Source organism: Silurus meridionalis, chromosome 22, assembly GCF_014805685.1.
Source record: "Silurus meridionalis isolate SWU-2019-XX chromosome 22, ASM1480568v1, whole genome shotgun sequence".
NCBI lineage: Eukaryota > Metazoa > Chordata > Actinopteri > Siluriformes > Siluridae > Silurus > Silurus meridionalis.
Genome location: NC_060905.1, coordinates 4,863,746 through 5,152,103, shown reverse-complemented (window position 1 = coordinate 5,152,103; position 288,358 = coordinate 4,863,746). Strand labels below are relative to the sequence as shown.

General features: G+C 37.1%; 16 protein-coding genes and 3 long non-coding RNA genes across 35 annotated transcripts in view; 8 read left to right on the top strand and 11 right to left on the bottom strand.

Moving 5' to 3' along the window:
• The window catches only part of LOC124376044 (hemicentin-1-like), a 22,321-nt gene extending 1,912 nt beyond the window's left edge, over positions 1-20,409 (bottom strand). Inside the window, exons 1-12 of one of the 2 annotated variants that reach the window (XM_046834916.1) lie at positions 20,037-20,409; positions 18,791-19,051; positions 18,258-18,587; positions 17,161-17,382; positions 16,829-17,059; positions 15,497-15,760; positions 11,711-11,977; positions 11,302-11,610; positions 10,937-11,167; positions 4,712-4,975; positions 2,993-3,316; positions 2,652-2,897 (exon numbers count right to left, since the gene is read on the bottom strand). In XM_046834916.1, coding sequence (XP_046690872.1) covers positions 2,652-2,897; positions 2,993-3,316; positions 4,712-4,975; positions 10,937-11,167; positions 11,302-11,610; positions 11,711-11,977; positions 15,497-15,760; positions 16,829-17,059; positions 17,161-17,382; positions 18,258-18,587; positions 18,791-19,051; positions 20,037-20,112 — 3,025 coding nt within the window. In that variant the 5' untranslated portion in view covers positions 20,113-20,409. Of the gene's footprint in view, positions 1-2,651; positions 2,898-2,992; positions 3,317-4,711; positions 4,976-8,331; positions 9,468-10,936; positions 11,168-11,301; positions 11,611-11,710; positions 11,978-15,496; positions 15,761-16,828; positions 17,060-17,160; positions 17,383-18,257; positions 18,588-18,790; positions 19,052-20,036 lie in introns of those variants that run through there. The other variant, XM_046834917.1, reaches the window with a different exon arrangement.
• Positions 20,410-71,055: 50,646 nt separating this feature from the next.
• On the bottom strand, positions 71,056-74,012 carry LOC124375966. The gene is made up of 3 exons (XR_006923748.1): positions 73,936-74,012; positions 73,597-73,813; positions 71,056-72,931 (listed from the first exon to the last, which is right to left on the bottom strand). It is a non-coding gene; the product is annotated as an uncharacterized LOC124375966 (long non-coding RNA).
• A 56-nt stretch (positions 74,013-74,068) lies between these two features.
• On the top strand, positions 74,069-103,324 carry s1pr2 (sphingosine-1-phosphate receptor 2). 2 transcript variants are annotated; one of them, XM_046834797.1, is made up of 2 exons: positions 74,069-74,502; positions 100,308-103,324. In XM_046834797.1, the coding sequence occupies exon 2, from the start codon at positions 100,400-100,402 to the stop codon at positions 101,507-101,509; it is 1,110 nt and encodes a 369-aa protein (XP_046690753.1). In that variant the 5' UTR covers positions 74,069-74,502; positions 100,308-100,399; the 3' UTR covers positions 101,510-103,324. The 2 variants fall into 2 exon arrangements, with proteins under 2 accessions (XP_046690753.1, XP_046690754.1); XM_046834798.1 differs by lacking the exon at positions 74,069-74,502 and adding an exon at positions 84,439-84,545.
• Positions 75,219-81,138, bottom strand: LOC124375967. The gene is made up of 2 exons (XR_006923749.1): positions 79,460-81,138; positions 75,219-79,134 (listed from the first exon to the last, which is right to left on the bottom strand). It is a non-coding gene; the product is annotated as an uncharacterized LOC124375967 (long non-coding RNA).
• Positions 103,325-110,586: 7,262 nt separating the features above from the next.
• Positions 110,587-125,325, top strand: dnmt1 (DNA (cytosine-5-)-methyltransferase 1). Its single transcript, XM_046835132.1, has 34 exons — positions 110,587-110,795; positions 112,646-112,688; positions 113,250-113,357; positions 113,464-113,707; positions 113,822-113,894; positions 114,135-114,219; positions 114,304-114,344; positions 114,499-114,553; positions 114,627-114,710; positions 114,826-114,935; positions 115,024-115,142; positions 115,215-115,307; positions 115,396-115,547; positions 115,628-115,815; positions 116,957-117,137; positions 117,410-117,507; positions 117,842-117,995; positions 118,146-118,261; positions 118,653-118,851; positions 119,062-119,195; positions 119,347-119,526; positions 119,647-119,868; positions 119,945-120,137; positions 120,382-120,472; positions 120,550-120,681; positions 120,768-121,050; positions 121,162-121,303; positions 121,406-121,572; positions 121,642-121,819; positions 122,663-122,858; positions 122,964-123,127; positions 124,626-124,742; positions 124,837-124,927; positions 125,011-125,325. The coding sequence occupies exons 1-34, from the start codon at positions 110,749-110,751 to the stop codon at positions 125,046-125,048; spliced, it is 4,518 nt and encodes a 1,505-aa protein (XP_046691088.1). The 5' UTR covers positions 110,587-110,748; the 3' UTR covers positions 125,049-125,325.
• A 1,639-nt stretch (positions 125,326-126,964) lies between these two features.
• Positions 126,965-134,489, bottom strand: eif3g (eukaryotic translation initiation factor 3, subunit G). The gene is given in 11 exon segments (XM_046834829.1): positions 126,965-127,064; positions 127,147-127,253; positions 128,992-129,128; positions 129,222-129,256; positions 129,258-129,327; positions 129,800-129,995; positions 130,448-130,552; positions 130,636-130,695; positions 130,785-130,873; positions 134,206-134,252; positions 134,330-134,489. Coding segments are annotated over 11 exon segments (885 nt in total). The 5' UTR covers positions 134,353-134,489; the 3' UTR covers positions 126,965-127,048.
• A 1,704-nt stretch (positions 134,490-136,193) lies between these two features.
• LOC124375985 (P2Y purinoceptor 11-like) lies at positions 136,194-145,294 on the bottom strand. Of its 3 annotated transcripts, XM_046834827.1 has the most exons (3): positions 140,287-141,055; positions 140,005-140,078; positions 136,194-137,291 (listed from the first exon to the last, which is right to left on the bottom strand). In XM_046834827.1, the coding sequence occupies exon 3, from the start codon at positions 137,276-137,278 to the stop codon at positions 136,376-136,378; it is 903 nt and encodes a 300-aa protein (XP_046690783.1). In that variant the 5' UTR covers positions 137,279-137,291; positions 140,005-140,078; positions 140,287-141,055; the 3' UTR covers positions 136,194-136,375. The 3 variants fall into 3 exon arrangements, with proteins under 3 accessions (XP_046690783.1, XP_046690781.1, XP_046690782.1); XM_046834825.1 differs by lacking the exons at positions 140,005-140,078; positions 140,287-141,055 and adding an exon at positions 145,171-145,294; XM_046834826.1 differs by lacking the exon at positions 140,005-140,078 and having other exon boundaries at positions 140,287-141,054.
• A 3,103-nt stretch (positions 145,295-148,397) lies between these two features.
• On the bottom strand, positions 148,398-149,297 carry LOC124376362 (P2Y purinoceptor 11-like). Its single transcript, XM_046835413.1, has one exon. The coding sequence runs from the start codon at positions 149,295-149,297 to the stop codon at positions 148,398-148,400; it is 900 nt and encodes a 299-aa protein (XP_046691369.1).
• A 2,832-nt stretch (positions 149,298-152,129) lies between these two features.
• On the bottom strand, positions 152,130-153,011 carry LOC124376361 (P2Y purinoceptor 11-like). Its single transcript, XM_046835412.1, has one exon. The coding sequence runs from the start codon at positions 153,009-153,011 to the stop codon at positions 152,130-152,132; it is 882 nt and encodes a 293-aa protein (XP_046691368.1).
• A 5,946-nt stretch (positions 153,012-158,957) lies between these two features.
• On the bottom strand, positions 158,958-159,946 carry LOC124376280 (P2Y purinoceptor 11-like). Its single transcript, XM_046835288.1, has one exon. The coding sequence runs from the start codon at positions 159,944-159,946 to the stop codon at positions 159,005-159,007; it is 942 nt and encodes a 313-aa protein (XP_046691244.1). The 3' UTR covers positions 158,958-159,004.
• Positions 159,947-175,587: 15,641 nt separating this feature from the next.
• LOC124376101 (P2Y purinoceptor 11-like) lies at positions 175,588-177,333 on the bottom strand. The gene is made up of 2 exons (XM_046835015.1): positions 176,853-177,333; positions 175,588-176,666 (listed from the first exon to the last, which is right to left on the bottom strand). The coding sequence occupies exon 2, from the start codon at positions 176,654-176,656 to the stop codon at positions 175,727-175,729; it is 930 nt and encodes a 309-aa protein (XP_046690971.1). The 5' UTR covers positions 176,657-176,666; positions 176,853-177,333; the 3' UTR covers positions 175,588-175,726.
• Positions 176,539-178,878, top strand: LOC124376104. The gene is made up of 3 exons (XR_006923775.1): positions 176,539-176,611; positions 178,394-178,497; positions 178,769-178,878. It is a non-coding gene; the product is annotated as an uncharacterized LOC124376104 (long non-coding RNA).
• On the bottom strand, positions 177,444-181,358 carry LOC124376102 (suppressor of SWI4 1 homolog). Of its 6 annotated transcripts, none has more exons than XM_046835020.1 (6): positions 181,338-181,358; positions 179,285-179,408; positions 179,102-179,180; positions 178,886-179,015; positions 178,340-178,500; positions 177,444-177,576 (listed from the first exon to the last, which is right to left on the bottom strand). In XM_046835020.1, exons 2-6 carry the CDS (start codon positions 179,318-179,320, stop codon positions 177,503-177,505), a joined length of 480 nt encoding a protein of 159 aa, XP_046690976.1. In that variant the 5' UTR covers positions 179,321-179,408; positions 181,338-181,358; the 3' UTR covers positions 177,444-177,502. The 6 variants fall into 6 exon arrangements, with proteins under 6 accessions (XP_046690976.1, XP_046690972.1, XP_046690974.1 ...); XM_046835021.1 differs by having other exon boundaries at positions 177,495-177,960; XM_046835016.1 differs by having other exon boundaries at positions 177,492-178,500.
• A 1,771-nt stretch (positions 181,359-183,129) lies between these two features.
• Positions 183,130-192,235, bottom strand: ppan (peter pan homolog). Its single transcript, XM_046835411.1, has 13 exons — positions 192,039-192,235; positions 191,161-191,331; positions 190,929-191,030; positions 189,687-189,737; positions 189,325-189,495; positions 189,051-189,127; positions 188,752-188,859; positions 187,666-187,789; positions 187,475-187,553; positions 187,260-187,389; positions 186,539-186,702; positions 185,537-185,969; positions 183,130-184,374 (listed from the first exon to the last, which is right to left on the bottom strand). The coding sequence occupies exons 1-13, from the start codon at positions 192,051-192,053 to the stop codon at positions 183,444-183,446; spliced, it is 2,556 nt and encodes an 851-aa protein (XP_046691367.1). The 5' UTR covers positions 192,054-192,235; the 3' UTR covers positions 183,130-183,443.
• Positions 192,236-194,277: 2,042 nt separating this feature from the next.
• Positions 194,278-202,162, top strand: angptl6 (angiopoietin-like 6). The gene is made up of 7 exons (XM_046834338.1): positions 194,278-194,466; positions 195,496-196,004; positions 196,316-196,453; positions 196,568-196,787; positions 198,263-198,456; positions 198,971-199,241; positions 199,497-202,162. The coding sequence occupies exons 2-7, from the start codon at positions 195,525-195,527 to the stop codon at positions 199,703-199,705; spliced, it is 1,512 nt and encodes a 503-aa protein (XP_046690294.1). The 5' UTR covers positions 194,278-194,466; positions 195,496-195,524; the 3' UTR covers positions 199,706-202,162.
• Positions 202,163-204,151: 1,989 nt separating this feature from the next.
• Positions 204,152-209,420, top strand: LOC124376186. Of its 2 annotated transcripts, XM_046835160.1 has the most exons (7): positions 204,152-204,213; positions 204,322-204,406; positions 205,291-205,563; positions 205,669-205,998; positions 206,863-207,120; positions 207,225-207,554; positions 209,100-209,420. In XM_046835160.1, exons 2-7 carry the CDS (start codon positions 204,343-204,345, stop codon positions 209,132-209,134), a joined length of 1,290 nt encoding a protein of 429 aa, XP_046691116.1. In that variant the 5' UTR covers positions 204,152-204,213; positions 204,322-204,342; the 3' UTR covers positions 209,135-209,420. The 2 variants fall into 2 exon arrangements, with proteins under 2 accessions (XP_046691116.1, XP_046691117.1); XM_046835161.1 differs by lacking the exon at positions 204,152-204,213 and having other exon boundaries at positions 204,273-204,406.
• An 8,364-nt stretch (positions 209,421-217,784) lies between these two features.
• Positions 217,785-220,237, top strand: LOC124376185 (stimulated by retinoic acid gene 6 protein-like). Of its 2 annotated transcripts, XM_046835159.1 has the most exons (2): positions 217,785-218,252; positions 218,451-220,237. In XM_046835159.1, the coding sequence occupies exons 1-2, from the start codon at positions 217,854-217,856 to the stop codon at positions 219,714-219,716; spliced, it is 1,665 nt and encodes a 554-aa protein (XP_046691115.1). In that variant the 5' UTR covers positions 217,785-217,853; the 3' UTR covers positions 219,717-220,237. The 2 variants fall into 2 exon arrangements, with proteins under 2 accessions (XP_046691115.1, XP_046691114.1); XM_046835158.1 differs by having other exon boundaries at positions 217,785-220,237.
• Positions 220,238-225,133: 4,896 nt separating this feature from the next.
• On the top strand, positions 225,134-243,550 carry icam5 (intercellular adhesion molecule 5). Of its 3 annotated transcripts, XM_046835154.1 has the most exons (17): positions 225,134-225,148; positions 225,308-225,520; positions 232,568-232,840; positions 232,993-233,316; positions 233,398-233,625; positions 233,718-233,945; positions 234,926-235,180; positions 236,208-236,465; positions 236,552-236,881; positions 237,000-237,227; positions 237,351-237,578; positions 239,300-239,554; positions 239,712-239,750; positions 239,874-240,101; positions 240,225-240,452; positions 242,218-242,469; positions 242,651-243,548. In XM_046835154.1, the coding sequence occupies exons 2-17, from the start codon at positions 225,460-225,462 to the stop codon at positions 242,812-242,814; spliced, it is 3,579 nt and encodes a 1,192-aa protein (XP_046691110.1). In that variant the 5' UTR covers positions 225,134-225,148; positions 225,308-225,459; the 3' UTR covers positions 242,815-243,548. The 3 variants fall into 3 exon arrangements, with proteins under 3 accessions (XP_046691110.1, XP_046691111.1, XP_046691112.1); XM_046835155.1 differs by lacking the exons at positions 225,134-225,148; positions 239,300-239,554; positions 239,712-239,750 and having other exon boundaries at positions 242,651-243,546; XM_046835156.1 differs by lacking the exons at positions 225,134-225,148; positions 239,300-239,554; positions 239,712-239,750; positions 239,874-240,101; positions 240,225-240,452 and having other exon boundaries at positions 242,651-243,550.
• A 2,234-nt stretch (positions 243,551-245,784) lies between these two features.
• trip10a (thyroid hormone receptor interactor 10a) lies at positions 245,785-275,973 on the top strand. Of its 4 annotated transcripts, XM_046834588.1 has the most exons (16): positions 245,785-246,059; positions 254,238-254,353; positions 257,700-257,756; positions 258,083-258,230; positions 259,751-259,813; positions 260,286-260,390; positions 261,819-261,947; positions 262,128-262,274; positions 263,387-263,575; positions 267,474-267,641; positions 267,917-267,940; positions 270,403-270,512; positions 270,777-270,909; positions 271,054-271,145; positions 273,668-273,801; positions 274,644-275,973. In XM_046834588.1, exons 1-16 carry the CDS (start codon positions 246,036-246,038, stop codon positions 274,793-274,795), a joined length of 1,791 nt encoding a protein of 596 aa, XP_046690544.1. In that variant the 5' UTR covers positions 245,785-246,035; the 3' UTR covers positions 274,796-275,973. The 4 variants fall into 4 exon arrangements, with proteins under 4 accessions (XP_046690544.1, XP_046690545.1, XP_046690546.1 ...); XM_046834589.1 differs by lacking the exon at positions 267,917-267,940; XM_046834590.1 differs by lacking the exon at positions 267,474-267,641 and having other exon boundaries at positions 245,786-246,059.
• The last annotated feature ends 12,385 nt before the right edge of the window (positions 275,974-288,358 follow it).

The window sequence follows — 288,358 nt, the reverse complement described above, 5'->3', positions numbered from 1 at the left end:
AGTGTGGACGAGTTTTTTTTTAACCAAAACTGCATTTTTTAAATGTATTCGGATCAGCGTAGACGTATCCTTAGACGTTCTGTCTCCCTTGTACTCATTAGTCGCACCCGTTTCCAGTTACACGCTCACTCACAGCTACAGGACTTTGATTCATTTGTTTCATTAGGCTCACTGCGAAATATATACGCTCAGATGCTCCTCTGTCACTTACCAAACCTTACCAAGCGTTTCGGGTTTGTTTAATCTGTCAGAACATGCATTGTCACCTGTGCAGCATTCATTATTTGACTGTTATATTCTGGGTTCCTAGTTTCTGTGATCTGAAATCTGTTGAAAGACAATCTATACACATAAAGCAAAAGTTACTTAAAATAAACTCGTCCTCATCCAACGCAGAGCTTTCAAGCGAGTTTCCAACCAAAGTATGAGTCAGACTGTGTGGGTGACGTACAGTATCTTGTCAGATTTGTAAGGCATGAAATGCAGCACTGGATGAAGCACTTAAACCAGTTCAAAGAATCAAAAGGTCAAAAGGTGTTGATTGATTTGCTGTAACTGCAGCTTTTACAGTTCGGTCTGCAAGGTGAATTTGACAGTTTTTCTCAGTTGCTATGGAGCGTTTCTCAGATCAGAAATGAAATTCTCAAAACTACTTGTTCAACCTCCACATCATCTAGTCATTTGTGCTCATCATACCATCAAAGTGAAGGCTTTTGTACATCCATTTAGTTGATTGTGTACACGTGTCTGCTGTTTCCTCTATTATCAGTTGTTTGGCGAGTTGATAAAAACATATACGGATTTCACCTGAATAATTTTAACCCCCAAATCATCTCGGCATCATTTCATTGCATACGTCATTGAATGCAAAATGGTTAAACCAGTGGTCATCATCTGTCATCTAAACGTTCTATTAAACTTTTTTTGGTAAATGTGTTGAATTAAAGAATTGTGCGGATGAATCTTGATTGTCACTAATAAAGGCGAGTGAAAGGAATTAGATCAACCAATAATCAACTTGTTCTCTAAAACAGGTCAAAGGTGAATCTTGTGAACCTTCAATTGGCAACAGAGCAAAACACAGAATTACATTTTCTGAAAATGGATGAACAACTAAGAAACAAACAGACACTATTACAGTACAGTAAAAGTGTGAATCCTGTCCGGTCTCATGTAAACGATATAAATCGAATATCCAATCAAATAAATACATCTGTGCTGCTGAAACTCATAGATGCCACACAGGAGAAATTCAACTTTGTGCATTTTCAATCACTGGGATCCAAACCGTAGTTTAAATCAAGAAATCCTGAAACTGCAGCGTCATACTGACAGCAGAAATAAACATTTTGACGATGCTGTTTGTGAACAATGAAAAGGACTTTTCATCCTGATGGGAATGAGATGTTCATGGACAGAAATATTTACTTTTGGGAGATGAACTAAGGATTTTGAGAAAAGTTCAGACTTTTGCAAGAAATCCAATGTGTTGTGCTGTTTGTACACATTGTTTTGAGAAATGCACTTTACTGGTTTTCAAATATTAAAGATAAAATGAAAATGCTCCAAAGCAGCTGAGAGAAACTAAAGAGAACATTTTTTTTGTTGTAATAGAAACAGCAGGCATGAAGAGAAAGAGAGAAAGAGAGAGATTTCTATATTCGGGCTAATTGATAACATAAAACCGTAATTATTATAAAAAACGAGAGGTAGAACACTTTTATTCAGCAATATGTACTTTTAAGCATGTTCATTTGGGGAAATCTTTTCTTGTATTTCTGAATTTTTAACTTGTACTTTAAGTAATTTGTACAAATTTTTACCTACTACATTGTAAGGCATTGGATCACAAAATTTCAGAAAGTTTCTCTCTACATTGAGGAGAATAACCAAACTGCATTAAAAGATGGCCTGGCGCTCCTCAGACCTCGGCGGTTTTGGTGAAAGTGTATGTGGTCTGTAACAATAGAAAATTCTCTCCTTAAATAGGAGACTTTAAATATAAATCTCATAAATCAGTATTATTACTCAAATGCATTCAAAGCATCTATTCAATTACTATAATTTCAACTATAAAAGTAGTACTGGTAGTTTCTACTTTTAGAAGTACAAGAATATTATTCACCACTTGTTTACTGGATGTTTCAAAACATCAGATGAGATTATAAATGGATCAAAATTATGGAGTGTTTACTGAAAATGTACTGTTATCTAAAACAGATCTCCGGAGTGGTCTCCTTTCCCGCGTATTGATTCTTTTCCTATAACAACATACCAGTTTTATTCTTCTATTTTATTATTAAACTTTAGAAGTAGTAGCTCCATAGTAAGGGTTTTGGGTAACTTATCAGAAGGTTGGTAGATTAAGCCCCAGCATTGCCAAGCTGCCACTGTTGGGCCCCTATGTAAGGCCCTTAACCCTCTCCACTCCAGGGGAACTGTATCATGGCTGACACTACGCTCTGACCCCAGCTTCCTAATCCTTCCCTGGGAGAAGAAAGAATATCACTGTAATGTGAAAAGTAAAAAGCCTCTCCTCACTTTTACTATTCTTAACCTCTTACATACTGTCCCTTTTCTCACTGATAATTTATAGTTACTAAAGTGAATGCTTAAGAGAACTGAAACAGCACAGAACAGATTTTACCCACCTCGAGGTTTAACTCGAACAACAAACATTTTGCTGACGCTGCCAATTTCATTTGATGCCGTACAAGTGTAGTTCCCCGAACCCACAGACGATAAGGGAAGCACTGGATGGCCGACATTAAACTCCTTCTGCAGAGATGATGACCATGTATAACTCGGAGGAGGATTTGCCTCCACTGTGCAATTCAACATGCCATCTTCACTTGTCTCGTTGAAGATCTCTACTACACTGGTGACCTGTGGACTGTCTGAGGAAAGCACAAATGTACATCACAAATCCAGCAATGAGTAAAGGATTGTGTTGCAGTTTGCTAAGTGGTTAAGAGCTTAAACAAAGACGTACAATGTACAGTAAGGCCGAGAACCTGTGATGCCATTTTAGAAGACGTTTTCACCCAACCCAGTTTCAGCTCTGCCTCACACCTGTAACGAATGCCATCATCGGCTCTGCTGAGGGATAATTGGAACCTAGTGGACTGGTTCACTGGCGTTTTGGTGGAGTCAGAAAACCAAGTTTTGGCTACCAGATGTTGTCCTTTGTACCAGTTCACAGTGAGGAGGTGAACAGGAGCGATATTGTAAACGTCACACTGGAGTTCATACGGTTTGCCTTCAATCATTGGCCCTCTGTGACCCGCGGTGCTGACGGACACTCGGTCTGGAAGCTCTGTCGAGCGAGAAAAACATTCATGTTACACATTGTCCACATCGGTACAATGAAGAACAGATTGAATTGATGTGTATCCTACCCTGACATCCGCATTGATATTTAATAACACAATTTCATACTAAAATTAAAAGCTCTTCAACTGTAATTGAATAGAAAGATTTCAGAAACAGAGCAATTCTTTGTTAGAGACTAGAAGACTAGAAGACAAAATAAAAAAGAAAACTTCAATGAGAACGTTCACAGCAACGGGGTGAATCCTTATAATTCAAATGATCACATTGTTATTTGTAAATGATGTATTAATTTTACTTACACTTACAGAGAATCATAACATAGTTTGAAGTTTATAGTAATAAAATATGTGGAAAAGGCCGAGGGGGTGAATGTTTCAACAAGATTTTGTACAAATTACTTTGAAACGTTAATTTATAGCCTTCATTTATCAAAACGTACTTTTCTCTTTGTGTTTTTTAGAAAATCTAAATTGCTTAATTTATCAATGTCTGTGCAAAAAGTGCTGGGTGATAATGTGATAATGATTGAGAATATTGAAACTGTTTTCAGGTTTTCACCATGTTTTATCTATAAAATGCCATAATTTCACAATTTTTTCCTCGAAAGCATCAGTTTGTAAACATAAATGGAAAAATCTGACAAATTCCATGAAAATAAATTTTACAGGTTAATTCTTTTTAAACTGCAACACTACTGTTCTTCTGGCAGCTTGTTATAAGGGCTGTATGTCATGATACACTTATTGGGGTTTGTGGGAATGTCCAGAATTGTTGTTTTTTGTCCACCACAAACAGCAGATGCTCATTTGAATAACTTACAAAGAGGCTGTGTGTCAAAAGCACTGTTTTGTTTTAAGTAGGTTATGTCGATTTGAGGAATATCAGCTGGTCTCACAAGTTGACACTGTAATTGGTTAAAGCTTATTTTTTCAATCGCAATGTAATGATTGGCAGTATTTTATTCATATCTTTGGAGTATAATCTTATCTTATCGATTCGAACTGACTCCTCTAGGGGGGCTTTCCGCTAGACTGGAGTGTGGCTGTGTTCATTCAGTTACAAGAGTATTAGTGAGATCAGATAGTGCTTTTGGGTGAGGAGCACCCTCATGGTGTTCAGTGGGGTTGAGGGCAGGGCTCTGTGCAGGGCACGCGAGTTCTTCCTCTCCACTCTTAATACACCATGTTTTAATGGAGCTTTGTGAGGTCATGCTGGAACAGTGTTTGAGCCTTTTGGTTCCACTGAACAACATATTCTTTTGGAAAGAGAAACTACATAAAGGTGTGATGGTCCGATGCCTACATTTACTGTAGTCATATAGTGTTTTTTAGTTATAATCTTCCACCCATTATTTTAGTGTAAAGAAACAGCTTCTTACTGTAAACAGTTACAGGGAGTTTTGTTTGACACTGCCATGCCGACGTTTTGAGGAAGCAGATAGGCTGTATGTCCCAGTGCACGAGGCTGTCCAACTTCCAGGTGACGAGCTGGACATCTTCGATCATGTCCACTGCTCCCTGTGACGCCTCCCAGCCCATGCCGGTGTGAACACTTGGAGTCGCAGTCAAACAATTGGCCGAGGCTGAATCACCATACTCCACCAGCAGTTCGGCAGGCATGAGCACAAGGTCACAACTGACTTCTAGAAAAAGAATCAAAAGCATTGATTTATTCCTAAGAGTTGAGCAGTGGTGGACAAAGTGCACAAACCATGTACTTTAGTAGTAGTAGAGATCCAGTAAAAGTGCTCTCTTTATAGTCAAGTCAAGTCAAGTCAAATTTATTTATAAAGCACATTTAAAAACAACAGCTGTTGGCCAAAGTGCTGTACAGAATTTAAGCATATAATAAAATACAAAATACAAAAAATATAAAAGTCAACATAGGACACGGCAACAGATATTACACTAAAGTTATGCCAGTGTGCTTACTTATGATCATACGCAACAGTAAATAAATAAGTTTAATTTCAATTGAGTAAAAATACAAAAGTAAATCAACTCAGTTTATGTTAAAAAAGACTATGTTACTATCAGCACAACAGTCTATTAATAGAATGATATTAATTACTCAAACACTGATTGATATCTATTCAAATCCAAAAACAGTCTTTTTAGCGTCTTCAAAAAAATTGCAGAGTCAGGAGTTTCTTCCATCATTTAGTTCTCGCAAAATGTTCTGCTTGCTGTTGAACTGATGCTGAACTGTATGTTTTTGCTAAGTATTCGAACCAAGCGGCCATCAAAACAAGTTTAAAGTTTATTTCTTTAGAGCTTTTCACAATGGACATTGTCTCAAAGCAGCTTTTTCAGATTTTAAAAATTAAAGTAAATTATGTGTATTTATCCCTGATGAAGCCTGGGGGCGACTGTGTCAATGAAAAACTCCCTTAATGTTATGAGAAAGAAACTTTGAGAAGAACCAGTCTCAAAAGGGGAACCCATCCTCATTTGGGTGACATCAAGAGTGTGATTATAGTCTTTAAAACAATACAAAACACCACCATGAGTACCATGAATGTGTGTGATTATGAGTAATGTCCTTTCTATAGTCTTCTACAGTCAGTTTGACGTTATGGAACCAGGAGCTACTAAGCAACTCATAAAATAGTTCAACATTTAAGATCATCATAGATTCAACACCAGCTTCTCCATGCCAGAGTCTTTAAACATTCAAAACAGAGCGCATGCTCTACCCTGATTGGTGACTTGCTGCGTGACTGACCAGTTAACTTTTCATCCAAGATATTTTACTTTGAAATGTTGTGAACTTAAAGTAAAAGTCTATCCAAATAGAGATACTTCCGTAAATTAAAGATATGCGAAAAAGCTACTTAAGCAAAGTAACGAATTACTGGTTATTGAATTATTGGTTACTGTCCACCACTGGAGTTGACTGATTAAACTGTAATATTGCTTAAGTTTATTTATAGACTCAAAGCTTATGAATGTGATGAAGTGCTTTATTACATATGATTCATTGAGGAAGTATTAAACAGGGTAATTAAATCTCATTTACTTACTATAGTAAGGTTACTAGAAATGAGGAATGGGATGTTTAAAAAGCACATACAGATTTTAGTGTCCGGTGTCCACAAACGTTTGTCTATATAGTGTATGTTTGATTGACTGAATAAAGCACTTAGGATTGTGCTGTTATATATAATAATAGATTTTGTGATGAATAAATCGTAATAAATGATAAAGCGGTGAGATGCGGTCTGATGTGAAGCACAGTTACTTTCTGCAACCTGAAATTGATGTTTCAGTAATTAAGTTTAACACATGATACTTTTTTATAAACTTTTATGTTAATTGGATTTAGTGTGGTTAAAAAATAAACATGTGGTGTGTGTCGGCGAAATAAACCTCCCAGCAAGCACCCTGGCGTACAAACACAGCCAACAATGACAATAAACCTGTGCCCAATAAAACACACACACACACACACACTTAAAAAGAAACCCTGTTTCACTTAATAAATGCAAAGTATTTGCTCCTCATACGCCTCATACTTTGCATGTTCCTCAAAGAGTTAGTGGATTACTGATTTGGATGTGTCTCATTTGAATCCAAATAGGTTTCTACATTGATCCATAATGTGGTCAATGAGAAGGCAAAGTTCAGTTGATCAGCATTTGCACTAGAATAGAACAGGCAAGTTCAGAACAGTGGAGGGAAAACAGTTATATATCGCCAATGAACCCAGGCTTAGTAATGTCAGGTGTAAGAGGATTGAATCTGAGCAAATACTTGGTGTTTGTAAAGTGAAGCAGAGTCGAGCTCAATCATTAATTCGGTGATGTAGAAGGTTGAGAGATGTAGTCTATGATGGCTATATTTGTAGGTCAGGATGTTTACTGTAAATTGAAAGTGTGGTATATGTGCTTTATGTGTTTTTTTTCTGAGATCTTTCACGTTTTCACTTGTTTCAATTAAGAAAACCAGGAGAAAAAATGTAGCTTGTTACAGCAAAACTTTGTTCTGAGAAAAGTGATTGCTGCCACTGGAAACGGTTTATCCACTAATTACTGTATTAAAAGCTGCATACAGCATTTACAATATAATATAAACCTGAGGTTTGAATTGCTGTCATGGCGGAACAGAATCAACCATTCAGCAGCATTGTGGAAGAAGACACACACGAACACCTTTCTTACCTGTTTTGAGATTAATAATATGTCATAAAAAAATCTCTTCAGCTTCTGGAGGACATTTTTATAATACATACACTATATACACAAAGGTTCATAGACACCTGACAAAAAGATTGGGATGTGCTTAGTGAACATCCCATTCCACATTTACTTCCCATTTGCTGTTATAATAACTGTCACTGAGGAGGCCTGGGGTGAAGTCAGAATTTATCCAAAAGGTGTTCAATAGGGTTGAGGTCAGAGTTCTATAGCAGGCCATTCAACATCTTCCACTCCAACCCATGTAAAGTATATTTTCATGGGTTTCATGGCTTTGTGCACAGAGACAATGTCATGCTGGAACAGGTTTATGTCTTCTAGTTTAAGTAAAGGGAAAAGTTAATGCTACCACATTCTAAGACATCCAATACAATTGTGTCAAACTTTGAGCTAACAGTTTTGAGAAGAATCACATATGACTGGTGTCCTAAAACCTTTTGTCTATATAGTGCAGTATGAAAGGTTTACTAACAGTGTGCCTTTAAAGCCAAGATTTTCTGACAAAAACCTTGAAGATTTAAACATCAGCGAATTACTACTCTGATTATCTCTGGGGTTTTTGGAGTGTTGGAGAAAAAGTAATGATACCTGTGTTTTGTGACGTAATTTCAACCATTGACAGAATATTGTTTAATAATTGATCTATTTTGTGACATTATATTTTGCCATGGCTGTTCTTTTCACATAAACCTACCATTGCTTGACATTCTTTGTATAACATCGTTTAATATAACTGAACAAAATGTATGGCATCATTGGGAACACAAATGAAAGTGCATTTGCAAACTGACAGAAACGAGCGTCGTGGCAATGGTTGTATATAAAAAAAAGGACTGTTTAATTTTAAAAGCATTTACAAATAAAATAAACACAAAAAAACATTGAAAAAGCACAATATGTACATATATACTGTAATTAAATAGAACTAAATAGTGCTGGAGCAGTAGACATGTTTTATCAAAAGCGTTCAGTGTACACGGAGAATTTACATTTACACAAAGGCAGGAGGGAAATGACCTTAGGCATTGTCTGGAGTCATTCAACTAATCAGAGCACCACTTCCAGTACTTTAACACTGATGATAGACATTTTGTTGCGGTTGTTCCTTCTAGCTTGCTGCATGTTAGTCACGAGTGCAAATTGTTTCTTTGGGACATTCAGAACTGAAATGATATTTTAACATCTAAATACTGTACATGAGAAAGAATTGAACACAATGTAATATCTGCAAATGTGCAATTTATGAAAATAAATATCTGATCAGTGTTTTTTTTGTGTTTTTTTAGGCACTGTGTTCAATAAGAGGGGTTAAAAATACCCTATAAGCATTTATCCTGGCATTAATGCATGTTACACAGTTTAGCAGTGTTATAATCTATGTAATTTCGTAGCAAATGATAATAAATGACGAACGGCAAAATAAAAAAAATTCTAATTAAAAAAGCTCTGAATAGGTCTTCAGTAGTTCTTCATTACTGACACAGTAATAAACAGTAGTTTCATTTAGATGGACTCATCTGACATGGCACAAGATCCCCCATGGTCTGATAGATGATTTGCATTAATACATGAGAGGCTCGATATGTAAGGATGATGAATTATCAGGGGAATTTAAACTGGCCGGCAACGCTCCGGTGGGAATTCGCTCCGTAATCATCAATCCGTAACAGTTTGCACGAAATTCCAGAAGTCTTTATAGTCCACAAAAACTAAAAATTCACTAAAAGCACATCCTACACAATGATCTTCTTCATAGGAATCGTGTTGTCTGTGCCGTTCTGTGCTATGTTGCCGTTCTGATCATTGGGCTTGGCGCCCTTCACGATGTAGACGCCCATCTTGTTGTTTTTGTAGTAGATGGAATAGATGATGACGAAGGTGACTAAGATGATCACCACCACGAGCGCAACAAAACCTGCGATGAGGGGCAGGTAATCCTCTGCGTCGAGAACGAGACCCAAAAGAAAAAAAAAAAACAGAAACAGTTGCAATTTAAATGACTACTTTTTTTTTTTTTCGATTTTAGAATTGACCCAAAGTTGTATCTGGATCATTGTGCTTTGGACTAAACGTCCCTCTGCAAAAGCAGGCGATAAAAGCTAGAGCAATAAAAGGTAGTGTAGTTCACCATGAATAAACATGAAGCAGGGAGAAGGTATATGGTTGATGGCATACATTTTAGCGATGATGTAATGGCAAAATGTTAAAGTCTCAGTAAATTACGTCACAAGACACTTTGTAGGTATCATTACAAATTATAAATGATTGTAGCACAGGGGGCGTGGTTGAGCACCGGTTTGTGAACGGAGGGTGGACAACACTCCTGTACGTCACACACCTGTGCATGGGTTTAATGATGTCTTCTCTTTGGAAATTTTTTTTACTGAGTGTTAATTTTACTTTTAGTGTAAATTTCTTTTTCTTGTTTTATCTACCACTTAATAGATAAAATATTACGGGACAAATTGTGTGTCATGAAAATGTCTCCATGTGTAATTTTATAGTGATTATTTTTTTCCCATGTCGCTGACTGCTAAGTGCCACATTAATGAGAGCAATAGAGAGGGAGGAAAGGCAGAAAAGAGAAGACGATAGAGAAGGCTGAAAGCTGCTACAATGCTCCTGGAGATCTAACACACATTATCCAACTATTTAAAGAATATCACATAGCATAGATAAATAATCTGTAATATTTTTTTATAACTATATCACAAATAGTAACACCAGTGTATTTTAGCAGTATTCATTAGAAAATCCACTTCAACACATTAAGACATTAAGACACTGAAATGCAGCAGATACTGTTTTATGTTGCAAGTTCTTGTAAAATATTGCGCAATTCTCTGATAGTAAACTCTAATGCAGCGATCTAATGCACTTAGCCTTGTGTTCTAGGCCCTCAAGAATTCTAGTTTCACCACATTTTGAACAAATTCAGCTCAGAATCCATTCATGCAACTACCTTCCTGTGACAACCTTCTTTCTGGACTGTTTTATAGAAGATACGTGGCTGAATACAGTCACCAACGGACTTCCCAATGAGCAAACCATCTGCATGAGACGCCATTAGGATGCAAACTGCATGCCCATGCTGATGCTGGCTAAATATGTGGGGTTTTGTTCCATATGACATGCATATAAAGATGTAATTTAAAGCCCTGTGGTATTTTGCTGATATCCTGAAGCAGTGTATCCCCTCTATCAAGTCCTATCATCTCTTCTAGTACTCACTATATATAGATCCCGTTCCAGAGAGCATTAAGAACAAACAAAATTTACAAATATAAATCAACTTGCATGAACTGGCTTGTTGTTTGTTACCAGGTTCTCAATGGCTTCCATACTGAAAGAGTGAAAGCCTTGTAATAATGTGTATATAATATTGGTTGAAATAAAGAGTATTATTACCTTTCATATCTACAATGACCTTTTTCTTGACTGTCCCAACAGAATTGCTTGCAGTGCAGGTATATTCCCCGGGACTGTCTATAACTGTTTGGTTTCCATAATTGGTTTTATTGTTGAAGCTCCATGTGATAGTGGGCTCTGGAAAACCACTGGCCTCACAAACGAGCTTCTCCGGATAGCCTCGAAACAGCGGGACCCGAGCTGGAAATTTTGTCGTTATAACCGGTATGGCTGCAGCAAAGAAAACAGCAACATGAAAATTGTTGAATATGGATATGTGGCATAATGCAAACGAATCACCTAAGCCTACGTTCGTGAATTTAGCTATTCTCTGAATGTGAGAACTTTTATAAATCAATACTAACCATAAACCTCTGCGTTGTAATAAACCTTGTCAAATTTGGTCAAATTTGATCCAAAATCCAACTTCGCTTCACATGTATACGAAGCACTGTTTCTCCTTGGAGAAATATTGAGGGTCAAGGTTTTATTATCCGGATTCCGTGTTGTGGGAAATCGTTTACTTTCCACTAGGACTTTTCCTTCGTACCAGTTCACAATGAGCGACTGAATGGGTGCAACATTTAGAATGTCACAACGGAGTGTAAAGTTATGGCCTTCGATCATCGGCCCTGTGTGATTCACAGGGCTGATGGACATCTTGTCTGGAAGCTCTGAAAGGGAATATTAAAATAATTACACACAGCAATAAAACACGGCTTAAAAGTTAATAAACTACATGATAATATTAGAAATATAAGAAATCACACTTACTGTACATGCGAACACTGATATTTTTAGTACAATTGTCAAATCTCACGAAATGTCCGTAACATGATGCCTTTACATTCCAAGCCGGGAGATTAACAACCGAGGTAGGGTTAATGTCCAAGGTGCTCCCGTGATACGTTTGGTTTAAATATTCCCAACTCAAACTTGCATTAGGCACAGATGAATGACATGTAAACGTCACGTTAGCAGATGTGTAGGGAAACACGCTCTCTTGCGGAGAGATCCAAATTGGACATTTGGCTTTTGCACCTGCATTGAAACAAAAGAAATAACATCTATATATTGAAATCTGCATTTCTTTACTGGTTTTCCGCTTGTGGGGGTATTACACAAACATGCAGAACATGAGATCAGTGATAAGGCGTGCCCCAGGAAGGAAACCCCACTTACACCAAAAAAACTGGCTCCAGTGCTTCCTTTACATTCTTCACTGGAATATATTCTAATCACTTCTCAGACACTATGTTCTGCATAATGCATATTAAATATTTCGTTTAAAAAAATCTTTTTTGCTTTAAATGAGGAAATACAGTGTTGACTAAGGTTTAATATTTGAGGCAAATCCCATTCATATGTCTAGTCCAAAAAAAAAAACAAGTTTTAAAAAACAATTTGTGCTGTTATGACAAATAAGCCATGTGTTGAATATGTTCCCATATACTGTAAACATAATCTAAAGCAAACAATCCTCCATTCAATTGTTCATTCTACCGGAAATACTGTATGCAATGAAATAATATGTATTTTAAAGAATAAAAGAAAAATAATCCATCCATATAAATGTGTTGCCACGGCCATATTTCACACGATTACTCAACATCTAGTACTATACTTGATTTAGCTAAAAAAAAAACTGTCCGCAAAAATACGGTAGTAAAATAAACGGTAAACTGAATTTTTGTTAATGCCTACAAAGTTAAAAATAGATTTTTATTATGTAAAAAATTTATAAAAATATATATATTTCTAATTATATAAAAGTCACCATACTACCAATATTTTGGAAAAATGTATCGTGAAATTATTCATCATGATATTCATATCATATCGATTTATCGGCAAGCTCTATTTAAATGCCAAAATTTGTGTATAGTCAAGATGGAAAGGTTTTTGTCAATCTTAAAGACTAAAGATAAAGTGTGTCACCACTGGCAAGAAAATCTTTTGGTTTACATACAAAACATACTCCAAATGAATCACTTGTTAAAAAAAGTTTTTACACCATAATTATGTTCCCACCAGATAAAACCATTGTTCTGAACACTGCTGTACTTTTCCAAGCTGCTAGTGTCGTATCAATACATGTTTTAATCTTTAATCTATATTTTGTGTTCAATTTAAAAAGGAATAAAAGGTCACCTGAAGGTTACCTAAAAAACATCATGTATAGATGAATTTCCTTTAGTTAAAAGGATAATTATTTTTACAGCATAGAAACCAAGAGTATGTGCCATTTGTAACAATGTTTTTGTTTTGTAGTTATGAAGTAAGATTTGTCAATAATCCCTAATTATCAACCTTGAATTATTTTCACTCCCGAGATAAAAATTTGAAACTTTTCCTAGTCTGTTATGGAATCTGGTCAGGTGTGGTCCATGTCTCTGGTGGCTGGAATTTTTTATATTTCCATGATATGCTTTGCTCTGCTTATTTGGTGAAGGTTTGCCAGAGGCTTTCAGAAAAAAGACAGTTGAAAAATAACTTGAAATATGGACCATAAACAGGAAGAAATTCCTGCCGCCAGTATCGTAATGGTTTACACCAAGCATGGTTTATGTGTATGTAACATTTTTATGAGCGATGCTCGGATTACGGATAACGCATAAGAATGACTTTCTGTCTTGAGTGTACTGCCAGTCACACCTTTATCAGTTCAGCGATAAATTTCAGTCTTCAATATCCTATTTTTCCGTCTATCTTTTCTCCTGTGGATAAAAGCAGCTTTAATGAGCAACTTGTTTGTTCATGAGCTTGTAAATGGATGTAATGAAGTCAGTTGCATGTGTGTGTTTTATAAATTGTGTCCGATTACAATTATTTGCTGGATCTTTTCCAATAAAAATCCTATTGATAGTCTTGTAGACCATTTAAATTAGTTACAAAACAAAAAGGTAAATTATTCTCTAAGGTAAAGGGGACACATTGATGGTATTCTTGTTGGTGGTATTCCAAGCCAATGACAAGTTACACTTTGGTACCTTTTCAAGAAACATTGTAGAACATTGTTTTTTCCATTCTGTTAATCTAAAACTTAAAAAATCAGCATAAAATAACCATTAATGCTCTGTTTGGTCAATAAAAACTATATTTTCAGATGGGAATTTGACACCAACTGTATCCAACACAACGGATATAAAGACATTATGAATTCAGGGACTCATTTAGATATTTTTTTACTGAATTCAAACACTAAAACAGTTAATAAAATGCCTCCAAAGACTTTGTTTTAATCTTTAGGTCAGGTTTTGACCTAAAAAATAACTTTTAACACCAAGAAAAAAAAAGAAGAGGAGGAGAAAAATGGGAATAAATATCGCCCACCGTTAAGCACAAAGCACAGCGTCAGCAGATCCACAAGGAGGCATGTCCCCCTGAACAAAATAGCCATTTCTCTCTCTTTCTCCGAAATAAAAGTGTAAACTTCAGTGCTTTGAGAGTTCCTGAGACACTACACAATGGGGAGAGGTTTGTCGGAGAAAATCCACCCTGAGCCATGAATAGCTTCCACTTATAACGCAGTATTCGGGGTTGCCAGGTTGTACCCGCTTTTTCCCCCCGACTATACTTGAACCACTATCTGGGAATTTAAGTGATACCTCATTCAGGGATATACAGGCATTGGCAACCAGATTGGTGGAACAACCCGCCCCCCTCCCCCCCCCGTCCTGACGCTCAATACAAAGTAACTTTAAACCGGCGGTATTCATCAGAAATATGTGAAAGGACCAACTACATCAGACTCAAGAGTCCAAAAACCATGACTGAATTTCAACGAGGGTTTATAATTAATCATTAGAAAATAAGTAAAAATAAATCATTTTTAAAACAAAAGTTTTGTTTTACCATCTCTCTCTCTCTCTCTCTCTCTCTCTCTCTCTCTCTCTCTCTCTCTCTCTCTATCTATCTAGCCCTCATTTATTTACATTTACATTTTACATGTAGGCATTTAGCAGAAGCCCTTATCCAGAGCGACACATTTATTTCATTCATACACTGAGCAGATATGGAATTAAGGGCCTTTCCCAGGGGCCCAGGAGTGCCAACTTGGTGTTTCTAAGACCTTCCGATCCAAAGTCCAATGTCTTAATCACTAAGCTACCACCATCTATCTATCTATCTATCGATCGATCGATCGATCGATAGATAGATAGATAGATAGATAGATAGATAGATAGATAGATAGATAGATAGATAGATAGATAGATAGATAGATAGATAGATAGATGTGTAAATATATGTATGGACATACAGTATGGGGACAAGATGTCCTGACCTTTAAATGGTGCTACTCAAAAGTGACTCAAACAGGTCATACAAGACTCCAAATTGTAATAAAAAAGCAGATAAAAACATTGCCATAGCTACGATGTAATGGTCATTTGAGAAATACATTTTACAGCTGTTTTGCTGTAGAAAAAATGTTGTAAAAAAATTAAATAAAGCATTACAATTTAATTTAGTATTTTATAACTTGGTTCATTGGCACTAATGATTCAATATTTTGGAAAATGTCACACAAACAGCTATATTAAAAAGCTGAAGTCTTACCTTGAATATCAACTCTGACCGTATGGCTTTTTTCTCTAAGATAGTTGTAGGCAGTGCACTTGTATGTTCCAATGTTTTCTACACGAACATGTTTTATATGTAGCAGGGACACGCCATCTTGGTGTACGACTTGCACATTAGATGTCTGATGATAGGTCCAGATGTAGCTGATCGGAGGATTGCCTTTAGAAGAGCATTTGAGATACACGTCTTCGCCACGAGATACCTGTGCACTCTCCAGCTCTACAATGTCAGTTGGTGGATCTGAGAAAATTGGAATGGCACGATAATATAAATTTTTACTCCAGCTTCTGGGGTTTACATAACTCACATAAAATCAAATGCCAGCAATTTCTGAAGACTTTTAAAATGTATAGACTTTTTCCAAGTCTAAGCAATGGAGCTCAGTGAGTTCCAGTTGGGAAAAATGTAAACAGGAATGTAGCAAAATTGTCAAGATTGTCAATTGTTGCGTAATACATTGTAAGTTTCGATAACTACAGTTAGATTAACTGACGTTTTTTAACTTCACTACATTTCAAAGTCAAATATGAGTGGATCAAATCTTAAACGTGTAAACACGCAGCAAACCACCAGCAGAGCGAGCGCTACGTTTTTAACTTGTTTTGATTGCCACTTGGTGATCGCTATTTAGCACAAACATACAGTTCAGTGTCAGTTCAACAGCAAGCAGAACATTTTGAGAGGAATAAATGACAGAAGAAACTCCTGACTCGAACTTGCCACAACAGCCGTGGCCTCATTTGTAAGATTTTTCTTTAAGCAGTTCAAAAAGAAGGTTTTTGGCTTATGATCATTTTAACAGATATCAGTCAGTGTTTGACTCATTAATATCATTCTATTAATAGATTGACAAGAGTCTTGTGACAAAAATGATAATAGGACATTACAGTATAGCTATAATAAATCATAGTACTGTGGATACTTCAGTGCATTTAAAGCAAATACTTTTGTACTTTTACTCAAGTGAGATTTAAATGGACACTTTTACTGGAGTATTATTTAACCCAGTGTATCTCTACTTTAACTTCAGTGCATGGTTTGTATGTACTTCATTCACTACTGTTCCTTTCGTTTATGCTGTATGTCCAATACTAAGATAAGATTAAATAATCTAAACTACTATCTCATTCTAGAGAAAATGTTTTGGCGATATAGGCTCAGACTCCAATAAAAAAACTATTCATCTTCTAGTCACTGATTTTATAAATTAAGTATATTTTAAACCTCAAAAAATATAAATGTTTTCTTTTTTTTACTTCAAGCATTTTTACAAATCTTGATGGAAAAACAAAACAATTGGACACTTACACAAAACTTCTACTTCTAGTGTATGATTAACAGTAGCGTTGCCATTGCTTGCTTGTAGAAAGTATTGCCCTGAATCTTCCTTGCTCATTTTATGAGGTATTTGTAATATATCCATATTATCCTTATACCATGTCAGTTCAGGTTTTGGAAATCCTACAACTGTGCAATTGGGCCTGAAATCATGGTCCTCTTCGACTGTATAAATTGGTTCACATGAAATTTCTGGTCCATCTGAAAAAAAGAAAAGAAAAGAAAAAGGTAAACAAGTGTACAATGCACTGCATAAATATCCACCCCACCCTTACATACAAAAAGTATGTATATAGACTTACACTTCACAACGACGTTCACGGACCTAACAATTGTGCCATTGATAATGATGTTGTATTTTCCATTTGAGGTCCTATTAAGTGGAGTGTTGCGGTCAACAATGTTCTTATCTTTCTCCCAGTAATAAACAGGCAATGGATTTCCTGTTGCAGTACAGTAGCCCACCAGACTTTCCCCCTCCATCAGTTGCTCATCATCTTTACAGTTTGAAAACTCAGGTCCAACTAGTGGGTAAATAGGAACACAAGCACATTAAGTGTTTTAATATGTTACAATTGCTTCACGCTCACATGTCAATGTAGTTCAGTACTAGTTCTTAGTTTGATCAATTGAAAAGCATGTGTGATCCGATTGGGTGGAACAATCTAACAAAAATCGATCTATACTAATAGTCATCAGGTTTGTTATTGCACTTTGCTTGCTAGTTTTGTTTATTTATGTACAATAATTTAGCTAGCAGTTCAAGCTTGGTTATCACTGCAGGCTGGTTACTTAGCTAATTTTGCTAGCTCTTTAGACGTGGCTGCAGGACAGCTGCTCCTTTTGTTATATAAGTGTAATATAAGTGGACTGCATATACTGTCACGTCTTCTAAATTTGAGGGTCGTATTATTGGTAACACTGAAAAGGAGAACAAAGCAAGCATGCAGTTTAAAAAAATGACTTGAAAGATGGACAGGATGCATGTGTGCAAACTAATGGCTCATAGGCTCAAAATAATAACACTTCTAGTTTCTAAATAAGAGAAAAGAGGTCTTTGCACTTTTCCGTTTCCTATTTACCAGCTATTTTTTCTTTCTGTCTTACAAACTTGAGAAAAAAAAGGAAAAAAAAGTGACATTTATTTAGCTGTTTAAGACCAGGAAATAAGTTGTTTAGATGATATCATGGTAAATTTAATGTAAATCAAATAATGTAATGTGTCATTTTAAATGTATATGAGGAATAATCACTTTCAGGTCATAGAGTTTTATTTGTATAGTGCTTTTAAAAATGATAATGTCACAAAGCAGCTTTATAGAAATTAAAAAAGATTAAGAAAACTATTTTTTAATTATTAGTGATATTATGATGTATTAATACATGAAGAAAAACTTACAATGTACTGTAATGGTGAGAGGATCTGATTTATTTATGGGTGGTGGTTGAGGTCCTTCTGGTCCCAGTTCCAGCACTGCCTCACATCTATACTGAACTCCATCATCACCTCTTTGTGGGGAGACCTGAAGTGTCCTTATTTCATTAACTGGAGTTTTGGTCTCATTAGTAAAGCTGTCCGTTTTCACTAGCTGTTGTCCTTTGTACCAGTTTACATTGAGAAGGCGAACAGGAGCAACATTTTGAACTTCACACTGGAGCTCGTACTGATTGCCTTCAATCATTGGCCCTGTGTGTTCCCCAAAGCTGATGGACACCTGGTCTGGAGGCTCTGTTGAGAGAAACAACTCTCTTCTTTAAAAACAGAATGTGATTTAAGTTTCAGTTATGAAAATGGTAAAGAATTATATATTAAAAATAATATATTAATACCCTAAAAGTATTACTGAGATCAATCATTATTTCATCAAATTTTATCTGTGTCTACATGCTTTAATGGTGGAAATAAATGAAATGTGGTGTTTAAAAACTCACTGTATATAGTAATAATTAATTCTTTCTGACATTGAACATCCACAGTGATGTAGCATATTGGCTTTAAGTCCCAGTGGGAAATGTTTTCGACATTCCAGGTAATTGATTGTAAATCGTCCATCATATCCACTCCGTCCAGAGATGACTCCCAGCCCATGCCATGATGTGTGACATTCGTGTTACAGTTGACTGATGCGGGGTCCCCAAATCGCACCACAATACTTGGTGGGTCAAGTTGTAAAGGATTGTTAACACAATCACCTGTGAAAAAATGAAACCTTATTAAAACCTGGGTATCAATCAAAAGTCTTGAAGGATCACGAGAGCCTGCGTCGACAAATGCTGAATTCAATCAGTAATGAAATAGCGCCCTCACTTGGTAACATACAGCATTTGTCATTTCTTGTGATGCAACACGAATAACCCTGACCATTTGTATGTCCAATTAAATACAGTGTCATTCTCATTTCTTGTTTCAGTTCATAATCTGACCTGGTTAATGGCGACTTGTACCTAAAAACTGCTGCTGCTGTGAAAGAGTTTTAAAGAGCCCAGATTCAAATGCTTGCATTACAAAAAGACATTAAACTGACCCACTGAGATTTGGAGTAGAGATGGGAAGGAGGCCCAGAAATCTATGAAACCCCCTTTTGCAATCCAGTAATCAACAGTCTTGCCCAGAAACTTTCATAATTATACTTATACAGCTACATTTCAGCTATGTTCAGGTATTTATTGAATTAACCCCAAAAGTGCTTATCTTTTAGACTGTATGAACACTGTTTCTGTTAATGAGTATCACTAGTAATAGTCCTGAGCTTTAAAACAGACTGTAGATGTTTACACCCTGTAGGTGTTAAGACTGTAAGACTTTCATATAGTAGGTGTTTATGAAACCCTGTGCTTTCTGCTTTGACAGTTCATTTGTGAAAATAAAAAGTTTTAACAAAGCTGGAGGTTTGCAGATCGTAAGAATTTAACCTTTAACATTAAAAAAGTTTGATTTGCCAAAGAATGAAAATGAAATATAATATAATTTATATATAATATATAAAAAACATGAAATTCTATAGAAACATGTTTCTCCAAATTCCATAGAATTATATTAAATTCACACTTGCTATGATTTTGGGTAAAACACCACGCCAAAAACCATGAATCCATGATTTAAGTGAGTGATTCCAGGTTCTTAAGTCCCATAATAGATTGAACAGCTGTTCATGTCCACTGGATCTCTGATACTTACCAGGTAATTGTCGGAAAAAACACGATAAAGTGAGTACAATCCAAAGTAAGTCTTTCCTGCTCTTGTGGTCCAACATGTCTTAAGTTATCCGAGTAAAAACAGTCACTTGTGTTGCTGGTGAAAGTTGCGCGTAACCGTGCGTCTCAGTGCGCGCTCTCCGGTGCGCTCCGCTGAAATGTCCACTGACTGCAGAGACAAGAGCTATGAGCTGGTTACAGAGGTTGCCAGATTGACAAAAACATTACCAGTAGGCTTGGTGTGTTTTTAGAATGATATAAAAAAAAAAGCTCGAGTGGGACGCAGGTCTATTATTCGCCTGGGTAATATGGGCACGCCGGAGGTGGGTTTGAGGTGTAGGAGGGGCCAACATTCTCTCATCAAAAGATCCCAGAAGAAAATCCCCGTGAATCAAAGCTATCAAAGTCCATGTGGGTGTGTATGTGTTTGGGGGGATGGGGGTTTGGTTGTCTGTTTGTGTGTGTGTGTGTGTGTGTGTGTGTGTGTGTGTGCGTGTGTGCGTGTGTGTGTGGGTGTGTGTGTGTGGGTGTGTGTGTGTGTGTATGTATGTGGGTGTGTGGGTGTGTGTGCTCCAGCGTAACAATATCTGTCTACACAAGAATGTAATTTTAAACATTAGAAAGTCTTACTGAAAATAATACTGAGTTCTATTGGACTCATTCATTCATTCATTCATTCATTCATTCATTCATTCATTCATTCGTTCATTCGTTCATTTATTCATTCATTCATTCATTTATTCGTTCATTTTTAACAGCAGGAACTTATCCTTGACCCAAGCGAGTAACTGATCCAGTCTGATCCCAGTCTACCGGAAAGCACCATGAACACACACACACAATCACAAAACTATTCAAACCTTTGCTTGTAACTGATAAGCAGCTAGGATGAAACCTGAGAACCCAGAGGTAAAAGTAAAAATATTTGTTATGTTTATAATAGAAATTGTATTGGTTTTAATGGAAACCACATTCATGTAAACATGTGAGTCTTTATTGATAAGCTGTTGCCTTCTACTGGTGGCATTAACACTCTAACTTGTGTTTACTGTATTCTATTAAGGACCAATAGAAAACTGTCTGCAATTTGTAGATCACACTTTGGAAAAGACATCAATAGGGACCATTAGGACACCAGTAAGCATTCAGATTCTATATGATTAATTTTCAGGTTTTGTAATGTGTAATATGATATTTAAAAAATATATTACTTTAAATAATTTCTTAATGTTTGTATTTTATTGAAATAAATTTTGATTATATATTGATTTTTGTTGTTGTTGTTAAATCCAGGTATACTTCACCCTATTGATTTGAATCACATTTGAGGAAGTGACATCATAAAATCTTCTGAACATAAGAACGTTTCTATTATTATATTTACTCTTACAGTACATGAACCTTTGTGAGCTCAATATTTTATTTTATGGGGAAGAATATCACTGATTTTGTGAATCAACACAAACAATGGACAAGAAACAGTTGGATAATGTACATGTGTCTTTTTCATGTATTCTTTTATAAAAAGCATTATTAATTTTGAATTTGGAAGTAGTAGATATTAGAGGTAGTTCCTCTTGGTAATCTTTTTTTACAAGAGTGACAGGAAACATGTAGCTGCACAAAGAACGAGAGAGGAGAGTGGAGAGTGATGGAAAGGTGATAGTGAGACAAGAAAAATAGAGTCCAGTTAATAATCTGTGTGAAAGGGCTCAGAGATGGGAGCAGGCAAAAAATTTGGCAAAAGGAAAATGCCTCTGTTCCTGGCAGTCCTGAAACTAGCCACTCTGCTTTGATGATAATATTAGGAATGTTAGTGTTAAGATGAGGTAGTGGTGAAGATTAGCATTGTGCACAGACTTCAGTGGGCGTGAGTAGGGAGGATAGTGGTGTGAGTACACACGCTCCAATGGTGGAGGAGGTCTGTGAAAAAAAAAAATGGGCCGGGCTAAGAAAAATGTAGGGGCTACTATGCTGCCATCCTCCATCCTTCCTCCCTAAGCATGCCACTGTTATTGATATAGACATAATATATCTGTTATATTCTGATGTTGGTGTTCTGTGTAAACGTAGGTGGAGTTTTGCATAAATATTTCACAACATCATTTAGAGTGAAAGAGTTAGAGCATTTAAATAACCAAAATCTGAGCATTTTTTCAATTTATGAAGAGGTTTCAAAATAAACATTTACATTTACAGCATTTAGCAGACGTCCTTATCCAGAGCGATGTACACGAGTGCTTTAAAGTCTCTATCAATAACTAGGTCACTATAAAAATCAGTAGGTTGCAAACTTAGGATATCATCAGCCTAAACACTGGGAGGAATTATAGCACACTTTTCTTTTACGTGAAGACATAAAACAAACAGGCAAAATAAGGAAAATACAGGGAACACAGGGAAAACACACTGACCTTTTTCTCCAGTTATCTTTAACCCTGTCTACCAATATTCAGCCCTGTTACATGGGTTATGAATATAAATGTGTTTGGAATATTCAGTCCAATAGAACATTACACACAGACATGAACATGAAATGATAGTGTATATATATATATATATATATATATATATATATATATATATATATATATATATATATATATATGTTCATTTATAAACATCTGTTCATCTTGTTTAGAGGCAAACAATAAAAAAAAAAGAGAAATGACAATTGTTAAAAAAACGATTATATTGCTTATAATGTGTGTTTCAAGGGCAAGCCAAAATAGTTAATACTAACATATTATTACTTACCTATTAACATGTAAATTTAACAAGTCTTAAAATTGCAAACTGACTGGGACTGGCATAAAACCATGGAAAAAAGTGACATTGAAGTTGAAGTGAAAGTGCAATAACTACTCTAAAGAAAATGCTAAATTTTTAAAAAATATTTTGTTACTTTTTTTTTTACTTTTATAATCTGTATAGATTAAACTTCTTTGTTTAAACATCATTTGCTATTTTATAAGTAATTGACTAGGTAATTATATTGTTATAGTTCCCACCTCAACTATGAAAGCACAAGCACTCATATCATCTCATCTACACAGAGACATCTGAGGGACAGTCTCAGTCGTAATGGCCTGCTCATCAGGGATGAATACACCTCGCTCTGCTTTGAGACTATTAACATTGTGAAAAGCGCTGTAGAAATAAACTTGACTTGACTTGAGAGAGCAGCACTGATTAGCATAAATGTCACAGCAACCACAAAAGATCACAATTGTCTTGTAATATCCAGATTTGTTTTGGGAAAGAAATGGCCTTGTTTTTTCAATATTTAGAAAAAATAACAATGCTACAAAAACCACCAAAAATTCTCGTTGAATACAGTTTGACTCACAGTATTGGGGAAAACAAAAAAGAGACCCACTGATTAAGATCAGTAAGTAAGTGTTCTCTCAGTTTCTGGCTAGTGTAGCATGTTTCTGATTCTGATTCATCCAATCCTGACTATATCAGAGTAGTAGAATAAGAAAACAGAACAAAAACAAATAACCCAACAGAAAAGTCCCCAACTTTTCTTTCTTTTTTCTTATTACCATAGAAGCTATATTGTGAGTCAGTGTTTGTTAAGTCTATTAAAATGTATGCACTATATAATAATTCACACTATATGGACAGAAGTATTGGGACACCTGACTTTTCTAGCCAGTTGTGTTTCTTCACCAAAATGATAGCACCAATTTGAACACAATTGTAAAGGGTGCCTTTGTATTCTAGTGAATTTAATTTTCTCTTGTAAACTTTGACTGACTGCACCCCAGGCCTCCTCACCTCACCTACATCAGTACTTTACAAACACCCTTATTGCTTAATAAAATCTCAACAATCTCCACACATACAATCCAAAATCTAGTGAAACATCTTTCCAGAAGAGTGGAGGTTATTATAACAGCAAATAGGGATTCTATGGGGAAAGGGATGTTCATAAAGAACGTTGTAGCAATTTTAAAAAAGCAATTTCAAACTTTTGTCCAAATTTTTGTCCCATATATTTCTAGGGTATAAATCTTAAACATATTAAACATTAGACTAAGATGAATCACAGTTTGAATGTTGCACAGTATTGTTCTGCACTCCCACCGTCCGCTATCATAAGATCTGACATTTTACATATTTAATCAGCTATGAAAAAAACACACTTACATTTTTTTGTAAAGAATGCTTTATTCCAAAGAGGATATGACTGGACCACTCATTATCGCCTCAGAATACATGTTAAGGATTTGCCTGCAGTTCCCATGAAATTTCAGTCCATTGTACAGATTTCTTTATCAGTTTATTTAATTCATGTGCAGTAAAGTATAAATTTGTTTTCACTTCTGGTCACTCCCCAACAATAAAAATCCAATCCACCACCAATGAGTCAGTAAAGCAGGTTTTGTTCTAAAGATTCTCGCTGTTAATATCTCCCAATCTATCTCTTGCCCCACCACAGGAAGTCTCTAATAAAGACAGCATCATGCCAGAGCCACAAGTGGGAGGACTTTCCAACATTGTTAGACGTCTGAGTTTGCTTTCCATTTTTGTTGTGTGTACTTCGGATAAGTGAGTCTGATTCTTGTAAATCAAAAGAGCTTCCTTAACTCCAGTAAATAATAGCTTCCTGCACAAAAGTAGTAAAAGTTCAGAGTGGTCAAGGCTCAGGCGTTTGGCATGTACAATGTGTGTCCGGTCCCTAAACGCTGCTCCAAATGATCTCACTAAGAGTTGCACATTCCACTAGCAGATGCACACTTTCACACAACAAATATAATACAGATGGATTGTGGCAGGAATTTAGCTGTTTGTTCTACTCAGTGAAGTATTTAGTGCTGAAAAAGGAATATAAAGCAGCTATAGAGCTTGTTTATGATATGATGATGATGCCTATCAGTGGCATAATGAATCAATACTCTTTCACACCTGCATACTGTAAAACCAAACAGTACTGAGTAGAGTCAAATTGTGCTTTTTGCAGTAGAGTCTACAGTTTCTGTTTGCATTTTCAGAATTTGGCAGACGCCCTTCAAAGGTGGGATGTAACGAGGTTAAAAATACTTTGTTACCGTACAAGATAATTTTTCTTGTATCAGTACTTGATTTCACTATTTATTTTTCGGACAACTTTTTACTTTCACTCATTACATTCTTACACAAATATCTGTAGTTTCTACTTTTTATCTATTTGGCGAAATGTCAATATTTTTCCCTCAGAAAAAATGCCCATTTGTGGCATTTTTTCCTCATAATGCTGAAATGAACTTTTTGATCGCACAGATAAGAGCAATACATCATTCCAAACTGTAAAGTGCCTTCTTTTATTTGTACACACTCATAATAACAACAAAACGCTGTGCTTTTTTATAATAAAGCAAACATACTGGGCGCGATTTCTGCCGTCTCTGTCTCCTCTTTTCACAGACATAAATAAAACAACCTATATGTATAGAAAGCTCGAAAAGTGTAAACCAATTCACCTCGTATACACATTTTCTCAGATTTTTTAATCTGTATGAAAGTTATGAAAGGTACAGTTTCAAGTCAAGTCAAGTCAAGAAGCTTTTATTGTCATTTCAACCATATATAGCTGATGCAGTACACAGTGAAATGAAATGTTTCTTCTGAACCCTGGTGCTACATAAACCAACATAAAGCTACATCACAGAAAACACAGAGCTAAGGACTGGTAAGTGTCCTCGCAACATAAAGTGCACCGTGATTATTATACTATAAATTATTTACTGTATAATGAACAGGCCTTGGTGATAAATGTTCCAGAAGTATTTTCTTTAGATGCTATAGGCACATCCTTGTGACTAACGTGCCTTTGATCCCGCCTCCAATTGATGACATCATGACTGATGCCCCTAGTTAAGAAAGATGAAGAGAAGCAACCTGGGATGGTTGTTGTAGTGGTGTTTGGTGTGGTGTTGGTGGGGTTTGTGTTTGGCTTAGTTGGAATACGTTTGTTCTGGTTTTGACATTTGCCTGTATTTTGACCCTGATGTCCCAGGTCCTTGGTTTGCCCTTTCGAACTAGATATTACTGATAGATATTATTCACTTAGGCAGTAGGGGTGTGGCTGTTATTTCCTTTGGGAAAGGGATTGTTTTTCATTGTTTTGGTACCGCCGAGAAAGACAAGCCATTGTACACATGTGTGTATATATGTAAATAATTCCACTTGTACCAACACCTTGTGTAGCAAATCTTTGTGTGTCTGGTTTTGTGTTATTTTATAAAGATGTCCATTCCAAACTAGTTACTTTTTGTGGCCTAACCCTAGACTGGGTTGTAACAATACTTACATACATTTTCTGTGAGTTCTCCTCTTTTCTTATGGCTCATCTAATAGTTAAAAGGCAGCAAAGAATGTATAAAGGCAGCAGTTATTCTTGGAATGTGAGAGCAGCCAAGAGAGATTGCTCATGCAGAAGAAATGGATGAGCAATAATTTTATTGTAGTTATTAGTTATAATCAATGTGGCTCTTGTTTCAAATATATTCGTTTATATATTCGTTCTATAAGAAACGTGTACGATAACAAAAATTCAGTTTGACCCATAGACCAACATTTGAACGTTTTGAAGTATTAGATGTCAAAAGAATTTTCACCATCATAGTTGTATATGGTGGTGGAAAAAAAGAAGCATTCCCAGAATTTTGTAACGACAAAGAACACTCCCCTAACACACACAGTGCAATAAACACATCTGTAATTCATACAACTGTAAGATTTTGTTCATCATGTGCCATGTTACGTTCGATTGTTTTTTGATTTTCCATTATTTAGGGTTATTGGAATCTAGTTAAACTATTACAGACCTGAATGTACACACACACACACACACACACACACACACACACACACACACACACACACACACACACACAAAAGAGACAGAGAGAAAATTAAATTTTTTCATAATATATTATAATATTTAAGATTTTCTTAATTCTTAAAAGCAAGCAAAGATCATTTATAAATATCAAGCAGGTTTGTCATCAGTATTCTTTGTAAGGGTTTAAATAATTCTGTAGTTTATTATTTGTTTGTTTGTTGTCCTTTGTTCTGTCTTATGGATATTAAAAAAATCTACAGCAGTTTACAAGCTTATTGTTTGGTTGTAATTTTTGGCAAACTTCGAGTTACTGTCTTTAAGAGAAAGGAAGCGAGAGAATGTTGTCATCAGTCATTTCCTTGCAGTACCTTATCCGTTATAAACACCAAAGATGAACTCAAGTGATTTGAGTTTACTTGTGTACTGGTAATAGGGATGGATGCCACTGAAGGTCAAACGGTGTTTTTGTCAAATCCAGGGGCAGGATAAAAATTTAGGGAAGTAAAACGTGTGGTCAAATGGCAGAACAGGGTCAAGTGAGCTACAAACAAACAACAATAGGTCAAGCATTAACTGTAAACATGAGACTAAATCCAGTTTGATATCAATATGGCAATCAGATCAATAAAGCTTGGCAAATTAAGGTGTACAAACATGAAAATACTTTTCGTTGATATATTGTACTTTTAAGTTGTTATAGTGTGTGTGTGTTTTGTGTGTGTGTGTGTGTGTGTGTGTAAAATGTAACACTTCTGTGTGTTTGTGAATGTTTTTTATAAATTCATCTGTAAACCTGAATATTTTTCTTTATTATCAAAGAAACTTTTAAGCTTTATTTGTCTTTGACTATTTGCAGTGTTTATAACACAAGTCCCCTGAATCAGTGTCACGTTTGTACCCATCATCCATCTACATTTACCCATCAGCCACATGACTGAGTCACATTTGACTGATCACTTAATAATCAGTCCCCTTCATTAGCATTTGTAACCATACCCATTACACTCTTTGTCTTTTGTTTGTTGTCCCATGACTGTTGATTCATGTTGTTCAGCGTCTCGGATTTCTAGCTTTCTTTGTCCTTCCTGCACCTTCCATCCACTTCCTGATTATCCTTCATAAAATGACACTAAGCTATCACTGCGGAAATAATAACTGCTTAATACATGGTTTTCCTTAAAAGTAGTAATTTGATTATAAACCAATAATCATATGAGATGTTGAAAGAATACCTCCTGCACAAGAACCGCATCCAAAATAAACATGTGTTGTCCGTTTGTTTAGTGACACATCATGAGGCTGAATAAACAAAATAAATCCATTAAAAATAGTGCAGAAAAAGAAATGAGCCAAAACCACAGTGAAGAATAACAGAACAATGAGCTTAGCACAACAACCAATCTAGCAGACAATGCGACTCTGTCAGGGATGGATGCTCAGAGAGAGAAAAATGCTTACAATGATGTAGAAAAGCTGTCAAAATATCTTAGGAATAAAGTAAATACAGATTATGTTTGTCTGTCTCTTTTTTCTTTTAAATCTTATGCTTATGTTTGATGCTTATTTTGTGGGTACTGAAAGCATCCAGAGGTTGAGAGAGGTTATTGTATTACTACTAATTAACTAGTCACTATTATCTATTGATTTTTTCAATGCTTTTAGCTTGCAAGTTCAATGTGCAACAGTGGAACTTATATTCATTTATTCACATATTCAGTTAGTGTTAGCTTGTTCAGAACTGCATTTTGAATTAATCAATAATATAAAGACCACCCGTGTAGTTGGTGTTTTAATTTATTTGTGTAAAGATAACATCTTGCATGCATCAATCTTCATCTGGCTTTACATCTTATAGTTTACAGCTTGGTTTCTTCATAGTCACACATTTCAAAAAATCTTTTAGATCATGAGTCGAGATCGGCGATCTGAACGCATGAGGCGCCACTGCGATCAAAGCCAGGCAATTAGTTCTGGCAGCTTGAAAACATACTGATTGAAATCTTAGCAAACCTTGAGGGACATTAAAATTTTGCTTATGGACATCCTATTTAGCTCAAGCACATTTTGAAGAATTTTTATATTGCTTTTAACAGATTTTTCTAAAGTGCTACTGCATTCAGTGAGTAGTCATTTCCTTGTCATTGCATGTTAATTTTTAAATTCTTTCACATCACCCCATTGTTACACTCCCTCCGCTGGCTTTCTGTAGCTTCCTGCAGTTTTCAAACACTGATGATCGCCTACAAAGTTAAAAATAGACCTGCAACCCTCTACTCAACTCATCCCACACTGCACCACGCTCGCTCAGATCCTTAACCACTGCAAGGAAGGTACAAGGAAGACATGCTTCCAGACTTTTGAAATGTCTTGAGAGGTTGTGAAATGAACTTCAAAAGGTCCTTAACATTTAAAACTAATTTTTCTGCCCAGTAGAGTTTTAGACTAATGGTATTCTCAGTCTGAGTCCTAATGAACCAATAGCATAGAATGTATTTGTTGCTAGAAAATTTAAAGTACTTTGTAAGCCACTCTGAAATTGGGCATCTGCCAAATGGCATAAATGTAAATGGGTAGCAGTAGCTCAGTAGCTTTTAGACTTCTCATAGTAAAATCATGAGTTTAAATCCCAGCATCGTCAAGTTGCTGCTCCCTTGAGCAAGGCTCTTAACTGCCAACTGCTCAGTGTGTCAATAAGATCATTGTAAATTCAATTCAAATCAATTTATTTTTATTTGTATAGCGCTTTTAACAATGAACATTGTCTCAAAGCAGCTTTACACAAATAATGTGTTACTAAAAATGAATAAGATGTTCTTTATAAGTGTAAGTTTGTCCCTGATGAGCAAACCGGTGGCGACAAAAACTGGCATAAGGAAGAAATCTTGAGAGGAACCAGACTCAAGAGGGAACCCATCCTCATCTGGGTTGCACCGTATGTCCGTTTATTACAGATAAATTCCCGTTCTTACTCCGGAATTTCATGGAACCCCCCAAGGCATTTATAAGACACGAAGATAACACTATCCAGAGGCAGGCCTGGACGAAGTGGGAAGATCCGCGGAGGGAAGAGGGGCAGGAACAGTGGTTAAATAGCTCTTTATGAGGGCATCTTCCAAATTCTGTAAATGTATTGTTAGGCAATCTTTAATATTTAATTTGACATGTGTGTGTTGGAAAATGTAGATCAGATTTTTTCAGATCATTGTCTTCTATGTGATGTGTAATAATATTAGCAAAAATTTAAATCATAAGATATAGATATATATCTTTTAGATGACAATATAACACAGAAAAACTGTACCATCATCCAGAAACAATCCCTTACATCTCATGTAAAAACAATTTGGATCCTTTATTACTATAAAGAAATTTTTTTTATTCAAAGTGTTCAATAACAATACAATGTCTGGCATAAGGGAGAAAAATTGATCTTATTATAGATAAAGAAAAATAAACCCAACCCAAGGAATTACACATGATCAGAAGCAAAATTGGAATTATTCTCTTTCTGTTGTCTCATTTAGCCACTGAACCTTGTGCTTCATATCACATTACATGAGTAGAGGACTGAAACAGAAAGCAGAACAAATACGCAGGGAAATTCCCCTAAAGCATTTCCATGAATGATGTGTATTCCTGTGTATAACTGCACAGTCTATTTATTTTAGGTTCATGAACTTCTTTAGATTAGACTACCATGGTTCTATACAATATATTGAATTTATTTATTCAGTCCTTTATCCATCTGCAGTATGAACTTTTTCTTGGTCAGAGAATTGATGGGTCCAGAGCTTACCCTGAGAAATCTTAGCATAAAACAGGCCATTATATTGTATTATTTACACACAAATTTACACTTATTCTCAACTAGGAGCAAATTAGTACGTATAGACAATCCACTCTACTGCATGCTTTAATTTTTTAAGGGTTTTAGTATTGAAAACACTGCACCCAGGAAGCTTTAATGATGACGGGCAAATCATGAATTTTAAAAATAAACAGATCTAAAAGCCACTCAGAAGTTATAAAAAAAAGAGGACTGTAATAAAGGAAATGGTCAAGTTTACATAAGAGATACAAAGCTTTACACCAAAAATTTTTTCTACATTTAATGCAGGCTGTAGGCAAATTCCCAAACCATAGAAACAGCATTAATGTTGAACAAGAAAATTGCTTCAGGGTGCTGTCATCCGTTTTTCTCATATGATTTCTCAACTTTTTACGTCACCTGACATTAGCGGCATCAGGTCACAACATGATTAGTGAGCAATACAATGAGACGACTTCTCCTTGGCGGTGGTCATATCCGTTACTGTTAATAAGAACTCTAACCTAGACGATTTACTGAGGAATGACTAGTTAGTTGACTAGTTAGGAAAGCTTTATTAATATGGTTATTATGGTTGCTATTATGGTATTATGGTTGCTATTGTTTCGTCACAAAAACAAAACGTTTTCTGGAATGACTCATCATTTTTTAGTCAAGCAATGGCAGGTATACAAGAACCTGTTAGTCATAGCTGCAAGAAAAATTCTACAGAAGGACAATGTGGTCCTAACTTGTAATTATAAGTAAGGTTTAATTTAGTCATGCCTTGAAATACCATCCTGGTGGGACTTTCAGAGCTTCAGAAAGGTTTGGAGTGGTGATGTTCAAGAATATTTTAGTATGTTCCTAGATGGCCAGTTTTGCACAGTACATTGTAGTCTTCTTCTTTCAGCTCTCTTATTAGTGGTCGCAACAGAGGATCATCCGTCTACACACAACCCGGTCCTCTACATCTGCCTCTTTCAAATTAACCACCTGCATGACTTCTCTCACCACATCCATGAATCTCCTCCTTGGCCTTTCTCTTTTCCTCCTGCCTGTTGGCTCCATTCTAAGCATTCTTCTACGAACATACCCCATATCCCTCCTCTGCATATGACCAAGCCATCTCAATCATGCAACTCACTCTTCCAAAAATTTGAACAGTACATTGTAGTCAAGTTCAAATTCTCACTATGATTTGTGGGTTTCCTTTCTAGTCCAAAGATATATATTATAGGCTTATTCGCATTTCCAGTTGTGTTGTGTGGCTATGAATTATTGCAGACTCAGCTGAAATTAGGTCAGTAACAGAAAAAATGATTAACTATGTAATCTTTGCTTACCTAAGCAAATGCAATTTTGAACTTTTGAACGACATTCATGTAGGCCTTTTGGTAGATCACTGCTTTATTAAGATGTCAGCATCCACCAATCCATCACATGATCTTCCTGCACTGGCTACATATCACAATTCAGATTTAGTAAAGTATTATTAAGTAAAATTAAATGTAAAAAATGTATTTGTGGTTGTCAATGTCAGTCAGGGCTCCTTGCAGTCTCAGGATCTGGGGCTTAAGCCCAAGGGTTAATGCAGGCCTAGTGAAGGGTCCACATTGTCCCCTAAGCTCTCAGAGATAGACTCAAGTCTCAAGTGTTTGTTTATTTTTTGCTGCTAACTTGCAACTTATTTTTAATCATCATAATATTGTATTACAATTGTATTACACTGAAATAGAGCTGTGTAGTGATCGGGGCTGTGATGCTTCATTGTGCTTGTTATTAGTGCACTGCCTTGTGCTGTTTTTGTAGTCCTGTGTATTTTGGTGTTTATTTATTTATTTCTGTGGTCGTTTTTGTAGCAACAAGGTTCTGGAGGAAAGTTGTTTAATTTCATTGTGTTCTGGCCCAGCTGTACATGGTTAAAATGACAATAAAGGAACCTCACATGACAAAACAATTCTTCCTTCCAGACAGGATGGAAAGTTTTGTTTTCCTAGACTCATGGTTAGCTCTGGCAGCATTGGGATTCAAACCCTTCTAATATCCTAGAGGTATATGTAGAAAAAAAAAACAATTCTACCATCATAGCATTAGAAAGACCTTTTGCTAACCTGACACTATTAGCTTGGGAAAGACTAAAGAACTATTCCACTTTAAAAGTGACTTTGCATAAAACCTTTAGTGCTTTAAACAGTTTCCAAGTTTGTTAGGAAGTTGGGGTCAGAGCTCAGGGTCAGCCAGGATATGGTGCCCGTGGAACAGAGATGTTGAAGAGCCTTGCGGAAAGACCCAACAGCAACAGGTTTGAGGTTGAGGTTTGAACCCCTGACTTTTAGAGCAGTAACCCAGAACCTGGATGCTGCAAGGATATGTTGTGATTGTATAAATACAAGAGGTCCTCTAGGTTTAAAATTTTCCAAATCTATTGTTCTGTATGCCATGTTTTTTTCTTTAATTGAATCATGTCAGGGTTGGCATTTCCTGCTGATTGTTACCTGTAGTGTGTTTTTTCCTTCCACCGCAAGTAACGAATTTGTAACTGCTAATTGAACAAACATACAAAAAAACCCCATTAAATAAACATGTATGTGTGTCAGAGAGAGAAAGAGAATATTCCCAGGATATTTATTTGTTCATTGACGTTGACATGCATGTCATTATTCAGGATCACTTTATTTAGTGTATCTGAAAGCCAATGATTTTGAAACTCATAAAAGTCAAAGCCCAAGAAAAACACATCTCTGCATGTGGTTGGTAAAGGCTATGTCTCATTTTGTGTTTAGGGCTACAGCGTTGCGAGTGGTGCTTTTTTTTTTCTTCTTAAACACACACACAGGAGACTGTGAACAACAGGGAATGGAATGTGTTGAGACAGCTGGACATTGCCAACAGTTCAAGGACAGGCATTTTTTACCATATCAAACACACGCCAGAGTTAACAAACTAACAACATTACGGTTTGATAGGACAGAAACAGCAACATGAACAGTGTGCTGTCCTTTTTGCAGCTTGAAGGGTTGAAGGACAGTTTGTGGTCCATGTGTACCAGTGACAAGGGCAGTTTCAGATTGCTTTCTGACCTGCATCTCCACTTCATGCTTTGTTCAAACAAAATCCTTTTTATTTTTGTAATTGTATTATTTTTTGTAAAAATAAATATTTCATGGGCTCAGTAACCAAACCTCTGCACTGTTCTGCTGGGAGAGTTAGCAAAATAATTACCTTGGTACGATACTGAAAGCACCCAGAACTTGTCTCTCATACACACAAGAATAATTTTTTTACCACAAAACTGCACTGATCTGTTTTTTTGGGGTTTTTGTTTTGTACAGTGAAGAGTTTAAACCAGGAGACACCCAGGATATAAAAACTGGCCTACTCTCTCTTCATTATCACACTTCTCTGTACATATCTCACCTTTCGCACCACGACACTTTAAACTCTGGACTCGCACATCACAGTGCACTTTATATTTTTATACCACACCATACCGCACACAGACACTTTACACCACACCATACCGCACACAGACACTTTACACCACACCATACCGCACACGGACACTTTATGGACAATCTAAACCACCTTAAATTGTCTATTGTTTACTGTTTCACTGTTTACTGCCATAATAATTTTTTTCTTTGTATATATATCCTTTTCTTTATATATCTGTATATATTCTTATATTTTATTTTATATAGTTTTTATACTTTATTTATCAGTCTTCTTTTTCTTTGTATTATTATTTTCTTTGTATTATTTTTCTCCCCATCCCCTTCCCTCATGCCGGACCGTCGTAATAATGTCGTACCCTGTATGTATGTGTATGTGACAAATACAAATTTTTTTCAATAATTTGATTTGATTTGATTTGAAGGTTTGTACATCCAGCAAAAAGAATAACAGAGCTCTTGAATTTATTTTTAAATCATTTTTTATAACAGAATTTCTGGAAATTCACAGTATTTACATTTAATCACAGTAACAGAATACAGAAGAACTTGTATGGCAGATCAGAATTTATAGTTAATAATTGTAAAAAAAAATTCTGTAGTTTAAGAAATGTAACATTATTATGATATTACGTTTTTTGGAACTTTCTTTTTATCTTTATCTTGTTATGACTTATTGGTTATCATTCAATTTATTTGTATAGCACTTTATAAGCAGCTTTACAGAAATAAAAGTCAAAAAAGTGTGGAAACACCTAGTCTTTTATGGTTTTTGAGAGACACATTTATGTTCCTTTTGTTTCTAAACAACAGCCTATTTAACCATACAAAGATTTACTTATAAATGTCCAGATGTTCCACTTTCATGAGTAGCATGAATAAGAGCTTTACACACTCTTGGAATTCAGATAAGTTGATTTCTCCAAATATTCAGCCGAAATACTTTGCCATGCTCACTAGTTAAAGATTTCTTTCTAACCTTGTGATTCAGTTCATCCCAAAGCAGTTCAATAGGATTTAGGTGCGGTGACTGGGAGCCATTCCATGATAAACACCCCACTGTTTGCGCGACTGTTTGCTATCTAAGTAACGTTTACAGAGCTTGGACGTACGCTTACGCTCATTGTTTTTTTGTATGGTGAAGTCGATTCCAATTAGATGCAGTCCAAATAGAATTGAATCTCACTGAAGTAGAAAATCGTATTCATGTTGGTTTACTATAAAAACTTTTTGACAGGTACTTTAGCTTAGGAATATAAATTTTAACAACATAAATAAGTCTATATGTTAAAGTGGCAAGGAAAAAATTATGTTATACTATGAGCAAGAAGCATTGAGAGGAACCAGATTTGAAAGGGAACCCATCCTCATCTGGGTGACAAATGGCAATCATGGTTTTTGTAGAAATAAAACACATTCAGGATGCGTTGTTATGGAAAATATTAATCATGGGAAAATAATAATTGTTCCTTGGAGATGTAGCAATGACTCATAGATTTTAGTCAGATTTTATATTGCTTATTATTACATTTCAAGTGTGTTATGTGTCATAATGGTCAAGTAAAAATATATGTTTAAATAGTAATAGTAATTAATAGTATTAGTTAGATATGGTATTAGTTCAAAACATTTTTTTACAGTGAGAAATATTCTCCTGTACTATAAATACTCACATTTCTGTTCCAACTGTTGGATTTTGCTTCACATTTTAGACTGAATTCCATCATGATTTCATTTTTATTATATTGGTGTTGTAAAACTGATAAATGGGTAGATAGAGGTGTTTCCTTTCTGTTTTCTTCCTGTTTTCTTTTGGCAAAAACCATAAGGGGTGCCTTGTGAATGTTTATCTTGGAGATCATTTTGCAGAAATGACACTTCCTGGAATAAGTGAAGATTCCAGGCACCACATTTCTTAATAGTACGCCCCCTTTTATTTCCACACAAGAAAATATGTTGCTTGACTATCTATACACTGCCTGCTTTCACTTTCAATGCTAATTAGCTCTTTTAAACATGATTTTTTAAGGAGGGACAGTGAAAGTGAAACTTTTACTTTCTTCCTTTATTCATTATAAATAAATGCCATTCTTGAGATGCTGCATTTGACTTATTTTTAGCCTTTTCTTTGTTGCTTTTTATTCCTTCTGACCTCTGAGTGGTGCTGAACGGTGTTGCAGAAAACCGGGCACACAGCAGTGGGCTTGCCTAGTGGTCACATGATTTCTGGTAAGAACCTATCATTCAGCCTAGACTCGAGTCATGGGAAATTTCCCCCCTTGTTCCCCTTTCTATGCTAAAAAGAAAAAGTCCCTTTATGAAAAGAAATGTTTATTTTAAAACATATGACGTAACATTAAAGACTTTGTGGTTAGTCATAGACTCATATTAACAGGAAGAGAAAATTAATAGAGGTGACAAAATACTGTGTTCAGCAAAAACAGAGCTGAAACAGAGCTAGCACATAATGACATTACAGACAACCCGTAAGAAACAACAAAAGACAAAGAACACACTAAACATCTACATTTCTTTATGACACTAAAGTAAAAAAGAAAACTAGAATATCCAAATATGAGGTTTTGTTGTCTAACAGCAGTATCCAGTAACAATTCTTTCTTCATTACATTTCCTTAGAGAATCACATCTTCATAGATATACAGCGTTGTGCGCAATGAAATTTAATCTTGTTCAGGTCAGAAGTCAGTCCTGTCTTTAAAAACTGATAATCAAAATACCTCCAGATGTTTACTTTTATCTATTCATTACCAGCTTTTTACAAAAAAAAACCAAAAAACTTTCAAGTACAGGATTTTCACACAACTGATGATAGCTCTGTTAACATTATACACTATATGGACATTATATATATATAAGTATTGGGACTTTATGTGGTTTCTCCACAAACTATTACAATAGGCACACAATTTTACAAGATGGAATGCTCTTGATTGCAGACTGCACCTCAAGCCTTTTTACATCACCTACTTCATGACCCGCTTTACTGACTCGCTTATGACCGAATGAGTAAAAATCTCACGCACACTCCCACATCTAGCGGAACATCTTCCCAGAAGAGTGGAGGTTATTATAATAGCTAATGGGGATTCAATATGGAATGGAATGTTCAAAAAGCACATACTATATTTAGGTTTAGGTGTCCACAATGTTCTGTCTATATTAAAATCAAATTCAATACATATATATGTATAGCACATTGTTTACACATATAAAGCGGTTTTATAAGGTTGCATAAAATAATGTGCACGTTTATTGCCTGTAACCTTTCAGAAACCAATTACAAATTTATGGGGATAAATCTACTGCACTGCTTTTGGTTTCTGAAAGTATTGAGCAACAAGGAACAAAGGTTACAACCTGTCACATCATGTTCTTATAGGGTTTTTTTTCCACATTTCTTTTTCACATTTTACTCGAATGTGAAGTAAAAACTTGTACTTTTTTATCCTGTTGTGAAATCCTTACGTTGGCTTCCTGCAGGATTTGGGTTGATATTAAATTTCTCATGCTGATATACTGTATAAAGCTCCGCATTGGCTCGGTGCCCCGGGTATGTCTGATTTTAAAAACACATTTTCCACCTCGAAGCATAGCCAGGATTTTTTTTGTTTTACTCAGACTCACTTACATCTCCCTATGAAATTTCTCTTCATGCTTTCTCTTTATTCTAATTTCGTCTTAGAATATAATTTTTAGGTTCACTTTTACTTGCCTGTAAAATCCATTTAACACAGTTGTTAATATGTATCCTTAATTTTAATGATTTTATTTTAATTTATGCAGTAATTCTTTGGATATAAAGCACCCTGAAAAACTATTTAAAGGTGCTTTATAAAATTGACATTTATTATTATTATTATTATTATTATTATTATTATTATTATTATTATTATTACTTTAAATGATACTCCAATCTGTCACGAGACCAAAAGTGGAAATTAATTTACCGTAAAAAAAAAAAAAATCAATGTTTAATGGAGAGCTGTCAGAGCAAGACATGAATGTATATGCAACACATTTTTGTAAATCATTTCAATTACTTGTAAATGACAAATTTGTGGTATTTCCTTTCAACATAATTGTTGAGTTACTTTGTGTATGGTGTGAACTCAGTGAACTCAGACCATACACTGTTGTGAAACTGTAAGAAGTTGAACAGTGTTTTAAAAAATACTCCTCCATTATTTAAAAATTAAGTCTGTCACGTGACATAGGGTATGCTCTGGAGTGCTGCGTGTGTGTGAGCTGAAGTGAGAGTGGATGCAAGTAGAGGGAAGTGTTTCTTAAACAAGCAGTCCGATAATCCAAATTATGAGGCAAAATCACAAATTAAGACTAGAATTTGAACCAAATTGGAAAACAACTATATAGGGGCAAAACAAGAAAAGATTAAACGGGAAACTTAAGCAAGATGCAAAAAAAAACGTGAAGCCATTAACGTGAACGTGAACCATAAACAGGAATCAGCTCGGTAATTTCTACGAAAGAGGAGTTGCTTTGCAAAAAGAGACTAAAAAACAAAGGGGAATTTCTACACTTTTAAATCAATGGAAAAGTGGGAACAGATGTGAAACATAGTAAAACTAGAACAAGAACAAGGCAAGTTGAGGCCAAATGTAAGCATCACCCCCTGGTTTAAACGGGTCATGGAAGAAAGCCCCGGCATAACACCCTGGCTTGAGCTAGAGGGACTTCCTCATGGGCCCCTGATGTGGACTTTCCTGGACGTATAGACTTGGCTGTAGGGGCCCCCCATAAGCTCCTGACTTGAGTTTGGTTTGAGGGGCCTCCTCATGGACGTGTACTTGCGCTGAAACCCCACAACAGCAAGCGCGGATGCAAGTGCAGGTAAGTGTTTATTAAACAAACAATCAGACATTCCAAAATCGTGAGGCCAAAATCTTAAACATAATCCAGGTCAATTTACAGACAACTAATCGAGGGGCAAAATCGAGAACATGAAACGAGAAGCTGAAAGCACGATCTAAAGAACGTGAAACTATGAACATGAACCATGATCGGGAAACAAATAACTCTGGTAATCGTTATGAAAGACGAGTTACTTCACGAATTTGGAACTAAAAATGAAGGGGTATTCATAATCACACTAATTATCAGTAAGAAAGTGGAAACAGCTTTGAAAAATGTGCAAACAAGAACCAGTGACAAGATGGGGTGGAGACAGATATGGCAGGAACAAAAAAAGAACACACGTGACTAAAACAAAAGTAAGTAGAACATAAAATGTGATGCCACTCGTGGCTTCTTAGCTCTCAGAATGAGCTGACAATGTGCAGTGCGCATGCGCAATAAGTTTTCAGGTCCAAAGTCCATTGTTTTGTACTACCCTGCTTTCCGAAGCACAATGTCATCAATCCTACTGATTTAAAATCTTGTGCATTAGATAAAAAAATATTGTTCTGTGTTCTGTGACACAAATGCACAAATCTTTGTGTTTTATCTTTACCTGAAACAAAGTGCATACAGTCAACATTAAGTGTAGCTCATTTTGAGAAAGAAGCAGATTTCATTAGACTAATGTGACCTTTTGAAATACTGATTCATTCATTCTGAGGAGGTAGGACAGATTCCTCAGAACACTGGCATGGGGAAGCAGGAAATCTCTAACAAAATAAATTGTTCATTTCTGTTCTATGCTGAACGTAGGTCAGACTGAAAGATTTAGGAGTATTTCTTTATCACGAGTCATGTTACTATGCTGTTGCTTCCTCTGTGAGCTTTAATGAGGCATTTCAAAGTTTTACCAGCAGAAAATAGAGAAGCTCTAAAATTAACCATTAGTGTCCATTAAAATATGGCATCACACAAAGTACACTATATGGACAAACGTTTGTGGACAACTTATTATAAAATTCATATAGGTTTTGAATATCCCATTCCACATTTAATTCTCATTTGCTGCTATAATAACCTCCACTCTTCTGGGAAGATGTTTCACTAGATTTTGGAGTGTGCATGTTGAGATTCGTGCTCATTCAGTGATTAATGTTTTAGTCAAATCAGGTATTGATGTAGGTGAGGTGAGGAGGTCTGGGGTGCAGTCAGTGTTTTTATTCATCCCACAGGTGTTCAATAGGGTTGAGGTCAGACCTCTATAGCAGGCCACTCAACATCTTCCACTCCAGTCTATAAAAAGCATATCTTCATGAAGCTGGCTTTGTGCACAGGACCAATGTCATGTTTTAACAGGTGTTAAGTGAAGGGAAAATGTAATGCTACCAAATCCAAGGAGGTCTTATACAATTAAGTGCCTTTAACATTGTGGTAAGAGTTTGGAGAAGAACCACATATGGCTGTAAATGTCAGGTGTCCCAATACTTTTGCTCATACAGTGTATTTATAATACAAGGCTTATCGCAGTAATTGGCACCATTTTGAAAGTGAGCAGGAAATAATATATAATAAAAAGATTACCACAAATTAAGATATAGTTTATTACATTTTACAATATTATTAAAGATGAAGCTATTTTTCTCCTGCATGCAGAACAGTTTCAGTTCATTTACAGTATGTTCTGTTTTGTGTGTTTTCACTTCAGACCAGAGGATTTCACTTGGTATTTTTGTTCATACCGAGACCTTTAGTTATTGCAAAAAAGAAAAAGAAAAAACACCGCGTTGCATTTCTTTTGCCCGCTCTGTGTCAATAATTTGTGCACAAAAAAATAAGCGTCATTATTTGTCTTGTAGGAGAAATAACACTATTACAACTGGAGTAAAAACGGACCTTGTTTTTAATGTTCTAAGGAACAAAAAATCTTTATTTTTGCAACGGTTGTTTTTTTTTTGCAAAGAAAATAGTTCTGAAACTGCAAAGCTGTGATCTTTTCAGCAACACTTCTCATTGTGCGAGGGTATAATGTGCACTTGGTTTTAACATGACTTATTTAGAGTGTGTGTTGTTTGTTACACATGAACTACATAGCTATTTTTTTGTCAGGCAAAAGAGCATCGAGAATTAAAGTAAAAAAGTGTTCATCATCATGTGATCAGCAAACAACATGAGGTAAACATTATATGGTTATAAAGTACTAGAGGACTAAATGCAAATGACAAAAGAAAAATGAAAAAAGAAAAATAAGTACACAAAACATGTACTTGAGTTAAAGGAGAGATACAGTCAAATATTACTCCAGTAAAAATGTCCCTTTAAACTTACACTTGAGAAAAAAGTATTAAATTAATTGCCTTTATATGTACTTAAGTATCCAAAGTACTATGCTTTATTTTTATGTACGGTTGATTAGTTCAAGTAACCAATTGCTTATTTACTTGTTATGAACACACTGATCCCTGCAGATTGCTGCTGCCTGGAACGTATACGAAATAACTTCAGTAACGTACAGATACGCTAAAAAACTACTCAAGTACTGTAACCAATTACATTCACTTCGTTACTGTCCACCATGGCTTACAGTTGTCTGGGCAGTTGAGGGGTTGAGGACTTGTTCAACGGTTGAGTAGTGGTTTTCTTGGTGGTGCGAAACCTTCCGATTCGAAGGCCAACAACTAAAACTCTATGCTGTCACGTAGTAAACAAAGCAGAATTAAACAGTTTGTGTATGTAAAGAAAAAGCTCAGTTACATCAATAGAGGAAGTTTAGTAAAACGACTCACTGAAAGTCTAAGTTGTAAATAAATTCTGGAAATTACACCACAGTAGTGGATCATGTGATGGGTCATACTTCTCCAATCATCTTAATTATCTACTTCTGGATAGAGAGGTGTAGCTCATTGGAAATTAGAAATGGACCCAGTCAGAAACCTTCATCTTTAGGAAAAGACAGAAAAATTTTAATTGGTTTCACTAAAAGAAAGTAACGGAAAACAACTGACCACAACGAAATGTAGTCTATTTAGTCAGTATTGTTTTGGTTTTCATTTCCAGTTTACTTGTTCATAGAGTCCAATGATATAAACAGACCATTTCCTGTAGAAGAGACAATATAGCAGATTCAATACTCTGTTCTAGTGAATATCAGGGGATTTGATGTTTTCAGATTACTGTGTGTGTGTGTGTGTGTGTGTGTGTGTGTGTGTGTGTGTGTGTGTGTGTGTGTGTGTGTGTGTGTGTATATTTATTTATTTATTTATAAAGAACAACATCATTGTGCACTGATGTGGGTATTTATAAACTTTTCATATTTTCTAATTTCCTGCTGCACTTAGAACACTATAACCGCACAAACAATATCTGCGATTACAGTAGCACAATAGAGAAACAAAACAAAACTGCTATTGTTTCCTTGCATTTGTGTTAAATATCAAGCAGGTCAATTACAATGAAGTTTGAAAATAATTAAAACAACCAGATCACCAGATAAAATCTTGAGTGTTGCCAGATTGGGAAGATTCCCATCATGTATACAGTAATTACTTAAAGCTGAAAAGGGCTGTATTGCATCAGTGTCTTTCTTCATTTTCCTTTCTTGGACCCCACTTTGGGAGCAAAGTATTTTGGGTAGGAGGGGTGTAGGGTGGTTCATGTTTTCTCTCAGCCTGAAAGATTCACTTCACACAGCAGAACATACACTAATATTTATCTAACTCTTACCCAAGAGCCCCTTACCTCATTACATGCCAATGTTCCTGTGAGGAAGCAGATGTGTGAGAATGAGTTTTATATCTGAATTCATCAGATTGTAACCACATTCAGTTACATGTCACACCAAAAGAGTGTCACTTTGTTGAAATCTGATAGCTATATCACTTTATAGATGCACTATAGGAGCAAAAGTTTGGGACACATGCCTTTCCAAGCCATATGTGGTTCTTTCACAAACTGTTAACACAGAGTTTGAGGTGCACAATTATGTAGGATGTCTTTGGTTTTGTGGAGGAATAACATATTTCCTTCACTTGAACTAGAAGACTTAAACCTGTTCCAGCTGGACAATACGCCTGTGCACAAAGTGAGCTCAGTGGAGATATGTTTTACATGACCTGCTATAGAGCTCTTACCTCAAACCTATACACTTTTTAGGATAAATTGGATGCTGACTGCACCCTAGGCCTCCTCACCCTACCTGGCTTTATTAATGTCATTTTGGCTGAATGAGCACAAATTTCCACAATCTAGTGGAATATATTCCTAGAAGAGTGGAAGTTATTATAACAGAAAATGGGGAATAATGTGGAATGGGATTTGCAAAAAGCACATAGGAATCTTGTGCTCAGTTGTCCATAAACTTTTGCCGGTGTAGTGCACTTTGAAACATAAAGCTAAAGATATGTGCTTAACCCTGTGACAAAAATTTGTTGTTGATCAACTGAAGTGGTGTATTGATATGTAAAGCTGCAGTATATATATATATACCGCCCGGGTGCATTTACACTTTCCTTTTTCAGCCTGACACTCAAGACACGTGACATTTTGCAACGTGCCAGTTACAAACTGATCCCAGCAGAGACACCCCCACACATACACACACACACACACACACACACACACACACACACACACACACACACACACACACACACACACACAAAGGCCCTCCAAAACAAGGTTGTAATTCAAGGACTCCCCCTAGTGGATAATATTTTTTAAACCGCGATGTTTAACATCTAAGTTTAAGCATTTGCATGAGTTTAAATCCCAGATTGCCAAGCTGTATATATATATATATATATATATATATATATATATATATATATATATATATATATATATACACACACACACTCACTCACCGGTAACTTTATTAGGTACACCTTACTAGTACCTGGTTGGACCCCGTTTTGCCTTCAGAACTGCCTTAATCCTTTGTGGCATAAATTCAACAAGGTACTGGAAACATTCCTCAGAGATTTTCATATTGACATGATAGCATCACGTAGTTGCTGCAGATTTGTTGGCTGCACATCCATGATGCGAATCTCCCGTTCCACCACATCCCAAAGGTGCTCTATTGGATTGAGATCTGGTGACTGTGGAGGCATTTGAATACAGTGAACTTATTGTCATGTTCAAGAAACCAGTCTGAGATGATTCCCGCTTTATGACATGGCGCGTTATCTTGCTGGAAGTAGCCATCAGAAGATGGGTACACTGTGGTCATAAAGGGATGGACATGGTCAGCAACAATACTCAGGTAGGCTGTGGCGTTCACACGATGCTCAAATGGTACTAATGGGCACAAAGTGTGCCAAAAAAATATCCCACACACAATTACACCACCACCACCAGCCTGAACCGTTAAAACAAGGCAGGATGGATCCATCCCTCATGTTGTTGACGCCAAATTCTGACCCTACCATCCAAATGTCGCAGCAGAAATCGAGACTCATCAGACCAGGCAACGTTTTTCCAATCTTCTATTGTCCAATTTTGGTGAGCCTGTGCGAATTGTAGTCTCAGTTTCCTGTTCTTAGCTGTCAGGAGTGATACCCAGTGTGGTCTTCTGCTGCTGTAGCCCATCCGCCTCAAGGTTCGACATGTTGTGTGTTCAGAGATGCTCTTCTGCATACCTCGGTTGTAACGAGTGATTATTTGAGTTACTGTTGCCTTTCTATCAGCTCGAACCAGTCTGGCCATTCTCCTCTGACCTCTGGCATCAACAAGGCATTTGCGCCCACAGAACTGCCGCTCACTGGATATTTTCTCTTTTTCGGACCATTCTCTGTAAACCCTAGAGATGGTTGTGCATGAAAATCCCAGTAGATCAGCAGTTTCTGAAATACTCAGACCAGCCCGTCTGGCACCAACAACCATGCTACGTTCAAAGTCACTTAAATCACCTTTCTTCCCCATTCTGATGCTCGGTTTAAACTGCAGCAGATCGTCTTGACCATGTCTACATGCCTAAATGCATTGAGTTGCTGCAATGTGATTGGCTGATTAGAAATTTGCGTTAACGGGCAGTTGGACAGGTGTACCTAATTAAGTGTCCAGTGGGTGGGTTTGAGTGTGTGTGTGTATATATATATATATACACTTACCACACAAGGCTGTAGAGAAAACACTCATCAGCAGAGTTTGGTGCTGCAAGAGTTGCTCTATCATAAATAGATTTTTTTTTTTTTTAAAGAAAGGCACATTATACATTTAACTATTAATAATTACATTTAATGTTAATGTTACGTTTCTGTTATCACTTACATTATAGCAACTATAAGCAGTCATTCCCTCACCGCTTAGTTTTTCTCTTCAGATTCATTTATTAATCCAAAAAAAAAAAAAACAATTCTAAAAAATACCACGTAAGCAGAAAACAGAAAGCCCTTTGCCCTGAAGAGTTCACTGTGTAGGAAAACCACTGTCTGTTCCAAAGTGCTGACATAATAAACCCCTTCCTATAAAAACAATAAATATCTACTCAAAAAAGCATTATCATTTCAACAAGTATTTGTGCATCTTTGCTAAATAACAGAATTTAAAAAAGGTAATGATTAGGTCCTTCGATTCTTTATGCACAGGGGCATTGTCTTGCTGGAACAGGTTTGGGTCACCTAGTTTCAGATAAATGCTACCACATCCAAAGACATCCTATACAATCCTATACAGTCTCCATCTTTGTGCTAACACTTTGCAGAAGAAGCACATATGGTTGGAAAACCAAGTGTCCCATTACATTTGTCCATAAACTATACTCATACGGAAATATGATATATAGCAATATACTCAAAGCACATATATTGCAGGCATATTCATGTTTGGGTTTCACAGATGTAGAAATATATGTAAAATACTCTTACATATTTGCCACATATATTTCTAAATATTACAAAAATGAGTGTTTTTATATACCTGCAACATATATTTTTTTAAATACACATATATATATATATATATATATATATGACACATAAGTTCATATATGGGTAAAGGATGTTTATCATTGTATTTGTAATACACACACACTAATATATATTATTCTATACTTATGTATACTATATATACTGTATATACACACAAACAGAAACACACACACACACACACACACACACACACACACACACACACACACACATACACATACACACACATATATATATATATATATATATATATATATATATATATATATATATATATATATATATATATTAAAATTGCTTCCGGAGAAAAAAAAAAAAACAAGCAGCAGGAAATAATCCGGTACTTCAATTAAAGCATTTGTTTAAATTCTAATTAACAAGGATCAACAATGAACCAAATCTAAAATTAAACACATGTAACAAAAATGTAAAATTGTAACAATAAACATTCTCAAAGTAACATTGTGATGTGATTGCATGGTACAGCAATCAATGTGCATTTTCCTCTAATCTGGAACTTGAAACACTGCATTTGAGTGATTTTCCCTAACTGGAGTCAAAAATGTTGGAATAATGTCACCCCCAAAACTCACATATCTAAAAGTAAAAAAAAAGAGAGAGAAAAAAGAGACATCAACGCTTTACAAAGAAATTACACAAGCAAAGGCAAAGCTAAATCAAAATGTTAAAAAAAGTGAAAAAAAACATAATTTTAGAGAGAAAGAGTAACTGATCATTAAAAGATTTACTCTATATTGACTACATACATCCTGTTTTAGAGTTCATGTTTATGTTTTTTTCACCTCGACGACATATTTCTAGCAAAGAAAAATGTACGTCGAGGTGAAAAAAACATAAACATGAACTCTAAAACAGGATGTATGTAGTAAAAACATATTTAATAAAGACCATGTTTTAAGCAACCAATAGAACTACAAATATGTTCATATATGTTTACATATATTATCGTTTTATAAGTTTATATATGGCCATATATCAGATTTTCATATGGGTATTTTGTTGCACAACACAAGATGGCAGTCTCATAGTAAAGGATCGTCTTCCAGCTGTAGTCTGACTGCTGAAAACTGGTTACTAGATTACAGCAATTTCATTGCTGAAACCCGACCTTTGTGCTGTTTGAAATGTTTGGCTGGTGCTGACAGATGGCCCGTCCACTCAGGATCAGGCTGATCCAAGTAGCCAGTATTCTCCAGTTTCTTGCGGATTTGGGAAACTCAACCACAGAAACCTCAGGAAGCCATTTTGAGGGCGAGCATGTGGCAAGGCTCACACGGCTGTGAGTAAACTGAGCTACTGCTACGCTGTCTGATGTGGAGGGCTCATGTTCCTGAAGCTCATCTTAAACATGGAATGCTCTTGAAATTCCGCTTATATATCCGCTTAACTATACCCATGTCTGATTTTTAATGAAACCACTACATTAATCAAAGTTTATTTTATCAGAGTACAGAGTTTAATCTTCCTTTCAAACTCTAAAATGAGTGTTTGTAACAAACTATAGCAACAAACCTTTTTTGTTGTGTGTGTGTGTGTGTGTGTGTGTGTGTGTGTGTGTGTGTGTGTGTGTGTGTGTGTGTGCACGCGTGTGTGCAAAGGTGAAGGTGAAGCCAAACTGGTTCTGGCAATTACATGGGTAAATGTGCTGTCCATACAAAAGGGTAGTGGGGGGAGGGGGGGTGGTCAGTGTTGTAAGTAAAATGTTGTAAGTACTAGGAAAAAAAGAAAATGACATAATGATGTACTTATAATGATGTACTAATTGTATATTATTCTGAAACAACAAGGTAAGTAGAAACATGCTTTTTTTAAAATACTTAATTACACAGTAACACAGCAACATGTTTAAGCAGTAAACTTCACCAAAAAGTACACATTTTTTTCCTTCCATATAATTAATTTTAAAAGGTTTTCATTTTAAATTAAATAATTCATTTTAACGTCTACACAATGTACCCTAGATATATCTAGATGTTAAACTACATCCAGGCAATATAACAACAGTGAAATGGTTGGTTGTAAGGAAACAAACCCAGCTGATTTTAGAAGGTGATGCTGATTCGTTTCCAAACCACTAAGAAACATCAACATTAAATAAAGATCAATCCTTTTGTGATTTATTTATCCACTTTCTACTACATTTATTGTTGTGTAAATACGTTTGTGTTTCTATTAGCACATATGTTCCAGCAGCTCCATTCCCTTCGTTTTTCTTACTTCTGAAATTAAGAAAAGAAATGAAATGTTGTCATGTAACATCAGAAAAAAATATTCTGTCTGTGTTGAATAACTTGAAAAAAAATTGTTGCAAATCTCTGACACTGGAGACTCAACAAATATCTTGTCATAGACAGATATGGAGACCCATTACCATATCACTTATATATATATATATATATAAAATATTGGAATTATAAAATTACTGAGGAATTATATTGGAATTATATTTGAATTATAGAATTACTGAGGAATTATAGAATTATATTGGAATTATAGAATTATAGAATTATAATTTTTTATTATAATTTTTCTTTTAACTCTCAATGCCTGTCAATGAGAGTTGTCATACAAAATAATGGTAATAATGATTAGAACAAACACACCACTATTAAACCATGCAAGAAGCTTACAGTCAGGACTAGAAAATGTATCGATATCTTCTCACAAGTCAGACTTGAGCTAAGCTATTATAAACAATAAAGCAGATAACAGAGGCGAGATTAAACTGTTCTGCATGCAACACCTCCACTCCAGCTTCCGTTTGATGAAATGATCAGAGGCAGCTTTTACATGGCCTTTTGGTTCATGTGGTATGAAACTTAACTATGCTCAGAGGTAAATCTCTGATAACAGGATGTCAGTCATCAAAATTGTAAAGATAATATAACATGATTATTGAACATATAAGTTTTGAGAGTAAGTCCGTTAAAAAATGAGCTGTTGCACTGGATTCATTTTCACTTAAGAATTACACCACACTCTTTTTAAAGTTATCTGGGATGAGATTCCAGCACTGCATTTTCTCAGCATGCCCTGTTATATGTCATTAAACAAACATCGCTTTATATGGATGATGTAAAGGGGCTTTCAATCATAGACAAAAGATCTGTGCTCGGTTTGTTGACACCATTGTGCTGATAGATGAGGCACTTTAAATTACGTTTAAACTAACATCTGTGCTGTCACTCTAATAACATTTGGGCACCTCATGCTTGCAACGATTTGTCTTTGAGTATTATCGCTGCTTGAGTGAGCGCTTTCGAATTCTCTAATCTGATTGGTTCTGAAGGTGTTGATCAATTTTCAGCTCCAAGACAAATGACAAATGTTTTTAATTAATTATATGTTACTTAATTATATGTTTTTCTACAGTTTCAGCCAGTTCACAGGCAGAAGTTCCACAAAAAGAGATATAAAAATTGTTCACATGGAGTTTTGTGTGAATTTTCATCTGAGAAGATATTTGATCAGGATTTTTTGGAAAGGAGGCTCCAGTGTCAACAGTTTCTAATGTTAAAAAATAAATATAAATGAGTAAATAAAGGTAAAACTTTCATCTGAGGGATGTCTTCAGGCTGTATGTCATTAGAAGCTTCATCTTCTTCTGTAAGTTATTATTCTCAAAAGTTAATGATGAATATATAACTTTTTATAAAGACAAAAGAAGCTTATTTTCATTAACGTATAATATTATTAATTATTCAATGTACTTATTTTTATTTATTCGTTAATTAACTTATTATAACTAATATTTTGTGGACATAATGCACAGCATTCACTGTAATTATAAATGGATAAAAAGCATGATGTGTCATTCTTCAATAAATAGAAATTCAGTTTGACAACTTGCTGTGTTCAAAGAAAAATTGTAAACTTAAAGACTTACAGGAAAATAATCATATATCAATAATCTTCAATAAAATGTCATAGTGGCAACAGTATTTCTGCGTGTCTGGAAAATCGCACCGCTTCATTGTTGACTACTTTCCTCTAAAATCACTTTAACAACTGTTTCATTCCTACAATGTAGGCGTATAAATTAATAAATAAAATCTTTCTGGATCTTACAGGAAATTTCAAGTAAATTACAGTGTGTTTTATGAATATGTTCAAAAACTACTGGCATCGGTATCATGACCAGACAACGCGTAGCATTAAGTCTAACCAGATGTTTACTTCCTTCCGAGCTGAATGCTGTAATTGTGGACGACTGTCTGAATCTGAATATCCTGAACATGTTAATCCACTGTGCTTTACCACTTTAAATATAATGGAGGGCTATCGTGCTGTCGTAGAGTAGTATAAATTTAGCGTGTTTGCTTTGGTTTAGATCCAGCTTGTGTGTATGTGTGTGTGTTATAGACAGACATATTCTCACAGAGGCACTTCATCCTTTAGCTGTTCCCATTCCTGATTTGGACTCCAGCACTCATGCCCCTTCACCCATGACTAGGTTTTTAGCCAGTGTGGGTTTTATTTTTAATCTGATCTAACCCTGATACCCTACTGCTCTAGATGTGCCCCATTTTTGACATGGAACAAGAATACCGTTTAATAAGTCTCACTTGTCTATTGAAAGAGCAGGCAATGAAATTATGCAAAGAAAAAGATCTTTCTATCATCTTTAATCTTTATTTCTTGGCTTTTTGTCTCCCTAAAGCCCTTATCCTCATCTTTTTCTGTATTTCATTACTTGCTTTTCTCATGTTTTTAAACAATACCATCTCTTTTTCCTTCTTACTTTTTTCCTTTGCTTTTACCCTCTTATAGTCTCTCACTTCTCTTATTTTCACATTTTTGTCTCACTTCCCCCCTTTTACTTCTTACCCACTCATCTGCTTCTCACCCTGTCTGTCTTTTCATCCCGCTCTCATTCTCTCTGCAGTATAGAGCAGCTTGCAGCCGGGGTGTCTGTTTTTCTCAAACTCCCAGATTGCAGCCCACCCTCCTCTTTCCCTGTGAGAACTTTGTCTCAGACATTTGAGTCTCAGAGGAGAGACTTGAAGTCAGTCCAGAGCTGCACTTCACTCTCTCCCCCCACTCAAGACGACTCAACTTGGCTCTCGCTACAGCGGAAAAAAAACAGAGTACCATGTGGATGCCACACAGTTGTGAACGCAAGATGGATCAGCTTGCAGTTGTGGCCAATTAAAATTGCTTATATAGAGCTGCTGACCTCTGGAGTTGGAAGATCAGGAGACAAGAGGATAGAGTCGAAGCCCTGAAAACTGAGCCTCTGGCTTCTAAATGCATTGCACGCTTTTTTCGTTTCCTCTCCTGCTGGACTTAACAGCAGCTTAGCTTCAGCAGTCCTAAGGCCTTAATAAAACAAACAGGGCCACCTGAGGGTCATGATGAACTCCCAATGGTCCTGGCTTTCAGGGATCATCAATACATAAACAACAGGCAAGCCATTTAACAGCTAAGCATATAGAATAAATGGTGAACCAGATGGACGTGAAAGTTACGCATGAATTCTTTTGACCTCCAGGAAATGGAGGTTTTGGAGATCAATCGCTGAGGAATGATTGTGTTAAATCTGTGTAAAGAAGGTGAAAAGAGAAAAATGTTAGGGGTTATGCTCAAAACGTATTCCCCCTTCAGAGCCCCTTGGGCTGGTTAAGGCTACTAAAAGAGGAGCAGCTTTAGTGTTGGGCAAGACCAGTAAATACAGCATCTGGAAAACATTAGTCTGTTGCTGGCCAGGGGTGAGAGGAGAAGGATGGGGTTCACATGAAAGTGGAATTGTGTTGGGGACTTGCCTGTCATTAGAGGGCCTGCATGTTTGATACATGTACAGGAGAACAGGCCCCACTAACCCCACTTTTCATTTCTTTATGACTGAGGTATTTTCACCAAGTATGAAGTTTTAATGTTATCTCTAATTTAATTGTATTACTATATTAGAGATTAAACAAAATTAAAAGATAATATAAATTCCTTCTCTGTCGTGTAGAGAAATGGTTTTGAGGGTTGGTAAATCCCTTAGATCAGAAAAGCTGCAACAATAGAATAGATTTTAATAAACCTCTGGTAAAAGCCTTTTCAGAAACCAAATATAACTGTGGCCCCAGTAGTACCTTAAACTCATCTATATGTGCACTCTGAGGTGACAACAGATACCATAAGGAACGTTTGAGTGAATTCACTGGAATTAAATTCCACCAATATTAGCTTTATGTACATTGTACAATCATGACTTTATTGAGAAAGGCACGAATCAGATGAGGCTTTGCAGAGATTATATAGCATGATATGGTCCCTCACTACAGTTACACTGTAGTTATAAGAGCACAGCAAGAACCACAGATAAGATGTACTGGTGCTAAACCACCAAATAAACATCAGAAAAACTGAGCTTTAATCAGAGTTCTCAGAACTCTCAAAGCTTTCAGAAAATCTATCAAGTATTAAACACAGACTCTCTGACCATCACAAAACAGAAAGAATAATGTCATAATCTCTAAATGATTTACTTTTTAAAAACAATTTGCAGTCCTATTCTAAATGTCTTTGTTTCATATACAATTTTAATCATGACTATTGATGAATGGTGATAATCATGACTCACTGACTGCTGGCATTCAAATCTTATGTTAAAGTGTCATGTTTACCTCTACACAATCGTACCTCTGGATATGGCCCTTACCTTTTACTCTAATAAATGGAGCACATCGCATGCAGACTTTATGCAGTGACAAAACCACAAACAATTCTTCTCACACTACAATACTAAGAATCTACCAGAATCTAAGGACTGATTTCTCTAGATATGCCATTATGTAGTAATATATGGCATAGGTCACTTTCTGTTACAGCATCTTCCTCTTTGTAAACTTTTCAAACGGCTTCATAATTCCAAAAGTGTGCAGAAGGTAAGTGCAGAGTATATATTCTGAATGACCAATACCAACCTCTGCAAAAGACAAAACCATGATAACCAAATATACCTTTTAACATAGGGTTGCTATATTATTTATCTGGCTGTTCTACACTGGTGTCACAGGAGACAAAGCCGGTTTGTTGATGTCTGTTGCTGTTTCTGCAGTAATATAAATTGCTGTTGAATCTAAAAATGTCTGCTTCAAGCTGATTACTATTGTAGGTAGAGTTTGTCGTCCTGGCCAGTATCTGCCAATTCAACCTTATATTACAGACTTTGCTTAAATCCTTGGAAGGTTTACAAATATTTCTAAAGATGTAAATGTACATTTGTCACAGATCTTTAGCCACTGGTCTATTTTAGGTCACTTATTCCACTCTTATTTGCAGCCAGGATGCATGATGCATGTTCAATAAATTTACAACTATAATATTGAGGATGGCCAATCAGTTGATCAAAGTGAAAGGACAAATTTCCTACCCGAGAATAAATAAATACTAATAAAAAGAATAAAAAAATGTGCAAAGACATATTTAAGAGACAATTTTGTCCAAAATCCTGTATACAAAAGTATATATCTAACACTGGGTGGATAATCATATAACGTTATAAGTTAAATAGTTACCTGATCGCTCTACTGGAAACAGTTATGCCTCAGAAATTTCCAAAGTACAACCAACAAAATGATCTGATGCTTCCTTATAGTCACTTAAAGGTTTACAATCTTTCAGCTTATTGTTTTCAGGATGTTTCTGATACCTGGGGCCACAGTTTAATCAAAAGAGTGGTTGACAGTGTGAGGAGTCCCTGACTATCTTCAAGTGACGACTGAAGACCTACCTCTTCCAGAAACACTTAAATTAGCACTTTCCAAGTTTGTAGAATTCCAGAGTTATATTTATATTAAGTTTGTAATCTTGTGTATCAGTGTAGATTTATTCATTACTAGAGACTCAAAGCACTTTTGTACGTCGCTCTGGATAAGGGCGTCTGCTAAATGCCGCAAATGTAAATGTAAATGTAAAAAGAGAGACACCACAGCTTTCAAAGGACCCTGTCTGGTTTGAGTATCTTTGAGTATATGGGTTCAGGGAGATGATGGTGAAAAATAGACCCCCTCTCTTTTAGTGTATGGTTAGTTGACTATAAGGTTCCTCTTTGGTTTATATATACATTTAGAATTTTCTAGCAAGTAAGCTACATAACAAATAGTCAAGCCAGGACTTATAGAGTAGTCTGCTGCTGAAAGGGAGTGGTTTATCCAATCAGTCATGAAATAACATCTTTTCCATGTTGAAAACGATAAGAAATACAGTAAAATGTTTTAGATAAACAGATTCCCCAACATGTCTACATACATGAACTTTGAATATAGTTCCAATTTATATATATATATATATATATATATATATATATATATATATATATATATATATATATATAAGGACTCATGAGATGAACCTTTTCCTGTTTCTTGTTTAATGCACTGCTTAATGTTTATGGGAGTCCAGGGATAAAAGAACGAACAGTTTGGACTAGAAGAGTCAAGAGATAAACTACTTGATTCTGTTTTCTGTACATAAACTACAGAGATTTGCTCATGGCTTCCAGTAGAAAATGAACAAATCACTCTTTGAAACTACTTGTTCTTCTGAGTCACATTAAAGACTTGTTCAAAATAAACTAATTGTTCATGAACAACCCATCACTTATTCCTACATTCCCATGTTGGAATGTACAGTATATGCATGTCCACATACTGTATGTGTGGAGTATGAGTGGGGTTTGTGAGACAATATGTGTGTGAATAAGATATGAGTTGAGTGAAAGTGTGTGATTGTATTACTGCATTACTGTAAGACTCTTTGTTGATAGACCCTATTTGAAGACTGGTCTTTGCAGTCTCAGGCAGGAAGTTATGATCAGCACTCTTGGCAACAGATTCCTACCATCTGGCTCATGGAGTTTAACAACACGGCTTTGTGTGTGCAAGTCACATGCAATTCGCAAAGGCCAGACACAGATTAATGTCTGGAGCTCTCCCTTCTAACCCAAGATATTAGACCAGCTGCAGCCAGCCAACTGTACAAGATACTCACAGCAGCAGCACACAGTGTGTACTATTCACTAGTTGCATTCATGTTGGACATTGTGTGGCCTTCGCTGAAGAATAAGAGCTTTGAAGATCATAAAATCCTGACTTAGTCTGGAGGAGCAAAGCAGCTCTGATCCTTATCTCTGCTCATCCATCAGCTCTATAGATACATATCTCTGCTCATATATCAGCAGCACAGTACCTCCCCTCCAAAAATTCAAAACAACCCCTCGCATGGACGTCTGTAGGAAATGAGGGTCTCGGCACACAACAGACTGCTTTGCTTTGTTTCACATGATATTCCTTGCTTGTCTAGCACCCCTAACACCCCCCCTCTCCATCCATATGGGTTAACAGAGCAGAAACTCGCCATAACCTGAACTCATGCTGGGCTTGTGCAAAGTGCCTGGGGTACGGTGGAGATCTGGCAAGTCCCTCAACCATCTGCCCCTCCTTTTCTGATTCTTTTCCGACCACTCTGCTTCTATCTTTCTCTGCTTACTGCCTCCATTCCACTCTTGCCTTCCATCTACCAATCTCCCATCCAACCCCCCACTCCACTCCTCTTCACATCTCTCTCAGCACCACCCTGACCCTGGCATTTCACAGACTCTCCCTCTGAGACTGGTGACCTCATCACTGGGCAGGAAGTAGGGAGGGGGGGGTTCAAGTTCTTCTTGTGAATGTAATCCCACACTTCCCTGAATATTTCATATGAGGAGAAAGAGCTAATGAGTAAAGGGGGGTTGGAGGCACCGAGTTTATTTGCTTCTTGCTCATGTCATATAATCCATGCTTGGATGAACTAGTTCTCTCCTTTTTCCTTCATTAATAAAAAATCTGCGTTGCCAAAGCCAATTGTGATTACTGGAAGAAAACATGGCAGCTGGAGATCAAATGCATGGCCTACGAAAAGGTCCAAACGAGGGAGAATGTTAAAGAAAGATGGAAAGCTTAGATGAAAGCTGAAAATGTGTCATGGAGCATTTTTCTCCACAGGTGTAGTTGAGTAGGCGTCATAATCAGAATTAGTCTGTGTGCATGCAAAAACAGGTCTCTGAAGAAAAAAACAGACAGGGTTAGAACTGGTCTTTGTGCAGTTTAGTGAACTGGATGTTTTATCTTTGTCTTCCTGTCTGGAAAAAAGAGATGAGTCAAACAATTAGCAGAAAATGAAGAAACCCAAGCCAGCTGTTCCTCCTTAGTCTCCAGAACACCTATCAGGACTGGAAGCTGATTAGGAAAAGGGAGTAGAGGTTCTCACAGACCTACATATCCCTAGAGTTCTCTTTGTATACACACACACACACACACACACACACACACACATATGGAACCACACACAACACACATACTGTCAGACACTTAGCACACATACAGTCACACACATAGCACACACTTAGAGACTTTGGAAGCAAGTAGAAATTTTACGCCAGATCCTGAAAGAGACCTTTCCTTGGCAAATTGAATGGAATCTAATTTGAGAGGGACTGAGTGCAGCTCCTGAGTCCAACGTTAATGTTTACCAGACGCTCATGTGAGCTACAGTTTATCATGCACTCATCTAGAATGATTTATTCCTTGTTACTGTTCCGCTCTAAAGATGTACAGATTCATGTAAAACATTCTTTTTTTGTTTTTTGTTTAAGGAATAACGAGGCTTCAGGGAAAAATCCTTGTAAAGAAAATATTAACATTGTACTGTATACATCGTTGTTTTGCATTCTGATTGGTCCAAAGTGTTGCTTAATTTTTAGAACAGCATGACTTGCAGCATTACAACACAGTGAAATTTGTTGGAGACCAGTGTCAGTCATGATACAGTTTCCCTGGAGCACAAACAGTTAAGGGCCATACTCAAGGGCTCATTAAGGGCATCTTGGCAATACTGGGGCTTAAACCTGCAACCTTCTGATTAGTAAACCAAAGCCCTAACCACTGAGATACCTCTTCTCATTCTAATAATGTAGAGAAATGTAATGTACAGATCAGATCAGATCTAGTAACTGCTAATTTAGGAGGAATATATATAAAAAGAATAAAACACTCAAAGACATACTTTTATTGTAAAATAAAATTTTTGTATTGGTAAAAGCCACTCTGCTTTGTGGCTTTTATTGATGTTGTTTTAATGGAACAACATGACCCAAAATGTTCTAAATCTAAAACAACATTAATGAGTGACTAATAACTGCTGAGAGAGTATGAAATGCAGTGAAGGAGTAGAAGCATTGTCGGGTTAAACCTATTTTGACTCCTGAGGTAGATGAGTTATGAGATGGACTGATGAGGCATGAGACATCTGGAACCAAGATCCTCAGGCAATTTTTTCCAGACTGGCCCAAAAGGCTTTTCATGTGCGAGGAAAAGCAGGACAGCCGTCTGACGCACCTGTGCTGTTTTACTTAAAATCTGACTCAATATGCTCAATTTGCTAAAACTGCACAAAGAAGCAAACTTTATATATATCTCGTTTTCTTTTAGGCCTTACCTGGCTATGTTTCCATATTTCTTGTTTTCCTCCAGAGGGGTGCGCCCAAGCACAGCCACTCCTGTAAAACATAAAACACACACACACACACACACACACGCACACGCACACGCACTCACAGTCTTTTCTTGTATTACTATTCTGGTGTGGTATTTCAAGTGCTTTGTAATCAGTATTACTAAAATGTACCTTCGCTGAACCTTGAGATAACTTCCTCTTTTTTTTTTTTCAAATGAAAGAAGCCACATAAAAAAGTGTTCATGAGAACTAGTCAAATGTATCCAAGGTTAACACAGTCAAATGTTGCTATCATTACGGGAACATTTAGTTCCCACACTGAGATAAATACATGCCCACTCACAGTCACACAGAGATGAAGGAAAGCGTATGTAACAGTGTTTCGACGGGATTCTGGTGTGCAGCATATTGCCTCAAAACAATAATGACCTCTATACCTCACCATGGTTTTCGAAATAATTGACAGTTTATTTTACAAACCACTGAAAGATCGACACAATTACATGCACGTGCCTCTAGAATACTGGACAAAAAATGAGACTGGCAGACTATAAAAGAGCATGGGCCAATTAACGGTACGTTCAGTGGGTTGATGGCCGATCTCGGTGTCACTACAGCCTATAAAGGCATTCTTTGTTAAAGAAAAAAGGAGGAAAAGCTCTTTCTGTGTGGGTAGAGCAACAAATGTTTCAGTGCTCAGTGGGGTTTTTTCTTTCTTGAAGACTCTTTCCACCAAAAAAACAGATTTCCTCTGTGTAGTTATACACGCAATAGTAGCACATCAAGGCTTTGAAATTAAATATTAAACACGATCCGGGTGAGATATAAGTCCTAGAGGACAACAAAGAGAACACTGAGAATGGCTACATTCCCCAATGCTAGTCACCCTTGTGGTTAATAAAATGCTTTTTTTCCCACATGGTATGAGAGCTTGGCTAACCTACAAATGTCTGTTTGAAAAACAATATATATTAACTAGGAAAAAAATAAATGCTAGAAAAACTTGACTTGGACAGTTTAAGCAGATGAAAAGAAAAAGTGCAAGATGTGATGAAAGAGAGGATGTGGAAAAAATGAGAGAAGACGATATGAGCATGTGTGAAGGTAAGAAAAAAAAAATGTGTTCAGAAAAACAAGAATAGTACGTGCAAATGTGCAGGTTTGTGGAGGTTTGTGGATGTGTGCAGATGTGATACAGGAAGACAGGCCGGTTAGCGGCATCCAGATGTTAGTATAGTCTCTGTAACGGTTTTAGAGATGGAAATTCATCAGGTTTTGCTGTGTGAGACAGAAAGAAAGGAAGCGGGAACAGTTTTGGGTCTGTTTGCAATAATTAAATTGCCTTGCTCAGCTGGAGAGCACAATGAATGTGTGTGACTGCATGCATGCCTGCATGTGTGTGTGTGTGTGTGTGTGTGTGTGTGTGTGTGTGTGTGTGTGTTTGTTTGTTAGTGCCTGTGAGTATGTGTGTTTATACATGTATGTGTTTGCCAGAGCAGGTCTGGTTCCCATTAGACTAAAGGTCCAGGGATCGGTATGCTTTGAGAAGGCAGGCTGGTCCCACAGGAGAGAAGAAACAGGCTGAAGTCACTCCACCCTTTTTGAAAGGGTTGATAGAAAGTCAGCTGGAAAAGTTCACTCTCTTCCCCTTGTTTGCTTGGAAAGATGTGAGTCCCAAACTCAGAATGTTTATGTATGTGCAGTGTTTGGATTAGGATTGGAAAAAAGAGTCACCTAAAAAGGATGTATGCAGTGATGGATGTGCCATTCCCTTCTGAACCTTGCACCAGTGTTAATTGCCTATGTTGTGTTTTAATGTGCGAGTACAGACAGGTTTTTCAGTCACATGGGCTTGGTGCTTCGAAAGCAGTTACCAATTAGCCTCGAGCACAGACACACATCTATTAATCACACTGCCTTGAGGCTGTTAAAGAAAACAGTATAGATCACAATAAAGCTGCACGTATAAAGCAATTTAGATCACTGTATATATTTAGTCTACAAGCTCGTTCCCTCCCCCTTTTTTGTCAATGCTCTGAGACAAACCAGAGCCTTTGTAGGAACCATTTCTCACTCTTCTTTCTCTTTTTTTTTTGATTGCAGGCAGTAAAGTGCGAATAGCACCATGAGCCTTATGCATGCTGGCTCTAATGGCAAACTTTTGAAGTAGCTGAACACTGACACTGCCGTAGCCGTAAAGCTTCTCAGCATGATCCGAGACAGTGCAAGCTGAGAGGACACCTGGGGAAAGCTCTGAGAGCGTCCAATGCATTTACCCCCCACCACCACCACCACCACCACCACCACCACCACCACCTCCCGCACACACACCCACCACCGCTTGCAGTATTGTGTCGAGAGAGAAAAATATGGAGGGACTCTCTGTCTCCGTTCACTTGACCCAAGGGGCAGCTGATTTATAGAACCCGTGTACTCCACTCCAGATTTCCTGGAATCTCTAGCTTTTTTCAAGGAGCTTGAGGAACTGGAGAGGGACTCATGGGGAGAGTATGGTCTGAGGACAGGGAAAGGGCCATATTTTACTGCAGCCATTAAATCAATTGGCTTCCAGATGTATGAAGAGTTGGAACTAGTATATTGACCTGCACAATAGCCTCCTGCATTAGAGTTACATACCCGAGTCTCTGTCGAAAGATTCATTTTCCTCACCGGGTTAAGCTCTGGAGAGTTAAAAGTGTTACATGATAGCAGAGGGTCTGAGTGCAAACTCATGCCTCTGGCATTGACCCACGGCAAAGCAGGAGCCTAGAGGGGGTCAAGAAGTCCTCTTTAGGCTGGATAGTCTGTGTGTTTAGAGACAGATTAAAGATTCCCTTGGTTTAGAGTCAGTTATTTCTAGAGCTCTCGAGTCATGGAGATAAGAACATAAGACGGCTTTAGCTAGAGGACGCAGTAAAGCGCTCAGTATGGGAGTCCATTAATGATATCACAGCGATCACATGACTACATCTGTCTCCTTTCGGTTCAAGTTTTGAAAGTTTTTTTCTGCACTCAGAGCACAAGTCTCCATCCTTAATGACTAACCCTCACGGGTTTTCTAGCACTTCACTGTTTCACCATAGAGTGTTGGTCCATTATGTGCAATCTGCTTTCAGTTAGCACCCCCACAAACCAGCATGTCAGGACTCTTGTGAGCTGATGATTAAAAGCATCTCTCTCTCTTTCTCTCTCTCTCTCTCTCTCTCTCTCTCTCTCTCTCTCTCTCTCTTTCTTTTTCTCTCCTTTTCTTGCACCCTGGCCTTTTGTTCAGCTATGTTCATAGTTTTCTGGAGTGTTCTTTCTCGCAGCTGCACCATTGCCAAACTATGACTTTAAAAGATAAACTTTGGAATTTCTCCAATTTAGCTCTTTGGTTCATGGCCATCCAAAAAAAAAAAAAGATTTGTATTCCCAACAGTATTCCACATCCAAGACACACACGGACACAATATAAATTGTATACTTGCTTGTCTGGAGACCCTGCACTTGTTGAATCTGACAGCATTACAATGTCAAAAGCAGCTTTAATCCTTTGTTTTCCTTTACCCGCCCTCAGGCCTACAATAAGGGAAGTTCCCATGATTCCTTGGGACACAATTTCACAGTGCAATTTCATAGCCTCTGGACAATTTCTCCCTTTCTCCCAATGAACCTAGTACCTTATTTAAGCAATGTGGGCGTGACACAAATTCCTGGGCCCTGTAGGCCTTCTTTGCATCCTATAAAAATGCAAATGTTTTCCTTTCAGGGTCACAACGTAAAAACCCCTCTATACTTTTAGATATGTTAGAGGATTGGAGGACATGTTCTTTTAATGTTTCAAGGGAAGTTGCCCTATTTTTTTCTCAGCTAAATTCAACTTTCTTTTTACTTGCTCACTGTTATTAAATACGTGATATCAGTAGACTTACATTTTCAGTACATTTAGTACATTTGGCAGATGCCCATATGCAGAAAGACTTACAGTTATCTCAGCTACACAGATTGAGGATTAAGGGCCTTGCAGTGGCAGCTTGGTGGTACTCAGTTGGTAGATGCACTGGGTATCGCTGAATAACACAAGAATATACAACCTGACAACATACAACAATGTTGGTGGTCAGGTGCAAACAGTCACGTGACATGATCCAGCGAGGTGCAAGGGCTGATGGGAACCATAGTCATGCGCTGTATTCATGGTAACCATGACACCATTGGGTATTTCCTCCTTTCATACCCAGTAATTCTGGGACATGCTCAGGATCTACCAACACCCTGATCAGGATCAAAAATGAATGAATGGGGACATGAATGCATGAACAAGTTTAATCTATATATATTTACAGTGTTCTTTCAGAACAGTACAAATTGTATACATACTTCTATACATTTTAATACATTCTGAATATATCATTGCAGGGCTCTGAAAAGTTAATAATATCACTGAATTACAAAGTCTAGACAAATGAATACTTGCACTTCAGTAAATATCCATTTTGCAATCTACAGAAAAAATTTAATAGTGGCACATGTAATAAAACGATAGAAAAATATCTCAAAATCTCAAAATCTCCTTTTGAAATCGCGTATCAAACTTTAATCTCTGTCACGTCCATATCTTTTTAATCCTATAAATGATAAACGAGTGGAAAAGAGCTATTTATCCTCACTGTATCGTGGTGTGTCTTCCCCACCGATTACCATCTCACAGCTGGATTGTGATTGGTGCTTTGAGAGCCCCGGTCACGCGTTATTTCTCCACTTTGATTGCATGGTTCAACACACACAACTTCCTGCAATCTGCAGACACATGCGATTGCAGCTGAGAGAGAACAGGATAAGAACTCTGTACAGGTTATTTTCCAAAAAAAAAAAGAGAGTCTCAGACACAGACCTTTGGGGCAACCATCTCTGCTTGACACTATGGCTCATGGCAAATCCTCAAGTGGACAGGCCAAAGGATGAGCACATGCTTAAGCCATCCATCATCGTTGTCTCCAAGATGCCTAAAAGTGGCTGAAGTTTTGAGTGAGGGGGGTTGAAAAGCCTCAGTAAATCAAGCATTTTTAAACAGCCAGGCTGTGTGCCTCTTTCAAGGAGTTTATGTTTCTTGGCATGCCACTTTACTCATTTCTGAGTGTCAAGCTGGTCCTGGATGCCAAGCGTTCGAATATTAAACTCTCGTCTCAATCACTGTCTATAATTCTTCCTTTAATCATTAGCATTATTGAACTCTTGATTGGCTCAGACTACCGTGTTATTTTAGTTTTGATTGGCTGCAGCCGATGAGGTCATACTCCAGCTGAATCAACATTTACCGCAAACTTTTCCAGAGTTCCTTCCACGCCCTATTATGCAGAATTCTGAGCCAGTATAACACCCCATACCCCCCTTATCCAACTCCTTCCAAAGAACTATAAAATTCATGCAAACCTGCACTCTGAAATCAAATACCAGAAGCAGAACAAGAAGTTACAGCTACATGTCAAAACCAAACTCTTATTCAAACAGTACAGGTGCTTTTCATAAATAAGGCATAAAAATGTTTAGAAAAGAAAAAGGTATCACAATTTTAATCAGAAAAAAAAACAGGCAGCTCGATTAGCATCTATGACGAAAGGAGTCATGGGAAAGCAGTGGGGAATTTAAGGAGGCATTCTGTTGTGTGCAATTTTTAACTTTTGCCTTCATGACTTTTACTTTTGCAACCCCACCCCCCACCCCCCATCCTCCCACCATAACAGAAAGGTCACATGTACTTCACTTTTAGGTAACTCGAGTCAGGCATGTGACGTTTCTCACAAGGTCTGTTTATATTCTGCAGCTTTATATCCCATATGTTGCGGTTTAATTTTCATCTACTATGGGTCTTGTCACTTTTACTTAACATGTCTACCAAGATTGGTTTACATTAGCATGTTATTCATGTGGTTTAGTTTTTTTGTTGACATGTGCTGTTGGCCTGCTTTGTTACACACACACACACACACACACACACACACACACACACACACACACACACACACACACACAGACTGATAGATAGCTAGAAATAAACATTTTTGTGATCACATATTACCTGCATAGTCACACTGGAAACTAATTTTTATTGTCATTTATTTTCTATAAGAAATGAAAACAATATGAAAAAACCTATTCTTAATATATAATTTCTGTATATAAGAATGTGTCCTAAGTTATTTATTTGTTTGTTTGTTTATTCATTCATTTATTACATCATGAATGCTAGGTGGTTTCCAATAATTGGAAATTTCACACTCTCAAATAACGAAAATAAAACAAATGGACAGGAAATAAAGCAGACGACAAGAAGGACCACAAAGTCTCATTTCCTCAACGGTTGTCTGGTTCAGGAGATCCTGAATGTGTTTTAGAAAAGTGTGACATTTCGAGCCTCTTTGCCGTCCTGTCATCTCCTGCCTCAGCCCCTTTGTTATTTTATGATACTGACAGTGAAGCCTCTTCAGGCTGAGTCTGTTTTACAGAGCAAAAAAGTTATCTCAATACGGTTGTCTTACGTTTGTCAAATCTGCACCAAAATATAATAAGGTTTGATCTGTGGACACGTCCCTGTTTAGTTTATCATTAATTTCCTCTCCCTTCCTCAAGACCCATGGACCACTGGGTGACATCAGGCTGCCATCTGGTTTCCTGAATCTCCCCCACTGCCCCCTCCTTCCACACCACGTTTAAGGCCTTTTCACCCTCTGTGTTCATCAATCTTCACACAGCTATTCCATGTGCGTGTTGCATGGTTGCATGTACGCAGTGTGGCAGAGAGATGGCTTATGTTAGCAGGTGGACACATGAAAGCCCCCGCTGAAGGACGACCATATTCCGTGTTATCAGATGACCCCTAATATTGACCTCTGAATCAGCTCTCAGTCCCAAAAGAATGCGAGGAGTGACTGATAAAACACACACGGGTGTTTGTATGAACACATAAGCTTTCCTTTGTGTGCTCATGAGCACATACTTAATAAGGGAGGTTTTGGAAAAGATGAAAGTGACAATCCTCTCCCACCCCAAACCACTTTCACACACTATTCATGCTTAATACGTTCACATAGGAAGCCAAAGCCGGTCTCTGTAGACTCCAACAGTCACATGCATGACCTGCTCTCTTAAAGCTTTCACCCTCGGTTGATCTACTTCATTGCACTTCCTCCTTTCCTCTCTTCTCCTCCGTGCACATTCGCTCATCCGGCTCTTGGTTGCACATCGTTCATCCAACTCTCCCTTCATCACTCCCACTTTCCTCCTGACTCACCTTAAGCTGTGTGACAATTTGCATTCAGATCCTGTTTAATATCCAGCACAGTTTTTAATGTGTCAGAAACATCCTCATGGGACTTGACCTAACAGCATAATCATCCTTAAAAAGGGATTTTAGAGGTAAAAAGCCCAATTTTTCAACTGCACATTTTGCAGAAAACTAGAATTTGTCCAATACCTGCAAAACAGGTCCTGAGCAAAATATACAAAAAGATATAATCTAAATATTTAAAAAAATATATACTGAATTTGACCTGCAAACAATAGCTAGAGTGTAAAAGTGATATATATATATATATATATATATATATATATATATATATATATATATATATATATATATGTGCCTTTATGTTATACCATATATATCTTTGTTATACCACAGCCCTGTTAACTTCTTGCTCCTTCTTGATACATTAAACGAATGTGTAGATTAGTTTCCTGCCACAGATATTTACAAGAAAAGCATCTGATATAGTTATCTGTAAGCAAAAAAAATTTGAAAATGTATCGATAAAGTGTTCAGTGACAGCACTAGGTATCCGTCAAACGTGGGAATTTCTTCATGACAGAGGAGTTTATGCTTCTGCGGGTTCTCAGAAACATGACAATCTTATTAAATTCAAGAAATGCTGCAGAGGCAACAACTATTTATAGCTGTTTTTCAAATGCAAGCTATTCAGGAACTAACTTGTTTTGCAAAGCACAGCACCGAATGTAACCATTAATGTATGTAAGTTGTTCCAAATTGCAATCGTTGACAAATCATGTGATGAACAAAAAAATCAAACGTTAATGAGCTAATACAGTCCTATTATGGAGCCTGTTTCTTGTGTGAAAAACAGGTTATATTTTTGATTATTCAGTTTCAGTTTAACTGTGCCTCCACATACAAATTTTGGAATAAAGATGTAACGACATTCTTGCAAAAATATATTTGCTCATTTGGGGTTTTAATGATGTCAGAGAAAATCTTCCATTAATGCTGACTTTTTTTGAAATCTGAGAGTCACCCTTCAGTTCTCATGTTTTGAAGATTCTAGGCGGATTCATGCTGAAAGAGATTGCATGTAATGGGATAGAGATATAGATAAATACAGAGGAATGGATAGACAGATGGAGATAAAGGTAATCAGACAGAAGAATCAGTGGATTATTTTGACTGATGTTTTTCTCTAAAGGTACAAGTGAAACCAAACCATACCAAATATATTAATAACCCCTTTAGCATAAAACAGACAGTTTTCCTTTCCTTTGGCTATACGTGGCTCATATGTTTTAACACCGTAATTGTAAAAATGTACACATTTCAAAAAGAGAGCCATGTGTTTGGATTTTGATACAATTTATATAATCAAAATGTATAATAATCTTACAGCTCAGTTTTAAACTGAAATGCATGAAACTGTATACAATATGGTCATTATGTTTTAGTACAATTAGCAAAAGTCTTTCTGCATTTGCATGGACCATCTGGAAAATCTTTGGGAAAAAAAGTCTGACATGGCCAATTTGAAGATGTCCTAATCCTATTTTACTAAAAAATGTCCTGTACACCCACACATGAAGACTGAACGCAGGTACCAGTCTTTGAACTGACACCAGTCACGCGATTAACGTCTGTCAGTGTTAGGTTTCCTGTGAGTCAGGATGGCCGCCATATGGTTTCAGGTCAAACCAACAGATTTTAAATTTGCCCCCTTCTGAGTTTTCCAAGATTAAATATCAGCAGCAGTGATGAAGTCACTTTGCCCCGCCCATATGTCTGTTGTTCTGACTCCCATTTTTCTTTCAACAAGACAAGAGGTCAATTCTGCTTTTCATTGGAGCGACTCCTCGACTTCATTAAACCCATGTTTGAATTTCCAACTTAAATGAGCCGATCACATGTCAGTGGAACTCCGATTTCCAATTCGTGTTAAAACACGTTACAGGTCAGGGCTGCACAGATTAACAGGGATGCATATTAATATGTAAGAAAACACTGATGGAGGTAAAATGTGTTTTGTTAAGAAAATCTGCTCTGTAAATAAAGGCCTAATCTTCAGGAAGTCACAGAACTCATGTCCTTCTGCCCATCCTGTGTCTCATTAAGGAGTGCACTTCAAGGAGTCTCAAGCTACCTTTTATATCTCTCTCTCTCTCACACACACACACACACACACACACACATGCACACACACTTGCACACATTCTCTGCCTGAACAGGAGGATTGGGGTTTTCAGAATGAAACCCAACACTAAGCACACACATACATAGCAATCAGAATGAAGACACAAATACACACATTAGAGCATGGGAACAGACTTTTTTCTGCCCTCGCAGTAATAATTTGGGAACACTAAAACCCCGTGAGAGAGACGAACCTCTAAAAATGTCAATAATGTAGCCACATTTCTCTTAAGAGTCATTCGAATCTAAACCTAAGCAGACTTGTGAAGAATTGATAAACATCTTCTAGGAAGAGTTCTCTCGCTCGCATTGCTCGCTGACGAATAAACCTCTAGTCAGAGGTCACAGTCATGCCGGCGATGAGAAAGTCCAGACGGCACTTGAATTGAGAAAAGCCTGGTTTCAGCAGAGGAAAGAGGAAGAGGTGATAATAGGTAAGACGCGGAAGGTGTGTATGGGGTCACCTCTGGAAAATCACCTGCGAGCTTTACGAGACATGAGGCAGGACCGACACTTAAGCCACTAATGGATGATTAGTGAGGAACAGAGATCAGCCATCTTGACTCCAGACACCTCTGTTTAATCCCTACAGGAAAGGGTGAAAAGGCTGGAATAACACTACAACACCAAGCAAACACTCAATAACACCCTCCTCTACCAACACAACATCATCACTACCATCAACACCTTCATCACCAGCAAAACAGTAACTTCAGTTTACTAAACACACAAGATTATTGATGGTGTAATGTGAAACTTGAGGTTTTATTGTGGCTTTATATGAGCTTGAATGTATAATATATGTATATATATGCAAAAGTACCAACGGCTGAAAGGAAACACCAAAATGATTGCCACGCTTTTAGTGAAAATATTTGTCGTAATTGTCATAGTTTTTCATCCATGCGTTTTCTTGATTATTGATTCTCATAACTGTTTATTGATTATTTAAAAATGTAGTTTTAGTAAAAATAATTAATTAGCAATTCATTTTAGACAATGTTATACAGCTTCTAGCATTAAGAAGAATTGTACAGTGTGGGCAAAAAGTGTGAGACCATTAGCAAAATGTTTTCAAGCTCTCATTTCTTTGTTTGTTTGTTTGTTTGTTTGTTTGTGTGTAAATTAAAGTTATAGAAATGTTTACACGAATTCCATAAAAAGAAAACTTGGGCCTAGTTGAACGGGCTTGGGATTTCCATAGGAGATTTCAATAGAAACAGGAACAGTGTTGATTTTAAAGCTTGAAGCTCAAAAGATTGCTTGAATAAATTATTAATTTCAATATTCATTAGGAGTACAAATAATTGTGCTGGTAGCTTTACTCCAAATGGGCAGAGAGAATATTTTTCCAAACTTAACCTCAACAATTGCAGAAGTTGCATGACATCAGTGACATTTGTAGGCAAAAGATGTGAACAAACATGTAAATTACATTTTAACATCATGGACAGGGCGTGTCCTCGCCACTGTGTAGGCGTTAATTATAACTGAAAACAAACAATAGGATCATGTGACACGAACGCACCTCTGCTGCTTGCATCAGGATAAATGAACATGACAGTTCAGGCCTTTGTTTATGCCTGTAATCAAATTCATGGGCATAAAGTACCATCTGTTTATCTGTTCTGGATGAAGTTGAACGGTCACTTCAGCATCTTTTACTCATTCTGACCATTTGAACAGATTTTTTTGTTTGTTTTTAAGAAAAAAAAAAAGATGGCTCTGATTAAAATCACATGATTTCCAAGCACATGGTACTGAAGAATTCACCAAATGTTCTAGAAATGTATTTGCGTGGCAGAAAGAGGAACATAGTGTGTGCTTTTGCTCTACTCTCTTCTGTAAGGGAAATGATCAGTGATTTAGTTCCTCTACTTAAAAATGAACTATGTAGCCAATAACTGATTTCTCTTTGTGACGTATCAGGTATCAATGTACGTACATATATCCTCATTTTCTTAGGAGTTATAAAGGTAATTTCCCAGAAATGTCCAAAGATAAATTATAGTGAATTAGATTAAAATACTGCGATGAATAATTTGGGGGTTTTTTATGTTTAGGAAAGTGTATAATCTACTGTTTGGGTTTACTTACTGTGTAAGTAAAAGGTTTTCAGCTGAAGGATGGGAGAATACTTATACAGAGCATGAGAAAAGCAGGGGTCAGGGCTATAATAATTCCCAGAGTGTACAAAAGCTATACTAAAAGTAGGCACAGCCATTCTCTCACATCTCTTCTAGTCTTCAAGACTATTTAAAAATTATCATGTGAATTTATTCAGTATATTTTCTGTCAGTAGTGTTACAAGGTAGTCATTACTATTTACAACATTCTTACAGTAATCTTACTTAAACCTATTCAAAAGAGTCAAAAATCCAAACAAAATAACCCGAAATGGTTTATTAAATGCTTTTGTTTGCTCACATAAAAACAACATTTGAATGTTACATGAACAAGAGGGTGGGAATCGGTCTCAATTCTGAAGAACCATGAAGAACATAAACTATAATATATAGATGATCTAATTGAAACTCAAACTAGCTAGCAAAGACTAACTAGCTAGCTATCTAGGATAACATTAACTAGCATTTCCTAGCTTTAGCTCCGGTTGCAGTTACACTGCTTTATTACAACAGTTGAAGCTATGTATGGTTATCACAAAATAAAATAAATGAAAATGTAAAGAAATTGTGAAAAGTTTCGCTTCAAAAAGTTTTTGTTTGGCTAGTTTTACAATAAAGATAATGCTACTGTTTGATTTGGTGTGTTTGGTGTGTTTACACCTATCCAGAGGAACTTCGTTTTTTTTTTCTGATTAGCAGTTGAGGGTTAAGGGCCTTGTTTAAGAGCTAGTAGTACTGGAATTTGAACACACAGCCTTCCCAGCTACACTTAACCAGTGAGCTCCTACCATCCAACCCATTTGCCAGGGAAGCTTACATAAGAGAAATATAGTGTCATTCTGTACCTCTACAATGCAATATTATCCTCCAGCTCTGTAAAGACATGAAATGTATTATTCAATTCAATTCATTTTTATTTGTATAGCGCTTTTAACAATGAACATTGTCTCAATGCAGCTTTACACAGATAATGTGGTGATTAAACATAAATATGTTCTTTGTAAGTAAGTTTGTCCCTGATGAGCAACTGTGTTACTGTAGAAATGAGAGAAATTCTTTACAGTGTAGGAATTGAATCTGTAAATCTGCACTCTTTTCCTTATATTGCCTTCATTACATACAAAAAGTCTTTATTATGTGCAAAATCCCAAATCCTTCTACTAAGAATTTAGTAATGTGTTGCACACATTCAGTCTTAGAACTGTCTGACTGTCTTAAAATCTATTTTAGGTATCTTGGAAACAAAGCTTTTAAACACCATCACCTTTCATAAGCAAATTGAATTCCCTGAAGTTAAACTCTTAAAAACTTTATTTCTGACTCATTTGACTGCAAAGTTGTGAAAGTTCAAGATCCCACATGTTACATCATAGCATTTCTGTATAGTTTCCGCTCCGTTTTACCACAAGAGGTAATTGGCTACCAGACTATCTATTGATAGCTGAAAGTCTGTCTCATGAGACTAGTCACTATCAGGAGCCTTCAGTGATGGATGATCTAGACATTTTCTTTAGTATATAAACCTTATTTAAGGATGATATATGCAATGCATGAATTTTAAAGCGATATGTTGTGGAATGTCTATGAAACAAGCTAGTTCATATTAACACTTACCTTATAGCAGCTATTAATAGTTCTCTTATCAGCCCCTTTTATTTCTCTCTCATCCTCTCTCTTTCTTGTCACAAAAAACTCCTCCCTATCACAAATTACCCAAACAATACAAATAATACAAATTATGTATGAAGAGTGTACCATACAAATCTTCATATATATATATATATATATATATATATATATATATATGAAGATTTGTATGGTACACTCTCCATACATTATGACAAATAATAATGTGGTAGAAAAATAACTGTGAGTATGTGAGTATGAGCACGTGGGCATACTGTATATTTCATAATACATTTTGAAACTTTTTTTTACTCAATATCCGGTACATGATCAAAAATGGATAACAAAAAAATTATCTTATATGCTTTTATTTATTTAATTTTTTTGGAGGTGGGGTGTTTAAATTGCTGTAGGTCATGCCTGAAAAAAAAAATAGATTGCTTTTTTTGATGCTGAAAATTTTTTTAATGATTAATTGAGTTGCTTCTAATTTTAGCAACAACTGACGGCTGGTTTATAGGTTGTTTCCATGTTGAAAAAGGGACAAAGAAACGTCAGCCACAACTTAAACGAAAGAGTTTTCACAGTGTAGGGGATGGCACGACACTTTCAGCACAAGCCACATAAAACAAGGCCATGTGCAGTTAGAGGAAACCTGGTGGTGAAAACCAAAATGCGGCCAAAACCAACCACATTTATAGCAGTCCCTTACTGCTAAAGTGACAATTCGTAAGTGCTCTGTACTGTACGATGGAGAGAAATGGCTCTAAATGGAAGTGCGTTTCCTGTACAGAGCACCCAGTACGTTAGGGACCTTCCTTCCTGAGGTTTAAAGCGGCTGGGCCTCAAAACAGCTGCCAGATGTGTGAGTGTCCCAGAAGTCCTAACACGTTCTCACAGACAATGCCGTGCCTGTGGGAGACACGCTAACAGGAACTGAGGTCATGCTTCCTGACCCCTCCTACAAACCGAGAGAAATGCGGGGTTTGAATGAAAAGCAAACCGCAGCAACATGGTCAGTGGATCTACATAAAACAAAATCGCATTGCTTCAAGGTCTAACAGAGACCGAAGAGTAAAACCTGGCACGATCTGTGGATCATGACATCATCTCTGCTGAAAAGTTTTACCAGAATGAATTCTCAGCTCACGATTACACACAATCCTAACAACTTTCCAGTTAACTACTTAGGTGCACTTGTCAACGCACATGCTAAAAATCATATCACGACCAGAAGGAGTCAAAGTGGAACCATTATCACGGTACTCATCCCAGTATATGCATCTGACGTTTGTTAACGGCGTCTCGTCATTTTGTGGTTAGATTTTAATGCATGCTGAAGAGATTCATAACCTGCTTGTTCATGACAGAGCACGATGTAACACAAACCCAATAAGAAACAAGCCCGGGCCGACCTGAGCACACCTGAGGCCAACCGGAGCCAAAAGAAAATAAAAACACAAAGGATTATAATGATTACACAAAGAAACCAAACCGACTGCTTTGGAACATATATAAACACAAACACTGAAACAAAAACATATGAACACATATGTGCGTGCCTTACGACAACACAGAAAGTGTTATCGATTTGTCATCATATGAACTAGTCGTACACGCAAACCTGAGTTTATGACAAATGAACGTGGGTGGATTTGATTCACTTTCCTACGAGTGACAGCAAACGAAATGATTCTCCCCGTCCCTACAACTAACCTCAGTATCTGCAACTGTTCATATGAATACTGACAATTTTTATCTGCAATTTTTCCTTTAAATATCAGGGCAGTCCCAGACGGACCAGTCATATTATAAATCAGCATAACTGAAAATGAGTATAGCAGTCAAAGATGAAAATGAAGATAAAAAATTGTTGTAGCTGAAACTTTTGATGATAAATGGGTATGTAGTTTATATTGCAGTTGTGTTGTTTGTGTCAATTGTGTAATTTAAAAAAATCCCCAAAAATCCCAGTATTGATGATTTGTTTTTTTTAGGAATTTCAGACTGGTGTAAAAAAGACCACAAAAACTGAACTGGAAATTCACAAAGAAAAAATTCATAATGATGAACTACTTTGATCTAATTTATGGACCCAAAACACAGATTAATCCATGGATGATGGATGATTCTCATTAATTTATTCATCTATTCACCCATACGTTCTTTATCCTGTTCAGGGTTATGTTGGATATGGAACACTGGGTGTGAAGGTGAATTTGGCATAACCATCGATTCACCAGGATGTATGTAGACAAAGAAACCTGGAGGAACCTGAAGGAAAAGCCAAAAGAATGCACGTGAAGATATAAAACTCCAAACAGACATGCATATATTTATAATTTCCTGTATTTAAATTATGGATAAAGGTATGCATTCATTTTCACTCATTGTTTTTTTCTTCTGAGTATGGAGTCTACTCAGAAAAACTGGGCATGGGGTGGGAATACACTCAGGATGGGGGAAGGGATGGTGGTCCATCACAGGGTACTATACACACACACACACACACACACACACACACACACACACACACACACACACACACACACACACACATTTTCACACTCTTGTTTTGCAAATGGCATGTTTTTGGGAGAAGGGAGGAAAGTGGAGAACCTAGAGGAAACTCGTATAGACATGGAAATAACATTTACAGAAACTCCAGGACACCTGGAGCTGCACCACCATGTCGTCCATGAGATTTTAAACAAATTAATTTTTTTTTAGCTTAAGTGTTATGGAGATGATGTTTCGTTCATCTTACACAGTAGTGATGAAGGGTTTACAAACAACATTATATATATATATATATATATATATAGCTGTATTCGTTATGGAACTAGCATTTTTTTATTGATTTAATTTTCATTTATACTCTATATGAGTGACTTCCACGTTTCCAGATGATCTACCAAAGTAGCACTAGTGTTTAATACCTATAGCAGAAGTTCTTTCCTGTTTTGCTGGTGTTTTCATTGATTTTTTTTTTCTTTTTCTTTCTTTTTTGAAACACACCTGGGAGCTTCTTGAGAAACCCATTTTAACGTGTGAGACGACGCTGCGGAGGGAGGAAGTGAGGAGGTGGTGGTGGTGGTGGTGGAGAAGGAAGAACAAAAAAAGAAAGAAGAAAAACATCTGGAGCTCATTTGGACCCTAGGGGGAAAAGAGAACTTTTTTTTTTAAGGCAGCAATAAAAAGCGTTTTAAAACACAAACATAACAATTTTTACTTGGTTGATTCTAAACAAGATCTTATCATTGCATAAATATTGGCACCTTATGGTTCTTTGTCTGAACACAGACAGTTCAGGTAGGCGCTCGAGCTGGAGGTGTGTGCGAGGCGTGTACTTGTGCGTGCGCGTGTGTGTGTGTGCGTGAGAGTGTGTGTGTGTGAGTGTGATATCTGTACTGACCGACAGAAGGCTGCAGTAAAGCTCTCACTCGTCTGGTCCGTGGAGTTTCACTTGAGAAAGTGTTTTTTATACGGAATGTGAACTTTTTTTATTTATAGGAAGGACGATAGACAGTGTTTTTTTCATCCTAAGGATTTTTTTATTTGCACCATTTTTTTACACCAGATCTGCTGTTGTTAACCACTGCCGCCTGTTCCTGTAGATGTTCCTGCTTCTCGGCTGAGCTGAACTTTCTGTAGTGTTATTGGCGGGGTTTTATTTTTTTTTCTCTTCTAAGATTCATTGACTGGTTTGTTGTTAGGGATCAAGAAATCACTTGGACTTGAACTGAATTAACTCAACTGACTGAATTTTGTAAATGAATGTAAAGGAGTGTGTAACGTTTCACCAGCTCGCCCTGTTTCTCTCTGCTCCGGGCATCTCACATGGGGTGAGTGATTTTATTCCTATTTATAAATATATATGATAAAGTGTTATGCGACAAATCATAGCATGCACGGGCTTAATTGGTTTGACTCAATGATGCAAAACAACCAATTTTATCTATACAATGCGTGTCTGCCTCTTTCATTCGATGATGTATAATATACACATGCATTATTAATATAGATGATTACTAGTCCATGCATAGAGAATAGAGAAAAGAATCGAATTAAATATACACCCATACACCCATAAACACGTCTATATCAAAGGATCCATTAGACTGATTCACATCTGTCACGAGCGCGCGTTTGGGGCGCAGGATTTAATGTGTAACGCGCCTGCAGTTAAACATCAACAGTCTGAAAAACAAAAGGAGGGGGGTCTTCTTTGTATGTCCCTTATTGTAGTCATTCATTTGTCAACAGGAGGGACTGTGCTCGTTTATATACATGCATGCATACACTTATATATACACACACACCTTGCAGGGTGCTGCTCTATATTATGCAATGCTATGAAAGACGCCCCCCTTCACACCAACTTCATCCTTGTATTGGGAGTTTCGGGGGATTTTCTCATCCGCAATGGCTGCATTGTTCCAGAAGGATGTATTAATAAGACAAAGGATCTATTATATCTTTGTGTTAGGGTTAAAATGTGCTTTCAGAGTGCCCCTGGTGCCCCAAAGCTCTTTCCATGCATGCATCAAATTTTTTGTAATTTTTTTTTTTTTTTCTAGCAGAAATTTACTTTAGTTAATGCTTGTCCAGTGGAAAAGGGTTGGGTGTTGGCTGATAAGACTACTTGATGCAATTTTTTCTGAAACAACTTTAGATTTATGGCTCGTGCTGAGCCCCCTGTGGATCTGAGCGCGATGCTGGGATTTGAACTCGCAGTAGTTGATCAGAAGCACAGAACCTTAACCACTGAGTATCACTACTACTAAGACTTATTGTAATTTGGCAGAATACATTTGCATAATCCCCCCTAAACAAATGCATAAACCATGTTTGCATGCAAGATCCGTGTCGTTAAATATCCTAAAATCAATGGATCGGTCTGGAAAATTGGACCTGATACCCAATCCAGCATTTTCGGTATCAGATCAGTATAGGCTACACCCCTATTTTTTTTTCCCTTTCCCAAGGAGTATACAAGAGAAGAAGCAAAACTGCACCTTTTGTTCTAAAAACGTTGATAACAGAAGTGATACAGACTCAGACAGGTCTTCTGTGTGTTTTTTTGATGAGAACAGCAATACAATATTGTGAAATAAAACGGCAGAATGCTGGTGCTCCTTTGAGAGCTCGGGTGTCTCAATCTCCTTTTTCACCAGAACTTACTTCTGATGAAACTGTGTGCTGGCACCGCTGAGTACCGAAACGAAGGATTGGGTGAAAACGCTTCCAAGAGCTGGAAAAAAAAACACGTGGCCTTTCGAACACAAGGTTAATCCTTCTCTTCTCTGGTACCCCTTCATGTCAGGGAGCAGGAGAGTGCGAGAGGGCAGAGGAAGAGGTGGGGTGGGGGTGTTCCTCTAGTACGAGATTCCTCTCTTTAGTTTACAGATAAGCTGATATGGAGGAGGAAATACTCATTGCATTGCTGAAAGGTGTTCATCCATCATTCCGGGCATTTCAGACTCTGGAAGGGAATGTGTTTGTGTATGTGCTAAGTGTGCAGCCTTGCCTCTGTTGTTGTTTTATAAAGATCTGCGGCTGATTTTTTTTTTTTTAAACAATACATTCGAGTGCATGAGATGTAGAGAAGAGCAAACAGTGAGATGTGATGATAAGAGCTGTTCTAAAGGCCAGTAAGACAGGAGAGGACAGATGAAGCATGGCAGAAATATCAGGTGTTGACTGAGGCTCTATTGATGGCCTCCTTCAACACCTGAAGGTCATATTTAGGTTTTGGCAGGTCAATTCCTTGGTGTACTTTATATCTACTGTCTGTGTTTGTCTTATGTCACTCTATGCTTCATTAGCTTCGAATAAAGCCGTCAATGACGTCCCTGCTGACTACTGACTGCTGACAATGTTCTTCACACCCACATTCACAGGCTTTATTGATAGAGAAGCCCAGCTGTGGATAACACTGTGGTGTGCCCTGTACCCAGACTTCCATAATTCTTTAGACTGTGCTGAGACATCTGGGTTTTCAGACAGAGGGTCTTTTTTTAATGCAAGTCACATATAACATCATTTCTAGAGCATCATAATGACAATATAATTCAGTGTCTTACTGTAACATAAGGAACTCTCCAGCTGTTCTGAAACACACTCAGATAAAAACAAAACAAATGTTGTTTGTTCATGTTAAAGGGTTTGGTTACCTACAGGGAAAAAGTTGTAGAACATTGTGGTTTACCTAAATCCTTCTTCCAAATTAACAAACTAAAGGTCCATTAACAACAATAAACTGTACCCTTAAAAAGTGTTCTTTTGAGGTCATTTGAATTGTTAAAGTTCTTAGAAACCTAAAGACAATCTTTGTTTAAGAGTCTGACATTTGTTTAAGAGAGGGACTCTAATTTGAACCCTGTAGTGTTTGGTGCCATGCGTGCTAAGTCTTAATCATCTATTTGAATAATTACGGATTTTTAGTTTGCTAGAGAACTTATACACTCACGACTCTGCTGAAAGTTTCTGCAGAAAAACCTTGTTGAAAAAATTTGTTCCCAGAGGAACAACCTGAAGGAACATTTTTTGGTGTTGTTTAAAAATAGATTCCTTAAAAGTTCTTGGAATGGTTTAGGGGTTTTAGTTGGTCTTGTTTTAGGGTTCCTCACTGTAGAACCTTTGACTTTTTTGTGAACTAATATACAATTTAGACTGCTGCAATTAAAAGTTTAAACATGCTTTATCACTTTAAATAAAAAAGATTGTACTAGATGCAGTGAAACGTCGGAGTGCAATGATAAAAATCATTAGGATGCAATGTGTTTGTGTCATTTAGCAGGTAAAGTCTTGGGGGAAAAAAACCAAAACAAAAACGATTCTATCTATAACCATTGAATGTTCTTCAGATTTATCCTCTGCGGAAACTGAGAGTTTTCTGTTTGTCTTCTGTTCTTTGGTGTACTGTTCCTTTGTCAGGTAACAGCTCTTACGCTAAGTAAATATGTCATAACAAATGTGAAAAATGCTATCTGAATCAAGGTCATGGACGTTGTGTTTCCTGTAGATTCTGATCGCAGTGTTGTGAAATTAAATGCCACACTGTGGGATAAAGTTAAATTCTTGACGTTTAGATTGTTATGGGAGGCAAAAGAAGTCGTGCAACACTTCAATATCAGGGCAATACAATATCAGAATGTATCAGCGAGTGTTGCTATTGTGCATGATAAATTTGTGAGAAAAGCATGCATCGCGGCATATGTGTTACAGCAATGTTGATTAGAAGGTGATTAGATGTTGATCAGTGTTCTATAAAAGCAGCTCAACATAAACACGCTCAACATAAACACATGTGAGTGAACTTCCCAGTGAGGAGAACATCCTCTATCATGTTTGGAAGGAGTCTCCAATGTCAGATTTAAAGCTGTAGGTTTCTTCAGAATGACACGTCAGAAAACAGGCTGATAAAGGACCTATTGTTTGTAGCTATTGTGATGCAAGAGAACGATAAAGAAACTTGTTTTCGTGATATACCCCAAAATTTATTATAACTAGAACAGGAGGAAAATATTATTTAAAAATATATTTGTTGCGATCATGAAACAAATAACATGTCAGGATGTGTTGTTAAAGTAAATCAACCAACGTCTGATTGGTAAAAGCGAAGTTACACACAGCTGACGAAACGGCATGTCATGTCTTGTTTTATATCATTACATAACTGAGCCCCAATGATCGCTAGTTGCATTGCTGCCGTAAGTGTCCGTGTTCTAACCTAACTGTTTATGTGAGTTAGGACATTTCACCCTGACTTACAGAGCATACTTCTCACCTTCCTTCATTACTGATTAAGGATTTCCCTGAATTTGTGTCATTGGGTCAACACTAGGGTTAAGATAACTGTGTTTAGATAAGGTAAATAAATGTTAATAGGAAAAATGATTAGCCACTTGTAAACCGCATTGTAAATATTTGTTGGTTGCTTGCTGTATTTGACTTGTTAATGGGCTTGTTTCCCAGAATTAAGCTAGACATGTACGTTGAACTAAACAGATTTATGACGCTTTCAGTCTGGTCACGTTCTGAATCACAGTTACTGAAAGTGGTTGAAAACGACCACAAAAGTTTATTAACCTACGTTTCAACTCTTCCCTGAAGGCACTAAGTTCAGCAGGGAAATTCGGTCCATGTGATCAGGTCTGCCCAAGGTCACATGGTGTAACCAGGCCACTTTTTGAATCTTAAAAAATCCCTACGACCAGTGCATGAGAAAGGAAACTAAATAAACAGCCGAATAAATAAACATATGTATGAGTGAACGGAAGGATAAACAAATGGAGGAGGCGTGCAGTGGTGGGAACTGGAAGTGTGGGATTCTTGGGCTTGGTCACACGAGAGGTTAAGGGCGGGGTAATGTAACACGGGGGGTGGAGCTATCCTTTCTCTGCTCTCCCTTTCTCTCTTTCTTTCTTTTTCTTTTCTTGCAGAAATCAGGTCCAAAAAATCCTCTGAGAATTCTAGAAACAAAAGAAAGTCACAAATTTTGAAAGTGTTGTAAAAAAGCCCTTTTTTCCCCAAGTAAGCAACTAACAATATACTGTCCGAACACGTTAATGCATGTATCTAGTGTGCATAATGCAATTTTCTACAGTTGGATACATCGATCACTTTGCTTACTGTCCACTCTATAATGATAATTAATATGCTGGAAGCTGAAGGACTCTGCAAAAGCATGGAAGCTCTAACATTCATCAGCTCTCCACGCACCATCTCTGTTGGCGCCTATGCTCGTTTGCGTGATATTAATTGTTATTAATGGTGTGAGAACCATTAAGAGCTTACCGCCTTGATGGTTTTGAGCCAGCATACATGTCTGGACTGAGAAACACTTTTCGTTCTGGGTGTGGCAGCTGCATCGAAATAAACGCCTTCTGCTTAGCGGTGGCTGCTGCTCGGCAAGTTGCAACTCACAGCCGGCAGCGTGGCGCTCTCAAACCTTTGTGCCAAGTAATGGGCGTGTCCCAGTAAAGCCAGAAACAGCCTCACCTCAAGCACCGTTCCCTTGCAAAAACACACATGGCCTGTCTCTTTCCCAATCAGTCGCCTGCTGCCTGTCTGACATGTCTGTCTTATAAACAGTAGCATGCGCTCATTTAGCAAAGGGACCATTGAAAACCACGTCCCGAAATTTATGCTGTATACAGAACAGACACCCAGGCCAATTTGTCTGGCTTTCGCAGACAAATGTAGCCCCGGCTCCGTGGGGAAAAACTTTATAAATATTTATTGAACAGGGATCCAGCTAAGGAAAAACTTTATCCATTTTAGGACAGGACACATTTTCAACTCATGAGAAAAAAGAGAGCGCCTTCAATGGTCCTGCTTTTAAAGGTCGCTGCTGTTCGCGTTTGTTCTTGCTTAAAAAGTCAACTTTGATCTTATAATTCATTTTGGCTTCCTACCACGGTACTAGCTGTAACTTTCTCTGATAAGTAAAAAAACACTCGTCGTAGGACTCCGCATGCAACCATTCTGAATTACCCCAAAGGAATGAACAAACATTTTTAAGAACCATGTTGTGCATACGGTTGTTCAACATGATTTATTACGGGTTCTTTGGATAATAATGGTTTCTTAACTACCTCAAGGGTTGTAAGCTTCACTAGAAATAGAAACACTTGGTGTCTGTCTATAGGCAACCCATAGAGATTTCTCAAAAGGAACACATGAAAACATCTTGGTTGAAAAAAGGTTCCTGCCAATGTAAATGGGTTTTTTATATGGTGAATAAATAGGGCAGGGTACCTAAAGAATCCTTAAAATCTGGTTCTATAATAGATAAATGAAATATAATGGGTTCTATATAAAATAATGAAAAGTTCCTACAAAGGAAAAAACTGAAGGGATCTCCACTTTTTTTTCTAACCAGGGTTTTTTGGATGCGTTCTTGGCCACATACATGGGTTCTTCGTGTATCTATCTGATAATATATTTTTTCTTATGTATGGTTTTACAGTATGTAACATCAGAGAATTTCCCCAAATGTGTACAAGTGTAATCCAGACAGTGTAGATACCCACAGCAGTTCGACTCTACCTTAACCGACTTCTGTTGTAGGGAAATGCCGTAAATTTTAAATGTAAACTTTTTGAACATTTGGTAAGAATGAAGAAATCGTAGGGTTTCTGATGTCTGGTATAAAATAACAGTTTCAGCGTCTGTTATATTTCGTAACACGAACAAAAGTCTACCCGCTGTGCCACATGGACAAATTCAAGTGTTGGGTTTTCTTTTTTTCTTTTACTTTGAGGAAATTTTTTGAGTGAATCATCACAATTGAATGTCATACGCAAGCAGTTCTTTTTTAAAAGCTAAAAATTATCACACCACCCGTTAAAAAAGTTAAACATTATGCACTGTGACAGCTTGTCCATCTGTGACCACAGTTTTACAGTTTGAGGGTAGGAAAAACAGGTGCAATCTTTACACTAGCCTAAAAATGCTTTGTGTCTGGTTGTTTCCCACATAGAGATAATGTTCTCCACTTTCCAGGCCGCAGGATTCAGATGAATTAGTGGCTATATGTGCTCCATCCAACCCTGGCGTTTGTGGTCTTTAATGCTGTCTGCAGCTTTGAGGATCTACTGCAGTGGTTCGGCTGCAGAGAGTCTGAAAGGCCAGAGCAGGTAAAGAAATGGAAACAGGGACACACAAGGGTCTGTACGTGCCCCTCCTCCCATCTTCGTGGTGCATTGTTTCTTCTCCTTGCTTTTGTTTGTGCAGCTGGAGAAGCTAGTGCAGATCCCTCCTGTTGGGATGCAGAAAGAGAAGAAAAAAAAGTTGGATGGTTCATGAAACGTTCCTGAGAGGGACGGGGGTGTTTTCCAGAGCTGAGACTTTCTTTCTGATCTGTCTCTGTCGAGCCCGTCCTTTCAGTTCAGACCTCTGTGATGGGATTAGACCCATCCGCATGGTAATGAGAAGTCATGAATGTCCATGAAGGGCAGTTGAAGATGGATCCTGTGCTTTTTAACATGAGAATGCCCAAACTCACAGTTTTGTGTTCTTCTGGGACTTTGTTGCCGTTGACTTGTGTGGCCTAATCATTGCATAGTCGCATGTTGAAACAGGAGATTGAAGATTACGCAATGTTTCTATGGGACCTTTGCAGAAGGGACTATGAGAATTTGCATAAAATCGTTTTAATGCGTTTGAATAAACTGTTTCAGCGTGGAAATATCAACACCTGAACATTAATAAAAGTAATGTGATGTTAATTTGACTGTCTCTCTAGACTCTTGTGTTTTGTCAGTAAATGGAACGGTGGTTTTGTATGTGTTTGGGTATGTGGGTGCATGTGTGAGTTTGTGTCAGCTTTTTTTGTGAATGCACCAAAAAGGGCAGTGACAAAGACATGGGTCACTGATAAGTTGTACGCACAGTGATAAGAACCAAAAATACTCATGTGCGGGGATGTGAGCAGGTTTAGACGATTTTGGTTTCTGCTGCTTTTGGGACATACAGCGAGGCATTCATTAAAATTCCAACATTGTAAAGCACCTTTTTAAAATTCCCGTGAGTTCATTTGCTCACATTATTTGCGAGACACCACTTAAAATGCTAGGACCTGTCGACGGGTCGAGAATTAACATTCTTCACTCTTTTATGTGCATGTTGCTCCTATTAGTTTTACTGCTGTTGCAAAACTCCATGCCCCCCTAGTAGAGAATTATATATATATATATATATATATATATATATATATATATATATATATATATATATATATATATATATATATATTTTTTTTTTTTTTTTTTTTTTTCACACATGAAGCTTCAGGAACTGAAAGTTCTATGTATATTTATATATAAAGAGAGAGAGAGAGATCTAGACTAGATCACAGAGGAAAAATTCTAACTTTATGACTCATTAATAAATATAACAATGTTAAAAAAAATTGTCCACTGCTACCATTCATATTGCTTTTCAATCCTTATAATGTCCACATTTTTCTGTTTAGCTCTTCGTCAGTGTATGTTTCTTTGTTTAAATGTGTGTCCAAGCATTGTTTCTATCTTTCTCCACTTCCTGTTTTTTATTCCCATATAGTCTTACCTGCATGTATGTTGGCCCTGGCTATAATTTCCTGAATTGAAGAGCACACCCCCTTTCGTTCTGCCTCTGATCACATGTCATGCTAGTTAGTGAACAAAAACAGTTTATAGGGTTTTCAAGCTGTTCTTTTTGGTCTCTATTCTCTCATAAAATAGCATCATTGCATCTTTGTGTCTAAACAGAGATCCATAGGGGAATTTCCCAGCAGATTATCAGACTCATACATGACATTGACTGCGCACTCTTCTGACTTCATTTGTGTACCGAAATATTTGCGAAAAAAGATCCACATGATCTTCTTGTTCTGATTATGTATATATTACACTGTCTTGCTCAAAAGCCTATTTTACAGCTGACTTTTTTAAAACACTGTACTGATCTTCAGACTTAGATCTGCACGGTTCTCACATTGCTTTCGTATTATACTCTTTGTGTTGTGTAAAAAAAAACACAAACAAAAACAGTCTAAGTAAAACAGACCTGTCTGAATTTGATCTGCTTTCAGATCAATAGCATGAACTGAATCCTGCTCGAGCCACACCCAATGTGAACGTTAAAGGCAACCATGGGAGCTTTTTAGGAAGGACACAATGGTCCCCAAATTCTCTAAAAGTTTTCTCAAGAGAATATTAGTCGTCATTGAACATTTTTAAGCCCACTTTTCTTTTTTTGGGGTAAAACATCAAACGAGTAAAAAAAGATGGAGAATTTCAGCTTTTAACACACTATAGACGGCAAAATCAGTGGTTACTTTCTGTTTTCTAAGTTTGTTCGCAATTCTAGCTATTTATTATTAAGATAATAAACAATTAATCGAGAAAAATACAAAATAATGGATAATGAAATTCGTTGACAAAGAATGCCGTTATCGAATAGCTGATCAAGTTGCTGGTTTGCGTGACGGCAGGATAAAACAGCCGCTTGTGTAATGGCAGAGAGTACAGGGTCAGTCGGCAGCAGAAAAAAGTGTGCGTCCAAAGTCATCCAAGTCATGGGAGCATTTAATATTAAACGCAACAAAGAAGCCCCGAAAGCACCACAGTGATGCACGAGCACATGGAAGAAAAGACACTGGTGTCACGGATGAAGGTAAAACATCAGCACGGTAAGTAAAAACTGTTTAATTCTTCATCATGTGAAAATGGTATAGTTTAATGAAGTTCTATTGTGTAGACTGTTTGTTAACTTCGTGACAGTCGCACTGAATCTGTTCGGTCGTGACTTGCGCAATCACCTCGCTCTTGACATAGGGATGAACTAACACTAAATCTAAAAGCAGCAAATAACAGCAGCAGTAAATTATCACACTGTTTTGGTTTTTAGCGAATGCTAATGCATTTCTACACTTATGCGAACCTGTTAGCTTTCTGCGTTTCTCCGTTTCATTCTCTTTTTTTATAGCATTTGTCTACAACAGTAACTTATCAGTGATTTACTGCGGCTTTACTACGTTCATTATGTTATTTTCGATGTTTGTATATTTAATTTTATGCATATATCATTAATTATTATACACAATTAAATTAATGATGAGTTATTTTAATTATTAGTTTTAGACGCTTATATCCTTCCAACTGAACAAAATGTTTGTGTATTTCTCAAAACAATGCTTTATTATATTTAAGATTGATTATTTTAAGCATGGTTGTCAACTTGCCATCTGCAGCAATTATCATTTAAAAACAATACAAATGTTGTTTGAATTGTACTGAATCTTTTTATTTTATTTTAATTTTTTTACAGAAACAACCCAGCATGAGTGACAAGGGGAAACGGGTGAAAGGAGAAATCCTCATGCAACAAGCAGCTGGTATAAGCTTTAAAATGTCTAAATTAAAGATAGTTAAACTCAATATGTGGCTTTTGCATTTTTTTTTTAAAAACGATTTTATACATAAATACCTTGAATACAAGTTTTATGTGGTTATAATAAGCGAAACATCAAATTTATCCGGTTAATCCATTTAAAAAAAAAATCCTCAGATTATTCGATTATCAAAATAATCATTAGTTGCAGCCTCAATAGTTTCAAACTCTGATTGAAAGCTGCAGTGTTTCAACCTTTTCAACAAGTTTAATGCTAAAAGTTAGGATTAATGCTACGAAATAATTTTTAAGTTTGATTTTTAATTCTGATTGGTCAGAAAAAAAATGTTTACCGTCTTTTTTGGACTATAAGCCGATACTTTTTTCCCACGTTTTTGAACCCCGCGGCTTAAACAACGAAGCGGCTAATTTATGGATTTTTCCTGGGTTTTTCCCGGTTTCACAAACTTCAAGCCAAAAAACTGAGCGACATAACATTAGACCAATGAAATTTCTGAACGGAAACGAAAAAAAGGCACCTCACCTGTGTTCTGAGCTGCACGGCATCGGGAGAAAAAAACTTTTTTTTTAAACGCACAACAATGCCAAAAGATAAACTAGTTGTGAAATAGTTGTGAAAGGAAGGAGGAAGACAGTGAACAATGACTTTTTGGTCGGCCACTGTTTAGTTACAAGCCGTTGTAACGTGTTGAGTCTGGGTGAAGGGAGAGCTCACTAACTCCAGTTGCAACAGAAATCATATAAGCACAGACAGGTTTCCAAAACACGTGTTTTTTTATTTTTCTTGGCAACAGCTTTACGGGTTAGTCAAAGAAACTTAGAAATCAGCATCAGAAAATAATAAGGACATATTCCTCAGTCTTGCACACATGCAGTAATAGCGGAAAAATGCGGCGGCAGGCTATTCCCAAAATACCGCTCTGCTCTTAAAGGAGCCACAACATATTTCACCCGTTACACCGTGTAACAGACACTGTCTTTCATTAAAGCCTGAGTAAAGTTCATTAGTTTCAGTGTAGACAGGCTTATAGACAGGTGCGGCTTATTTATGTTTAAAATAAAAATCTTTGTCAATTCAGTTATATATGGGTGGGCTTTATAGTCCGGAAATTACGGTATATTATTTTATGTACTTGTAAACCGTATAATGTCTACAGGCACCATTTCGGCAGATACTCCATATGAAACGTTTCAATTGTTTATCATTACTGGTAACCTTTTCACTGAGGAGACATTTATATGTAGAATATCATTGCTAATTTCGTGTTGGTGTTATGAAACATTCATGTCCCAGCAAGCAAAGAAGGAAAAAAAAAACCTTCTGCGGTTGACTTATTTTCTCTCCTGGAAGAGATAAGCGAGCTGTTTAAGTTCTCCGTTCATTTTTTTACTAAGTATGAGAAATATACTGCATGCTGTTATCAGGAGCCCAGAAGAAGTGGGTGTTCATTTTTTATTTATTTTTTACTTTCACTTGTGTGGGTGCCTGTATGTACACTCCTTTTCTCTTTCTCTCTCTCACACTGATAAAGCACATGATAGTGTCAAATGATAGGGTTAGCGTTCAGGAGGCAGTGGCAACCAGAGTATGGCTGTCAAACAAGCCTGTAAACTCTCCATAAACGGATGTGCATGTGTGTATTGGAGTGTATGTGCGAGTGTGAAAGTCACAGGCTTACAAACTATTTGAGAGGTGGCTAAAATATCCATACGACAAAACGTTGCTTAGTTTTAACATGTTTATGATGCGATGAGTGTTCAGCGCTTGTTTGGCTGAAGCGTATCTAAAAGAGTTCTTAGCTTTAGACGTCTTTACTGGAACAAATGTCCGTTGAGACAATGTCCGTTGTGAAAAGTGCTATAGAAATAAACTTGACAAAAACGGGTGGCCCTTGTCTTGTCTAGACGTACCTAAAGACAAGACATGGAGTAGTGAATTAGTGTGAATTTAACAGCTAATGGGATGATGTTGTTTTGGAGAAGGCTTTTGGGTAATGTCTCAAAACTGCATCATGTCTGAGTCAAGATATGCTTCAATCGGCTCTTTGTGGCTGTTGCTTTGATCTCAGTTTTAATGTCAGAGGAATATGTGTGTGTGTGTGTGTGTCTGTGTCTGTGTCTGTGTGTAGTGGAGACCGATGTGGTCCTCGTAAGTGGATGAAAGAGAATGAAGAGGTACATTAACTGACTTCCACCCCATAGGGCATATCTGAGGAAAGTGTCAATCACCAGGGCTGCTGTCTATTTTTACATACCCATGTCTGTTTGTTCCTGTCTCCTCTCACTCACATGCTAAGAACCTGGCAGCAAGTAAACAACAGCAATAAACAAACCATAAAAAAAATCACAAGAGGCTACCCAAGTGTGCCTGCAGTCTTGGACGAAAGCTAGCAGCTAGCTAGTGCAAAGAAGTCTTACGACAAAAATGAGAAATTTCCTCAAAGAAACTCGAGTCAGTCTCCATCACTTCTTCTTTCTTACTCGGATGCAAATACTATCCAATGATTCTCTATGGTCCCGTATCAGTTGTCGTTATAACAGCTATCCTCAAACCGATTTCATATCCTCCAAAAAGCTTTCGAATCTTCACCAATGGTATATTCAACCTCCAGTTCTGCATTTCTCATGCCATTATGGCAAAATGAAGGATTTCTGACTTTCCTGTAAATCGTTAATCCATGGGGGAAATACAGACTGTATCCTACACACTGTATATTTTTAGCACTAGGTCTAAGAGGAAACTGTGGCTAAACTGAAACATGCAGTTTCTTCACATTTTTAAAGAGAAGCCGGAGTAAAACTGGCATTACATTTTCAAACAATTTGAGAAGTCTACAAAGTCTCAAGACGTGGGGTGAAACTACTTTTTTCCTGCTTTCACATCATCAAGGGTGGCATGGTTACGATCAGTCCATTATGTTAGTTTTTATTTAGAAGAATTGCTTAATTCGGACACAAATTATATATACGGTCTCAGTTAAGTTAAAGCCACATTTTTTTTCACACATGCTTCTTTTTTCTTCTGCTATTTGTGCCAACCTTCAAGATCACAGCTTTGAATTATCGCGAAGCAGATCTTTTTCCGTCATGCACCACATGCATTTATATGCTTACTTTTTTTTTCTTTCTTTCATTTAGATGTAGAGTCATCGCGCATTCATGCATGTTAATGTAAGCTAGTGAGCAGCTGTGTTTTATTTAAAATAAAGACGCCTTTTGAACAATCAAGAATTTCTAATTGGAAATCTTCCTGACCAATCAGGTGCAGATAAATGCATTTAGTGTTGTGTGGACCTTAGAAAAAAAAAGCACAAGGCAACATTTTTTTATTTATGGCATCCTGATACTGGTTCATGAAGCCAATACTATCAGTCTTCAAACTCTATTCGAAGCATGTGAAAGTTTTTTAAGTGCTGAGTTAAATATTTCTGGGAAAGTGGAAGGTCTTGAAGACCGCTAAGTAACTCGGCGGTTCAGGAAGTTCATTCTACCACCTAGATGTCAAAACAGAGAAGGATCGTGATGCAGGTCTTCTTCTTTTCCTGAGAGATGGTGGGACGATTAAAGCAGTGTTGGGGTATCAGAGAGATGTGTGGTGACGTGTGGGATGTGATAAGGGCTTTGAGGTAGGTGGGCAGGTATTCGATTAACAGAATTTTGGTGAGTGTGTGCACACTTTTATTGCACACATAGACACACAAACATAGTCACGCATATATACATGCACATACTGAAAGAGGAATTAAAGACTCTATATACCAATATCACACACACATATATGCAGCATACACACACATACACATGCAGAAACACAACTGAAAGCAGAGTCAAAGACTCCTTATACATGTACTTGCCAGACACACACAAAATACACACACATACAGACAAAGGTACACGCAAACTGAAAGAGGAATTAAAGACTTCATATATTAATACTGCCAGACACACACACACACACACAGAGTGAAATAGGAATCAAAGACCCCATATACTGTTTCACACACATACTTACATACTTGTGTATGTGTGTGTGTATGTGTAAGTGGTAGTGTTAATATTTAAAGACTGATTTCCTTTTCAGGTTGTACAAGTGTGTGTATGAATCAGATTGTCTGCATGTGTTTGTGCTTTGTGTATGTGTTTGTACTTTGTGTATGTGTGTGTGTGTGTGTGTTTGTGTGAGTTTAGCCCTTTAGCCCATGTGTATTATCACTGTGTGTGGTAGTTATCAGCCATGCCTCTTTGATAAGGGACGGGAGAAATATAGTGAAGAGTAAAAGAGTAAATGTCTGTCGGGTTGTTGCTGTTATTTGCTACAGTATCCATTATCCAAATACTTTCTCTCCATCGTTTTAACTCTCTTTATGTTTTCACACATAAGTCAAATCAGGACGGATGGTGACGTTTTATGCACTGAGATTTTGGAGGAAAACACAGCACCATAGCGTGCAAAATTAAGAACGTGAGGTGGAAAACATGAACGGTAAACAACGTCCCAGTTAACCAAACGCACCACAGTACAGGAAACATGTAGGAGAGCAGCAATACATACACAAATGTGTTATGGCAGGATCTTAATATGATGAATAAAATGCATAATGCAAATAAATGCAAATAACTTAATATCTAAATCATGTGCTGGCATAAAAAGCAAAAGCTGATTAAAACTCTGCATGCACTGAAAGACCTGATTTATCATCCCAAAATGCATTTAAATTGGTGATATGGTGTTTTAAATGCATGCTTTTTTATATTTAAAAATAATTGATTAATAAATAAGGAAATATAATCAAGGAATATTTGGCGCCTCTCCGACAGGCCATCTGAAAGAGGAAGTGGCATAGAGTCAGTTTGGCATTTTAAAAACAAAACAACCTCAAATATATTCATATTTTAGCACCACAAGATGGCCGCCACTGTGGTCAGTCTGCAACCGCTACTGAACATGCTAATGAACTTCCTAAAGTAGAAAGCTGGAACATAAGGGTGTTTACAACTTGGTTTATCAGTTAGGTTCGGTTTTTTTGTTTGTTTTTGCTGAGTTAGCCATTTAAGATTCAGTTTCACAGCTGTTATATATCTGGTTATGGTTGCACGAGAGCTTTGTGTTCAAAGCCTAAATGATAAATTATGAACCACATCACAATACAATTTATGAAAACATAAATTCCCGCTTGTACCATGTGGAAGGGATAATGGATTAGTGTGAGTCCGCCTTAATCACACAACCCACACCACAAACATAGGGAGATTTTTTTCTAAATTCACAACACATGTACCTCTGTGGTAAATCTGCACCTGGAGCATGCAACTAAACTCTCAAAGTCTGACAAACAGGTTACTGTGAAAGTGCATTACATTTATTTTGTTTTGCTGTGATTTTTTGAGGTAATTTTTTTCGATTTTTGCTTTGAATAAAAAAAAATGCTTTGTCAGAAGATTTTGCACAAATAAATGGCGTCTAGCTGTATATCAGCGTCTGTGTTCTTTATGAGTGATATGATAGTAATAAACATTCTCATTTATAATGCACTTTAAACTCCAGTGTCACTCCCAAGTGTTTTTATTCGTTTATTATGTTTGTTTGTTTTCATTTTTGATGCCACACCTTTGCTGGAACATTGTGAAATGTTCATAAAATGAAATGAAATACTTACCGTGAATGATGAAAATTTCTTTAAAAGGTGCCATGTAGTTTCACAAGCCAAATTTATACGTTTTTATTAGAGCAGCTGGCACTGTTTTACTTAATAGGGCAAAGATCAGCCTGTTTACACAGGAAGAGGAGTACGACAATTCAAATGTCTGGTGAACAAAAAATTTCAGATGTGATGCTGTGAATTATTTATTTATTTGTTTATTGTTTATATCACAGTTGTATCTCCATTGCAAAACCAGCTTATGGAAGTGCACCATCCAATCATATTGCACTGATTCTGAATCTGAGTCCTACACCGACTCATGTTGAGTCTAGGTATCGACACCACAGAGTGCACATTAGCAGACTAGGAAAAGCAGAATATATCCGATTACCAGAATACATGCCCCGAATAACCTGATTACCGAACTAAAATCCAGGTGTCTCAAAATCCAATAATGGCTTAGATTGGATATCAGATGTCTTAGTGTGTTGTCTTTAATGAGCATTTGACCAACGGTAACTGCTGAAATGAGATATGCAGGCCTAATGTATTATTAGTGAGCTTTGAAATGCACTTGCTGATGGTTGAGCATGGGGTCGGCATGGCGTCAGGCAGGCAGAAGTAAAAGAGCACTTACTGCAGACCTTTACACAATCTGAACTCCTCTCTCCTCTCTCTGATATTAATAGACAAAGGTTAAAGTTCAGTACAAAGTGCTGCCTCTTTTAGCCCATTGCATCACTTCTTCCATGCAAGCATATGTGCAGACCTAATGTTGAGATTTTGGATTGTAATGTGTGTGTGTGCGTGTATGTGGGCATGGATAATGAAGGAACAGCGAGACGCAAAACTAAACGACTCGTTCTGTTTCCGATTTGCCGTGCTTGTTATGCATTTCTTACTTTGCACACGTCCTGTCTCGTACCTGTTCACCCCTGTGCTACTGACTCCAACCTTAATATCTTGTGATGAGTCTGCAGTGTCTCTGGCTTTGACATTTTCTTTGTTAAATCATTGTTACCGGCTGAGTATTGTTTTTTTGTTCAAGTCTGGGATCTTAGTAGTATTATTACGTAGTTATTGAATGTTATAGGAAATTCTGATTGCAAATCAATATATAACCACATCTGAATATGGGGTTTTGAAAACTTTTTTTTTTTCTGTCTACTTTTTTTTTGTATTTGTAGACAAACACTGCAGTTGCCAACCAATGAGACTGCAAAAGGCTTTACAGTACATTATTCAAGAAATAAATAATGCAATCAGTGACCAAGTACCATTGGAGTTACTGTACTGTTACCACCCTGAAGTTTGATTTGTTTCCAACACAAGAGATCCTGCAGCTTGCTTTACACCATAGCATTTGGGCCTCATACTTTTTTTGAATAATCAGATAAGAATTCTGTTTAGTTTCTCTTATCACTTACATTAATTCTTCTTTTGAAGACGCTGACAAAAAAAACACATGGTTGTTGTGAAAACAGAATGTTCAACTTTCTATGTCACATTTTGCACCCACCAAGACTTTTTATTAATATAGCAATATTAGTTTTCTGCAGCATAGAAGATGTATAACCAGAAAAATCAAGTCCCTGAAAGTCAGTAGTCACAATAGAAAGGACTATTTATTCGCCATAGAGCAAAGAGTTAAGAGGTGCTAATATGGGAAAGTAACAAATATTTGGCAACACATAAATAATTGGCTTGCAGTAACATAGCAAATGCTTGCAGGTACTGCTAAAATCAAAGATTAGTGTGCTCAGGCTTTGGCGATTGCGGATGCATACACGGGTTTGTATCCATTATGCATGATGTATTGTATTGTATTGTATTATTAATTTGTACTGTCAGACAGAATCAGTAACAAGAGAAAGTATTTGGGCCAGGTCAGTAGGGAGGTGTGAATGAATGACAGTGGCCTGATAGTGTGCTAATAGCATGATAGTGTTTAGCCTTGGAGTATGAGAGAGAGGAATACGATCTATCAGTTTAGCTGAGGTCATACAGATTCACCCATGACTCCCTCTGTGGCCTTGTTCTCCACATGGAATTTTTTTTCTCCTCCTCTCCTCTCCTCTCAATATCTCTCTCTCTCTCTCTCTCTCTCTCTCTCTCTCTCTCTCTCTCTTTCTCCCTCTCGTATACTCTATCCCTCCCCCATGCTCTCATCTCCCATATCACTTACATTACGTAAGATCTAGTCAATATCATTACGTTTGACAGTGTACAGTACAGCAGATTATGTGAGCTGAGATTTACAGCTGCTTCAAGCTTCTGTTAAACCGTCTGCTGCGTTCGTAGCTTGTCATTTTCCCTGTCAGATGTGTCAAGACATAAAGCTCAGATTCATGGGGCTAAATTCTGTATGGGAAAAAAACTATCCTCGGTGTACGAGATTTGTGGCTGTAATTTTTTTTTTCACACCTCTTGCTGCATTCGTGACAGCAGTCGTGCTTTGCGGCTTTGCAAAACTTACTGCGATGAGCATGTTGATATGAGTGATTACAGCATCGAAGCAGAATAAATGTACTTTGCACACCATTCAAGGCTGAAAGGGCACATACTAACAGGACCGTGACATACATCATTGCGCAAACGCGGATAAATAGGGGAAAGGGCCGACTAAAACATGTGCATGTACACGCATGCACACACCCACACACCAGGGCCGCCAGTGGTGTTCGTTTACAAGATTTAATGTTCGGAGATCTGGAACAAGAAAAACACATTTGAATAAATCCGATTCTACTTTACCAGATGACGCTATTTATCATGGTTATCGTAAATGAATGGTTTTGATTAAAAAGAAATTTCTTTTAAAATGATGCATCAGATGTAAAAGAAAAATTTATATTATTTGTAAGTAGTGTTTTATTTTTTATACCCGATGCAGCGAGCTCATGTAGTAAAAATCTGTATATTAAAAAAGAAACTTTTTTCTTTGTTATATTGACTCTTGCATTAATTCTTTTCAAATCCAAAGTGTCAGCCTGATGGTATTCTTGGCCCACAGACTATTTGCACTAGCGTGATTTTATTGTATGTCATTCATTCACGAATTTTCAGTGACTGCTTGCTCGTGGGTCAGGGTCATAGTGAATCAGACACACATGCAGACACACCCGAAGGGCAATTTAGGAAAACTAGTCCACCTAAAGGCATGTTTTTGGGAGGTGGGATGAAAACGGAGAACCCTGAGAAAAAAACGTATGGCGACACTGCAAGAGCATGCAGAACTTTGCTCAGTCAGTAACCTAAGCTCAGTTTATGATAAAAATGTACGATAATGCTTTCTTGTGATTTTCTCATGCTTTTACATTTGTATAAAAAGGTACAAAAAAAAAGAGGTAGAGGTAGAGAAGCAGTTAGTGTTTGTACTTCTCCTTAAGGCTTCGCTTGTGAACAAAAAACAATCATACTGAGAATGTTGTTTCAAATTCATATGAATTTCTCAGAAATATCAAGTTTGCTTGTGTGGTTATTGTGACATGGAGTCATGGGATCAAGTCACTACATGTGTCAATGTCATACATTTTTATTTACTGTATTTCTAAATACATATATTTGCTCATTTCATCCACTTGGTATTTAAAAAAAACTCTACCAGTGAGTAATAATTGATTGATGTTTGCTAAACAATATCTAAACCAGTATGTGTTCAAGAGTCATGCGGCAATGTGTTTTTTTTAATGCATGCATACATGGTTAATGGGTAAGAGGCATCAGCCATTGATTCGTACGAAAATGTACGACAGCATGCTGAGGGTTTCTTTGCTAAAAACACCACAGAATGTGCATCTGGGTCACAATTACTCACGAAGGAGCTGATTGGTGCTTATCGGGTGTTGCTTAGTAACACAAACAAGCATCCAAGCCCTTTGTGCAGTTGTCAGGGGACAGTGTCCGTACTGAGGCCCTCATTTCCGGTTTCACAATTAGGTGAATCCAGTAATAGGTAACAGGTGATACAAATAGGGTTCCTGTTCTGTAGCTGTGGATTACATAAGATGCCATCATTGTGGCTCACATTCTCAAAAATCAGTAGCTCAAGAAACAAACCTCAGAAGTGCAAATGTTTGCCATAATGTGGTTTTCACCTGTTAGTTTAAAGGATTTTTTTGTTTTTGTTTTTGTTTTATTTCAGCTTAAATGTGTTTCCTGTCCCATACCTGGAAGACAGAGAGCGCCATCCTGTCTCTTTCTCTCTCTGTCTCACTCTCATTCTACACAGTACAACAGGATGTTACATCTGTCAGCACATTGACTTCCTTTGGCCTTTTTATAGTTCTGGTAGCAGGTTGAATTTGAGCACACAAATTGAGATAGAGGATGCACTCTGACAAATGATTTGTTTGCGCGCACAGGACAAGGATGCTGTTAGTTTCCTTTATTTATGCATACGTTCTTATCGAGATCAAGACAGTTCGAGATCGAGATTTGATTATGAAAACGGAATATATTGCCAAAATGCACTGAAGACACATAATTGAGGGGAACCGGTCAAGTAAAAAATGTTTAAACAATAATTATTATTATAATTTTTTTTTTTTTTTAACATTATGAATTGGGATGTCTAAATGTGTGTCAGAAAGACCATAAAGATGGAAAAGGTTGCGGTGTGTGTGTGTGTGTGTGTGTGTGTGTGTGTGTGAGAGAGTTTAAATATGCTTGTGGGGTTTGGGATCTGCTGTCAGGGATGAAGATGTCAGTAGCACCGCAGCCAAACCAGCACATCAGGTTTCACACGCTGTCAGAACTCTGTCTCTACAGTGATGTCAAGGCCACAAGCCTGTGGTTAAGGTTCACTGAAGCAAAGTGTAGATCTAGAGGGCCTGAGAAATGAGAGCAAAACATCTCCAAATATAATGTGTGAAAGCTCACAGAATTGCTCCTTAAAAACACGTCACCTTTCATTTTGTTTTATTTTTAACTAAGTTTCTGAGCAGCAGCAAGGCCAAGCTTTTTTAATGCTCAGCAGTTACCTGTGGTCGTAGGAACCTCGATCCCACAACCTGATATAAAATGTCAAAAATAATCACTTGATATTACTTCAAACCACATTTTAATGTGACAGTGGGCACAGTGGACAATTTATACTTTTAAACTCTTTATAGTTGATCTATATATTATTTAAATATTAGTCAGCTCAAAAGGATTATACTAAAATTTTAGTGTTTTTGTGTTTTTCTCTGTAAATCTGTTTTGTTGCTCAAGACATGCTTGCTAATCAGATTAAAAAAGGAAAAAAGAAAAACCTTTGCATGGTTTGTCTGTAACCCTTTAGCTAGTTATATCGCCTCTCAGTGATATCATTTACATAAATGTAATTGATTGACTTCAGCAAGCCACAAAACAAAATTTGCACAGAGTCACTGAACTTGCACTTTATTTTAGCTCAGTTACAGCATTTTTTCAGGTGAAGATTTCTGTTAACTGGAACCACATCCGGACCACAGTCTGCCACCTGATAACCCAGATTCAGTAATGTATGTATATATATATATATATATATATATATATATATATATATATATATATATATATATATATATATATATATATACATGTATATATATATATATATATATATATATATATATATATATATATACATATATATATATATATATATATATATATATATATATATATATATATATATATACACACATATATATATATATACATATATATACTTACTTTGCATTTACTTCATGGCCTTTATTTAAACATTAAAGTCTGCTAATGTTAAAAGGGCATGCTTTAAATTTTTTATTTTGCAAAACCCCTCTGTAGTTAATCTAATTACATGATGGGATAGAGATTTATTTAAGAATGTGTTTTCATCATGCTTGGCAAGGTGCAGATGTAGTCTTATTGTTCATTGTTTGATCTTGAGGAAATGGCTATAATGCAGACGTGTGACAGACCCGAGCGCAGCTGCACGTTTTTTTTTGTCTGTTTGTCAAAGCTAGACCCATGTGTCATGGTTTGCTTAAGTTTGCATGCGTGTGTGTGTGCGTGTGTGTGTGTGTGTGTGTTGGTGTGTGCGTGTTGGTGTGTGCGTGAGTACGTGTGTGTCTGTGTTATTGACAAGTTAGCTTTCGTGTTGGTATGCGATGTGTGTTTGTGAGCTCTGTGAGTGTATGTGTGTGTGTAGTGCAGATGTCTCAGATTCCTGTCTTTGTGTAAAGATGCCATTCCGCTTGATAGTCATCTCTGCAGCATTGCTCTACTCAGTAAAGAGCTGCTGAGCATTCATGAGTATCGATCTATACTGAAAAGGTGTTATGTGTATGTTGCAGTGTTAAGTGTTTACGAATATAGAAAATATTTATGCATTTTTATCACAGCAGCTTTGACAGTAGTTTTTGCACAAAAAGGGATATTAAAGGTTACAAACAAGTTTCATATATGTCAGCCATATGTGCCACATAAACATGTTAAGAAATTTACATTTGCGGCATTTAGAAACATGGCTATTTTTAACTCTCTACTCTCTTCTTTTTACTTGTTAGTGAGAGTTTTCCCAAAGTAAATCGATTTACATTAAATCAGTTATTGACAGGCAAACGGGCATTGACCCTTATTAAATAAGAAATGCTGACCAAAAAATAACTTAGTCAATTTAAGTTTTAAGATCCAAAGTTTATTGTTTGATGTACAGGAAACCTTACTCCTTACTCTAACCTTCAATCCTCCCAACAACCTCTACCATTTATAAAGAAATGTGTCTGATCTTAAAAACTTTAGTGAAAACTTTGTTTTTTCATCAAAAGAAAGTGTTAAAAGACTTTCTGGTTTCTTTGTAACAGGCATCTTCACCCTTATCAACTTTAGGAAAGTAAAGAAAAGAAAATTGTGAGAGAATGCATTTAGCTGCTAGAATGTGAGTTTTAACTTTCTCCAATAGCAACTAAAAAATGTTGAAAACTACAATATATTTTTTTAATTCATTTGTTCATTTATTCATTCATTCATTCATTCAATCATTCATTTTGTTTTACCCTGTCAAATATTTGTGAATTAATATGAATAAAACATTTCAGGATGTAATGTTTTTGGTAATAGTAACCTCTCTAATGTTGAATATTGTCCTATAACAGCAGCCTATGTGTGTTTTATTGCTTACTTATAAATGTCAGAATATTAAAAGAAATTCTATTTGCATGTCATTGTGCTTAATGAAAATGTGTAGAACTGTATCATGTCATCTAAAGCAATTCTGTGTAACAGACAGACCTTTTTATTAATTTGCAATTTCACATTAATTATACATTGCTATGGATTATGTTGTTGATAAATGATTATGCCTGTCAATAACTGATTTATTGATTTATAAATCGATTTACTTTGGAAAAAGTGCACTCTCACTAACAAGTAAAAAGAAGAGAGACGAAAGTTAAAAATAGGCATGTTTCATTTTAAATCATCATATCGTTCAACATTGTTTGTAATGACCAGACAGTTGAATAGAGTCAATGAATGAGTCAAATGAGAAATGCTGACCAAAAAATAACAAAGTCAATTTAAGTTTTAAGATCCAAAGTTTATTGTTCGATGTACAGGAAACCTTACTCCTTACTCTAACCTTCAATCCTCAAAACAACCTCTACCATTTATAAAGAACATATGTAAAGGAATACACAAGACGTGAGTTACAGATTTACAATGTGTGCTTTTCATTTATTATAAAGTAAAGCACTGTATTTAAATTTTCTGGCTGAAATTGAAACTGATATTTAGGACATGCTGACCCGAAAACCAGACAAGAGACAGTTTTTTTATTTGTCTGAATGAAAGAAACTATTGAGGGTAATTTACAGAAAAACTACTTTAACTCAAATTATAAAGTGTGTCTTATAAAAAGAAGGATATTAAAAAAAATACAAATAAACAGGCTGTTTAACATGAATAATATATCTAAAATGACTGCAAACATTTATTTTTAAAATCAGTTCTATTAATATCAGCCATTTTTTAATACTGTTCAAGTGTTTTGTAATATTGTATTATATTTCTATAATATTCTTGTAGGATATCTTTGAATGTTGTAGTGGTGTATCAAAGATCTTGAGTGTCCTGCTATAGAGCTCTTGGAACGAGGATGATTATTAACACCCTTGTGGCCGAATGAGCACAAATCTCCTCAAACACTGTAAAATCTTCCCAAAAGAGTGACGGTTATTGAAACAGCAAGTGGGGACTAAATGGGGTGTTCAAAAACCACACAGGAATCTTATGGTCAGGTTTCGAACCTTTTGACTGTAAATTTTTACTATTATCTATACAGTCTATTTGACACTTCCAGTTGATTTTCCAGAGTTTTTATAAAGTGTCGTTTTTTACAATTTTTGTCTGAAAATACAGTCCTTATTATAAATTGAATTAGATATTATTACTGGGATGTTGGAAACCCTGTAGTTTTGTAATTATGACCTTCTTCGTTATTACTGTCCTCATGGGGAAAAAAATGTATCTTGCCCGCCAAAACTATATGTTCATAACGACCAGTTGAAGATCCGTTACTTTTTCGCCATCTAGACAAGTAAAATTCAAATGACTGACTTTGGTATTCAAATCCATTGGCTAACACAGGGAGGAAGCTGATCACATGGTTCCACAAACAGTGTTTACTTAAATAATGGATACAGGCTAGATTAGATTGCAGACCAATAAATACTAGATAACAGCAGGGCTTAGCTGACTAAAGAGTTAAGAGCTAAGGGTGTGTAAAACTACCTGACCATGACACTGTTAATAGTAAACATTAGTTGTTTAAGCAGATTTACATTGTTTTCTTTGTTTCCTCATTGTGAAAAATTAGCGCTAAAGTGACAAAGAAGCGAGATGCATAACGTGTCAGCAAACGACGAGGGAGGAATTCAGAATGGACAAATTACGTCTGTAGATGGGAAAAAAAAAGCTTTCATTTCCTTGCATCTCGTGTAAGGTGTCTTGGGTCTGTCTGTCACCTTTCTGATTCTGTACTCATTTCCAGATAAACGGGGATTTTTGACCTGAGGAAAGTGTGTAATCTATCAGAGTGCTGATTGAAATTAAACAGAAATTTTGCTGTCTGGGTTTTTTAAACTTTGTCACCTTTTTCACACTTCACGCATTGTTCCGAGATTTTGTACCACATGCGCAAGTCTTTGATTTTTCTTCTGTACCTACAGCATGTGGGTAGGTGTGAAGAATAATCTGTGACAAGTAACTTGGTTCACTCCACTGTGTGTGCGTGTGTGTGTATAGCATGGGTTTTGGCATGGTGAATGTTTTCTCAAAGGGGAAATTCCAGAGCTCCACTGAAGCTATTTTTGTATCTTCAACATGTGTAATCCACACAAGTCTGCAAGAAATGTACTGAAAATCCATCATACTTGCTTAATATCATGTCTTTTAGACTCTTACAGTTATAGCTTCAAGTGGGATGGAATGTAAAAACATTTAAAGCCTATAGTTTGTTTGGAAACCTTTCAAAAATGGCTTGATTTAGAAAGGAAATAAAACACCATAGCACGTCCAGATCAGGGAAAATAATCAACAACAGCTTGTTATGCTGCGGTGTGGTGTAGCGTAGCGTGTGACCTGTTAGGAAATGTGGTTACTTTTACATTCCTAAAGTTGATTTATTTGCTATAACAGCAAGTTTTTTAAAGTGTTTTAATTATCTTTAAGTGTAGCAATTGTTTTTTGGTTTTTAGAAACAATTTCTTTATCCCTTTAACAGTCAAAATTGAAAAATGTAAAACACTGTATTTTTTTATCGGTTATGTTATTAATTACAATCACCAGCCAATAATTTGTTCTTGTTTAAAGTTAATATGACAAATAACAGATAAAGAGAAATTAGAAAACTCAATACCCTTTGTCCTCGAAACTTGAAAAGTTAGCACTGAAAGTGGAGACTCCTTCCATAAATATTAAATAAAATATTTTTTAAATTGAACTTTATTATGTCAATGATTAGACTTTGCCTTTGTTAATGAAATGAAGAAATGACTACTGTATGATCTGCTGTCAGTCAACACAGTTGTATAAATATTGTTTGCTGCTGTTTGTTTATTGACCCGTCTATGCTCTTTTGTGTTATTCTGCAGGCAACCCAGAGGGACCTCCTGGGCCACTGAGACGTGATTCCAGGCTCGGTGCAGTCTCCTGGACACAAAATCCCAAACAGATCACTGGTTGAATGTTAACAAAGACTATGGATCCACTATCATGCAATGCGGACAAGGCGAAGAGCAAGTACGAACAGTACTTCAATTCAAACCTCATCCAGATACACTATTTCTTTGTCAAGAACATGAGCCAGGAGGACATGAGGAAACGACAGGGCACAGAAGGGCCCAGTGCACTCAACATTCTGTTTATCATCATCTGCAGCATCATAATTTTGGAGAACCTCATGGTGCTCATTGCTGTTTTCCGAAACAAAAAGTTTCACTCGGCCATGTTCTTCTTCATTGGCAATCTAGCATTCTCGGATCTGCTTGCTGGCTCAGCTTACATCGCTAATATATGCCTGTCAGGAACAAAGACTTTTCATCTAATGCCTTTGCAGTGGTTCATAAGAGAAGGGACTGTTTTTATTGCATTGTCTGCATCGGTGTTCAGTTTGCTCGCCATTGCTATAGAACGTTACATTGCTATAACTAAAGTCAAAGTTTACGGCTCCAATAAGACCTGCCGCATGTTCTTGCTTATCGGAGCATGCTGGGTCACTTCAATCCTTCTCGGCGGACTTCCCATTTTAGGCTGGAACTGCATAAATGATCTAGAGGAGTGTTCGGCCGTTCTGCCTCTCAACTCTAGGCGCTACATCTGCTTTGTGGTGACCATCTTCAGCCTTATTCTGCTCTCCATTGTCATCCTGTATGTCCGTATTTACTTGATTGTTCGTTCCAGCCACCAGGAAACTACTAACTCAGCTTCCTACGCCCTGCTTAAGACTGTCACTATTGTCCTGGGCGTGTTTATCGTGTGCTGGCTGCCTGCCTTCAGCATCCTGCTCCTTGATACTTCGTGCGGTATGTCCTCCTGCCCCATCCTCAGCCAAGCTGAAATCTTCTTTGGGATTGCCACCTTGAACTCGGCTCTAAACCCGTTGATCTACACGCTGCGCAGTAAGGACATGAGGCGGGAGTTCCTGCGCGTATTATGCTGCTGGGGGCTCCTTCAGAGCGGTCGGCCGGCGGAACGCTGCTTGATGCAGCTCAAGAGCTCGAGCTCAATGGACCACTGCACCAGCAAACATGAACATCAGACTCCCATCATGCAGGACTGTACAACTTGCGTTTAAACTCGGAGAGACGCCCATGCCGCATCTTCAAAGGTCTCTGAGTGGGTTTGGATCTGAAAAGAAGTTGACGCATTTGGTGTAGAGGTTTAGCATGTGACTTTTCACAAAGCAATCAGACCTGTGTGAATTTTTCTAATCACTTTCTATGGACTCTTACGAGCTAAAAGCAAGTATTGCTATTGTGGTATGGACACATTACTGTATTGTTATTATTTTTTTGTGTGTATGTCAAAGATTTATGATCTCCACTGAATAATTTTGTACTTGTTTTGATACTGTTTTGACTCACCATGTCCTATTTGGCCGTTTGGCAGTGACCAAAAATTTAGTTTAAGTCTAAGATAATGCACTTTCACGCATGTCTGTGATTGTATGTATTTGTGACTGACTTGTGAGTCAGTCAGACTAACAAAGGCAACGTTGCATGAACCTGGAAAGGTGAGTCTTGGAGTGACTCAGCGGATCTGATTTACAAAGCAAAAGGAGTTATGGAGTAGTTACACTCCGCACTGCACTCCTCATGAGCCATGGGTGCAAAGAAATGTTGAACACATGTATTCCATTATATTCCCTTTAATTAACTACAATAAAAACAATGTACTACACTTCATTATATTGCATGGCATAACCTGTGTAAAACTAATCTATGGCATATTCATGTACAATTTCATCATTAACCCTTTTCTCCCAGCCTCTCTGGCTTTTGCTTACGTTTGTCCATGTGTGTGTATGTTTGAATGTGTATGTATGTATGTGTTTTTTTAATGATAAGTGTTTCCTTAAAGGAGTACACAAACAGAAAGTACATTTCTTTAAGCGAAATGGCACTGACGCATTTCACCAAGCCTGCAGTAATCCCCCGGACTTGTCTTGACAACGTTGTAGCGTCGCTGCATCAGCGTTTGCTTTCTGGTTTTGTGCTCTCCTGAAACTGAATGTATGCATGAAGTGTTTGGAGCGAAATGCTTCTCTGTGTGACAGTATTACCGAACACTGATTGTTTGTTGTTGTTGTTGTTGTTGTTGTTGTTTTTTTAGTATTGAGCTGTCAGAGACAATAAAGAGGCATGGGTCACTGTGAATTCTTGAAACAATCACCACATTTTAAATCTCTGATGACACACATTGGGTTGCAGAGATGAAAACTTATGACGATGAGATGAAATTAACAGGTTACACCATTATTTTTGGTTGATTTGTGTCATGGCCTTTAAGCGCACACACTTCAGGCAAGGGAGGGGCGGAGGCTGCACTCTTATGTCAAGGGTCAGAGGCTAATTATTCTGCTTAAAACCACACTTCCTGCAATGGCAGGAAGTTCAGTGTTTCCAATGGTACTTCCTGTTGTTCAGGATTGATCTCATCTTTCATTAATATTCTTTCATACCACTCACACAAGCAAACACATAAGATTTGATCCTAGAATGTCTTGCTGTCTTTTTTTCTATTGAGCATCAGAGAAAGCACTTTGGCAGCTTTTCCAAAATCATTTAAGTTTTTTCATTCCTTTTTTTTTTTTTTTTTTGCTTGTTGTTATGCTTTTTTTATATGAAGACTGTGCAAGCATGTTACTTCCATTCTGTGTAAATCCCTGTGCAAAAAGTTTTGTATTATGCATTTATGATGATGTATGTATTGTATTTATGTCGAATATGTGTATATGTATGAAATGTCTCGTGTGCAATAGCATTGTGTGTCTAGTAGCAAGCTACCTGTGTAAAAATCGGTACAGTCCTAAACACTAATATTGGTACATAAACGTTTTTTTGTTCAATACTTTTTATATAAAATAAATTAGATAAAAAATACAAATGCATATTCGAGTCTCATTTTTTCTTGTCGTATACAACTTTTCATGCCAAAATTGATCTTTCATAATTTAACGTCATAGCCACTTTGTAGTATGGAAAATAAAAGTTTTATGGAAAGGTGTGTTTATACCCGGGAGATGTGTGTGTGAGGTGTCTTTAATCTAAAATCATGGGTGCTTGTTTGTATTGTGGGGAATCATCTAAAAAGGTGTTTTTGTTATTGTGACCTGGGAGACATGAGATGTGAGGTGTCCTTACTTGAACGATAGCTTCACTGGAAATGAAATTACACTGAACATGCACCGACAAGGATGAGGCCAGGCTCGCTAGGACATGAAAAAACATTTGCCTAGAACCATCGGCTCTGCCTATTTACACACCACTGCCTGCTAGTTACAGAGGTGAATCAGCTTGTTATAGCACACAGGCCTGGTATTGATATGAGGTAAGAGGGTAATGTGAGGTAAAAGATAATGGCTTTTTTATAAGAAATGCTATGCTTCATAGAACCTAACACTTATTGTGTGAATTTTGACTCAGAAGGAGTTTCGTTCATGGAAGACATGCAGCCTGGTGTTCATCCACACCTAGCCTAGGCACAGGGTCATCACGCAGTGCTGTTTTTTCGCAGCCTCGGTTTGTAATGTTAAAACCTTTGACAAAGCACTTTACTCCGCTGAGGCAGACATATTTTTGCCTGAAGCTTTGTAATGACTCAGAAGTATTTGGAAGATGTTTTTCTGGAATAGTGTTTATTTGAAATTTCTATTTTTATTTTCCTAGTATTTTTGACTGTGAAACATTTCTCTACTTTGAATACTCATGAGTAGTATAATTTGTGGTAGAAAGCTTAGGGGCCACCTTTTGTAATTGGGACAACTCGTGTTCATGTGTTCTACGAAGAACCATTATAGGCTTCCCCCTAGAGGATCAAACTGAAGAACTAATAGAACCTTAATGGAAGTTTAAGGTGAGTAGTAGTACTGATAGGGTGCGAAAAGGTTCCCTTTGCAGTCGCCGAACATACTGTAGACATACAGACATGACAGAGATGTGACATCGTATTTAGTAGTAGGAGGAGGAGTTGGAGAAGAAGCAGAATTAGTAGTATTAGCAGTAGTTAGAGAATAGTGGTAGTAAGAGTAGAAGAAATAGTATTATGTATGTATCTGTATTATTTAATTTTGTGTTCATTTTTCTGACATTAGGAAAAGCCAAAATATTCACACAATCTTCAGAACCCATTTATCCTGGTCAGGGTTATGGTGAATCTAAAGCCTTTCCTGGGAACAGGTTCAAGGCAGGAATAGGACCTTGAAAAATAGCCAGTCAACACAGGGTACTGAAAACACATACACACACACACACACACACACACACGCACACACACACACACACACACACACACACACACACTTTCCTGTACTCAGACACTCATTTAGACTTAGGAACAAATTTGAGTATTCAGTCCATCTACCAGCACTTTCTGGCAGAAAGACAGTTTGAGGAAAACGAAGAACCTAAAAGAAAACCACATGGACAGTGAAGAACATAAAAAAATCTGCAGAGACAGTAACCTGAGCTCAGGATCGAAGCCTCGCCAGGATCTGAGGCATCAATAATGTGCCAAACGATTGGCTCTGGATTCAGGAATGGAAAGAACCCATAACTGTCTGAAGAACCCTTCAGGGGCCATTTTGCAATTCTTGTTTTGTGAACATGTGTTCAACAAAAAGTCATTTTAAAGAATAAATTCACAGTTGGAGGGAAGTCTGGCTCAGTTTACTGTCAGTCGATTCCTGGGTGGGAATGCAATGCAGTCCCATGGGAGACCACAGTGCTGGGATAAAGGCCAATTACTGTCAGCAGGAAATGACATCAGGTTTAACAAACCACTGTACAACAGCTGCACTTTAAAATTCAAGCTATTAGTCAGAGTCCTGTATATTACATTTTTTTTTTATTTCCTAACCTCCTCCTCCTAATAACACAATTTTCCTTTGTCTGGGGAACTCCAGGATTAACAGATTTAACCTTGATCATACTTGGTCCAGCTCAGGATATAGTTAATCGTTGGTTGATGAGTGAAGTAGAGCTTGGAAACAAGAATATGAGAAGGAATCTCAATAATAAATCAATGCCTATAGAAAACACCACCATCTAGTGTTAGAGCTATAAAGGCATATTCATTTTTACACTTTTAAGACTATAGCGCCATCTGTACATTTCGTCTTGAATTGTAGAATGAATGGATTGATGATGATGATGATGATGATGATGATGATGATGATGATGATGATGATTATTGTTGTAAATATCTTATTTATATATTTGTTATTTTACAATAATATATTTTAACTAATTTGTAGATCATGGTTTAGGTAGTTTCTAAGATTGTGAAAGAAATTTTATTTTTTTTTAAAGATAGATAGACACAATGCTGCACAGTAAAATCAAATCAGTATAACACTGACAGACAAAAAAATTAAAACAAATAACAGAGACATTACAGGAATTTAAATGTCTTGGATAATAAAAATATTTTTAAAAAGGAATTAAAAATGTCTTTGGTGGCAGATAACCTTATAACAAACAGTAAAATATTCCACCATCAGCTGCAACAGAAAAGGCAAAGTCACCTTTGAGTTTCATCTGTGAGCATGGAACAGTTTTCTGCTTATTAGAAGATCTTAAGTTTCTGGAGGTAAAAAGGGGAGAGAAAGAGGATTGGAGGTGTATAGTAGCTTAAAAACAAACAACAAAACCTAGGATTTCATTCTGCATTTAACTGGCAGCCAAAAGCGGAAGCCTGGACTCATGCATTCCGTGTTTTTGCTACCATATGAAACCTAGCAGCAGCATTTTTAACTAAATATAATGGAAGTGCAGTAGTTTATACAGCAACAAATGGGAGCATGAATAATGACACTTACCAGATCTTCAGCTGTGGTAAACCAAGTATCAGCTGCAGGATGGTTTAGACACTGATAAGAGATATACTTCTTTAGTAAACGACCAATAAAGTACACAAAAATAGGGGCAAGAATAGAGCAAGAGGGAACTTCAATGTTAATAGAATATTGAAAGAAGAAGGAGAAATTACTACTGATAATGGAGAGAGTCCTGTTATTAAGCTACTTTCCATGATACAGATCTCTTCTGAAGGAAGAGTACAGTAAGAGTGTAGGGGAGATGAAGAGAGTTTCTGATTAATGTGAAGCTACAAGTTGAAGGGGTGATGATAAATGTCATCAGTGCTTATGCTCTACAAGTGGGTTGTGAGATGGAGGAGAAGAAAAAATTCTGGAGTGAGTGAGATGAAGTTGTAGAAGGTGTACCTAGAAAAGAACGAGTGGTGATTGAGGCAGACTTTAATGAGCATGTAGGTGAAGGGAACAGAGGTGATGAGGAGGTGATGGATAGGTATGGTTTTAAGGAAAGGAATTTGGAAGGGCAAATGGTGGTAGATTTTGCTAAAAGGATGGAAATGGCAGTGGTGAACACTTATTTTAAGAAGAAGGAGGAGCATAGGATGACGTATAAGAGTGGAGGAAGGTGCACACAGGTGAACTATATTCTATGTAGGAGTTGCAACCTTATCTGTTAAATTCTGTAAAGCGGCTTTGAGACAATGTCTGTTGTGAAAAGCGCAACAGAAATAAACTTGACTTGACTTGACTGCTAAACACTACTAGAGCTGAAAACCTGAGCAAACTAATAGAAAACAACAAAAACAATCACAGGTTCCTTTTTAATCCAGTGGCTAAAATTAACTGCATATCATGTATCTGAAAAAGGTTTTCCAAATTAAGTTTAGTAGTGAGGACATTATGAATGTCTTCACTGAAAAAATTTCAAGTATTAGAAACACAATTGTGGAGACCCAACCTCAACCTCTGAGTGAATCTCGCGATCCAATCCCACCTAAAGCTTCACAATTACAATTGCAATGCTTTACAAGTATAGGACAGGAAGAGCTGATATTATCACCAAAGCCAAAATAACAGCATGTCTGTTAGATCCCATTCCAAGTAAACTACTGAAAGAAGTATTACATACAGCTGGTAAGCCTCTTCTGAATATTATTAACTCCTCACTATCTTTATGTCACATCCCTAAACCCCTCAAATTGGCAATTATTAAGCCCCTCATTGAGAAACCTAATTTGGATCCAAATAAACTATCAAATTACAGACCTATTTCAGACCTTCCGTTTATGTCAAAGATTTTAGATAAGATTGTGTCTGCCCAGTTATGTTCCTTCTTACAAGAAAACAATATCTTTGAAGAGATTCAGTCGGGTTTCAGGCCCCATCATAGCACAAACTGCTCTAGTTAAAATCACAACATACCTGTTTTTATCTTTAGACCAAGGCTACATCACTCTGTTAGATTTGATAGATCTTAATGCTGCATTTAACACTATAGATGATGACTTTCTCCTGGATCGCTTTCAGAATTACATCAGGATTCAGTGACAGGCATTAAGATGGTTTAAAATCTACCTGAGCAATTGTTACCATTTTGTAGATTTAAATGGAGAACAATCCAGTTTAATCCAAGTTAAATGTGGGGTGCCACAAGGTTCAGTCCTAGGACCCCTGCTTTTAACAATATACATGCTTCCCTTGGGGAATATTATTAGAAGGTATTGGATCAGTTTAAACTGTTATGCTGATAATACCCAACTATAAATCTCATCAAAACCAGACAAAACATTTCAATTGACCATGTTAACTGAGTATGTTAAAGAAAGAAAAGATTGGATAACGTATTATTTTCTATTGATAAATTCTGATAAGACAGATATTTAGCTCATCTGCCCAAAAACCAGTAGACAGAAGCTCTAGCAATTTAACTTACATTCAGAAGGATGTACTGTAACTACTAGTTCATCAGTAAAATATCTAAAAGTTATTTTAGACAGAAACTTGTCTTATGAAAAATCACATCACCTACATTACAAAAACAGGCTTCTTCCACCTTACAAATATTACTAAGCTAAGAAACATGCTGTCTATATCTGATGCAGAGAAGCTTGTCCATGCATTCATGACCTCCAGACTGGACTATTGTAATGCATTACTAGGTGCATCATTAATAAACAAGCTACAGTTTGTCCAGAATGCAGCAGCCAGAGAGTTCTCACAAGGTCAAGAAAATATCACCATATAACCCCAATCTCATCATCCCTACACTGGCTACATGTTAAGTTTCGAATCGACTACAAACTGTTACTACATTCCTACAAAACCCTAAATGGTTTGGCTCCCATGTATCTCTCCAGTATTCTAACAGGCTACAATCCACCACGCTTCTTGAGATCTCAAAACTCTAGACTTCAAAGTCCACTAAATTAGTGGTAGAACATTCTCATATATAGCTCCTAAACTTTTAAATAGTCTTCCCGACAGTGTTCGGGGCTCAGACACACTCTCCCAGTTTAGGCGCAAATTAAAAAACTTATCTTTTTAGAGAGTCCTACACAAAACACATATCACATATCATAACCTTGTGCTCCAGTACATCTTGTCAAATGCACATTATCAACTTGTGCTTGTTAATATTATGAACAGCAGCTACACTAATTTCTCTCTACTGTTTCTCTTTCTTTACCCATCCTGAAGCATCCTGAGGTTGCGCAAGCTCCTGTCGTGTCCCACCTCATGAAGATTATGGACCTTCAAAGTAGTAGATGCCCACCCCGCAAACATCCCGAACCATCTAGACACGTACCAGCGCCATTTGGATCCCATACATGTACAATTCGTCATTGGACCTCTTCCAATTTTTAAAGGCTCTGGCAAGAAGAAGTTGGTGTTGCATCTATGATAATATGAAATGTTGAGCTATTTTATGAGTTGTTCAGTAGCTCCTGGTTCCACGTCAACTGACTGTATTAGACTGTAGACACTCATGGTACTAATGGTAGTTCTCACTCGCCAGTGTTTTGTATTGTTTTAAGTTGTATAATCACACGCTTGATATCACAGAAATGAGGATAGGTTCCCCTTTTGAGTTTGGTTCCTCTCAAGGTTTCTTCCTCATTTATCTAGGGAGTTTTTCATTGCCACATTCGCCCCAGGTTGCTCATCAGGGATACATACACATAATTCACTTTAATTATTAAGTTCTGTAAAGCTGCTTTGAGGGAATGTCCATTGTAAAAAAGTGTTATAGAAATAAACCTGAACTTGAATTTTAACTTGAACTTAAGTGAGAAAATAATGAGATGCCAGTCGATAGCAGGACATCATTCACACACTATTTCACCCACTGATGATTCAATCATAGGAACAGTTTATCTTAGCCAAACAACCTAATTGGATATTTTTAGCAATTGAGCAAAGAACTGAAGAAAGATGAGGAAACATGCAAATTGTAATAGAGTATTAATATTGTTTGTGGTGCTGTTGGCAGTATAATAATAATCATCAGTAGTGGTACTAGTAGTTTTATTGTTATCATCCTCAGAATTAGTAGTATTTGTAGTAATAGTAATAGTTTTGTTCTTGTTATTGGTGATCTCAATAGACTCATCAGCATGCAGCGTAGGCCATGCTGCAATCTCCCGCCTTTCCTGGCACCAATCAAAGCGGTACAACACCAGGTTGCCAGATTGTGTTTTTCAAAGCACATCTTTTAAATAACCCCAAAAGGAGAGTCTTCATATTCAAATAACAAGTCTTCTAAAATACATCATTACTTTCATTTCAAAATGGATAGGTCTAATAATAATAATGTTAAAATATAATTTAGAGTAATATAAGACATTTTAATTAGACACTAATAAATAAAAAAGTCTCCTATATCTTTTTTATCCAAAACTTTTAAATAAAATTATTATTTTTCATTTATATCGTCACAGATAAACGAGCAACACTTAAAATATATCCAAATCTAGACTTAAAAAAATGGACATCAAAACTCTTGTATTAGCAATTACAAACAATTTGGTGTGGTGTGTTAGCCGAGGGTCTGGCAACCCTGCATTACGGTTTATCATATGGTGAAGAGACACTTTGGACCATTCCATTGCAACGGCAGGGGTTTTTGAATGCATCCTTTGGTAATACATTAATAGCGAAAAATCGATTTTATCTTATAAATTACGCAAAACTGCTCCAAAGACTTATTTCAATCACAATTTGCAAATATAAACAAATATACAGGTTATTTTGTTCGTTTGTTTGCCGTGTCTCCCTTGGTTGCACCCTATTCTTTGGAATCGTGGTACTGTCCATATTACCCGCGCGAAAACGCGGCCCGGCTGCTGTGGAGTGTTTAAAGCCACGTCCCGGTAGCTGCGGTGAAGCTGTGCTACTGCTCCAGACTGTTTTTATTAAACCTGGTTGTTTTAAATCACTGTGTTTTTTAAAAAGAATAATCCTTTTAGCCTGCACTTCGTTGTCGTTTTTATCTGCTGAAAATGCCTACCAGGACTTCGCTGTGTTTGCCGGAGGATGTCAAAGAGCGGTAGGTTAGCTTCAAACAAAATGGAGAATAGAAATGTAGCTTTATTGGCTGTCATTTTTTAATGAAATACAAATTCAGAATTCACAACGAACCTGCGGTAATTATCTACTATATACCTCAAGTGGGGTTTTCATGTGTCTATAAAGCCAGCAGTTGCTTTTCCAGCAGTAACTGAACCCGTACTAGCCGCTAGCTATGGTTTTGTTTTGGTCTGTGTGTGTGTGGTGGGGGGTGTTAGCATGCTAGCTATCTTGGTTCACGCGCCCGCTGTCATCCAGCAGCCTGGATGAATTTGGCGCCAAATAATAATGGCTGCTTACTGTGATTATCCCGCGTGTCATCCGGCTCCATCATTCAGCTCATTTTTATTTACTGTTGAATCCTGTAAAGGGAAGATAACTAATACTAAGAGATGACCGTCTTTCCATACGAGAAATACGTTCTGTTTTTATTTCATGGCGTTTGGAAAAACAGCTTTTATTTTCTGGGTTGTTATAATTAAAATTAGGAGGCATGACCCTGGGCCTGGGGAGGTTTGACGATATATCGATTTGGCGATATTTCTAGTAAAAATCTAACCTGTAATAGAGGAGCCAGGGCAGGTTTTTATTACAGGTACTAATTGTCAATAACAGAAGATGATTCGTTTTGAAATTGAGGGTTCTTTAAGGGTTCTGTAAGGTCAATTGAGATTAATCTAGAGTTCTTGGCTTTCTAAATAATCCTGACTGAAGGGAGAATAGATCCATCCTACATATCAAAGCTCATGTCATCATCAATATGTTTTAGGTCATCAATATGTTTACTATCCCTCCCAGTCAGGGTTCTTTAGGAAGCCAAGCATTTTATATTACTCAATTGAGTTTACAGAACCCTTAAAGAATCTTAATCCATCTTAAAGAACCCATTAGAAGCACTCCAGTTTGTAAACATTAGGGCTGTAATGATTCCTTGAGTAATTTGCTCACAAAAAATGTTATCATAATGACCGTTATTACTGACGCACCACCATCTAAACTCTGGAGTGTTCTGGACAGGGAACATGGAACACCTGCAAAATGAAGGAACAGGGAGGAAACGGCGAGGAGATGATTCATACGGAAGCCTGTTTCCGCCTCAAATAAAAAGTTTGCCTAAATCAGAGGTGTTTTGCTCGCAGTTGAGTTTATTTTTTGGCATCACTCCCTCTGTAGTGCCAGAAAGCTTTACATGTTAAGAATAATATTGTCTACAATCAAGAGGCTGGTATGGTATCGAACTGAGAACTCCTAACAATCAGCTCTGGCAGAGACTGAACAAGACCGGTGAAGCAAACGTGGTCTCATTCATACACAAACGACTCCAAACTTCAGGCCCACAACATGGATACCAGTGGATGTACCAGAAATATTGGACGTTTAAGAGGGAAAATAAAGTCAGAATTGCAAGGAAAATAGTTTTGGGCAAACTTTTTAATGTGGTGGAAACAGGCTTCCATAGTGTTAATAATTAACATAATTAACAGCCCTAAAAATCTTTTGTTGTTGACTACTAAAATAGTAATAAAACCTTCACTGGTACTAAATTCTATTGTATTGTATTTCAGTGCTTCCTCTTTTTAAATGTTGGCTTTTTAGTAAAAGTTAAACAAATGGACGTTTGTGACAATTTTTTTTTTTTTTTTTGTGGTTAAATCTCATGCCGTGAGTTATTATAGCAAAGTTTTCCATTGTTGCATGTTTTTGTGGTTATATGCCTGTTTATTTCTCTTGGCTGAGCAATAATTACCACGTTCATGATGAATATAACGATGGTGAACTTTTGTATGTTGCTCATCTCCAGCTAAAATGTGTTTGTTTATATACTTCCAGACTGCAGGAACTGGATAAAGGTGACAGCAGTTTGTCAGATGAGGTGCGTATACAATATATGAACATGGCTTCCTATCTGCTTTAATTTAGGGGTATTTTATAGTATTGCAAATTGGTAACCAGATGCATTATACTTTCTTTTATGAAGGCATTGCTTTCTACACCTTTATCTTATCTGTAAAAAGCTTTTTTTATTTTTTTTTTTTTTTTATAACCTCAATTCTTGACTTGTGTAGTCGATTGGATTTCTGCTTAACTATAAAGTACAGCTGTTTGAAACTTGCATGAAATGTATGGATGATATTCTTAATTGGTCTCTTATAAATCTATTATAAAAACTGAAGGGTTAAAGGGTTACTTTAAAAAGAGGGGAAAAAATCTAAATAGAAGAAATGTGCAGGATTTCGGCTGCTTGTGTTTTGATTAACTTTATTAAACAATTTCTGGTGGTATCCAGTAGCACTTCATTCTAAATGGTCCAAACATGTCATGGGTTTTATTCAGATTTCTCAGACAAAACCATTCCCAATTAACTGTTTTATTTATTTTAAGTTACTTTAAACTGCTACCCTTCTGATGGATGAATGCATGATCTCCAATTTAGGATTGTGTGAAGGAGAAGCTCCAGCTACTGCAGGACTTCCTGCGTGATGATACTCGGGTCCAACTCAAAAACCTGGAGCTCAAGCTGAAAAACTCTGAACTTACTACGGTGAGTGTCTTGTGTGCTGTTTCTTTTTTATTTGTTCTTTTAATGCTTTTAGTATTATTTATGATCGCATGACTGAAACTACACCCGTTCTTGCCGTTAATTTTAGGAAGTATACACATCCGAAGTAAAAGCTGTGCTGAAGAAGGCTTTAGGTTTGGGGAAGGAAGGTCACAGCGATGAGGCAGAGCAGAACGGACACTCAAACGGCTTCTCCGAAAATGGCTCTCATAAAGATAACAGTGAAAAAGAAGGAGCTATGGAAACTCGGGAGGAAGGAGAAACCGTGAAATCTCCCAGCACATCAAAGGCCAAGGGTGGCAGACGCAGTAAAGCAGACTCTGAGCCTAAAAGTGAGTCATTACATTTTACTGCCGCGGACTGGCCGAGCAAGTGACGTGTTTATGATCCATCACACTGAGTTTGTGTGTAACGCTGTATGATCTTTTCTCTGATTTATCCAACAGAATCTCCTGCAAGCTCACGGGTCACACGCAACTCCGGGAAACAACAAACGATCCTATCAATGTTCTCAAGAGTGTAAGGATACAAGTCATTTTTTTTTATTAATTTTTTTTGTATTGCAATTTTTTACTCTAATTATTGAAGTGATTTAACAAATGTGTTTTAGCATCTATCTATTTTTTCATTGAAATATTAAAATTTCATGCTTGCCTGTAAAAGTAGAAATAATGTGATATTAAAGATTTATATGCAGCATATAAAATGGGTGCTATTTAATTTTTTTTTTTTTTTTTTTTTGACAAATTTCTCCTGCAGGCCCAAGCGCAAGTCTGATGAGGTGAATGGTGAGGCACAAAATGGTGAAACGGAGGTTAACACTGAGGAACCTGATGCTGAGGAGGTAGACAGCAGTGTATTTTGTCTTCTGAAGTTATTTTTGGTTTTCAAGAGTCAAATTAAAATATTTTTTTTTCTTTAAACAAAGGCCCGAGAAGAAAAGCGCCTTAAAACAGAAGAGGATGAAAAGTAGGTTGTTTATCTTTTTTTTTTTTTTTTTTTTTTAAAACCTTTTTCAGTACCTGTGTCCTTGAAGGCACTCTGGGTATTTATCTGGGACTTTAAGGCACTTCGCATTGTCATCACATTTTTGACTGACTTTACACTTACACTTACCTCTTAGACCAACCACTGAAAACTCCAATGCTGAGAAGACCAAGCCTGAGAACACAGCCAAGGTGATCTGTCCAGCCTGCTTTTCCTGACCTTTACGGTCTCATACATCTCTAATGTTCATTTCTGCCATTTCAGACACCTCCACCCAAATGTCCTGACTGCAGGCAGTACCTAGATGACTCTGACCTCAAGTTTTTCCAGGGAGATCCTGATGATGCAGTAATGTCATTTTATTTATTAATTTATTTTCTTCTTTTACTGACATTTATTTAGTGTTTATTTTTTTAAACTAAGAAATCCCCTGTATTAATGCCTAATTGTATCTTAATGGCAGCTTGATGAACCAGAGATGTTAACGGATGAACGTCTTTCATTGTTTGACTCTAATGAAGATGGGTTTGAAAGTTATGATGATCTGCCTCAACACAAGATTACAAACTTTAGGTAGGAAGAATTCAGGTATAAATTGAGTTTAGTTTCAATTGAATTGAATATTGAGTATAAACAATCACTTAATTTTTTTTCTTTTCAGTGTCTATGACAAACGTGGCCATCTGTGTCCTTTTGATTCTGGCCTTATCGAGAAGAATGTTGAGTTGTACTTCAGTTGTTCTGTCAAGCCCATCTATGATGACAATCCTTGTATGGATGGTATGTTTGAAGAATCCCGCAACAGTAAATGAGCTATATTTGCCTCCTTATGACTAAAATTATGTTTTCAAGGTGGTGTACCTGCCAAAAAGCTGGGACCAATAAATGCTTGGTGGATTACTGGCTTTGATGGAGGAGAGAAAGCTCTGATTGGCTTTACAACAGGTAGAATCATAATCTGTTATAGGTAGCGCTCCTACAACCAAAATTGTTTTGCATTAGCTGATTGTGGTTTGTCTCTTGCTTTCTGCAGCATTTGCGGACTACATTCTAATGGAGCCAAGTGAGGAATACTCTCTAATCTTTGCACTGATGCAGGAGAAGATCTACATGAGTAAGATTGTGGTAGAGTTTCTTCAGAAGAACCCAGATGCTACATATGAGGACCTGCTTAACAGAATTGAGGTTAATATTTAATGTCTCATCAAGCAATTTAATGAGTTTCACTAGAAGTTTTCTGAAAAAGAGTTGCTATCACTTTTTAGACCACAGTACCTCCGGCTGGGCTGAACTTCAATCGCTTTACTGAGGACACACTCCTTCGCCATGCCCAGTTTGTTGTGGAGCAAGTGGAAAGCTACGACGAGGCCGGAGATTCTGATGAACAGCCCATCATTGTTACCCCATGCATGAGGGACCTCATTAAACTGGCTGGAGTCACTCTTGGCAAGAGGTATGCAGGGTATACAGGGGGGGATTTGCAAACCGTCAACATTAATATCAGGGTGGCTGACAGGTGTGTGCTTGAACATAAGGCTGGGGCCCATAATTTTTTTTTTTTTGCTTTTTTTTTGTTTTGTTTTTTTTTAAGATGTATATGCAGAACAAAAACTGCAATATTTGTAAAAATGTTTCCTTTATATGCATGTCTAGGTTGTGGCTCTATTTTTGTTTAACTGACTACAGTGTTTTCAGTTGACTCTTGAGTGAATTAATACATCAGTAAAGTAACTATAACCTCTGCTGTATGACAAACTGTGAAAACAAGACCTTAAACCGAATAGAAAAAAAACTGAGTTGCCCATGTTGGACTTCACAGAATCTAGAATTAACAGAAAATAAATACCATCCAAAAATACATGGGGAAGAACCTTCCCAGTAGTGGTTGTATTACATAATCTAAAGGTGTAGGTACTCCCTCTTTTTGTTACAGAATCTATTTGTGTTCAATTAGTGGGTTTGGGTTCACAAATGGTTTTGCTGCTGCTTGTGCTATGTTAATGTCTAATGCTTCTCTGGCATTCCCTAATGCAGCATGCTGCTGTACTGGTAGGTAACCTCTAATTTGCGCCTCTGGAGTGCTTGTGACTTTTCTTTTTTTTTTTTTTTTTTTTTTTGTTGTTGTATTTGACTTTTTTTTTTTTTTTTTTTAAATGGGAAGCCCTGATTGCTGGAGCTCATGATTGGCTGTAAGGGAGGGGTGGTGTAGCTCAGTTGCAGTGCTCATGATGTAATATTTAGTGTGCATTGTACTGTTGGCCTAAATATGACCTAAAAATGAACCTCTACATAACTTTCTAGCAGCGGATCTTTATGTTGAAAAATATTTGCATTATGGAATTTGTTCAAGATTCAAAACCCCTTGCTATAGGTTTAAAAATTTTAGTTGTGAATTGTTTCTAAAAAAAAAAAAAGCCTGCATCACCCCACCCTGAAGAGCTCTGCATTGATTATTTTTTCCCCCCTCATAAAAAATCGCATGTCTCCATTGCTGCTTAGTTAGTAAGTGGTTTCATCTTGTCGTTCAGCTGTGTTTGTGTTTCTAATGCGTGTCCCCTTTCCCCTATTTCTTTTTTTTTTTTTTTTGTTTTCAGGAGAGCAGCCAGAAGACAGGCTATTCGTCATCCTACAAAGATCGAGAAGGACCTCAAGGGCCCAACAAAAGCTACCACAACAAAGCTGGTGTATCAGATCTTTGATGCCTTCTTTGCAGAGCAGATCGATCAAAATAATAAGGATGGAGGAGCCAAGAGGCAGCGTTGTGGGGTCTGTGAGGTGAGTTTAAGGAGAAAGCAAGACATGTTTACTGAACTATTATGGGCTGTTTGGGGTTTTAAAAAAAAAAACACTGCCATGCTGTATGTGTGGAAGGACTGCTATATAAATAACAGATGTTTATATAAAACTGCTTAAGTGATTTTGCAAGTAATCAACAGGTTATTAGAAGTCTGAGGTAAACATCAATCTGCACCAAACATTTGCAATTTGGCCTAAAAGTTAGGGGATTCCCATTTCACTTGGTTTTAATGTTTACTATTTTCCTCCAGGTGTGCCAAGCTCCAGATTGTGGTAAATGTTCTTCATGTAAGGACATGATTAAATTTGGAGGTGGTGGTCGCAGCAAGCAGGCCTGTCAAAAAAGAAGGTATGTACTTTTGCTGGATCATATGTTACTTTTTTTTTGTTTTGTAACGAGTCCTTGAGCGAGACGTGGCTAGCGTGATACATTTTCACGTTTAATTTGACCATCTCTGGTATTAGTTGTGCTTAAACTTAGGCTTATCTGTAATGATTCTGTGTCCTGGACACCCTGTACTGTGTTCTCATACTTTCCATTTAAAGATAGCGTGTTTTGGTTGTGAGTAATACTATTGAACACCAGGGATCGTTTCTGTTGAACATTTGCTGGCTGTTGACGCTGGAACGGTCTAATAATCCCATTGCTGGCGAATTGAGCAACAGATTTGTATTTTATCCAGATGTCCCAACATGGCAGTGAAGGAAGCAGAGGATGATGAGAATATAGACGAAGAAGAGGTCTTGCCACTTCTTAAAGGTGTGCCAAAAAAGGTGTCCCAAGCAAAGAAAAAACAGACCAAGAATAAGATCACCTGGGTGGGAGACCCAATTAGGGTATGTATGTTTACTAGTGGCAACAACTGTCATTTGAAGAGGGGAAAAAAAAAACCCTTAAATGTGACTTGTTTGCCTAATAATTAATCATTCCTCTGGTCACATTTATTGTTTAGTGATTCATTTAAAGGTTTTTCTCCCCCTCTACAGTCTGAAGGAAAGCGCGACTACTATATGAAGGTGCGTGTGGAAAATGAGGTGCTGGAAGTTGGAGACTGTGTCTCAGTCAGCCCAGATGACCCCTCTCATGCATTGTACCTTGCCAGGTAACTGGTGCTTCAATATTTGCAGAAAGATGGTTAACTTCCAAAACTGCTCTCCAACTAGTTTAATATTTGGGTTGGAAAATAAACTTTTGATGGGAAACATTTTTTGACTAGTTTGAGACCATAATTAAACTTTTTTTTTTTTTTTTTTTATTCTCATAATGAATTTAAATGTAATTTCCCTTACTGATGAAAAACTTCAAAATTTATCACAAACAAGCTTCTAGCTAGATTGTTGCTTATTATGCATGTGTACTTCACCAAACATGGTCAGGTTTGGTTTTAAGTTTAAAATTCTTTATTTACTGCAAATATTTCATGGCTCGTGTAGGTTATGTGGCAAAATTCTTCCCTGCTGAGACATTTTTATTTTTATTTTTATTTATTTCAGGATCACAGCTTTGTGGGAGGACGACGAGAAGATGTTTCATGCCCATTGGTTCTTCCGTGGCACAGACACCGTTCTTGGGGAGTCCTCTGATCCTCTAGAACTCGTTCTTGTGGATGAGTGTGAGGACATGCAGCTAAGCTTTGTGCAGGGCAAAGTCAATGTGTTCTACAAGGCTCCTTCAGAGGACTGGTTCATGGAGGTGTGATTAATTTTGGTTCCTTTTAATCTTGTAAACAACTGGTGGATTGTACTGGGTTTTGGTACATGTGCTAGATTACAGAAAGTATGTTCAGGTTTGTGCTTGTAGACATTGCAGACAATCTATTTGTGCGGTTTGTGTATCGTAATTTGTTTTAGATTTATGACTATTCTTTTAAAGGTGTCCTGTTAAATTTGCTTTTCCTTTTAGGGTGGTCTTGTTGATGACATAAAGGTCATTGAGGATGATGGAAAAAGCTTCTTTTATCAGCTGTGGTATGATGGGGATTTTGCTCGGTTTGAGACACCACCCCAGGTTATCCCAGATGAAGACTCCAAATACAAGTTTGTTTTTATAATTAATCAATTTTAAGTGAACAAAACTTTAATATTTTAGGAAGAGATTTAAGAAAAAACTATTGGTTTATGCAGACAGGAAAGCTTTTCGATCCTAACATTTATTTTAATGTCTTCTACTGATTTTGTTTTAATGCAGGTTCTGTGCCAGCTGCACTAGAAAAAATGAGCAGCAGGAACAGGAGATACCTCGTGCCTTGGATCCCCTGGAGGATGAGGAGAGTGACACTAAAGTCTTGTATTCCATGGCTTGCCTGAAGGGGGAGCAGTACAAACTGGGAGACAGCGTGTACTTGCCACCTGAGGCTTTTAGCTTTGGGTAAGTAAAGAGCAAAGGCTGGTCAAACTGGTCCATAAATGTGTTAAAACCTTTGTCTCTTTTATATATTTATGTAGTATTATAAATAACAGTAGTGCAAGTAAACAATCTTTCTCCCAGGGTGAAAGCTGCAAGCCCAGTAAAACGTCCTCATCGGAAAGAGGATGTAGATGAAGACCTTTATCCAGAATATTATAGGAAGTCCTCTGACTACATCAAAGGATCCAATCTGGATGCTCCAGAGCCATTCCGTATTGGACGTATTAAAGAGATCTATTGCACAAAGCGCAGCAATGGCAAGCCAGACCCTGAGGTCAAACTGCGCATCTATAAATTATATAGGCAAGTATTCCTATTTGTATTCATCTCTACAATTTAAGCTTATGGATTGATGAATATTCAACACAATTCTTCACAGGCCAGAGAACACTCACAAGGGACCAAAAGCAGGCTACCACACTGATATAAACCAGCTTTACTGGAGCGACGAAGAGGTGTCTGTAAACATGGCAGATGTACTGGGACGCTGTCGTGTGGAGTATGGGGAAGACCTGGTGGAGAGCGTGCAGGACTACTCCAGCGGTGGACCTGATCGCTTCTACTTCCTAGAGGTAAAACTGAAACAAACTTGTTGCCTGGATGTTTTTTTTTTTTTTTAACGTTAAATTTAACTGAGCACTGACTACTATAGTCATTAATTTAACACTGAAATCCGTGACATACTGCTATGACTTTCTTTTATTAATAAATGTAATACAGCTTTAAACTGATCTGAAGCCAACACTCAGTTTATTATGCAAACTAATTCTAGCAAAGCAATATATTAACTGATCACAAGGTTTTTGTTTACCACAGGCATACAATGCCAAATCAAAAACCTTTGAAGACCCACCCAACCATGCTCGCTCTGTTGTGAACAAGGGTAAAGGAAAAGGAAAGGGAAAAGGTGTGTTTCATTTGTTTTAGTTTAGTTTTAATTTTCTGAATTCTTTGCAGAATAACATTGCATCTTTTGTCATTTAGGTAAAGGGAAAGGAAAAGCTTCCTCGCAGGATGCCCAAGAGCAGGAGCCTTTAGAGCTCAAAGTCCCGAAACTGCGCACACTGGATGTGTTCTCTGGCTGTGGTGGTCTGTCTGAAGGATTCCATCAAGCAGGTAAGTCCTTCAATCAACTGCAGTTTCATTTATAATTGCGCCTCCCTTTTTGCTTATTAAAATGTCACCCCGTGGTTTTCTTTAAGGTATCTCTGAGACCCACTGGGCAATTGAGATGTGGGATCCTGCTGCACAGGCCTTCAGGCTGAATAACCCAGGTACCACAGTGTTCACAGAGGACTGCAACGTTCTGCTGAAGCTGGTGATGTCTGGAGAGAAGACCAATTCTCTTGGCCAGAAACTCCCACAGAAAGGTGATGTGGAGATGCTATGTGGAGGGCCGCCATGCCAAGGTTTCAGTGGAATGAACCGCTTCAACTCGCGCACTTACTCAAAGTTTAAGAACTCCCTTGTTGTCTCTTATTTGAGGTCAGTATTAAAGAAGCCTTACATTACAGGCCTATTTACTATAAATAAAATTTTTATTCAAAGATTAGGACTTAATTAATGCAATCATCTTTATGCATTTTCTGTTTCCAGTTACTGTGACTACTACAGGCCAAAGTTCTTCCTTTTGGAAAACGTGAGAAACTTTGTGTCCTTTAAACGCTCCATGGTCTTGAAACTCACTCTGCGGTGCCTGGTGCGCATGGGATACCAGTGCACATTTGGTGTACTCCAAGTAAGTGTTTTTGTTCCTGATTAAAGATTGAAGAAGCCATATTTTTTGAAGTTTTTTTTTTTTTTTTTTGAACTAATTAAGTTTCTTTAATGTTCTTTGTAGGCAGGGCAGTACGGGGTGGCCCAGACACGACGCAGGGCAATCATACTGGCTGCTGCTCCTGGTGAGAAACTTCCACGCTACCCAGAACCCCTGCATGTGTTTGCTCCAAGGGCATGCTCCCTTAGTGTAGCGGTTGATGACAAAAAATACGTCTCCAATGTAACCAGGTAGCTACTCCACCTACTGACTTGTTTTTCTGTTATATTGGTTTGTATACTAAAGTTTTTCTTCCTCAGAGGGAATGGTGGCATCTATCGAACTATTACAGTCCGGGACACCATGTCTGATCTACCAGAGATTCGTAACGGGGCCTCTGCTTTGGAAATTTCCTACAATGGCGAGCCACAATCCTGGTTCCAGAGACACATTCGAGGTGCACAGTACCAGCCCATCCTCAGGGACCATATCTGCAAGGTTAGTCTTTCGTTTATTTTCTTTATGGCCACCCTAAGGGGTGAGGTTTAGAGCTGAAAGGATTCCTTGAGTAATTTAAATACAAATTATTATTATTATTTTTTTACATTCTGGAGAGGAAAACACCTGCTGCAGGGCTGCACAGAAAGAATACAAAACTTGCATAATTTTCGGTTTATTTCTGATTGTAAACGATGTTTTATTTTCCAAAATAAAACGGATTCTCTCTGCCACATGTATGACTCACTCTTAATGCTTGCCTCGGTCACATGTCTTACCTACATCTGCTACCTTCTTAAAGAGGCTGCTCCGGCCGCTAACACACAATACATTACCGCTAAATTGAAACCCCCAAGCTAGCAAAATTTCCATAAAAACGCAGTGGATTCATATTAATTATTATATTTAGAAAATACCATGTCGGTCGTATCATTTTATTTTCTTGTATTTATCCGCCACAATTTAAAGGCCGGTCCGTGAAAATATTGTTAAACCGGTCTGTGGTGCAAAAAAAAGGGTTGGGGACCGCTATTCTCAAGCATGCAGCTAAATGGATATACTTATTGTATTGTTTGAAACGGACTCTATTATAGCAGCATGTTGCCATAAAGTGGTTGTAAAGTCATTTCAGTTTTAATCATTTGCTGCAGATGATCAAAATTTTAAAACATTTAAAATTTAAAAAATTAATTAATTAATTAAAAAATAATTTAAAAACAAGTTTTTTATAATTCCTGTTCCCACTCATGGGCTATAGGTGGCGCAGACGTCACTATTGTTAAACATTGGCATACAGCTCACCATTCCTCACTACATTTACTCAGGCATGTTTGGCTTTTACAGGATATGAGTGCCCTGGTGGAAGCACGTATGCGTCACATCCCTCTGGCACCAGGCTCTGACTGGAGAGACCTGCCTAACATTGAGGTGCGGTTACGGGATGGAACCACCACAAAAAAGCTCCGGTATACGCACCCTGACAAAAAAAATGGTCGCAGTGGCACTGGCTCATTGAGGGGAGTGTGTACATGTGCTGGAGGTAATGTGTTTTTGTTTTTGTTCCAAACCCCTTCCCTCATGTTGGACACACATGCCTGTGGAATTTGCTTACTCATGACTTCTTTTATTTTATTTACTGTAAAAGGTAAGCCATGTGATCCAGCAGACAGGCAGTTCAACACACTAATCCCATGGTGTTTGCCTCACACGGGTAACCGTCATAACCACTGGGCCGGATTGTACGGCAGGCTGGAGTGGGACGGCTTCTTCAGCACCACCGTTACCAACCCTGAGCCCATGGGCAAGCAGGTAGAGCACAATAAAATCTGTGCATACACGAGCGCAATCACTCAACACTTATGATTTATAGAATCATATTTAGTTGTAGAGGTTTTTTCTTCCCCCTCTAATCGGTAAACATGTATATCATGGTCAAATAGTTGAGAACTGCAATTTTGTTTGGTCATATTTTGAAGCGTAATAGCCCATAATCCCATAAGTCTTCATTCTGCATCTGCACCTTACAGTTTTATAATCATTGCTATATTTTTTTTTGCTACATTGTTCCATTGCATGTTGTGCTTCCTTTTATTGCACATCTGCCGTATTTTTCGGACTATAAGCTGCTACTTTTTCCCACGTTTTGAACTCCGCGGCTTAAACAATGAAGCAACTTATTTATGGATTTTTCCTGGGTTTTTCCCGCTTTCACAAACTTCAAGCCAAAAAACTGAGCGACATAACATTAGACCAATGAAATTTCCGAACGAAAAAACGCACCTAACCTGTGTTCTGAGCTGCACGGCATCGGGAGGAAAAGCTTCCACGACAATGACAAAAGAAACTCCCGAGAGAAATACAGCGATACCTTGACCTACGAGTTTAATTCGTTCCGTCGACGAGCTCGTATCTCAATTTGCTCGCACATCAAATCAGTTTTCCATGTTGAAAATGCTTAAAATGTCATTAATCCGTTCCAACCCTCAAAATGACACCGTGTTTTATGTTATTAAATTGGAAAATACATTTCTAAATAACATCTTGTATAAAAACATAATAGAAATTGTATGTAAAGATATAATAAGGTTTTATTCAGTGTATTTTTCTTCGCTTTCTGGCTTCGCTTCACCATCTAGCAGCGGCGTCTCAAGCTCGTACCTCAATTTTTTGCTCGCGTAACAAAGCAAAAAAAAATCGACAGAGCGACCGCTCCTACCTCGGAAAACTAGTACATTAATGCACTCGTAGGTCAAGGAAGCACTGTAGTTGTGAAAGGAAGGAGGAAGACAGTGAACAATGACTTTTTCTTGGTCGGCTAATGTTTAGATACAAGCCGTTGTAGCGCGTTGAGTCTGGGTGAAGGGAGAGCTAAAGAGATCCTCGGTCTCCACACACGCAGTGATCCCGGAAGAATGCAGTGGCAGTCTATTCCCAAAATACCGCTATGCTTTTAAAGGAAGCGCAACATATTGCATTTAGTGTCTTTCGTTAAAGCCTGTGTAAAGTTCATTAGTTTCAGTGTAGACGGGTGCGGCTTGTTTATGTTAAAAATTTTAATCTTTGTCAAATTCAGTGGGAGGGCTTATATGAGGGTGCGCTTTATAGTCCGGATATTACGGTAAATATATTTGCTTTTTTTTTTTTTTTTTTTAAATAGCACCTAATCTCATATTCTCATCTTATTGTTTTATAGTTTATACTAGTAGACCTTTTACTTAATAAACGACTTCTGAGTGGCGTATCGACGCAAGGTCTGCATATAGCTGTTTGTGACATCAAAATCTTGAGCTGTTTGTGTGCATTTTAGGGGCGTGTACTACATCCTGAGCAGCACAGAGTGGTCAGTGTTCGAGAATGCTCTCGGTCACAGGGATTTCCCGATACATATCGCTTCTTTGGTAATATCCTGGACAAACACAGACAGGTATGGATTATTCATACTGCATATTTTACTCTAATTTGACGCTCTTTTTATTTAAACACACTAATCCTAATCGCTTTTTTAATTTTTTTGCTAGGTTGGCAACGCAGTGCCTCCACCTCTTTCCAAAGCCATCGGTCTTGAAATCAAGAAATGTGTTCAGGAGAAGATGAAGAACAATGCTACAGGTGTGATAATGTCTGACTTTTGAAGATCAGTGGCCTGCACTGTAAAGTTGTTCTACTTCATTCCTTTTTGATTTCCTTTTCAGAGCCTGTAAAACAGGAGAAGATGGACGTGTGTGAGTAGCCGTTCCTCTGACTCTTTCGATTCCGCATGGAGGTTTTTCCGCACCTCCCTCTTATTCAGCTCATTCCATTAACCCATGTGCTGGTGTTGAGCCTGGCCCCTCAGGTGGCTCCTCTATGGACGTGCAGTCTGTGCAGTGCCATTAAAAGTGATGTTTTATTCATTTTCTAAATGTAATTTTAATCGTGTATTTGCAATCTCTACCCAGAGTGGTGGAATAAATTCTGTGTAGTTTTTATATGTTGTAATATTTCAAATAAAGCTCTTATCAACTGAATGTCAAACTCTCTTTAAAAGTGTATCAAGAAATTTATTCTGTTGCCCGTCATAGAGACAACTCATTCAGTTCAAAATGTTTTGTTTCGGTGGTTTTATTCTGATAAACATCAGCAATAAAATGCTATGTAGTGAATTATACAGCTTCTGGTTATGAGTGAAGGTTTTGTCTATTCTCGGGGAGGTTTCTGATGCATTCTTTTATTACTTTGATTAGGATCACACGTGCATTTGCTTATAGGTGCAATTATCTAATCAGCCATTAAATAAATATGCAGATAAAGGCATTGCATTTAATTGAAGGGGAGTCTGTTAAATTTTGTGTTTTCTGACCAAGATGCTCTTCTGCAAACAAGTTGTGAAGTGTTTGAGCTTTTCTTTGACGTTTGATCTGGACATTTAGTTTTTACGTTACTCTGTATGGTGTAGACTTCACAGTGGGAGGAGTCAATTGGGTTCATGGTCTTGTTTGGGGAAAGCAAATGATCCCAAGTGCAAACCAGCTTGGAATGCCATGTCATTGCAAAAAGATCTGTCATGCTAGTTCAGTGTGCCCTCAAACAAAGCACCATCACACCACCTCCCTAATGCTTTACACTGGGAACCACACATCCAGGAACCTTCTGTTCTCCCTCTCTAACAAAGTGCACTTAGAACTGAAAAGCACACATTTTAATTCATTAGACCAAAGGACCAAAGGACAGGTTCACTGATCTAATGTCGATCCTAATGCCCAAGTCTTATTTGCATGTTCCTCTGAAGTAATGGTTTATTTCCTGCTATTGGACCATGAAGGCCTGACTGTCTTTGGAAAAGTGGATATTGTAATATCTGCTAGTTCAGAGAACTGAAGCATTTATGTAAATCTGCCGTTTCTGAGGTTGGTAATACTAAAACTTTTCCTGTGCAGCAGAGGTAGCTCTTGTTCTTCCTTTCATGGCATGGTGCTCATTAAAGCCTGTTTCATCAAGTGTTGAATCAAGTGCAGTTGCCAAAACCATTAGATTGACTGACCTTTTTCTTAAGTCTTTTCCCTTAACTTTTTTTTCTATAATTTAGATTTGTATAGCAGTTGCAGTAGCACTAATGGGGCTATTGACTAACCTGTAAATTGGAAACAATTCCAGGTGACTACCTTCTGAATCTGATTAAAGAATGATGACCGCTCTGCGCACTCAAAGATAAATGTAGCTCCATTCAAAAATCTAAAATATTCTGGGTTGTTAAACACTTGTTTACTATATAAATGGTACATGCCCAAACTATGAAAGAAAACAGTCAGAAGGCTGGGCACACATTTACACGTTATCATACTAAGACTTTCCCATGTGATTTCACTCGAAATAAAAAAAAGCATTTTCTTTAATGTCAAAATGAACCCTACACCACGTACCACCTCGCCTGCAGCTGGTTATTTAAAATACACTATATACTTATTTAACTATAATACAAAAAATAAAATTAAACCAAGTTCTTCTTTTACAAAAATAGATTTAATTTTTGCAGCTGCTTAATATCGGTTCCTCCAGTCTAAACCACAAGATAGACATATGCAGGTTTTCTTCATGCATGTACATTATAAATCTAAATGTTACGATTTAAATCCTAGATAAAGAATAAAAATCACACCAAGCAGCAAATTATTCATCATCATGTTTATTTAAACAGTAATTCACCACTGGAACAATCCTCTTCATCCTGGAATATAAACTGAGCACCTACTCTCAGTTGTTGGATGGTCTGTAGGGGAAAGAAGTGTTATTCATTTCCTGTATAAGAGCATGTGCACACTGTCTAGTCAGTTTCCTTCAGCAGTACTTACTTGGCCCATTCCACATTAAGGATAAGATGATCGTAACCGAAGCCTGACACTCCTGCGATGGCTCTGGCTGCATCCTCACGCCGGTGAAAGCTGATGAAAGCAAAACCCTGAGGAGAGAAAATCGAAAGCAGTGCAGTTCAGATGGTTACCACGGCTCAGCAGAATTCAAGACAAATATCGCGGTTTGTCGGTGGACTCTGATATCGGGGAAAAAAATGATTAGAGATGTTTTAGTGAAATTATTCGCTTTGTAACACTAAAGTCAAAAGTGCTTGCAGTTTCTCTGTATTATTAATAGCTGAGATTTTTTTTTCAGGAACTATTACTGGTTCCAAAACTAGCCGTGTGAACGATAAATTCACACAGGCCATCCCTGTTTAAGACTGACTGCACACAAAAAAAAAAAAAGGGTGTTAATCTCGCTCTCTTTAGCAGAGGCAGAAGATTTTCCACTTAGACATATAACAAAGCAAACACCTTTACTAGTGTGCAGCATGTACGTGCATCCTGTCTGAAGCAGATAAAGTACTGGGAAGGTGAAAACATGCAACCGCACCTTATCTACAGGAGCTTCAGAGAGTACAAATCTGGTGAGGAATTAAAATGCAAATACAGCAGCTCAACACCTTATTCATATTGTTGATCCATAATGAGCGAGCCAGTGGGTACAGTGGCAAGGAAAAACTCCCCGAGATGGTATGAGGAAGAACCCTAGAGCGGAACCAGACTCAAAAGAGAACCTCATCCTCCTCAGGGTAGCAGCTAGGGCTGCTACGATTTGGGAAAAATGTCATGTTGCAATTAATGAGGTCAATTTTGCCATATGTGATTGTGATATAATAAATGGCAGCATAAGTAACTTGGTTGGGTATCAAGGAAAAATGCACCCACAGCGATACTGAGGAAATTAGTGTAGAAACGTTCGTAATAATGAATTTATTTGAATTAATGTAAACTGATTTTGTACAAAGTGGGACATTTACACAGGATGTAACAAATGAGATGATAAATGAGAGATGGAGAGATATCAGCGTTGAGGGTAGAAGTGAGAGCCTGCGAGTGAGTGTGTCAGACCCACCATGAGTACAAGAGAAGGAAAGCACCAGGGCAAAAGTGAATAAAATAAAAGGTTCTTTTCCAACGCAGAACCAGCGAGATCTGTTAATCATCATATGGCGTGACACTCGCAAACATCTGGAATTGTGTTTTGTTCTAAGCGGGTAAAAGGTTTTGTCTTGTTTCGTTCAGCTGTTTCTTTACTAGTTTGGGTTTTCTAAGTCAAGCAATTCATCATATTTTTCTGTGTGCTGGTATAAATTTTTGGTTTTGCAACATGGTGTATGAGCTTTAATTTAGCAGCTCTTACACGGTACCTCTCTCTGCTCAGTGTTGCCGATCTTTAAGACAAAATATCGCCATACAACTGAGGTAGCGTTTTTTTTTTTGGCTTGTCCGCTCAGCATTTATCTTCACCTGGTCTCCACAGTGCACACCGGAAAGCTATGCGACACCACACGCCACAAAAAAACTGACTTTTTAAATTTTGTTTGTGGTGTGGAAAATCTGCAAACTCTCCTCAGAAAGTGGGCGGCGTCACGTCTACTCGTGAGCTTATTTATTGTAAATAAAAAAATTGCAACATTTTGGCGTTGTATAACCACGCAGGATGATTTCGAGATTCCAATACCATTAAACGTGCAGCACTCGTAGCAGCATGTCTTTTCATCCAGATGTGGAAAGTTTCCAATGTCTGATAAAGAGATGATCCTGATTTCGCCGTGTTATCAGTACTAATGTACTACATTATTATGCACTTGCATACTTTTAGATAGTAATCAGACTTACTTTGGACTGGCCCGTGTTCTTATCCTTGGCCAAGTAGATCCTAGAGATGGAGCCGAATGGTCTGAAGAGCTCCTGCAGATCTGTCTCCCTCGTGTCCTCGGACAGATTGGTCACACGGATTGTAGCATTGTCATCAGCTGGGCGTAAACAAACACGTTAAAACGACAATAAGATCTGAACACATTTACAGGGAAGAGATGTTACAGATGTTTACGTGGAACTTGACGCACCTCGGCGGTTGGGCTGCATGGACTCTCCTCGGCGTGGCTCCATCTCGCAGACTGGGAGGAACGTACTTCCCGGTTTTGCTCTGGACCGGCTGAGCTGGCTCAGGCTCTAAAATCACAAGCGGGGAAGACTGTTAGTGCAGGATTGTGATGTTTTACAAGCCTTTGTATTGTGACACTCTGGAACATTTTTTCCGATAGAGCAGGGAGTTCATAAAAATGGAATTTCCGGGTCTCTATGAAAGCATTTACAGAAAAGTAGGAAATTATGTAACAGTTCAGCATCTAAACAACAGAGGGAGTCCAAAATCTGTTATGGACAAATTCTGGAAAGTGACTTTTAATCGAATTTTAAGAATTTGTCAGAGCTGTGACAGATATAAAGTTGAAACTAAATCTTCTAACATGGGAAATCAGTTGCTAAAAGAATTCATAACAGGACCTGACCTGTTTCTCAGACATACTGGTACATTAAATGGATTAAAAGAATGATAGGACAGTCAGTGTTAATAACCCAAGTGAAGCCCCTTCAGGGGAATCGGAGCTATTAAACCCCAAGAAATGAGCTTTCTGACACTCACCCCCACCGGAAGTCTTCTCCTTCTCCCCAGTAGACAGGCCCAGCTGCTCAGCCAGCTCCTTCTGCATGGGACCCAGAGTGTCTTTATAGGGACAACGTGTGGTCCAGTGATCCCCTTTACAAATACGGCAGGACACAATCTTCTGGCCTTTCAGCTTGTTCATAGGATCTTCATCTTGGTCTTGAGAATTTAAGTCCTAAAAAGGAAAATCATGTTAGGGTCTGATTTGCACTAAAGGTTTCAGGGTGATAATGTACCAATTAAATCTTCAGTCCATCAATTCATCAAATCCACTCTTACATCCATCCATCAACATCAACCATTCATTTATCCATCTAACAAGCCATTATATCCACCCAACATTTGATCTAATCCACTCAATCATCAATAAATCTATCCATCCGTCCATTAAATCAACAATTCACCCATTAAATTAATCCATTGCCACTACTGTTCAACCAATCCATCTATCCATAAATAAATCAATCAATTCCGCAGCCAACCAACATACGGCTTTTGAGTTATGGATCAGATAAATTTTCGGATCAGCAAAAAAAAAAAAAAAGTGCGTACAGAAACGTGAGTCGCAACCTATACGGGTGAACCGCAATCCGTTGCACCCCTACAATAAGGACAATAATTACGCACCTCTTTACTGGAGATGAAGGTCATGAAGACGTCATCACTGACTGTGGTGGTGGCAACATTAGGCCCGGGTTGGTCAAATTCGGAATTTCCAAATTTTTTCCAATTCTGCATAAAGGGAGACAGGAATTATATTAATCATAGGCAGATTACATGCATAACATATAACATGGCAGCTCAAACAATCATACCTTTCTCCGAGCAACAGCTTTGGAGGCTTTCCTAGTCTCGATTTTGAAAGTTCGGACGATCTGTAATCGAAAGGAAACGACAGAGTACAGGTAAGAAATGAATTTTGAACCTAGACAATTCCATGAAGTGTTTTCACAACTGTTCTCACCTTGACCTTCTTGCCATCATCATCTATCTTGTATTCTGTTACAGTCTTGATGTTGCCTTTGACGGTCTCCTTTGGGGATGGAAGGGTGCCTTCAACAAATACAAACAAATGATATAAATATTTACTCGCACAACAGCAGCTCAGTTTTAACCTTTACATTGGAGTAGTTTCCCTACTACCTACCAATTGATGCTGCAGAGGACATGACAGGAAACATTAAAACAGTTCGTTTAGAAGCACAGCTATCTTTCACACAATCATTTAAAAAACAATTCAGAGATAAAAGTGAAAGGTGTACGATGAGGAGACCGAACACAATCGCAGGGAAATGATCAGAAGACTGATTTAAAAGATGCCGACTTAAAAGTAACATTTAAAAGTAAACAGAAGGCAACAAAGAGAACAATTTCGAAAATATATCAAGATGTTTATTTATTAAGTTTCTTGGTTACTGATGGGAAAGTCAGGGGTTCAAGCCTAACCCTAACCCGCTCATCTTGACCAAAGCCCTGAACCCTCACTAATTAATAAGTGAAAAAACATGTTCAAGATTTGAACAAAAAGCTCCTCAGATACACATCAATGACCACATCTCCATCAGGGATATGAAAGGCAATTAGCACCTTCACCTATATAACAACCTGCATGACATGCAAATATAATTTAAAAGCATTCCCTTTACCTGTTGTGTATGGCAGGAATTTCAAATTTACACTACATGGACAAAAAGTTTGTGGACACCTGACCATAATGCTCCTTAAAGTCGTGCTTTTTTAAATGCCCCTTTTCACACTTCTACTCCATTTGCTCTTATAATGAGCTCCACTCCTCTGGGAAGATGTTCCTCTAAATTTTGTGGAGATTTGTGCAAATTTCATTCAGACACAAGGATGTTAGTCAAGTCAGGTACTGATGTAGGTGGCGAGTCCTGTGGTGCACATGTTTGGGATGATGTTCACATTCATCCCAAAAAAGTTCAACATGGTTGAGGTCAGAGCTCTATAGCAGGACATATTTTGCTCCAGCCCATTTAAAGCTTTGTGCACTGTCAGTCTGGAACAGGGTTGGGTCTCCTAGTTCAAGTGTAGGGAAAACGTTATGCCGCATTTAAAGACATCATATACAACTGTGTGCTTGCAAATGTGTGGCAACAGTTTGTGGAAGAACCACGTGTGGCTGGAAAAGTAGTCAGGTATTCCAATACTTTTGTCCATGTAATTTATGTAAAAATCCATGATTAATATAAGTGGTAACAAACAAGGCACATCTGTGGACTCGGAAACAGCAAATTTACACAAAGCAGAAAGCAATAGTTCATGAATTCGATACTATTTGATCACAAACGATTATATTACATATCTTCTTTCGGCTGCTCCCATTAGGGGTCACCACAGCGGATCATCCGTTTCCATACCACCCTGTCCTCTACATCTGCCTCTTTCACACCAACTACCTGCATGTCTTCCTTCACTTTATCCTTCTTGGTCTTCCACTTTTCCTCCTTCCTGGTGGCTCCATCCTCAGCATTCTTCTACCAATATATCTCATGTCCCTCCTCTCAATCTCGCCTCCCTCACCTTGTCACCAAAACATCCTACATGCGCTGTCCCTCTAATAAACTCATTTCTAATCTTATCCATCCTCGTCACTCCCAACGAAAACCTTAACATCTTTAGCTCTGCTACCTCCAGCTCCACCTCCTGTCTTTTACTCAATGCCACTGTCTCTAAACCATACATCACAGGTCTCACCACAGTCCTATAAACGTTCCCTTTCATTCTTGCAGATACCCTACTATCACAAATCACTCCTGTCACTCTTCTCCACCCACTCCACCCTGCCTGCACACTTTTCTTTACTTCCCTAACACACTCTCCATTACTTTGCACTGCTGACCCCAGGTACCTGAACTCCTCCACCTCTTCTCCCTGCAACCGCACCACTTCACTGCCCTCCCTCTCATTCACACACATGTACTCTGTCTTTCATTCCCCTTCTCTCCAGCGCATACCTCCACCTCTCCAGGCTCCTCTCAACCTGCTCCCTACTCTCACCACAAATCACAATATCATCCGCAAACATCATAGTCCATGGAGACTCCTGTCTGACCTCGTCCGTCAACCTGTCCATCACCACTGCAAACAAGAAAGGGCTCAGGGCAGATCCTTAATGCAGTCCAAACGCCACCCTGAACCAGTCTGTCGTTCCTACTGCACACTTCACTGCCGTCACACTGTCCTCATACATGTCCTGCACCACCTTCACATACTTCTCTGACACACCTGACTTCCTCATACAGCACCACAGCTCCTCTCTCCATGCTTTCTCTAAATACACAAATACACAATGCAATTCCTTCTGTCCTTCTCTATACTTCTCCATTAGCATCCTCAAAGCAAATAATGCATCTGTGGTGCTCTACCTTAGCATGAAACCATACTGTTGCTCACTGATGGTCACCTCTTCTCTCAGCCTGGCTTCTACTACTGTTTCCCATAACTTCATGGTGTGACTGATCAACTTAATTCCCCCTTCTCCATTCCTCAGGCATCCTCCCACCTTTCAAAATCTTGTTGAACAATCTGGTTAAAAACTCCACTGCCATCTCTCCTAAACATCTCCATGCTTCTACAGGTATGTCATCTGGTTCATCACCCCTTCAACGTCCAGCTTTACATTTATCACCCTATCAGAAACTCTCTTCACCTCCACTACACTCTTACTGTACTCTTCCTTCAGAATCACCCCTACACCATTTCTCTTTCCATCCACACCATGATAGAACAGTTTAAACCTCCACCTCCATTGTTCCTGTTCTTACTTTCTTTCCACTTGGTCTCCTGAACACACAACATATCTACCTTTCTCCTCTCCATCATATCAGCTATCTCTCTCCCTTTACCCATCATAGTACCAACATTTAAAGTACCAACCCGAACCTCCACTCTCCTACACGATTATATTACATATATACTACATTCATAGTCCGTCCAACTCCGCTCCTGATTGGTTATCTATCGAGAGCCTGCGTCACAATTGGTTAAGAGGCGGGACATGTAGGACTAACGGTGGGAAAAGACCAGTTTGGAAACCGAAGGCCGACTTATTAAGCTATTTGGCTAAAAAGTCACGACATTCCGTTTAACCAAATATAATATTTTTATATTTTTTTAATATATTTTAAGTGTCAGCGTTTAATACATATAAAAAATTGATACATTCGCGGGTATAATGCATGTAAAGCTAAATCGGCCGTCTTACGGGTTCAATCCCAAATACAAATGTAGTGCCCTTACGTTACATAATGCCTAAGTAAACGTTGTACCCTATGTAGTCAGCCTATACAGGAAGTGCGCAGTAATTTGGGACTCCGCCGCTTGGCCTGGCTTTTTTTGTAGCCCACGCGCGTGCTAAACCTTACCTTCATCCCCTTCTTCCTCCACCTGGTCGGCCCAACTTGGCTTCGAGCTACGAAAGATATCAGGAATCAGACTGGTGTGTATTAATTAACACAAAACTGTCTTATTCGGGGAAGAGATACTTACTCGTCGTATTCAATCGACGGCATTCTGACACAGCGCTGATCACCACTGTGCTAGCTCGGGTTCCCTGTGAGCGAAGAAGGAAATCTCGCGAGATTTACCGTGTCTGATGACGTCAACGGGAAGTCTGTCTTTAGCTACGCTCACTACACGTGCACATGTACTGCGCACACGCACACACACACACACACACACACATATATATATATATATATATATATATATATATATATATATATATATATATATATATATATGTATGTATATATATATATATATATATATACCTGCCATTAATTATTATTATTATTATTATTATTATTATTATTATTATTATTTGAAAATAAATTTGTTCTAAACTATTTAATTATATTGTTTGACTTTCCTAGCATTCCAATTCATTCATTTGACCAATATTACATGCTTCGTACTTTACCTCTTTTAGGTACATTTAATATCTATGAGCCTAATTCAACCCAAAACTATTGAAATGATTATGTCTAAAAATAACAAAGCTTGTAAAAACCCTAAACATTCATACATAATATGACCAAAATGCATGCATACACCTGACCATCACATCCTTGTGATGGTTCCCCAAACTATGTTTTAAAGAACATAAACTGGAACACTGAATCCACCCCAGACCTCCTCACTTCCTCACCATCATGGCCTGATCTTACTAATGGTGTTTAATAATAATAGTTTTTGACATTAGCAAACTACTAAGTTCACATGTACATCCAGAATAGAAATGGACATCTAAGAATGCAATTTACCAAATAGGGTTTATTCAATAACAAAAAAATAAATAAATACAAAACTGTTTTGTTAAATTGTTTGATAATAGAGATATTAGATTTTTTAATAAAAGAACAGTTCACTTATGTACAGAAAATTTGCGATTATTGTTGGTATACAAGTCACAAAAAAAAGTCTACTATGGGTTTTAATGCCAAAGGCTTTAGAGCTCCTGTTTAAAATTTGTATAACTTGAGGTACATCTAATGAAACTGTAAACAAAGAAGTGTGTCTTGGCAGCATTACATAATATACCAAATGAAAAATTACACATAAATTGTCAAATATCAAATTACTTTTTAAGTAATGACTTTAAGAAGATATAAACTGGAATCCTTCATGTACAAATTGAGACGAATGTGTTCAGTATAAAGTAAAAGAAGAATGAGTAATACACTATGTTGCAAAAAGTATTGGGACACCTAACCTTTCGTGCCATATATGGTTCTTCTCTAAACTGTTACCACAAAGCTGGAGGCACACAATTGTATGGAATGTCTTTGTATCACTTGTACTTAGAAATCAAAACCTGTTCCAGCATGGCAATGCCCCTGTGCACAAAGCGAGCTCCATGAAGATATGCTTTACATGGTTTGGAGAGGAAGATCTTGATTGGCCTGCTATAGAGCTCTGATCTCACACATACTGAACACCTTTGGGATAAATTGGAACACTGACAGGACCCCAAGCCACCTTACCTCTGTCTGAAGAGCACAAATGTCCACAAGCACACTCTACTATTTAGTGGAACATCTTCCCAGAAGAGTGGAGGGAATTATAAGAGCGTAATAGGACTAATTGTAGAATGCAATGTTTAGGAAGCACATACCATACTTATAGCCAGGTGTCCACAAACTTTTGGCAATGTAGTGTATATTAAATAGACATGTATATTTAGATAATAAATGTATTAGAAAAAAACAACGATCATATTTATATCACTGTAGCTTCTGTGAATCTATAAAGAAGAAATTAATCAACTTTCTTTAATTGTATCAATTGTTTGTATTTGACGTAGAAATTCGATGACAATTTCATTATAAAGACAATAACCATACTAAGGTACTTGGTTTTCATCACGTTTATTTGTAAATATGTGTATGCAGCTGTTTATGTTAACAAAAACCCATCTTTACATCCAGTACATTATTTATACATTTTCGATCATGCGCATCAAATATAAAAAATAAAAAAAAATCAATATATCAAATATAATCAGAACCTGAAAGAACAAAACGTTTTGGTAGATCAATTAGATTCATCTGAGCTCCTTCTGCAGCACACTGCCATGATACTGTCAAACACAGCCATATACAGGATGGGATGGAGGCACATGTTCACACAGGCTAATGCCTTTGACACTTGGTATCCGTAACACACATAATAATTTTGATTTTTTTCCGCTTTCAGTTTAAAGTGCCATATTTGTAAAACGTGATAAGGTACAAAAGAGATGGAGTAAAGAGCACAGACTAAACCCACCATCAGAGCCACTTTTTTCTTCTCCAGCAATGTTATATTCTCATTTTTGAAAACCACCCAAATGACACCAATATAGGAGGCAAATGTTGCCAAAAATGGAATCAAGCAGGCTATAACAGCCAGAAACACCCTGTAGGCAAACTTTTTATATTCATGTTCCGAATCTGCGAATAAGGAACACCTGTTTTTCTTGACCCCTGAATAGTAGAGGATTGGGGATGACAAGCCTGCGACCAAAATCCATACCAGCAAACTGATGATTTTGGCATGCTTCGGTCGAATGTGGTTGCGTGTGAAGAAGGGATGAACGATGGCCAGGTATCGATTAACACTGATGCACATGATGAAGTAAATGCTGACGTAGAGGTTACAGGTGAAGAGAAAGCGCTCTATTTTGCACATAGCATTACCAAATCCCCAAATTCGTCCTTTCCAATAGTAGACGATGAGAAGAGGCAGAGTGAGGGCGTACAGGATGTCACTGATGACCAGGTTGCAGGAAAACACCACTCCAGTGTGCCAGTTTTTCCTTTCCTTAGTAACTATCAGATACAGTGCCAGTATGTTTCCCATCAGCGCCACACACATCTCCACACCGTAGATGGGAGGTAACAGTTCCTTTGTGAATGAACTGTTACAGCTGCCACTGCTGCTCATGTTCACTGCCATTGTACGGTGTCTCCTGCAAAATAAATGTAAAGTTCATTTCTGCCGTACAGCTATACATATGGTATCAGCTGACAATAAAAAACTTCCAGTTGCTTCAAATAGTTTGCCAAGACAAGTAGGTTAGCAAGTTATGAATGTTATGCATTTGTCAGGGATCCACCAGCCACACCCTCGCAAAACCCTCCAATCACTCCAAAGCAGCTTACCAACTTACTAATCATCCACAATAAATTGGTCCAAATCAGTCACCACACTATAATAACCCCGTTTATCCACAAGCTCATTGTCCATTCTACAGCTTATTCTAATGAACATTGCGGACTACCAAAGCCACTCCGTTTGGTTTCTTTTAGCGTGCAAGATTCTGTGTGTTATTTGCTCTCTGTTATTTAGTTTACCCTTGTTTGGTGCTATTCTTCGTGCTTTCTGCCTTGCCCTTTTTGGTTCCTTATTAAAAGGCCATCGTTGAAATCACTTCGGTTTCCAGTACGTTCTTTGCGCCTGACAGCATTCTAAAAAATACTGAACTCAAATTACAGGGGTCTGCATAGGAATTCACACAAAGCACAAATGAAATAAAACAACGCATGCTTTAAGAGCATTTGACGAATCAGATTTAGCTGTGTGGGTCCAAGCTCCACCCAATAATACCTTATTTACATATTATATACATTCATAAGATATTATTTATACAGATACATAATTTATATGTATGTGTATCTATATATAACTTACATACTGTACATCCTGCCTAATATTTCATATATACGTAAACATATATCTAGTGGACTTGTTTATTCAGCATTTTAATATTTTTTAATGCCATAGACTTATAACCTTCTCCCTGTTGTACCTTTACAGCATCTATCTATCTATCTATCTATCTATCTATCTATCTATCTATCTATCTATCTATCTATCTATCTATCTATCTATCTATCTATCTATCTATCTATCTATCTACATTTCTACCTCGGTGCTTCTTGGGTCACATTTACAAATAATATGCCGTAAACAAACGTGTGTACTGTATTATATATACCGTGCATTCAGAAACTATTTAGACCCCCTTAATTTTTTTATGTTGCAGCCTGATACCACGATCATTCAAATTGGTTTTCTCATTACAGTTTTTCTCAGCTGCTTTGGAGCATTTCTTGAATCATCCTTAATATTTGCAAACCAGTAAGTGAATTTCTCAAAACAATTTGTACAAACAGCACAACTCATTGGATTTCTTGCAAAAGCCTGTACTTTTGTACTCTAAATCCTTAAAAGTAAATATTTCTCTCCATGAACATCTCATTCTCATCAGAATAAAAAGTCCCTTTGTTATTGTTCACAAACACGATCATCAAAATGTTTAGTCATGTTGTCATGTATGACGCTGCACAGTTTCATGTGGTTTGGATTACAGTGATTACAGTGAACAATGTGACCGATCATCTTTGAATTTCATCAGCACAAATTAAAAACAGGATTTACACTTTTACTGAACTGTACAGTGTTCGTTTGTTTCTTAGTTGTTCATCTATTTTAAAATGTATAATTCTGTGTTTTGCTCTGTTTTTATTCACTCTCCAATTGAAAGTTCACAAGATTCACCTTTGACCTGTTTTAAAAGATAAGGTATATCTTATCTTATCTTTTAGAGAACGAGTTGATTATTGGTTGATCTGATGCCGTTCCCTCGCCTTCATTAGTGACATTCAAAATTCGTCTGCACAATTTATCCATTCAAGTCACATTTACAAAAAAGAGTTTAATAGACATTTTAGTTTCAGACTAACGCATTCGCAATTTGATCAAAGCAACGAGAAATGTTCTTATGATGTGCACAAGTGACTAAATGATGTGGAGGTTAAACGAGTAGTTTTGAGAATTTAATTTCCTGATCTGAGAAACGTTTCAAAGCAACTGAGAAAACCTTTAATACAGTAAAACCATACAATGAAATACGAGCTGTTGGAGAGCAGAAGAATACTGCAGTGGAAAGTAGTGTATGCACGGAGAAACCACTGGGCTGAGCTACACAAGCTGCCCCTGCTGTAATCTTTATGGAATGAGCGCTGAGATTAAATATGTAGGGGAGGGAAATCTCTCTGGCTGTTTAAGGAAAAGCAGATGGGTTTTTTGTTTTTCTTTGTGTGTGTGTGTGGAAAATGAAAGCAGTTGACATATATGCAGCTGTGCAGCTGTAGAATATTGAGAACATACAATAGATGCATTTATAAACAAGTTTCCATTTCTACTCAAGAATTTCTGTCAAATCATGCCACGGCTAGGATAATGGCTCTCTCCTCTTTCTCTCTCTTTCTCTCTCTCTCTCTCTCTTTCTCATGTACAGTATTTGCATGCACTTCAGTGCTACTATGTAGAATGAAAGAATGCTAGCAATGTGAGACAACCTGGTAGAGAAAAGCCCTCAAAAGTCAACCTGACCTATAGACTCTCTCTCTCTCTCTCTCTCTCTCTCTCTCTCTCTCTCTCTTTTTTTTTCATTTTGAAAATTAAGGCATTACCCAGCATTAAATCAGTATTTCCAGGCAGCTCTACAATACTGAGAGAACATACACAAGATGCATTTGTACACACACACACACACACACACACACACACACACACACACACACACACATTTCCACGTGGACCCTTTCATTTTTATTACATTGCATGCACCTAAATGTGACAACCGAGAATGAAAGAATGACCTTGAAAGTACAGACCTTTTTTCTCTTCTCTTCTCTTCTTTTTTAAATTTTTTAAATTTATTTATTTTTTTCACATTTTCAGTTTGAACCTGAGAGATGGAAAAACATTTTGTTCTTTTATTTATTTTTTTATTTTTCTAATAAAGCTGTCACCCAGCATTTAATCAGTTGCAATTTGCCTAGAATAGTTAGAGAACATACAATAGTATAAATATAAAAAAAAAGAAACAAAAAATAAATCAATTACTAAATTACCAAAACACACACACACGTGTGTATATGAACGCATGCTCTTACCTTTTACTTAATGCATGAATTTTCTTCTTTCACTTTGCATGCACGTCAGTGTTACTATGTAGAGAGGAGGCTCTCAGATGTAACTCTGATCCGCAGACCCTCTTCAGTACACAGGCTCCTTTTTACTCTTTACAGGAAACCGTTATACGCGCCGCTTCAGTGAAATGCCTCAGCACCTGGAGCTGAGAAGCTGAACTAGCTCAAATATAAAAAATAATAAGATCCAAAGACTGGCAAGAGTCTTAGTAAATAACTCCAAAAATACTCAACAACGTCCAATAGCAAGTCACATATTTAGACTGATATCTATGAATACACCTCTCAGACCCGAGATGCCTTACTCAGACTGCTGTCTACATAGCTCGCAGGGTTGCCAGGTTTGCTCTAATTCACCGAAACTAATCAATTAGGCCAGATTAGCGGTAGACCTAGTGTATCACTTTTTTAGTTAATGAAGGTGAACCACAAATATACAGTACTGGTAAAGTTTAAAACAAATATATAACTTATAATGCTCTTAACAACATTGTTTTATTTTACAGAAAATGAGAAATAATTTCGATTGTGATGTTCAACATGCAAATACAATGGTTAGGTGTACACAAAGTTTTGAACACACACACACACACACACACACACACACGCACGCGTATGTGGTTGTGGTTTAATTTCGGTCCAGTTAGCGGTAAGTAATGCAAAACAAAATCGCTTGCCGTTTTTTTATTAACGCAGATTTATTACTATTAACATTTGTGAATATAAACACTTTAATTTTTACAATTTATTTACATATAATGCATGCTTGTTTTAAATAAAAAATACAACTAAATTAAAATAGAATAAATGAAAGTAATGCAATACACTTTTTTATTATACTGATAAAATTGAGTAATTTACTAAATAGGCACAAATGTAAATAATTACATTAAATTAAATTTAAAAAACAAGCATGTGCTTGTACACACACACACACACACACACACACACACACACACACACACATACTTATATACATTTGTATAGTACTTTGAGTATAGATATTAGACATAGACAAAGAAAGAAAGAAAGAAAGATCATTAAAAAAACAGTAAGGCGACATAACTGCTGACCTGGCAACACAGAAGTCTGTCGCATTCAGGTCTTGTTACAAAACACACACACACACACACACACACACACACTCAGAGGAAGAGTAGAATAGGTGGAAAGGTCCCAGATGACACATACTGACGCATTTATAAAATCTTTCATCTCTTCACAGTCTCTTTCCATTTCATCCCATTTTCATTGCATTTTTTTATGACTCATAAATCGAACAAACCATCATAAAAACACTCCTTAAACCCAGTTTACTAAACACATCAAACTAAGAGCAAGCATATAGTAATGATGGGCTGCTGTTAAGAGCTTAGTTTAAAAGAAATCCCATAAAACTATTTTTTTTTACTTTACTTAAAAAAAAAAAAATAAAATAAATAATTAAATAAAAATAGCATTTTATACTCAAAGAATAACTAATTCAAAAAGAACTAAGCACTGTGCTGTGAAAAATAAATTCATTATTAACATATAATCGTTATGTAACGCACAGACACAAGCTAACAATTAATACTACAAGCACATTAGCTCACTGAAACCTGAAATGAGCTAATCCTGATATTGTGAATTGAATAATATCATGGTGTAATTGTGTACATGAAACATGCAACTTGCTAAGATTTTCTATTTATTTTCTCACGGTCACAAACCCTACGTGATAAAGTCGCAAAGCCTGTGATGTAAAATAGTAGAAAGACGCTTGCACTCATGCAATTGAAGCTGAATTGTCATTTTCTCACAGATCATCACCCCTGTTAATGCTGGCACTTTCACAATTCTTAGGAATAAGGACCACAGTCCATTACAAATAAATAATGCTAGACACTGAAGTGTAAAATGTGTATATGAATAATAAAAACGTACAGGTATTGGGATTTATACGAAAATGACAGAAGTTTGGATATGTTATGCTTCTTCTCTTTGCATGACAGGGACTGACTCTGAGATTCAAACCTCAGGACGTCCCATCGGGATGCAGTGCTTATGAGATCTTGTGCATAAAATGTTACCCTTATCTTATTTAGCTGCAACACTATCACAAGTCATTAAGGTAAATTTACTCCTGGATACACTATGACATTAGGAGGGAGCATAATGTAGCATAGGGTTTATCATCTACTTGTTAGATGCTATGTTTACACTGGTGAAATGGGATTTAAAATATAAATAAAGACAGCTAGATTTGATAATACTGCTGAAAAAATATGCCTTATAATAGAAATTGGCATAAAGTTCACCGTTAAATATTAAAATCATGACACTGAATGCTTCTGTATTGCGCAACAAGATTGGGGCACTGTTGTTGCTGTTCTAAATCGTGTTTCAGGTCTTCAGTGATAAGAGAGGTCAGAGGAAATGGCTAGAATGAATAGAGCTGCCAGAAATGATACACATAGTAACTAAAAAAAAAACGGTCTTAACATCCGTGCTGAGCAGAAAAACATCCCAACCTGAACAAAGCATTGAATTTTGTAGTGGATGGCCTGCAACAGCAGAAGACCACTAACCCTACATACTAAATCAATTGGATCTTGCTTTAAATTAGCAATTTTGCATTTTTTTTAAATAAAAATGTATTTGATGTTAATTATTTTTCAAATGCACTTTTCTAAAAAAAAAAAAAAAAGATAAGCAACTATTAGATAACAAATCCATAAAAGATTCCACCATTGAGATAAGAAAGATCTGCAGTTAAGGTGTGATGTCCTCGATGAAAAAAAAAAGTATTACATTGAAGGTCAATGTATTTTATATTGGCCTTAAATCACATTCCATGACTTTTTGTTCTTACATAGTAATGATATTTCATTCAGGATTTTTTTTATACATTTAATCTTGAAGATCACTTTATTATTACTATCTGGGAGAGACATTTTCATAGTCGACCCAAAACCTAAAAATAATTTTAAACTGAAAAAGAATGCATGGACGTGAAAGTCTCACTTCTGGTAACTTACTTTCATTTCTTCCTGACAAGGTGAAGGTTATCTGTCACTTTGGTTTTGTGAGCCAACAGAAAGTAAAAGGACAGAAAGTAAAAGGGCTCCTTGGAGGTGAAAAAGTAAAAGCGTTCATGCTATCATCCAGAGAGTTAAAATCTATACAATGCCCTGGCTAGGGGCAAAGTTAAGAAATTGGCTCTCACTTTGTTATTAAATGCTGTCAATTACAGCAACAGCAGACAGTTATGTGCATCTGTAAACGCATGTATGTGGAAGAAGGTGGACAGCGCATTTCTCAAAGTGTCTTACGCTGCAGCATGAGTGACAGAACAAAAGCTTGGAAGAAGTAAGGGGGTTGGACAGAAATTCCTTTGAGGCCAATACAGCATCAGTTTGTCTTGAACATGACAGATACAAAGGGCCAGGGGGGGTTTTGAGCCATTTCTCTTGCAAGTCACAAAATGATCCTCTAAAACACACCAAAGTGGTTCACTAATATTTAAATCTTGTGACTGTGAAGGCCATGGGAGATGTTAATATTTAATGTTCATCAAACCACTCTGTCACCAGTCTTTCCATGTATCATCCTGATACATTGCACCACATTCAGGGTATGGTATTTGAACCACTGGGTGCACATGGTCCTTTATAATGGTCCGTGAGCCCTTGGTAGTGACGTGCCCATCTCGAATAAATAGTGGGCATAGGGAATGCCATGATATTGTAGGCCAAACCGTCTCTGATCCACCCCTGTGCTTTACTCTGGGGTCACATGTTTCATATTGTCCACAGAACAAGATTTTCGCAGCTGGCACCATTGAAACTTGTGCTTGGAACTGGTACAAGAGACCAAACTTTTGGCTACAGCAGCCTGACTATGAATAGATACACTGTTGAGCTCTAAACAGGGAAATAGAAAATCAAGGTACGCATTTAATTCAACAGTTGTGGTTTTATGTTTGCCCTACCTAAATGTGAGAAATCATGCTTCCTGGGTGTTAACTGTAGTATGATAGAGTCCTTTGTTTTATTATGCTCTGAATTTTCTTTTCACACGGAAGATGTTTACTCGAAAGACAAGATCATTACCGAATTGACACAAATAAACCAGATCAAGAGTGTACACATGTTGATTCTTAATACTCCACGCTGTTACGTGGATGATCAATGACTGTTCTTATGTTTTGCAAAAGCTCTTCATGAGTCCCTTGTTTGTCTTTGAGCACGTAAACTGCCCATTCTTTATAATTAAACTTTTTTAAGAACTGGACATTATTTGCACATTATTATTTTCCAGTAACCTCTACATATTTGACATCTACATTCATAAGAACCATCTTTTATACACACGGGGATTAAAACTCATACAAACTCATACAAACACACACAAACACACAATTACAAAGCGTGCAAATGTTTACTTATTCTGAAGAGGGCACCATGCAACAAGGTCTGAAAACCTTTGAACCGAATGATCAGTGATTATTATTTGGTCAACTGAGGAAAAATGTAAATATAATTAGCTTGATACATCAATGCTAAATAAAACAATTACAAATTTAAAAACAAATGCTGTTCAAAAGTTTACACCCCTGTTTTTCTTGTAGATAAAGAAATAAATGTTTTTTTTTTCCTACACCATACATCCCTCAGAATAGTGTTGTGTAATGTAGAATGTGAAGTTGCTTTAACACAATTTTGTCCATTTGTATATTCAATTTCAATAGAATTAAATCTTAAATATTATGAATATGATCAAATATTAAATACAGTACTGAGTAGGATCTGGAAAAATCATCACCTACCTTTTCCCCAAGTAAAAAAATTAACTTAGATAAATTACCTTCAGAATATGAAGACAAATTGCTGAATTTGTCTGCTTGCTCAGTAGTAGTGCAGTAACTCACACCTTTTGTCAAACTCTGCTGCACAGATAGATCTCATCTACGCCTATGTTTTCCTGTGTGACATTCACGTCAAATCAACGCATCACATACAGTACATCTGCTCAAACAGGACTTTCATTTCCTCCTCACGTTTTTTTTTTTTTGTGTGGTTTTTTATTTTAATATAAAACACAGAATAATTTAGCAACTAGAGATTATGAGTTAAAATATTTAGTACTAAAAATGCAAGAAATTTGAACAATTTCTTTTTTTATATAACTCCAGGATGGATGCAGGCTCCATGGCTGCTTAAAGAAGAATGATTCTCTCACTGAGCGCTTGGACCACATCGACACCACCGGGTTCAATTCTGCTCATTCATCCATTGAAGTGCAAATCCTGCTTCAGGTTTTATCTCAGTATTGACTGCTCTTTTAACTTTGCATCATGTTCTATGTGCATGTTTTCATCTCAGGTCTGATGAAACTAGCTGTTCTTCATCAGATTTTCTGATCCTCATCCACATTCATTGCTTGTTTTACAGTTTTTTTCCATCTCACAATCCTTCTGAATTTGATCATCTTTTCCTTCACCCAATGTCATGGAGGATTTGTGTTGCTTTCCCAGAAATGTTTTTCTTTTCTACACTTGCTCCAGGTGAAATGCATTCAGAACCACTGGATTGGACTATTTGTGCATCCTGATTGCGTGGTTGTTCAAATCGGATGAGTGAACAGGAAACAATTCCATGCCTCATTCAACAGCAACAGGAAATTCTGTGTATCATAGTGCATGACTCAAAAAAAATACATCAGTGGGTTTACTTTGACCAGCCAGTCCGATCTAGTAAGACTAGTTTCTAGCCACCACAGTTTCATTGTTTGACTCTGTATGGCTTACAGTTCACCAAAGCCAACTTTAAAACTCTAAAACTTTAACCCCCCCCTGGTGCGACAGGTGCCAGTGGCTGTGTACTTAATTTATGACCTGTGTAAATAGGATGAGTTGACTTTATTTTGCATTCTGTTCGATTGCTTGTAATCATCATTGCAGCTTGCTGTGTTTCCATAACAGTTGTGAGTAAATCAGGCCTGTTAGAATGCAACAAAGAGGCCCTTAAACATTACATGTCACACTAAATTTATGTTAGTAGTAAACACTTGTGTTTACTTGGAGCTCGCTTTTAGCTACTTTGTGACTGTACAAAAGCTCTTAACTCTGTCCACTAGGTGGGAATCTTGCCAAAGCATCTAGAGCATTGTTTCTTTTATGTCAATTAAACTAAGCTCTTGTTTACTTAAACATTTCCCATAAACCAGAAATAGACCAACGAGATAAAAACTAGAAATCTTTTAATCATGTTGAATAACTTGGCAACATCGCCATCACCTGGTTTAATTGTGCTAGTTCAGCCACTGATGTGTAGACACTGGTTTGAGTTTTACCTTAAGGAGCATTGACAGCTCCTTTAACTTTTATTCTTTGTTCTGCTTTGCATTGAACATTCTCCTTTAAAGCCTCCTTTAATGGTTTAGCCTGTTTTTTCAACATTCTTTTCACTGATCATTTCTCGTTTATTTCTTTCCTAAATTATTTCAACCATTAATTTTTCTAAGTTCAAGTAGCTCCAAGTGGACCACTTTGCACCTATGGCCAATTTAGCATAACCAGTGGTTCTATTGGCATGTTTTTGGTCGTGGATCGCAAAACAAAAAAGTCAGAAAAACACAGGAAAAGACAAAAAAACCCCCAGTAGATTTCTTTACTATTATTTATTGTCTACAAACCAAATGATTAAAAAAAATAAAATTATCTCCTTGCAATCATCATAAACGTATTGCCATCCCTTATCTTAATCATGATCTGGATACCTTGACACTGAAACTGAAACAATCCTAACTGTGGAACCAAAACAAGCCACAAACTGAATCACTTTTTGAATGTGACTTAATGCAGTGTTGAACAGGAAAGCGTTCTGTCATTTATCAATCAAACTCAATATCAATACTAGGGAATGCAAAAAGGAACAGGAAATGTTATTATTTCCTCGTTTTTCATTTTAACACGCTCAGATTTACTACAGGTTACAAAGGAAAAAAATAATTTTTAGTTGTAACCAAAGTAAACAGTTGCGATTCTAAGCTTATATAGTATAGATGTTTTAGGGCTGTTGGTAAAAATTAATAATTAGTAATAAATATTCATGATGCTGCCAGGCATTGCCATGTACAGGATGGGATTTCAGGCAGGCTTGTGCATTTGACTCTGGGTATTCATTACACACATAATAATTTGTTGAATGTCATACACTGTGTACAGGACACAAACTAAACCCACAATCAGGGCCACTTTTCTCTTTTATAATAAGAGGATATTTGCATTTTTAGAAACAGCCACCATTAAACTGAAATAAAATGAGGAAGTTGGAACAAATGGGATTTTACACCCTATAACAGCCACAAACCTTTTTAGATTCCTGGCCTGGTTAAATGAATTATGCACATCTGTCCTCCTTTACACTTGAATAGTAGAGGACTGGAGACGCTTGCTACAGAAATTCACATTAACACACTAATGATTTTGGCACGTTTTAAACAAATGTGTGAAGGAAACATGAACGATGGCCAGGTATAGAGCGACACTGATGCACATGATGTAGTAATTGCAGATGTAAAGGTTACTGGTGATGTGGAAGTGTTCTATTTTGCAAACAGCATCACCAAATCCCCAAATCTGTCCTCTCGATTATTAGACGATAAGAAATGGCAAACTGAGGGCTTGAAAGATGCAATTGATGACCAGGTTGCAGGAGAAGACCACTCCTGTAATTTGTAAACACAAAGAACAATGACAAAACCAGAGTGGAAAAGAAACAAGTCAACAGAGAATAAAATGCAAAAGTCAGCTAGTGTTGCACACTGGCTTGAAAGAAAAATCACACCAAAAGACCAAGATACTTTATTTGGAAACTTTATTAAATGTGTCTATGATGAAACATGGTGGTGGCAGCATTGTGCTCTGGGAATGCTTTCAAATCTGGCCTTTTTGTAAAAAAAAAAAATCTAAGTTAAAAAAATACATGGGGGAATTACAAAAGATTATGGTCAGAAAAAGAAAGACATAAGGGTAAAAGAAAAAACAAATCAAACATCAGATCTGCATAATCATATCACTGCAAGGTTATTTAAGTTTCCACTGGGGATTCTGGTACATTCCTACAGCACATTGCCCTGATACTGTCAAACACTGCCATATACAGAATAGGATGGAGGCACATGTTCATGCAGGCTAATGCCTTTGAAATTTGGTAAGCATTAAGCATATAACAATTAGTTGTATCTTCCTTTGTCAATTTAGCCTTCCATATCTGCAGAATGTGATAGGGGACAAAGGACACAGCATACAGTACGCAGCCCAAACCCACAATCAAAGCCACTTTTTTCTTCTGCAGTGTGGTAATTTTTTTATTTTTAAAAACAGCACTTATTACACCAACATAGGATGCAAAAGTAACAATAAATGGGACCAAGCAGCCTATAACAGCCATAAACATCCTGTAGATATACAATATTGAGTTATTAAATGGATTTGCAAATAAGGTACATCTATACATATTGACACCTGTATAGTAGAGGTTAGGAGATGAAATGCTTGCCACAAAGATCCAAACGAACACGCTGATGATCTTGGCATGTTTTGGTAGAATGTGTTTGCGTGTGAAGAAGGGATGAACGATAGCCAGGTATCGATGAACACTAATGCACATGATTAAGTAAATGCTGGCATAGAGGTTACAGGAAAAGAGAAAGCGCTCTATTTTGCAGACAACATCACCATATTTCCAAATCCGTTTTCTTGAATAGTAGCCGATAAGAAGTGGAAGACTGAGGGCATAGAAGATGTCACTGATGACCAGGTTGCAGGAGAACACCATCCCCATGTGCCAGGTCCTCCTCTCCTTAGTCACAAGAATCCACAGTGCCAGTATGCTCCCCAGCAGTGCCACACACATCTCCACACTGTAGACAGGAGGTAACAGGGCTGTCTGAAATGCACCGTTACAGATGCTGCTGCTGTTATTCATTTTAGAAAGCCTCCTAAAACAGCAATAAAAAACACATGTATTAGAATAAATTAGGAATAAAATCAGTTATTTTCAGCTAGTCTTGCCTATGGACTTATATTTGCATTCAACATTCTAATGTTGTTTTAAATTTAACCTAGAAATAAATGATGAAACTGGTGGTGGCAGCAAACCGGGGATTCTGGTACATTTCTACAGCACATTGTCCTGACACTGTCAAATACTGCCATATACAGGATGGGATGGAGGCACATGTTCATACAGGCTAATGCCTTTGAAACTTATATTTGCATTCAACATTCTAATACTGTTTTACATTGAACCTAGAAATAAATAATGAAACATGGTGGTGGCAGCATTGTGCTCTGGGGATGCTTTAAAAAAAGATGCTTTTTGGCTTTTTGTCAAAAGAAAATCAAAGTGAAAAAATTTAATTATGTACAAATTATATTTGCATTCAACGTTCTAATGCTGTTTTACATTGAACCTAGAAATAAATCTTCTGGACATATTGAGTATGAAGATTATTGATTATGAAATAGGTAAATTACAGATTTTAACATAGCACCCAACACGTTAAGCCACATACAGTAAGTTGCCTCAACTACAAGAGTTTGCTTAAATGAAAACAGTGAGAGAAACTGGGGGCATCACTCCACTCATCTGTTCACTACAGAAGCATTTACTGCAATAGTGTTCTTAACATCATTGTAAGATATGGTAAAGTGTCATGAACTCTGTGTATAAAAGCTATATTTAACACTATGGCTGAATTACAGCTCTGCCAATATTCATTATAGTCATGCTCTTGCTTAAATGACGTCATGCAGCAGAAAATTCCTGTTAACGGTTTATAATTGAATTTAATGGTGTGGTACTGGATGGTTAAATTCAAAACGCATACTTAACACTCCACCCGCCTACACACATATATGCTTACGCATGCACACAGTACCCACAGTACATCCTGTAATTTTTTTTTTTACCAAGAAATGGGAGCACACTTACACAGTGACTTCTTTCATATGTGCTTAATATATCTCTTATAAGAAAAAATGAATCATATGAACATTTAAAAGAATGACAAAAACACATTTAAAAATATGTTTATTAATAGTTTTAGATGTGGAGTCCAGGTTGTTTAAGTCTTTGTGCATTAACTGTTACTATAGAAAGAAAAATGAATATGTGCATCCAGAAACCCCCTTCATTTAAAAAAAATTGTTTATGGTTTTAAATAGATTTTTTTTCTTAATAATCTACACTCTGTACCCCATAATGACAAAGTGAAAACAGAATTTTATATTAATATTAATAATACCACTTAGAACTCCTGTTTGTTTAATAGCAGACCACCAAGTGAGGGAAAAAGCTACCGCAAAATATTGTAGTATAAAATCAAATTTTGCATTCCTTGAATCTGTCTTGTTACAACTTACTAGTGGTCAGTTTGCGGATTATGAGCATCTGAGTGCGATGTCTGAGTATAGTATCATTAAATAGTGGTATTTCATTTCCTCTTCTAACTTCGCAGACACAGCTGTCTTATTCAACCTCCGAGGTCAAGCAATCTACTTTGGTTAATTCAATTGACAGAATTGGTAACTCATAATTTGGTGTTTACAAAAGTGTGGGAAAGGTCAATAGAATGAATCCATTCAAGTTCTGTGTTCTTGTCTTACTCTTATACAATTTAAAGTGTTGTACAAAGTTTGTTTTTCTAAACTAGGCTATCCACAATTTACCCTATTAATAGTGACAGCTGTGACAGATGTTATCATTTACCTTGCAATTTAAGTCACATGTTCTTCTTTTGCCCAATGTTACAAAGGTCCTGGTATGATTACTTTAAAACTATATCTGCAATTCTTAACATTAATATTGCTTTTTGTCTTTGTGTCGCAATTTTTTTGTGAGCCATTGAATTTATCTTGGTACAACTTGGAAAATTTACCAGTAGATGGCCACGATGTCATGTTTACTTTATCTCTTTGCAGCATCTACTCCCTGACTAAACCCCTTTAAAATATTTTTTTTTTGCTTTTATTTTATGGCAGTAAGTTAAATGCATAATTGTATAAATGTGGACTGGACCTAAATGATGTATCATTTGTATAAAGCAAACTTATAATTACCTCACTCCAGTAAATTGGATTGAAGAGTACAGATTCTCTCAACAATACTTTTTCAACAAATCACTATAACCTGATTATTTTTCATTATTTTTCAAATTCAGATAGCTAATAATGGCTAATGAAATCCTAATAATAATCAGTTTATTGTAATTGTAATTGTAATGGTAATTATTATTATTATTATTATTATTATTATTATTATTATTATTATTATTACTATATAAAATGTATAAATCAATACTAAATTATGGCTCCCTGACCCCAAGGTTGAGAAACTTCAAAATATCCACTTAATTTTAATTTCCATTTAGGTTTGCTTTATTTAAACGACAAAAAATATGTGCAATATGTGCATTTAAGTAAAATATAGTGTATAAAAACAGAAATAAAGTACAATGTAAACAAAAAAAGACAAATAAACATTCACGTAATAGAATAAAGTAAAGTACCACTGTAATATAACTTTATATATATAAAGTAATGTGTTTAACTACATGTGTTGGAAACGTCAGAACAGGGCACTCTGTTATTATGCAGTTATTAAGCAGTTAATATGCAGTGTTAGTGAGTTTATAAATAATCAAATGTAGACCACCTTGGTGCTACATAAAAAGTAGATTATCTAAGCTAAGGTAGAAGAACACAAGTTAAATGTATTAAACTTGTGCAGATTATTAGTTTCTTGTGGTATTAAAGTTTATGATACATTTCTACAGCAGACTACCCTGATACTCTCAAACACTGCCATATACAGGATGGGATGGAAGCACATGTTCAGGCAGGTTAATGTCTTTGAAACCTGGTAAGCATTAAGTATGTAACAAATAGATTTACCCTCTTTCATCAATTTAGCCTTCCATATCTGTAGAATGTGATAGGGAACAAAGGACACAGCATACAGCACGCAGCCCAAACCCACAATCAGAGCCACTTTTTTCTTCTGCATTGGTGTGATTTTTGCATTTTTAAAAACAGCACTTATTACACCAAAGTAGGATGCAAATGTAACAATAAATGGGACAAAGCAGCCTATAACAGTCATAAACATCCAGTAGATATACAATATGGAATTACTGAGTCGATTTGCAAAAAATGTACATCTATCCATATTGACACCTGTATAGTGGAAGTTAGGAGATGAAATGCTTGCCACAAAGATCCAAACGAACACGCTGATGATCTTGGCATGTTTTGGGAGAATGTGTTTGCGTGTGAAGAAGGGATGAACGATAGACAGGTATCGATGAACACTAATGCACATGATGAAGTAAATGCTGGCATAGAGGTTACAGGGAAATAGAAAGCGCTCTATTTTACAGACAACATCACCAAATCTCCAAATCTGTCCTCTTAAATAGTAGTCTATATAAAGTGGAAGATTGAAGGCGTAAAATATGTCACTGATGACCAGGTTGCAGGCGAACACCACCCCCATGTGCCAGTTCCTCCTCTCCTTAGTCACAAGAAGCCACAGTGCCAGTATGCTCCCCAGCAGTAATACACACATCTCCACACTGTAGACAGGAGGTAACAGGGCTGTCTGAATTGTACCGTTACACCTGCTGCTGCTTCCATTCATTTTATTAAGCCTCCTAAGAACGGCAATACAAAGTACATGAATTAGAAAAATGCTAATAATATAGGGCAGTTATTTTCAACTAGTCTTGCCTCCTGACACATTTTTGCAATTTTCCATATTTCTTAACATTAAACTTTAAGAACTTTCATATATATTATTAATTTAATAATTACATTGTAGATTTACTTAATCGGCGTAATGTGAAATATTTTGATAGCTAAATAAAAATGTCATGTCAGTTTAGGAAAGTGAAAGATGAAGCATACTGTTTGACATGATACTCTCATGTTAATGAGACTCTCTACTGTATAATCTGAAGCACAGCGACTCATTTGATTATAGTATTGGCCTAAACAATTTAAGCAGGGTTTCTTGTGTATTGTGCAACTTGTTATATTTGCCATTTGGTCTGTTGTGTATGTTATTTTAACTCCACAGCAGAACTTGTAAAGACGAAGTAAGCACATGTTTATTTTAGTGACTAGAAATAAATCTTCTGGGAACGTTGAATGTAGAATATTGATTACGAAATAGGCGAATTATGGATTTCAAAATAGTACTCAATAAGCTAGATAACATAAGCTGGCTCAATTGCATGAATTTTTACTGACTTTGCTAAAATATAGCCAAGTGAGAGAATCTGTGGGTATCACTCCTCTCTGTCAACTCACTGCAGAAACAACAGTAGTGTTCATGATATCCTTGTCAGATATGGTAAATTGTCATGAATATGACTTTAGTGTTTGTGTATAAAAGCATCCACTTGCAATCTAAGATTAGCTACATCACTATGGCTGAATCACAGATCTTGCAATATTCATTATAGCCATACTCTTGGCATGTCATGCAGCCTGAAATTCATGTTAATGTTTATAATTGTATTCAATTTCGTGACATCACATGGTTAGTCAGTTCCTTTCCACCCCTCTCACTCACGTCATATCTGTAATAAACATTAATAATGCATTTAGAGATGTCACATAACACTACCCAAACATACACATATGCTTACACACAGACACACAGACACACAGACACACACACACACACACACACACACACACACACACACACACACACACACACACACACACACACACACACACACAGCACATCCTAAAAAGCCCACAGCACATCTTGTCATTTTTTACCAAGAAATGAGATAACATTTACAAAGTGACTTATTCCAAATGTATTTTATATATATATATATATATATATATATATATATATATATATATATATATATATATAAATAAATCTCTCAGAATAAAAATATATATGAACATATGATGAACAACATGAACAATAACCCATTTTTTTAATGTTTATTAATAATTTTAGATGTCGAGTGCTAGTTGTTGATGATAATGGTTCTTTGTGCATATATGTATATATGTATACAGTACAGTATATCCAGCCCAAATTCTAAAATAAGTTTTATCACAGATATTCGCATAGTATGGCAAAATGTCCTTGTACAAGGTTAATGTTCCTAAGGTTTTACTTGCAAATGTCTGCTAGCTACCATTTCTGTCTATGCCCTTACCTATAACATGTTCCTATACCATTTTCTGTCTATTTAGTATAAAATATTAACCAGGATTAACATAAAACTGACTAGCAACACAGTGTCCTCCATAATTCTCAAATGGAAGAAGTGTTTGATAACCAGGATTCTTCCAAGAGCTGGTCATCTGGCCAAATTGAGCAATCGGTGGAAAAGTGCCTTATTGAGGTGACCTTAGAGAGGTGACCAAAAACATTTACATTTACATTTGCGGCATTTGGCAGACGCCCTTATCCAGAGCGACTTACAACTGAGCAGGGGAGGGTTTTTGCTCAAGGGCCCAGCAGTGGCAGCTTGGTGGTGGTGGGATTTGAACCTGTGATCTTCTGATCCAAAGCCCAATGCCTTAACCACTGAGCTACCACCTCCCGTAAAAACCTGTCTGTCATGACGAATGAGCTCCAGAGATCCTGTGTGGAGATGGGGAAAAGTACAAGAACAACCATCACTGCAACCCTCCACTGATCTGGACTTTATGGCTAAAGTTAAGCTTCCCCTCTGTGCAAAAACCATAGAAGCTCACTTATAGTTGGCCAACAGGCACCTGAATGACTCTTAAATTGTGTGGAACAGATTCTCTGGTCTGATGAAACCAAAATGGAACTGTTTGTCTTCAGTTCTAAACGTAATGTGTGGCAGTGCTCATCCCCTGTCCAAAAACATCCCAAAAGTGAAGCATGATGGTGGCAGCATAATGCTGTGGGGGTGTTTTTCCACAGCAGGGACTTGGCAACTGGTCAGGGTTGAGGAAAAACTGAACAGAGCAAAGTAAAGAAATATTCTAAAAAAAAAAGGTCAACAGTGCTTATGACCTCAAACTGAACCGAGGTTCACCTTTATATATGACAAAAAGCACACCAAGCCAAGATGACACAGGAGTGGATTGGGAACAAATCTGTAAATGTCAGAGAGTGGCCCAGACAGAGTCGTGAGCTAAACCATATTGAACATATTTGAAGAGACTTGAAAGTGGCTGTCCACTGACGGTCCTCATTTAACCCAGCTTGAGAGGTTTTGCAATAAAAAATAGCAGAAAATCCCCCAATTAAGGTGCGCTAAGCTTTGTTCTGTAATACACAATTGATATGCGGGTGTAATTGTTTCCAAAGGTGCTTCAACTAAATATTGGGTGAACAGGACTGAATACTCATGTACATGTGATATTTCAGTTTTTCTATAAAAAAAAAATTTACATAAATTTCTAGAGTTCAGTTTTCACTTGTCATTATGGGATACTGAATGTAGATTTTTTTTTTTTAAACATCAATCTGAAAGATTTTAGTATCAGGCTGCAACATAAAAAAATTTAAAAAGTGAAGGGGTTTGGAATACTTTCTGAATGCATTGTATATACACAATCTTTAATGAGTAACACTGAAAATGTAACAAATATATATATTCTTTATTTTGGTGTTTTTTGCTATTAATATCAAAATCAGGTCTGTTATTTATTTATTGAGGTACAAAAAAAAAATACTACCTATGTACTAAATATTAAAAATACCACCTAGACCTCATGTATGCAGAATAAATTGTTACCACATAATATTGTAGCATAAAATCAAATCCTACATACCTTGAAACTGTCTTGGTAAAATGTTACTTGGTACTAAGTTTGTATCCCGACTCACTTGTGGTCTGCTTGAGAATTCTGAATATTTCTAAGTGTGAGATCATTGTATAGTGGTATTTCATTTCCTCTTCTAACTTCGCAGACACAACTGTCATATTCAATTTACTGGATAAACTGTTCATATCTCTTTGTACAGTTAAGGTTTACAGTACCAGCAAAAAGTTTGGACACTCCTTCCCTTTCATTGTTTTTTTTTTTTTCAACATTGTTCATTAATGCTGAAGATGTCCAAACTATGAACAATCAGATTCTAGTCATTGTATCATAGTTAGGTTGTATTTAATCATATAATAATGAATGCATGTGCCTGACAATGGCAAGCAAAATGTTCTTCACAAAAGCCAAAACAGCTTCACATGCAGTCTTCTGACAAACATAGACTAGATTTTGTAACAAATGCATTAAGCACTTACAGGATAATAGCCTCATACCGGTTACTTGGTTACTTGGTTTTTCTCATTTGCTCACAAATCATTCTTAATATTCGCAAACCAGGAGGTGCATTTCTCAAAACAATTTGTACAAGCAGCACATCACTTTGGATGTCTCGCAAAAGCCTGTATTTTTCTCAAAATCGATTGTTCATCTTTCAAAAGTATTTGTGTCAATGAACATCTCATTCCCATCAGAATAACAAGTTCTTTTTTCATTGTTCACAAACACGGTCGTCAAAATGTTTAGTCGTGTTGTCAGTATGACGCTGCACAGTCTCAGGTATTTCTTGGATTCACACTTTTACTGTAATGTAATGAATTTCTTAGTTGTTTATCCATTTTCAGAATGTAGAATTATGTGTTTTGCTCTGTCTGTATTCACTTTCCAACTGAAGGTTCACAAGATTCACATTTGACCTGTTTTAGAGAACTAGTTGATTATTGGTTGATCTGATGCCGTTCACTCTCCTTCATTAGTGACATTCAAGATTCATCTGCACAATTCATCCATTCAAGAAACATCTACCAGAAAAAAAGCTTAATGGAAATTTTAGATGACAGATTCTGACAACTGGTTTAACCATTTTACATTCAATGACTTATACAATGAACTGATGCTGAGATGTTTTGGGGGTTAAAACTATTCAGGTAAAACCAGTATTAAAAATGTGGATCAACATTAACATAAACAACTGATAATGTAGGAAACAGACGATTATACACTATCGATTAAATGAATCTACAAAAGCATTCGCAATTTGATCAAAGCAACAAGAAATGTTTTTATGATGTGCACAAGTGACTAAATGACCGAGGAGGAACAGGTAGTTTTGAGAATTTCTGATCTGAGAAACGCTCCAAAGCAACTGAGAAACACTGTAATACCACAGATTTTCTCAGAGTTAAACAAAATGCTAATGATTCATTAAAACAGCAGTAAGCCTGAAATTCTTTCTGTGTGTTTGCATTTTCCTATTTCCTGTTTTTCCGTTCGATTTGATAATCTCTTCAAAATGCAAACCTTTTTAGTCTATTCATCTTTGATCTTTGACTATTGATATGTTATGGCTAGCAAATACTTCTGTGATAAACCTTATTTGCATATTTGTTCTTGTGTAAGTTTATGCTGGTCAGTTTGTATTTCATATTTGTTGTAAGGCTGTTTTGGATAAATAATATGTAAATGACTATACACACACACACACACACACACACACACACACACACACACACACACACACACACACATTACCTGCTTGTGTCACACTGACCATGACCATGTTACTGTCAGGGTCAGGGCTCGACCCAGGGTCAACTGCATGAGAGAGAAACTCGGAAATGTGGGAAAATCCATAATTTTTATTTACACATCTAAAATGTACAAAAACAAAAAAAAAATTGCTAAAGTATAACTCCAAAATATTTAGGTCTCAAATGTCTGACATAAATACAGCTCAAAACTCAGCTAACAATTCAAGAAAGAAAAATAAAAAACTCATCAGAAACTCAGCTCTGAGGATGTGGCAAAAAAAAGCAAAGCAAAAAGCAAACTCAGACACAAAGACTTAATATCAACTCAAGAAAAGGCAAACAACTTGGGAAGACAAACAGGAAACCAGACCACACAACTTAACAAACAAGCAACAGACCCAAAAATGGGGAACTTAAATATACACCAGGGTAACAGGAGGGGGAACTTATATACACACCAGGGTAACAGGAGGGGGAACGTATATACACACCAGCCTAACAGGATGCAAGTGTGAATAATGGGCACTAATTAGGGACATAGGGCTAAAATGGCGACATCTCGTGGGAGAAAAAACATAAAACACAAGAAACAGACAAAAAAAACAAAAGGCTAATGAATTAGCAGGATGCCTTAGATCCTGACATCTTCCTGATTCTTTTTACGTACTTCAACTGGCTAATAATGGCTAATGAAATCTTAATAATAAGCACTCATTATTTTAAATATAAATCAAATATTACATTATGGATCCCCGACCCCACGGGTGAAAAACCTTCAAATAGCTACTCTTTTATCATTACATTTAATTGACTTATATAATTTAATACATTAATAAATAATTAAATGTAGACCAGTGTCACTGTACATAGAAAGTAGATAATCTAAAGCTAAATCAGCAGAATACATGTTTACAATATCAGAACTGTAAAGTTTATTATTTTAAGTGGGGTTGGGATAGGGTTAGGGTTTTAAAAGTAAGCACTTGCATAACAACACACGTTTTGGAGGAATTGCACAAAAGGAGCGTTTTTTTTGTTTTGGTTTTTTTTTGTTTTTGGAGAGCATCACATTACTGGCTTTATCAATGGAATTATATATATAAATTCAGTCTCTGGATATCAGTGCAATGGTATTTGTTGTTTGATTTGAGTTCTCCACCTGGGATTGTGATACCTTTTTACAGCACATTGCCCTGATACTGTCAAACACTGCCATATACAGGATGGGATGGAGGCACATGTTCAGATAAGCTAATGTCTTTGACACTTGGTAAGCAAAAAACTTGTTACATTTAGACGTATCTCCTTTTGGCAAGCTAGCTATCCATATCTGTAGAATGTGATAGGGGACAAAGAACACAGCATACAGCACGCAGCCAGAACCCACAATTAGAGCCACTTTTCTCTTCTGCAATGTGGTAATTTTTGCATTTTTAAAAACAGCACTTATTACACCAACATAGGATGCAAAAGTAACAACAAATGGGACAAAGCAGCCTATAACAGCCATAAACATCATGTAGATATACAATATCAATTTATTGTGTTGATTTGAAAAAAAGTAACATTTGTCATCCTTGACAATTGAATAGAAGAGTATTGGAGATGAAATGCTTGTCACAAAGATCCAGACAAACACGCTGATGATCTTGGCATGTTTTGGGAAAATGTGGTTGCGTGTGAAGAAGGGATGAACGATAGACAGGTATCGATGAACACTAATGCACATGATGAAGTAAATGCTGGCATAGAGGTTACAGCGAAAGAGAAAGTTCTCTATTTTGCAGACAAAATTACCAAATTTCCAAATCCGTCCTCTTGAATAGTAGTCGATCTGAAGTGGAAGACTGAGGGCGTAAAAGATGTCACTGATGACCAGGTTGCAGGAGAACACCACCCCCATGTGCCAGTTCCTCCTCTCCTTAGTCACAAGAAGCCACAGTGCCATTATGTTTCCCAGCAGTGCCACACACATCTCCACACTGTAGACAGGAGATAACAGGGCTGTCTGAAATGCACCGTTACAGATGCTGCTGCTGTTATTCATTTTAGAAAGCCTCCTAAGAACAGAAATAGCACATCAATTAGAATAAATTAGTAATTTGGGCTGCTGCTATTGAGTGTTTCAGTAATTGGGTATTCTAAATATTATTTCTCTGATTAATCAAGTAATCGGACCATAAGTACTTATTCTTAAGCAATACTAATTAAGAGAGAGAATGTGTGTAGCTCTATGTTGTGTGATGTAGCTCTACACTATAGTATAGTATAGTAAAAGTATTGGGTCACCTCGTCATCAGTACGGTATGTGATTTCTAAGCATCGCATTCCACATTTAGTCCCAATTTGCTTTTATAATAACCTCCACTCTTCTGAGAATATGTTCCTCTAGATTTTAGAGTGTGCTTATGGATATTTTTTTGTTCATCAGCCACAAGGGTGTTATGAAAGGCAGGTACTGATGTAGGGTGAGGAGACCTGGGGTGCAGTCAGTGTTCACATTAATCCCAAAGGTGTTCAGTAGGGATGAGATCAGAGCTCTATAGCAGCAAGATCTTCCTCTTCAAAGCATGTAAACCAGATCTTCAAGGAGCTCACTTTGTCTACAGGGGCATTGCTATGCTGGAACAGGTTTGGGTTTCCAAGTTCAAGTGAATGCAAAATTGTATTATAACGCAACTAAAGACATCTTGTACAATCAAGTGCCTCTGGCTTTGTAGTAACAGTTTGGAAAAGATCCACATATACCAGGAAAGGTCAGGTAACCCTAATACTTTTGGAAATGTAGTGTATGTTGTTTTATGTAGCACCAGGATCCTGGAAAAAGGTCTCATTTCAAAGTCTACTGTGTCAGCTTTATATGGTTAAAATGACAATAAAAGCTTCTTGACTTGACTTGATTCTTGATTTGAAAAAAAGACGGGTCTCTTAAAATGAATAAGTAATTTATTTATTTTTTTAGAAAAAAATGTTTAATGTTATTGCTGAAATTGCATACAAAACATTGGTGAAAACTAAATCCATTTCGTGCGTTTTCAAAGTTCCTCCGCAGTGGCCACGTAGAGAGGTTATGGGAAACTAATCATTTAATGAAATTAATAATTATTCTCACTCATGTATGTGTTTATTAAATCTTGCACAGTATCACGATGTGTTTTTCTTGTCTCTGGAAAGCTGCCTAAGCTTTTCCATGCAGTAAATCTGTGTGTTTATCGCCAGCTTTAAAAACGTCCACTCCACTACCTGCTCTACTCCGCCGCTGCGGAGGGACATTTTAAACGCACTGTATATAAATAAAAATATAGAAATCAATTTCAAATTCTTTATGTTTTAGTTTGAAATGAGCCCAAAGTTTGGAAACTTTCTGCCATTTTCTTTGGCCTGAATCTTCTCCTCGCCTCTCTCTGTTTTCTCCCCGTTCTTCCATTGTATAATCTATTATTAGTTCAAAGAGTTAGCAGGCGGTGCATCAGAAATAATGATCCGTGGGAAACACAGTCCTTTGTGTTTTGTTAAATGGAGTAAACGAACATTGAGGCAAATTAATTTACCTCGATTAATTTTTGTAATCGAATTACTCGACTTACTTGAGGAATCGTTACAGCCAGGAATAATATTGAACATTCATTTTCAGCTAATCTTGCCTCTGAAACCATATTTGCATTCAAACACTGTTTTACATTTCCTAACATTAAACATAACATTTTTCTGGGAATATTGTATATGAAGAATATTGAGTATGAAGTTTGAACATAGCACTCAACATGCTAACCCACATAAGCTTGCACAATTGCAAGACTTTTACTGACTTCGCTTAAATAAAGCCAAGTGAGAGACACTGTGGGTATCACTTCACTCATTGGCTTACTACAGAAACACTTCCGTGCAGTGTTTATGCAATTGTAAGGTATGGTAAATTGTCACAAATATGAATTTTGTTTAGGTGTATGAAAGCTATATTTCACTTGCAATCTGGGATTAGCTACATCATTATGTCTAAATCACAGTGCTGCCAATATTCATTATAGTCATGCTTTCGCTTAAATGACGTCATGCAGCATGAAATTCATGTTAACGGTTTATAATTTATTTTTATTTATTTAAATAAAATGTAATTTTGTGGCACTACATGGTTAGTCAGTTCCTTTCCACCTCTCTCACCTATATTATAGCTGTAATAAACATTGAACATGACACTTAACACTGCACCAGCCTACACACATATATGCTTACGCATGCACACACACATGCCCACAGTACATCCTGTCGATTTTTACCAAGAAATGGGGGAACACTTACACAGTGACTTCTTCCATATGTGGTAAATATGTCCCTCAGAGCAAAAATGTCATCATATGAAGATTTATAAAAATGATAAAACCAATTTTAAATTGAATACTGGTTGTAAAGTCTGCATTAACAGTTACTATAGGATAAAATGTGTGTGTGTGTGTGTGTGTGTGTGAGTGGTGTGAGTGTGTGTGCATGTATCTATCTATGTATCTATGTATCTATGTATCTATGTATCTATCTATCTATCTATCTATCTATCTATCTATCTATCTATCTATCTATCTATCTATCTATATATATATATATATATTGTCAAAATATTGTAATTCAAGACATGGCCTAGCCTACCAAGGAATCTCAAAAAATGGTGATCAGTATTGGTTATATACTGTTATATACTATTTGTTAATAGTTTTCAAATCACACTACATAAGTTAGCAGAGCAGACCAAATGACACTATCGTAATGTATAAACTTCAGTATATATGTATATTCAGTATATATGTATATTCAGTATATATGTTTGTGGCAGCAGGCGCATGCACCAGGTTAGAGCTGGACGTGCTCTGTTTCAGTGTCCGGTGATAATTTGAACATACAACATTATTCTTAATTTTGGTTTACGCTTTTAATATCAGAATCTGGTCTGTTACTTATCTATTAAGGTACAGTACAAAGGGCGTTAACTCAGACAAAACCAAATATGACATATTTACTAAATATTAATAATACCACTTAGACCTTCTGTATGCGTAATGGCAGACAATAAAGTGAGGAGAAAGCTACCGCAGAATATTTATATAGAATTAAATCATACATACCTTGGGAATGCCTTGGTAATTTTTTTTACTTGGTCCCAAGTTTGTCTCCCAACTTACTAGTTGTCTGTGGATTCTAAGCATGCCATCTGAGTACCATCTCTGAGTGTGAGAGCATTACATAGTGGTAGTTCGGTTCCTCTTTCAACTTTGCAACCACTGTCATTCAATTTACTTTATATAATGTATATATCTGGTTGTATAGTTGAGATTGAAATAAAAAGTAATAAAAAAGTTGTGCCATCAAAACCTTCACATGGGTTCCAAAAGTTTTAGGAACTGTACTGAAGGAATGAGGTGCCATTCTTTCATAAGTTATTCCCTAAATTGATTCATTCATGCTGCTACTATTGGCCTTGGAGCAACGCCCTTAACCCATCAAATGCTCAATTGTGTAAACGAGATAATTGTTGCTCTGGATAAGGGTGTCTACCTAATGTCATAAATAGAAATGTACATACATTTTAAGCAAATTGAGAGTTAAAAGTTATTCATTATCTAGTAATGGATGCAGTTACCTGTCAAAGGCAAGTAAAATGTTCTCAACAAAAGTCAAAAAAGCTTCATGTGCACTCTTCTGACATGAAAATTGCCTTATAGAGGCTTCAGGCAGTCTGTCCAATAGAAATTTTTCTCAGTGATTCAGGAATTACAACTGGTTGCCAATGCATCATTTGCTTATAGTCATTTAGTAACATTTGCAGCAAAAGACAATGCTACTGTGTGAAAAAGAAAATGTTTGCAACAAAGCTAGCATTAATGTAATGTCTTACATTCATCAATATCACTCGACATGTTGTCTGCATCGAGCTCGCAGCATTCTTAAGAACTCCTCTCATCCCACCCAAAGACTGTTTTCTCTTCTGCCCTCCGGCAGGCGTTTCAAGTGCCTCCGGACCAGGACCAGCCAACTAAAGAACAGCTTTTTTCCTAGAGCTGTCTCTTTACTAAACTCTGCCCATCACTGATCCTACTGCCCTCATACACTGCTACATTCGGGTATATATATATATACCCGTCTTCTGTTTACAGTAATAGTAATATATTATGTTCACCGTTCATATCCTGCTGTGAATTTCTGTTTATAGTAATAGCCATCTGTATATTATGTTCATAGTACATATATATTAATCTGTATATTATATTCATAGTGCATACTTATCTGTAAATTACTGTTTATAGTCATATAACAATTTAATTTAATTTATGTAAATCATGTAAACACTATATATCCTGCACTTGCTGTTAATGCACTCTGGTTAGACCCAAACTGCATTCCGTTGCCTTGTACTTGTACATGTGTAATGACAATAAAGTTGAATCTAATCTAATCTAATTTGAAAGCTTAAAGGTGAGTAAGCTGAAGCCAGAGATGGAAAGTAATTAAGTACAAATACTTTCTAAAGGAGATTTTTTTGGTACTTTACTTTATTATTTATTTTTAGGACAACCTTTTTATTTTTATTCATTAATTTTGTGTGAAAAAAAAAAAATAATAAATGAAAATAAAATGGTTGTCCTAAAATAAATAATGAAGTAAAGTACTGCTACTAGAAAAATCTACTTTAGAACATTAACAAAGTTTCTTCTCATTGCGTGCATTTTATTTAGCCCATCAACCTATTTCTTGTCATTGTGTGGCTTTTTCAATCTACCACTGGATGCAGTTACCTGTCAAAGGCAAGTAAAATGTTCTCAACAAAAGTCAAAAAGCTTCATGTGCACTCTTCTGACATGAAAATTGCCTTATAGAGGCTTCAGGCAGTCTGTCCAATAGAAATTTTTCTCAGTGATTCAGGAATTACAACTGGTTGCCAATGCATCATTTGCTTATAGTCATTTAGTAACATTTGCAGCAAAAGACAATGCTACTGTGTGAAAAAGAAAATGTTTGCAACAAAGCTAGCATTAATGTAATGTCTTACATTCATCAATATCACTCGACATGTTGTCTGCATCGAGCTCGCAGCATTCTTAAGAACTCCTCTCATCCCACCCAAAGACTGTTTTCTCTTCTGCCCTCCGGCAGGCGTTTCAAGTGCCTCCGGACCAGGACCAGCCAACTAAAGAACAGCTTTTTTCCTAGAGCTGTCTCTTTACTAAACTCTGCCCATCACTGATCCTACTGCCCTCATACACTGCTACATTCGGGTATATATATATATACCCGTCTTCTGTTTACAGTAATAGTAATATATTATGTTCACCGTTCATATCCTGCTGTGAATTTCTGTTTATAGTAATAGCCATCTGTATATTATGTTCATAGTACATATATATTAATCTGTATATTATATTCATAGTGCATACTTATCTGTAAATTACTGTTTATAGTCATATAACAATTTAATTTAATTTATGTAAATCATGTAAACACTATATATCCTGCACTTGCTGTTAATGCACTCTGGTTAGACCCAAACTGCATTCCGTTGCCTTGTACTTGTACATGTGTAATGACAATAAAGTTGAATCTAATCTAATCTAATTTGAAAGCTTAAAGGTGAGTAAGCTGAAGCCAGAGATGGAAAGTAATTAAGTACAAATACTTTCTAAAGGAGATTTTTTTGGTACTTTACTTTATTATTTATTTTTAGGACAACCTTTTTATTTTTATTCATTAATTTTGTGTGAAAAAAAAAAAATAATAAATGAAAATAAAAATGGTTGTCCTAAAAATAAATAATGAAGTAAAGTACTGCTACTAGAAAAATCTACTTTAGAACATTAACAAAGTTTCTTCTCATTGCGTGCATTTTATTTAGCCCATCAACCTATTTCTTGTCATTGTGTGGCTTTTTCAATCTACCACTGGCGTATCATTTCCTGTATTTCACTCACCACAGATGTAGACTAGTTTACAAAGCTCACAGAGGCAACACGAAGTATGGGACTAACGTGAATGAAACAGAGGGAGTCAGTGATGTAAACTTGACATCATTACCTTTTCTCTGCTTGTGTTCTATATGGTGGATGTTCAGCCTGGATACATTCATTAGATAACAACATTTAAAATTATTTTGTATTAATATATTATGATTTGAGGTCCAGTTACCAGTGTGACACTAAAACTGATGCTTGCCTACAAGGCCAAAAATGGACCAGCGCCATCTTACCTCAGTGACCTCATCACATCTCGCACTGCACCACGCTGTCTAAGATCCTCGACTGGTAACACCTTCTCTCAGAATGAGAGGTAGGTACACTTTAAGGCTCTTCTCTGTGCTGGCACCGAGGTGGTGGAATGAACTTCCCCTAGATGTCCGTACAGCAGAGTCCCTGACTATCTTCAAGCGACGACTGAAGTCCTACCTCTTCCTGAAACACTTAAATTAGCACTTTCCTAGTTTGTAGAATTCTAGGGTTATATTTATATTAAGTTTATAATCTTAATCTTAAACTTTTTACTTAAGTACATGTCAGAGCCCAAACTTCTTTACTTTAACTTTAACTTTAACTTCAACTTTTGTACAATGGCAACAACAATGGCCAGGGATCAATGACGTAGAAATTATAGGTGAAGAGAAAGTGCTTTAGTTTGCAGACAGCATCACCAAATCTCCTAATCTACATTCTTGATTAGTAGACAATAAGAAGTAATAGACAGAAGGTGTAAAAGTTGTAAATGATGACCTGATTCCAGCGGAACACCACCCCCATGCAATAGTTTCTCCTTTCATTAGTTATAAGCAGCCACAGTGCCAGTATATTCCTCAGCAGTGCCACACAGTTCTTCACACTGTAGATATTAGATAACAGGTTCTTTAAAACATACTGTTACACCTACTGTTTTCATTCATTTTACTGAGTCTCCTATAAACATCGATACAAAGCACAAAGAAAAAATAAATGAAGTAATATAAGACATTCTTTTTCAGTTAGTCTTGTATCTCGACCCATATTTGCATTCATTCAGAATAAGTTTCCTCAGTCATCCTGAGGTCAGGAAATAGTGGTGGTTGTTTCATTTTTCTTACTTTTCAGCCACAAAATCTTTTTCAATTTCCTAGATTTACTGTATATTTCTCTTTGTATAGTTAATGGTTACATAAAAAGAAATGAAGAAAGTGGAGCCATCAACAAACTCCAGAAACACAATGTTCAATGTACATTTGCACACATTGTACCGAAAGGCTGTTATTTAGGGTTTAGGCTAAGCAACTTAGTACCTGTGAAGTGTAGTGTTTTTACTGTAGCAATACAAAGACAATTTATTTTACTTTCTTTATTATCATTAGGATGATCATTTCTTGTTTCAGCATGACAGTGCTCCTGTGCGCAAAGCTAAATGTCAGGGCCAGGACTCAAGCTACCGGATAGTAGGTGAACTCCCATGCAGAAATAATTAAAGATGAAAAAATACAAAAGAGAAAATTAGGCAATAACAAAACAAATAAAAAAAACCCAAAGATTAATAATATAGTCCAAAGTCAACTATGACAAACAGGGAATAAACTAACAAACGGGGAAGAACAAGCTAGGGGAACAATGGGGACAACTAGTGGACAAAAAGTCAAAATCCTAAATTATAAAAATACATGCTTTGACAAGTTTGTTGTGGAGGTACCACAGAGCCATGAAACACCTTTAAAATTAATTAAAATGTTTATTGATGTTGATCTTTGTCCAACACCAGTGCCTGACCTCACACATCTTTTGACTGAATGGGAACAGATTTACACAGATTATGCAGAGACCTTTTGGAGCTGCAAAGGTGTCACCAACCACACATTATTGCTCACGGTTTTTAAACTCTTATAGCTGTGATGGTCATATGCCCACATACATTTCTGCATACAGTGCATCATTCATATCGATTAAATAATTCAGGGTTTAGACCTATTTAAATTCCTTGGTAAAGGATGCTCAGGTTACCTGCTACATAACTCAATGTCTCCTGTCTTGTGTTGCAACATACTGCACACATGTACATATATGTATACACATACATACATACATACATACATACATACATACATACATACATACATAAATACATACATTCATAAATACATATATAAGAATTAAATTACTTTTAGCAAAATATAAAAGAGATGAACATGTTTACAAGTAGACTTGGTTTAGAGTCTAAATAACATGCCATAAATTGATGCTGGAGACAAGCTTTATACCCAACCTTTTTTCTCCCATTATTCAGGTATGGTATGTACACTTCAAAATGTAATAAATAACATCATCAATAAAATGTCAATAATTTTTCTTTGCAAGTATGCAAAGACAATGTTCATATTTGATATTTTTAATACTTTTCGTTTTATAGTTCTTGAAGGAGCAGTAAAGGACAAATACTATTAACTGGTCTTCCCTCTTGATTAGACAAAGAAAGACATTGGGTGCCACCCAAATGCATAAATAAATTAGATGTGGTAACCATTACGAATGTATGCTGAATGTAAGTCTTTTTTTATTTATAATATATAAATAAAATATATTTATTTATATATTTTTACTAAAATTTACAGAGAACCCTGCTAATATTAGAATTATAAATGTAATATTTTAATCTTAAACAAAAGAGGTGTACATTCTTAGTGGGCCATTATGAATGGTTTAGAGTATTCACTGTTCTTAAAACCTTAAATCCTAATTGAATTACGAATGATTACCACACAAAGACATTTTAATTCCTCCCCTGTCACCAGTGGAGTCAGTCATTTTCCAATTCAAGCTTTATCTAAAGGTTTATGTGCTTAAAATAGTCATACATTCTGTATTTATATTCTGGTCTGTTTGGATATTTTAATTTCCAATTATAATAAGCAGTCTTCAGCTTATCAACTGAAACAAAATAACATTTATGCAATTTTTATATTCCTTTAAGTATAGTCTTGGACTAACCTATGTATGCAGACTATTGTGTATTTTGGAACTCATACCATACACCATTTGGTATGTATTTATTGTATGTAATTTCACTGTAAGAGTGCTACTACTGTCAAAGACTGACTGTAGATGAAGGCTTAGAAGTGACATCTTAACCATCCTGGAAATAAAGCTGAGCTGTATGCTATATATTCAAAAATAGTGATTTGACAAGAAACTTTTTTACAGCTATCAAAATGCTAAACAATAATAATCAGATAGATAAAATAATAAGAAAATTGGAATTAGATCTGCAATGTATGGGTAAGGGTTAGGGTTAGGGTTGAGGTTTTGTTAAATGTAGAGAGTGGTTAACAAAGGAAGTAAACAAGAACAAAAGAAAAACTGTCACAATTTTCTTTCTGATAAAAATCAGACTAAATAAAGGGGGTGAATATATAAATAATGCACAACAATGGAACAAACATGACCAAACACAAAGCCCTTCATTTCATTTAGCCTTGCTTAGCCTCTGCAACCACAAACTAAAATTCTCAGAAAATGCAATCAGTAGTATTTATATTTTGCAATTTGCAGAGATGTAATGCAGAAGTGATGAGAAGTAATGACGAAATTCTTTGTTATTGTACTTAAGTACTTAATTTTTCTGGCATTAGTACTTTACTATTTATTTTTCTTATTTATTTTATTTTTCTTTACTATTTACTTTCACTTATTAAATTTTTACACAAATATCTGTACTTTCTACTTCTTACGTTTTTAAACCAGACTCGTTACTTTAAGTTTTAATCTATTTGGTCTGAATGTAAATATTTATCTATTACATGATCAATATTTTTTCTTCTCATTGTGCACCATTTTCAGCGCATCAACTTATTTCCTGTCACTGCCTGGCTCTCACCCACCACAGATGTAGACTAGTTTATGAAGCTAACAATGAACAAGGCAGAAGGCAACAAGAATTATGGGGTTAACTGGATGATACAGATACTTAAGTACATGTCAGAGCCCAAAGATCTTTACTTTATCTTGAGTAAAAAAGTATAGTCAGTAGTCAAGTTTCAAGTCAAGTTCATTTCTGTAGCGCTTTTCACAACAGACATTGTCTCAAAGTAGCTTTACAGAATTTTAAGAGTTAAGGTGAATAGTATACATTTATCCCTGATGAGCAAGCCATGGCGACTGTGGCAAGGAAAAACCAGGGTCTTTTACAACATGAGTATCTGTACTTCTACTTCAGTGAAGGATGTGTGTACTTTTGCCACGTCTGACAATTTGTAATATACAATTGTTTAATATATAAGCCTTAGCTGATCAGGGCAATACAGTCAAAATATTTTAAAAGTCATGCAATAAAAGCTATTCTCAAGAACAAAGATCATCAAATTGTATTTACCAACAAATACAACAATACACACGAAATGTAATAATTCCATGAAAGATTCAATACAAAATCAAAAAATATAGTAATAATAATAATAATAATAATAATAATACAAATACAATTATATATATATATATATATATATATATATATATATATATATATATATATATATATATATATATATATATACAGTGAGGAAAATAAGTATTTGAACACCCTGTTCAAATACTGACATAATCTAAAAAAAAAATCCAGAAATCACAATATATGATTTTTAAACTATTTATTTGTATGATACAGCTGCAAATAAATATTTGAACATCTGTCTATCAGCTAGAATTCTGACCCTCAAAGACCTGTTAGTCTGCCTTTAAAATGTCCACCTCCACTACATTTATTATCCTAAATTAGATGCACCTGTTTGAGGTCGTTAGCTGCATAAAGACACCTGTCCACCCCATACAATCAGTAAGAATCCAACTACTAACATGGCCAAGACCAAAGAGCTGTCCAAAGACACTAGAGACAAAATTGTACACCTCCACAAGGCTGGAAAGGGCTACGGGGAAATTGCCAAGCAGCTTGGTGAAAACTGTTGGAGCAATCATTAGAAAATGGAAGAAGCTAAACATGACTGTCCATCTTCCTCAGACTGGGGCTCCATGCAAGATCTCACCTCGTGGGGTCTCAATGATCCTAAGGAAGGTGAGAAATCAGCCCAGAACTACAGGAGGAGCTGGTCAATGACCTGAAAAGAGCTGGGACCACCGTTTCCAAGGTTACTGTTGGTAATACACTAAGGCGTCATGGTTTGAAATCATGCATGGCACGGAAGGTTCCCCTGCTTAAACCAGCACATGTCCAGGCACGTCTTAAGTTTGCCAATGACCATTTGGATGATCCAGAGGAGTCATGGAAGAAAGTCATGTGGTCAGATGAGACCAAAATAGAACTTTTGGGTCATAATTCCACTAAACTTGTTTGGAGGAAGAAGAATGATGAGTACCATCCCAAGAACACCATCCCTACTGTGAAGCATGGGGTGGTAGCATCATGCTTTGGGGTGTTTTTCTGCACATGGGACAGGGCGACTGCACTGTATTAAGGAGAGGATGACCGGGGCCATGTATTGCAGATTTTGGGAACAACCTCCTTCCCTCAGTTAGAGCATTGAAGATGGGTCGAGGCTGGGTCTTCCAACATGACAATGACCAAGCACACAGCCAGGATAACCAAGGAGTGGCTCTGTAAGAAGTATATCAAGGTTCTGGCGTGGCCTAGCCAGTCTCCAGACCTAAACCCAATAGAGAATCTTTGAGGGAGCTCAAACTCTGTGTTTCTCAGCGACAGGCCAGAAACCTGACTGATCTAGAGAAGATCTGTGTGGGGAGTGGGCCAAAATCCCTCCTGCAGTGTGTGCAAACCTGGTGAAAAACTACAGGAAACGTTTGACCTCTGTAATTGCAAACAAAGGCTACTGTACCAAATATTAGCATTGACTTTCTCAGGTGTTCAAATACCTATTTGCAGCTGTATCTTACAAATAAATAGTTAAAAATCATACATTGTGATTTCTGGATTTTTTTTTAGATTATGTCTCTCACAGTGGACATGCACCTACGATGACAATTTCAGACCCCTCCATGATTTCTAAGTGGGAGAACTTGCAAAATAGCAGGGTGTCCAAATACTTATTTTCCTCACTATATATATATATATATATATATATATATATATATATATATATATATATATATATATATATATGTATATATATAAAAAAACAAATAAACAAACATTTGTGTAAATGATCACTCACCAGTAGTCTTTGTTCATGCAGTTTGTGCAGATGGTCTGTGTATGTGTATCTGAACATCAGATCAATATATCTAACCCTAGTTTCAGCAACAAAAGTGGCTTTTCGTTTCCTGTTTTTGCTAGTTAAACCAAAACCTGAAATTCATGCACCATACAATGGACACTGCTTTTAAAAATTACTGTTAAAAACTTAGATTTACTTATTCTATTCTATTTCTGCAATAAAATTCAATCATTCCTTTTCATTTTATCAAAATTGCTTAATCAAAATAAAGAATTAATTAAGGGATGTAATAAGCCTACAGAACAGCTATAAGTGCTCTACGTTGTCTGAGATCTTCCAGCACTGCTCGACTGGTACCACCTTCCCTCAGAATAAGAGGTAAGTGTACTTCAAGGCCCTTCTCTGTTCTGGCACCGAGGTGGTGGAATGAACTTCCCCTAGATGTCCGTACAGCGGAGTCCCTGGCTATCTTCAAGCGATGGTTAAAGACTTACCTCTTCCTGAAACACTTTCCAAGTTTGCTTTGTGGAATTCAAGAGTTATATTTATATTAAGTTTGTAATCTTGCGCACCAGTGTAGATTTATTCATTGCTAGAGACTCAAAGCACTTTTTGTACATCGCTCTGGATAAGGGCGTCTGCTAAATGCCGCAAATGTAAATGTAAATGTAAGTGCCTTTGCATGAATTCTATAATGTATGTGAATGTATGTGTCTATACAGTGGCACCTCGGGTTACGAATTTAATTCGTTCCGGTACTTTATTCGTAACCTGAAAAGTTCGTATCCCGATACAAATTTCCCCATAATAATGAACAGAAACTTCGGTAATTCGTTCTGGACAACCAAAAATATTACTTAAATAAAAATAAAGCCAATATTCACTAATATTATTTACTTTTAACATGTTATATTAAAATTATACCACATAAAAACATACAAAAGAGGAAAAGATCTTTACCGGTACTTTCCTTTGAGAAGACTCGCTGCAGGAGACGACGTCAGAGAAGGGGAGGAGGGAGAGTTATTGTTTGAAGGAGAATCTTATTATATTATATTATTTATATATTATTATATATTATATTATAGAATATTAAAGACAGTGTTATTAACACGAACGCTGAGACAATTGTTGCATTAGAGGGAAAATGAGAGCTGTTTCTTTAAGGCTACTATCAGTTGGTATTGAAGTCCAGAGTGAAATTCATTATGGGTATTGTACTTCGGAAAAGACTGTAACCCTGCTAATCTATCTTCATAAAAACAAGTAAAGTGGTTATGCATCGGCTAATGTTGTCCATCTCATCATTTCACGAGCATCAACTAACGAATTGTTACGTTGTTGTATACACACAGTTGTCTGACCGATTTTTTTTACTTAAAAATACCACATTCTAATAATATATTGACTTGCTGAATAACCAGTAGAAATGCCTATTTGAATTACCAGTAGCAATGTCTATTTGTCCAAAGTTTCAGATACTTTATTTGTATTCTATACAAATAAACAATATTTGTCAAATATAATTATTTTACTATGACATATCCACAGTTGATCATTTCCTTTGCAGAACCCCTTACCCAGTGGTAAACATGGCCTTGTCCCAAATTTTTTGAGATGTGTTGATGCCATGAAATTTAAATTAACTTATTCTTCCCCTAAAATGATACATTTTCTCAGTTTAAACATTTGATATGTCATCTATGTTGTATTCTGAATAAAATATTGAAGTTTGAAACTTTCACATCATTGCATTCTGTTTTTATTCACAATTAGTACAGTGTCCCAACTTTTTTGGATTTGGGTTTGTACTTGACACATGCAAACGTCTGGGAACTGAGGAGACAAGTTACTCAAGTTTAGGAATAGGAATGTTGTCCCATTCTTGTCTAATACAGGCGTCTAGTTGCTCAACTGTCTTAGGTCTTCTTCATCGCATTTTCCTTTTTTATGATGCGTCAAATGTTTTCTATGGGTAAAAGATCTGGACTGCAGGCTGGCCATTTCAGTACCTGGATCCTTCTTCTACGCAGCCATGATGTTGTAATTGATGCAGTTTGTGGTCTGGCATTGTCATATTGGAAAATGCAAGGTCTTCCCTGAAAGAGACGACATCTGAATGGAAGTATATGTTGTTCTAGAACTTGGATATACCTTTCAGCATTGACGGTGCTTTTCTAAATGTGTAATCTGCCCATGCCACACGCACTCATGCAAACCCATACCATCAGAGATGCAGACTTTTGAACTGACAACTTGGGTTGTCCTTATTCTCTTTAGTCCGGATGACATGGCGTCCCAGTTTTCCAGAAAGAACTTCAAATTTTAATTCGTCTGACCACAGAACAGTTTTCCACTTTGCCACAGTCCATTTTAAATGAGCCTTGGCCCAAAGAAAACGCATGCGCTTCTGGATCATGTTTAGATATGGCTTATTTTTTTACCTGTGGCGAATGGCACGGTGGATTGTGTTCACCGACAATGTTTTCTGGAAGTATTCCTGTTGTGATTTCTATTACAGTAGCATTCCTGTATGTGATTCAGTGCCGTCTAAGGGCCCGAAGATCACGGGCATCCAGTATGGTTTTCCGACCTTGACCCTTACGCACGGAGATTGGTCCAGATCCTGAATCTTTGGATGATATTATGCACTGTAGATGATGATAACTTCAAACTCTATGCAATTTTTCTCTGAGAAACTCCTTTCTGATATTGCTCCACTATTTTTCACCGCAGCATTAGGGGAAATGGTGATCCTCTGCCCATCTTGACTTCTGAGAGACACTGCCACACTCAGACGCTCTTTTTATACCCAATCATGTTGCCAATTGACCTCAAAATGACTTCAAAATGTGTCATTTTCAACGTTTGATATGTTATCTATATTCTATTGTGAATAAAATATAAGTTTATGAGATGTGTAAATTATTGCATTCCTTTTTTATTCACAATTTATACAGAGTCCCAATTTCTTTGGAATTGGTTTGTATAACACAACAACATCTCATTGCAAAAATCACAGGAATTGAATAGACTCCATTATCTATTGCAAATTGTAAATAAAAAGGAAACATTTATGTGAATTTGAACTGGCAACATTCTCATGATCTGGTTGTGTTCTGCTAGTGAAGTCGCTTATGTGTAGGTCCTGGCTTGTGTTTTATCTTCACCTTTTCTCACACAATAAATAAAAAATAAATGGTTTTTGACATACACCATTTCCTCTTCTTGAAAAGTGGGGGTTACTTGCTTGGTCATATTTCCTCTTTTAGAGGGAAACACGCCTGAAATATGTTTGAATATAGAAACAGATGAACATCAGTTCTTTGAATCAGCACGAGCCATAAGCATTCATGTCGACATAAACCATGAGTTGCAATACCATTAGTCATTAACTTGCATGCAAATGGAAAGGGTTGCGAAAAACTCTTGCAAAGTCTATTTTGTTCATTTGCCACTGAGCAAACGTTTCTCACAATAAACATGTCATTGTTTCAATAAATAATAGAGTACTTGAGACTTAAAACATTTACACGATCAAAATTTTATTGCTCATGCAAACCTTTAATGTGCATGCTAAATGCAAAAATCAACATAACCAAGTTCATATAATCTTGCAATCTTTATGCATGGTCAAGTCAAGGGACTTTGACAAAGTATTCTTTAACTGTCTAAAACATCTGGGCTCCTTCTGCAGCACACTGCCCTGATACTGTCAAACACAGCCATATACAGGATGGGATGAAGGCACATGTTCACACAGGCTAATGCCTTTGACATTTGGTATCCATCATGAACATAACAATTAGATTTACCTTTCCTTTCTTCTTTTACTTTAAACTGCCATATTTGTAAAATGTGATATGGGATAAAGGACACTGCATACAGGATGCAGGCTAAACCCACAATCAGAGCCACTTTTTTCTTCTCTAATGAAGTGATAGTTTCATTTTTTAAAACCACTCTTAAAACACCAAAATAGGAAGCAAAAGTAATTACAAAAGGGACTAAACAGCCTATTAAAGCCATAAACACCCTGTAGGTAGCCCTTTCAGAATTCTGGTCTGATTGAGAAGAGTTGCTGGTATTGTTTTGATGTGCAAATAAAGAACATCTTTTCCCACTGACACCTGAATAATAGAGGATTGGAGATGAAAAGCTCGCCACAAAAATCCAGACAAACACGCTGATGATCTTGGCATGTTTTGGACGAACATGGTTGCGTGTGAAGAAGGGATGAACGATGGCCAGGTATCGATTAACACTGATGCATGTGATAAAGTAAATGCTGACGTAGAGGTTACAGGTGAAGAGAAAACGCTCTATTTTGCAGACAGCATTACCAAATTCCCAGTTAAATTCTCTAGAATAGTAGATGATAAGAAGTGGAAGACTGAGGGCGTAAAAGATGTCACTGATGACCAGGTTGCAGGAGAACACCACTCCCGTGTGCCAGTTCCTCCTCTCTTTAGTCACCAGCAGCCACAGAGCCAGGATGTTCCCCATCAGCGCCACACACATCTCCACACCGTAGATGGAAGGTAACAGGTTGGTTTGAAATCTACTGTTACACATGCTTCTGATTTCATTCATTTGACCGAGCCTATTAAATACAGCAAAGAAAAGCACATGTATAAGAATAATGAAAGGAATAATATTGCACACATCTGGTGTTTATCAATAAGTCACAACCCAAAAGATAATCATAAATTTAATCTTAAACATCCAGATCTTCTACTTGTACAAAACATCAAAATTGCTTAAAATACTGAATTATCCCAACACTCACCTGCAGTCTATTCAGTTTCTTCTTATGTGTCCAACTAATCACATTGAATCTGACCAAGAGGTTTCTTGTTTGAACTAATGCAGTCCTTGCTGAGTGTAAATGCTCGATTCTTACAATCCTTCATCCTTTTTACTCATTCTTCTCGATGTATAATTGGTATCCTCTTTAGCTTGTTTTACTTCTCTCCAACGTGTCTTTGCCAGCAGATTTTTGAACCCTGTTTCCCGTTTTCTTAACAGAGTTTTTTGTCTATCACCAGTAGTCTCTTTTTAAGGGTAGTTAAAAAAAAAAAACAAGAAAGAAAACAGGAAGAGAACCTCTTCCTTGATCTTAGTTCTGTGTATTTTCAGATACGCAAACTATCACCCAGATATATGCGACAAAAATTGTGGTTACACAACATTTATATATAAATATAAATCTATAATACATCTATAATAAAATGTACAAAATTAACAGCCACCATTTCCAAATCCTTTACATTTGTAACGAATTTAGATCGCAAAAAAAGGAAATATTTATAAGTAATTATAACGTTTTATAGTTACTCCTAAATATTTAAATTAAGTTGAATTGACGGTAATGGAATTAACGTTACACTTATTTGGTCTGTTCGTCCGCCAAACAGACAGTATAATCTTTTATTAATTCTATAAAAGATGTATCTCCCTGGCAAAGAAAGACGTGTCTGGGCCATGTTTCCTCTTTAAAGAAGGGAACATGTCTGAAAAAATATATTAAAACAATCAGATGGCAGGCCGTACAAGTGTCACAAGCTTGTGATGCTATTTCTCCAAAAAATGTGTGTCCTGTCTTATCTATAAAAGGGCCAACTGAGCAGAATTTCACCTGACTAAAGAGGTGACGGTCTTTAAATAGCACATCAGGCGTCGATTCTAATTGGTTGGAATGAAAGCAGCCCTTTATAGATTAGATGGGCCACTTGTCATAAAGCCTATGACTATGTTTAATCTACACAAACATAGACACACACATTCCTTATACACTACTTGCAGGACACAACAATACCAATTCTTTCATAATGACTTAAACACAATAGGTTTGCTATGGAAAGGCAATAATGCAGTAGTAAAATACATCTGAAATTCTGTAAAAGGAAGAAATATATTGGTACTAAGTTTTTTTTAACCATACGAGCTGTAACATTTACTCAGCTACTTCCAATTAGCATGCAAAAAATTGTATAGCAACATCAATATTATAGTCAAATTGCCCATCAGCATTTATTACTGCAAAGCAACTGACTGACCTTTTTGCATTTACGTAGAAAGAAATGTTAAATTTATTATTTTTAACAACATCAGAGTGTATGTATGTGCAGGGAATGGGGAAGTGTATGGACCAAAATTAAAGTTGCTTGTATCTAGTGATACCTTTATAAAAATCTACAAAATGTCCAGAAATGTGTATAGAAAATTTAGAAATGGATGCAACGTGATTAAAAAGGGAGTGTGTATGAGTGATACCTTCATCGGGTTCCTCCCAGACGGCCTGCCTGTAATACTCTGCCTCGTCTTCAGACTCCTCAGCCTCAGGCTGGTCCTCCTGCATCCCAGTATCCTCGACTTCACTGTCATCAGATGCAGCTTCTTCCTTCTGCCATTTCCTCTTCATGCCCTTCAGGGTACTGTGCATTCACACAATTAACAACAGAATGATCAAATAGCTCAAAAGTGTGGTTGCAATGTAGAAAATTGTATGTTTGATTTTTGCTCAGCTTCATTTTATAGTATGTTCTGATTTGGGATGCAAAACTCTGCCCCCTGGTGGACACATTCAATTAAATTTTATTTCTATAGACTTAAAGCAATGGACATTTTTCCAAAGCTGTGTTACATGGGTAAATAGATTAGGAATATAAATCTCTAAATCTGTCTCTATACGTTTATCCCTAGGTTTGTTTTTGCAGTATCATGCAGGACACAAACAAGGTCCAAGACAACCAGCCACACCAAATTTCAGGGGTCAGCATCTAAAAATAAAAATAAAACTGTGTGAAACCGAGTGTTTACTTGTTCTCTTCTCGTTTTTCATCCTTAAAGGCTATGTTTTGCTCCTGCATCCTTCTGCGTTCTGCTTTCTCCTGCAGACGAGCCTCCTTCCTCTTCAGGATCTCCCGAATCTCCTCCTCGCTCTTCGTCACTACAAAGAACAAAAAAATATAAATGACACTATACTTAAGTACCACAGACCGTGTGTACACCAGAATGTATTAAAGGGGGACTCACTGATCGAATGATAAAGCACGTTCCCCTCTCCCATGCCTTCAACTATCTTCACCAGCTGCAGGGTCATTCTGGGACCAATCTGAAAAAAATGTAAAATTAATAAAATTAAAAGATTCAACATGTCCTGCATATTATAGAGTAAAAATTGCACTTATCAGACTAATCGACCCTCCTCTTCCTCACCTCAGTAAGGCAGACAGCGCTCTGCTGTGCCCTCATGTTCCCACGACCTGAGTAGACCTGAGGCAGCTCAGTGATGTTGTGTTCGCCATCTTACTCTGCTTCGCTTTCTGAAAGGTTTACACCCCTTAGAGAGGAAAAATATATATCAATATTAAAATACATTTTCTAAAGAAAACAGAAGTTTTTTATTTTTTTTCCCAAAACCAATGCATCAGAGCGTTTACTTTGAAAGATCACTGAGAAACAGTGTAAATTACAGCCGTGAATTATAAATCATAATCCTTTGTATTCAGGAGACAACTCAATAATATATCATGTCCTTTAAGGCACATCAATAGGCGTGTGTTACATTACATTTACATTTGCAGCATTTAGCAGACGCCCTTATTCAGAGCGACGAACAAAAGTGCTTTGAGTCTCTAGCAATGAATAAATCTACATTGGTATGCAAGATTACGAACTTAATATAAATATAACTCTTGAATTCTGCAAAGCAGACTTGGAAAGTGCTAATTTAAGTATTTCAGGAAGAGGTAGGTCTTCAGTCGTCGCTTGAAGATAGTCAGGGACTCTGCTGTACGGACATCTAGGGGAAGTTCATTCCACCACCTCGGTGCCAGAACAGAGAAGAGCCTTGAAGTGTACTTACCTCTCATTCTAAGAGAAGGTGGTACCAGTCGAACAGTGCTGGAGGATCTCAGACAGCATGGTGCAGTGCGAGATGTGATGAGGTCACTGAGGTAAGATGGTGCTGGTCCATTTTTGGCCTTGTAGGCAAGCATCAGTGTTTTGAATCTGATACGTGCAGCTACTGGAAGCCAGTGAAGGGAGCGCAGCAGTGGGGTGGTGTGGGAGAAATTGGGCTGATTGAACACAAGTCGTGCAGCTGCATTTTGAATCTTTTGCAGTGGACGAATAGCGTTCAGGGGAAGACCCGCCAGCAGAGAGTTGCAGTAATCAAGTCTTGAAATGACAAGAGACTGAACAAGCACCTGGGCAGCCTGTATGGACAGAAATTGTCGAATCCTTAGGATGTTATAGAGAAGAAATCGACAAGAACCTGCAACATTAGCGACATGTGGGAAGAAGGACAGTTCATTGTCTATAGTTATCCCAAGATTACGAGCAGTGGCTGAATGGGGAGAGCAGAGAGTTATGAAGTGTTATTTGGAGATCTTGACCTGGAGATTAATCACCTAGGATGACCAGCAGTTCTGTTTTGCTGGGGTTGAGTTTTAGTTGGGGAGCACTCATCCATGAAGATATGTCTGTCAAGCATGCTGATATCCGAGCGGAAGCTGTGGTATCTGATGGAGGGAAAGAAAAGATTAGTTGACTGTCATCTGCATAGCAGTGATAAGAAAACCCATGTGAGGATATGACTTCACCAATGGAGTGTTTTAAGGCAATTTGTAATATTTACTGCCCTCTGCTGCCTGTGAAGTGAACTGCATCTACAATAAACCAATAAACATATTGGCAAGTCCTACAAGCTCCTCCCCCTGAATTAAAAACATCAAGGCTTTGCAGCCCTTATCCTGAGACCCTAAATACTGCAAACAGAAGCTATTCCTACACTGGTTTGCCAAGTTATGTGACACATTGTAAGCATACCAACACTCGCTAATAATTATTATTAAACAACTAGCTTAGCTGAGTTTTAGGTATATATTTACTACATATTTACGAAATAAAGATAAAATGTAAGATTAGTTATGAACACAAACAAAAACAAAAAATTAACTTAAATGACACTGTCCCTCTTGTACCCGACCATGCTAGTTTCTTGGTGAGCACTTTGTAGATTCACAGAAGTCACATTTGTATTTTTACTGTAAATTCTACTTTGTATTATTTCTCAGCAATTATATTCTAGTAAAATATAGCGTGCATTTATAATTCTTTTTTGTTCAAATTTTCTTAAATGCCATTTTATATGATTAACCAGACGAAAAAGGCATTTCAACCCAAATATAAATAAGAGAGAGCCCCCTGGTGCCTATAAAGAGAACTGCAACTACCTGCTTTAAAATCCTCATTTCACTCGACTCACTTCAGAAGCAGGTCGCTGATGCTCATGCCCACCGGGACCACCTTCAGACTGCTGCTCGGCTCAAGGGGGAAAAACCAAAAAGTGTTAGTGGGGAAAGTGTGTAGGTCTAACTGACTTCCACTGACAATTTATGCGAGTGCATTAGTGTGTTTACTTTGAAAAGAATCACAGGATCATCATTCATAAAAGTTTACATCATGTGCACCATCTACATGCCAAGGCTGTACAGAGACAATGTTACTTACTAATGGCGAAACTCTATTTCTTGAGATGCAGGATAGTAGCTCACCAACACACACCTCTTAATGTTGTTCAGGTTGACCTTATTAAGGTAAAATAACCGAAAAATAAAAAAGAGAGAGATAGATGAAAATGAAAATATTTATTCAAGAACAGGTAAGAAAGGCAATGTGATAGCTGAGGAAGGAGATCAGAGTCCAGGTCAAATCACAAGAAACCTCAGGAGACTATACGTTCATCATGTTTTTTTTTTAATTTATATATTTTTTTTAAAACCAAACCCCTGATTTTATACCTTGTGCACGTTGATGGAGGAAAACATATTCTGAAACATGGTAGCCATCAGTTTGATATGCATCTCTAATTACAGTAGTTAAGTTCAAGCTAAAATAACTGAAGAATACACATTTTATATCAGAATTTTAGTTTTTGTTATGTTCTTAGAAATATTTCTAAGCTAAAAACGTTATCTATATCTGATGCAGAGAAGCTCATCCATGCATTCATGACCTCCAGAATAGACTATTGTAATCCATTACTAGGTGGTTGTCCTGCATCATTCAAAAACAAGCTACAGTTAGTCCATAATGCAGCAGCCAGAGTTCTCACTAGGTCGAGAAAATATCACCCCAATCTTATCATCCCTACACTGGCTACCTGTTAAGTTTCGAATCGACTACAAACTACTGCTTCTTACTTATAAAACACTAAATGGTTTGGCTCCCATGTATCTCTCCAGACTTCTAACACACTACAATCCGTCACGCTCCCTGGGATCTCAAAACTTTGGACTTCTATTAGTTCCTAGAATAGCAAAGTCCACTAAAGGCGGTAGAAAATTCTTACTTTTAGCTTCTAAACTTTGAAATAGTCTTCCTGACAGTGTTCGGGTCTCAGACACACTCACCCATCTTAAGTGCAGATTAAATATATGCACTATATCTTTTTAGCGAGTCCTTCACATAACACATATCACATATCATGACCTTGTGCTCCAGGGTTAGGGTTAGGGCTACGCTAATTCCTCTCCACTGCTTCTCTTTCTCTCCCCATCCCGAGGCATCCTGAGGTTGCTCCAGCCTCATGAAGATTGTGGACCTTTAAAGAAGTAGATGCCGCAAACATCCCGAACCATCTAGAGACGTACCAGCGCCAATTGGATCCACTTCATGTGGAGTTTTGACATTGGACCTCCTGGAGTGTTTAAAGGCTCTGGCATGGAGAAGCTGGTGTTGGATCTGTGATGATTTCAAATGTTAAGCTATTTTATGAGTTGCTCAGTAGCTCCTAGTTTTATCACCACAGATGACTGTATAAGACTGTAGAAAGAACATTACTTATAATCTTATATTCCAGTGCTTATGTTAGTTCTCACTCTCCAGTGTTCTGTATTGTTTAAAGATTTATGATCACACCCTTGATGTCACCCAAATGAGGATGGGTTCCCCTTTTGAGTCTGGTTCCTTTCAAAGTTTCTTCCTTATAACATCTAAGGGAGTTTTTCCTTACCACAGTCGCCATGGCTGCTCATCAGGAATAAATACACACCATTCACCTAAACTGTTAAATTCTGTAAAGCTGCTCTGAGACAATGTCTGTTGTGAAAAACGCTATAGAAATAAACTTGACTAGACTTGACTTGTTGAGTTCAGTTATTAAAGTCAACCTCCACAACAGCTCTGCTGGGAAGAAGAGACAATCTAATCACATGATCTACAATTTGAATTAGTTCATGTAAGACCAAAATTTTATTGCTAATACAAACCTTTAATGTGCATGCTAAATGCAAAAATCAACATAACCAAATTCATATAATCTTACAATCTTTATGTATGGTCAAGTCAAGGGACTTTGACAAAGTATTCTTTAACTGTCTAAAACATCTGGGCTCCTTCTGCAGCACACTGCCCTGATACTGTCAAACACAGCCATATACAGGATGGGATGAAGGCACATGTTCACACAGGCTAATGCCTTTGACACTTGGTATCCATCATTTATATAATTAGATTTACTTTCTTTTACTTTAAACTTTAATATTTGTAAAATGTGATAAGGGATAAAAGACACTGCATACAGGATGCAGGCTAAACCCACAATCAGAACCACTTTTTTCTTTTCTAATGAAGTGATAGTTTCATTTTTTAAAACCACTCTTAAAACACCAAAATAGGAAGCAAAAGTAATTACAAAAGGGACTAAGCAGCCTATAAAAGCCATAAACACCCTGTAGGTAGCCTTTTTAGATTTCTGGCCTGTTTCCAGAGAAGAGTTGCTGGTATTGTTTTGATTTGCAAATAAAGAACATCTTTCCCCACTGACACCTGAATAATAGAGGATTGGAGATGAAAAGCTCGCCACAAAAATCCAGACAAACACGCTGATGATCTTGGCATGTTTTGGACGAATGCGGTTGCGTGTGAAGAAGGGATGCACAATGGCCAGGTATCGAATAACACTGATGCACGTGATAAAGTAAATGCTGACGTAAAGGTTACAGGTGAAGAGAAAACGCTCTATTTTGCAGACAGCATTACCAAATCCCCATTTACATCCTCTAGAATAGTAGACGATAAGAAGTGGCAGACTGAGGGCGTAAAAGATGTCACTGATGACCAGGTTGCAGGAGAACACCACTCCAGTGTGCCAGTTCCTCCTCTCTTTAGTCACCAGCAGCCACAGAGCCAGGATGTTCCCCATCAGTGCCACACACATCTCCACACCGTAGATGGAAGGTAACAGGTTGGTTTTAAATGTACTGTTACACATGCTTCTGATTTCATTCATTTGACCGAGCCTATTAAATACAGCAAAGAAAGGAACAATATTGCACACATCTGGTGTTTATCAATAAATCACAACCCAAAAGATAATTCATCATAAATTTTATTTTAAACATTCAGATGTTGTTCTACTTGTATCTAATAACATTTCCCATGTAGCACAATGAACCAACTTTTAATATATTTACAAAATATCAGAATTATCCCAACACTCACCTGCAGTCTATTCAGTTTCTTCTTATGTTTCCACCTAATCACATTGAATCTGACCAAGAGGTTTCCTGTTTGAACTAATGCAGTCCTTGCTGAGTGTAAATGCTCGATTAATACAATCCTTTATCCTTTTTACTCATTCTTCTCGATGTATACTTGGTATCCTCTTTAGCTTGTTTTACTTCTCTCCAAAATGTCTTTGCCAGCAGAATTTTGAACCTTTTTACGTTTTCATACCACAAATTTTTTGTCCATCACCAGAATCTTATTTCCTGTTTTTAGAAGTACAAAAAAAAAAAAAAGAACAGGAAGAGAACCTCTTCCTCTATCTTAATTCTGTCTATTTTCAGACACTCAAACTATCACCGAGATATATGCGACAAAAATTGTGGGTTCACGAAATTCAAATACCCGCTCGCTATAAATTTATGATAACTGTACAAAATTACCAGCCACCATTGCCATGTCCTTTACATTCTTGCAGTATTTGATTTATGCTTCATGGACAAATTCTATTTTACCCTTCCAATTTTGCATTTGTCCCATTTACATGCAGTCAAGTATAATTTTTTTTGCCTTACAATAATAAATCACTGAATTCTCTCCATCAGCTTCAATGTTTCCTAACCGTAAATCCAAATTTTCAGATTCTGTACAAAAAGCTGATATTCTCAGAACATTTCCTGTGACGTCCACATGTCACTTTGTCCCCTATTTTCCTGTTTGTTACAACACCAAAAATTTCATCTCAGCAAAAAAATCACAATTTTTAGTAAAGACATTATTTATTTCTGTAAATGTAATACATTTATATGAACATTTTTACAAAACAATTGCTCTTTAGACAGTTTACAGTCTTTTCCAGGCTGCTTTAGGAGATTAGCAGTTTACATTCGAAACATCGCCACCACCAGCTCGTGTTCTGCTAATGCAGTCCCTGAAGTTTAGGTCCTGGTTTATGTTTTATCTTTACCTTTTCTCTTTCTTCTTCTTGAAGTCCTTCTTTCCGTGTCCTCCTCTTTGGCCTGCTTTAAATCCAGAGCCGGTTTTGGTCTTTGTCCTTTCCCCTTTGAACCATGTGCCCCACTTTTCTTTCCCCCAAACCTTTCCCCTTTATTTCCTCCAAAACTCTTTCCTCCTTTGCTCTTCCCAAAACGACTGCTGACCCCCGCCATTTTTCCCGCTCTAAATCCTTTGTTTCCTGCTGCAAATTTACCCGTTTCCTTCCCACCAAACTTCCTGCCAGAAAAGTTCTTTGCACCAAAAGAAGTTTTGCCCGGAGGTTTAAATCTTGATTTTTTATCACCAGACGCTTTGTCTGTGGACAGTTTCCTTTTTTTAAAGGGCATTGATGATTTGCCTGGGCCGTGTTTTCTCTTTGAAGAAGGGAACATGTCTGAAAAAATATATTAAAACAATCAGATGGCAGGCTGTACAACTTACACAGGTCACAAGCATGTGATTCTATTTCTCAGAAAATGTGTGTCTAATCTTATCTACAAAGGGCCAATCGAGCAGGATACCACCTGTATAAAGAGGTGACGGACTTTAAATAGCGCATCAGGCGTCGATTCTAATTGGTTGGAATGAAAACCTACACCATAAGTTTGTTTTTAAACCATACAAGCTGTAACATTTACTCAGCTACTTCCAATAAGCATGCAGTTCTAAAAAAAATAAAAAATAAATACTGATGTCTGAAAAAAAATTGATGTATAGCAATATCATTTTTATAGTCAAATTGCTAATCAGCAATTATTACTGCAAAGCAACTGACTGCCTTTTTTGCATTTATATAGATAGAAAGGTTAAATTTATAATTTTTAACAATAGAGTGTATGTGCAGGGAATGGGGAAGTGAATGGACCAAAACTAAAAGTTGCTTGTATTTAGTGATACCTTTACAAAAAGTCCAGAAGTGTGTATATGTGTTATGTGAATAAAAAGAGTGTGCAGGAGTGATACCTTCGTCGGGTTCCTCCCCGACGGCCTGTCTGTAATACTCGGCCTCGTCTTCAGACTCCTCAGCAGGCTGGTCCTCCTGCATCCCAGGATCCTCGACTTCACTGTCATCAGATGCAACTCCTTCCTTCTGCCATTTCCTCTTCATGCCCTCCAGACTTTTTTTTCTGTGCACACACAAAAAGCTTATTAATGATGTCACCACAAAACCAAACACTGAAACAAGAACTAAATATGTAGTGGATCAGGTGGTTAATAATTAGAAATGAATGGAAATGCTGCATTGGTTTTTAAACATCGTTCCCTCTCTGGCTACTGTGCATCCACACAATTAACAACAGAATGACCAAATAGCTCAAAAGTGTGGTTGCAATGTAGAAAATTGTAAGTTTGATTTTTGCTCAGCTTAATTTTATATCATGTTCTGATTTAGAATGAAGAACAGTAAAATGTAGAATGAGTGTCCCCTAGTGGACACTCACCGTATTGCGCAATTCAATTACATTTGATTTCTACAGCCTTTAAACAATGGACATTTTCCAAAGCTGTGTTACATGGGTAAATAGATTAGGAATATAAATCTCTAAATCTGTCTCTATACGTTTATCCCTAGGTTTGCAGTATCATGCAGGACACAAACAAGGTCCAAGACACCCAGTCACGCCAAATTTCAGGGGTCAGCATCTAAAAATAAAAATAAAACTGTGTGAAACCGAGTGTTTACTTGTTCTCTTCTCGTTTCTCATCCTTAAAGGCAATGTTTTGCTCCTGCATCCTTCTGCGTTCTGCTTTCTCCTGCAGACGAGCCTCCTTCCTCTTCAGGATCTCCCGAATCTCCTCCTCACTCTTTGTCACTACAAAGAACAAAAAATATAAATGACACTGTACTTAAGTACCACAGACCGTGTGTACACCAGAATGTATTAAAGGGGGACTCACTGATCGAATGATAAAGCACGTTCCCCTCTCCCATGCCTTCAACAATCTTCACCAGCTGCAGGGTCATTCTGGGACCAATCTGAAAAAACAAACACATTTATAAAAAAAAAAAAAAAAAAAAAGATTCAACATGTCCTGCATATTATAGAGTAAAAATTGCACTTAGACTAATCGACCCTCCTCTTCCTCACCTCAGTAAGGCGGACAGCGCTCTGCTGTGCCCTCATGTTCCCACGACCTGAGTAGACCTGAGGAAGCTCAGTGATGTTGTGTTCGCCATCTTGCTCTGCTTCGCTTTCTGAAAGGTTTACACCCCTTAGAGAGGTTAAAAAATATATATCAATATTAAAATACATTTTCTTCTTCTTCAAAAAAAAAAGAAAACAGAAGTTTTCGGGGTTCCCCCCCCCAAAACAATGCATCAGAGCGTTTACTTTGAAAGATCACTGAGAAACAGTGTAATTTAAAGTGTCATCATCTGCATTGCATTGAGCGAGACAATTATAAATTAATTCCCTTTTTTTAAGGAGACAAATCAATAATATATCATGTCCTTTAATACACAGCAATGGGAGCCAGTGTTACCATTCCGATAGCATGTTTTATCATGCTTCAAGGCAATTTGTAATATTTACTGCCCTCTGCTGCCTGTGAAGTGAACTGCATCTACAATTAAACCAAGAAAACATATTGGCAAGTCCTACAAGCTCCTCCCCCTGCGCTTTCTGCTTAAACTGCATTTGCCTTTGAATTAAAAACATCAATGCTTTGCAGCCCTTATCCCGAGACCCTAAATACTGCAAACAGAAGCTATGCATACACTGGTTTGCCAAGTTATGTGACACATTGCAAGCATTCCAACACTCTTACCAGTCCTAGCTAATAATTATTATTAAACAACTAGCTTAGCCTGAGTTTTAGGTATATATTTACCATCAGAAATAAAGATAAAATGAAAGATTAATTATGAACACAAAAACATTAACTCAAATGACACTGTCCCTCTTGTACCCGACCATGCTAGTTTCTTGGTGAGCACTTGTAAAGTCACATTTGTATTTTGATTGTAAAATCTACTTTGTATTATTTCTCAGCAATTATATTCTAGTAAAATATAGCATGCATTTATATTTATTTGTTAAAATTTTTTAAATGCCATTTTATATCATTAACCAGACGAAAAAGGCATTTCAACCCAAATATAAATAAGAGCCCCCTGGTGCCTATAAAGAGAACTGCAACTACCTGCTCTAAAATCCTCATTTCACTCGACTCACTTCAGAAGCAGGTCGCTGATGTCCTCCAGTTTGCTCATGTTAGGGAACTTCTCCTGCAAGAGCTTCTTTACACCCTTGCTCATGCCCACAGGGACCACCTTCAGACTGCTGCTCGGCACAAGCGGGAAAAAACAAAACCGTGTTAGTGGGGAAAGTGTGTAGGTGTAACTGACCTCCACTGACAATTTATGCGAGTGCATCAGTGCGTTTACTTTGAAAAGAATCACAGGATCATCATTCAAGTTTTCATCATGTGCACCATCTACATGCCAAAGCTGTACACAGACAATGTTACTTACTAATGGCGAAACTCTATTTCTTGAGATGCAGGATCGTAGCTCACCAACACACACCTCTTAATGTTGTTCAGGTTGACCTTAAAGTAAAATAACCAAAGAAAGAGAGAGATAGATGAAAATGAGAATATTTAATTAAGAACAGGTAAGAAAGACGATGTGATAGCTGAGAAAGGAGATCAGAGTCCAGGTCAAATCATAAGAAACCTCAGGAGACTATACGTTCATCATGTTTTTTTTATTTATTTTTTTGACACACAAACCCCTGATTTTATACCTTGTGCACGTTGATAGAAGGGAACATGTTCTGAAACATGGTAGCCATCAGTTTGATATGCATGCCTTCCATTCCAAAATTATTCAGCACCAGCAGTGGATGATGGGTGAACTGCTGTTCATGCATCCTGTGCCTCTTTAAAGATGAAATGACATCCTTAATGAGAGTGTACTGAAAGAGAGAAACCACAACACATGCATTATTTAAAAATCGGCACAACATTTATGGTCAAACGGAGCACTTAATCAGCAGGTACATCAGTGCGTTTACTTTAAAACAAATCACTTTGCAGTCAGCATACTAAACTTTCATCATTTGTACCTTGTTCAAAGAAAATCTGAATAGCAACAGAGCATGCGTACCTTCGTGACCTGGAAATGGACAGTGGGGCCTTTAGGAAGTCGTGCCAGTCTCTGAAAGGGGATTCAAAACAATTCAAGTCATTAAACCAGAGATGCACAAAATAAGGCAAAGAAAGTGGGTATTAAAAAAATAATAAAAATAAATAATAATTAAAAAAAATTTATAATAATTATATACACACACAATATATATATATATATATATATATATATATATATAGAATATAGAAATAGAAATAGAAACGAGTGGAGGAGTGAATTTGAACTAGGCCCATCTGGAAAACTTGGAGAGAAATACAAAAGGGCCCTTTTTTTAATCTAGTTATTTATATAAATATTATGATTAATGATTATGATTGGTAAAATGCTCATTTGCTTTCGACCCACAATGAAGTTTGATTTTTGGTTGTTTATAGGAAAAATGTTTGGGCATCTCTGCATTAAACTCTCTACATGCATTCAGATGCTGTTTACATCAGAATATAGATTAATTAGAATTTACATTTATTGCATTCAGCAGAGTGAATTACCACTGAGCAGTTGAGGGTTAAATGCCCTGCTCAAGGATCCAACAGTAGCAGCTTGTTGGTGCTGGGATTTAAACTCACAACCTTCTAATCAGAACACCAACGTCTTAAACGCTGAGCTACCACTTCCCTTATTTTAGCATTTCAGATTCGAGCACTGGGGCAAATTTATTTATTCCGAACAAAATGTTGCTTAATATGCTGTAAAAACACAAACAAACAAAAAAAGGGGGGAAATGTTTCTACACCATGACCCTAATAAAGAAGACCAGTCTTGTAAAATACAATTTATAATTTGGAATCATCTCTGTGTGATCACAACTGTTAAGCTGAATGCATGCAAATGCAGCCTGCATGTGTTAAATGTTGTCCGAGTTTGCATTTTGCATAACAGTGTTTTTAGTCTATACCCGTCTGAACACACCCGAATCACGTTGTTAAAAAGAGAGTCGATTAGTTGCTTCAGCAAGCAGAATAAGAGTTTACAGGTTTCACTGTATTTCCCCCTGTCTAATATATTTTATCCTTCAAACATCAAATACAATTTACTCTTGAGAGATCGAATACTGTGATGCAACCTGCGGAATAGTAAAAATATAGTGCCAATATATAATCATAATATAATAATGTATAATATAATAATATTTGTGTCCTTGTGTATTTCTTCTCACTTTTAAATGATAATATACTTGTTATAATCTGTGTTGTGACTTACCAAGTTAACACTGTTCTCGGTTTTGGTGAAGACGAGGAAGTGCGTGACTCCCAGCGGTCCTGCCGCGGTCACGAAATCTTTTAAGACGTTTTTTTTTCGAACCTGGACAAAAACACACAGAATACTTACAGCACTTCCATACCAGACAGAATGAACATTTCAATGTCCATCAGTGTAGCAGCCAAAAAAACAATACTTGTCACTAAACACGTGAACGATTCGTAGCAAACACCTTCAGGGACTGTGCCGTGTACGGCTCCATGACGCGCCGCATGTCCATCATTAGCTCTTCCACGTTCTTCCCGATCTGGCCACGATGAAAGACGAAAGAGTGCGGCACGCTTCCGTACGTCTCCTCGGCCACGTGATTCGCGGCGACACGTGCCTTCTTCTGGTTTTTTGTCTATGGGGTGGAAAAAATTCATAAAAAAAATATCAGACTGATATATCGAACAAACAAAGACAGAAATAAAGTCATAACTGAAGAACAAATAAAATTCAGCAAGCTCTAATAATATTTAATAAAAATGGATTATTACTTATATTATTTATAAGATTAAGTCCATTAGTTCGCCTGTAAAATAGATCTTTGTGCAGACAAACTAATATAAGCTGAAATCTATTAGCTATAATCACAAGCTAATTATATATATATATATATATATATATATATATATATATATATATCACACACACTCAGATATATTATGATATTATAAAAATGTGTTTATTCATCTATATATTATCTGTAATATTTAATATTCACTGTAGTAATATTTAACAATAAACAATTAAATGTTTAGTCTGCTATTTTATTATATATATTTACCACATCCATTCCCTAATTTTAAATTAGATTATATACACATTTAAACATAACATAATAAAATATAATAAAACTGTAAATATGCCATTAAACTGCCTTTGGAACTTAATACGACTTTTCTAAACATGTCCATCTTTTCGAATAAACATATCGAGTTAAAAATATACAATAAAAATCTCTCGCCAAGTTAATTTATAAACTTTAAAGCCTGAAGAAAAGCTAATCAGTTAGCACTTAGCTTTACTCAGCTAGGAGTGTAATGTCAATGAATAAGCTGCTCTTACCTTGCTTTTCCCCATTCTCTTATCTTATAAATTAAATAATAATAATACCCGTTAAATGAAAGAAAAACAGACTATAAACGTGGATTCCTATTTGATAATAAACCGGATTTTCATGGCGAGAGATCAGGAGTATTTCAGCCGAACACACTTCGGAAGCCACGCTGCACACCAAAGCATGTCTCCCCACCCATATTCTGACAAGCCCCACCTTCTAGTCTACGATTGGGTAATATTGCACCTCCTTATTCATTACTATTGGTCCTAATATACAATCCAGTTGTTTGATTGGTTAGTAGAGACGCCATTACAAAGTGGGCGGAAATATTTAGGAATACGGGTTGGATAAACAACGTAAACGACCATGCTTTGACATGCAAGTGTAGTACGCATGCGTGCAAGGTGAAGAAGAAATGATCACTGCTTGTTGTTCTTATCGCCACCAGGTGTCCAAGAGGAGAACAGCTCCTCTAATATACCAAGCTGCAACATAACCAAATAAAAAAAATGCACTGTAAGTCATTGATGAGACCAAAAAGATTAAAAGTTAAAAAAAAAAGTACAATTTGACATTTAAGAGTTTATAATATATTTACATATTTACATATGCGTACATACACATGTCTGTATACAGTACTGTATATTAACCACTGTATGTTTTCTTTTATTCTGGTATTAATGCATTAAAACAAGAAACAGTAAGTAAAACATCTGACATTTTTCTGAATAAATAAATACAAATATTTAAAAAAACCATTAAGTTTTTTTCAAGTAACTAAAATAGTATTGTACAATTTGTATCTATATCTATATATGTACACTACCATGTTGTATATTAATTAAATATATATTCAATAACCCATAATTTGGTTTGAAAGATGCAGATGTAGAGGATAGGGGGGTATGGAGACAGATGAAGAAGAGCATTAAATAACCCACAATATGTTTTATATTTTCTAGTCTTTATTATAGCCACCTTTTGCTTGAAAGCTTTATGCAAATTAGTTATTCTCATGGGGTAGTCACCTGGAATGGTTTTTCAATCATTTTGGATTTCCTCATAGGTGTTAAGTTTTAGTTGGCTGCTTTTCCTTTGTTCTCCTGTCCAACTCATCTCAAACCATCTCAACTAGATATAGATTGTTTGATCTAATGCAGCACTCCATCACTCTCCTTCTTTAACAAATAGCTCTTAAATAACCTAGAGGTATCTAATGATCTAATGTCTTTTAACTGGTGTTTGTGCCAATGCAAGTCTCTTCTGCTTATTGTTCTTCCAAAGTAATGGTTTATTTACTGCAATTTGACAATGAAGGCTCACGTAATCTCCTTTTAAAAGTGTGTGTTAAAATACATCTGCCACTTAAACTTCAAGAAGCATTTACGTGGGCTCTAAGCTGAGGTGCTGTATAAAGTGCTTTTAGAGGCCTGTAATTAAAATAATCTTATCCTCTGCAGCAGAAGTAGCTCTTGGTCTTTGTTTCCTAGGATAGTTATCGTGGGAAACTGTTACATCATAGTGTTTGATGGTTTGTGAGACTGCACCTACATTTAAAGTTCTTTTTCTGACAGACTGACCTTCATTTCTTAAAGTAATAATGCTCTGTCTTTTTTATTTACAAAAATAAGTGTTTCTTGCCGTAATATGGATTTCGACAGTAGTTGTAGCATAAATATAAGGGCCATTCACTCTTTACTCCTCCTTTTCTCTGCACAAGACAACTGATGGTCTAAAGCACATTAAGAAGGCAAGAAATGTCTCAAACTCTTGACAAGGTACACTGGTGAACTGAAAACCATTCCAGGTGACTACCTCATGAATCTGATGAGAGAATGCCATGAGTTTTCCAAGCTGTCATCAAAGCTAAAGGTCACTTCTGAAATATAAAACATATTCTGGTCTGTTTAACACTTTTAACTACATAATTCCATGCATGTTTTTTCATAGTTTGGATGTCTTCATTATTAATGTACAATGTTGAAAATAATAGAAATAAAGAAAACTACTTAAGGAGAAGGTTTGTTCAAACTTTTAATTGGTAGTGTATCTATCTATTTATATATACATACATGGATACATACATACATCTTAGATTAGAGAAGGAAGTCAGGACCGTGTGGACACTGAGCAGACGTGCCATCAGGCTGCTTTGTAATTTACTCTGCCCTTTGTTTAGAGAGGCCGAGCTAGGGGAGTGATTTTACTGCTTTAAGACCCCATTTTCAGATTGAGTTTGTGTGTCTCCCATCCTGCACTCTCCATAGTCTGAAGACCAGTAACCACATCTATTGTGTTTCTGTCATTTGCATTTTTACTTTTTTTTACACTGAGCTTTGCATTGAGAGTTCATTTTGCCCCATTCTCCACATAACCTGCTTCTCAAGGACAGATATTCACAGGACATTAGCTGATTTTCTTTCTTGTTATAAGGTAAGATTTTATAAGTTTACAGGTGAAAGTAAATGTTTGCAAATACTTATAACAATGTGTAGATGGTTATATGAATTTTCTTTATCAGTATAACTGTTAAAATCACCTCATCACAAGTATCAGGGTCAAATAGTGTAAGTAAAGATAATAACTGGTGATTTTTTTTCTTCAGAAGTTTTCATTGTATGTATGTATGTATGTAATGTAAATATTATGTAATGTCTGTGTTTGTAATGGAGGCTAATCTTTTATCTATAGCTCATATGTCTATTACTACCTACAATGTTATTTTATTATATTATTTAAGGAACTTTTACATTCTTTCTAATTTGTAAAATTAAACACATCTCTTTTCTAACTCTTGTAGATGATATTAGCTGCATTTTTTCAATTATACCATATATTATAGCATATATTACTCTTATCATTATATAAATAACGACATATAGCTGTGTAATTAGGATGGAAATATAAATGCAATTCAAATAGATGTTCATGAAAATAATAAGCTAGTGATTATTACACATCATGCAAATACTTAAGGATACTTTTCTATGTACATATATATATATTTTATTCTATTTATTAAATAATTCATTTATTACTTAATGTTTTAACTTAGAGCCATATTCAGATTTCGGTATCTATATATCTTTAAATGCAGATTTTTGTTTTATATTATTATATATTCAACTTATACATTACATGAATTAATATGTGTATTTATATAAAAACTTTACCCTTGCACCATATTGTCTGTCAGTACACTAAAGTATGCAATTGGAAGTGCATTGACTGTGAACCTTTGACCATGGAATGAGGATGAGTGTTGAACCTTTTTGTTGACTGTTGGTCTGTTCATGTTGACATGCTAATTAACCCTGCAATCAGCTCCTGCCTGCTGGAGATAGAAAGAAACATCTGGAATGCGTCAAAGCAGCAGAGCCTTCTGATTTGAGTAGAAAAAAGTTGCTGCAGAGAGTGTTGTGTACAACTGCTTCCCTAAATGCCCTTTCTGTATTTTTTCAGAATTTATTTTGCAGACATTACACACTACGATGGAGTGGACAAATATATACCATGCACTGTCTTATCTACTGCTGTTAGTGTGTTTAGTGAAGTTTGGTGTAAATGGAGGTCATCCTGACACCTCAAAGAATGAAGGGGCTCCAAAACGTCCTTCACATTCCCCCGAGCCCAAAATGGGCCGTTGCTCGTACACCTTCATTGTTCCCCAGCAGAAGCTGAAGGGTGCGCTGTGCGTGAGTACAGAGACAGCACGGGCCAACAGCTCTGAGATCGCTGACCTTCGTGTTCAACTTAGTAAACAGCAGGAGCAGCTGGACAGGTTGCGTGTGCGTCTGGAGCGTGACGGGGCGCTGGCAAGTGAGTTGAGCAACCTGCGGAGAGAGAGCGGCACCATGAACGCCCGCATCACCCAGCTGTATGCCCAGCTGCTGCATGAGATCATTAACAAACAGGAGCAGGCAGTGGAGCAGCGACGTCTGGAGGAGCTGCTGCTTAACACCACCTTACAGGTAGCCTCAGTTTTCCCTTCCTTCTTTCTTCCCTTCCAATTAAGATAGCATAGATATTCATAAATATAGCTACATCTTGTCTTTACATGTGTGTACATTGTTTCGCTCCACATCATTGAAACTTCAATATATCGCTGAATACTAATCATTTGGTGAATTAATATATTGACAGAATTTAATCCAGAAATCTAATATTGAAGACAGTGATAGATAAAGAAACCCTTATTATCATGTTCTAGTGCCTTGACAATTTGGCCCAATTATCTTTTGATTTTTTGTGTTGTTCTGATTTCTGATCTGTTTGGCTTCAGGTGCTGCAGATATCCAACAATTACAGAGACCTGGAGAGGAACTATGAAGCACTCACGTCTCTGGTGAACAACCAGACTCAGCTAATGACACAAATGGAAAAAAGGTGTCAGACCAGCATCATCACCAAACCTGAGCAGGTGAGAGGCTTTATTAAAGTACATACATCACATTATTAATAATAATAATAATAATCAGACTGATATGTACTGTACGGGTCTGCACTGATATGTACTGTATATCAATGGAGGCAGAAAGATTATTTGATGCAAAAGGCTGATTTATCAGCGGTCGATCAGTCCGGCATTGTGCAGCACGAGAGCTCCAAACCTAAACATGAAGTCAGGAATGTTCAGAGGGACCAAAGTGCCCAACAGAAACAAACACTGCAGGCAATTCATGGGCTCCTCACCACAGCAACAGACCTACCTACAGAAGCACCGTTCATCAGTTTCCTTGCAACCAAGTCTCCAGGTGAGATTTTTTTCTATGTCTAATGACATTTTTTATTGAAGAAGTGTAAAAACAAATTGTAGTAAAATGGTCTTGCTATTACTGCGTAACTAAAAAGGGAGAGCCAGAAGATACCACAGGCATGAGGGCACACTGGGACTGTTAGATTTTGACAGCTGCCTCTATCTCCATGTGTGTGTGCACTGTGGGTGATGTATGATGCTCAGTATCAGAGATTGTGGGCTTTGTGGGAGAGCTATGTTGAACATTCCTTCATGGCGCACAGATAAGCAAAAGCTGAAAGATAGCTTGTGTGCATGCAGTGCATGACCTTACCGTGGATTGAATAAACATCTCACAATTCCAGGCAGTCTGGATCTTTTACATCCACTCATTAGACATTAATTTCCACACAACCACCTTAGGACTTAGGAAAATTAGCATTAGCAATCAATTTATGGGTGGTCATTATTTGACGTGTATTATTACATTAATAATTAATTAACAAATAACCGTTATATTTACACACAAAATACATAAGCACACCATGCAACACTAAGTCAAATACCAAATATGTTCATAGTGTATTTAACAGCTTCATGAGTTTTCAGTGAATCCAGAATTACATTTTATACTCAAATTGCCTTCATTGCAATTCATAATTGTTACTGAAAATTATGCTTCAAGAAGACTTCTGAATTAAGTTCTTACAGACATTTTTTTTCTTGATACAATTAACCAAAGACTAGCCCAAGATTTACACTTAACATTCTAGCATAATAAACGAATGCCTAGTCAATCAATCCTTCAAATCCTGAGCATGTTTTCTATTCAAGAACACATAGAATAAACAGAAACGTTGTTCTAATTGTTTTTTTTTTATGATTTTTTCTACTCACAATAGCAAATGAAAAGCCTTGATAAAAGCCCACAACTAAAGCAAACTTTTTGAAGCTTGTCTCCACATTGCATATGTCTACTGTTAAAGGCATAGGGAACAAAAGTGATGATAAAGAAGTGATAAAGTATTAGAATGAACACATTTTCACAATCCTTTGATTTGGCTTGCAGAATTATTGTCGGAAATGCTGTTATAGGAAATACATTTCTGTCTTCTAATAGAAGCAGATTGAAGTGCAGATAGTAATTTACTATGCAAACATACGAAACAAGTACGATAACCAAAACAATAAATAACCAGATGATGAAACAAGAACTGTAACCTGAACTGAGAACACCGGCATCCATGAACAATAAACGTTCCACTGAATGTGTTGCACAGTAAGAATAAATGCAAGTGCAAATGATCCATAAATGTGAAACAGGTACAAACAGTCATATGACATGGAACAGGAAGATGCAGTGGTTAATAGGAAATGTAGTTCTGTGGCAAAAAATCTGACAATCAACACTTTACAACCAATCAAACTCTGTCATGTGATACCACATACAGTATTACTATTAATTTTGGCAAATATGGTTTTCTTTTGTTTCAGGTCCATGGCAGGACTGCCAGCACATCCTAGACTCAGGAGAAAGCACCAGTGGTATCTACCTGCTGCAACCACAAAACTCCAATCGTCTGTTCCAGGCATGGTGTGACCAGACCCGGGCACAAGGAGGATGGACTGTGATTCAGAGAAGACTGGATGGCTCTGTAAACTTCTTCAGGAACTGGGATCAGTACAAGGTTGGCTTAGCTCAAGCACACATTCGGACAAATTACTTAATAAGGATATGTAATATACAATAGGCCAGACTGTAAAAAGACCCGAGTAACCACTACCCTGATGCTACTTAGTTATATCAAAATGTTATTTCCTTTTTAATTATGGAATACCACTAAAAGACAGGAAGTGATAATTTGTCTAAAATTAGAATTGGCATACCTATAAAAGTTTTATAGAACCTCTGAGCATTTATAATAATTAAAAGTATATAGTAGGTCTCTTGGTGCTTTGTCTGAATTAGTGGTTTGTTGTTTAAAGCCATGTTTGGGAGTAATGATTTATGATTAGTCTGCTTCTCAGCTTGCCCACAGAGATGAACGTTCTGTATAAACATGCATGCACACCACAGGCAATTGCGTTAAGGCTACACTGAAATGCACTGAAACATTTACTATATTTTCAGCTGTGGGTTTGAAACAGGATGATAATCTGTTCAAATGTAATCACATTTTAAATGATCCGCCTTTTACACAGCAAGGTTTTGGTAATCTGGATGGTGAGTACTGGTTGGGTCTGGAGAATCTCTACTGGCTGACCACACAGACTTCCTACAAGCTTCGAGTGCACATGGAGGACTGGCAGGGTCGACAAGCATTCGCAGAGTATGACAGCTTTCACATAGAGCCTGAGAGTGACTGGTACCGCATGAGACTGGGATCATACCAGGGAACAGCTGGCGACTCACTCTCCTGGCACAGTAATAAAGCTTTCACCACACTCGACCGTGACAAGGATGCCTACTCAGGTAGCCAAGCGTTTGTTTATTTAAAAAAAATTTAAATTCACTTTTCAGACATAAACCTGCTTAATCTGAATTTACATCTCATGGGGTTCCAGAGAATTTACTTATCAATTGAATTCTACTCAAAATTTCCCCAAATATTCTGTTAATGCCAGAAAAGTTAATGCCAGAGTGCTAGGTAATGTTAATCAACGTCAACAATGTCAAATACAGTGCACGTTTTCTGTATAATAGAGTCTCATGTGTGTCCTTCTATAGGAAACTGTGCTCATTACCAAAAGGGAGGATGGTGGTACCACATGTGTGCTCACTCAAACCTGAATGGGGTTTGGTACAGAGGCGGCCATTATCGTGGCCGCTACCAGGACGGCGTGTACTGGGCTGAGTTCCATGGGGGCTCGTACTCTCTCAAAAGGGTCACCATGATGGTTAAACCCATTCAACCCATTCAAACACTGGTGAAGTAAAGTCACACTGACTGCTGAAGTGTACAGATGGGCAAATTAAGCAACATTCTCAGAAGTCTCAGAAATTGCAGGTTCTGTTTCATTCTCCTGGAATTGCTGAATGCATCTGATAAATGCATTGTAAAATTTCTGAATGAAATCCTGTGAATAATAATCAGTGATATCTGTGTGCAAAAATCTGAATTGACTGTGAATGTGATTATGCATTATATACACCCCAACTGTTCCCTTTTCACAACATATGCATAAATTAAACTGTTTCGCATGTTCACATGTACTAATATACATTTTATTTTAAATGATACATACCATAATTTGTGTAGATTTTTGTGTAACCAATAAATATAATGGATTTAGATTTGAAGAAAGAAGATATAAATAGAGAGCACAAATAGAGTCGACAGAATTTAAGTAGTATTGTGTTAATGCAATAAAGTATTATTTTTGTCATATTTATTCTTTAATAGAGTTTTATAGTTACACTTGCAAAAAATATTTTACTCTTTACATTTATATTCAGAGCTCCAAAGAACTAATTACAAATCTTTTTTCATACATCAAATACAAGGGGTTTGGTTTAGCATCAATTAAAGATCATCAGTGTAGAAAAAAAATTATTATATTATTATATTAAGAAAGATATTATGAAAGTGTGCACTTAAACTGTCTGTGTGCATTTTAATAAGGATTAAAATGCCACAGGACTGCAGTGTAAAAATTGAGGATTTGGGCACCTGGACCTACCTCAGTAAAATACTTAAATAGACTTATATAAAATGTGGTGGCTACTTTTGCTTTACCAGATGACACAAACTCCATATAATTTAAAGATAGCAACACTTTATAGCACACACTTTCAATTAAAGTCAGTTTAATCACAAAAAACAGAACTCAGTCATCACATGCTTTTATAACACACAAACACACTCTGTTCTTGTTCTAATTTCCTTTTTCTATTCAGGTTTTTGTCCCTACAAGCGTGTTTGCTAATTGCCTGACCTTTTGTCTGTTTTTTGCATTCTTCCCTTGTTTCACAATTTCTTTTGTTTTTACTGGTTATTATAAGTTTTTATAGACAGCTATAGAATGTTTTTATTTGTATAAAGTTGTTCATTGTTACATCAAGTTGATAATCAAATGTTTTCATGCCTTCATAATAATTATTTTAAAACCTGCTTTAATAAAAAAGGCTTACCAGAGCTAAAGCCCCAGTGCTTGTGACTGCCTGGGGGCCTGACTCACAATGACAAGCAGATCATTTTTTACATTGAATTTTGCTTATTAATATTTTAGGATTTTTTTAAATATGGAAGGATATTCCAGACAATTTTAAAAAGGAATTGCAAATCGTATTTTCAATTGTGTTTTCCATATGTTGCCGCAAAAAATATGACGTAATCCAAACTCAATTGCAAATCTTTCATTACCGTTTACGTTTTTCGCTTTCGCGAATCCACAGTGACTGCCAAATTTCAAATAGAAAAGCAAAGTCCAATCCCAACTGTATTTCCTGTGTCCTACGAGTTATGACCATGACATATACAAATAGCATTATTAATTACTACGTCTGCTTATTCACTTTCTTTGCGCTGCGTATGTAGCCTGACAAAACTCAAATCTAATCTTAATTCTGTTTGAATTTCCGATGCCTTGCACAGAAAGGTGTCAAACAAGTGTCAAGAGTGGACAAAATTATTGGCCATGTTTGTATTGGGAAGTGACATCACTCACAGTCGATGGCCAACAGGGCAAATGCCAGTAATAGACGATTTTTCTGAATGTTTTGAACAATGAAGGTAGTCGGTGAAATTGTGGCGGACATTATGATGCTCACGCAGCAAGCTGATGACATTTTATACTCTACAGATTTCCTCTTATTTAGAAGTGATTTAGTTTTGGACAGGTAAAATTTGTTTGATGAAAAGCGCCATCAGTAATGTCTTCGCCAACCTAAGTGGAATGACTAACAGGCTTTTACACGTCCTCTCACCAACATTTAATGAACAGTGGCAGCTGATGTTTGAATTTATCGAACTTCTCTGGGTCATCAATTTTAAGCTGTATTTTAGCAAGAGCGGTCAGAAAATACAATGGTCACGAGCAACCTGTTTTGTGCTTATTACAAATGCGTTTGAATGGTAAATAAAAAACTAATTTGTGTTGTTTTTGTGTTATACCCATTGTTTTACACTTTCTCTGGTAAAGATAAATCCATAATTAACTAGATTTTATATCTAAAAAGAAAAGATTTATTTGAGTTGCAATGTTGTTACAAACGAGTGAATGTTTTTTTTTATTATTTTTTACTTTAATGCCAAATATCTTGTTATTGCATGATTATGTCTTGCTTTACTATCATTATTGTATAGTCTATTATTAACTAGTTTTTGTATTTATGTGTGGTCCGTGTCTGTAAATTCATTTTGTAAATTTAATAGCCTCATACACAAAACTATGTTTAAAAAACAGCTTATAATAGAATTATTTTTCCTATTGTTGAATAAAACACCACACACATGAAAACATTCAAATCCTATAATAATCCTTTTTCCATTTCGTTGTCTTCTAGTTTTTACTATTCTTCAGAAAGATCTTCAGAAAGATAAAATAAAATAAAATAAAATGTGGATTAATTATTTAATAGCTTTACTTATAATAAGTTAATTGAATAGACTTATAGATTAATTGTCACAGTTCATATTTGTTTTAAATTTGAAAATAGTTACAGATTTGCATTGCAAATAAATGAAGCTACATTTGCCTACTGTGCTTAAATAATTCTAAGAAGGTGTGAAGAAATGTTAAAAAAGTAAGAATGTGAACAAACAGAAGAAAAATATAAATCAGTGTAATATTTAGTGTGACGACCCTTTGGCTTTTAGTTCTTACTTTTGCACACTTGCACAAAGTCAGGGTTTTTGTAGGATCAGAGTGATGATTAATCAAGCAGGTGCTAATGATCATCAATTTCATAAGTAGGTTGAAACAATCTTTAACTGAAACAAAAACAATTTAGGACGCTTCAGTCTGGGTGAGGAACAGCCAAACTCTACTGAGGTGAGGTTGTGGAAGACAGTTTCAAGTCATAGGCCATACACCATGTGAAGTCTGAGCACAGCAACAAGACACAAGATAGTTCTACTGCATCAACAAGGTCTCTCTCAGGTAAATATTTCAAACCAGACTGGGGTTTAAACATGTGCTGTTCAAGCTATTTAAAAAAAAAAAAAAAAAAGCACACAGACATTAATAATTTTGAAGACAATAGACACAGTGGACTGCCAAGGAAACTTGATGAAGCAGATATAAGACACATCATGCTTACTACCCTTTGACTTTGGAAAATGTCCAGCAGTGCCATCAGCAAAGAACTGAAGGAAATAAGTGAGACCTTGGTACACCCTCTACTGGTGTGTCTGGAGAAGTCTGGCCAAAAGTGGTCTACATTGAAGAATAGACGTTAATAAAGTTATGTCCAAAAATGCCAGAACTATGATGTGGAAACAGAAATATTTGGCTGTAGCAAAAAAAAAGAAACTAGGGCTGGAACGAAATACAATAATGAGTGTCTGCAGGAAAGAGTAAAGTTGGTCAGGCTCTTGACATTGGTGCTATTGTCGGAGTGGCTTTACTGCCTGTTATCAATCTGAATGTCCTTTGAATGAGATTTGTGATCTCTCTGTAAAACAAAAGGTGCATTTTCATGCATATCTGAGCAGTTTTAGCCAAAGTGTGACCAACATTTGTTATGTAATGAATGTAGACAAATCTTCAGTGTAGCAGAAATCTTTTTGAAGCCTGCCAAAAATCTGTGCCTTGCAACAATCCTGTCTTTGAGCTCTGCAGGCAGTTCCTTTGACCTCATGGCTTGGCTTTTGCTCTGATATGCATTGTCAGCTTATAGAGTAGTGCCTTGGAAATCATCAATAGATACCAATTAACAAACTTTTCCACAAGTTGACTTCAGACTAGGTGTAGAAACATCTCAGCAATGATCAAGAGAACTGGGAGGCACCAGAGCTAATTTTAAGTGTTGTTGCAAAGGGTCTGAATACCTATGTAAATGTGATATTTTAGTTTTTTAAATAAAAATAATTGCTAGAATTCTTCACTTTGTCATTATGGGGTACTATGTGTAAATGAATAAGAAAAAAAATCAATGTAAAAAGGCAACACTTTCCGAAATGCGTGTGATTGTATGTGTGTAATAAATATACATATATATTTTTTGATTTCGAAGAAATAAAAACCAATTTTACCTTTAAAGAAAAAGGATGCTGTATTACTTTCTTGCATATGAGTTCATGACCAAGCCAGCTGGTAAATATACACACAAGTATATAACACTTGTAATATAATGCAATATACTTCTCAATTGGCTTTGTATGCAAGGAAGTAACACCGAGGATATTTTTTTTTCTTTTCTGAGAAAACACTTCTATCTTTCTCAGAATAGGGTTTCTAATTTTAAGATCACATATGCTGAACAGGCTTCTATGCTGGCACAGGTTATTTCCTTTGTGTTTCATTATGCTCAATGCAGACAGGAAAAACATTTTGATTTGCCACAACTGGAGAATTAATTCTTTAATCATATTTATCATTGTCACCTGTAGGTCTTCTGGTAAAATCGGACCATGCTGTACTTTACAGAGCTAACTAGCCTTGTTCTCATGGTCCTAATCTCAATCATAAATGGTGGTAAGTCGGCATCTTTTTTTGTAAATTTTTAAGATTATATTCAAGATCATATTCTGTTTGTATTTTTCACCTTTCTGTCATAAAAGATATGAAAGGAGAGTTATTAACTTCAGCACATGGAACTTACATGTTGCTTGTTTTCTGTCCTTAATGTTTATTGCTTAGTTATTTAATCTACAGCATATTATATGATAACTACTTAAAATTAAAGACAAAACTAAAAATCAATATTGCTTAGACCCACTGATTGGGTTAAATTTCAAAATGTAAAATGTTCCTGTATGATATGTGCTCACATTTGCCATGTTAAAAACAACACTTTTAAAAACAGGACAACTGAAAAAAACATTTATTTGGGGTTGAAGCACATTTGACAACTATTTTACTGCTTTGGAACAATGTCTATTTTTAAAAGTGCAATACAAGTAAAATTATACTGAAATTGCTGTAAAATGGGCGATTTCACAGTTCCACTTCTACATTTCACAGTTCTACTTGAGGCCAGATAGTCATTACTCTTTTACAACTGTATACTCTAAGAATATATACTACATACAAGTCAAACACTTTCTTGTTAAAAGGAACACCAGAATCATTATTTATTTTAATAAAGTTTCTAGAAGTTATACACTTAATATTGGATGAGGCTTAGGCTTAAATTGCTTTCATTAAATGCAGTCAAAATGTTGGAAATAAAAGCATCCAAAGATCCCAGATTAACATGCACTATACGCATGGATTCATCATATGTGTCTTTACTGAAAGGCTATTAAAATAAGCATAGCTTCACTGCAGGTTTAAACAGGTTTAGTTACGTCTTCTGTCTATATCTGTCAGAGAACCACCAGCCATGCCGCCCTCTAACGCTCAACACTCCCGCTCAGCCCCCCCTTTTGCAGGTAATAATCCCATTAAAATCCAGCCTGATAAACTAGTGGTGGAGTTTGGCACATCAGCTTCAGCTAACTGTTCCATAAACACCACCCACCATGGCATGGGCTGGGAGGCATCACAGGCAGCAGTACAAATGGTGGATAATGTCCAGTCCCTCACCTGGAAGGTAGAGACTCTGACACACTGGGACATAAATCCAGTGTGCTACGTCCTTGCAGACGCAGACGAGCAGTGGCATCTCCAGCTCCAAGTTACTGTATACAGTAAGTGGTTTCTTGCCTTTAGACTTTAAGATCTAAAGTAGTACTTTATGCTCTGTACAAAGTGTGATATATGATACTTAGAAAACCTCTACTTTTTTTCTACAGAGCATCCAGACCTGGTGTCTATTAGCACTGTGAGTTACACGGGGCCGATGATTGAAGGCAGACAGTACGAGCTCCAGTGTGATGTTCAGAATGTTGCTCCTGTTCGTCTCCTTAATGTGAACTGGTACAAAGGACAACAGCTAGTGCAAAGTGACAGCTTTACTGATGAGACCAAAACTCCAGTTAGTAAAACAATGACACTTCAGGTCTCCACACGAAGAGGTGATGATGGAGTTCAGTATAGATGTGAGGCAGAGCTGAAACTAGGACCAGAAGGACCTCAACCTCCTCCTAGAGTGACATCAGATCCTCTCACCATTAGAGTGCACCGTGAGTGTTTCATAAACTCTTGAAAAAAATATTTTTTATATAACCTATTATAAAAAGGTAATAGTTTATGGTGTTTTTGGAGAAAACAATTTTATGTGTAATAATAAAACAAAAAATCACTCCACTATACATCTCAATACAGATGACTCTGTCCAGAACTCAGCAGTTATAATTAATCCAATCTGAAGTGCACAAGAATTCATAAAAACACTTCAATTTCACATTCAATTAAAAAGTAAAGTAGCAATGCCGGCTTTTTAAAAGTAACACCAGAATATTAATTTTAATAAAGTTTTAGAGGTTATACACTTAATATCGGATGAGGCTTAGGCTTAAATAGCTTTCATCAAATGCAGACAAAATGCTGGAACTGAGAGCATCCAAAGATCCCAGATTAACATGCACTATAAGCATGAATCCACCATATCTGTGTCTTTACCTAAAAGAAAGGCTGTTAAAATAAGCACAGCATCTCTGCAGCACAGTGAAACCTATTTTCTTTGCATTTTGTTTTTGTGGTTTTGTGATTTATGTTAATATCAAGAGGGTTCATTAAACAGGTTCTGTTACGTCTGCTTTCTATATCATATAAAAAATGTTTTGCATGAGGTTCACACCCTTCAGACAAATAGCACCCAAATGTGAAACTGAATTTATCGTGCTTATCGTACATTGTGCATTAGTCCAAGACCATCTCCAAGATCTGCATTTTATGTGCTCTACAGATTAGATCATTTATTTTTTAATCTCTCAGTTTACATGTAATTTTAACCTAATTTTATAACATAAGATTAATGAACAATGGTACATTTATCTTTCTCTATAATAGTATACTGATATAAATTAAGTAATATGTTTTTGCAGGTAATAATCCCATTAAAATCCAGCCTGATAAATTAGTGGTGGAGTTTGGCACATCAGCTTCAGCTAACTGTTCCATAACCACCACCCACCATGGCATGGGCTGGGAGGCATCACAGGGAGCAGTAGACCTGGTGGATGATGTCCAGTCCCTCACCTGGATGGTAGAGACTCTGAAATACTGGGACATATATCCAGTGTGCTTCATCTTTGCAGACGCATACGAGCAGTGGGAACTCGAGCTCCAACTTACTATTTACAGTGAGTGGTTTCTTACCTTTAGTCTTTGAGATCTAAAGTAGTACTTATGCTATGTACAAAGTGTGATATATGATACTTAGAAAACCTCTACTCTTTTCCCACAGAGCATCCAGACCTGGTGTCTATCAGTACTGTAAATCACACAGGGCCGATGATTGAAGGCAGACAGTACGAGCTCCAGTGTGATGTTCAGAATGTTGCTCCTGTTCGTTTCCTTAATGTAAACTGGTACAAAGAACAACAGCTAGTGCAAAGTGACAGCTTTACTGATGAGACCAAAACTCCAGTTAATAAAACAATGACACTTCAGGTCTCTGCACGAAGAGGTGATGATGGAGTTCAGTATAGATGTGAGGCAGAGCTGAAACTAGGACCAGAAGGACCTCAACCTCCTCCTAGAGTGACATCAGATCCTCTCACCATTACAGTGCACCGTGAGTGTTTCATAAACTCTTTACACTTTTTGTACTAGTATTTTTTTATATAACTGTTTTTAAAAAAGTGTATCAATTAGGCTGTTATAATAAGGTAATATTTTATTATGTTTGGGAGAAAAAGACTTTATGTATAATAGTAAAACAAAAAAATCACTCCACTATACATTTCAATACAGATGACTCTGTCCAGAACTCACAAGAACTGCACAAGAATTCATAAAAACATAAAAATTAAAAAATAAAGTAGCTTTAGTAGAAGTAAAATATTAAATGTATATGTAATATTATATATATGTAATAATTAAACATTATGTACCATTATATTTGTTTTAACAGATTTTTTTACTCAATGTACGTCTTTCAGTTCCAGATTAATTTAGAAAGTAATGATATATATTCTGATATTTTCAGAATAATAACCACCATCAAAACTTGAATTTAAATTATAAAAAAAAATCGTTTGCTATCATGTATCCATAATGCAGCAACATTTATAGCATTATATCAGAAATTTGCGTGTATAAATCTTCTACAAAGATGTTCCAGTAATTGAATCAGCTGATCCATCAAAAATAGTAAATGAAAAATGGTGAATGGTGGATTTCCCTGCACTGTTGAGGGAAACCCAGAGCCTGAAGTGAGCTTTCATTTCATTGGGATCGACACAAGAAAAGTCTAATTAAATTGGTGCGATTGTCGGCTAGAGTGGCTTTACTGCCTGTTATTAATCTGAATGTCCTCTGTGGTTTGTGATCTCTCTGTAAATCAAAAGGTGCACCAGAACATAAAATTCATGCATCTCTGAGCAGTTTTAGCCAAAGTGTGACCAACATTTTTTATGTATAGATGTAGTCAAATTTTTGCATAATTTTATTGCAAAAATCCAAACTAAGGTGAAACATAACATCTAATATTATGCTAGAAAGCAAAAAAGTAATAATATATAATACTAGTAAATAAAATAACACAGTATTGTGTATTTTTAGATTCATTATTATGCAGAAATGCTTACATGGGCTTTAAAAGCTCAACATTTTAAAACTTAAGCCATTGAACCCAAATGAGAAGTGTATTTGTACATCAACTATTTACAGTGTAGTGGAAAAGCAAATATTTTAAAAAGCTATGTGCAACTCTCTTTATAAAACCCAATGTGTTTATTAAAAAACTGCTGACATGGGTTCTAAAATATCATTAATTATCAGATAAAACCGGATGGAAAAACGGCTTTGTGCAAGTATTTTCATAATTTATTTTATTATTATTATTATTATTATTATTATTATTATTATTATTATTATTATTATTATTATTGTTATTGTTATAAGAACAGCCTAAATGACAGAAGTCTGATGTCTCTGGTTTGAGTGTAAGATAATAAGTTGATTAAATATTTAATCAACTATGAAATTTTTTTATTCAGATAATATGATTAAATGTGAATATTAAATAGGTATTTAAAAAAATATGAACACAATAAGAGAACATTAAGAATGCACTACTCATTTCCTAATGAATCTCCCTTTTTCTTCTTTTTTTCAGCTAATGAACTTCAGGAGTTCTGTGTTATTACATAGATTTTTTTTATCCATATCTTTAACTGTGATTTAGTTTTTTGGATTTATGGAAATAGTCTGGGAAAAATAACATGTACTTTACTTAGGATGCATATAAAATGATTTATCCTTTAAACTCTGATGATGTCAACCAAGGCCTAAGGAACAATGAGGAAAAAATAAGTTTTTAGAAAATTTTCCTGTCATTATATCTTTCTTTGAATCATACTAAAGATTTTCAGTGGAATTTAAATCTAAAGACTGAGGTGATCACTCGGGAACATTCCAGGAACTAAACTTTTTTTTTTTTTTTTTTTTAATTATTGTCTTGCTGGGAATTTCATTGATAAATCAAGCTTTAATTTAAACACTGAAATTATCACATAACATGGGTCACGGGGCATGGGATAACTCTGGGATATGCAGACAAAGAATTTCACTGTGTTTTAATGTACATCTGACACGTATACAGCACCTTCACCTGTACATTTCCCCAAAGATGATAATGCCAGATAAATCAGTTCCTACATCAGTAAAACAATACACAGCTCCATAAATGACCATTATTTTTGTTCTTCATCACCATTGCCTTTGTTATTAGCAGACATACCACTGATCTCTGAATTTTTTGGTTTCAGTTTGATTCCATCAGTCCCTAAAACTCTTCATGTCTCAGACCTTCAACTACTAGACTACTAGAAACTGTATGAAATTAAAATGTAATGATGTGGATTGTGATTAAAAAGTCGATGCATTAAAATGTGTAAATGCATTTATTAACAGAATGATGCTGATGATGATGCTTCAAAATAAATTTACTGTTAAATCTTTATGACATCTAATGTAATATTTTTAGTCTGTAACACCATCTACTACTACAGCTACATTAATTTGGATTTTTTTATTGTTACTTGCTTGAAGTTTAAGGTTTAAAATTAAGCCATGATAAACGTTTATATTTATATAATTTCATATATATTCAATTAATAAGTTTCCCTCCAGTCATCAATCCTTTTATTGAAATAAAGCCACTGGAATCTTCAGGTTTTTATATATATTAATATAGATGGTCCATAATCAAATGAATTATCATTGCTTTCAATGTTTTGTGTATATTTTTTTCTTTCTTTCTTTCACCCTCTCCTCTCTGGATTGTCAAACTCAGTTTGGTTGTAAAACATCTGACCTGGCAACCCTTTTCCAAGATAAGTAATCACACCACACGTAAATACACGAAATTGAGAAAGAAAATCTCCACACCTGGCTGCTTACTTATGATCCCGCCTCCCTTCTTTCCAATTGGTTCAAATTTACAGTCAGTTCTTCTATTGGCTAATAAACCGGATCCAGTATTGGAGGCGGTCGTTTACGGAATACGGGTTGGAAAGATAGCCATACTAAACGTGTATTGTATTGCGCATGCCTATTGCGTGCTCCATCGAAGAACGCGACGAAGAAATGATCGGCGCGCTGGTTTGTGTCGCCGCCATGTGGCCAAAATAAGAACTATGTTAATTTAAGAAATCTGCATAAATTTAAAAGAAAACGCAAACAAAATAAAAAAACGGACGTTTCATGCCAATTATTTATTATTATTATTATTATTATTATTATTATTATTATTATTATTACTATAACACAATAACAATAACTAATAATTATTATTATATATAATAATATTAATAATTATTATTATAATTATTATAAATGACATTTACCATTTACCGTAATTGTGCACTTTAATTAAAACCGGATCCAGTATAGAAGCAGACATTTTTGGAATGCGTGTTGCGAAAAAAGTCCTAATAAACGTGTCTTTGTGTCGCCGCCATGTGGCCAAAATAAGAACTTGTCCGTATTTGAATTTATATATAAAATAAGAACTATTATTAATTACAAATAATAATAACAATATTATTGTTATTATTATTATTATTATTATTATTATTATTATATAGATTTCACTTGTCCGTTTATATATATATATATATATATATATATATATATATATATATATATATATATATATATATTTATTTATTTATTGTGGTTATTATTATATAGATTTAACTTGTCCGTTTTGTGGCGACCCCTAACGGGAGAAGCCGAAAGAAAGTTTTTAAGTCAAGTCAAGTCAAGTCAAGTTTATTTGTATAGCGCTTTTCACAACAGACATTGTCTCAAAGCAGCTTTACACAAATCAACAGTGATGGTGAATGGTGTGCATTTGTCCCTGATGAGCAAGCCGTGACTGTGGCAAGGAAAAACTCCTTAGATGTTATGAGGAAGAAACCTTGAGAGGAACCAGACTCAAAAGGGGAACCCATCCTCATCTGGGTGACATCAAGAGTTTGATCATAAATCTTTCAACAATACAGAACACTGGAGAGTGAGAACTAACATGATTACTGGAGTATAAGATTATAAGTAATGTTCTTTCTGCAGTCTTAAACAGTCTATATGGTTAGTAGCTCCGAGTTTTATAAGCTCAGCATTTGTGATCACCACAGATCCAGCATCAGCTTCTCCATGCCAGAGCCTTTAAACACTCCAGGAGGTCCAATGTCAAAACTCACACATGTAGCGGGATCCAAATGGCACTGGTACGTCTCTAGATGGTTCAGGATGTTTGTGAGTTCGGCATCTACTTCTTTAAAGGTCCGTAATCATCACGAGGTGGGAGGTGACTGAGCTGGAGCAACCTCAGGATGCCTCGGGATGGGGAGAGAAAGAGAAGCAGTGGAGAGGAATTAGCGTAGCTGCTGTTCATGATATTAACAGCACAAGTTGATAATGTGCATGTGATCAGATGTTCTGGAGCACAAGGTTATGATGTGATGTGTGTTATGTGTAGGCTTTGCTAAAAGATACGTTTTAATCTACACTTAAATTGGGTGAGTGTGTCTGAGCCCCGAACACCGTCAGGAAGACTATTCCAGAGTTTAGGAGCTAAATGTGAAAATGCTCTACCACCTTTAGTGGACTTTGCTATTCTAGGAACTACTAGAAGCCCAGAGTTTTGAGATCTCAGGAGCGTGGCGGATTGTAGCGTGTTAAAAGACTGGATAGATACATGGGAGCCAAACCATTTAGTGCTTTATAAGTGAGTAGTAGTAGTTTGTAGTCTATTCGAAACTTAACAGGAAGCCAATGTAGGGACGATAAGATCGGGGTTATGTGATCATATTTTTTTGACCTTGTAAGAACTCTGGCTGCTGCATTCTGGACTAACTGAAGCTTGTTTATTAATGAAGCAGGACATCCACCTAGTAACGCATTACAGTAGTCTATTCTGGAGGTCATAAACGCATGGACGAGCTTCTCTGCATTGGATATAGACAACATATTTCTTAGCTTAGAAATATTTCTAAGGTGAAAGAAGGCTGTTTTTGTAACCTGATTGATGTGATTTTTGAAAGACAAGTCGCTGTCTAAAATAACACCCAGGTCTTTTACCGTTGAACTAGTGGTTACAGAACATCCGTCTAAATGCAGGTTGAGATGCTGGAGCATCTGTATACCAGTTTTGGGCCGATGAGCAAAATCTCAGTCTTATCAGAATTTAAAAGTAGAAAGTTATGGGTCACCCAATCTCTTAGTTCCTTAACACACTCAGTCATCCGGGTTAATTGAGCTGTATCGCCTGGTTTAGATGAAATATATAGCTGAGTATCATCAGCATAACAATGGAAGCTAATTCCATGCCTTCTAATAATATTTCCTAACGGAAGCATGTATATTGTGAAGAGCAGGGTCCTAGAACTGAACCTTGCGGCACGCCATAATTTACTTGCATTAGCCTGGATAGCTCTCCATTCAAATCTACGAAATGGTAACGATCGGACAGGTAGGATTTAAACCAGTTTTAAAATACATGTATATTTTAAAATATATATATATATATATATATATATATATATATATATATATATATATATATATATATATATATATATATATATATATATATATATATATATATATATATATATATATATATATATATATATATATATATATATATATATATATATATATATATATATATATATATATATATATATATATATATATATATATAAATAAGAACTAAAATCAAAATAAAACCAAAATAAGAACTATTATTAATTACGAATAATAATAACATTATATATATATATATATATATATATATATATATATATATATATATAATGTTATTATTATTCGTAATTAATAATAGTTCTTATTTTGGCCACATGGCGGCGACACAAACCAGCGCGCCGATAATTTCTTCGTCGAGTACTCGCAACACGCATGCGCAATACATTTCGCGTATTCCGAAAATCAGTCAATCAATCAATCAATCAATCTATCTATCTATCTATCTATCTATCTATCTATCTATCTATCTATCTATCTATCTATCTATCTATCTATCTATCTATCTATAAAATATACAACAACAATAATAATACAGTAACAACAATAATATACTTTCTTTCGGCTTCTCCCGTTAGGGGTCGCCACAGCGGATCCTCCGCACGTTTTGATTTGGCACATGTTTTACGCTGGATGCCCTTCCTAACGCAACCCTCCCCAAGTTAGCTGGGCTTGGGACCGGCACTGAGAGTGGCTGGGGATGGTTCCCTGACCGGGAATCGAACCCAGGTTGCAGTGGTGAGAGCGCTGCATCTTAACCACTAGACCACCACCAATAATAATAACAATAATAGTAGTAGTAGTAGTAGTAGTAGTAGTAGTAGTAGTAGTAGTAGTAGTAGTAGTAGTAGTAGTAGTAGTAGTAGTAGTAGTAGTAGTAGTAGTAGTAGTAGTAGTAGTAGTAGTAGTAGTAGTAGTAGTAAAAAGTATTGGATGCCAGGTTGAGAGAAAAGGTGACCATCTGTGAGCAACAATATGGTTTCATGCTGAGGAAGAGCACCACAGATGCATTGCTTTGAGAAGGTAATGGAGAAGTATAAAGAAGTTCAAAAGGAGTTGCATTGTGCGTTTCTGGATTTAGAGAAAGCGTTGTGATGTCTGCGGGTGATATTGTGATTTGTGGCAAGAATAGGGAGCAGGTTGAGAAGATCCTGGAGAGGTGGAGGTATGTGCTGGAGAGAGAGGGGGTGGGTGGGGGGGTGAATGTCAGTAGCAGTAAGAGAGGTTGTAGGGAGAATGGAGAGTTTGGTTGGAAAAAGTCACTGTTCATGGAGGTCAAATATCTGACCCTAAAGAAGAGCCCTACAGGGGATTGATGATGAATGACTTATATAGTGTGTTTGTGCACACACACACTTGTGTGACTGAGTTCATGTGCATACAGTAATCAGGTGAGTCTAAATGTGAGGGTAGCTTGGGATTTGTAATTCATGTTAGCCAAGTTATAAGGCCAAGATGCATTATGGGAACTGAAGTTTAACCCACTTTCTGGCATAAACATGACGTTTTAGCCCTACCATGTAATTAAACATGTTTTACATGTAAAAGTAAAATCCACTCAGTGAAAACCGAACACCTTTGAAAATCAGGAAAAAAAAGAGAAAACAGGTATTTCAGACGCAAGACGAGTACTTAAAGCTAATTAATAAATATAATTAAGAATCATACATGTATCTGAGACAGTTTGGGATGCAATCCGAAAGTAATAAAATGAGTCTAAAATAACACTTTGCCTCACATGATTTATGCCAGGATACGTATTTTTCAGTTAGGTCTTGTTCGAACAGTTTCTTCAAGTGGTAAAGTTGCCCTAAACCCTCTCATGGCTGTTAAACCACAAGATGAGAAGCAGAAACTGCTGCACACAAGCTCTCAGACCGGCCCAGGTGCTTCCTGTTTTAATGAACTTCCAGATTTAAGGCAAAGCCGTAGTCGCCTGACAGTTTAATGGGCATGTGAAGAAGCTGTAGAGGTAGAAATGATCATGTATTAGGGTTAGCGTGTATAATATAAAAAGATGAATCGCTTATAAAGACAATGAATCAAACAAAATCTTTCAACCAATCAGATCAGAGAAATCACCAGCTCTGATCTTCATCCGAAAAAGACTGGATGGCTCTGTTAATTTTTCCAGAATCTGAACAGAGTTGATTCAGTTTACCTTCTTTCTATCCACACAAGTTTGTTCTAATAAGTTATGCAATGCATGCAATATATATCTAGAGTCCTGGCATGTTTTGGGGAACTTCCTGACTGTTACCATAGAGCTAACAAACTGTATAAAAACAAATAACTCTCGAAATCAATTGCACTACGCAAGATCACACACTTACGACAGTGTGACCACCATCAACATCAGCGTCGTAGCTCAGATAAACAGAAGAATGTTTTCTCTGAACTCTTTTACTAAGAATGATTGAATCATTAATTTATGCACTCATGTCATGCCTTGTGTTGTGCTCATGTTGCACATTCGGGTCTTTAATTTAATATAAAAAAAAATTATAAGCATAAAAAATTGTATATTTTCATGAATTTCAGGATTTTCAGGTAATAATCTGTGCATCCCACCTTTGCTTTAATCTTTTCTGCTTGCTTTAGAACTTTGTGGACTGGTGCCAAATGGAGCTGCCTCCAGATAAATGCGGGGAAAAATGAAAGAACTGGTGGTGGATTTCCGTAGGCACAAACAAACTTTATCACCAGTAAACATTCAGGGAAAGGACATTGTGAGAGTGGACTCTTACAAACACCTGGGTGTTCACCTAAACAACAAACTGGACTGGACAGACAACACTGAGGCAATTTATAAGAAAGGGCAGAGCAGACTCTTTCTGCTGAGGAGACTACGGTCTTTTGGAGTGCAAGGAGAGCTACTGAAGACCTTTTTTGACTATGTGGTGGCCTCAGCCATATTCTATGGTATGGTCTGCTGGGGCAGCAGCTTTCTCCTGCAGACAGGAAGAGACTAGAAAAGCTGATCAGGAAGGCCAGCTCAGTCCTGGGGATTCCCCTGGACACTGTACAGGAGGTGGAAGAAAGGAGGATGGTAGCAAAACTATCATCAATGCTGCAGAACGACTCTCACCCCCTCTATGTAACTGTTACATCGCTAAACAGCTCCTCCAGTGACAGACTGATACATCCTAAGTGTCTGAAGGAGCGTTACAGAAGGTCTTTTCTCCCTGCTGCTATTAGACTTTACAACCAAAGCTGTTCCCAGTAAAACCAGTCACAAAAATACAACACTGTTATTACTTTTTAGCTGTGCAATAACATTACCTGTGTGCAATATTACATGAATCATGTGCAATATTATGTGCAATATTACCCGCAATTACGTGCAATACCACCTTGAAATATTACCTGAAATGCGTACTTTTTTCTCCCCTATTTGTATTTATACATTATACTGTGTATATACTTTTATTATAGTACGTGTATATTCTTTTTTATATATTTGCATTTATTTCCCCACTGTGGGACGAATAAAGGTTTATCTTATCTTATCTTATCTTATCTTATCTTATCTTATCTTATCTTATCTTAATCCTAACTGCCACCAACTGCTGCTACACAGAAGTGTATATGTTTACAAGTACCCTCTTTATTGACAATTACAATTTTTTTTGCACATTGTACTGTATAACATATACAGAATGTAAACTGGTCGGTGCTATTTTGTGGATCTGTCCTGCACTGTCGGTTGTATTGCACTGTTTGCACTAGGTTGCACACTTTGCACTCTATGTGACTTTGACAACTTTTAGTGCTTTGCTCAATGTTGTGTTATGTTGCTCTATGTTGCCTGTGTCATCTTTATATAGTTGAAATGACAATAAAAACTTCTTGACTTGAGGAGACCAGAGTGTCATCTGAACATGTGCTCTAACAGAGAGATAAGACTCAGTGGATCAGTCCTGAAGTATCTCCACATTTGATGCCGGGGTTGTACCGAGAGGATCGAGTCTCACATTAAAATATCAAACCTAACTGGAATGTTTAAAACAAGTGACTGTTAATATTAGTTAACGTGAATAGGAACTATTTCTTCCTACGCTGGTCTCTGTTCACCATACAAACCGGTCTTTGTTTGTATTGCATCTTTAAGTCAGTCATATGTCTCAGGATTACTGTGTCGAAGTAAAGGAATGACAAATCAAAGCAGAAACATGTCAAGGAGAAAAGTGTCAGCATTCTTTTGTACCTCCAGAAACAAATCTATAACGGGGAAGGAATGTAGAAACATGTTTTGACAGTTAGAATGTGGTTTATGTGGCAGATTATATTTAGTTAAACATTTGTTTGTTCACAAATGTTTTAAAATTAATAATAAATTATGAATAAAAAAATAAAAAAACCCAGCCCATGCTTGTTCACTAACTATTAATCCTGATGGCTTTCAATAATTCTTGTATTCAGTACTGGTATCGGTATCAAACACTGGTTCTAGGGTACTTGGTATTTGATGGGAAAAAAATTGGTAATTCCCACATTTTAGAAACCTGCTATGAACACGAGTGCCAACTGAATATAACAGTACTATAATATGCAGTCTGGTTGTGCATACGCCGATGCGGCAGACTTTATAAAATTATTGTTTTGAATTGTTTCGGTGTTGTGCGAGACAGGATGTCTACAATCTGAAGCATCTGTAAAGAGGCTCACCAGACGTTTTTAATGCAGCGTTCTGTAAATCAAACTGCCCGAGCTTCCGTTTCCGATACCCACAAACTACACAAACACATCTACCCAGACAGAAGAAAGAGAAGAGTTCTATTGCTCTTTCTGTAGTATTCAGGCGACAAACTCAGAGAAAATGGTTTTTTCAATGAACAGCAATACACAGCAGAGTGACTGGCAAAGACAAGATGATTCTCCAAACACCACAGATGAAGGACAGTTGTATTGTTACAATTACAGTGCGCAGTTTATGTCGCTGAGTCTGCTGCCGTCTGTGATTATTATACTCCTGCTGTCGTTTGTTGAACGCAGACAGAATATACGTGACTGTGAGAGGAGAATGCCGTGTCTGACAGGACGATTCGGTTGCGTAGTACCTCTGGACTTCATGGGGAAGATGAAGAACCGCTGGTCTTACGGTTTTGCCTTTGGTGCTGTCATGCCGTATGTGATCAACCTGATAATTAACAGCACCTTGAATCCGAACGTGCCGTCTTATATCAAAGTGTTGGTGGCTCTGATCACTGCATTGATAGTGAGTATCACCTGCATGCCGTTATTCATCTGTCTCTCCACACCACACCGGCAGCTCGGTGGAGTTCTGGGGCTGATCTATTCACTCTCCTGGCTGATTGCACTGTTGTGGATTTGTTTCTCATGTTACACAGTTGCACCTGATGATGATTATGAGAAGCTTGTGTTGTGGTACGTGTGGTTGTGTCAACTCCCACAGATACTGTGCTTGGGATTCCTGGTGTGTCGCTTTGGCTCTTTCATAATGCAGAACCGGCTGAGGAATCTCAAGAAGCAGGACGAAGTAAAGGAGAATGAGTACAAGCATGTTCAGTGTTTACTGAGACGGCCTTCTGAAGTGTCCATGCAAAAGAACTGGTTTCAGAGAAAAGTATACGAATGGGATCCGTATTTTAAATTCCCAAACAGAATCATCGCCACTGTTGTTCTCTCCATCTACGGACTGTTTGTGATTATAATATCAGAGCAGATGTTTTCTTGGTGGTTGACAATACAGGTATATAAGTTTTGGAAATTTTTTCAAATGTACCTGCCTGAATCAGTCTTTATCACACACCTGAACTACATCACATACACCTGGTATATCTCAGCAGCTTGTGCCATGCTTTCATCTGTCCTTCACGTCAGCCAGGTGTTGTTTAATTACAGAAAGCACATAAAATCCCTGCGAGTTGGAGAAAAACAATTCTTGCCAAAGAAGTACAAGCTGAACCCTTCTCAAGGAGTGATGGGGCTTTTGAAATATCCTAGCTATCAGATTGCCTACTGCATGTGGGGTTATCTGATTATTCACATGCCGATGTTTGTGACAGGCCTGGTGCTCGTGTATCTGGTTGTATCACCTATCCGGGAACACGGCTTTCTCCACTGGCTGAATCTGACTGCTACGAGTCTGTTGAATTTTTTCCTCTTGCTGGCTCTAATGGGGTTGCAGCGCATGTTGGGACATTTATTTTTCTTGCAAGACAAAACCACAGAGAAGGATAAAGACAAGCCACTAGCACTCAACAACAGAAAGGCCTTCCACATGTTTAACTACTTCTTCTTCTTCTTCAACATGATCTCCGGCATAATGAGTTGCATGTTGCGAATATTAAAAAGTGCTGCCGTGGGTCTGATGTTAGTGTCACGCATCGAGCGAACCATAATGCCAGAGGGCTTCGAAAATATGGACTTGTGTTTCAGTATGTGGGTGGGAATGATCATGGCGGATCATTATCATACTAATCCCGTTTTGGTGTGTTTTTGTCACTTACTGCTCAAACATATGGTGAGTCTCAGATACAGATCAAACTCTTTCACAAACTCAGAGTCGCAAGTGAAGGACCGGGTTTACATTCGTTGGCATCTGGCGTACACCCTCCTGAGGAACCCAAAACTCATCCTGCTCAGGAAGAAACACAAGCAAGTGAATGACAGAGAGAGAGAACTGGCCTTCGCCTGGGCCATTTCAAATAAGGCTTAAAAACAACAGCATCAACACTGAAAAACTCTGGAACACCTTGCAACAATATTTAGCTGTATTTGTTTTTTCAAGTAAATGATTTTTATTGAAAAAAGTATTAAACAAAAAAACCCTAAATTTTCACAATATTATGTTCACAATATTGACTTGCTAGTAGCAGAGTAGCAGTACATTTCAGGTAGCTTATTCAGAACGGTTATTTTTTTCTCAATTCTTTTTTAATATTTTTTTCTCAATAAATGTAAGTCTACATGTTTTAATGGACAAAGAAACATTCTGTGTTAACAATATTTTTTGTTTGTATGCAGGTATTTTTACTGTACAAATAAAAGTTATATTTTTTTCAGAGTAAAAGACATTTTGTTTCTAGTTTACATTTCATTTCACAGCAAGTCACTGGAATAAAAAGTGTTGGGTAACCACAGCTTTAAAACTCAGGCAAAATCTTTTTTTGTACCAATGATTTGCTTCAGGTGGAATATGGAAATAGAAACAGGGCAGAAACATGACCATTTCTTTTTGATTTTTACTCCCCGTGACTGTCCTTGTTTTTTTCCAAATTCTAACTTCTCTACATCTGTCTCCATAAACACTAACATTACATTAATCTAAACCCCATATTGTTATTTCATATGAGTTAAATTAATACAAACAACTAAGACTACTTATCTTATCTTATCTTGTAATTATTTGGAAAATATTCATCACAAATATAATTTGCACTACCTTACTTTTACATACCCTGCACAAATTGTACAGTCTGTGTCTTTATTACTTTATTATTTTAATTTCCTAGTTTTTTTTCTAGTTTTTATATTTTTATAGCAACAGCACACCATGACGAATTCTAAAGGTGATTCTGATTCTGATAAAGGTCACAACAGACTGTAACTTATAATATTAATCACTGAATCCGTATTTACAAATTCATCATACTATATAAGATGACAAGTGGTATACACAAACTGACGAAAGAGAATTATTTCTTATACAGCTTAAAAGTGAGTGTGGATATTAAAAGCCTGCCCTGTCTGGTGCATTGTCAATTTTAATAAGATATATATTAGAACTTGAGTACATGAGAACTGTAGATAATAGAATGAAGGTATACTTAGAATTGTCTATATTGTAGCGCGATTAGTAATAACCGCCAATCAGGCATAACGTTATGACCACCTGCGTGAAATTGTGTTGTTGCTGCCAAAAAAGTGCTGACCCTCAAGCATTAACAGCATTAACTTCTTTAGCAATGTGAGCTACAGAAGCTCGTCTGTTGGATCGGATCACACGGGCCTGCCTTTGCTCCACACATTGGCCACCTGTGACCTTGTTGCCGGTTCACCACTGTTCCTAACTTGGATCAACTTTGATGGATACTGACCACTGCAGATGTGGAACACTCCACAAGAGCTGCAGTTTTGGAGATACTCTGGCCCTAGACGTGTAATGTGTGTAATCAGTTTTATTCACTACGCTGTTCATAATGTTATGCCTGGTCAGTGTATTTGATCCATATTCTATCATCTTTGTATATACTTGAGAGAATTTTTTTCTCTCTATTCTCTCTATATGTGCATAAATATGTCTTATAAATAGAGTATATAGTATAAACATACTGTAAAAGGGCTATAAAATACTGTAAATACAACTGTAAATGTTCTTGGCAGTTGAAATTGTTTTATTGTACATTAATATTCTTATGATTGTTATATGATTATACATGACATAATGCTTTATTTAGGTCACAGTGTTTTGTTTCGGTTGTTATGGTGACTGAGTTGCATGGCAATTACTACTGTTCAAGTGTGTTTTTACACAGTGCAGCTTGTGGTATGGAAAAAAGCCCACAGTTTTGAGGTTGCGTTACATGCGTCAGTGCTCTAAACCTACTTTCTGCAGCTAGAAAATGAAACTGATAAATGTGTGTAAACACTTCATTACAGAAGCACCATCCTGCAAGCTAAATTTAAGAGTGAATTACATGATTTTATTGTTGAATTTGTTTGCATACCTGACCAATGGAACTGGTGTAAACGGCACTAAACTAGATCTCTGGAACAAAGTAAGGTCCACCCACAATGTGTGCCCACCTTCTGGAACCTTGCTAGGTCACAGGAAGCCTAACCGATTGGTGTTGCCATTTTTGGTCTTCTGACAGATGTTGCACTGCTTGATATACTCCCAGATGACCCTACTATAAGAACTATAACAGGGTTTTGAGTTCTCCCAGATGTGCAGTCGATGGGTTGAAACGGAAGTGGTGTAGAAAGCTTGGTATTAGTGTGGTAGGTACTTTGAACTGGTATTTCTGCTTGCCATCTTTCTGCTCATCTGTACAGCATCTCCTGATGGAGTTTAAATACAATACATTGCATGGTAGTTGCTGGCTTGATAGACTCATTCTGAGCTGCAGCAATTCACCATCTGCCCACTGGGCTTTTGCAATTTCATCCATTGAAATGGGTGTTGGCTTTGGAGCAGGGTGTCAGGCCATCAGGAAGAGGTTCTGCTGCACCCAGGTCTTTATTGCTCCACCACTTTCACCTTAATTCTTAAATTCTGTGAAGCTGCTTTGAGACAATGTCCATTGTGAAAACTGCTATGGAAATGAACTTGACTTGACTTTATTGCTGATACCACAGGTATGCACAGCTCCTAATGGTGTAAAACAAATATTACCCCCAATTAGTTTGCTGTCCATTGACTAAAGGATGGATGAACATATCTTTGTCCAGCAGATTGTTACCTGCACCCTTTGCCCGTTCTCCACTTCGGTCATATAGAATATTGAAGATTGTTCTCCTGGCACCATCTTTCCAGGTTTTTAATCTCCTGTAGGTTGGCCATCTCATCGTTGTTGGAGATCAGGCCCACCACAACAGGGTCATCAGCAAACTTGATGATGGAAGTGGCCATCCAAAGATTGCATAAGGGTCAAGGCCGGAAAACCATACTGGATGCCCGTGATCTTCGGGTCCTTAGACGGCACTGCATCACATACAGGAATGCTACTGTAATGGAAATCACAACATGGGCTTAGGAATACTTGCAAAAAAAAACAATCCACCGTGGCATTCGCCGCTGCTGGCTAAAAATCTGTAGGTCAAAAAAGAAGCCATATCTAAACATGATCCAGAAGCGCATGCATTTTCTCTGGGCCAAGGCTCATTTAAAACGGACTGTGGCAAAGTGAAAAATTGTTCTGTGGTCAGACAAATCAAAATTTGAAGTTCTTTTTGGAAAACTGGGATTCCATGTCATCCGGACTAAAGAGGATAAGGACAACCGAAGTTGTTATCAGCGCTCAGTTCAGAAGTCTGCATCTCTGATGGTATGGGGTTGAATGAGTGCATGTGGCATGGGCAGCTTACACATCTGGAAAAGCACCATCAATATATATCCAAGTTATGGTATATCCAAGTTCTAAAACAACATATGCTCCCATCCAGACGTCCTCTTTTTCAGAGACGACCTTGCATTTTCCAACCTGACAATGCCAGACCACATACTGCATTAATTACAACATCATGGCTGCTTAGAAGAAGGATCCAATTACTAAAATGGCCAGCCTGCAGTCCAGATCTTTCACCTATAGGAAACATTTGGCGCATCATAAAGAGGAAGATGCGACAAAGAAGACCTAAGACAGTTGAGCATCTAGAAGCCTGTATTAGACAAGAATGGGACAACATTCCTATTTCTAAACTTTAGCAACTTGTCTCCTCAGTCCCCAGACGTTTGCAGACTGTTATAAAAAAGAAGAGGGGATAGCCCTAGCCCAACTTTTTTGAGACGTGTTGATGCCATGAAATTTAAAATCAACTTATTTTTCCCTTTAAAATTATACATTTTCTCACTTTAAACATTTGATATGTCATCTATGTTGTAGTCTGAATAAAATATTAAAATTTGAAACTTCCACATCATTGCATTCTGTTTTTATTCACAATTTGTTCAGTGTCCCAACATTTTTGGAATCGGCTTTGTATATTATTTATTAAATAATTCTCAATACCTCATCAGAGTGTGTGGGTGCTTGTGTAAACAATCTTTGTGCATGTATACAAAACTTTATCTGGATCGCCTTCACCCAAACAATCCTATATATAGTATTCTTTCAAACTCCTGGTAGAAACAATAACTCTTTCCAGTTGTGTCTTTTCTGTATTTAAAGGAGCAGCAGCGATCCGAAAACGTGTAAAGACACGTGCACTGCCCTCAGCATCTCTGAACCAGCTTATATAATCTGGGGGATCAACTACACCACACATGATAACTCAAAGTAATGCGGAAGTCCCAGAATACTGTAAGTAGCATTCGAATACGATGGCTGTGGTAGGGATGCAAGACCAGTAAACAACTCATGGCAACCCATGAGTAATAAAGAGACTAATATGGTATTATACCAATACAGTTTAATGTGTACACCACAGTACTACAACAGCACAACTGATAATATTTTTACTTGAGCTGCAAGGGAAATCAAAGATTTATATTAATGAGAATTTTTATAATAATTCTCAGGGTCGTGTGGGGTGGGATATTGTGTAGTGTTTCTAGTGTGTAAGTTTTCAGCAAGGAGATTTTCTTAATTGGAAGGAATCTCCGGTGTTAGTGCTTTGTAACAATCAAAGGCAGAGCTGCGTTTTTGACAGAGGAAAGTCTTGAGGGAAGAGGAGTGGATTTTTACTTTCTTAATATGGTATATAATAGATGAATGTTTGACTCTAATAGATATTTATAATAAAATAACAAGATGTACATTTAAATTTTTTATTTCCTCAGGAGGAGCACCATGTGGGAAGCCTTGTCTTGTTATAAATGAGTATTACTGAACAGAAAAGGACAGGGAGAGAAAAGATACTCTCAGAGCTTAAGGAGCAGATAAAAAATGAGGTTAATGATCATTTTACTGACAAATAAAAACGATTTTATAACATGTTCACTTTTGCAATTTTTGCTGCTCTAAAAATTCATGAAAACATTTTGGAGTCATCTATAAATCTCTAGCTGTTGAGATATATATATATATATATATATATATATATATATATATATATATATATATATATATATATAGAGAGAGAGAGAGAGAGAGAGAGAGAGAGAGAGAGAGAGAGAGAGAGAGAGAGAGAGAGAGAGAGAGAGAGATTTTAAGCAATCAATGTATCTATCTTTAGAGTTTCCGCATGTATCTATATATGTATCTGTAAATGTATTTAATACCTAACCAATCAATTTATTTAAAAATAAAAATACAAGTCAATAAAAAATATATAAAATACAATAAAAATTTTAAAGAATATTTCCATCTTGTTATGAAATGTTTTAAAAAATGTGCAACATGACACACTTTATCTTAATTATTTTAGGTGTATTGAGCCTATTTTTCCCTTGTGCCATAGCAGATCTGAAATGAGAGTTGTAGAAAGGTAATATGCGCTTCTTAAAAGGTAATATTAATTTCTATTTCTAAAAAAAAGTCCTTAGCAGCCATTCTTCAGAACGTGGTTCCTCCTACAGTATTAGATCACCTAACAGGATTTCCTGTTGTCATATATTTTTTCTGTTCTTGGTTGTGCTTGATGCAGAAAGAAGAACCGTTTCACTTTGCCACATCTACAGCCACTGCTGCGTACGAACACGTTTTTTTTTCAATCATCATCAATATCATCATTGTTGTAGTCGTCATCATTATCATCATCATTATTGGCACCTGTGGGTTTTCTGGTAAAATCAGGCCATGCTGTACCTTATACAGGGAACTGGCCTGGTCCTGGCCCTTATTACAGTCATAAATGCCGGTAAGTCAGCATCTTTCTATCAGGTTCACAGCAGATTATTTTTGGGTGTATTGTGAGTATTTTTCTCTGGTGCCATAACAGATCTGAAATTAAAGTTGTAGATTTAAGCACATGGGATTAAACATTGTTGTTTATTTTTTGCAATTAATGTTTATTACTTAGTTGGTTGTTTGAATGCAACAAATTATACAACCACTAACTCAAATTAGAAGAAAGAAAGTTAATAGCGAAATTCTTGACACATCGACGAGGTTAAATTTTATATTGCATGTTTCATATTTCATATATTTGACATGTGTTCACAGTTGCCATGTTGAAACTGATACCTTTCTGACATATTTGAACTTTTACCCATGTAATAATATGTACTATTTTTTATTTAATTATATATGCAAGTTTCTATTATAAAAAATCATTGTATGTTGTTTAAGATGAGAAGACACAGCTTATTAAATGTAACACTTTTAAAGTAGGTTTGAGAGCCAGTTGCAAGGAAAGTTGAGGCTTTGCTGAGGTGTGGCTGTTACTTTCAATATGATGCAAACGATGCTACTTTATAGGCCCTAGCGGAAATCACACATATATGGGAGTATCTCCACACCATGTCACTTAGTAAACGTGTATACCGATATCTGGTATCTTGGTTCTATTAAAACATTTAAATTATTGAGAAGGTGAGAGAGAGAGAGAGAGAGAGAGAGAGAGAGAGAGAGAGAGAGAGAAAGAAAGAATGAATCTCGAAGCTGGAGAACAAAATCCGTACAACATGGTGAAACTTCTCTGCATGCTGAATTATTATAATGAAGAATAAATACTGACTTGTCTATATTTAAACTTCAGACATGTAGACTATGTGCTAGTCAGACAGTTGTGTGTGATTTGTGCATGTAGGGTGGCTTTCCATTCAGTTTTATTTATATAACACAAAAGGCGTTGCGTTATATAAGCAGTTTTAAAGAAACATAATGATGAATGTAGAATATAGATTGCTCTTATGAGCAATATGTCAAGGAATATCTTCCTGAGACTACACAAGAAAGAAAACTTTAGACTCTAAAGTTTAGAGGAACCAATGTGAAAAGGGGAGCCTATCCTCTTCTGTTTGAGGGCAGTTTGTGTGATTATGAGTCATTACCCTTCCACAACTGTATATTATAAGGTCATAATTTGTGGAAAGAGTGTTTTAAGGATCTGCAGAATAATCTTTAATTTCATTAAAGTTTTTAGTTTTACACAAAGTATTTAAGTGAAATTATCCTGTGAATAATGAATGACTGTTTCTATTAATGATGACAACTTTGTGGCTACAAACTCATCAAATCTGGACCTTTACTTAAGAAAAAGACTTAACTTTAAAACAAAAATAAAATTAAATAAAAAAAAAAGTTTTCTGTTTCTGGGTTCAAAACAATAATTAAAAAGCTCTTCCATAACAATCTGTTTTTTTCTAAAGAAAAAGCTTTACTAACAGCTGTCTTCCTTATTTAAGTTATTAAATACGATTCTGCATGTTTTAAACCCAGCCATTAGGGATGCACAAACCAGTGCACTCTTGATTGAAGCAGGTGTGGTGGATCACCAAACACCAAAAATTCCATTGGGATTGCTGCAGTGTGAGACCGTTTAAAGCTTTATTGGTTATTAGTGGTATTTTATAAGAGATGCGAAATTTCGCTTGGAGCCAATACGGTGTAAAGAAGATGGGTTGATGTGGTCATATCTTTGGGTTAGACCTTAGACTATTTATTTAGACAATGTCACAGCACCTACTGGAACATACATACAACCGCATACTATATTCCATTCTGAAAGTTAGCATAAACCAGGTTTTCTGCATTAGGTAGTAAATATTTTTTTTTTTTGCAATATTTCTGGGATAAAAAAGCTATACTAGTAATATTATTTATATGAGCTACAAATGAGAGACTGGGGTCAAAAAAGTCACACTAAGACCTTTCGTTTCTGTAACACAGAGGCGTGTCTTAGTTTCATACAAGTCTACAATAATAACAATCGCTTTAGGGAGGTGCAGTGTTATGTCCAGGATAACTGGCTGATAGTTTGATTTATTTAACAATTTATAATATTATTTGTTGCAAAATTTAATTTAAAAACAGTGCGTTTTAGCAAACTTCTAAAACAAAATGATTTTAATGATTAATTGTTGCAGCCCTAATATTTATATATACACACTGGCGATCAAAATTAAAGAACAATTTATAAAAAATTTAACAATTTTGAAATAATGTCATCTGTGATGTCATCTTCACTGCTCAACAGTTGAAGGAGTTTTTGTCCTGTCTATACCATGCTACCAGAACACCTTTTCCACAAAATAACTAAGGCATTTAAAAAAAAAACCATTATTTTGCAGAAAACACACTGATCAAAATTAGAGAACAACAATGACTGTAGCATGAAAAAAGATTACAACAAACTTTTCTGAAGGTTACAACAGTCAGCAATTAGTAGGAAGTGTACAGGCCTCTGCTCTGAATGACTTCAGCACATCTGCGGCCACAGGACAGCACTAGTCTCTCACACTGCTCTGGTGTGATTTTAGTCCATTCTTTTTCCACTCTCCTCCACAGTTCTGTGACTGTAGTGGGTTTCTTGGCCATAACTTTGTCGCCAAGGATTTTCCAGAGGTTCTCTATTGGGTTGAGATCAGGACTCTGGGCAGGCCATGTCATTATTTCAATGTTTTCAGTTTCAAGGAACTGCTTTACCCGTTTTGCTGTGTGACATGGAGCGTTGTCCTGCATGAACACTGTGGGCTGATTGGGTGATGAATGCAGGGAAGGAACCATATGTTGTTAAAGAAGGTTCTGATAAACATTTGCATTCACTCTGCCATGTAGCTGTATAAGAGGCCCAACTCCTGCTGCAGAAAACATGCCCCAAACCATGACACTTCCTCCTCCACTTTTCACTGACTTCTTTACACACTTTCGGTTCAGTCTTTCTCCAGTTTGTCGCTGAACATAATGTTTCCCATCGGACCCAAATAAATTAAACTTGCTTTCAACACTGAAGTGAACTTTGGACCAGTTCTCCTCTGTCCACACAACATGCTCCTCAGCAAAGCTTAGTCTAGCCTTTTGATTCTTTCTGCTAATGAGATGTTTGGTCACTGCAGAGTGGGCTTTCAGTCCAAATGCTCTTAAACGTCGAGACACTGTATGACGAGACAGATCCTTACCCTGTTTAGCGCTGAACTGGTGAGCAATTCCAGCTGCCGTGTGGAAACGATTGCCCATTGAGATCCTCCGCAGTATCCTGTCCTCTCTTGTATTTGTCTTCTGTGGACGAACAGCCTTCTTGGCGGACTTGAATGAGTTTGTGATGTTGTAAAGATTCAATATTCTTGAAATCACAGATTTGGAACGACCAACTTGTCTTGCTATGGCTGATAGGGTCATCCCTTTGGCCTTCATCTGGACAATCTGCGGCCGGATGCTTTCAGTCACTTTAGAACGGCCCACCATCTTGCAGAGTCAGTGAAACTGGAAGTTAGGCTGCCAGTTAAATAGGGGTTGACAGATAATCAAGGAAATTAGCACCAGGTACCAGATTAACACCAATAACTGGGAGGTATCTGAAAGTGTTCTCTAATTTTGATCAGTGTGTTTTCTGCAAAATAATGTTTTTTTTTTTTAAATGCCTTAGTTATTTTGTGGAAAAGGTGTTCTGGTAGCATGGTATAGACAGGACAAAAACTCCTTCAACTGTTGAGCAGTGAAGATGACATTATTTCAGAATTGTTCAATTGTTTATAAATTGTTCTTTAATTTTGATCTCCAGTGTATATATAAGTTTGGACAAAATTGTTGGCACCCTTCCATTTAAAGAAAGAAAAACCCACACTGTCTACTAAAATAACTTGGAATGTAACAAAATGTAATAATAAATAGAATTTACTGAAAATTAACTCATAAAATTAGTTCAACTGTAGCATTTAAAAAACAAAGTTTAGGTACCCCTATAAAATATTTGAAATATTTTGACCATAGGAACATGTTTAACCAAATTGTGTACTGTAATTAGCATCACAGGTGTCTTAAAAATTTTAATCAGTCAGTCTGCGTATTTAAAGGGTGAAAAGTCGTTACTGTGCTGTTTGGTATCATGAAGTGAACCACACTGAACATAGACCATAGAAAGCTAAGGAGAGAGTTGTTTTAGGAGATCAGAAGAAAAGTTATAGTCCATAAGGCCATTTTTAAGCAGCTTGATGTTCCTGTGACTACAGTTACACATCGAAAGTCCATGGAACTGCAGCCAACCTCCCTGTATGTGGCCACAAGAGGAAAATAGATGACAAATTAAAGAGACGGATAATATGAATGGTAACCAAAGAGTCCAGAACAATTTCAAGAGATTAGAGGTGTACTCCAAGGTCAAGGTACATCAGTGGCAGATCTCGCCAGCTGTCTCTGTTTGAGCCAATGTGGACTTAATGGAAGACGGTCGAGGGGGACTCCACTGTTGTAAGGAAAACATAAAAAAGCGAGACTGGAATTTGCCAAAATGCATATTGACAAGCCATAATGCTTCTGGGAGAATTTCCTTTTGAAGCACTGGCGAGACAAAGTGGACCTTTCTGACAAGTCACATTAGCTGTATGTTCAGAGACCCAAAAAATTATGCATATAAAGAAAACAACACTGTACCTACCGTGAAACATAGAGGAGGCTTAGTTATGTTCTGGTGCTGTTTTACTGCATCTGGCAGGGTGCAATGAAATCTCAAGTCTAGCAAGGCATTCTGAAGCAAAATGTGCTTCCTAGTGTCAGAAAGCTTTGTCTCAATTGCAGGTCATTGGTCTCCCAACAGGATAATGACCCAAAACACAGAGCTAAAAACACCTAAGATTGGCTGAGCACCTCAGTACATCTCCTCTATTTCCATACGTAGGGTTAGATGTTTTTGGTCCATGGACAGTGGTCACTCGACGCACCAGAGGCGGTGTAGTTAAAAATAAAAGGTCGGCTATACTCTTCACATGTATGAGTACACTAGCAGTACACATAGAGTTAATAGAGTCTATGAACACTGCCAGTTGCATCAATGCGCTGCTGAAGGTTTTTTGCTGTGAGAGGACCATCAAAACAGCTTAGATCAGACAGGGAAACCAACTTTATTGGAGCAAGTCAAGAACTGGGCATGCAACCAGCAAAAGAAAAACAGACAAGTCTTCTGAAATACCTCGATGAGAATAGCTGTACTTGGGAATTTAATCCTCCACACACTTCCCACATGGGCGGAGCATGGGAATGCATGATCAGTGTAACCTGCAGGATTCTAGATGGTATGCTGTTGCAGAAAAAAACACTCTCACTCAACTCATGAGGTACTTTGCACTCTGATGGCAAAGGTGTCAGCAATCATGAATGCTAGACCTTTGGTTCCTGTCTCGGTAGATCCGTATTCTCCATGCATACTCACTCCAGCAACGCTCTTAACCCAGAAGCCTGGAGTACCTGTTCCATTGGAGAGCTACACTAAAAAAACCTCTTGAAAATAATACATCAGTACACTCCAACCTTGACGCAAATGGCATGAGATTCACCGAAATCTGCACCCTGGAGATATTGTGCTATTAAAGCAAATTCAGTTACCAAAAAACGACTGGCCTTTGGGATTAATCACATCCGTCTTCCCGAGCAATGACAGAAAGGTCCGCAAGGTAGAGGTTAGGACAACCTCAGGCAGTAACGTGAAATCATTCTGAAGGCCCATTTCTGATGTGATTTTACTGCTAGCCAAGGAAGACTAAGTAAGATTAACCACAAACTGTTAGAATGGTATTAATAATGCCAGGCGTGGAGTGTTCTGCCTCAGTTAGAGGCTGTGTACATTTTGTGATAGATATTTAAATTAATTAATATTATATTTCTCATGAACCTTTAACGTTCTGTATAAGTTTTATTTTTGCCTGCCGCTATTGTGTAAGTCTTATGTGAGGACTTATTTTGTGTTACCGCAAACCTGGTAATAGAAAATAGGAAGCAACGAACTCGTGGTGCAGCAAGTGCTTGGCATGTCACGTTTAAATTGATCCTTCTTCTGAATCCTATCGAAAGCATTGTCTGTAAGTTTATTTTAATAATTAATCTGTTTAGTTTATATTGCAATAGAGTATGTTTAGTTAAATGTGATAGGACCAAATATGTTTGTTATTGCTGATTAGCATTACATGCGCTGCATTAAGAATGTTTCTAACTTCCTTTTGAGGTAGCGATTTATCTGCATACAATTTGCGTGTTAAATTAATTATTGATTTTCTATATATTTTTTTCATTTCATTTACAGTTTTACTCTGGCCACTGAGTTTAATTGTGGTCACATGGGTCTTATAAAAGAGCAAGGTGTCACATAGGCTTTTTATAGTCACATAAAAAGCCATGCTAACAAAAGGTCTCAGTCCTCAGTTTTATCCTTGACTATTAATAATTAGTTAATTGTTAGTAATGAAATATTATAAAGTGGGTAAGTTTGGTTTCCAATTTATGTTAACAAATGTTCTTGACTAATGTATCAAACATTGAATATTTTTTTTGCTTAAAGAAAATAATATTTTCTTAGATTCAAATATTATATATTACCCTATATTTCCCTGTTATGTCCCCTTGTTATGTCCCCTATTTGAATGTATTCATGCAAAAATATGATACATACAGCGGTTAATAAGTGTCTTGAATTGAATAACATACAGTAAATGACTGCTTTTTGTCCAGGAATTTATTCATGAGTTACTTTTCAGGAAGTATAACAAGTTCAATTATTTAATAAATGACATATAAACAAAAGATCACGATTTGTTACTTTTCCAGTTTTAATAATTAAACTGATTTCAGTCCACATACTACTGTTTCAGTACTTCAGGATGATCATCAAAGAAAATATAGCTCGAATTGCATGGGGAGCCAGGACATTTGTCACATCTATACTAATATCTTGTTTTAATTTAATTTATTTTATTATTAAAACAAGCTTGATGTTGTTGTTTAAACTAAGTGCACATTGTGTTTGTATGAATCCCAGCAATAGCACAATCCAACAATTGCTCTCTTCTTGTGCTGGACCCTCCTGAGCTGGTGGTACAATATGGAGATCCTGTCTCGGTGAACTGCCATTCCCTCACCAACTCAGATAATCTGAGCTGGAGAGTTTCACAGGAACAACATGTGTTGAGTTCTGATAAACAGAATGTCACCTGGGAAACAGAGAATCTGACTGACTGGGAAATAGAGCCTGTGTGCTCCATGATGGTGGATGGTGAAGAATGCGCCAAATCTCTCCCAGTTATCGTTTACAGTAAGTATAAAAGTGATGATTTACTGATGCGATGTACTAGTGAGCAAACTTAAGTTGATCTTTGAGTTAATATGTAAACCACAAATAATTGCATATTTCAAATATAATATATGGTATATAGGTTAAAAGTAGATCATTTATCTTGTGTGCAGAGCTTCCAGACCAAGTGTCTATCAGCGTTGTGGATCATACAGGGCCACTGATTGGAGGTAAAAAATACGATCTCCAGTGTGATATTCAGAATTTTGCACCTGTGCACGTCCTTGCTGTTTTCTGGTACAAGGGGGGCGAGCCTGTGAAAAACAGAGGTTTTGGAAATTTTTCTACCAAAACCCCTAGTAATAAGACTGTTACACTGAGGATCAGCGTCGGCAAAGATGAAGAGAATGTTCAATACAGGTGTGCAGCAAAGCTGAAACTGAGAATCCTATCTTTTCCAATGGTGGAATCAAATCTTCTCCAGATTTCAGTTCACAGTGAGTGTCTCAGAGGTACTTTAAACTTGACATATGTATGACAAAACATATTTTCTTACATTGGTTTATGTTTATTTTCAGACAAACCTGTAATAAGCTGTTCAGCTTGGTCACCTATGATAAATACTTCCTTGAAATCTTATCCTTATAATCTTTCGGGAAACCCATCTCCAAACATCACCTGGTATCGAGATAAAGCACAGCTCAACTCTGATATGCGTCTCGGAGAAAATGACTCGGGACAGTATAAAATAGTTGCCTCTAATTTGATGGGAGAAACATCCTGTACCACAAACATCAGAGTAGAGTGTAAGTGGAAAAGCGGATTTGGATATCATTAGTTCTTTTATGATTACAGATTGATTGATTTTGATACTGATGGCAGTCTCTGTTCTTTTTAGATGCTCCTATATTTAATTGTTCTGGTACCTATGAGGTAAAAGAGAATGGTATTTTTAAAGATGAATGCTTGGCTAAAGCTTCTCCTGAAGCAAATATCACCTGGGAAAAAGATGGAAAAATAGTAAACTCTCTTCATAATCTCACAAGGGGAGATAGCGGGTCATATGTAATAAAAGCCATGAACCAGCATGGAAGTGCACAACACAATCTTACAGTTAATGTTCTGTGTGAGTATGTTTTCTGTATTATTTTACAGTGTACTTATATGTTGAAAGACAGAAGATATAGGGAAATTTTTATAGACAAATTCGATTATACACTAATAATGAGGTGCGTACTACTGTTTGTGTAAAAACTGTAAGAGACCATGCATTTCAATATTTTTTTGTTTGTTTTCTCGTTTTGTTGAAATCACTAGAAAACGTGGATGCAATGTTATGTGAAAATCACGAGAAAATTAAGTCGTGATCTCGTCATAATGAAAGTTGTTTTGTCGAGATCATGACTTAATTTTCTCATGATCACATAACAAACATTGTATTCACATCAGTGTCCACTGTTCATTAAATGTTGACGTGAGAACGCGCCTGGTGCCGTGCACGTTATCTTGAACGCGCTTGGAGAACAGTTTGTCGCGCTGCAGAGAAACAGATGGATGCGTCATTAACTGCTAATAAAAGACTCATTTACAGTACTTAAAAAAAAAAACAAAGCTATTCAAATGCTTTTTCAATTTTTTTAACCAGCTTGTTAATTATTAATCAAGGCTAATAAAATTACATGTAGTCTGATGCGGGTGCTTTAGACTGCTAATTTAGACTGCTAACTGCGTGTTCTCGCAATAACATTTAATGAACAGTGGATGCCGATGTTTTAATTTACGCTGTTTGCGTGGCGAACTTCGCTAGATAATATATTTTAAGCTGCATTTTTAGCAACAGCGCCCTCTAGCGTAAGAACATACGACGGTCACAGAATCTCAGCATCCAAAAATGGTCCATGGTGCTGCCTGTAGAACATGCTCTTTTGACGAATACACAGAAATATTTAGTACTGATCACGAGGAAACAATATTCTTTATGTCGAGATCATGAAAGAAAAAGAAAAAAACATATTGTACTGCATGGCCTCTTTTGGACTTTCATAAAATTACAGCTGCATTTTTGGCATAATCTCAGAGAGTTACTTATGCAAACCTTTGCCACAGATGCCCCAAAAATTGAGCCAGACAAAGAAGTGGTGAAAGTGAAGGAAGGCAGCAAAGTGTTTCTCAATTGCACTGCTGAGGGAAATCCAGAACCTGAGCTGAACTGGAGCGTTCAAAGTCAAATCAAGGCCACTGGGAGGCAGCAAACAACACTGACTTTTTTTCAAGTCTCTTTGGCTGATGCTGGTGTATATACATGCACTGCTACAAATTCCCTCGGGAACGACACAAGGAAAGTCTCACTGATTGTAGAAGGTTAGTCTGATGTCACTGATGTATATGAATTCAAGGGTGTTTGCAAATCATAATTTCTATACATAGGCAACTAACAATGATTTTAACCATCGGTTCATTTCAACCCGATTAATCGGATTAAAAAACAAAACAAAACTGAACTTCCAGGGTATTTATGTATAAAGGTATACTTTAAAAAAATGCAAAATGAGTTTAACTATCTTTAATTTAGAATTTTTAAGCTTAAACTGATGCTTGTTTAGGATTGCATGAGGGATTTCTCCTTGAACAATTTTACTCATGCTGGGTTTCTTCTTTCTGTTAAAAAAGAAAGAAAAAAAGAAAAAAAAGCATTTGAGTATGCAAGGTGAAGCGATTTGTGTATATCAACATTTTGTGTTGTTTTTAATCATAATTGCAGATGGCAAGTTGACAACCATGCTTAAAACATCTATATAAAACATAATACAACATTGTTTTGAAAATGCACAGACATTTTGTTTAGTTGTGTAGATATTAAATTAAGAAATTAAACCTACAAACATTAAAAACAGCATTTGAACGTAGTAAAGCCGCAGTAAATCACATCTGAAAACAGAAGACGTCTGTTTATCATAACTACTGTATATAGATCTGTGACTTTATAGCACTTTAGAGCTGTAAATCAATATGCTTGGAAAAGAATCTGAACCTACGTATATGAACGTATATGTTTATTAATTCATCTTTATTTCATTCTTGTTAGGGTCTTATAATATTTATACCATATTTGGGGACATTTTTAAATCCCCAGTACACTTACTGGTGTAATTTTGGCAGACTTGAAGAAACCAATGAATTTTGAAGAACTTACTGCCTAAATTGAAAATAAACATATACAAACCAATTCCACACAAGTGTAAACAACACCCAGGTGTAGGTTAGACTTAAATCCATATCATAAAATGTAATAAACCTTTTTTAATGTTTGATATTTTTCAAAATGTTGAATAAGTATGTTTCTCTGGTAACATAAAACTGATGTAAATGGAGTAATATGTTTTTGCAGGTGATAATCCCATTAAAATTCAGCCTGATAAATTAGTGGTGGAGTTTGGTGCATTGGCTTCAGCTAACTGTTCCATAAACTCCACTCACCTTGGCATGGGCTGGGAGGCATCACAGGGAGTAGTAGACATGGTGGATAATGTCCAGTCCCTCACCTGGATGGTAGAGAGTCTCACACACTGGGACATAAAACCATTCTGCTACGTCATTACAGACCCAGACAAGCAGTGGCAGCTCGAGCTCCAAGTTACTGTTTACAGTGAGTGGTTTCTTACCTTTAGTCTTTGATGCGCTGTACAAAGTGTGATATATGATACTTTGAAAACTTTTGCTCTTTTCCCACAGAGCATCCAGACCTGGTGTCTATCAGTACTGTGAGTCACACAGGGCCGATGATTGAAGGCAGACAGTACGAGCTCCAGTGTGATGTTCAGAATGTTGCTCCTGTTCGTTTTCTTAATGTGAACTGGTACAAAGGACAACAGCTAGTGCACAGTGACAGCTTTACTGATGAGACCAAAACTCCAGTTAATAAAACAATGACACTTCAGGTCTCCACACAAAGAGGTGATGATGGAGTTCAGTATAGATGTGAGGCAGAGCTGAAACTGGGACCAGAAGGACCTCAACCTCCTCCTAGAGGGACATCAGATCCTCTCAGCATTACAGTGCACTGTGAGTATTTCATAAACTCTTTAGGCTTTAGATTTGTTTAACAGCAAATTTTAATCGTGCTTTTTTTCAAGCCATTTATTTGTTTTAGAAAAAAACGTCTTTAATATTTATTTTTCAGACAAACCTGTAATAAGCTGTTCAGCTTGGTCACCTATGATAAATACTCCCTTGAAATCTTATCCTTATAATGTTCTGGGAAACCCCTCTCCAAACATCACCTGGTATCGAGATGAAGCACAGCTCAGCTCTGATATGCGTCTCGGCAGAAATGACTCGGGCCAGTATACATTTGTTGCCTCTAATGTGATTGGAAAATCATCCTGTACCACAAACATCACAGTGGAGTGTAAGTGGAAAAGCTTAAATATTCGATTTAGATGTCATCAGTTGTTATATGATTATAGAGTGATTAAATTTAATAGCAGTCTCTGAATTGATTGAATCTGACAGAAGTCTCTGTTCTTTTCAGATGCTCCGATATTTGAGTGTCCTAACGAATATGAGGGAAGAGAGAATTACATTTCCTTGGCCGATTGCTTGGTGATGGCTTCTCCTAAAGCAAGCGTCACTTGGAAAAAAGATGGAATAATTGTGAGCGCTGTTCATAATTTCACAAGGAATGATAGCGGGTCATATGTGCTAACAGCCATGAACAAGCATGGAACTGCACAACACGATCTTACAGTTAATGTTCTGTGTGAGTATGTTTACTTTATACCACAGTGAAGTTTTATTTTAAGATTTTATTAGTCGGAAATGCCTAATCAGTGGGTCTAATTAAAAAAGGTTCTGGTTGCAAATCACAGATTTATAATAATGTTAATTTTAAAATATTACGATTACTATAGTAACAACTCAATCACAGGCACAGGGATGGCATCATTAATTTTTTTAACATAAAGAGGTGTAGGACACATTTAGACATTCAAATGAAAGATGTTTGAAGATTTTTAGATTGGCTTGTGGAAGAGAAATTAGAAAAGCAGAGATATTAAAAAATAAAATGGAGAAGAGTTAAAACACCATCGTCCTGCATTTTTATGTACTTGTGCTTGCAAAGGTCAGAATACTCTGTCTTTAGTTTACACTTAATCACAGGACAAAACCATTGATTTAATACATTTTAACATAATTGAAGAAACAATTAAAGGCTAAAGCTGTGTTTAAATTATAGGAATCATGCAAGAACACTAGAACAAGACTTTTCTTTAACATGAATTGAAACATTAGGTTTAGTTTTAACATTCAGTTGACATTGTGTTTTTACAAATTTAGTAAGGCTTCTAAAAAGAAGTTGTACATCAGTGATGCCCAAACTAGGGCCCACAGGTACCTTTGAAATGGTGCACCATGACATATATATTAGAAATTTTGAGAGGCTTTTGAAAAATTAGGAGCAAATTCATGTTTCTCGTACCTTAAGTAACCCAGAGGTGGGAAATAGTGAAGTACAAATACTTTGTTGCTGTACTTATTTTTCTGTTATTAGTACTTTACTTCACTATTTATTTTTATTTTTAACTTTTAACTTTCACTCATTTCATTTGTACACAAATATTTGTACTTTCTACTTCTTACATTTTCAGAACAGACTCTTTAGTTTAGTTTTAATCAGTTTGGTGAAACGTCGATGTTTTTTTATCTTACTGCGCACTTCAGGCCATCAACATATTTCCTGTCATTACGTGGCTTTTTCAATCTACCACTGGTGTATCATTTCCTGGCTTTCACACACCACAGATGTAGACTAGTTTACGAACATAACAATGAGCAGGTAGAAGGCAACAAGAGGTTTGTGGTTAACGTGTATGAGACAGAGGGAGTCAGTGATGTAAACATGACTGAGAACAGAGACATTCCTGATCACCTGATCATCATCATCATCCTCTTTTTTCTGCGTGTGTTCTATATGGTGGATTACTGTATTCATTTATTAGGTTTCTCTGGTATCACCTAATTAACCATCCATGTGGAAACATAGCAAAGGTTCTGTTCGGTGACCTGATATTTACATAAATTTAAAACACCATAATTACTTTAAAACATTTACAAGAATATTTTGTCTTTATGCTCTATGTTGAGTTTGGTTTCACTAATAATAAACATACATAAAGCTTCTATATTTGTCCATGGCCTTGTTAATTAGAGTATCAAAAACTTGAAAAGTATAACTTTTAGGTACATTTACAACAGATAAAAATGTACAAATAAGTTTTCTTTAATGTCAAAGTTAACTCATGACAATCATGCCAGTAATCACGATTAAAAATTTTAATCGCTTGTCAGCCCTAATATTAATATGACATGACCTCCAGTTACTATATATTGTACTGCATGGCCTCTTTTGGACTTCCATAAATTTACAGCTGAATTTTTGGCATAATCTCAGAGAGTTACTTATGCAAACCTTTGCCACAGATGCCCCAGAAATTGAGCCAGACAAAGAAGTGGTGAAAGTGAAGGAAGGCAGCAAAGTGTTTCTCAATTGCACTGCTAAGGGAAATCCAGAACCTGAGCTGAACTGGAGCGTTCAAAGTCAAATTAAGGCCACTGGGAGGCAGCAAACAACATTGACTATTGTTCAAGTCTCTTTGACTGACGCTGGTGTATATACATGCACTGCTACAAATTCCCTCGGGAACGACACAAGGAAAGTCTCACTGATTGTAGAAGGTTAGCCTGATGTCACTGATGTATATGAATTCAAGGGTGTTTGCAAATCATAATTTCTATATATATGGATAGCTAACAATGATTTTAACCATCGATTAATCGATTCATTCCCAACCCGATTAATCTGATTAAAAACAAAACAAAACTGAACTTCCAGGGTATCCCCCATCAGATCCTCTCACCATTACAGTGCACTGTGAGTGTTTCATAAACTCTTTAGGCTTTAGATTTCTTTAACAGCTAATTTTAATAGTGCTTTTTTTTCAAGCCATTTATTTGTTTTAGAAAAAAAAACGTCTTTAATATTTTTTTTTTTTAGACAAACCTGTAATAAGCTGTTCAGCTTGGTCACCTATGATAAATACTTCCTTGAAATCTTATCCTTATAATCTTTCGGGAAACCCCTCTCCAAACATCACCTGGTATCGAGATGAAGCACAGCTCAGCTCTGATATGCGTCTCGGCAGAAATGACTCGGGCCAGTATACATTTGTTGCCTCTAATGTGATGGGAAAATCATCCTGTACCACAAACATCACAGTGGAGTGTAAGTGGAAAAGCTTAAATATTCGATTTAGATGTCATCAGTTGTTATATGATTATAGAGTGATTAAATTTAATAGCAGTCTCTGAATTGATCGAATCTGATAGAAGTCGCTATTCTTTTCAGATACTCCGATATTTGATTGTCCTAAAGAATATGAGGGAAGCGAGAATTATATTTCCTTGGCCAAATGCTTGGTGATGGCTTCTCCTAAAGCAAGCGTCACTTGGATAAAAGATGGAAAAATTGTGAACGCTGTTCATAATTTCACAAGGAATGATAGCGGGTCATATGTGCTAACAGCCATGAACAAGCATGGAACTGCACAACACGATCTTACAGTTAATGTTCTGTGTGAGTATGTTTACTTTATACCACAGTGAAGTTTTATTTTAAGATTTTATTAGTCGGAAATGCCTAATCAGTGGGTCTAATTAAAAAAGGTTCTGGTTGCAAATCACAGGTTTATAATAATATGTTTATTTTCAAATATTACGATTACTATAATAACAACTCATCATTAATTTTTTTAACACGAAAATGTGTAAGACAAATTTAGACATCCACATGAAAGACGTTTCAAGATTTTTAGATTGGCTTGTGGAAGAGAAATTAGAAAAGCAGAGATATTAAAAAATAAAATGGAGAAGAGTTAAAACACCATCGTCCTGCATTTTTATGTACTTGTGCTTGCAAAGGTCAGAATACTCTGTCTTTAGTTTACACTTAATCACAGGACAAAACCATTGATTTAATACATTTTAACATAATTGAAGAAACAATTAAAGGCTAAAGCTGTGTTTAAATTATAGGAATCATGCAAGAACACTAGAACAAGACTTTTCTTTAACATGAATTGAAACATTAGGTTTAGTTTTAACATTCAGTTGACATTGTGTTTTTACAAATTTAGTAAGGCTTCTAAAAAGAACTTGTACATCAGTGATGCCCAAACTAGGGCCCACAGGTACCTTTGAAATGGTGCACCATGACATATATTAGAAATTTTGAGAGGCTTTTGAAAAATTAGGAGCAAATTCATGTTTCTCGTACCTGAAGTAACCCAGAGGTGGGAAATAGTGAAGTACAAATACTTTGTTGCTGTACTTATTTTTCTGTTATTAGTACTTTACTTCACTATTTATTTTTATTTTTAACTTTTTACTTTCACTCATTTCATTTGTACACAAATATTTGTACTTTCTACTTCTTACATTTTCAGAACAGACTCTTTAGTTTAGTTTTAATCAGTTTGGTGAAACGTCAATGTTTTTTTATCTTACTGCGCACTTCAGGCCATCAACATATTTCCTGTCATTACGTGGCTTTTTCAATCTACCACTGGTGTATCATTTCCTGGCTTTCACACACCACAGATGTAGACTAGTTTACGAACATAACAATGAGCAGGTAGAAGGCAACAAGAAGTTTGTGGTTAACTTGTATGAGACAGAGGGAGTCAGTGATGTAAACATGACTGAGAACATTGATTGACAGCCCTAATATTAATATGACATGACGTCCAGTTACCAGCATGACACTAAAACATGTAGTAATAATGGCTACTTTTTGCTTAAGTACATGTCAGAGCCCAAACTTCTTTACTTTAAATTAACAAAAAAGGTCAGTCAGAACTTCAACTTTTACCAGAGTATTTTAAGACATAAACATCTGTACTTCTACTTAAGTGAAGTATGTGTCTACTTTTGCCACCTCTGAATTAACTGCATAAGTTAAGCTGATTACAGAGTAATGGTGTCCTATTTATTTATTTTGAAATATAAAATCATAAATGAGAGATGTCATAGCAACTTTAATTTTAATATAATGTTTGGTACAAATGCAACATTTATTCCCAGCCCACAAATCTCAATCAAATTAGTATTTTAGCCCTTCATAGGAGCATGGTCCATTTGGTCTATATTCTTTATATCTTAGCATGTCCTTTATATAAATGCAGCTTCAGTAGTAGTGTTTGAGAAGAACAAATTATATGTGACTCGTTTGGAACGTGTGAATGTGTGAGTATGTGATTGTTAGTTTTCATTTCATGAGCTAGAAAAACGTCCCTTTTTGGTTCTGTGATATTAACATTTTCAGTATCAACCTTTCTCCATAGATGGTCCAGAGATTCAGCTAGCCAAGACATTAGAAGTAAAGACAGGCAATGATGTGTCGCTGAACTGTACCGCAATAGGGAATCCAGAGCCTGAAGTGAGGTGGAGCTTTCGAAATCAGTTTAAGACCAACTGGAGTCGTCAGGCAATTCTAAAAATCACTAAGGCTGAGTCTGATCATCGTGGTCAATACACATGCACTGCTACTAATAAACTTGGAAGCCAAACAGCGACAGTCTCACTGGAGATAAAAGGTAAGACTGATGTCACTAGTGTAAATGTAGCATAGAAAATGTCATCATAGTTAATTAACATAAAGAAATGTTTCAGTTTTACTTGTATACGTTTATAAATAAAAAAATAAATAAAAAAAAACAATGAAATATGTAGGATGCAGTATTGATTAATTAAATGTTTTTTTCTTTTTCTTTTCAGAACACCAGTTTTCAACGATAATAATCATATCACTTATTATAATCATTATTATTATTATTATTTGTATTATAATTTACTTATGTATCAAAAAGAGAAGATCTGGAAAGTACGACATACAGCCAAATTGTGCAATTACTATGTCACTATTGAATACTTCTAAATAAAGGGAACACTGAGATTTTAGAATAGGATACACATTTGTGTATAAACATTTATATAGGGAAACCTCCAAAATAAAAAAAATCACTGTGCATTTTCGAAAAATATCTGGACATTCGCCATGTGATAAACATCACGCATACTGTATTTGTGTATAATTCCTTACTTATAAATTTATTTTTACTTTGTATATTCGGTGTTAATGCTTTAGTGGTCTCTTGTAAAAAAAAACTATATACATATCCATAACAAATACCAACCAATAAAAACTACATTACTACATTTTATATATATATGTGTGTGTGTGTGTGTGTGTGTGTGTGTGTGTGTGTGTGTGTGTACATCCCAAGGCACACTGCATGAATTTACATGCATTTTTGTGTGCACTTGAGCTTTAGAAAACAGGACAATCTGTGTTTATTATTAAGATCATGATCAAGTACTGCAAATGAGCCAGTAAGTAATAACTCATGATTGGGAGTGATATGTGAGAAAATACATTTTGCTTTGTTAAACGACAGATGTCGTGGTATAAACTACTATCAAGTTCTTGTACTTACTCTACACAAGGCCTTTTGGTTATTACTTTGTACTTTTTTATTGAGATTGAAATGTATTCTAGTCACTTTAACAATTGCATATTTTCATATTGTTTTCAAGTCCACGGTTTTATTTCTAGCTCATAGTTGCAACTTCTTGTCTATCGTTGCACATTTCATAGTACAATTTCTAAGTTATTAGTAGTATTATATCTAGGTTTTTACTTTATTTTTTTATATACATATTTATATACTTTAGTTTGTAGTTGTAGTGTTTAAAATAAAATCATAGTTAATAGAAATAAAACTTGTGCATAGATCAATCTTTTTGTTTATTCTTTGATTTACTTATCTAAAGCATATTAAACACTAATATTTCATATTATTAAAATATAAATGATTATAAGTAATTGCATTGACAAAAGGTAGGTAGGAGGCAGAGTTGAAGATGCTGAGTTTTTATTGAGATTGATGAGGATGGAAAAGATCAGAAAGAAGTTTATTAGAAGAACCGAACACATATGTTTTAGAGACAAGGTGAGAGAGGTGTGATTGAGATGAACTGGTCATGTGCAGAGGAGGGACATGAGGATATTATATCTGAGGATTAAACAGCCAGGCAGGAGGAAAAGAGGAAGGCCAAGGAGGAGATTTATGGATGTGGTGAGAGAAGACTTGCAGGGGGTCAGTTTAAAAGGGGCAAATGTAGAGGACAGAGTGATTTGGAGATGGATGATCCACTATGGCAACCCCTAAGGGGAGCAGCCGAAAGAAGAAGAAGAAAAAGAAATAAATAATATCAACGGGACTCTATAACAGTAAGTTTAACTAGATGGGTAGAACTTGATTCACTGATGTTTTGACTTGACTAAGCTAGTCTGAGAACTTGTAAAAGGTTCAAAATTTGAAATGAATAAATAAAGAAAGAAAGAAAGAAAGAAGGAAAAAGGAAAGAAAGAAAGAAAAAAGAAAGAAAGAAAGAAAGAAAGAAAGAAAGAGTGACAAACATACAGTTACTGAGAATTATATAATAAAAAGAGTGATACAAGTCATGGAGTGAGAATAACAGGTAGACTAATAGAATAAATATTGAGAGTGAAAGGAAGAGTGTGTGGCACGGATAGAGAGATAGATGAAGTAAAAGTGTGATACGGTTACAGTGGCAGAGTAAGAGAAAGCGTGTGGCACTGATAGAGTGATGAAATTTGTGTGTTACAGGTACATTGGAAGAGAGAGAGAGAGAGAGAGAGAGAGAGAATGTGTGTGTGGCATTGTTAGAGAAATGGATGAAATGAGTGTGTATTATTGGTACATTGGTAAAATGAGAGAGTGAATGTGTGTCAAGTCAAGTCAAGTCAAGTCAAGATTATTTATATAGTGCTTTTCACAACAGACATTGTCTCAAAGCAGCTTCACAGAAATCAACAGTTAAGGTGAATGATGTGCATTTATCCCTGATAAGCAGCTGTGGCGACTGTGGTAAGGAAAAACTAACTTAGATGTTATGAGGAAGAAACCTTGAGAGGAACCAGACTCAAAAGGGGAACCTATCCTCATTTGGGTGACATCAGGAGTTTGATCATAAATCTTTCAAATCTTTCAGTGTGCGGCACTGATAGAGAGGTAGATGAAATGAATGTGTTTTATGGGTACACTGGTGGTGTGAGAAAGATAGAGCGTGTGGCACTAATATAGATAGATGAAGTGAAAGTGTGTTACGGGCACATTTGCAGAGCGAGAGAGGAAGTTTGTGTGGCACTCATAGATCAATGAAATTTGTGTGTTAAAGATACATTGGTGAAATGAGAGAATGAATGTGTGTCACTGATAGAGTCAATAAAGTGAGAGTGTGTTTTGGGTACACTGACAGAGTGAGAGAGAGAGTGTGTGTGTTTCACTGATAGAGAGATTGATTAAGTGAAGGTGTGCTATGGGTACACTGGCAGAGTGAGAGAGAGAGAGTGTGTGTCACAGATAGATCAATTGAGTAAGAGTGTGTTATGGGTACATTGGCAGAGTGAGTGAGAGAGAGTGTCACTGATAGAGAGATCGATAAAGTGAGAGTGTGTTATGGGAACATTGACAAAGTGAGTGAGAGAGATAGTGTTGTGCACTGATAGCAACATAATAAACCTCTGACGAGTCTTTATATTAACATATTTTATGATAATATTTAAAAACATGTTCACTGAGTTTAAATACTAAATCATGGCCTGCAACAAGTCCCCCACGAGTTACACATTCCTCACGCAGCATCCTTCGCTTCAGGCCTAACGTCCATGGGCCGAAACCCAAATGACTCAACGCTGCCTATGCAGGTAGGCGACGCAATGACGTCTTCTTCAGCCTACGCAGTGTACTACGTAATCGGATTTCTATCCAATTGAGACGCGTCCTTTTAAATGTGCTACGGCTCCTTTAAGAATCTGGGCTCTGGGAGGGACGAGGTTTGGAAAGCCTGTTGATCCATTTTATTTCTAACGAAATTTTCTTGGCCAACGGAAAAGTCTCTGGTTTTGGGGGGAAAAGGTGGATTTTCGGGTTCCTGCTCAGTCCTGGGTGATGTTTTACACGACAAACACGTGAAAAGGGCTATTGGTTTTAACCGTTTTTTTTTTTTTTTGCGCATTCGGGATAAGTTTTCAAGCGAGCAGGACTTTTTGGGACGAGCTGCTGAGGAGGAGACCATGGACTGGGGAACGGAACTGTGGGTGAGTTTCATGAAGTTTCCACAACAACTAATACATTATAGTTTTTTCCTTGGTACCATTTACATTCTTTAAAGATGATTGCGTGGATTTTTGTTGTTGTTGCATGGTTTTGATGAAGCTGCAGGGTTTTTTATGGCGGAAAAAAAGTTGGTTGGTTTTTCCTCCAACCGAAACCCAGTTTTCTCTCATTGTTCACGCACAATGTTTTATTTTTTGGCTCTTTGGAGATCAACATGCGATTTTCCTTCATTCTGAGCAGTAAAGACAAAGACTCAGACTGTCTGCAGCTGGACTTCATGTTGTAGATAAACCCCGAGGATGCGCTCCGTTAGTGTTCCTGCCTAACGCTGTGTGTGTGTGTGTGTGTGTGTGTGTGTGTGTGTGTGTGTGTGTGTAAGATCTGGATAATATCCCCTGCTAGGATTTATGTATAATTTATTTAACAGAGTGTTTAAAGATCAGCTGATCCTGGGATCCTGTTTTGTGTTGAGGTGATGGAGAGAAATTTGGGTTTGGGAGCTGCGTGACGCGTGTTAACAATGACGTCATTTCCGCTGTTACTCCCTCTGTCCCGATGTCTCATTGTCTGCCTCTATATCTCACCCTCTGTCTGTCTTTGTCTTCTATCTCTATGTCCTGATGTCTGTCTGTCTCTGTCTTCTATTCATTTGTTTGTCCCCATGTCTCACCTCCTGTCTGTCTTTGTCTTCTACAAATCTGCCCCTATGTCTCAACATCTATCTATCTGTCTGTCTTTGATTCTCTGTCTGTCTCTTTCTATTGCTCTGTCTTCTCATTGTCTGTCTTCTGTCCGTTTGTCTCTCTGTTTGTTTGCTTACTTTTATCTTCATATCCTGTTTTGTCTGTCTTTCATATCTGTCTTTGTCCCCAAGTCTGTTTGCCTGTCTATGGTCTCTCTCTATCTGTCTCTGGGTACTTTTCCTCTGTCTGTGTGTCTGTCGATTTGTCTCTCTTTCTATTTCTACTGTCTGTTTCTCTGTTTGTCTGACTGTTTCGCTCATTGCCTGTCTGTCTGTCTCTCTCTTCTCAGTCTCTGTACCTGTCTGACTGCTTCTCTGTTTTATATGTGTCTGTCTATCCGCCTGTCTGTCTTTTTCTCTCTGTATCTTCCCTCTGTCTGCCTCCCTGTCTGTCTGTGTCCCCTCCAGACCAGACCCCCCCCCCTCTGTTTATATCTCTGTTTATATATCTATTTACCTAGCTCCTTTATCTCTTTCTGAGTGGCCATCCTTCTGTATATCTGATCCTCTATCTCTCTATCTGTCTTTCTAGCTCTCTGTTCACACTCATGTTTCTCCTTCCCTCTATTGATCAAATCCTTTTTTTTCCTCCCCATTCATTCATCACTCGACTCCATGTTTTTATTTCTGCACTTCCTTTTTATGTGTTCTGCCCTTTGACTGTTTCTCGTGTTAATTGTTGTTTAAAAATAAATAACCTTTTAGGTTGATTAGCAGCACAAAGCCTGACTCATTCCCACTACCAAAACCCCCAAAACAATCTTTTGTTCAAGAACGACTTGTTTTTCTGTGGGCTTCTTCTCATGAAAGTGCTTTTAAAGCTCACCTGAAGCACTTCAGTGGGTTTTATATTCTCACAGAATCTCAGTTTTATAGTTTATTACAAAAATTATCTAATGGTGTTATTAGGATTTTTATTATTCAGATTTGGAAGATGTGTTTTGAAGTTATGTGTCTATCATGTGGAGTTCTGAGTTTTCCCCCTACTACTACATGACTAAAATAAACCTGACGATGTCACTGACACGGGTGTGAGCTTCACCGGTGACCTCGGCTGTTTTTCGGCCTTGACGCAAAAGACAGGGATTCAAATGTATACACAGTTGAACATCTCCAGTATAAAAGTGGAGCATCAGAGAGAAATGAGTGAAGCGATTCTGGCCCCGTTACACTGGATCCCTCAGGGTTTCAGTCCTATGTCCCTTTCCATCATGCGGCCTGCTGCACCAGCCTAATTAGTTTTGCCCTAATTTCTGTGGCCAATCATCCAGTCCAGGTCCCTGCGGGTTTACTTGGTGTTACGCTGCAGTTTTTCCCCCCAGACAAAGAGAGATGTTTCTTTCACCTGTGTTGACTGAATTTCATATCCCAAAAAAATGTAGTTTAAGCATGATTCTGGACATGTCTAATCACCAGTATATTCAGCGTCTGGTGTTTATTTAACGCCTGGGTTCTCTTCACACGTTCAAGACGGCAGCGCTGCATTGTTGACATACTTGTCTGCATATCTTGTACACATCTGCAGGATTAAAGTGACGTTCTCCGGGCGGTACTTCAGAGCCACAACATCCTTTTCCATCAGGTTTCCAAGTGGAGCTGTACAAAATTTAGGGGTTTTGAGAAACCCTTAAAGAGATTTTGTTTCCGTAACGCAATCATTAATTTGACCTCTTTACTGGCGAGGAGGCATTCTGACTCTCCGACTCTCTTCTTGACGTGAAGAATCCACCTGGAATAGATTCCTCACACTAGCGATCGTGATTTGTTGATTCTGAAGCATTGTGTGGAAGCGTCTATCGGTTTACGCCAACACGTTATCTCGGGTGCTTAATTAAGGGTAGTTTCAACACTTGTGTGAATTGTGGGCGGAGCTTACCGAGATGGGATTAAAAAAAGAACTTCAATAGTATCTATCTGCTAACTGCATACAATGATACATAAGCATGCGATTCGAGCCGTAGCATTACAGGCTTAGCGTTAATTTCCGAAGTTAATATCACCTTGTGTGCGAGTACACATCAAAAGAAAGCGTAATCCATGCTTGTTGGTTTGGATTTGGATTTTCTTTGCAAAAGGTTTTTGTTTGATTGATTGCATGGGAATTTTAATCAGATAAAAGATGTATTATATATATTAATAAACGCAGTATTGTATTGTAGCATTATTTACCAAGCTTTTTAATGACTTAGAGGTTTTCAGTGCAGTCCATATCAGATATGGTTTTCATGATATGTTCTTATTATATATTTTACAGTACAATGCTGGTCACCTCAATAAATCCACATCCATACGTGTTTGTTGAGTGTTGACCTGGTGAGTGGGAATGGTGGTGTGAATAGGGGTGAATGTAGGAGGAGTATCAGGGTGCTATCAAGGACGGAGATGCTTCACCAGGTTCATCAGGTTCCTCTCTCAGTGTTTGTTGGTCTCAGTTGCTACGTTACTCTTTCTCGTCCGTAATATAACCCGCATGTGGAGAAACAATAGTAATATAATACATGACCAATAATAATAGTTTCACGACACATCATATGTTTAATGAGAACAAATAAACGTCATTTTCTCAGTAATGTTGGAATAGAGTTTGGTTGCAAAACAAATACAGGGTTACTGATTGATTTCAGATTCGTTAGAAAAATAAAATTAAATACAAATTGTTTAAGGTGCACAAAAGTAAAGAAAGAAACGTTTAGTCATACAGATACAGATGCTCGGGTTTTTTTTTGTGTGTGTGTGTGTGTGTGTGTGTGTGTGTGTGTGTGTGTGTGTGTGTGTGTGTGTGTGTGTGTGTGTGTGAATTATAACCTGTACAATTATATCCTGACCAATGCTGGACAGTTAGGCCGATAATTTAAATGTATTTTTTTATTAATAATGGTATTGAGATCAGTGCGCCTCTTTTTTTCGCTTTATCTGAAGAACCTGCTCGCGTTGCTACGCCGCATCCTAAACGCGTCTCCCAGAGCGCCTCGCGTGAGTCAGTGGCACGAATCACTCGACCCCGGTGTCTAAGCAATGTTCCGTCCGATCGCTTCGGGTTTTTCGTTTAGTCATTAAGGCCTGACTACTCGGTGGCACGTGTCCAATGTTTCTCTGTTGATCCGTTGGCTATTTATAGCAGCCCTGGACTTGCGCCTGCTCCTCCATTATGTAAAGTATGCGTGTTAGTGTTTTTCTGCTCTCTCTCGGTCGGCCTGTGTGTCTATTTGTGTTGATGTTGTTTTAAAAAATGGATCACAGTAGGCTGTTTATTGAGGCGTGAAAGCCGCATGACTGATGGACGAGGCATTTGCCAGCTCTTCGGTTCGGAATGATGTGCCAGAGCAGGGCTTGGTGTGAAACACTCATCACTCTGTGGTTTTTCTTAAGCTAGGGAGGGACCAGACAATGACCGGGTCAAAACGAAACTACGAGGAGGGATGAAGGACAAGGCACTGAACGCAGTGAAATGGTGCCTGCCATTCTCTTTTTAATTTGCCTCATGTGACGTGTTTGATGCAAAGCACTAAAGTTTTTGATTTCTGAGTGGGTTTGCGGTGTGTGTTTGGGCCATGAATTCTTTATTTGTTATGTAGTTCTGTTTATTGACTCCATTTTGAGGTGGCCAGAAGAAGGAGGTGTTTAAGGCATGGACCAGCTTGTTAGGAATTTACTCCTGAACCTTTCCCCTCCCGTTTGTAGTGAGTCCTGTGTGCGCATATGGGTGTGTGTGTTGGGAAGAGTTTCTTGATCTCATCACTCACGTCTAGGCATGCCTGCACTCGAAGCACTCACAGCAACACGCTATCCAAAACAAGGGCAGAGAAACCAGAGCACGATGGAGAGCAATACTCCTCTGTCTCAGTTGAGGTTTTTTTTTTTTTTTTTTTTTTGGTCAGTATGGAGAAGGAAAGTGCTGTTTGAACTTGTTTGCTAAACAAGGATTATCCATCCTTCCCTCCAGGTTTTTGTTTAGCCTGTTTTTCTTCATTGTAGGAAATAACATGGCGTGACATTCATATTTCTACGAACCATGTTGATATACAGCAGGAAACAAGGAAGACTGCTACTTCCTGTGTCCCAGGCGAGAGAAATGACTGGGCCTCAGTGCTTTTTAACTCTGCTGCTGCTCTGCAACAGGGCCCAGGTTACCCTCGTCAGGAAGGCCTCCCTCTGATAAAATAGCTGAGGGTCAAGGGTTACTAACATGCTGAGAATCTGAGGAATGTAGGGCCTGGGGCAGAGGCAGATAAAACAACACACATCATCACTAACACATTTTTCTTAGCATGTTTAACAAGTTTCTGAGAATTGTTGAACAACCATGTTTGGCAAAAACAACGATCCTGGGATTAGAATAAACCCAAACTCTTAAAGATCCCTTGGTTGACTGACTTCTTGAAGGTTCTAAGTAGATCAGTGTTTCTCTGAACGTTTTTGAGGAAGTAAAACCTTTTAAGTAAATGTAAAGAACCCTTGGAAAACCCTCAGTATTCCAGCTTGTTTGCATTAGACATTAGATTCCCCTCCAAGACTGAAGAACATATTTTTCTCAATGCCTCCACTGATTGTTTCTCTTGCCGACACATCATTTGAATTTTCCGAGCGGTTTCAATTTCTTTTCAGTTTCTTATTTTGTTTGAAACGCCAGTGAAATCATAACCCATTTCTCAGGACAGGCCTCCACTTCCTGTTCAAGAGCGAAACTCCTGTTCGGCAGTTAAAGTGGCCAATAATCTGCTACTTTCACAGCAAAGTTTCTGAGAAACGGATTACAACCCTCCGGTACTAAGAAACTTATGACCGGAAAAAGTGTACATATAAATCTCGGACGCTTAGTGAGTTTCTGAGGTGGACAGCCAGAATTTTGCCCAGGTGATTAACCTTTTATGGAAACGCCAAGTTGTATACAAAATGATCATTAAAAACAATAATTAAATCAGTGTCTGTGCTGATCATATGAAGCTATTAGAGGCTATAAAGGAATGTAATTTCAGGCAATAATCTGAGGACGTGATCAAGTCAAGTTTATTTCCATAGCGCTTTTCACAACAGACATTGTCTCAAAGCAGCTTTACAGAATTTACGAGTTAAGGTGAACAATGTGTATTTATCCCTGATGAGCAGCCATGGTGACTGTGGCAAGGAAAAACTCCCTTAGATGTTATGGGGAAAAACCTTGAGAGGAACCAGACTCAAAAGGGGAACCCATCCTCATTTGGGTGACATCAGGAGTGTGATTATAAATATTTAAACAATACACAACACTGGAGAGTGAGAACTAACATGAGCACTGGAGTGTATGATTATAAGTAATGTTCCTTCTACAGTCTTTTACAGTCATTGTGGATATAAAACTGAGGGCTACTGAGCAACTCAGCAACTTATCACAAATCCAACACCAGCTTCTCCATGCCAGAGCCTTTAAACATTCAAAGAGGTCCAATGTTAAAACTTTAATTGGCACTGGTACGTCTCAAGATGGTTCGGGATGTTTGCGGCATCTACTTCTTTAAAGGTCCAGAATCTTCATAAGGTGGGACTTGACTGGGGCTGGAGCAACCTCAGGATGCCTTGGGATGGGGAGAGAAAGAGAAGCAGTGGAGAAAAATTAGCGTAGCTGCTGTTCATGATATTAACAGCACAAGTTGATAATGTGCATGTGATCAGATGTTCTGGAGCACAAGGTTATGATGTGAGACGTATGTTATGCTTTGCTAAAAAGATACGTTTTTATTCTGCACTTAAGATGGGAGAGTGTGTCTGAGCCTGTCAGAAAGACTATTCCAAAGTTTAGGAGCTAAATGTGAAAATGCTCTACCACCTTTAGTGGACTTTGCTATTCTAGGAACTACTAGAAGTCCCGAGTTTTGAGATCTCAGGGAGCGTGACGGATTGTAGCGTGTTAGAAGACTGGAAAGATAATCGGGAGCCAAACCATTTAGTGTTTTGTAAGTAAGAAGCAGTAGTTTGTAGTTGATGATAAGATTGGGGTTATATGATCAGTGATCAGTATCGTGCATGGTCGTATGAGCAGAGAAGGGTGTTGATTCTCTCAAACAGTCAGAAATGATGTAAATCTTTAATAATTCAGCCATATTGATTTCAAAACAGTTTAAAAGTTTCGACGCCAACTTTAGAATCGCTGACGAAGCACATTTCACACCAAGTGAAGCTGCTCACATTGGCACTTCTGTTTTCCTTCCAGTAGTTTAGTAAATATAAAGCGCAGATACCTGCTATTGCGTTGTATCGTCATAAACAGTATTAGCAGCAGATATCCACAAGCATGGTATGTTCAAAAATACAGGTAGTCCCAGACTTACGATGGAGACGCATGCCGATGACCCCGCAGTACCTTTTAGTCGACCCATGGCCTACCTAAGAGTCTTGTGATCAGTATTGGGGTAGTTTACTGTAATTTGTTTGTTAATTTAATAAAATTTTAACTATACAGTTACTCAGGGACCATCTGCACATGGCGTTGTTCCTATTATTATAAGTTCCACTCATCTGGCAAGACATTACACTAGATTTTGGGTCATGGATCTGTGGGTTTGTGGTCATTCAGATACAAAAACCCAAGAGGTTATCTGGCAAGCTTACAGGTCTTTCCAAAGGTGCTCAATAGGGTCAAGGCCAGAGCTGTGTGCAGGACGTTCGAGTTCTGCCTCTCCAACCCATATGTTCACAGAGCTTGTTTTGTGTACAGAAGCATTGTCATGTCAGAACAGTGTTTGAGCTTCGAAGGAACAGAAAAGGCAAAAAAATGTGATAATACTGCACAAAGACATTCTATACAATTGTGTGTGTCCAGCTTTGTGACAACAGCTTATGGGAGACATTTACATTTATGACATTCGGATGTTTTCCTTATCAAGAGATACTTACAAGTGAGCAGTTACACATGACGAAATAAAATCACATTTACAGTCTTATTTATTGCCTTAATGTGGGCGGGAGACGCATTTTAACTTTATGCAAAAGAGAAGCAAAACGATTAGGCGAGGACCTGTGGGTGTGCACCACAGTGCCACGCTTCACTTTGTTCCTGCTCTGGAAAAAGATTAAATCTTATTGAGATTTGGATCTCGAAGTAATCTGATAGGGCCAGTGAAACACATATGATGATGCACATGAACCCACTGTAAGAAACCCCGACCCAGACTGTCCGAGTTTGCAATATTTTCATAATTTTTTTGAACTCTGTGCAGCTTTTGCTATTTGTGTGTATATATAATTTTAAACAGCCATGAACTCTTTTCCGTATCACAGCTTGAAGGATCAGTAGCGCCGCTATGCTTTTGTCGCAAGAACGTCATTCAATTGACGTCCCTGGACACCGGATCCGCACACAGTCACTATAGCACAATCTTTTGTATCTCTGTGTCGCTTCACTGAAGCATGTCTGACAGCGAGTGTTTTATTCTCTCCGCAGGACCAAAATGATGTCCTAGAGAAGCACACACAGTCAGGCCTGGACCTGGTGGACAAATACATAAAGTTTGTGAAGGAGCGCACAGAGATCGAGCAAAGCTACGCCAAACAGCTACGGTGAGATCCACACTCTTATCTAACCAGTTCCTACGGGTGAATGCCGTGTGTGTGTGTGTGTGTGTGTGTGTGTGTGTGTGTGTGTGTGTGTGTGTGTGTGTGTGTGTGTGTGTGTGTGTGTGTGTGTGTGTTTGTGTTTGGACGTGTTTGTTGGGAACAATTATAGCTGATTGTGAAATGACGTGGGACTCATGACTGATTTGGAGCAGAACAGAACTTGTCTGGTCTCAAACTCGTGCTCTTTTTGCCTCTAGTTTTCCTCTCCCTTTTTCTCTCTCTCTCTCTCTCTCTTCCTCTCTCTCGCTCTCTCTCCTCTTAGTGTCTCTTTTTCTTGTCATATCTGAGCTCTCACTTTCACTCTTAATTTTCTCTCTCTTTCCATTGCTGGGTTTCTCATTTTCTCTTCTTTTTTTTTTTTTTTAAATTCTCAAATTTCTGCCTCTGTGCTGCTTCACGTGGCTCTTCCTGTCCCCTGGGTCTTCCGTCTGAAGAGGGGAAGTGGGAGCAGACTGTCACATGACAGGGCAGATGTGGTTGAGGAAAGTAAAAGAGGATTGGAAGGAACTTTTTTTTTTCTTTTTTTTTTCCTTCTTAACTGTTCCTTAGCACTTTCCACTGAAAAATAAACAGAACTTGGAGGACATCTGGGGCAAAGACGTCACGTGTTCTCCGTGCGTTTTGTTTGTATTTGTGTGTGAATTGATAGAAAGGTAATATCAACGATTGTAAATTGTAAAGTACAAACCACAACATGTCACGTGTGTGTGTGTGTGTGTGTGTGTGTGTGTGTGTGTGTGTGTGTGTGTGTGTGTGTGTGTGTGTGTGTGTGCACCAATACAACTCAAAAGTAGATTGTTTTATATGATGATACATACAGCACACAGGAAGTATTTTATTCCTCTTTTACCACAGCAGTTTGCCAACAGTTACACTGTTTTACTTATTAATGAACACCGGCTTATATGTTGTGCTTTAAATCTTGTTATTAACATTTTGCCAGTTCCTCTTGCTCTCTCGTGCACTCTTTCTCTCTTTTTTTAAAGTTAATAACACTGAAATTGTTACTGATAAACCAAATAGCCCAAAGTCCTCCTCGTTCCAGGAAGCCACTCGAAAATATCCATAATGTACAAGCAGGAGCTGCAATTGTGCAGTTTGGAATACTACCTCACTTTATTGCCAATGTTCCAGAGAAACGTTTCCTTTGCGACCTCGAGTCATCTTTCCTTCATCAGTAAATCCCAGGCAGGGTGGCTCCAGAGCTTTTCCCGTGAGCACCGGGTGTGAGGCAGAAATCACATCCTTCACACTACACTTTCACACTAATATGAACAGTTTAGCCTGTCTACCCACTGACGCGTTCTCTAGCAGGCGAGAGGAAACTTCATGCAAAAAAAACCCACGTAAAACTCCACACAAACCCACTGGAGCTGTGAGCAGATCGTTGCCCTCCAGCCAGTTCTTAAATCCTCAAAACACAATTCTATTCTTTTGTGTAAAAATTCATATTTCACTGAATTCATTTAGTCATCATTTATCAGGGACACCTCACGTGATCTTTCATAAAAAACAAGTAACCTTTCTGGAAGGGTTTTGAGGTGATTGGCTTAAAAACAGAGCAGGGATACAGTTAGCTTTTTTTCTGATTAGCTCTTCTTCATGGCACCTGTTAGTGAGTGGAGATATTATTAGGCATCAAGTGAATGTTTTGTCCTCAAAGTTGACGTGTTAGAAGCAGGAAAAATGGTAGGGATTTGAGCGAGTTTGACAAACATTGACGTCTAGACGACTAGGTCAGAGCCTCTCCAAAACTGCAGCTCTTGTGGGATATTCCTGGTCTGCAGTGATCAGAATCCATTAAACTGATGTATGTGGAGAGCGAAGGATGGTCTGTGTGGTCCGATCCAACAAACGAGCTCCTGTAGCTCAGACTGCTGAAGAAGTTCATGCAGTTATTAAACGATAGGTCAGAACTGTTTTGGCAGGAAAAGGGGGACGAACTCAATATTAGGCAGGTGGTCATAATGTTATGACTGACCGGTGGCTATAAAGTTGTGCCTGGTCAGTGTAATTCACAATAAACATTTTATATATCACCTAACAAGGCATTTATGTTGCTTTATAAGCTATGGAGTATATGTCTATAATATGTGCATAAGAATACTGTAGTAATGCACTGCTAATACGAAGGACAATATCGTATTATTGTGTAGATGTAATTTTTCTGCATTGTTTTTGTAAAACAGGTAAATGCAATGGAGTGTTAGATTATTGTTTTAAGCTTTATCAGGTCGTACTTTTACATAATCCAAGACCGGCCTGCTGATGCGAGGGTTTTTTGGTTTGGGACGCTCGTTTAACATTTACAGATGGAGTCTCAAGTTGCAAGCGCGTTGTAACAATCGCTACCCCCAGGGTGCGCAGTGTAGAGTGTGTTATTGTGTGCTGGAATTATGCAATGACCAAGGAAATCCTTTTAACAATGCTTTTTTTGAACGTACTTGTTATTAAATGCACATTGTATTAAATATGTCGGGTATCGAATTGCCCCTCCCTTTTCGACAATAGAGTTTAGCTTACCCAACATGATGGGCTAAGTCTTGGTTGATCGTTGCTTGTTCGTTCCATTGTTGCTCGTTCGGGCCTGGTGCCACAATGCCATGCGGGCTGGACATTTCAGATTCTAAAGTGCTGGACAGATTTGATTGGACAGACAATCTAATGAGGAGCTGTGGCGAATGATGGCATCGATATTGTTGATCATTGGTAGCTTGACGCTGTACATTTTGAACCTATATATGTGAATTTTTTTTTTTTCTTTCCGTTCGAAAATTTCATTGGTCTAATGTTATGGGGTTCAGTTTTTTGGCTTGAAGTTTGTGAAACCGGGAAAAACCCAGGAAAAATTTATAAATAATCCGCTTCGGTTTTTAAGCCGCGGGGTTCAAAACGTGGGAAAAAAGTAGCGGCTTATAGTCCGAAAAATACGGTATTCATTTATTGGCCTTTATATGACTTGTTGATTTGGTGATGTGATTAGATAAAAAAATTGTCTCTCTTGATTAATCACAACTTACAATCCTCTGAAACCTTTCATTTAATTTTGAGAGTCAATTTACTGGAAACTCATTTTCCAAGACATAAAATCAAAGCGAGCACAGTTTCATAGCGTACAGAAGAAAGGCTCCGCGGCGTAGCCATGAAAATTAACACCAGGTAACGAATGCATTCATGTGGTGCCAAGATTGCAGTTTTCATTACTGTATTATTAATGTTAGTGCTTGCTTTTTGACTGGAAATGAAAATTGTCAATCATTTATAAGGATGTTGCTCGTCATCTTTACAGGAACCTAACAAAGAAGTACAGCCCCAAACGAGGCAGCAAGGAGGAGCATGAATGCAGGTAATTTTCAAAATGGGTACAAATAATAATAAAATCTATTTGGCATAAAAAGATTGAAGCTCCTGGTTGTAATAACTGGTTTGGGCATAAAGGTTCAATTTGTGCATCGAGTGAGCGAAAAGGAAGACCTGTGGGGTCTGAATGAGATCCTCTTTCACGCTAACAATCCCACACAAACAGCTGCATAGCAACACAGTACACTTAATAGCTCTTACGGTGGGGAACCAAAAGGAAGTTGCAGATGAAAATAAAGTGTTATTTTCAGACCCAAAATGAAACCGGGCTCTGCAGTCATTTCACTTCACTTCGCCTCGCGTTTCTTGTAGGTTTTCGAACCACCAGGCTTTCCTGGACATTCTCAACGAGATGAACGACTACGCAGGACAGAGGGAGCTGATCGCCGAGAACATGATGATGAACATCTGTATAGAGCTCAGCAAATACCTGCAGGAGCTCAAATTGGAGCGCAAGTCGGTGAGAGAGAGAGAAAGAGAGAAAACTGGGTCATGCTTTAAAAAAATCAAGGCAGCAGTGATTTAGCAGTGTGACGCATGAATGATTATTGTGGGTTGATGTTTCACAATCTCGTGTAATATCCAGAAAGCTTTGGCCATTTCCGTCAGTGGATATATGCTCTGTGGAACATGTGGGACTTTTTTTTTTTTCAAATAAATGAATTAATGTCTGATGCAAACAGTAAAAAGGAATAATTAAGACGCACATACTCCTAAATTTAACTGTTCCAAAACACATATTGTGTCTTGATCATTATATATTCTTTGGTATAACCATAAATTAGTGACATTGGAAGCACCTATGGTCTCTTATGGTTTTTGAAACACATGCATGTTTATTTTGTTTCTATTCAACAAAGTAGGTAAAAAGCAAAAACACAAGAATTTGACAGTGCATGACTGGAAGTCCAATTGTGACAATTCAGTCTCAAACAGAAGAAATTACATATGGTGGAGAACAGGACAGAAGATGTTAGCAGACTGCCTCACACCCACACTCAAACATGGAGGTGGAAGCGTAATGGTTTGGGGTTGTTTTGACCAGGGAGTTTGGGAGACTCATTTCGGGTCAAAGGAAAACCGAACCAACATGGCTACCATTCCATGCTCCGGCACTCTGCGAGTCCGTCTGGACTACGAGTCATTTGAACCGACAAAATAGACGATGAGCCGAAGCGTTCGTCCGAGCAAGCGTTATTTAGAGAGCAAACAATTGGCTGGAGTGTCATCTATTATGAAATGATCTGCCCAGCCACCACACCTAAATCCTATTGAACTGCTCTGGGATGAACTGCATCACAAGGTCAGAAAGAAATCTCCAAGAACACATTTGGCATTACAGAGACATTGCAAAGTCTTTCAGCTGAATGTTTCGAGAAACTAACTGTCCCAATGCCAAGAATGTGTAAAGCTGTTATTCATGCTAAGGGAGGATTTTTCAATGAAAAATAAAGTGGAACATCTGGACATTTATATACAGTATTTATTTGGTCAACGCAAATTCCAATCTGTAAATTACTAAGTTTACTGTATAGAAACAAAAGGAACATGCATGTGCTTTCTCAAGACTCAAGACTAGATGTTTGAGCAGGAGAGGGTTAAAGGCCTTGCTCAAGGGCCCAGCAGGAGCAGCTTGGTGGTGGTGGGGTTATAATCCAAAGTCCAATGCCTTAACCACTGAGCTACCACCTACCTACCACAACTACCACAAACAAACAAATGTAGAGAAATTCCTGTCTGTCTGTCTGTCTGTCCGTCTAATTATTATTATTTTTTTGTGTGCATCAAATGTATTTATTTATTTATTTTTTGTTTGTATACAGAAATCTTTTGTATAGAAGAATTAGTTTTGCACGCTTTACTATCTTTTAGAATGGTTTTGTGGGTTTTTTTGTGCCCAAACCAGAGTAATGTCTAGACCTAGACAGCTGACTCTGTCTCTGTGTCTTAACTCTTTCCCTTTCTGTTGCATGTTTTTAGCATCTGTCAGAGGCCAAAAAGGCTCAGCAGACATTGGAGAGCACCTACAAGCAGCTCGACAATGTAAGTTCACATGTCTTCATCTATAGATGAGTGGCAGTACTGCAGACGTGTGTGTGTGTGTGTGTGTGTGTGTGTGTGTGTGTGTGTGTGTGTGTGTGTGTGTGTGTGTGTGTGTGTGTGTGTGTGTGTGTGTGTGTGTGTGTGTGTGTGTGTGTGAGGGAGAGATGGAGAGAGTGTCTGCCTGCTTTGCCTCTGATTTGCAAGTGACCGCCAGTGCAGAAAGCTCGCGTTTGTTTACATGCGCTTTAGTGTCTCCATACGTACGGCATGCGCACAGAGGTTTGTTTGTGTAAACGAGATAAAGAGAGAACGAGGGTATTAAATGAGTGAAAGAGAGGTTGTTGTTTACCTGCTCTTCACAGTGTTTGGTCAGGTGAGTCTTTCCTTTCATAAGTAGCTGACTAATATAATTTGTGTGTGTGTGTGTGTGTGTGTGTGTGTGTGTGTGTGTGTGTGTGTGTGTGTGTGTTAGAGTAAAAAGCGCTTCGAGAGGGAGTGGAAGGAGGCGGAGAAGGCTGCAATGTACGCAGAAAAAACAGATCAGGATATCAACGCTACAAAAGCAGATGTGGAAAAGGTATTTCCTTACAACTGAATGTTCTGTTCAAGTCTTTCTGGCTCCCTTTAAACCTGTACATATTTTTCTTACGATATCGTTGCTGCCCAGCTTCATTCCTCTGGGATCTACTTTTTCTGTTTTACTATTAACTGTTTAAATGATTTGCTTTGGACGAGTGCCCAACACCACTACTAAAGATTTCCCATCCTGCAGGGTTTAGTGTAAACACACATCTTGATAACACGATCGAGTGTGTTTTGTTTCAGTCCTATAAACTATTTATATTGTGTACATTCATGCAGATTAAGAAATCATCCAACAGTTCCTGCCATCTTTTTATTTTATTTTATTTTTTTCAATTCTGGTTAACACTAAGAGTTTGGGTTTCCTTATTAGCCTGATGGCTATTTTTAGAGCTATTTTTTTTCCCAGTGGATATTGACCCAAACAGTGCCCTCCCATGTCCTGATAACAGTGTCATAAAAAGTACATACTTCACTTTTGCTGGTGGCCCCCAGGTTTATTTGTGGCTTAGGGCCTCATTAATTTCAGACCCCAATATGTAGCATCCTCTTTTTAACAAATTTACATAAAAAAAGAAAACACCAGTTCCTAATAAAGGGTTCTACCCAATATGCATTTTTGACCATGTTTTCCATGTGATTGAAGATTAGAGGGATGGACTAGTTCCTGAAAGTCCTCCCCTTACACATGCTAAGGCCATCAGGTGTCCAGGCTGTGTAACCGGACTGGTTCACATCAATGGTTTTACATGACTCATATCTCCATGGTCCCGTCGCTCCAAGGACAGGCTTTCCAGTTCAAAAGTGTACCCTTTGGCCTCTCTCTTTAGCGCTACAGGAATTCCAGGTGGCCACATTGCCTCTGATGTCCAAATCACTATCAGCAGTGCCTGATAAATCCTTTCAGAAGCATCTGTGTGTGGTGCTGGCTGCTGTTTTATTATGCTAAAAAAAAAAAACTGCATCTCTGGTGGTATTTCCCTTGGGTCTGTAGAAACCCAGGGGCTTTCAGAAAGTGGGTTGACATCCTGGGTTATGAATTATCTACATCACCACCTAATTTATACTCTGACTACTGTTACTTGCCTGTAAAATTCTGATTGGTCATTGCTCCCCAGCTGCTGTTTGTAATTTGCCTAAAATTGAAACCAGCCCAACCTGTCTCGATCCTGGCCACTCGTTAAACCCCTTAATTCTTGTGCATGTTGTTTCGTCCCTTTGAACTTGAACAGCAACAAAATATATTTTCGGCTAGTTTGCTCTCAGGGCACACACACCCTTGGGCTACTGCAGAAACTGAATTTTTACAGCACCAGAATTTATGGAGCAGGTTTCATCTCCCTGGTTTTATACTAACCAGACTGTGTGTCTGTGTGTCTGTGTGTGTGTGTGTGTGTGTCTGTGTCTGTGTGTGTATGCTTAGGCTAAGCAGCATGCTCATATGCGTATGCACATAGCAGAAGAGTGTAAGAATGACTACGCTGCCCAGCTGCAGAAATACAACAAGGAGCAGAACCACTTCTACTTCGCTGACATGCCACAGATATTCAATGTAAGCAATATCACCACACACACACATACATGCAGACATTTCCTGAGTAATTACGTCACCAACTGAACTCACAGGATCCTGTCCATATATTTTTTTAAACCTGACAGTTTCCATATGACCTCTCTGACATTAAGTGTGTGTGTGTGTGTGTGTGTGTGTGTGTGTGTGCGCGCTTTGTAGAAGCTGCAGGACATGGACGAGAGGCGTGTGCGGAAGCTATCACAAACCTACATCCTGTTTGGAGATACGGAAAGACAAGTCATGCCCATCATCGGGAAGTGTCTGGAGGGCATCACCAGAGCTGGCACCAATGTTAACGAGAAGAACGTGAGCGTAGCCTTTATGCTTCGATTAGCCAGATACCCGGGTTTCTCCTTTTTTATGCAAAGTACAGCCGCTCGTCCTCCCCATTCATCTGCACAATCGCATGATTGTCGTACGAGAACGTTTCTCATAAAATCTTGAAACAGATCTCTGATAAGGTCGCACAGTATCAGCGCACCTTTACCTATGATTTTCAATCACGCCAACTCGCAAACCTGCAAATGGTATTCCAATTTTAAATACAAGTCCGATTACACTGGATATAACATAGAACCAAACCATACATTTTCACTTTTATTTGATTTTCATGCCGTTCCTATACTGGCTGTCATTTTCTTTATAAATAATTTATTCTCTTCTTTTTCCTCCTCTTTTTAATTCTTTGTTGACTTTTAGGGAGTGTCAGTTTGCTGCAGGAATCGTCACGCCGTGCTCTTCCTTGTAAATTTCCGGGAATTTGTCTATGTTCAGAGATTTCTGCTCAGCATTTCTGCTTAACTCAGCAGTTAAGGCTCGGGGTTACTGATCAAAAGGTTGGGGGTTGAAGCCCTGGTATCGCCAAGCTGCCACTCTGGGGCCCTTGAGCAAGACCATTAACCCTCTCTGCTTCAGGGGGGGCTGGATCATGGTTGACCCTGAGCTCTGACCCCAGCTTCCTAACTTCGCTGGGATATGCGAAGAAAGAATTCTTTTTCTTTCTTTCTTCTCCCCAAAAAAAAAAAAAAAAAAATAATTAAAGCAAATCTCTATATCTAATTAAACTGACATTGATTGCTTGTTCAGAAGCCCTGAGCCCTTATCCACTGAGCCACCACTGCCATTACCTTTAATGCAGAGAAAAAAGGAAAAAAATCCTTTGAGACCCGTGATCTAAGTGCAGGCTCCCAGATCTGTGTTTTGCACTAAAACTGCTTTCCATTCTTGCTTTTAAGATGGTAGTCATGCAGTACTTGAATCTAAGGCATGCATAGGGGTAGCTTTAAGCCTTATCATACTTAACCTTCTTATGCTATATGTGATATAAATACTAAAGCCAAGTACTTTCATGGTCAGTTGTTAAATAGACTTTAGTTTTTCCTTTTAATGTCTTTGGTGGAATATCTGTGTGCTTCCAGGACTCCATGGTTCTTATAGAGCAGCACAAATCAGGTTTTGAGCGTCCTGGCGATCTGGAGTTTGAGGACTACAGTCAAGGCATCAACCGGGCCTCTTCTGACAGCAGTCTGGGTACACCTAAAGGCCCTCTGGATCTGCTGGGCAAAAACAAAAGCAAACCTTTCTGGCTGTTCAGCAAGAAGAGCAAGGTAGGACCACCCAGATCTGTGTTGATGTCCGGCGCCCACTTGTATGCTGTGATATACTTTTCCTACATCATCAATATTATTATTAGAACTGTTTTTATTTATTCTTTTTATTAGTTCTAATTTCAATAAAATAATGAATTACAGATTTATATATTATTATTATTATTATCATAGCTAATTTAGTCAAAAAGCTCTACAAAAAAAAGAAATTATTTTCGAGCAAACATGTCTTAGCTAATTATTTGTGTTTTCAAAAAGGAAAATTATTTATTATATATATATATATATATATATATATATATATATATATATATATATATATATATATATATATATATATATATATAATATAATAATTTTAAATTTTTTTTGAGGACAGTTAATAGCAGACTAACAATTTCTATCTGTATCTTATACATATCTAACAAACCTAATTTCCTGTCATGCCTGCAACCATCTGCATGACATTGTTGCTAATGCTTTCTGCAACATCACCCCAAATACACTCTCATGGGTTTTTATAATGGACCATGTTAAAAACATATATATATTTTGTATAATCTGTGTCGGTTTGGTCCTGTAATGATTGCAGCCCTAATTGTGTTGCATAACTGTGAAATCCAGAAGCTTTTCAAGGCAGTAAACAGATAATGTGAAATTATGAAGGTGAAACTCAATTGTGTAATATGGTACGCTAAGGGCAGTTTATAGCTCGTGCTCTTGTCAGTCCTGTTCAGAAGCAATGGTCTTCCATCAACTTTGCATGGTTTTCGAAGAACTTGAAACCCCTCCCATTCTTGCATTTCTTTAAAACAAACACAAATCACACAAGCATTTGCACAGGCACGCACAAATCCTTAGCCAGCACCCTTCTTTTGCATGGCTCTCTCTGGCTGTGCGGTCATTTGTTTTTGCACTCAAAAAAAATCAGCAACGACCACAATACCTTCCTGCAATGTCCTGTATCAGAGCCGATAGCTGCAGTGGCAACTGGCTAACTTAGTTAATGTGGGTAAGAAATCCCGTGAGAATGAGTCTGAGGCAACAACAGGGAGCACATTCATCTTCTTGCTGCCATGTGACACACAGGCAGGCGTTTGCCAGCAAACACAGCATAGTGCTCTCTGTCTCCTCTACTGGAAGGTCAGTATTGGAACCTCGTCCTCCTTGCTCGGCCTAGTACCGACTCGACTGATTGTATAATAAAGGGATCAAATGCCAATATTGACAATCACAGAGCCTTCTCCGACGTGGCTTTACTTCCCTACTTTTCCCCTGTTTCGCTTTCATCCGCTTGCACATGTTGGCTGTTCTATCTGTCTGTTGTTCTTGCTCTGCTCGCTCTGCCTGGTCAGCATGTGCCTCTGTCCCATGCAGCTACTCAGAATCTATTCAGTAACACAGCTGAGCCTCAAAAATCCTTCCATACACCAGAATAGGGCTTATAAGAGTGTTAGTGTCCCTCAGATGGTCTCTCCTCTGCAGAAACAAGTTATATTTATCACCCAGTTTATTTAAATATATACTTAAGGCGTTTTCTCACGTAGCCTGAATACTTAAGTCCACACCAAGGACGGATTCTGGGCTCAATTTTGGGAAGGGCTCTTAATAGCAGGTTTGCTTTTTTTTTTTTTTTTTTTTTTTTTTTTTTTTTAAATATATATATTTCAATTATGTACGCAGGTTTATAAAATAGCAGGCAAAAGATTTGGGGTTCCTCTGGTGCCAGTAATTAGTGAAGGGCAGGGGGTAATTTTGATGCATCATGTAATAACCTGCAAGCAAAGAGCCAATCTAAATCTTAGAAGTTTATTTTTTTAAGCCCTGTAAACCCGTATTAGACTTGCAATCTTTTTTGCAATCTTCTCAACTTGCAGCACGATGGTAGGCTATTTACAATGCTGCAATCCAATAAAAATTGGAGTTGTTTAATACTGTTTTATAGCAGCGTTTTACGCGAGTAGTTAAACCGAACATGTCATGCAGCATTTCCAAAACCGATGCAAATCGAACCCGAAATACATTAGCGCATGCCCCTGACCGCCACTTTCAAAAGGACCAAAGAATCAGTTCTCTGAACCACTCAAGTGGTTTGTTTACACAAAATCTAATGAACACTCAGGGCAATAAAAAATAAGTGTGAAAATGTCATTAGATGTACTATTAGAAAGTTAGATTATTAAATATCAGGAAGCGTTCAGCCCTTAGGGTTATGTAGGCTGTATGAGGAGAAGACCCAGTAAAGCTGGTTAAGCTTCAGCTGAGCTAATGGCCCCCTTACTATGGCTGGGATGCACTTGTTTCACTGTTGGTCATTCCATTGCAGTGTTGCACGCTATCCATTTGGTTATTACAAGTAAGTTTTTAACGGGCAAAGTGTGGCTCTGCTACAGCAATCCTCCCAGAACCAAGCTCTGCAATTAGCTTATTTTAAAGTGATCTAAGATTACTAAAGCTAAGATAAAGCTCTACAGGGTATTTAGGAGATATATTTGTATATGTTTCCATCATTTGAAGCCTCCAGATAAACCCTGTGTTTCTGTAAAACATAAGTATAATTTACATAAATACTTCCCTATCCCTTTGTTCCCTGTTGAAAACGTTGTTGCTGTCTAGTCACGTTATTTTTGAACAGAAATGAACCTCTTATTGTTTCACACTAATACCCTGTGAAGGAAGTACTTTATCAGTCAGTGAGCGAGGGCTAACAGTCCTTTTGAAGTTGCATTTCACAGATCATAGTAAGACCTGCAGAATTTGGTTCAAATTGTCAAGAAACAGCTTGATATCAGAAGCCAGGTACAGTCTGTGGGCTCTCACTGATGAATATGCCCTGTAAAGCTTTTCTTTGAAAAACAAAGTATTGATTGAGCAGGCAGAGAAATAATAAATTACAGCTGTTGTGTGTTTTCCTTTGGCCTCCCTCCCTGGTTGAGAGAATGGTGAGGTCTAGCTAGTGAAGCCACACTTTGTTCCTTCCTGCTGATGTTGCATTGTTGGGCTCTAAGATTGGGGCTTTCTTTTTTTTATTTTTTTATTTATTGTTTGGCTTTGGAGCTTTAACTAATGGGCTGCTGGATTTTAGTATTTGAGCTTCAGAAATACACTGAGTTATAGGTTGCAGGGCTTTAGTATGGGGCTTCTGGGCTTTAGTGCTTGGCTTTAGTGTTGGGCTGCGGGGCTTTAGTGTGGGGCTACGGGGCTTTAGTGTGGGGCTACGGGGCTTTAGTGTGGTGCAGTGGGCCTTTAGGGCTTGGCTTTAGTTATGGGATGTGTTGCATTAGTGTGGATATTTTAGTATTTGTCTGTGGGGCTTTAGTGTTGGGGTGTTGGGATGTGGGGTTCATGGGTTTGGGGCTTTAGTTTTGGGCTGTGGGGCTTAGGCATTGGTGCTTTAGTGTTTGGCTGTGGGACATTAATGTGGGGCTTTAGTTTTGGGTTTTGGGGCATTAGTGATGGGATGTGGGGCGGGCTTTAGTTTTGGGCTTTAGTGTTGGGCTGTGGGGCTTGAGTGTTGTGCTGTGGGGCTTGGGCATTGGTGATTTAGTGTTTGGCCGTGGGGCATTAGTGTGGGGCTTTAGTGTTGGGCTTTGGGGCTTTAGTGTTGGACTGTGGGGCATTCGTGTGGGGCTTTAGTGTTGAGCTGTGGGGCTTTAGTGTTGGGTTTGGGATGTGTTTAATGCTGTGTTGAGGCTAGCTGTCATTCTGCCTCATGTTCCTCGCTTTGTGATGTTGCTTATGGTGTTTGATGGTGTCTTTCTTGTTCCTTTGTCATTTGTGTGTGTTTGTCTCCCTTGCCCTTTCCTCACCACCTCCTGCCGTCATGTCCCTGCCTTTCCATGGGTTGCTTTCCTGGTGTTGGCCCCCATCCACCTCACCCTACCATGCCCTTCCCCAGCCTTCCTCCTCCTCCCCACTCACGCCTTTCTCCACACCGCCCGCCCCCTCACCCGCTAACGGACCCCCCTCCCCCAAGTTTGCCCGGGATCCCCTGTCCTACTGTTTGAAGGAGATCAATAAGACAGTCAAGCCACGAATCTCATCCTTCCGGACTCTCCGCAGAACGGTGAGTGAGAATGGATGGCGTTTAGGAGCATCTGTAGGACGTTTAGTTGCCTGAGTAATGGTCATGCGCAGCAATTGGTCAGTCAAGTGCCCGTTTGAGGCTCGTTATGATTCCCCTATCGTCTTATGATTGGGAAATAAAACACTCAATGTTGTAAGGCCACTGATGCAACTCACCTGTGTACAATATAGTTGTGACTTTGCTAACGGGCATACCGTGTGTGTGTGTGTGTGTGTGTGTGTGTGTGTGTGTGTGTGTGTGTGTGTGTGTTTTAGAAATATACCCTGGAGAGGATCACGGTAATAAACATCAGGGTGATTAGGTGTGGTGTGGGGTGTTATAAAATGCACATTCTCTCAGTTTTTTGGTGTATTTATTATTTATTTATAAAAAACACGGGCAGGTTAAACAGATTTTCCACATGGCCACCTATGCATTATTCCCACAAAGCGGTTAAGTATTATTAGTAGCTGGGTCGTTCTAGACACTCGTGGAAAATAAATGTTGCATAGGCGGCCATGAAGTGGGGCAGACACTGAAGCTTTTTCAGGCATCTGGGTTTATTTGTAGTGCACCATCATGGGCTGCTATCACACTGTTCAAGTAGTTCAGCAAAGATCACATTACCTTAAAAAAAATTGTGGCCACTCTTATGGAAAAAACTTGCTGTTGGTTTGACAGCTGACTAATAATTTTTTATTTTTTTTTGCTTGTTGACTTTGCCACCTTGGATTAATTATCACCTAGACACTAGATATAATTTATCCATTGGTGTGTTGGAGTGGAAAATGTTTTGGCACAGCATGCTTAAAAAGGACACGCACTAAAGATAAAACAAACACTCATGATATGGGAATGTCATTTATTCCAGATTACGGAAGCTGAATGCAGTTGAGTGCAAGGAGGTTTGCATACCATTTAGAGAACATAAAACAAAACCTGCACGGTTAAAAAAAAAAAAAGGCAAAAATTCTGATTCAGTTCAAAATGTAATTTCTCTTCAGATATGAATGTTCTCTAATTCTCTAACTTGTATGCCAAGCTCTATTGTTTCTTCGACTCATCTCTGTATTTTATCATTTTTGTAGTACATTTTTCTACTTTCCTGCATGCACTAAATTCTGGCTTCTGCAAATTATTATTATATCAGGACAGTCGAAACAATCGTTTCACTGCACGCCGTACTGTATATAGTTGTGTTTGTGACCAATAACCATTGAAATTTGAATTTGTTGACCCTTCTGCCCTCTTATGCCTCTGCTCATACCTCAAGATGCCTCAGTTTTCCGATAATGGTCCCTGAAGCAGGTTTATATTAATGTGCCTGTTCTAATACAGTTTCTGTAGTTACAACTTTCAGAGGGAAGTGTATGGCCAAGGCGCCACATAAACAACAAAAGTTTGTGTAGTAAAACTTTTCTGTGAGAAACATTTATTCTGAAATGGTACAAAAAGTAAAGCATCAACCTCAAGTTTTCTGAAAAGGGAGAGTCTGAACAGAAGGGTTTTTACTGTTTCCTTGTAACGAAATCTGTCAAATTATGTAGCTTTTTGTAATGTAAGTGATACCAGCGCTTTGTGGACGATCCAGAATGTTAAAATGTAACTAGAAACGGATGAAAAAAAGTACCATGTTTGTTCAATGTGCTCGTTTAATTTGCTGTTGGGAAGTGGCAGCTCATTGGATGAGATGTTGGACTTCTAATCGGAAGGTTGCGAGTTCAAATCCCAGCACCACCAAACTGCCACTGCTGGGCCACTGAGCAAAGCCCTTAACCGTCAAATTTATAAATGTATAAATGAGGTAAGTCGGTCTGGATAAGAGGAAATGCTGCACATGTGAATGTGGTATAAGAGGGCAACTTTGAGGAAAATAATTGCCCCTAAGTGCACATCACAGCACCCTGGTTAGTGTTTGTGATCATGTTTACTTAAACCAGCTTTTGTCTAACCTAATAACTGCTTGACTTTCTTTAAATCTTTAAATGGTTTGGATCGAAGTGAGTTATTTTTACACTTTACATCTTTTCTTGCCGGAAACCTTTTCCAAGTACACAGATATTTGCAACTCAACTGTATAGCATATGTTTCAGGATCTTCTTTAAAAAAAATGATAATAAAAAAGGATTTGTACTAAAGGTCAATCGATTAATCGGTTTTGCAGATTAATCAGCTGATTGCTGGACCAACGTTGTTATCCGTATTGGTAAAATCCACGGTCAACCTCTAAATTGTATCCCAAATGTAGGCCATGTAGCCCTTTTGTCAGGTTCAGCAACTTTTTTTTGAGCAATCTAGGGCTTTTTTTTATAAATGGGACTGGGACTAACAGGAAAGGGTGATTTACTCTCATCTAAACATTCACACCCAAAACAGTTTGTATTTCGAGCTCTGGGTTAAATCTCTTTTTTGTAACCTGCACATTGTTTTTTAAAAGGAGACTCATGTTGGTAAGAAGCGTGAAGTAATTAAGAAATTCATTAGCGTTGATTACTGTTTATCTGGATAATTGAAGACGAGTTCTCTCGGTGGTAAACTGTTTTCTGCTCGTGCACTCTTAAATGGAGGGGTGATTTTGCTCATTAGTAGGTTTAGTCTGCTGTCAGATCTTATTTAGGCTTGTGTGTGTGTGTGTGTGTGTGTGTGTGTGTGTGTGTGTGTGTGTGTGTGTGTGTGTGTGTGTGTGTGTGTGTGTGTGTGTGTAAGGGTTTTCCTTCTTTTGCGCTGTGCAAGTGACACCATCTTCTTTCGATCTCCTCAGCCGGCTGCCACAGAGGATTTTGGTCATCTTCCTCCGGAGCAGAGGAGGAAAAGGCTTCAGCAGAAGATCGATGACATCAGCAAGGAGCTGCAGAAGGAACTAGACCAAAGGTGAGCAGTGTGGCACACAGTCTCCCTGGCAACCATTGCTATGACAACTAGTCGCAGCAAGTCGAACCATCCTCTGCCAGGTTTATCAGGGTCCGGATTGTATTTGCAAATCATAGGGGGTCTCGGAGGTTTAATGGTGAGCGAGCCTGAAGTGAGATCACCCTGATCACCTGTCCATCTTTCTCTCTTTCTCACACACACACACACACACACACTCTCTCTCTCTCTCTCTCTCTCTCTCTCTCTCTCTCGTTTTTTCTGCAGCGAGGCTCTTGGGAAGATGAAAGACGTTTATGAGAAAAATCCCCAGATGGGTGACCCTGCAAGCCTGGCTCCGCAAATCACACAGACTACCCAGAACATCGAAAAGCTCAGAGGGGAACTTAACAAATACGAGGTGCTGAAAGCGTTCATCTGATAACTTTAGATGTACACACACACACACACACACACACACACACACACACACACACACACACACTCTCAATCACTCACTCACTCACTTACTTACTTACTTCATTGTTGTGTTTCTGTACTGTAGTCATGGCTCGCAGGAGCCGGGGGACGAGGAGACCCGACTCTTCGTTACTCCACTCACTCTCTAAACAACAACGGTGGCCACAATGCATACAGGTCAGTGTTATCCCTGAGACAAGCTCCAGATTACACATGCACTCAGTATAACCTTATCTACAGCTCATGTCTGGATTAAAACAAAGGTGTATCAGTGTGCAGGGTCTGGCTGAAGTCCATGTAATGCAAGACAGAAAAAACTCTTCACAATGAAACACTATATAATAAATTAATAAAATTCAAAAAATTCTAAAGAAATACTCTCGGTTTAAACGTGGACGGAAAATTAACCAATTTAAATTCTTACCGATAATACAGGCATGACCTGATTTTTACTAGCCTATAATGCGATTGGTAACAAAATATACACTTAAAAGCCATGGCATTTTTCTACATCTCCACTTGAGCGCAAACAAACTGAGAATAAAGTTCACATCCGTCTTTGGATCAAAATAGAAACAGTTTGAAGATCGACAGCATTCGGTCTAATTTACAACATTTACAGTGTTACACGGTGAAGCGTTTCGAGAGCAGCCAGTAACCTCCATACCTCTAAAGAACTGGCATTAATTTTATAAATCATATAATAAAAAATGTAGGCTGCCAGTGTAATTGAATAACAATGAAGAGATGTGAAACCCAACAAGACGTGTGCTAAAAATGAGTAATATTACATGTATAAAAAAGAAAGGAAAAAAGACCTGACTGTTTGAAACACTTGGATCCCTAAAGACTGAACATCCCTTAATTACCAACATCCTACTCAAAAAGGACTCCCTACAGAGACAAAACTATAACAATTTTTTGCTAGATACCAAGCCACATGGGACTGTGTGGCAATGAACAGACAGACACTGCTGCTTAGGAAGCACTCAAAATGAGTCATTCTGAAAAATCCCAACATCAGACCTCAAACCAATTATAAACTCAATAAACAAACGAAAAAAACGGAATGAGACCAGTGCAACAGTTAACAAGCTGCATCAAAATCAACCCAACTATAAACCAAAGACAAAACCTCAACTTTCGAATCCAGACCCAAACAGACTCACACATGCATTCCTGTTGTTATACAGAGAAGAAAACCCAACACGTCATCACTAAAACAAACATGACCATAAAACACATGGACTGCAATACACGAGGCAGCTTTCATACTCAGAAAGTACATATGTAGGAATCTTCCAAAATGTATCCTCAAAGAAAATACGAGGTGGTATCAAAAAGCTTTGCTCTGTTTACTATGAAGTATTTACCTTTATCTACATTTACACACTTATCACGTTCAAAATAGTCCCCTTGAACAACAATACACTCCCAGCGTATGTGCCACTTCTGGAATGTGTCCTGGAAGTGTGTTTTTCGAAGGGTGTCAAGCACCTTTGCTTGTTTTCTTGAATCTCCACGATGGTGTCAAAACGGCAGACTTTGCGCCGGATCTTCGTCTTTGGGAAGATGTCTCAGTTCTCTCTCTAATAAGGAGAGCATGGTGACAGAGTGCATTGTCGTTGTGGAGCATCCGGTTTGGCCCATGCTACAGATCTGGTCACATTTTGCTGTCCATGATGAAATCGCAAACGTAGTAAAGCACATGGTCAGATTAACTCCAGTTGCACATCTCCCGATGTACACAGGACGATATGTTCTGGCCTACTGACTTTTGAAGGTCAGCGCTTCCTGTGACCGTGCGTGCCGCCTTGTGCTGCCATCTGTTGGCGTGTTACGAAACTAGTGTCCAAACTTTTGCGATACCATTTCATACTAGACTACTAGAACATTACACTGAAAGACCAAAGAAAAATGCCATAACGTCTCATCATGCCCACCTTGATCCTGCCATTAAAGTAGCCACTGATACTGGCATGGGGTTAAAACAAACGAACAAACAAACCTGACTGTTTAAAATGCAGTTGCAGAACTGCACAAACTACATTGCTTTTGCACACATTATAACAATTTGCTGTGCTGAATAGGTGTGAAATTGCTACTTTGGGTTCTATTTCTATTTACGTTTCCCACTCAGGGTGCTTATGATCCAAAAACTGAAAAGGCTGAAAGATGCACAGGGATGAAAACATGCTTTTTGTTATTTTATTGGTTAGAAATACTACAACAGCAACAGAAAAATTCTTTCTGAAGTGTACATTGAAATGACAAAGAATGAAAAAAACAGAACAGGCACAAAAATAAATGATTAGATTTATATGAATAGTGTTACATTTTTTTCTCGTGTTCCTCGGTGCGAATCTCCAGAACACATGGCATTTCTGCAGTGCTACATCTCTGTCCTTTGGCTCAGTTTGCTCCTCGTGGCTCTGTTTCGCAGGTCACTTTGAAGCAGAAAGAGATCTTTTCTCCCAGATGTTTTGGTCCACTCACGACTGCGACATCACTGACTGAAAATAAATTAGCTAGAACATTCAAGGTGTTTAATCTGTCAATTGTAAAATTGTAGAACATCATTTAATCCCTCATTATTACTCCCACGCACTGATGATTTCCACTCAGTTACTCATCGCTTAGTTTTTTTTTTTTTAACCGTGGTGTTCACTTACAAGCTTATCTCGCGTCTCTCTCCGCAGTCCTGATGGTGCACATTCGGACGAAAGCACCCCCGACCCCTCTCAGGCCATTTACGCAGAGTTTGATGATGACTTTGAGGAGGAGGAGCTCTCCAATCCCATCGGCCAGTGCACAGCTCTGTACAACTTCCCAGGTACAAATCCGATGGTATAACACCAATACAGGAGACAGATATAAATATTTGCAGCATTGAATAAATTTTTTTTGTGTTGAAAGGGAAAGGCGAGTGTATTCAGATGTTCATTAGAGATTGCAGAGTACAGTATCCAGGGTTTTAACAGCCCAGCAGAGGGCTGTTTTTGAAGGTGTATTTCAGAACCACAATCTCATTCATCTCGTGCATTTGGCATAAGAATGTCTTGTGTCCCAAGATGTTAACTTTTGTGTCCAAATCACTAATCGGGGGAAAAAAAATCACAAGTACACAATTTAATTTCTTTTGTATTTGTAATATTGTAGTTTTACTTGAAAAGATTTCGAAAGAAAGTGGCTCATAGCTTTCCAAACCGAATTCATAAAAGTAGCTTTCCCGGGAGAGGTCGACATTCATCAGCAAAATCAAAGAATCAGCAAAGATAGTTAAATGCTGGAACAATCGGCAAACGGCAAAAAGTACATACCGATAGTTTTTCCAGGTTGCGTCCATTGCTGGAGCAGATGAAATGGTCCGCTGTCATTACGAGAGCAGCCTCTAGAGTGGAATCACGTGCTGTTTGTTTTTACACTTGAACCAGCCTGCCGCATGGAGAGCGCGATATCATATTTATTATTTATTATTTGCTATATACATATTTATTTGATATTGAACATTTTCATGATTCAGTACTTTATTTTTGTAACAAGGTTCAGTACAATTTTTTTTTTAATCCAGTGTCCATTTAAAAAAAAACTATTGGGTGATTAATCAGTTAGGATCAAACCCAGCTATCGGTATTAATATTATTTGACAATGTTGGTGCTCATTCCTCTTTTTAGGCTCGAGTGAAGGCACGATCTCCATGCAGGAGGGTGAGGTCTTGGCCGTGGTGGAGGAGGACAAAGGCGACGGATGGACACGGGTGAGGCGGAACAACGGCGACGAAGGCTACATCCCCACTTCCTACGCCAACATCGCACTCAACAAGTGACCCACACAGCACCGTCCCCGACACGAGGAGCAGCTCCTCATCATCTTGGCATATCATTTGGCACAGACACTGCAAAGAGTGAAAGTTCGAGAGAAGGAGAGTAGAAGATAGATAGGAACCTGCTATGCATCTGACAGATTCCCATCAGGTCAGCCTGAAAGAGCATGGGAATGTTGTTAGGTTTTTCCTTTTTTTTTTATCTCCTCCCCCACCTCCTTGTTCTCCTCTTCCTTCTCGTCCTCGTCTAGACGCCCGTGTTGCAGCGAGCACTTGTATGTTCGAAATGCCGTCCGGGGTCTCGCTCGGCCTGTGAGACATCAGCCTTCTGCCATCATCAAATAAAGACCAACCACAGGAGGAGGTTTCAGTGCTGTAGACGAGCAAGTCAGACGCCTACAGCACACATTTTTGCCAATTGTGTATGTGTATGTGGAGAGAATGAGAAAACAAGAAGCAATTGTAAGTCTGGTGCTAGCAGGAGGAGGAACTTAGTCAGTCATAACACTTTGCTTTTCACTGTCCTCATCAGAATCCTGTTATTCCTCGGCCTCCACGTTTCGACTTTTCTTTTTAATGGACAGCACAAAGACCAAACGAGCATCAATCCTCCTCAAACACTTGCCTGTATGCGCATGGACCGAGTGTGTGTATGTATGTTTGAGAGAGTGTGCCGTATGAACCATTTAATACAGTTTAACCCTTTTTTGTTTTAGAAATATATATATTTTTCTTCCTAAAATTTAAACGCTACACACACACACACACACACACACACACATTCTCTAGTACAAAGCTTTTAAGACAATCACTATATACAGATATACATTGAATTGAATTATGTTGGATTTTTTTGTTGTTGTTTTTGTTTTTTTAAACAAACCCTGGCTGCATATTACACAAATACGATAATGCTTGAAAAATTATAATTTATTGTTTGTGTGGTCACATTTGTACAAGTTGTAATGGCACACACACACACACACACACACACACACACACACACACTGCAAAATCACAGTTTATCAGCAGCTAAGGTATAAATAAAAAAGGAAAACTACAAAAAAAGATGTGGCACGTTTAAGTATTTATATATGTATTAAAAAAATAATATATTTTAGATTTAAAACATTTTTTTTGGGTCTTATTTTCAGGAATAAAGATTGTGCAGCCTCAGCTCATTTCTGTATGCACTAGTTAAAAGTGAACCAAACAATCTGAAATCTGGAAGAGCTTTATCTTGTTTCCTTTGAGTTGTGCCGGTCAGGTGACTGGTCACATGGTGTCTTGTTTCACTGCTTGCTTTGGAGAGGGAAAGAAGAGGTTTTGTGGGCCATCGACAGCCACGGACGTCACCGTTGCTTATCTCTTCATCTATTGTCAGTTCATTGGAACACTTACTATATGGCAGATATTGCAAAAAAATTGCTATTATGAGGTATAAAATTCCTCTGAAACATTCCATAGGCCCAGAATCGCCTTTACTACTTCGATCTTGCGTTGTCCTGAAAAAAATGTGAATGCTATTTTGTATTAATGTTCTCTTTCAAGGTAAGACCCAAGTCACTAAATCCAATCTGTTCTCTTATACACAAAGACCTAATTTTTGCATTAAGGTCTAAATTTCATGATGGAAATCTAAAAATTATCAAGAAATAGCAACTGCTGCTAAATTGGGGGAGGGGTGGCTCATAAGCTCCCTCTGCTGGGGAGGAAGGGAACTGTAGTCTCCTTCATATCGAACCCAAAGACGTGATGGAATAGCTGGTATTCTTCTCAGTTTGAAAAAAAATCCACATCACTTAAATATAAATGCTTGTCAACTGAGTGCTTAAAGCAACATGTCTAAACTCTAAGAATTGGTGTTCTTCAGTCCAGATCGTGACACACCACCAGGACGTGCATTTTGTCATGCAGTTCCAGTGATTCGTCTCCTAAGCTAATGAATTCAAGGTTCAACTGTTTGTCATGGATGGTAACAGCAACCTGTGCAATCTGAGGAACACTGGTGCAACAGAAACATTCTGATAGTTTACATAAAATGAAGGGAGAAATGTAGCCCACAGAGGGCAGTGTTGCTCCACATTACATTTTAAGAATAAGATTAAATAGGCTGAGATCTTGAACTCAAAATGCATCCACAATGCTGTAAAACCGGAGGCTGTTTCAGATAAATCAGAAACTAACACAATGAAAGGCAAAACAAATGGAGATATTACTAGATACCTGGTTCCCATTCCAAATCAGATAAACAGTATAGACCTCCCTGAAGGGGCACGTTCTGCTTGGATGGTGGCGCAGGAGGTACAGTTTCAGCATCTACTATTGTGTGAATGTGTTTGTGCTATGTAGTGGTCTTCCACTCGGGGTATGTTCTGGCTTTGTACTTAGTGTTCCCATGATCCACCCTGTCTGGGATAAAAGAGATGAACGAATTAAAGAATGCTAAATATGAACCTATCATTGGAGCAAGAAAGATAAGAAAGCAAATGAGTATTGACCCTGGGATGACATAAAAACTCTAATCTCTACTCTACTCTAAACAGACATATAGACAGATCTTTGTAAGGGGGGTTAGGGTCCAAAATGTGGGATATGTGTATGCCATTACATCTTAGCTGTGGTCATTAAAAAAAGTTGACTCTATGGTGAATGGTGCTAAACAGCTTGATGATTGCCCATTGGGACAAAAATCCCACTGCCCCACGTTCTTCCAAGAAACATTTCACTGCATGAGGAGTTGCCAGATTGGACTAGTTTACACTCACTTTCAGGGAGTGAAAAATCTTGTTTTATAGCCAATCATTAGAAGCATTTCTGTTTGTAAAATCTACTGCTACTGGTTAAGAGAAAGGGAGGCTATAGAGTATGATACATGGTTATCAGCAATACACGTTTGTCCTCATGTAGAAGAGTGAGATTTTATTTTTCTCAATGGTCTGCTTATTTAGAATTAAGTTCACTAGAGTGAAGGCAAAGTTTGCTAGTCTTGTTTGAGGCTATGCATTTTTAATGTCTTCCCATCAAAACCTGAAAACCTAAGCACATATGTGTTTATTTGGAGTTGCCTTTGAGATGTAGTTGCTTGAATGTTCAGCATTTCTCCCATGAGGCTGTGTAATTAGTATGCCCTGTCACAGCTTAGCGCAGCACCTTAAAGGTCAGTTCCACAAAATACTTAGCCTGCATGAAACTGATAGGCTTTTGCTGGCGGTGATGAAGGTTTCAGGGAAACAAGCTTCTTTAAGATAAGCTGCTTCTACCCGGAAAGTATTTCCTTCAGCAGTAAACACTCCAAATGGTCGTTCACACCATAAAAATTGGCGACCGCACAATCTTGTAATAATGGAAGACCTTTTTTTTTTGTAGTGGTGGCTTTATCTTCTTGAAAATGGAACTTTCACATGCAACTTTAAATCACACCCTTATGACTTTGACTTTTGGAAAAAAGTGAGACTTTATTGCATGCTGTTGCAACATCAGATACAGAATCACAATCTCCGATTTCACCTCACATCAGTTCAGGCAGTAATAAAATCCCACGATGTACACTTTATGACCATGAAAAGGATTTCGCATGAACCGTTGCTCTCACCCTTTCCTGGTGCCGAATACGAAATCTTCTTCTGGCAGCGTCTGGATTCCCACTTACACCAATTTCCTTTAGAAAGTGAAAACGTTTCATGTTGGATATGCAGTGATGAGCGAAGTTCATTTTATGTATGTTCATACAGCTGCTGTTAATGCTAGTTAGATTTCCATTGAGTATCTTTTTTTTCACTTATCCACCTCATGTAATATTAACATGTATACATTATTTATGGCTGAAAGCACATTCTAGTGAGATCTGACATGTAATACTCATCGTGTGTCTTTTTTTCTTATCAATTTGAAACCTTACAAAAGTGTCCAAAATGACTGTGTTGTGCAGGAACCTATGTTAGGTTTAGTAATTATTTTTCTGGGTTCGTTTACAATCGACACATACATAGGCTTCAGTGGAATCCACATCAGTTCTTTGTTGTTTTCAGCCAATTCACTGAAGTGCTTCATTTTTCAGACTTGGAAAATGGTAAACAAATCTTTTCTATCATGTTTTATCATGTTTTTAGATGTATGTGGTTCTTCCTCAAACTGTTAGCACAACCTTGGAGGCACACACTTGTATAGGATACGCTAGCATTCACCAAACCTTCACCTGTTTCAGCATGACAATGCCCAGCTCCATGAAGGTATGGTATACATGGGTTAAAGTGGAAGATGTCGAGTGGTCTGCTATAGCGCTCTGACCTCAACCCTATAGGTTGTGTCCACAAACATATCGATCTAAATGTACTTTCTGAACAATGGATTCTTTTTGTGCCGAAGTTTTTATTACTATTTGGCCGTCAATATTTATTTGTTTTTAGTTTGGTTTCGCACTGCACATAATGAAACAAATAGCAAACAAACCCAAAGTTTCCATTTTGCTCCTATTCAGAATCGAAACCGATAGAGTATGAAATTGCTCTTAATGTTGTTAAGAGGCTGTGAGTAAATAGAATAATCTTACACATTTGCTGACAGATAGTAAGAAAATAAATTGCCCATGCCAGTTAGATTTCCCTCTGTGAAAGTAGATGTTCCTGGCCATGTGTCAATGCTTTAATGATCATCTAAAATCTGTCAAAAGGATTTTGTGCAGGATTGCACAAGTGCAGTTACATTTGTATAAATCATGCTAATGAACATCTTTATTTTGCGCACAATCCCTGCTTGGGCTGACTGATGATGTGTGCAGAACACAGCACTTTTCTCTAATCACGGCTCTGTCATTAGAGAATCCTCATCGTATTATGTGACATGGAGAACACAAATTATCACAGTGTGTTACAGACTTTCAGGAAACTTTCAGATTTATACTGATATCATCTCATACAACTAGTAATATTTAAGACTGATGCAATTGCAAAGTGTAAAAACTTTGAAAAGATTATTTTAAGATAAAATAAGTCATAATACACCGATCAGCCATTACATTCAAACCACTGAGAGGTAAAGTGAATAACATGATTATCTCATTATAATGGGGCGTGTCAGAGGTGAGACATGTTACGCAGCAAGAGAACAGTGACTCTGTGAAGTTGATGTGTTGGAGGCAGGAAAAATGGCTGAGCAGAAAGATGTGAGTTACTCTGAGAAGGTTCACAAAATTGTAATGGCTAGACATCTGGATTGGAGCATCTCTTGAAAAGGGCAGGTGTTGTGAGGTGTTCCATGGATGTTCAAGTTTATTTCTATAGCACGTTTTACAGTGGCCATTGTCTCAAGCAGCTTTACAGAAATTAAGAATTAAAGGGAATGATGTGTATTTACCCCTGATGAGCAGCCTTAAGCGACTGTGGGAAGGAAAAACTCCCCTAGATGAAATATCGAAGAAACTTTGAGAGGAACCGGACTCAAAGGGAAACCCATCCTCATCTGGATGATAAAGAGTGAGATTATAAATCACAAAAAACGATACAAGACACCGAAGCATGAGAATTAACATGAGCACTGGAGTGTGTTATTATAAGGAATGTCCTTTTTACAGTCTTATACAGTAAGTTGGTAATGTGGAACCAGGAGAACCTTCAAGTGTTCAAAGATGTCCATCGGCAGAGTTTGTCATCTACTTTGCGAAGGTCGATAAGCTTCATGTGGTGTAAAACAACTGGAGCTTGCGCAGCCTTGGGATGCGTCAGGATGGGTAGAGAAAGAGAAGCAGTGGTTAATACTTTAAAAAAGTTGTCCATGGAAGGTCAACCAGTAAACCAAAGGCAAGGTCATGGCTCAATCATGCCCATGTGGAGTGAAGGCTAACCTGGTCTGATCCTGACAAGTTTAAGGTGTTGACTCGGCCTCCAAATTCCCTAGATCGTAATCCAATCGAGGATCTGTGGGACGAGCTGGACAAACAAGTCACTTACAGGGCTTGAACAATTTAACGCAGGGGTCCCCAAACTATGGGCCATGGGCCAAATACGGCCAGCCTCCACATTTGGAACGACCCTCTGAACAATGGCAAAGACAGATTAAAAAAAAAGATTTGATAATAAAGGTTGGTTTCAAACTAAAATTTCCCCTAGTTATTAACGTAGCCTAGTTATTTGTTAGATTCACCCATCAACCATATGCATATATGCATGAGTACGTAAATGTTTTGATTTCAATAGAAATAAATATGAAAAAATGTAATTATGACAGTATATAATAATGCTCTTTTAATAGGCGATATATCTTTTGAAAAGTAACGCTAATTTGTCTATAAGGTGCATAACAAAATATTAACCTAATTTAATATTAAAAGGCATAATGATTACATTGAAAAACATAAAATACCCCAAAAATACTGGTTGTCACTCCTGTCTCATGTGATTTTCTGTTACAGACCGACCTGGCCCCCCATTAAAGAAAGGAAAGATTATGTGGCCCCCACAGAAAAGTGTGGGGAACCCTGATCTAATGTCTTGGTGCTAGATACCTCAGCACATGAACACGGGTCTTGTGAAGCCCAGACCTCAAGGAATCAGAACTGTTCTCTGTTGGCACAAGTAGAACCTTCACAATATTAGGAAGGTGAATTTATTTCACATTTGATTGGTGCAGGTTTATATCTCCTCCCTTATCCTGGAAGCTGGTGAACAATGGTATACTTTTGAGCTTTTGAAGCTGTGTTTTTGGTACGCAATGTACTGCATGTCCTTCTTCTCTATGCATATGTAACACGTTTGTTAAAATGAGAACATAATCTTGGTGTACATTGTAAATCCTTCCTTTTATCTAATGTCAGTCACATCTTGGTTTTTCTTTCTTTCTTTTTTTTTTGCTCATAGTCAAAATCTTACATTTTCATTTGTTCCATACACTGTGGGGCTCCAGACAAATGTCAAAACGGATAAATTATTCCTATCTCATACCCATTCGTTTCAGGACGATCCGTTAGGCGAGGAAAAGGAGCTCTACCCTGTAGAAATAAAAGCGAAAATGCAGTGCATGTGCTGTTTTTTCATTTCTTGACCTTATGTAGATGTTTGCAGTACATTGAGATTTTCATGTTGTTTTCCATTGGTTTCTCGACAATAGTACCTCGCACCTCTGTATCAGCATATTGATTTGCACGCCGCACTGCGTACCATATTCAACAAAAAACTGAGATTTTCATTTGCAGTTCGATGCCTGATGGACAGATGGGCAGATAAAAAGATATTTGCCTTCTGATAGAGGACAGCTGGAACAAGTAGGTAGGATACACAACACACAAGAAAGAGTGGTAACTCTGGGTAATCCAATCTTTCTTCCATCACCCGACTGAATTCAGAACAGAAAACAAAAGTGGAATCGGGTTGAAATTATCACTCGATGAAGTGCAATATAATGACAATGATGAAGAAGGTGGAGTCTGGCTTGATTCAGTGTAATGCGTAAAAATGACATGATATGCAGGTGAGAAAAAAAAAAATAAAAATGAAAAATGTAATATTTCAGGGAAATGAACACAAAGAATCACAAAGAATGATAAAAAAAAAGAACTTAACACACAGCATGGAAACACTGAGAAATTTGAAATAGAAAAAAATGGAGTGGTCTGTCCATGAACCACCATAATGTACTTTCGGTCAAAAATAAAAAGCAGACCCATGTTGACCGTGTAGATATATAGGAAAAATGTAACCACCATTAGTGTAACCACCATTATTTTTCTTTGTTTTTACATTTACATTTATGGCATTTGGCAGACACCCTTATCCATAGTAATTTGGGTATATTTAATGCTAGATACAGATTTACTATGCCAATTGAGGGCATCCAACTGTTGTTAAACTCATTAATGTGGATTTTTCTTACTTCATTTCTACAAAATTAATCATTTGTCAGTTCCTGATCATTAGCTAGCTTTCTCCTGTGAAAGTAAGAACACAAACAAAATAAGAGCTCCTAAGACTGAAGTTCAGAACTTCAAATCCTCAAATTTTAATCCCATAAATATCACAGCTAACTGTGACCATGTGTACAAGAACTTTGAATTGGCCATGACCTATACATTGGTGTTGGAGAGCATTATTCTGTCTTTCATGTCAATTAAAATAACGATCATAGTAGTGAATTCATGTTTGTTGGAGGGCAGATAGTGGTTAAAAAAGAAACCAGTCCCGCCTCCATCCTAACCAGATAATAGACCTTGAATGATAGAGAAAGTGGTGGCTGTTGGGTAGAAAATTCCAGGACCAAAATAAAGAAAAATGTATACCAGTGATAGTCATGCATTAGATGTCGATTTAAAAGCTTTCTTTTTAATTACTGTCATTTAAATACACTACAGCAAGACAGATCCCAACCCTCAGCTGTTAACTAACTAACTAAGTGCATTAAAAGTACCACCTCATTAGCCTTTGCTAACTGTGTCATGATAGTTTCTATCTCTTGTCATTGAGTTCATTGTTGAAAAAGGAGTGAGTTAATCATGATGGTGTTGTGCTGTCCAATTCGTCCTCTTTCCATTTGCTCCACTTTTTATATTTATATCTGAAAAGCTTTCCCTTTTTTTTTTTTTTGCTAATTAAACTGGCGACTGCCGCACTGTTCAAAATGATTAACTTCAAACAAAGCAATTATCCTATTGGCTATGAGGCACATTTCCCAGACCTCTATAAAAAAAATCTAGAAAACCACAGATTACCTTTTTTAATTTCCTTAACAATAGCTCTGAACTAGTGCTATATTTCAGGAACGAATAAATTCAGTTGAATGTAATGTTCCAATGCATTACGCATAATAGAATAGTGTAGCAGAAATTAATCTGATTTATTTGTCTTTTATTGTGTACTCGTAAAAAAAATGTAAATTACATGAGCTACTGTGATTACATGTCATGATTTGGGTGATATACAATGCCGTTATCCGGAGTTCACTGCAACTTAAGCCCAACATTGGCATCAGAATCTACCTGGGTCATGGGCGTAAATATGTTCATTAGTAAATTCAGAGCACAGTTACAATCTCTGTCATTTTGCAGAAAAATAAATACTTGTCCATCAAGCTCTGCTCAAATTCCCGAAACCGGGCAGCTTGTGCATGTAAAGATGGTCTAAATGATGTCTGAGGATCTCACTGTAATGTCTTGGAAACCTGCCATGTAGACCAAGGCAAATTACTGGAAGTGGTACAATTGGTATAAAGTGCCATAAAGATTGTACAAGAACTGGCTCTTAAAAAAACCCTTATACAACACCCACTATCCTCAGAAAAGCCCTTGAGGAAATTGAAAGTGTATGAAAACTTACAGCTGACAGCAAAAATCATCATCCATCACTGAAGTTTTCTCACACAGTGAAGGTTTAGGAAAAGGTAGAATCAAAGCACATCTTGACATCTATGAGGGTGGGATGTGAAAAAAATAAATATAATAAAATAAAAATGTCAGTGAGGCTCTAATTTTCTGTAAGGTAAGATTGTTATTATTGAATAAAAAAAATACATGCATGGAGTATATCTCCTCAATATTTTATTATTATACACTATATGGACAAAAGTTTGTGGACACCTGACCATAAGATTGGTATGTGTTTTTTTTTTTTTTTTACATCCCATTCCACATTTAATCCACATTTCCTGTTATAAAATGTCCACTATTCTGGGAAGATGGTTCACTAGATTTGAGTTGTGGAGATTTGTGCTCATTCAGCCATTATGTCATTAGTAAAGTTAGGTTCTGATGTAGGTGAGGTGAGGAAACCAGGGGTGCAGTCAGCATTGCAATTCCACCTAAAGGTGTTCAGTATGGTTGAGGTCAGAGCTCTAGAGCAGGCCACTCAAGAGCTTCCACGTAAACCCATGTTAAGCATATCTTCATGGAGCTGGCTTTGTGCACAGGGGCAATTGTCATGCTGGAACATGTTTGAGTCTCCTGGTTCAAGGGTTATGCTAGGTGTCCCAATACTTTTCTTCATACAGTGTGCCCCAATTTATGAACAGATTCCAGTGTCGCAAAGTATATACAAAGTCTGCACTGAAATAAAGCATGCACAAGACAATTCTTTTAATTTTGATTCATTGTGTAGACATTTTGTGTCAAACTTTACCCACAGCCTGATTTCAACTGACCAGCTAACTAGCTGCTAACCTGATGACTAGCATTAAAACAGCCTGTAGTATTTTACTAATCAACACGGATCAGAATTCATAACGTAGTGAAGTTTTTTTTGCATGCTCCACAGTTCAGCGCACATAACCTCAATCTTACAGACTTGAAGTGTTCGTTATTATGGATGACTCCAGTTTGATTCAAGTCAGACTAGCGTTTAAAACAGTTCAGAAAAGCTTCAGATGTTGGCCTTTATTATCATTCAGTGATTAACTTCAAATCCTGAAATGTATCACCCACCGTAGAGACTTACAAATAGGTTGATACAAGAAAGGTTGATGGAGCGTAAAGACAAGAGAGATGGTAGATGTTGTTAGCATAGTTAATCCAATGTGAGTTATATTATACATTTATGGTATTTGGCAGACACCCTTATGCAGAGCGACTTATAATTATCTCATATATACAACTGAGCAGTTGAAAGCTAAGGATCTTGCGAAGGGCCTAGCAGGGGCAGCTTTGTTTTGCAGGAATTTGACTCCATGACCTTTTGTTTGTCTTAACTACGGAGCTACCAGTTCTTGCTAAGCATTAAATATTTGGATATACGTTTAAAATGTTTTGAATAAATATTCCCCCAGGCATACAGTTTTTATTAGCACTTCTAAACTAATGATGTATTCATTTATAAATAATGAATAATATTAATGATTAGCAGCATAATAGTGTTACATTATATATATGCACACTGACTACTGTAAACTATATCCAAGTTTAATTTTTATAGAATTGTCCCTTGAGAAGATATAATTAAAATGTATGGGGTGTACTCACTTGTGTGAGATACTGTGTGAATGTGTGTGTATATATATATATATATATATATATATATATATATATATATATATATATATATATATATATATATATATATATATATATATATAAATAAAAGGGCTGTCAAAATCTAACTAAAAATATAACTATAGAAAGATGGCATCTTAAAATAAATTAATATCAAAAGAATATTTTTCAGAATACAAAATAATTAAATAAATATAAAATATTTAATAACTACGGAGAGATTTTGAGTGAAATGAATACGTTTATATCATCTCTTGAACTTGAAACGTATTAATTTAAGATACATTTAGAACAGATTAAAAATATGTGATTAATCACGAGTTAAATCATGACAATCATTTGAAATATAAACTGTACATCCCTACATACATCTGGCTTGAAAATGGAACTCTATGGCACACTTGCAAAATCTATTAGCACTGCACTAAAACCAGAATCCTTACAAGATTACTGTTGGTCATCCATCACTTCTCACGCCTCTCTACAACAGGAAACGTTTATTGTCTCTATTTACAAGGGAAGGACTTAGTTGTACAATCTAAGAAACTAAGAGTCAAGTCAAGTCAAGTCAGGTTTATTTGTATAGCGCTTTTCACAACAGACATTGTCTCAAGCAGCTTTACACATATCAACAGTGATGGTGAATGGTGTGAATTTGTCCCTGATGAGCAGCCGTGGCGACTGTGGCAAGGAAAAACTCCCTTAGATGTTATGAGGAAGAAACCTTGAGAGGAACCAGACTCAAAAGGGGAGCCCATCCTCATCTGGGCGACATCAAGAGTTTGATCATAAATCTTTCAACAATACAGAACACTGGACAGTGAGAACTAAGAGGAGACTGACTAATTGTTTTTTGAGCACTTCCATATGACCAGAATGCATCTCCTTTCCAGTAGTGACACGTTTAAACAGTGATGGATGTCCCATTAAAGACATCTCCATTTGTTTTAGCTAGATGAGAAAGCTTGAGGAAGAAAGCTCATTCACCCTCTTGTGATGGTGCAACCTAAATACAATGACTGTTGGCCAGAATAATTTTTTTTTTAATAAATTCTACAGCCTGTCAGTGGTACTATTATGAAACCAATATGGTTGAACATTTTAGCATGCAGACTCATCAGCTGTTCCACATGCACAACATATTTAGTGAAAGACAGATAAGCAACACCATTAAACATTTTTTTCCCCAAGTGTTTCAAGTCTGTAATCACGTCATGTCTCTTCTGAATATCAAGCACGGTAAATAGAGAAGCTTTTTTGTTCAGAATGTACCATTCTGTCGTTTGTCCCTTTGAGCAATTTGTACTTTAATTGCACATAATGTTCATTTAGACGGTTTACTGCTGGTTTCTTCTCTAAAGGCTTTTGGGAAAAAAAAATCGTTTATCTAGAAAGAAAAAGTAACTCATCCGTGTATATTAGACCACTAATACATTTTCACTTTGGCCTTTTTAATCACTGCTGATGGACCCATATTTTTCCAAAGGACATTGTAGAATTGTATTCGAGGGGTGGACACTTTTTGCAGCCGTATCTACTCCAAATATCCATATCTGTTTATATATTTGCATTTAAACCTTATGTGGGTGTGGCCTAACCCTCAATAATTATTATAATGAATATTATTATTACAAATGCTACCAGTAGAAAAAATATATTACAGTAAATTACAGTCTAAAAAACAAACAAAAATGCTTTACTTATAGCTATTTCTATTTATTTAGAACCCATCTGATTATCTACTTTATCTCTACAGACTCTCAGCACTACACTCAGCAACTCCTATTTAATGAAAATGCAGACAGTAGGGGTGTAACATATAAATATCTACTTTATCTCTACAGACTCTCAGCACTGCACTGGGCTACTCCTAGTCAATGAAAATACAGATACAGATCTTTAATAAAACTGCCATTTGCAATCTACATTCATTTTACGGTATTTCTAATAATAGAAATTCTATGTACAGCAGTCCACTCAAAACAGAATACACTGCGCCACTCTTGTGCACTCTTAGTGTATGATTATATAGTCTATAATTCACAGTACTTAACCTAAAAGTGACACAGCCTTATTCAAAGTGCCACGCAAACCCTTAGCATTACAGCAAAGTGCTTATTTTCCGTTCCATGATCAAGGTTCCTTGATTCCACGAGCCAGGAATAAAGCGGCCATGATTATTTGTGGGTCGTTATTCATTTTACACGCTTCTAAGCAGATTATTCATCTTGAGAAGTAACATCTTTGGATGCATGATTCTTCTTATGAAGCCATCAATTGATCTGCTGATGCATATCCCATAATGTTATAATTTGTCAAAGTTAGAAAAACTGCACAATGTTGTATATTGATGTCGATTACAATCCTGGCTGTCCACTATTTCTAGCACATCTACTGATGGGTATGATGTTTACCAGGATTGTTTTGGATATGTTTATACTGTATGTATGAAAGTACTTTTTTTATGTGTGTCTTCTTTTATCTACACAAAGGTAAATTGTTTTATAGAATTTATTTTTTGTCCAGCACTTCGAGAACAAACACCAAAATTTCACTATTTATGTAATCATGCCAGAAGTCATCTTACATGACGGCATCGA

Excerpts from the sequence above, each read along its gene's own strand:
- LOC124376102 (XM_046835016.1), bottom strand. The coding sequence starts at position 179,320 with ATGAGGGCACAGCAGAGCGCTGTCTGCCTTACTGAG. Across the intron at positions 179,181-179,284 it reads GCGCTGTCTGCCTTACTGAG|ATTGGTCCCAGAATGACCCT; the intron begins GTGAGGAAGAGG and ends CATTTTTTTCAG. Across the intron at positions 178,501-178,885 it reads GAAAAACGAGAAGAGAACAA|TACCCTGAAGGGCATGAAGA; the intron begins GTAAACACTCGG and ends GTGAATGCACAG.
- LOC124376185 (XM_046835158.1), top strand. The coding sequence starts at position 217,854 with ATGGTTTTTTCAATGAACAGCAATACACAGCAGAGTGACTGGCAAAGA.
- LOC124376101 (XM_046835015.1), bottom strand. The coding sequence starts at position 176,656 with ATGAATGAAATCAGAAGCATGTGTAACAGTAGATTTCAAACCAACCTG.
- LOC124375985 (XM_046834825.1), bottom strand. The coding sequence starts at position 137,278 with ATGGCAGTGAACATGAGCAGCAGTGGCAGCTGTAACAGTTCATTCACA.
- LOC124376186 (XM_046835160.1), top strand. The coding sequence starts at position 204,343 with ATGCTGTACTTTACAGAGCTAACTAGCCTTGTTCTCATGGTCCTAATC. Across the intron at positions 204,407-205,290 it reads AATCTCAATCATAAATGGTG|CCCCCCCTTTTGCAGGTAAT; the intron begins GTAAGTCGGCAT and ends ACTCCCGCTCAG. Across the intron at positions 205,564-205,668 it reads GCTCCAAGTTACTGTATACA|AGCATCCAGACCTGGTGTCT; the intron begins GTAAGTGGTTTC and ends TTTTTTCTACAG.
- LOC124376280 (XM_046835288.1), bottom strand. The coding sequence starts at position 159,946 with ATGAATAACAGCAGCAGCATCTGTAACGGTGCATTTCAGACAGCCCTG.
- s1pr2 (XM_046834797.1), top strand. The coding sequence starts at position 100,400 with ATGTTAACAAAGACTATGGATCCACTATCATGCAATGCGGACAAGGCG.
- LOC124376361 (XM_046835412.1), bottom strand. The coding sequence starts at position 153,011 with ATGAATGGAAGCAGCAGCAGGTGTAACGGTACAATTCAGACAGCCCTG.
- ppan (XM_046835411.1), bottom strand. Across the intron at positions 185,970-186,538 it reads CGGGGAGGAACCCGACGAAG|ACATGTTCCCTTCTTCAAAG; the intron begins GTATCACTCCTG and ends ATATTTTTTCAG. Across the intron at positions 184,375-185,536 it reads AAGAGAAAAGGTAAAGATAA|GCTCGGTCAAATGAATGAAA; the intron begins AACATAAACCAG and ends TGTATTTAATAG.
- dnmt1 (XM_046835132.1), top strand. The coding sequence starts at position 110,749 with ATGCCTACCAGGACTTCGCTGTGTTTGCCGGAGGATGTCAAAGAGCG. Across the intron at positions 117,996-118,145 it reads GGGTGGGAGACCCAATTAGG|TCTGAAGGAAAGCGCGACTA; the intron begins GTATGTATGTTT and ends CCCCCTCTACAG. Across the intron at positions 124,743-124,836 it reads TCCTGGACAAACACAGACAG|GTTGGCAACGCAGTGCCTCC; the intron begins GTATGGATTATT and ends TTTTTTTGCTAG.
- trip10a (XM_046834588.1), top strand. The coding sequence starts at position 246,036 with ATGGACTGGGGAACGGAACTGTGG. Across the intron at positions 257,757-258,082 it reads AAGGAGGAGCATGAATGCAG|GTTTTCGAACCACCAGGCTT; the intron begins GTAATTTTCAAA and ends CGTTTCTTGTAG. Across the intron at positions 270,513-270,776 it reads CAGAAGGAACTAGACCAAAG|CGAGGCTCTTGGGAAGATGA; the intron begins GTGAGCAGTGTG and ends TTTTTTCTGCAG.
- angptl6 (XM_046834338.1), top strand. The coding sequence starts at position 195,525 with ATGGAGTGGACAAATATATACCATGCACTGTCTTATCTACTGCTGTTA. Across the intron at positions 196,005-196,315 it reads TGCTTAACACCACCTTACAG|GTGCTGCAGATATCCAACAA; the intron begins GTAGCCTCAGTT and ends GTTTGGCTTCAG. Across the intron at positions 196,454-196,567 it reads TCATCACCAAACCTGAGCAG|AAAGATTATTTGATGCAAAA; the intron begins GTGAGAGGCTTT and ends CAATGGAGGCAG.
- icam5 (XM_046835154.1), top strand. The coding sequence starts at position 225,460 with ATGCTGTACCTTATACAGGGAACTGGCCTGGTCCTGGCCCTTATTACA. Across the intron at positions 225,521-232,567 it reads TATTACAGTCATAAATGCCG|CAATAGCACAATCCAACAAT; the intron begins GTAAGTCAGCAT and ends TATGAATCCCAG. Across the intron at positions 236,882-236,999 it reads TCTCAGCATTACAGTGCACT|ACAAACCTGTAATAAGCTGT; the intron begins GTGAGTATTTCA and ends TTTATTTTTCAG.
- LOC124376362 (XM_046835413.1), bottom strand. The coding sequence starts at position 149,297 with ATGAATAACAGCAGCAGCATCTGTAACGGTGCATTTCAGACAGCCCTG.